The following is a 265,390-nucleotide window of genomic DNA, read 5'->3' as shown; positions in this document are numbered from 1 at the left end:
GCTTAAACCCTGCAGGATAAGTAAAAGTCAGACAACTAAACTAGGGACGTCTGGGAGTGGACCATAACAGGTAGTGGGAGAAGAATGTGGAGATGACCCAGAACATGAAGGATGTGATGTGATGGAAAGAAAAAGGGTCAGTGTGCTTGGAGTATAGAAAGTGAGGGTAAAACCTACAGAGGCAGGTAGAGGAGGTCATTCAGGATCTTGTATATTTCAGTAAGAACTTCATTCTAAGAGCAGGAATAACTCATGGGAATGTAGATCACAAATAAAGCTATAAAAGTGAATCAGCTACGCTAAGGGGAGAGTGTAGAAGGACAGGAAGCCCTAGAACTGAGCCATGAAACATCCCACCCTTTAAAATTCAGTAGAACATAAAGAGCTAGAGAAAGAGACTGGTAAGGAACAGCTAGCGAGATAGAAAAAAACTGATAGAGTGTCACAAAAGGGAAGGGAAGGGAAGAGAGCGTTTCCAGAAGGAGAGCCTACTTTCCAGGACTGTTCTGAATGCTACTGAGAGGTCAAGTAAGAAGGAACGGAAAGGTTTCCATTGAGTTTAGCAACATAGAAGTAATTAATGACGTTGATAAAGGGCAGTCTCAGGAAACAGTGGAGAATGAGGTGAGAAATCAGAGTGGTATAGAGAGATGGAAGAGTGAATAAGAGGTGTGAAAATGGAGACAGTATGGAAATATGATTCTCCCAAGAAGAGTGACTTTGAAGGGATAGAGAAAGTTAAGCAGCTGGAGGGAGAGGCTGGATGAAGACAGAATTGATTTTTCATTTATTTTGAAGGTGTGCTGTGAAGGATCCTGTAGAAAGAAAAGAGGTTAAAGACACAGGAGAGAAAAGAGATAATAGACAATTCACGGTCTCAAGGAAACCAGGTGGATAGGATCTTGTAATAGAAGATGATGAGGATAAGTAGGGGAAGTTTTGGCAGGAATGGCAAAGAGTTTACTGAGCCCTCATCTGATGACTTCTATCATCTCTATCAAGTAGAAGATGAGGTCGGAGAAGATTTAAAACAGTTACTCTGGAGAAGAAGAGAACACACTGCTGAGATTGTTCAGTATAGAGTCATACTGATTCTCATATACCCTGGTGTAATTTTTTTCTCTACCAATTCTCAGCTTTCCACATAACAGATGTTGAATTGTTAGGTTTATTTGGGGGAGGGGGGAAGGAAAGGGTATTTGTCAGTGATATATTAACCCAAGGAAGCAGCATTCCAGAAGAGACAATGAAGTGTAATGATAGGAAGCAAAGTGGGTGTATTGCGTTAGAGATAGTCAATAAACCAGTGATGATACTGGCAGGACAAAGAAGGTAGGAAATGGACAATGGGAGGAAGCAATGAGAAGCGTGGATTCAGGAATGGGGGTAGGTTTAAACCAGTTTAGGAGTTCATATTGGGAACACAGCCCACGACCCGGGGCCATTTTGCTTATGTGTAGTTAAGCTCATTTCTCAGAGTGGAGACCAGCTCTGTAGCTGTTGCCATTCACACGAGGGGCAATGAGGTTGTAACAGTGTAGATGGAGAGAAAAGGATAGATTTAGACAAGTATGGAAAGGTGAATCAGAAGGATTTGTTCATAAAGACAGATTTCCAACTGGAAAAATTGAGTGAATATAGAAAATGGAGTATTGTATGCTAGCAGGAATTTCCAACAGGTAAATGTATATCTTATATATCTCAGGATGCTGTTTGGGTCCCAAAACAAAATAGATGGCCCTGGTCCAAAATAGATGGTTCGTGCCCCAGTCCGGGAAGATCCCACATGCCGTGGAGCAGCTGGGCCCGTGAGCCATGGCCGCTGAGCCTGCGCGTCCGGAGCCTGTGCTCTGCAGTGGGCGGGGCCACAACAGTGAGAGGCCCGCGTACCGCCAAAAAAAAAAAAAAAAAAACTAAACATACTCATAACAGATTACCATCTGATCCAGCAATTGCACTCCTTGGTATTTACCCAAAGGAGTTGAAAACTTACGTCCACACAAAAATTTGCACACAGATGTTTATAGCAGCTCTATTCATAATTGTCAAAACTTGGAAGCAACCAAGTTGTTCTTCAGTAGGTGAGTGGATAAATAAACTGTGGTACATCCAAACAATGAAATATTATTCAGTGCTAAAAAGAAATGAGCTGTCAAGCCATGAAAAGACATGGAGGAAACATAAATGCATATTACTAAGAGAAAGAAGTCAATCTGAAAAGGCTACCTACTGTATGATCCAACTATATGACATTCTAGAAAAGGCCCAGCTATAGAGATGGTAAAAAGATCAGTGGTTTTGAGGGGCAGGGAAAGAAGGGAAAAGATGAGTAGGCAGAGCACAGAGGAATTTCAGGGCAGTGAAAATACTCTGTATGATAGAATCATGATGGATATGTCATTATACAACTGTCCAAACCCATATAATGTATGACACCAAGATTGAACCCTAATGTTCATAATGTTCATGAACTATGATCATTATGATGTGTCAATGTAAGCATCCTTGCTAAAAAACATACCATTCTGGTGAGTGATGTTGATATTGAGACAGGTATGCATGTGTGGGGCAGGGGGTGTATGGGAAATCTCTGTACCTCCTTCTCAATTTTGTTGTAAACCTAAAACTGCTCTAAAAATATAAAGTCTTTTTTAAAAAGAGTTTATGTAAAGAGTCAATACAATGATAGTATTCATGTTTTTATAAAAGTTTTATTATAAATATTGAAAACTTATGACAACTACAGATGTCCTTTTATGACCAAGAACTAGTCCTAAAAACATCTTTGCAAGGAAGGCATTATACTCTATAGTGAAGTTGTTTTGTTTTGTTTTAATTCAGTATTTGAAATTCTTCCTATGTTTCTGTGAGTTTTGGTAGGAGGAAAGTCTATGCTGTCCCTACAGAAACTAAGAAAAGTGAATACTTACTCTTGTGAACCTGCTAGCTGGGTATGGTAAGTGACCTAAGCTCAGACAATCAGACGCCTTTGCTGGGACTGTGAATCTGGAGCAAGTGTCACAAAGAAAGAGGTAGTTAGAATTCACGCCAGTGGTGTGGCATCAAGTGTTCAGTGGCAGTGGTGCCAAGGGCAGCATGCGGCCATGGCAGTGCCAGTGCCCAGCGTTCAGCTGCAGAGCTGTGTCATCCTGACCAGGCTGTTCCTCTGCTGAGATCGTCGTCCAAGCGCTTTGCCACCTGACTGCCTTAGGTTCCTGCCTAGCTCTTCAGTGTTCCCCAGGATTCCACAAGCTACCCAATATCCTTCCCCCAAGTTCCCTTTCTCCTAAATAAACCAGTCATTTGTTGTTGATTGTAACAATAAATGTCTATTTTGCAGAAAAGAAAATTAAAGCTTTGAAAGGTTGAAAATGTGTCCAAAGTTTTGTAACTAGGAAGTGGAGGCAGAATTCTAACACAGGTCTGTCTGGCTTCTAAATATGATTCCCGCCCATCCCAGCCCCCAAACCGCTGCATCTACAATGTGGATACAGTATACGCTTCATATGACAGGTGGGTGTTTTAATGGCCAAACAAGCGTAGAGGTTGAACTAGTCAAGGTAAGTGGTGATTTTATCTTCTCTGATGAATACAAACTGAGAAATCAGGGAAACGGCAAACATGGTTATACAGTGACTCTGGAAGAAGGATGGGGATGGTACATGCTGTCCCAAGATCACATGGGACATGTCCTGCCGTATGAAGGTGAGTCAGCTGGGGTTCTTTACAAATTGGTGTGAACAGTCCTAGTAAGCAGGCTGGCTTAGAAGGTGACCCAAGATGTATACATGACTGCAGATGAGATCAGTCAGGTTTTTGGTGGGACTTAGCCAATAAACTTGGGAGGCAGGGAAGTACATGCCTCCTCCCCTCTGGGACCAAAACTAACTTCCTCAGCAGGCAAAACTTAAATATTCCTGAACTTCTAGGAGACCAGACAGTTCACGCAGGGCTTTCCTCCAAGTCACTGTTTCCCTTCTACTTCCTGGTGCCTATGCAAACCAAACCAAACCAACCAACCAACAAACCCCAAAACCTCAGTACTTACTGCCTTCAAACTTAATCTCATCCTGCAAAGTATTCCAGTTTTCTATGGATATGCAGGAGGTAATGACTTACCTGTAAGAGCCGGAGATGATAACATCAGGAATTACTGGCCCTAGAAACCTAGAGTTTCTCCACCGAATTACTGTCATTTGTGTTCACCCATTGCTTTTGCCACTCACAGGATTGTGAATGGGAGACTTAATTATTGGATTTTAACTACTTAGCCTACCGTCATCAATATTGACTATGAATTTCTTGTGCGTCTGCCTATCTTGGTGTATGAAAGAAACCAAGGGCAATTATCAGTTAGTTAGCCATTAATAAATAATAAACTGTGACCTGCCTTCACTGGATCAAGCTGGCTTTAATTTGGTTTTTTATAAAAACTCACATTTCCTCCAAGCGTCACGTAGCCTAAACAACGAGATGTTTGCCCAAGTTGTTTTTTTGGAAACTTGGAGTCAGCTGTGTCCCGTTTGCGCTTAATCCTGAAAAGACTGGTTGGGACCGCTGACCCTCCAACTGGGCATGCGCGGGTGTCCGCTCAGTGACCTTTTGACGTCAGAGGGCCAGGAGCTCCACCCTCAGAACATGCTGGTACCACTCTTCTGGAGGTGCGGCCGGTGAAGAAGCCGGTAGCGTAGTTGCACCTGTGCAGAACTAGGAGTGCCTCAGCTGTTTATTATCTCCAATCACCTTTCCCCACTTTCCCCACGCCCCAGCTTTATCCCATAAATATCCCGAGCCCTTCAACCTTGCCAACGCGGATTTGAGATTCGTTCACCCGTTTCCTCGTTTGGCTGCTTCGTGGATAAACCCTTTCTCTGCTTCAAACTTCGGCGTCTCAGGGTCTGGCTTGCTGCACCCCCGGTGAGTGAACCTGGTTCGGTGATATTAACACCTAAGATGTCAGGCAAGTATACAAGCGGTGGAGAGGTTTGGGGGGTTTGTTTTCTTCTTAGTGTATAGAAGCCTGTATTGCCGCCTCCACTGGGACCTCAGTTTTACATCAGTCCTATGTATGTACCCTTAGTTCAGGTAATCTTGCTTAGAGCTAGAGATCTAGACCCTAAAGGAGAACTACTTGTAATAGTGTTTCATTTACTCCTAACGGCAGTTTGTGAAGAAGAAAAAGAGCAAGGCACAGTTTTAGCAGAACTATTGCCCCCCGAGATAATGTGTGGCCTGTACATTTAAGGAAAACCCAATGAAATTCCAGTAGTATTTTTGGAAGTAGGAGAACTGATTTTTAGGATGCATATAGGGAAACTAAATAAGCAAAAATGATCAAGGAAAGTTATTGAAAAAATAGACTAACAAGGGGGTAATTTGCCTAGCAAATGTTGAAACACATTGTAAAAGCTATAATAATTAAAATAGTGTAGTACTAGGCTATAAATAGATCGATGGAAATTGAATAAATGATAGATGACATTTTAAATCAGTGGGAAAAGGTAACTTCTATCAACTGGGTAGCCATCTAAAAAATTAATTATCTATATACCTCATAGATTACACCAAAGTAAAAAATTATGTATGTTCCTCATGTATTACACCGAAGTAAAATTCTAAAACAATTGAAAGTAGTAGAAGAACGCATGAAAAAAATACATGTGTATATTCTTGTGGGAAAAGTCATATGATACAAAACCTACAAGTCATATAAGGATGAATACATTTGACTACATAAAGTTTTCACATCTACCTTGGAAAACGTATTGCCAAAAGGCAACTATCAAAAAGGAAAAAAAAACCTTCGTAAGATAATAGATATCTCAGTATGTATCTTACTTGAATTTTCCTCAGCATATGACAATATTGGCCAGTTGTTTTTACTCGAAGTTCTTTTTCACTTGGCTTTTCTGCATGTGCTCTTTCTTGTTATTTTTTGTTGTCACCCTCATAAAACCGTTTCTTTCCCATGTAGAATTAAAATTATTTTTTCCCAATATTAAGTCCTTGGCATTCCTCTTTGGCACACATATTCTAAGAGTGGCTTTAGCCATTTTACAGTATTAGACAACATCTATACATGTATGACTCCTATGCCTGTATCTCTGAATTAAATCTCTCTTTTGGAGACACCTGCATATGGGGTCACCTACCTTGGCTGCCCCACGGCAACTGAAACTTGACAGTTGAGATACAATATTTTAAATCTTAAAACCATTTAATATTCAACTAGAATTAACAGTGAGATCAGAGAGGACAGAAAACCTTCAAACTGCTTTTTCTCCACATCACTGCAAGGGGCTCTTTAAGACGAAAATGTCATTTACAGACCATATCTCCATAATGGCTCTCTACGGTTCTCATCTGAGCTAAAATAGTTCTGGAAACCCACATATCTCCAGAAACTAGACCTACTTCCAAACTCATAAATGAAGGTGCCAGTGGGAAAGTTGGAGGATATGTGTTTCCTCTTATTGGTGAGTTCTATGAAAGCAAGTACTTTAGAATAATGACTGGCGTATGGAATGTGTTTAATAAATAAGAGTTGAACATAAATTAATAACTTTTTCAAGTTGATGTGGCTCTAAATTGCGTGTAAAACGTGATTTTCAATGTTAAAGTTTCCTTAGAGTAAGTTAGTAACAGACCAAGAGCTAGTCCTGTACAGCTGTCTGTATCTTTAAGTAAGACAGTCTCGGTTGTTTGTCCCCTATATGCCCCAATCCCTGTATGGTAGTGGGAAGTTATTTTGGGGAGTTGTGGGAGACAGCTTGGGAAGGTGTTATGATTTCAGAGCTGATTAAATGTGATACAAAACCTTTTCGCAAAGCTCTCAAGACCTGGAGTCTAAATTTCTACCGACCAAAAGATCTGTCTTCATTTAAATGAATCCAAGATCCTAGTAACAGAGGAAATTGGTCCTAAGGCCCTACAGCATCAGTATGTCCAATACTAAACTCATCATCTTCCCTGAAATGTGGGAATTCCTTTATCTCTTGTTTCAGTCAATATCACCATCTTCTACTCAGCTTCTCAAGCTATTAAGCTGTGAATCATCCCTGACACCCTTTTTTCCCCTGAACCTTAAATTGAATGTGAATCTTATCAGATTTACATTCTGAAGGCCTTTCTAGTTTGTCCCTTTCTCAGTGCCCTCACTGCCTTACTTTAAGCCCTCTTTAATTTATTGTCTGTTCACTACAGCAGCCCCCTAATGGGTCTGCCAATCATTTCTCTCCACCAATGTCAGAGTTCCTTCTAGTATACAAATTTGGCCACTTTGTTCTCCTGCCCAGAATGTTTTATGGCTTCCCACTGTTTTGGGGGGTAAACTCCACACTCCCTAGTATGGCAAACCTCTGTTCACCTCTCCCCGCTCTTCTCTCATCCTCCCTTCCTCACACTCTTTGAGGAGTAACTGTAGTGCCTTGAAATCACCACATTCTTTCTGGCCTCTCTGCCTTTTTTTTTTTTTTTTTTTTTTTGCGGTACGCGGGCCTCTCACTGCTGTGGCCTCTCCCGTTGCGGAGCCCAGGCTCCGGATGCGCAGGCTCAGCGGCCATGGCTCACGGGCCCAGCCGCTCCGTGGCACGTGGGATCCTCCCGGACCGGGGCACGAACCCGCGTCCCCCGCATCAGCGGGCGGACTCCCAACCACTGCGCCACCAGGGAAGCCCCCCTCTCTGCCTTTTAACATGGCTTCCTTTCCGCTGAAATGTAACTCTTCTGCTTTTTTTTCTAGCCAGTCACGGCTTGTCCATCAAGATTCCACCCGGTTCTTACCTCCCAAAGAAGTCTCGTTTGATGACTCGACCCAGGTAGGATGCCCTCTTCTCTGTTCTCATCAGTGCTCCGACCCGGTGCGCCCCACTCTCTGTATATCACAACACACTGTACAATAGATTCTTACCTGCTCTTGAATGTGAACTTATCGAAGGCTGATTTTTGTATCTTTTATCTTTGTGATGCCTGTGCCTAGCAGAGTTCCTGACATATTGTACCCCTGGTACCTATTTTATGATGAGGGAGGAATCAATGAAACAATATCCTCCTTTCCCCCTAGGAATTTTAGGCCTTGGTGGTGGATTCTTTTGACACGGGAGTGAAGCATTAAAAGGGATTTCCTTGGCTTACTTTCATAGGCTGTATTTTTTTTTCCTTTCCTCCAGAGGAGCATTTGGAGTGTTAGGTCATGCAGAATTGCATTTTGCAGCTTGGGGAAATGATGGTTTGAAGGCATACTCAACACTGGAGAGAAAACAGGACTGGAGTCATAGGGCTGTATGCTTGAAGTCTATGCTTTTGGTAGAGAAGAAAGATAATCTATGTTACTGTATTTACCCAGATCATTAGGGAAAAAAATGGCAGGCAGGAATTCTGGGCATATCCTGTGTACAGGAAAAGAGTGAATTTGATTTGGGCGTTCTCTGGCCCTTATCATTTGGGAACCTGAGGGTAGTGATAAGCAAATGTCCTCCTTCAGTTCCTCTTATAATAAAACTAGTACCTGAGTGCTCTGTAAGCTACCCTTCTGTATTGTCATCTCTTCTGCTTTCCTCAATCTTAAACTTCATCCAGAGTTTCCCGAGACAGAGAGGCACAGAGAAGACCATAAACCATCATTTAAGCCCCTTACAAGGATGACAGAGTCATCCCTGTTTCTCACCACCTGTCTCTTTCCTTCTTCCTCATCATCATAACTGGTGTGTTCCAGATTCCTACCACATATTCCTCAGAAACATTAGGTCTATTTTCAGGGGACTGTGGAAAAGATTGGAGAACACTGAACTAGACCACCTCCAAAGGAAACATCCCATTTTAAAAGCTTTATTTCTCAATTTAGTTCCAACCATCAGCACTGTTTACATATTCTGACCATGCCTTAGAGACGTACAATTCTATTCAGTTCAACACGTCATTGCGAGGCCTCATCCCAGGCACTGGAATCCAAAAGAAACATCGACAACTGCTTCCACTAGGCCACGTGGCAATGTAAGGAGAGAAGCTCTTGGCAGGGCTGGGAGCACTGCCTGAACAGTGGGGGAGTGTTTTGACAGCCTCTTAGATAGTCCCCAAACGTGGAGTGCCCTTTTGTAATCCCCTTTCCTTGAGTGTGGTCTGGATTTAATGACTTACTTCTAATGAATAAAACACAGCAGAAGCAATGGTATGTCACCTCCGATATTAGGTTATAAAAAGACTGCTCCTTCATCTGGGATGTTAGAACAACAGGCCTTGGTGAGGTAGAAGGAGGAACAAAAATGATGTTCAGGGTTTTAGATTGAATACCTGGATGGACGGGGTGTCATTTACTAAGATGCTGAAGACTGGATTTTTTTTAGAAAGGGAAAAAAACAGCTTAAGAAGGAAGATGTTCTTAACCATGATTTTGGTTCTGGATGTGACGTTTGAGAAGTCTGTGTGACACACATATAAAAATGTCTGCTAAACACGTTAGATTTAGGGCTTGAAGCTCAGAAGAAAAGTTTGGGCTTCCATGTAAATTCGGGAGTTTTCAGCATGTTGATGTTGTTTAATCATAAGACAGCAGAGATTGTCATGGAAAAGTGTAGCTGGAGCCAATTTGAGACCCCAGGACTGAGCTCTTAGGAATACCAACTTTTAGAGGCTGTACTGAGAAGAGAAAGTTAATAAGGCAGAAGAGAGTGAGACACAGTTGCCAGACAAGTTGGAAAAGCAGGTGTGTGCATTCTTGTGGGAAGAAGGAAGCTCCTAAGCAGGAGGAAATGGTTAATTTGGTCAAATGCTGCTGAGGGGTGAGGGAGTTTAGGGATGCGAAGTGTCCATCTGATTTCGCCACATGGTGGTTGGTGGTGACCTTGTCAGGAGTATTTCAGACATGCACGGTTAAGGGCTAACATGAGCACGGAAGAAAATCGCAGACAACAATTCACATGCTGAATTCTTAGATCTCTGTGTTTATTAAATTTCAGTTTGATTTAATTTGATTTATGAAATCCTCATTTCCAAAAACGAAAGCAGAAGATATTTGAACTGTTGACACCATATTGAAAGTAGCTTTGGCATTTGCTTGCCAAAATTGCTAGCTTTCATTTTTGCCAGGTGACTAAACAATGAGAAAACGAATCTAGTCAGCACTCCCTTCTCCTTGCCTGGCAATAGTTGCTAGGTGCACACACAGACTATGACAGTGCTTCTTTATATGGTTGAATTCAGTCATCTTAAACAAATTGGACAAGGCGCTAGATACATCTTCTAGCATTTTCTATAAACAGCACAGTACCCTTATAGTGACGTGCTGGATAAATAATGGCTCAGGAAGTGTGTACTAATGTCCAAATGGCCTGGAAAGAATTTTCCAGTTTTGAAAGACATACCATCTCAGGGACAGAGAAGGCTTCATTTAGCTCCTCAACAGCTTAGCACCAAATAACGCTCAGGAGATTACGCTGCACACTGAATCAGTATGACGTGGTCAGTGCATTCACAGTCTGATTTTGCAGTGGTCTCTCTGAGCTGTTGCAAGGATTAGTAAATGCGGTTTTTGCGTAACCCTGACAGCCTCAGGAGATTTAATTTAATAAAAATATAAATCCACAGATAAGTCTTATTTTGTAACATCCTGGTAATCACTAGGATTAGGGTTGCCAGACCAGCCATACCTCTGGCCCTTTTGCAAAGCCTGGATGTGTGTGGCCTATGGGCCAGAGGACAAGTTGCTTTTGGTTAGCCCAGGGCAAGGGCCAGACTGAACTGTGCAGACTAGGGAAAGTTCTGGAGATTTTGAGTAGCGGTTTACATAGGGCTTTGTAAATGATTACAGTACATACTCAAGGAGACATTTTCTGTGATTTTCTAGCTTTGCGAGTGAAGTAATATTTTTGAGATGTTTCTTTGTCAGTGGTCTAATAAAACCGTTGTTAGTTGTACTTCTCTGGATTAGGAAATATTTGAAGACTGCAATAGTCTGATGTGATTTTTAGGCACTCTTTGTTTGCTGACTTTTTCTTTTTAAAAATCTTTTTCTGTCTTTAGCCATTCATAGTAAAAAAATAAATAAGAAAAAGAAAACAATCATAAAACATTAAGAACAATAAAAACAGTAGTCAGTCATTTAATAGTAGTGCCCAGACTTAGCAAACCAACATTATTGCCATGTTTGCCATGTTATTGCCATACACGTAGACTATATGTTAAAGTTGGAAGAACACTGCACATTGTTTTGTGTACGTTTCTACCAACATTGATTATTACGGATTTTATTCTAACATACAGATATACTATTAATACCATCTGTGCAATCGTTCACGCATTTTAGTTATTTCCAGTTCCTAACCTTAGAAGTAAAATGTTAGCATCTCATCCATCCTTGTTCATGTGATCCTCTGACCTTCAGATAAATATAGGAACGGAATTACTGAGTCTAAGTATGTGAATGTTTATGAAGCCCTTGATATATGTTTCCAAATTTCCTTCCAGATATTTTTAGCAGTGTCACCAATTTTCACTCTATCATGCTATCATTTTTGAACTTATCTATGATAATTTTTTTCTTCCATTTTTGTTGAGATATAGTTTACCTACAGCACTGTGGAAGTTTAAGGTGTACAGCATAATGCTTTGACTTACGTACACCATGAAATGATTATCACAGTAAGTTTAGTGAACATTCATCATCTCATACAAAAGGAAAGGAAATTGTTTTTTCCTTATGATGAGAACTCTTAAGATTTACTGCCATAACAACATGCGTATAGAACATACAGCAGTATTAATTATATTAATCATGCTGTACATTTCATCCCTAGTACTTATTTATGTTATAACTGGAAGTTTGTACCTTTTGACCACCTTGATCCAATTCCCTCTCCCCCACCCCGCCTCTGGTAAACACAAATCTGTTCTTCTTTTCTATAAGTTTTTTTTGTTTGCTTGTTTGTTTTTGAAGAATAATTGACCTACAACACTACATTAGTTCCTGGTGCACAGCAAAGTGATTCGCTATTTCTATACATTGCAAGATGATCATGAAGCTAATTCTAGTTAGCATCTGTCATCGTACAAAGATATTACATTATTGTTGACTGTATTCCCCACACTGTACATTTCATACCCATGACTCATGTATTTTGTAACTGGAAGTTTGTACCTCTTAATCTCCCTCACCTATTTTTCTCATCCCCCCACTCCCCTCCCCTCTGGCAACCATCTGTTTGTTCTCTGTATCTATGACTCTGTTTCCGTTTTGTTATGTTTGTTCATTTGTTTTTTAGATTCCACATGTAAGTGAAATCATATAATCTTTGGCTTTCTGTCTATGATAATTTGATGGGTAAAATAGGTATCTTGTGCTGTTTTATGTGTGAAATGTAACCTTTTGCAATATGTGTATTGGCTGTTAATACTTCTATTGTAAATTATGTGAGCTTGTTCTTAGTCTGTTTTTCCTCTAAGATGTTTGTCTTTTTCTTGTTTAATTTATAAGATCTGTATATATTAAGAACCTAAAGTATTATGTGCATTGTCGATCTATTCCTCATTTATTCAGTGTGCCTTTTATGACTGAAAAAAATGCTTTTAATTTTTATAAAACTTAATCTATCAGACTTTTTCCTTGTGCCCGCTACCCAGGCCCTGCTTTTATGTTCATAAAATCTCTCTGGATTCCCAGAAAAGATAATAACAACGTACATTCTTTTCTAGACCAACTAAGAGTTTATTATCTTTATATTAAAATTTTCAATCAATCCAGAATTTTCCTTAGCATCATGGAAAGTAGAAATATGACATTTTTTAAAGTATCAATTATTAAATAATCTCTTTATTAACTAATCTCCATTTATTAAATTAAATTTAATGATTGATTAAATAATAATCTCCATTTATTAAAAAGTAATCTCTTATTTATCCCATTTACCTGAGATCTCATCTTTTTAGTGTATTAAATTCTTGAGGACAATAAGATGGTAAGGAAGGGAAAGGCAAAAAGGAATTACCTTGAAGGGTGACGAAGATGATTGCACAGAGCACTATGTTAAACATATTCTGGAACAATTTTAGGATCAGGATGGAGTGCCGTGATTGATTACTAAGGACTCCCATGAGCACATATGTGAGAGGGTAACAGGAAAGATGCTTTATATTTGTACATTGTGTTTCATTGATGTCTATCTGTTCTTCACCCACTATCATATATGTAGCTTCATGTACCTAATATATATATAAAGAATATATATAGCAAAAAATTATAGAATTATAATTTATATAAAATTATAGAAATATAATTATAATTTATAATAAAAATTATAGAATTACTATGAGAAATTGGCAAATCCACAGCTATTATAGAACCATTTCAACCACTGTGGAAGATTTTAACACACCTCTGTGTAATTGATAATTCAAGTGGAAAAATTGTAGGTTTTTTCCAGTTTTATTGAGATATAATTGACATTGTAATATATTTAAAGTGTATAATGTGATGATTTGATATGTGTATACATTGTGAAATGATTTCCACTACCAAGGTAATTAACGTATCCATCACTTCTCATAGTTACCTTTTTTTTTTTCCGATGAGAAAGCATAAGACTTACTCTGTTAGTACATTTCAAGTATGCAGTACAGCATTGTTAACTATGGTCATCATGCTGTACATTAGATCCTCAGAACTTACTCATCTTATAACTAAAAGTTTGTACTGTTTTACCAACCTCTCCCCATTTTTTCCACCCCCACAAATACAGTGTTTGTCTTTCTCTGTCTCACTTACTTTGCTTACCGGGATGTCCTCCAGGTTCATCCAGGTTGTCAAAAATGGCTGTATTTCCTTCTTTTTTTTTTTTTAATTGACAAGCTGGAATTTATTAAAATTAAAGCCTGCTCTGCAAAAGACAATGTTTTTTAGGGCAGTGAAAGTATTATGTATTATATTATAATGATGGATACATGTCATTATACATTTGTCCAATTCCTTGGTCCACAGCACCAAGAGTGAACCCTAAGGTAAACTGCGGACTTTGGGTGATCGTGATTCATCAATATCGATTCATCCTTGTTAAAGAATGTATCATTCTGGTGAGTCATGTTGATAATGGGGGAAGTTATGCACATGTAGGGACAGAAGGTATTTGGAAAATCTCTTTACCTTCTTCTCAATTTTGATGTAAACCACAAACTGCTCTAAAAAATAGTCTTAAAAAAAAGATGGTAATAAAACTTTCTCATGGAGTGATGAAGTTAAAAGGGGATGATGTATTTTGTGAACAAGGGCAATATCTAGCTCATAATAAACTAGCATTCATAATTGTTAATTCCTTTCCCCAGCTTTATTCTCCAAATAGGATGAACAAGCATTGTACCAGTTCTCTTTTCTAGTTTACTAATTCTATATTCCAGGTATAATGAAATGTATAAATGATGAACATTAATGTTCACATATTTCAAAAAGTGAGTGCAAATTATTTTACAATTAGCATGGTATAAAATAGATTAATGGAAGAATACTATAAATAATAAAGCTTCCTCTAATTTCACTACCTAAAAAAAAAAAAGACAATGTCAAGATAATGAGAAGACAAGCCACAAAGTGTTAGAAAATATTTGCGAAGGACATATCTGACGAAGGACTGCTACCCAAAATACACAAAGAGCTCCTAAAACTCAATGACAAGAAAACAAACAACCCAATCCAAAAGTGGGCCAAAGACCCTAACAGACACCTCAGCAAAGAGGATACACAGATGGCAAATTAAGCATATGAAAAATCTGTTTTACATAATATGTTTTCAGAGAAATGCAACTTAAAACAACAGTGAGATGCCACTACACACCTATTAAAATGTCCAAAGTCCTGAACATTGACAGCACCAAATGCTGGCAAGGATTCCTTCTTCTTTTAAGGCTGAATAATGTTCCATTGTATGTGTATACCACATTTTCTTTATCGATTCACCCGTTGATGGATATTTAAATTGTTTCCATATGTTGACTATTTTGAATAATGCTGTGATGAACATGGGAGTACAGATATCTCTCTGAGATTATGATTTCATTTCTTTTGGATAAATACCAGAGGTGGAACTGCTGGATCATAAGGTAGTTCTATTTTGCATTTTTTGAGGAACCTCCACAGTGGCTGCACCAATTTATATTCTTACCAACGGTGAAAAATGGTTCTGTTTTCTCCACATCCTTGTCAGAACTTGCTATTGCTTGGTTTTGGCTGATAGCCATTTTAACAGGTGTGAGGTGGCATCTCATTGTGGTTTTGATTTGCATTTCCCAGATGACTGGTGATGTTGAGCACATTTTTATGTACCTGTTAGCCATTTGTATGTCTTCTTTGGAAAAGTGTCTACTCAGTTCCTCCTCCAAGTTTTCAATTTGTTGTTGTTGTTTTTTTAATTTATTTTATTTATCTTTGGCTGCGTTGGGTCTTTTGCCGCGCACGGGCTTTCTCTAGTTGCGGTGAGCGGGGGCTACTCTTTGTTGGGGTGCATGGGCTTCTCATTGAGGTGGCTTCTCTTGTTGCAGAGCATGGGCTCTAGGCGCATGGGCTTCAGTCGTTGTGGCATGCGGCCTCAGTAGTTGTGGCGCGTGAGCTCTAGAGCGCAGGCTCAGTAGTTGTGGCGCATGGGCTTAGTTGCTCTGCGGCATGTGGGATCTTCCCAGACCAGGGCTCGAACCCATGTCCCCTACGTTGGCAGGCAGATTCTTAACCACTGCGCTACCAGGGAAGCCCCATTTGTTTGTTTTTACTGAGTTGTATGAGTTCTTGATATATTTTGGATATTAACCCCTTATCAGATATATGATTTGCAAATATTTTCTCCCATTCAGTAGGTTGCCGTCTCATTTTGTTATTGGTTTCCTTTGCCGTGCAGAAGCTTTTTAGTTTGATGTAGTCCCACTTATTTATTTTTGCTTTTATTGCCTTTACTTTTGGTGTCAAACCTAAAAAATCATTGTCAAGATGGATGTCAAGGAGATTTCCCCCCATGTTTTCCTCAGAGTTTTACCGTTTCAGGTCATTCATTTAAGTCTTACTCTACTTTGGGTTGATTTTTGTGTGTTTTGTAAGACAGATGTCTAATTTCATTCTTTTGCATGGGAATATCCAGTTTTCCCAACACCATTTATTGAAGAAACTATCCTTCCCTCATTGTGTTTTCATGTCTCCTTTCTCAAAAATTATAGTTGACTATATGTATATGGACTTATTTCTTATCTGTCACCAGTGGATCGGCCATTTCCTCAGTTCTTGCACTCTTGAGGGAAAGAATTCAGTTGAGAGGCATAGAGCATTTTTTAAGCAGCCAGAGTTTTATTAAGCAGAGCAAAAGTACAGTCCCGAGAAAGCATGAGAGCGGGCTGTTTGGAAACCAGAAGCAGCCCTGCAGTGGGGTAGGGTTGGGGTTTTTTTTTTTTTTAGAGTGGTGGCCCCTCCCTGTGTCCTGTGTCATTTGACTGACAAGTTGATTGACAGCTTGAGGTTATGTAACTTTTCTCCTCGTGTCCAGGCGCTTACCCATAAGCACCCATGTGAAACCCACAGGGGGTGGCAGGGGGGCAAAAACTGCAATGCTAATTTATTACAAATATGGTGCATGCCCCATAGTGTTTGTCAGTAAAGCGTTTAAAACAAATGGATACTGAGCTTCCCTGGTGGCGCAGTGGTTGAGAGTCTGCCTGCCGATGCAGGGAACACGGGTTCGTGCCCCGGTCCGGGAAGATCCCACATGCCGCAGAGCGGCTGGGACCGTGAGCCATGGCCGCTGAGCCTGCGCGTCTGGAGCCTGTGCTCCGCAACAGGAGAGGCCAGAGCAGTGAGAGGCCCGCGTACCGCAAAAAAAAACAAAAACAAGCACAAAAAAACAAATGAATACAATAGTGATTACCTCCGTTCTTACAGAATTTTGTGTATTATGTTCTTCTTCTTTCCTTACTAAATTTTATAAAATATCCGCCTTAAGTATTGTCCATAACTCATTGTTACAAAACTCAGAAATGAGGATGATACAGCTGCCATTAGAGTTAAGCTCTGTCGCCCATGCACAGTGGATCAGTACATAGACACAAAACATCATAAGATAAAGTGAATTCCAGGCTGGAAGGGCTTGAGGATGACTTGTTTCAATATATCCACATATTTAATAATAAAGGATTTTTTAATCAAAAAGATGGTCTGCTAAACCATGGGAACATAAATATCTTCAGAGATTAGTATCGATGGTACTCATCCTAATAATTCCCAGGGAAATTGAGTTTTAGCAATCAGGCTTTCAATTTTTCTTAGAATTATGCTTTGAAAGAAACTATTAAGAGCTAACTCTGCTTGAGTGCTTACTGTGCTAGTCAGTGTTTCAAGTATTTTACATCTATTATCTTATTTTTTTATTTTTTGTGGTACGCGGGCCTCTCACCGCTGCGGCCTGTCCCGTTGTGGACAACAGGCTCCGAACGTGCAGGCTCAGCGGCCATGGCTCACGGGCCCAGCTGCTCCGCGGCATGCGGGATCCTCCCGGACCGGGGCACGAACCCACGTCCCCTGCATCGGCAGGCGGACTCCCAATCACTGCGCCACCCGGGAAGCCCTATTATCTTATTTAATCCTCATTAGAATGCTATGAGGCAGGCACTCTCAGTGTCCTCCCTTATCGTAAGATAAGGGATCTTATTCTGTAATTTGCTCAGGCTCCCATAGTTACTAAGAGGCAGAGCCAGAATTTCAATCTGGGGAGCCTGAATCCAGCACCTGTGCTCTTAGCCACTCATCCAGGCAGCTTCTGGATGAACATTCATTTAACAAATACCTACTGAATGCTTGCAGAGGTGCCAGGCACTGTGGTTGGTACTGAAAACCTGGTGGGACTCAAAACAAACATGATGCCCGCTCTCCTGGAACTTACAGTCTGCAGGTAGACAGGACTTGGAGCAACAAGTAAGTATATAAGTACAAATCGAGGCAAGTGCTCTAAAGAAAAATTACAGGGTGCTCTGGAGTGTGCAGTGGGGACCGTTTCATAGATAAGAAGACCAGAAAAGGTCTCTCTAAGAAAGTGATAATTAAGCTAAGATTAGATGGATTAGTAAAAGTTAGTGAAGAAGGGAGGAAGAATGTACCAGGCTTTGGGAAGAGCGTGGCAAAGTGTTTCTAATCCCCTTAACAAGACCTCACAGGGATATGGACACATCAGGCTCTCAGTGCCATTAAAAATCAACTTCTCCCTGTCCCTTTGTTCTGACTTTATGTTCACTAAACAATCTTGTTATAATTTTGCTTCACGTAGAGTTTAATGATAAGAGAGTGCACTGATAGGCAGACTTATAGTATTTTGGTTCTTATGAGAGTCCTTTCTCCTTGTAAATTAATAAATTCACATTTATATCAGTCTTCAGTACATTCTCCTCTTGTTGCCTAATTTGTCAGCCCCAGACCCTGAGCCTTCACAGCAAAAGCCCAAAACCTCAAATGGAATGATCTAGAGTCCACGTTGAGTTCCTGCCCAGCTTCCTGCCTCTCCTTTGACAATTCAAATGTATACATCTTGTCTCTCTCATTGTGAAGTTTTATTAACATTCAATGTTTGGTAAAGTAAAAGAAAGATGAATGCTTTAAGAAAAAAACAGACGAAAGTGGGTCCATGATCCATGATTATCCTGATTAGTTTTACTGAAAAGAAAACCCATCTGGGAAATGGTCTGAATGAAATCATGTTTTGAATATTTAGGGAATAAAACAAACACCATCTTGTCTTAGCAGTCATGTGCTGAGTGAGTAATGCTGGTATTCTTTTACGAGATTGTTTGCGTATAAAGCTGCTAGTAAGTGTTTCTCCACTATAAGCCTGGAAACGAGACTTACTCATAATATTTATTTCTTCTCCAGAGTGCTTTTACAGACCTGAAACATCTGAACTAACAAAAGGCCTCCAACTTATAATATAACACAGCTGCTCTGAGGATTGCGTGCGCGCATATGTGTGTGCACGATGTATTTATTCATTTATGTGCCCTCTGGAGCAAGGGCAAGTTCAGCCCAACTGGAATTCGAAGTGTCTTTTACTGGGCATTTGTTAGACGTCAAAAGTTGGCTCACGTCTAAAGCATCCTCCAGGCAGCGTGCAGCTGAGAGCCATAAACGACGAGATTGTATATTGTTTAGGAGCTTTGAGGCTGCTGGGTAGCTCTTCCACAGTGGACAATTCGTTTTTCTAATAATAAATGCAGAATAGGGCATTTATTGTAAAGAAGTGGGGAATTGTGTAGAAACTATTATCCAAAGCTTTGTTTATATACTTTATTTGCTGTTAGTAATTATTGACAACGTTAGCCTCTAACACAAGCACTATGCTTTTAGCAGAATAAACAGAAATGGTTATCAGCCCCATAATCTAGCTCTTTCTTCACATTTGTCCTCCCAAATTGGTTGAATAAAGTGTGAGAGATCTTAGATGCTACCAATTTAGGAACAATCTAGAAAAGACAAGACAATCGTCTTGTCTTTTCTGTCTCTTTCCCAAACCTGTTCATTCATTTCACAAACTCCACTTGACCTTGGGGATCCAGTGACAGTTAACTCTATCTGGGAGTTCACAGTCTGGCTAGGGAGATGCTGTGAGTGCATGGACAATGCTGGGAGAGTACAATAGGTGTGAGAGAGGCATGTTTAGAGCCCTGTGGTGGGGGGGGGCACTCTGGGTGCTGATGTGGGTCCCGCAATGGTGAGGCTGGTCTGAGATGACTGCCAGAGAGGAGAGCATTTGAGCTGAGCAGTTGTTAACTAGGTAAAATGTGAGAGCAGGGAGAGGAGTAGAGCTCATGGGAAACCACCTGTCCACGATGTGTGGGGTATGAGAGAAATGTGCTACTTCTTTTCTCGCCTAATTCATCTTTGCCTCGTACCTTTTTATGAATGCCAAGAGAAAGCAATGAGACAGGAACTCAAAGGAAGAGGTGAAATAAAATATAAAAAGAACAAACACAGATCTCTTTGCCATCTGTGGGAAGGTAGCTACTTGACAACAGGTGTTTAATATTTCTCTTCCCAGTGGCTAGTGAAATCAGCCAAGAAATGGAGAAACAGCTCCATTCATATAGGAAACCAGGGAAGGTACCATCCAAATGCTAGAATTTCTTTTAGTTACAGGGCACATGGGATCTGCTTAAAGAAGCTTAATCAGGATTGACTTGCAAACTCTTGCCTTAGAAATTAGAGGCTTTCAAAAATTAAGAAGAAATTCTGAATGCCGTAAATATACATTAGTTTATATGGTCTAGGGCTTGAGTTGGAAATGAACCATCAGATCATAAGAAAACCCTCCTCCTCGAGGGTCTTGGGCAGCAGCTCGTCCCCAGATTCACTGGTGTAAGTGCCTTGGGGGAATCCAGCCAGATTTGAGAGTAGTTAACCTGAGAGGTCTGAGCCCTGGATGGCTTTGTCAAGCCACCGGCTGCTGGCAAAAGTGATATTGGAAAACTTTTGCCTAAGCCCAGGCCGCCAGCTGTTCAGAGTGCTAAAATGAGGGCAGGTGGAGGTGGGGAACAGTCCTCTGTAGGTGGCACAGTTACATCAGGTTTCCATAGCTTATGCTGCGCCAGGAAAGATGTATCTGGCATGTAAGTTTTGAGAGAGAGAGATGAGATTTACTTCAGAAATGAGACTTACCTGCCAAGGCTGCCCAGTGCCCTAGGTCCCTCTGTTTGGGCTACTGGATCAAGGAGCTGGAGACCAGCCTTCCTTATGAAGACCCAAGTGATGTTTAGGGAAATCCAGGGGGCGCTGTAAGCACCCTATTACTGGGGAGATATACCAGGACCCTATCAAAAGAAAGAATAAAGAAAAAATATTCCTGTCACAAAAAGTGGGAGAAAAACTTTTTTTTTTTTTTTTTTTTTGCGGTACCGGATGCACAGGCTCAGCGGCCATGGCTCACGGGCCCAGCTGCTCGGCGGCATGTGGGATCTTCCCAGACCGGGGCACAAACCCGTGTCCCCTGCATCGGCAGGCGGACTCTCAACCACTGCGCCACCAGGGAAGCCCAAGCATTAGACTTTTAAAAACAAATTATTGCAGAAAACAGAAACAGATTTTTGTAAGTAACAAATATTCAAAATGTTGAAATTTCAGGTATAGAAATCCATTGCTGATATATTTGTGTTTGTGGGGTTTTTTTTGTTTTGTTTTGTTTCACTACCCAACACCCAGACTCCCTCCCCTCCCACTCTCAACAGTCTTGCTAAGGAGTCAAGGCCCAGCCTTACATAAAGAAGCCCAAGTTTCCAGATCCTCCCCCGCTTGCCTCCAGACCTGGGTGGGCACGTGACCAGGACCAGCCAATCAGATGTTCCTGACCACAACTTCCAGTCTTGAGTCAGCAAAAGCCAAAGTCACGTGAGAATTCGTTCACTGACATGGCGCAGGGCAGCCACGGTAGAGGGTAGAGGTGCTGGTGCCAAGACGTCACCAGAGCCCAACTGCTCCTGGGGCATGGCCTTAACGTAGTGCCTCCTGCCTAACTGTCCTTGGTTTTTACCCATTTCTCAAGTTCGATTCACTAGCCTTTCCGTTGATTCTGTGAGCTTCACAATATTCTTCGAGTAATTTCTTTTCTGCCTAAATTAGGCTGAGCTGGTGTTAACTGATGGCATCTAATACAACAGGAAATTTTTTTTTTTTTTAAAAAAAGCTTTGCCTGAAGAAGAGGTCCATTTGCACCCTCACCTGGCCTTTAGGGTTTTCACAAATATAAAAATGTGAAAACTTTCTCTTTTTTATTGAAGTATAGTTGATTTACGATGTTGTGTTAGTTTCTGGTGTACAGTGAGGTGATTCAGTTATATATTTATATTCTTTTTCATATTCTTTTGTATTATGTTTTATTACAGCATACTGAATATAATTCCTTGTGCTCTACAGTAGGACCTTGTTGTTTATCCATTCTGTATATAATATTTTGCATCTGCTAGTCCCAAACTCCCAATCCATCCCTCCCCTCCCTGCCCCCGCCTTGGCAACTGCAAGTCTGTTCTTTACATCTGTGATTCTGTTTGTTTCGTAGATAAGTTCATTTGTGTCATATTTTAGATTCCACATATAAGTGATATCACATGGTATTTGTCTTTCTGACTTACTTTACTTAATATGATAATCTCTAGGTCCAACCATGTAACTGCAAATGGCATTATGTCAGTTCTTTTTTGTGGCTGAGTAGTATTCCTTTGTAGTATTCCATTGTATGCTATGGCTGCGTAGTGTTCCATAGTATTCCATCTTCTTTATCCATTCATCTGTTGCTGGGCATCCAGGTTGTTTCCACGTCTCAACTATTGTAAGTAGTGCTGCTATGAACATAGGGGTGCATGTATCTTTTCGAATTATAGTTTTGTCTGGATATTTGCCCAGGAGTAGGATTGCTGGATCATATGGCAACTCTATTTTTAGTTTTTTGAGGGACCACCTTACTGTTTTCCATAGTGGCTACGCCAGTTTATATTCCGGACAACAGTGTAGGAGGGTTCCCTTGAAAACTTCTTGTTATAACCCACAGAGTTCAGTACTGGGATCTCCCCCAAGGTGATGTCCTACTGGTTTTTTGCTCAGCTACCCTGTATTGTTCATGCCCATCCTGATCGATGTCTCACTACCCACAAACACATCTCCTGGATCATAGCTGCTCTCCCAACGTATTCTTTGGTATCAACCACCTTCTGCATTCTTAGTAGGTGCTATATTCCTCTTATCTGGCTGAAATCCTAGTTCCAGTAGTTTTCCTCACCATGACTTAAATGCTAGGCCCTGTGCTACACCCCACAGCTCAATCAGGTTAAAAATGTGACCTAATTAATTGTGTAGAACAAGCAGATCTAAATTCTGTCTTTGAATGCAAGCCAGTCTCTCACAAATGGGTGTCATAAAAGCTTTAGCAAGATCTTCTCATGGCTCAAAGGGAGACATGCCTGATTTATGATTTCTTGATAGCACTTAACATTTTATTTGGATTTAGAGATAACTCTAGACACATCAGTCAAGCAAGCTGTTTTCAAATCTTTCCTCTCAGCTGTTCCTGGTGCCAGATTGTCTAACAAATAGAGGCACAAACAGATGTAATTTGTGACTGGTGGAGACCATTCTCGGTCATGCAGCAGGCCAGCTGGGAGCCCAAGCCACAGTCCAGTCCGTGCCTGACTCAGAGGCATGAGCAATGTGTAGAGATCACACTTACAAAATAATAAAAGTTTATTGCAGAAAATTAATTAATGTTTGCTTGCAAAACTTGATAGCTAAAAATGGTATTTTATTATAACATGTATTCATACGATGGACTGTGCAAGATAGAACCTCCCTTACCTGATTAAAAAAAAAAGAAGCTATCGTAATTGAAAAATAGAACTTTGGCAAAAGAATCAGTGGTATAGAATTGACAGTCCAGAGACATGATTGTGTGTATATGTAATATGTATGTAAACACACAGATACATGTATATATGCATATATATGTAATATCTCTATGTGGTGTGGGGGGGTTATTGTTTCCCTCAGTTGCTTTACTGCATGTGGCAAAGATCACCGGTCCAGTCTTGTAATGCCAAAGAAACTCAGCATCCCCACACCACACATCACCACTACCACCTGCCCCCCATCCCTGGGGGAAAAAAAAGACCAAAGAAAAGGACCCGGAGTCGGGACAACAGGGGCAAGCCCCTCAGTACGTGATCTGGAGCAGCCCCTGGACCCCAGTAACCATCAGGCAGCTGTGGGGGACACATCCCAGCACACAATGGAGGAGGTCTCGGGTGCCTGTGACACCTTGGTCACCATGGGCATGCAGTAGATGCTAACGAGGTGGTCCATCCCAACACTCACCCACCCCAGCAGAGGGAAGAGAAGTTGAGACAGAGGATGGTGCTATCCTTACACCCCACCGGGTACTTCGGGCTCCCACAGATGTGCTGCAGCTACTGCTGGCTATTGGCTGTGCCCACCAGTACTCGGTCCTCTTGGAGGCGGGGGTACAGGCTCATTATCTGAGACATGAATTGGTATTCCTGGGGCTCCCCGGCTGTCCCTGGGTCTCAGCACCACTGGCAGGAGTCCAGACTGTCAGGTCTGGATGTTCTGGTCTTTGACAATGATGGTCTTGGTTCCGTTAGGGTGACCCGGCAGGGCCCTGAGCACGCCCTGGTCCTGCAGGTCCCAGATCCTGACGGTGCTGTTGGTGAAGCCACGTGTACATATTTGGTAGTAAATGAGAAGGTTATTACAATTTTGTGCATAATAAGGATTATTCAAAAAAGGTGTGCCAAGGTGTTTTCTTAATTATTTGGAAAAGAAATCTTCACTTTACATCATGTTCATAAGCTAATTTCAAATAGATTTAAATAACAAAAAGCCAAAGTACATAAGAGCTGGATGAAAATATAGATAAATCTGAATGATCTTATTAGCATGGGGATAGATTTTCTAAGAATAAAAGCAATGTAAGGAATAAAGGAAAGCAGCAATAAATTTGACTTTACAAAAATTAGTTTGTATTATTTAAAAAACCACATCATTAAGAAACAAATTACTGGAATTCAAAGATTCAGTGAATAGTATCTGTCTCCCCCATCCAACTTCTGAACCAATTGAAATATAAAAGAGATAAGTCAATAGACAGAGGCCAAAATATCATCTTTATTATTATCAAGCTCATGTTGGAGAATGTTGCCGAACAGTGACAAACGGGTGAGTTTGCTACCATAGAGCCCCTGAGTTAGGCTTATGTACCTGTCAACTCACAGGCAGCCTTGGAGCAACCCAAGCGTTCACATTAGGGGTCTGCGCCTGTTGAACTTACGACATGAGAAAACAGAATAGAACTTGTCCCTTTTGTCTCACTAGGGGGAAGTTTGCTCTCAAATTAGAAAACACTTGAAAAGGGTGCTGAGCTGTGTATGCACAGATTTTGCTCCCAAACTCATCAATTGGGTCATGATGCTGCTTCTCCCTCGAAAAGAAGTGATAACAAGGTCAGAATATGTCCAGGAATCTCATGCACATAGAATTCAAACATAGACATCAGGAAAGAGGTAGGACCATTCTCTACGTAAGACAAATTAAGGGTAAATATTTGTTACAGGAATTGCATTGATTGCTAACTATAGTGGGCAAAGAGCTCATATAAACTAATAAGAAAAAAATTCCAACCTAAAATTCAACAAAGGACAAGTCAGAGGATTACAAAAACCTAACAGCATAAAAATTCTCAAACTAATCAGTATTCAACGAAATAACAAATAGTAAACGTTAATGTGTAAGTGAGATTTCTTAGAGTTGTCATTCCACCTTGGAGAGAAAAGCAGGGTCCATTAGCTTCTGTGCAACTGGTATCGTGATAATGAAGTACAAGCAACGGCCTTGTACCAATCAGCCACTGGTGACTGCAAGAATGATTTAATTCCTGATGTTATTAAGGTCTATCTTATCAAAGAGTTAAATCAAATGCACCAGTAAGAATTGGTTCCCCATTTCTAAATAGCAAGTTGTAGGAGAATGTTGGTCAATGGGCAGCATGTAATACACCGTGCTCCTACCTCCAGCCCTAACTTGCTTTGCTTCCATCTGTAGGATGGATGGTGCAATGATAGGACATTAGCTCAGGGCTAGAAGGACAGACAGTGTAGTGGGAGAGGGGTGGATGGGATGGTAGTAAGTGGGGCTGGTGTGGCTGAGGGGTGTGTGCAGTCAGGATATAGACACAGTTTGTTAAGATAACGTATCAGACAGAACATGATTCCTTGACGCCTTGGCCAGTCGCATTTACCCAGGGAAAATACCCTGATTTGAATGTCTGTGAAAAACATTAGGACCTAAATAGAATAAAATACGTCATTGCTTGCCTTTCAAATTGGGAAGTTATACTTTCTAAGGATGATCGTTGCTATTGATGACATAGACCAATATTCTCCTACACAGATGGTGGTTGTATAAATTAATGGGAAGTTTTTATTAAGAGCTTTATAAAGATAATACATTTTGACTCAGTAATTTCATGTTCAGGACTCTATCCAATGCAGAGATTAAAAGACATTTACATCTATGTTATACACAATAGCCCCCAAAAGTAGAAATGATCTAATGGCCCCCAAAAGGAAATCTTTTGAAATTATAGGATTTTTGTAGAATATAATATTATGCAAAAATATTAAAAATCATGTTTTCAGAAATTCAGGCTATTAGATTTTGTCCGTTATTAAGTTTTAAAATGTAAGAATAAAACTTGCCATTTATAGTTGGCTTGCAACATGCATATATGTAGCAGGAGGAAATACACTGAAATGCTAAGATTTTCTTTTTCATAGGCAGAATTACAAATGATTATTTCTCCATACTTTTTTGACTCCTTAAATTACCCACCATAATTTTGTATTACCTTTTTTTAAAATTTATTTTATTGAAGTATAGTTTATTTACAATGCTGTATTACTTTTAAATATACATATGTATGACAAATTCATAAATAAATACAATTTTCATATTTGTACCCATTTTTGTAGCTATACTTACAACACTCTTTAGATAATTCTATATATTATTCATGAGCTTATCAGTTCTATGTGTCTCAGAATCATCTTGTGAATTTTGATTCATTTTTCGATTGAGTAAAATATTTTTCTTCTTTTCGAGAAGGGTGCATAGGAGGTGTGTTTGCTGAGGCCTTGTATAATCAAAGAATATCTACTGAAGGCTCTCCTGGTAAAAGGCAATGGATTTCACTGTAGACTTTTCTTCAGTGTTGTCTGACATCCAATATCACATAGAAGTTTGAGGTAAATCTAATTTTTATGTCATTAAAAGTTACCTGTTTTGTTTTATTTTGTTTTTGCCTAGTTAGTCTAACAGAATTTCATTTAAGTATCATCAAAATTCAAAAGCCTTTGGGTCCGTTGGTCACTAATTTTACCCCTAAGAGAGAGGCTTGTTTTAATTTGAGGGTCAGTGTCACTTGGAATATGGGAAGTTTGGTACATCCTTGGTGGATGTACCAAGGCTCTCAGAGGTATGCTTTCCCTAAGATCACACAAATCTCAGGGCAGTTGACAGAACTAGGGCTTCAACTCTGCAGCTGAAATGGTAGATGTTCACTCTGACTTGTTTAATAATCATTCATAAAAAACTACCATGTGTAAACCATGGGTGCTTCTTTTTAAATCCTATGTTAGCTGCTCTTAATCATATGCAGATGCTTTAGTGAAAAGACTTCTAGACTCAGGATCAGGATAATAGGATCTAAGGCATCACAAAGCATTGTGGCCAGGTGTGAACCATGGCTGTGCAAACCAATCTTTTGATTTTGCAAATGTAATTCCTGCCAAGTGGGTTACACTGCCTTTGCTCTGTCAATATTGCTGCCCCTCCCACCCCCAGCCCATAGAAGGATCCTGTATTTCCTAGGCCGTACTAGCAGACAGGTAGAAGTACGGCAATTTGTCAAGAAATAAGCAAAATTTTCTGCTTTTAACTTCGTCCCCTCCTGTAGAATCAGGTCTTTTCTGGACTCTGTCATATTCATTGCAAGTCCCCAGGGGGTGGGGGGGGGTGCACTTGAATTCACAACTGAGTCTTGACCTGCGCCATCTCTGCTTCGGTCTTGCTCTTTTGCGCCAGCCCCTTCCATTGGCATCTTGTCAAGCCTGTTGTAAGTGCGCTTCATCACTGTCTTTCTATTGCTCACCATAATACTGTCGCCAGGCCTGCCAAAGGGACTGTCTTCTAATACTCCTTAAGCTGTCGAAACAACCTCCACTGTGGTTGCCGAGGTGCTGCCACCAGGCACCAGCAGTATTGGGCCGTACACCCTCATCCTACAAAGTCGTAAATAAAATCATCACTTTCAGGTTTTGCTTGCAGGCCTCTCTCTCTCTGGCTTGGTTGTGGAAATAAAACCACAAACTCAGATGTTTTTGTTGTGTGGGTTTGGATCCTGGTTATCTTACCTTGGGCAAATAACAATCTCTCTGTTCCTCATTTCTAAAAAGTTACAGTAATAATACAATAATGATAATAATAATATCTACTTCATGTAGATGTTTTTATTTATTTATTTATTTATGTCTGTGTTGGGTTTCGTTTCTGTGCGAGGGCTTTCTCTAGTTGTGGCAAGTGGGGGCCACTCTTCATCACGGTGCGCGGGCCTCTCACTATCGTGGCCTGTCTTGTTGCGGAGCACAAGCTCCAGACGCGCAGGCTCAGTAGTTGTGGCTTACGGGCCCAGTTGCTCCGCGGCATGTGGGATCTTCCCAGACCAGGGCTCGAACCTGTGTTGCCTGCATTAGCAGGCAGATTCTCAACCACTGCACCACCAGGGAAGCCCACCATGTAGATGTTTTGTTGAGTAAATACACCTATCCTGAAAACCCTGTCAGAGTGAATGCCATTATTTTAAAAAATCCATTGATTTACATGAGAAATACTCTATTCCAGTTAGGCAGCTCCCTAAACATTAAGTGCATAAGAGACAGTCACATCCTCTTTTATAGCATTTATATTATGGAATTCAAATTCTATTAATTTATAATATGGAATGACATAGACCTGTGGGACAGTTTGAAGGAAGCCATTGAAAAAACAGGAAACATTATGAGTAAAATGTTTAAAGCTACTGAAAAGATCAAACTTTTCAACCACTTTAGAAGCATCTCTTAACTGATATACAATTGATATATTAATTAGGGAGTATACCAAGTATAATTTGATTTTTTTTAAAGAGACAACTGAAATAGGGTAGAGGGCTTTCTTTAAGCTAAAATGCAAAATCCACACTAAAAATATGAGTTATAAGCTTTAATGCATCAAATACTATAATGATAAAACATAAAAAGAAAAAACAAATGTGAGTAAAGAGAAACATAATTGTTGAAAATTTTAGCATCTCTTCTCCATGAGAAATCAAGTGGTCAAAGATAAATAACATAGAGAATTAGAGAAATATAACAGGATTGTAAAATTTGAATTCTAGAGCATACAGATATAGACTAACCCTTTCATAACCCCTGGGGACATTTATTAAAATTAATTATAAAATAATACTCAAAAAAGTTAATAAACTTTACAAAGAAGAAATATTCTTTCTAAAATAAAATAATACTCTCTTAAATAACTCTTGGCTTAATGGTATTGGGCTATTTAGTGGCAATGATAACCTTAATGTATACAGAGTGCTTACAGAATAAGCAGAGAAATTATGACTTGCTCTATTTTTAAAAAGGGGTAAAAGACCTGAATACGAATTTCATAAAAATCAAGTAGATCATAAACCTATTAAAAGTTAAAAATATTTAATAAAAGACAACATTTGCTTTAAAGTTAACTTTTGTTCCTATTTTGAAGCAAATGCTTTTTAATATAATATTCAGTGTATGTAAATCAAAGCAAAAAGGAGTGTGTAAATTAGTATAGCCTTTCTTGTGACCAATTTGAAAACAGTACTTTGAAAATATAGATATATTTTGAAACAGAAGTTGTACTTCTAAAAATTTATCCTGTTGGGAGACAATTAAGTATGTGATGCTTATAATTAAGGAATGAGGCACAAGGATGTTCACGACAGTGTTATTTATGAGAATAAGAAATTGGAAATAGCCTAGATTTCAGACAACATGTTATTAGTTAACCAAATTATGATATAGTTTTATAGGCATAAAAAACCATGGTGCTGAGAAAGATGACATAGCGATTTGTTTATAATACATTATTCATTTAAAAAACCTAGTCACTAAGCTCTTGTGGGATATATTCCATTTTTGTTTCCATGTGACCATAAAAACTGGTGATGCATTAGAATATTCATAGTGAATTTACCTGTTATTTATCTGATTTTAAAATTTCTTCCATCTGCTTAACTTTATTTTCTCATTATTCTTCAATACACTTGTGTAATGAAAAAATAGTGACTGTTAATAGTTTTAAAAAGTCACATCTCCAAATTTTAGTTCATCTGGAATTGGTTCCTCAAGTTAGCAGTGCCATCTGCTGATCGTCTTGGGAGTGTTTCTTCAGAACAACACCACCAGCAAAATGTTTAGAACTTAGGGAAGGCGGTAGTTATCAAAATTAAACATTATAAAATTTTAAGAAAAAGAGGGATATATAAGGAAAAATCTTGTGGAATTTCCTTAGTGTGGTATATATATGGTACCGTTAAGACAGTTTTCAGAATCTGAATTATGAACTTTCTCATTCTTTTATCCCTTCATTTTATTTATAGTTTTATCATCTTTAATTTATAGTCATCCCTTTTCATAGAAGTAATCAAAGAGAGAATATGAATTCCAGCCAAGCGTAACTGCTAGCCAGCAACTTGTAATGAGCAATAGTTCCAAGGCTCAAGTTAAAGTCGTAAATGGGAAAATGAATCAGGTCAGAAGTTGGGGTAAAATAAACATGAAACAAGCAAGGGAAAATTGTTTACAATATGGTAGTAAAACGAATGTGTTCTTGGACCTGTTTTATATGGTGGAGTGAGCACCTGACACAAAGATAGGTCTGATAGCTTAGAGGAAGCAAGAAAAAGATGATATTATAATATAGCTTATATTTTCCATTTTGCCCAAAAGGATATAATAAAAGATTTGTCAAATGTCTTCTTAATTCCAGATACATTATATTCACATAATTCCCAAATCTACCCATACTTTCAAAAAAAAAAGAGTCTAGCTAACCTGATAGTACTTCTTCACAAGGAACCCACATTCAACCTGAGCTTCATCTGAGTAACCCCAAATGACCTCTTAAATAACCATCCTAGAACACTATTTGGGCTCAAAGTCAAAATTGCTATAGTTATCTTACATAATTCATCTTTCACATTGTGAAAATTTCAACAGGATTCACCCATTTGCAATATCCTCGCAACTGTTCTATGTCTCTTTGGTATCTCAAAGATCATTAGTGGTGATTCCAGCATCTCAATAGCAATTCTTTTTGGAGCACAGGCTTGAAGAGTTAGATGTGTCTTTCCTGTGAAGCGACTCATGCAACTTTGTAGGATTTTTTTTTTTTTTGCTTTAAAAAAATACTCATTTTCGAAGTTACTTTTAATTGACAATAATATATTAAAATCTACCACTTAAAATAAAATTGGGGGAACTTAGGGAAGCTAAAGCAATGGCAGGGAAGCTAAAGCAAAGGAAGCTATCACACAGTGTTCCAAACTGAATTAAGTATTCTCAAACAAGCATTTGGGAATTTTGTTTTTAAGATTTATTTATTTATTTTTGTCTGCGTCAGGTCTTAGTTGCGGCACGCGGGATTTTCGTTGAGGCATTCAGTAAATTCAAATCTCCCAACATATCCTCTTAAAAAAAGTCAGAACAACAAGAACAAATAAAAGTATGCAAAATTCTAGTAGTAGAGAACATCCAGACTTCCAATTACTTGTAAAACTGGAAAAATAAAAACAAAATACCAGTGAACTACTCACATTCCTGACAGAAGTGTCCATGGAGAGCAAAAGCAGTCTATTAAAAGCTGTATGAAAGAAGAGGGAAACTGGCAGTGGGCCTAAGGTTAATCTAGAAATTACTTCCAGAGAAAGAAAACCAAACATAAGTATAAAAATATTGGAAAAGAGTACTGATCTCATGGAAGGGACTGAGAAATGTACAGCAGATGCAAGGAGGCAATTAGAAAAGAGTAAGTTTGCGGGGATGTAGGGGTTAAACAGATGGGAGAGACACAACTTGGAAAATTCAGAGTGAATGAGAAAAAGAAGCAAACACAACTTGGAAAATTCAGAGTGAATGAGAAAAAGAAGCAAGAGAGGGAAATTTGAGATCCTAGAAAACAAAAGGAAATTAAAATATCAAAGAGCACATAATCATTCTCCTTATCCCCTACAGAAAAATGAAAGCCGTCTAGAGAGAAGTTATATTTTGCTATACAGACTGAAGAAGATACTTTTGAACTAAGAATCTGGTAATCTACCCCAAGCAGGGTACAGTCTTTGTCTGTATAGATTACTATTAAAATAAAACAAATGAAAATCAAAACAGTTTTCTAATGAACTTTCCCTTAAACAGAAGAAAAGCAAAGGAAAAGGAAACTAGCACACAACGTTCCAAACTGAATTAAGTATTGTCAAACAAGTATTTGGGATTATTTTTTTTTAAGATTTACTTACTATTTATTTTTGGCTGCGTCAGGTCTTAGTTGCAGCACGTGGGATCTTTGTTGAGGCATGCAGGATCTTCATTGTGGTGCCCAGGCTTCTCTCTGGTGTGGCATGAAGGCTCCAGGGTGCATGAGCTCTGTAGTTTGCAGCACGCAGGCTCTCTAGTTGAGGCGTGCAAGCTCAGAAGTTATGGCACGTGGGCTTAGTTGCCCCGCAGCATGTGGGATCCTAGTTCCCCAACCAGGGACCGAACCCACATCCCCTGCATTGTAAGGCAGATTCTTTACCACTGGACCACCAGGGAAGTCCCTTGGGAATTTTTAAAACAGCACTTTGCATCAAAAATTCAAAAACTGGGGCTTCCCTGGTGGTGCAGTGGTTGAGAGTCCGCCTGCCGATGCAGGAGACATGTTTCTGCCCTGGTCCGGGAAGATCCCACATGCCGCGGAGCAGCTGGGTCCGTAGGCCGCTGAGCCTGCGCGTCCGGAGCCTGTGCTCCGCAATGGGAGAGGCCACAGCAGTGAGAGGCCCGCGTACCGAAAAAAAAACAATTCAAAAGTCAAGAATAATAAGAAATGAAATAGGAGTTGATTGAATTCAGTGGGGGAGGAGGGAATCATGGAAGAAAAGATACGAGTGGAAAATTAATAAAGTGCAGTGAATAAAAAAGTAAGACAACAACCATGGGAATGAAAAAATAGTTTTTAAATAGTTTTTTCTTTAATCACCAAAGAAAAGTGATTTAGATGGTATTCAAGCAAAAAAGAACTAATTTATGTATTATTGGAGTTTCAGAAGGAGAAAAATTAAACAGAACTAATACTAAAATGTATAATCTAAGTAAAGTTTCTAGAAATAAACAAAACCCATATTTACATATTGAAATGATCTACCAGGTACCAGGGAAAATTGACCTACAATGATCAATGCTGTGACATATTCTAGTAAAACTATTAGACTTTAAAGATGAAGAAAAAAATTCTCAGGGCCATCAGGTTAAAAAAAAAAAGTTACAAGGACAAAATTAGACTAGCATCAAATTTCTTAGAAAAACATACATAAAGCAAGGCATCAATGAAGCAGAATTTTCAAATCCTTTCAGGAAAGGATGTGCAAACCAAGAATTTTATAAAGCCAAGTTGTCTTTGATAGCAATGCTTTAAATATGCAAGAGATCAGGACATTCTGTACTCAGTAGGTAGCCTTTCTTGAGGAATTCACTAGAGAATGAGCATCTTCTAACCAAGATCTGACTGCTGAAACCAAAAAAAAAGACTATTGGTATACATTTCATACATTCAGTTGTATATAGATCTAAGTAAGACTATATAGTACTATAAAAATGAGGACAATGGTGGTAAAATAATGTTATACACAATGTCAGTTATGTGTTGTATCTTTTACAAGTATAAATAACACAACCAACATATCAGAGGAGAATGGAGAACAAAAGAGGAAAGTAGAATAATTTTACTAATTTTTTTATACATATAGTGAACAGGTGAGAATTAGTGATACCAGAATAAAACAACAGAGTATTGAGTAGAAGTTTAAATAAGGAAACGGGACTAAGGGCGTTAAAATATACATAAGGATAAAGTTAATCACTTTGTAAATAGCAAAGTTTAAAAGGTAGAAGAGTAAAACATATCTATAGTGTGTAGAAAAAACTCAGCAAATATAACAATAATAATTATAAAATAAAATAATATGATAGACTTGAGACCACAAATATCAGACTTATAGTAAGACAGATCTTAAGGATATATAAAGCTTCAGACTCTGATAATAGAGTGTACCTACTTAAGGGCACATGGAAGTCATGAGAATTGATCATATATAATGTCACAAAGAAAAGATCAATAAGTACCATGAATAAGAAATATTATACATTTATCACAAGGCCAGAAAATGAAAAATTATTAACAATAAATAAATGTATGTCCAACTGGCAATTTAAAAGCCTTCCATTAAACAATTTCTGCTTCATGGGTGAAAGGGGAAATACAAATTACAGAATTATTGAAAACCAGTGACAAAACACTATATTTCAGAATCTTTTGAAGATATTTAAAGTACTGGTGAGAGGAAAACTCAAAGCCTTAAACACTTTCATGAATAAAAATGAAAGAATGAAGATAAATGAATTAAATGCCCAGCTCAAAAATGCAAAAACAAACCAAAAATAAAAACAAAGAAAAAAATAAAGGTAAACAACAAAATAAACCAAAGAAATAAATAATCAAAGATATCGTAAGGGTAAAAGCAGGAATTGTTGAGGTTCAGAATAGAAAACAATAAATCTAATTCACAAATAAAGTGCTTATTTTGAGGTGAAATAAAACAATAGACAAAGTACCCCTAACTTAAGAGAGAAAGTAAAAAATGAAGAATTGAGTGAAAACGAAATGAAGCAGAAGCAATTACAAATCCTAAGAGACTGCTTTATAGACTTCTATACAAATAAAAATTTAAAACCTTGATAAAATGGATAATTTCCTAAGGAAATTGTATTAGTTTCCTAGGACTGCCATAACAAAGTACCACAAACCTGTCTTGAAACAATTTCTCACTATGTTCTTTATAATTTATTTAATTTTTGGCTGCGTTGGGTCTTCGTTTCTGTATGAGGGCTTTCTCTAGTTGCGGCCAGCGGGGGCCACTCTTCATCGCGGTGCACGGGCCTCTCACTGTCGCGGCCTCTCTTGTTGCGGAGCACGGGCTCCAGACGCGCAGGCTCAGTAGCTGTGGCTCACGGGCTTAGTTGCTCCGCGGCATGTGGGATCTTCCCAGACCAGGGCTCGAACCCGTGTGCCCTGCATTAGCAGGCAGACTCTCAACCACTGGGCCACCAGGGAAGCCCCTCTCGCTATGTTCTTGGTTTGCTTTTCTTGTAACAAGAATGGAAAGCATCCCAGTTTGGCTGTTTTCTTTTGTTTTTGTGCCTGTATCTCCATAAAATTTTTGGAAGTGTTTAGAAAATTATATTAAAGGATATGTTGAAGTTTAAGGCACATTAGGTTAAAGGCCTCATGAAGAATAATGAGAGTTGGGACATTTTTGGTTATAGATTCTTATGATAACAACCACACCACAGATAAAATCACTGTTAGTAGCTTAGAGTATATTCTTTCAGACATGTGTGCGTATAACACATAAACACACACACACACACACACACACAATACATCCATGCACATCCATTTCTAAAAATGGAAAAAAATACTTTTTTATATTTTAACTCACAAAATGTCCTGTAATTTTAACTTGCTATTTTATGGACTTGTAACAAATAAATATTTAAAGAAAACATAATTTTAATTAGTGAATATTATTGCATTTTATGATGTCACTGAATTTATATAACACATCTCCTCTTAATGGACATTTATTTCAGTTTACTTATTCTTTTTAAACGCTTTACTGTTATAAAAATGCTTTGGTGAGAAAATATTCTTAGGATTAGTTCTAAAAATAATTTTTCTTTTATAATATTCCCAGTATATTAACTGAAAACAAACTGCAAAAGTACAGTGAAGTAAAAAGTAGAAAAATTACACAATTGTTAAATAAACCCGAGCTTATGAAAACATCAATAAAATACACAAAATTCTAATCTAATTGATAATAAGAAAAACACAAGTAGTATTATGACAGATAAATGGGACATACATATTACAGAAAAGGAATAAATAACGTTTAAGTAAGAGACATAAAGTAAGAGACTATGATTCAAGACGATAGATCGTAGGTGAGCAAAATGGAATGGATCGTAGGTGAGCAAGGTGGAATGGAAACAATCACACCACCTAGAGGTATGGTGGCAGACTAGGAAGGAATTTAGAGACTTCCTTGGCTACGACTGAAAGGAAATTCCAGAAGAACTATAATAACAAGGGAAGGTAAACATTTAGAGAAGTCATCTAGGAGATAAATCAGTTGGAGATCATTATCTAAAGCCCCAGGACGAGGCCTGAAGCACAGGAGATCTGGCAGTTAGCTCCTAGCCAATGTCAAAAACGCCATATTTTTGGAAACAAAAGTTTTCTCCTGCATCTACTCTAGTAACCGGTTGAATTCAGCATATCACTCTCACAGACCAGGGCGATACAAAAATACAGTTCTGTAGTTCACCCGATGGCAGAACTGATATTTGTAATGGTATTTGCTGCAAAGTTAACATTTTTCTATCGTACTACTTTTAGAGTACATGTAAATTTAGAGTCCCAGGCTGCTCATAGGGTATGTCATTTATGTGAACCCTCATGCCTAATAGCACACGGCAAGACTGTCACTTACTTTTTATAGTAACAAGAGGCCAGAGCTATTTCTAATAAAACAGTTGCAGTTGGTGTCGTCATTGACACCACTATTTCTTACAAGAAGTTTTATGTGATGACACAAATGAAGAATCTCTGTAAACTGTGAACAGACAAATGTTAGTGTTTATTGACACCACCTATTACTACTGCTGAAGTTTAGCCTGCAAATGGGAAGAGATGGATAATGCATTTGATCTTGGGGATTTAGTCTGGATCCGCCAAGGTAATACTTCAGAGAACAAATACAAAACTGTCCACGAAAAATACCAAGCCCCCAAACCTGGACATTCATACTCCTCTCAAATAAGGATCTGAAAATGAAATGCAGAAAATGAAGTCTTTCAGAGTTTAACCTTTGAGCCACTGGAGGGCAGCAGAGACAGGAGTTTAATACACAAACTTCATTTAACATTCATTGACCAATTCATAGATTTGTTCGTTTAACAGTTAATGAGTGCTCACTATGTGCAAGGCATTTACCGTTTATTATGACTAAAGTCATATGTAAACTTTTTCATTAATTATTTCTATCGTGATAGAACATTTCACAGACATTTCTAGTTGAATCCCTACTGTATCTAGTATGGATTAAAATCTACATGTTTTTGCATAGTACAATTGAGAAGCCATAAAATTATAGAATTTTAAAGGTAGCAAGAAAGTCACAGATCACCCATATTACTAATCTGTCTTTGGTACAATGTAATTATCTTTCCTGTTCTTTCCTGTGTGTAAAATATTTATTGGTTTCCTTTTTTGACCTGCTCATTGTCAATGTTTAGGACAACATGGGAGAGTAAAAAACGAAAGTAAAAGTCAACCAGAAATAACTATTGTTAGTGCAACTCCTTCTTACCCTGCTTTAAAAAAAAAGAAAAGAAAAGAAAACAAATTTAAGTTGATTTTGGAGTTGCCTTGTATTTTGACTCATCATGATACATCAAAGCAAGACTAAGCCACTTAATCTTCTCAGTAGGAAAGACGGGAGCATTACTGATTTCAGTACAAAACATTTAATAATAAAATTAAACCGTGTGAAAAAGGAGAGTGTGCTTAAGTGTGTGCATTTACCATCAAATATTTCAATCCACGTAGTCAAGTAGTGGGACCAAGGATAATTTCTCTTACTTCACACACATGCCACTGTAAAATGGCCTCACCAAAATAAATGGAAAAAATGTATTTCAATTTTCCGTTTACTCATTCAGCCAATTATCACCAAGGCCCTATTTCACGTAACGAGATTTCCAGAGCAAACAATTGTCCTTGAGGGGTAGCCAGTCCAGTAGAAGAGGCAGACAAGTGAATAACTTGCTGGGTTAGGTGCTAAGAGGTGGAAGGCATGGCATGTTAAATGTGGTTCATAAGAGACACACCTGATGGAGAGAGCTCAGGTGTAGAGTATTTGACTGCATAAGAGGCTCACCCGACCAGGCTTTATTCCTTAGAGAAGTTTTAGCCAAGGAGATATTTAGGCCAGAAACTAAAAAGCAAGCAAAAAGAATCAGAAAAGGAGAGGAAGAAAATTATCTGGGCAGTGGAAATGCATGCAAAGGCCTGACTTCTGTGAACGCTTAGTCGTTCAGTGTGGCTGGAGGGCAAGGGCGAGCGCCAGGCCAGAGAGGTAGCAAGCGTGAAACCATCAGGTTTCTGTAAACCCCATTAAGGAGTTTGAACTTTATTATATAATTTTAACTTCACAAAGTTAGTTCTGGTTAGTATGTGGAAAATGGACCAGAGAAGAAAATACAGGAGGAAGGGAGTCCAGTTCTATCTATAAGATGATGAATCAATTTCATTTAAAATTATTTAGAAAATTATTGATTCATTACAGAAACTTGTAGAGAATCTAGACACAGCAGGTGTTTGATGTATATTGAATAATGGTTGAAAGGTTGAATATATTTGTAAACAATTGAACATCCATATTTAGACTTCTCCGAGGAGACTGTTGGCCTATTGCTATTTCTTCTACCACAATTTCAGCATCACTATTTTAATACCACTTATTTCTGTTTCTAAATCAATATCAGACTTGAGTTGTACACAGTGCAAAAGTGAGCCACTTAATCTTCCATTACTGCTGTCCCAAACTGGAAAAGTCTGATTTTTATCTAAACGTGTGCTTTAAGTTCATCGAGGAAGAGTCTATTTACTTTATCGGATTTCTTTCACTGGTATTATTGCTTGAGTCCATCAATGTCCCTTGGAGAATTTATTTTGGTAATCTAGTCATCTGTTAAATGTTTATCTATAAAATGAATGAGACTATATGGAAATTCATCATATTTAATGGTACAGATTATAAAACCAGATCTGCATATTTTAAAGAAAAATTATTGCACAAGTTGTGTACATAGCACATAAAATACTGTTTCCTCAGGCACAGCATGGTCATAAGGTCAGAGGGAAAATCAGAAGGGAAGTGTCTGATTGTGACAAAAATTATGCAGCTCTATGTTTCTTGAGTAATTTGTCTTCTGTTTGTTAAGAAACAAGCTAGGAGGAATGGAAATTCTTTTTCCGATTTATTTCCTTTACGAAACCTTCATGGAGGTATTTCAAGACTGCAGAGTCTGGGAATGAAATTTTTAAAGCATGACAAAGTATTATAGAAGCAGACGGCGCTGAAGGATTTTTTTTTTAATGTGGAGGAAAAATTACATAAAACAAGACAGTTAAGTCAAAGAAACATTTGAGTCATCTACAGCTATTAATGTTTTAGTTTGATCATTTGATATCTGTGATGTTCACTTGAAATTGCTTAAATATAAGCCTTTCCAAATTTTTCTTTTGAATTGCAAATTAGTTGTAATACACTCAGAAAAACAGAAAGGAAAATAAATTTAGCAAATAGCATTCCTAAAGTAATTTTTAAAGATCAAAATCAGTTTCCACATATAATTATCAAAAACACACGACATCTCCAAGACCCAGATGGCTTGAGTAAAAATATTAATGCTTTCTAAGCCAAAAGTTACAAACTTACAAAGGTGAAACATTTTGCATTGTATATGTAAATACATTAAAAAATAGTCCATCATTTTAAATTCACAAAAATGTATTTGAAAAGGCCTTAAAATAATTTCAAAACCACTGCTGGGATAAGTAGATGTTATTCTTCCTACTCATATATGCAGAAGATGGTGATTAATGAGTAAAAAGACCACATGGATCAAAGAATGTAGGCGCTTCTGAATTTCACATGGATAAATTAATACCAGTGATTATTATGGGGTGGTGAGAAACATCGGAAGGTAATGTTTTGGGGAGGTGAATGATGGGAGAGAAATGGATAGGATGAGAGATCGAAGGATTGTCAAGGATGATAACTTCATCTGGACATGTTGAGTTTGAAATGCCCATGGAAACCTGGATGGATGGATCCAGGTTGTACGTGACTGAACAAGTTGAGTTTGGAGGGAGGTCTGGACTGGAAATGGAGATTCGCATGGCATGAATACTTGAGAGTGGGTGAGGTCACCAAGGGGAACGTGTAGAGATGACAGTATGTGGCCAAAACCAGGAATATGCATAAAAGAAGCTTTTAAAAAATGATGGAAGGAGAAGGCAGAAGCCTAGAAAACTAAAAAGAGAAAGCAGATGATCACAGTGTGAGCAGTTTCCACGACCTATTGACATTAATTTTTCGTTACCCATTGACATTCATGACAAACATTTACCAAATAAGTTTGGACGTGTCGGTTTTTACCAAAATGGTGTTCTTTTCTTCACAACCTTGCAATGAACATTTTGAAGTGGTAATTTTCTAGCTAGTTTCATATTCAGCATGAAACCAGGATGAATGGAAAAGAAAACAAAGTACACAGGTCTAGAACATAAAATAAGGTTCAGTTCATAAGCCACGTAGCAGGTTCTTGGCAAAACCCAAAGATAAGAAGGAAGCCAAATGGAATGTTGGAGCTATGTCAGGGAGATGACAGTTCTGGTCAGAATGGCTGGTAGAAGGCTAACGTGGCCTCTGGCTAGCCGCCCCTCGTTTACCCTGTCCAGAGTTCCCATTAAAATATTGACAAAATCCAGACAATAGTGACAATCCAAAATAACAAACAGTAAAAATTAATATTAACAGAATGTTGCTAGAATCTGGAAGAAATTTCTAGTAATTATCGGGCCAATGAAGGTAAATTTGTTTTTAAAAAATGGTTTGTGTTCTACATGTTCTTCACTGCATGAAACAAATCTGTTCCTTGCTGGGAACAGCCTTTGGGGCTCTTGGGAGCTACCTGACGTCTCAGCTTCTTCATTAGTAAAATCTTTTTATTGGGATTTGTTAGGATGAAATGAGCTAATGCAGACTAATTGCTTATCAGAGTGCTTGGTACAAAACAATTCATAAATAGTAGTTCCAAAACGGCTCCTCTCCCAAGTTGGCAAAAAATACTGATTAAAACAAAAAAGAATGAACATTCCAGATAACAAAAACTGATAATGAATATTGACAGACAGCCTGTTGCCAGAATCTGGGAGGAATTTTCACTAGTCACCAACCTGAATGAAAGTCCAGTTTTTTAAACATTTATGTATTTTTGTTTATGATTTTTGGCTGTGTTGGATCTTCGTTGCTGCACGTGGGCTTTCTCTGGTTGCGGCGAGCGGGGGCTACTCTTCGTTTGCGGTGTGTGGGCTTCTCTTTGCTGTGGCTTCTCTTGTTGCAGAGCACGGGTTCTAGAGTGCATGGGCTTCAGTAGATGCGGCGCGTGGGCTCAGTAGTTGTGGCTTGCGAGCTCTAGAGCGCAGGCTCAGTAGTTGTGGCGCACGGGCTTAGTTGTTCCGCAGCATGTGGGATCTTCCCGGACCAGGGCTCGAACCTGTGTCCCATGCATTGGCAGGCGGATTCTTAACCACTGTGCCACCAGGGAAGCCCTGAAACTCCATTTTTAAAGTGTCTTTTTTTCCTCATTCTTCAACTCATGACACAAAGCTATTATCATCATCACCATCATTTATAACTTATGACATGCCAAGTACTGTGTGGGCTCTAGGGATCCTTACCCATGAGTCATCCTCAAGGATCTGGAATCTATGGAAATTGTATGCAAAATTCTGAATTTTTCTGGAGAGAGGATCCATAGCTTTCATAAGCTTCTCAAAGCATTTTGTGCTCCCCCCTCACCCCAAACAGACTAAGAAACAGTCTAGTAAAAACTCTCGTTTTAAAGAGCCCAAATGGGCTGTCACCACATCATGCCATGTTCACTTGTGTTAGTCACCACCCATAGCTTCTTATGCCTTCAGATATGAGCTCTCAGATTGGCGAGAATAATTCTAATTTGGAAGAAACAAATGTACATATTACTGATTTTATTATTTTTTACTAAAATCTGCTAAATAGCTTATTCCTAATTTTGAAAGATGACCTTATCAAATTCTTTAATATTTTCTGATATTTCCTCTCTCTTGTCACTTTTCATATCTGTCACTTCCTTTAAAACCTAGCATCTTAAATCTAGGATTTAGCTCTCACACTAAAATGCCATTTTGTTTGGGTATTTGCATGTTGTCTTAGAATTTGGAAATGTCACATTCTGATGTTTCAAAAAATGCAGGAGTTCCTGAAACTGAAGCCATTGCTTTAATGTGTGTGTGAGTACTTGATGGGAACCAAATGTTCTCTCTCCACCTTATCATTAAGACCCTCATCACCCAAGGCATAGAAAGAAAGTACTAAACAAACTTCAGAAACTGATTTGTCATTTGTGTAAAAACGGATAAGCACTTGCAGAGTAAAAAGAGTATAAAAATTATTAACCCTAAGTTTAAGCCTAGAAGTTAAAAAATAGAAGGTGGTGAGCAGACGCAAAATTGTTATATTAGAACTCTTTTGTGGAAATTACCCCCAAAACAATTATTCATGACCCTGGTGTTTCCAATTCTTACTCTAACAGGCAATTTTCAGACACTGATTGTTTTTTTTTTTTTACAAACTGCCATAAAAGTTATATTATTATTTCAAGATTCTTGGCATTTGGTTTTCCCTTCCAAATGACCTCACTTAATAGTGGATCATCAGAAAACCGTCAGGCCTTAATAGAGATCGCGTTGTATTTTAGAGGGGCTAGTTGTACATTTTTGAGTTCAACAAAAGGCACTTACAGTCACGTAACCTTGTCACCCCAGGTAAGAAAATTGGGAAGCTCCGCCGGTATGGTAGCAAACCAGTTCCATCACAAACAGAATCTTTTTTTTTTTTTTTTTTTTTTTTGCGGTACGCGGGCCTCTCATTGTTGTGGCCTCTCCCGTTGCGGAGCATAGGCTCTGGACGCGCAGGCTCAGCAGCCATGGCTCACGGTCCCAGCCACTCCACGGCATGTGGGATCTTCCCGGACCAGGGCACGAACCCGTGTCCCCTGCATCGGCAGGCGGACTCTCAACCACTGCGCCACCAGGGAAGCCCCAGAATCTTTATGTGTTCTTCTTACTTTTCAGAACAGAGTCAAATCTGAGACTGTTTATTATATACTGAAAAGCAGAAATGTGAGTTACTAGTTTACTTTGACATTCTTGGTTAGGACTGATCGTTTGCACTTGCAAAAAAAAAAAAAAGACGTAAAAGCTGAACATTAATTTTTAAATATCACCAGAAAAATAACTATATATGTATTGATATAATGCTGATAGGATTCTATAATAGAGGACAGACATGATGCTAAATGAAGGAAGCCAAGCACAAAAGACCGCGTATTGCGTGATCCCATTTGTCTGAAATGTTCAGAGTAGGCAAGTTATAGAGATAGAAAGTCAATGAGTGATTGCTTAGAGCTGGGAGAGTAAGGGAGATGGGGAGAGACTACCCATGGGTATGGGGTCTGTATTTGGAATGATGAAAATGTACTAAAATTAGATTAGGATGATGGTTGCACAACTCTGTAAATATACTAAAAACCATTGAATTGTACACTTTAAATAGATGAGCTTTATGGTGAGTAAATTATATCTCAATAAAGCTGTTAGAAACAAATATTCATTCAATACTGTTTTTTCTGGAGGGGGCATTCTTGAACATTAGACACTTTTGCCTTAAAAATACTCAGGGTAATTTTGAATTTCTCATTATATGACATTATCCATTTCGGGGGTAATTTCTCAAAGATCATGAAATTTTTATCATGTATCTGTATAATGATATTGAAATTACTATTGAAAACTTCCTTCAAATCGGTGCTTTGGTACTAAATTTTTTCCTCTTTTCACAGAATCATATTTATTTAATGAATACTCTTAATAGTTGAGTTCCTGTACTCTAATCTTTTGCTGTAAAAGTATGGTCCAGGGATCAGCAACATTGGTATCATCTGAGAGAATATTAGAAATGCAGAATCTTAGGTCCAATCCCACACCTACTAAAGCAGGCCTGCCTTTTCACAGAATCCCAGGCACAGAAAAGTGACTCTGATGCAAAGGAAAGTGCTCTGAAGCAGCGGTTCTCAAAGTAAGGCCTCCAGGACCACAGCATCAGCTTCAGCTGGGAATTCATTAGACATGGAAATTCTCAGGCCCGCATCCAATCCAACTGAATCAGAAACTCTAGCCGTCGATATTTTACCAAACTCTCCTGGTGATTCTGATCCTGCGGAAATTTCCTACACGATAGAGTCCCTTTGGTGCACAGTACAGTCACCTGGGGAAATTTTAGAAATCTTGATGCCCAGGCTGCAACTCATACAAGTTAAATCAGAGTCTTTGTGGATGGGATCTATGTATCAGTAGTTTAAGAAATTTCTCAGGTGATTCCAATGGGTGCTCAAATTTGAAAATCAGTGTTCCAAAGGAGAAGAACTAAGCACATTCGTGTTATTGGTTACTCCAACTGGCTGCAGTTCTCAGAGTTACTTTAAGCTATGGGATGACATTACGTTTTATCTGAAAATAATTGATCTGTCACAGGAGAGTTTTTTTCATTCTTCATTCCTCTCACACTCCATTTTTTTTCTTCACTTAATCTAATAGAAATCCTCTAGTGACAGTCACACTACAAGTGTGGGAAACATTTCAAAGTGAAAATCAAGCCCTAGCTTTTATACTCCTAGCTACTTGAGGGAAACAAGAGAACAAAAAGAAAACTGCCTGTTTAGAGAAGGGGCAGAGCATAAAGAAAGAGGTGATTATGTGAAAGAGGGGATGGTAAGCAGGGCCTGCTGCTGCCAAAAGGGAAGAGGTGAGTAGGAGTTATATATTTGCTTAGAAAGCAAGATGAGTCCTTGCCGATTCTGGTTCTGAAAAACAAACAGAAACAAAGATGGGGCAAGGGCTCAGCTCAGAGAGGCGTTGGTGGCAGCATTCAGGTGTTTCTGCAAAGGTGGGGAATCACTTCAATGAGAAATTGGTCAACACGTAACTAGGAGGAAAAGTCCAGTTTTGCTGAGACCATAAACACCATGACCTGCTGGTCTTAAGGGAAGGTCTTGGATGAGAGTTAACGTTCCCAGGGAGTGTGCGAGAGGAACGAGGCCCAGCTCTGGTGGTTTAAAGAAATCCATATTAATTATGGGGGGTGGCTCTTGGGAAGTTCAAACATTATAACTTTGGGGCCTAACTGTTGAATCTGTTGCACACTCCATTGCTTTTGTATTCTCTCAAAATGTTGCCAGGAATGCACCTTGTCACGCCTGTCAAGATGCTGGCAGACGCTGCCTGGAAGTATATATTTGTCCCTCACAGGCAATGTTAGTTTGGGAACACCGCTCCAAAACTGTAAGAAATGGGTAAAAACGACTTCATCACTTTCAGACAGAGTTGAGAACTATGCTTTGGATGTGTGTGTTTTCCATTTTATAAACGAACAAAAACTAACTGGAAAGCTGACAAGAGAGGAAGGGCCCTAGATGTTAATTCCTAAACCATAAATCTACAGACATAAGCTATACAGAAACACATTGAGTTCTCCCTTAAATTACAGTGAAGAGCTGGAGCAGATGTACTTTTAGGGTCCTAACCTTGCAGCAGTTATTGGAACAAATAACAGTTAGTTCCTCTGAGGACTCTGTTGGTCCTTGAAAGAGATAAAGCTCATGAGAAAAGCCACATACTACTGAAAACTAGTTGATTTGAGGAGTGTTGCTGGATGAAGACAGCCCCTCGACAGAGGGCTTGGCCATGTAGAGAGTAGCAGGCAAGTGCTTTGAACCTTCCTGAATGTGCACTAATACAGAGTACACACATGCTGCTGAGAAAGTCTTGGCAGAGGGCAGTGGGGACGGGGCTCCTAAGAGAGGCTAATCAGATTCTTCAAATTTTTCTGCAAAACCTAAGCTATCCAAGGTTCCTAAAGATTGTATTAATTCTCCTCTCAATATAGATATTCTGGGAAGGGGAGAGGGATGGAATTAGAGGTTTATAGCAAAAAGGATGGACTGATGAAACAATGATCAAGATTCAGGACTAAGCTTTGATGGTAGCTGGAGTTATGGAGATGAGAACTCAGCCTGAGGCTGGAGAAACAGCATACTGGGAGCAGGCAGTGGTCCTGAATAAAGCCCGGAGAGCCTCCTGAGATAGATACCCTCTATTCCCCCCAAATTTAGTTTGGGTGACTTTTGGTAGTTTGTAGTTTTCAAGGAATTGGTCCATCTCATAAAAGTTGTTGAATTTGTGTGATAGAGTTGTTTGTAGTATTCCTTTGTTGTCCTTGTAATGTGTGTGCGGTTTGTAGTGATATCTCCCCTTTTAGTCCTGATATTGGTAATTTGCATCTTTTTTCCCCCATGGTCTGTCTGGCTAGTTTTAATCAGAGAACCATTCCTTGGTTTCATTGATTTTCCCTACTGTTTTTCTGTTTTCCACTTCATTTATTTCTGTTCCTTTATTTAGGGAGTATACTCCCCTAATAATGCGTTCGTTATTTCCTTCCTTCTACTTGTTTTGGGTTTAATTTGTTCTTTACTAGTTTCTTAAAATGAGGTTAGAAAATCAACTTGAGACCATCCTTCTTTTAAAATACAAGCATTTGATGCTATAAATTTCTCTCTAAATACTGCTTTAACCGCATTCCATAAATTTATGATATGGTGTATTTTCATTTTCATTCAGTTAAGAATATTTTCTAATTTCCCTTGAGACTTTTTTCTTTGGTCCATGGGTTGTTTCATTTCCAGATGTCTGGGGTTTTTCCAGATGTTTCTCTGTTTAATTTCTGATTTCTAGTTTAATTCCATTATAGTGAGCACATACTTCATATGGTTTCAATTCTTGTAAATTGATTAAGGCTCATTTTATGGCTCAGGATAGCATCTATCTTGGTGAGTGTTCTACGAACACTTGAAAAGAAGATATATTCTGCTATAATTGTACAAAGTGTTCTATTAATGACAATTACTGTTGCTGAAGTCTTCTGTGTCCTTGCTGATTTTCTATCAAGTTCTTCTATTAATTACTGACTAGAGAGATCTCCCACTATATTTGTTAATTTCTCTATTTCTTCTTCCAGTTCCGTCAGTTTTTGCTTCATGTAGTTTGATGCCTGTTGTTAGGAGCATACACATTTAGGATTATTATAGCTTCTTCTAGAATTCACCCCTTTGTCAGTATTTAATGTCCTCTGCTGTCCCTGATAATATTTCCCTGTTCTAAAGTCTACTCTGACTGTGATAATATAGCCACTGAGGTATCCTTTTGATTGGTGATTGATTTCACAGTGTGTCTCTTACCTTCCTTTCACTTTTATCAATCTACTATATTTACATTTAAAATGGGTTAACATATAATTGAGTCCTTTTGAAAATCTAACCTAAAAGTCTCTGTCTTCTTATTGAAACGTGGAAATTTAGAAGCCTTACATCCACATAGGTTCCTTACATCACTTTCTTTATGTTATAGTTGTAATACATATTCATATACTCACATTAAAAATACCATCAGACAGTGTGGTAAATTTTGCATTTGATAGTTATACTGATTTGAAGAGAATGTGTAAAAGGAGAAAAATAGTCTATTTACCTTGATATTTACCATTTCTGTTGCGCTTCCTTTATTTCTGTAGTTACATTTTACCCCTTGTATCATTTTTCTCCATCTTTTAAGAGCTTCCTTCAGCAGTTTTTTAGAGCAGGTCTGGTGGTTTCTAATTCTTCTAATTTTCCATCAGCTGAAAATGTCTTTATTTTGCTATTATTCCTGAAGGACATTTCGTTGGCTATTGAATTTGAGGTTGACAATTCCTTTCCTTCAGTGCTTGAATGTTATTTAACTACTTTGGCCTCCATGATTTTTGATGAGAAATCCTTAGTTACTCAAACTGTTGTTTCCCTGTATGTAATATGTCATTTGTCTCTGACTACTATATGTATAATTTATATATGTGTGTATATATAGAGATAGATAGATATAGATTTAAAAATACATATAATTTAATCTTTGGTTTTTGATAGTTTGATTATGATGTGTCTAGGCATTTTTTTTTTAGTTTGTCCTGTGATGGGTCTCAGAACTTCTTGAATCTGTACATTTATGTCTTTCACTATATTTAAGGAGTGTTCACCTGTTATTTCTTAAATATATATATATATATATATATATATTTGTACCAATCTATTTTTTCTCTCTTCTGGGACTCTAATGACACAAAATTAGAACTTTGATACTGTCCCACAGGTATCAGAGATTTTGTTCTTTTTTCCCCCCTAATCTTTTTTTGACTCTTTGTTCTTCAGATTGGCTAATTTCTATTTATCTATTTTCAAGTTCACTGAATATTTCCTTTGTCATTGTCATCCCCTTCTGCCATTGAGCCCATCCAGTAATTTTTTAAAAAATTTCACATATTGCATTTTTCAGTTTTTAAATTTCTATTTGGTTCATTTTTAGTTTCTCTGCTCAAAACTTTTTTTTTTTATACATTTTTAGAGTGTTCACCTTTACCTTATGGGACATGTTTATAATAGCTGTTTTAATATCTTTGTCTGATAATTCAAATATCTAAACAGTCTGGGGGTTTGCATTTGTTGATTGTCTCTTCCTGATAAAAAGTGATCAGATTCTTCTTTTTTCCTTTTTTGTTTTTTGAAGTAATTTTGAGATGTATCCTGGACATTTTGAATATTATATTGTGAGATTCTAGGTCCTCTAAAATCCAGAGGATTTTAACAGGACACCAATTTCTTGTCTTCTGTTTTGTTTTAACAGTGAATAAACCCAGTTAGGTTTAGACCACACATTCTGTCTCTCCTTCTGTGGCAAGTCTAAGGTAAGTTCAATTTTCAAAGCCCTTTCTGTGCTGTTTAGGTCTGCTCCACACACACACCTCATATGGGTGAGTCTAGAATAATGGATACAGGTTTATATTGTAGTCTAGTTCTCAAAGCTATGGTTCTTTGTGTCTGTCCCTGAATTTGCAGCTCATGACTGAGGACTTGTCTCAGTTCATACACAGAATTGGAGGATCTCTTTCTCCAGATCTCTTCTCCCTAGAATTTCCCCTACACACTCTGTCCCTTATGGTTCCTTTCCCTGGTTTTTGGACCAGAAAGCCAGAGTTTCTTTCAAGTTGTACAGTCCATGCTACTGAGAAGGCCATCAGGATGAAGTAGCAAGAGAAAACATGGAGGGAAAATAATGGTGATTCCCTCCAAACTCTTTGAACCACAGGGGCCCTTTTATTTGTTCCTCTAGTCAGAGACATGAGTTTTCTTTATGGGCTTTAGGTGCCCACATTGCTGCTGCCATGGTAAATTACCCTAAAATGCAGTGGCTTAACACAACAAACATTTCATATCTGACATTTTTTATTCATATCTGACATTTCGTATCTGACATTTCATATCCGACATTTCCAGGTGTTGCTAAGCTGGGTTATCTGGCTCAAAGTGTCTTGCAAAAAACTACAGCCACGATGTTGCCCAGGGCTACGGTCATCTTAGGGCTTGACAGTGGCGGCTCTGCTTCCACGCTCACTCATACGGCTGTTGAAAGGTTTCAGAAGCCCCACTTCGAAGCTTACTACCTGGCTGTTGACAGACTGCAGGCCCTTGTTGGCTCTTGGCCAGAGACATCAGTTCCCTGCCCTGTGGGCCTCTCCATCAGGCATCTCACGACGTGGCAACTGGCTTTCCTCAGAGCAAGAGAGGGGGAGAGTGAGCAAAATGGAAAACAGAGTCTTTTGTAACTTAATCTTGAAGGTGACATCCCAACACTTTTGCCATATTTTATTGTTGGAAGTCGGTCATTAAGGACAACCCACATTCAAGGGGAAACAATTACAAAGACACGCATATCAGGAGGCAGGTGTCATTAGAGGCCATTTCAAAGGTTGTCTACCACACTTTCTTAAATGCCCGGTGTGCATGATATTTTTAAATTGCAGTATAATTGACTTACACCATTAGTTTCAGGTGTATAGCATAGTGACTCAATATTTCTATAGATTATACTCCATGTAAAGTTATTATAAAATATTGGCTATATTCCCATGTGTATATTATATCCTTATAGCTTATTTATTTTATATCTATTTGTCTATATCTCTTAATCCCCTTCACCTATCTTGCTTCTCCCCGACCCCTCTCCCCTCTAGTTTGTTTTCTATATCTGTGAATCTGTTTCTGTTTTATTCTATTCATTCATTTTATTTTTTAGATTCTGCATATAAGTGAAAACATACAGTATTTGTCTTTTTCTGTCTGACTTATTTCACGAAGCATAATACCCTCCAGGTCCATCCATGTTATTGCAAGTGGCAGAAATTCATTCTTTTGTATGGCTGAGTAGTATTGCATTGTGTGTGTGTGTGTGTGTGTGTGTGTGTGTGTGTGTGTGTGTGTATTACGTCCATTCATCTGTTGATAGATACTTAGGTTGCTTCCATATCTTGTCTATTGTCAATAATGTTACTGTGAACATTGGGGCACATATATCTTTCTGTATTAGTGTTTTCATTTTCTTCAGATACATACCTAGGTGTGGAATTTCTGGGTCATCTGGTAGTTCTATCTTTAACATTTTGAGGAACCTCCATACTGTTTTCCGTAGTTGCTGTAACAGTTTACATTCCCACCAACAGTGTATGAGGGTTCCCTCCCTTTTCCCCACATCATAACCACCACTTGTTATTTCTGGACTTTTTGATGATAGCCATTCTGACAGGTGTGAGATGATATCTCATTGTAGTTTTAATTTGCATCTCCCTGATGATTAGTGATGTTGGGCATCTTTTCATATGCCTGTTGGCCATCTGTATATGTCTTTGGGAAAATGCCTATTCAGCTCTTCTGCCCATTTTTTAATTGGGTTGTTAGTTTTTTTTTATGGAGTTGTATGAGTTCTTTATACATTTTGGATATTAACCCCTTATCAGATATGTCGTTTGCAAATGTCTTCTCTTATTCAGTAGGTTGCCTTTTTGTTTTGTTGATGGTTTCCTTCACTGTGCAAAAGTTTTTAAGTTTGCGGAGGTCCCATTTGCTTATTTTTGCTTTTGTTTCTCTTCCCTAAGGAGACATACCCAAAAATATGTTTCTAAGACCTACGTCACTGAGTGTACTTCCTATGTTTTCTTCTAGGAGTATTAAGGTTTCAAGTCTGAAGATACAATATACTCTTAAAAATCATGCACACCAGCATGATTTTTAAGACTATATTATGTCTTTGAGCTTTTTCCATATGGCATGGAAAAATATAAAGTGCTGTCACATGTTTTGTTTTCTTTCTTTCCTGGCAAACATAGATTCCATCTGAGTTCAATAGAAATTAAGGATGTTGAAAAATGCAAGGCAGATCTAGAAAGAGCCAAGGATATGGAAAATGAATGTGGGTATGTTTGGTGCATCCTTTTAACGCTAGAATGGTTTTCTAGTCTGAATATTGTTAGGCAAATTAAGTATAAGAAACATCTGGCTGGAGGAAAACAATGCACAAATTAACAGGATAAACAGAAATTAGTGGCGTATGTTGCTTCATTTTAAACTGTATCAGTTTGCAAACATTGTAAGTCTGAGATCAAATCACATTCCACAAGGGATAAATTATGCCACTGCAAATTGTTTCTTTATAAAGTAGTGAAACAAGAGAGAAGTTCCTATTTTTTAGACCTACATCAGCTGAAGACCCACTGAATATATTAAAGCTCTCTGAAGAGTTAGAATTCTCAAGTATGAGACTGGCAAGTTGAAGAGCAGGTAGGAGATTCCCAAAAGTGACAGATTTGCTTCTAATATTGAGTGGTAGAATGTATTTCCCAAAGAGGTCCACAATAATATTTTTCTTCCACATGATCTTCTGCCACGTGATCTCGCTGCTCCCCTATCAAGAGGTAGAGAGGGTAGTTTCTCTACCCTCTCAACATATAATGAATGAAATAAGAATTGGTAGTTATTGTTCTACCTAAGATAAACATTATTACATATTTGTATGTTTCCTTTTATCATGGTTTTATATGTGCATATTTTTTAAAACAAATTCACATGACACCAGTGGGTTTTTTGCCTCCCCCATCCCAATTTAACAGGATGTACTGAGTATTTTTATAGCATTAAATTTTTTTGAAACTATAAGCATAATGACTAAATTTTCTTTTTATGTATTTAATATGCTTCATCTAACCATTCTCTTATTTTTTAAAATTAATTAATTAATTTATTTATTTTTGGCCGCGTTGGGTCTTCATTGCTGCAGGCAGTCTTTCTCTAGTTGCGGTGAGCAGAGGCTACTCTTCGTTGCGGGCTTCTCATTGCGGTGGCTTCTCTTGTTGCAAAGCATGGGCTGTAGGTGCGTGGGCTTCAGTAGTTGTGGCATGCGGGCTCAGTAGTTGTGGCTCGCGGGCTCTAGAGCACAGGCTCAGTAGTTGTGGCGCAGGGGCTTAGTTGCTCTGCAGCATGTGGGATCTTCCCGGACCAGGGCTCGAACCCTTGTTCCCTGCATTGGCAGGTGGATTCTTAACCATTGCGCCAGCAGGGAAGTCCCCATTCTCTTATTATTATACGTTAAGATTATTTCCAATGTTCCTAGCATTTTACTTTTATAATTAGTACCGTAACTTCCAGCCTTGTACATAAATGTGTGTACTCGGCTCTGATTTTCTCCTTAGAAAGGATTCCTAGCTAAAGGATATGATCATTATCATACCTTTAAAAAAAATCATATTATTGAATTAGGCTGCCAAGGGCTAGCCATGTAGAATAGCTCCACTTTCATTAAACTTTAGGAATGGCAAATACATTCCATTGGAGTACTAACATCAGTTAGTTAGTAGTGGTGACTTGGTACTCCTTGATGGGAAGGACTGCAAGACCACATCTGGGTCCAGCAGCAGAGAATGCTGAGATAAATTAGTGGTGTTTAACCTCAACGAGGGATTGGAGAATGAAAGCACACGTGCTTTGTTTCTGCCAACCCAGGCTTAGCCACTTCCAGGGTTGAATATATATTCATTAATTTTTGCCAACATGAAATGCAGAAAAAAAAAGTTTCTTGTTTCTGTTATAATGCATATTTCTATAATTATAAATGTGGTTCAGTAGTTATTCATATGCTTGGTGTCCATCTGAATTTATTCTTCTCAGAATCGCCTTTCCATTACCCTTTGTCTATATTTTCAGTTGTCTTGCTAATGTAGACTTAAAAAGAATGCTTTTTATACATAAGGATGATAAAATTTCTTCTGCCATTTTCCAGTTTGTCATTGTCCTTTTAATTTGTTTATGATATTTTATGATGATAAGAGTGTTCATTGCTACGTGGTCAAATTAATGTTTCGCTTTGTGATTTCTTCCTTCGTTTACATGATTAAAACCTTCCACACGCTACAATCTTATAAATGTTCATCTGTGGATTCTTCTGGTTTCTTTATGATTTAATTCATATTTGTCTCTTTAATCCATCAGAAATCTAATATCTTCCTCCTAAGACATTTCAAAGAGAGACGGAGAAGGAGATAAAAAAGACTGAGTAAGGAAATATCAAGCGAATTGAAAACAGTGATATTGATAATGATCATGATAATATAGTTGTAGTAAAGCTGAGGTGCCGTCCAGACATAGTAAAATTCAAGGTAAATATATTAAATGAATAAAGCTGATTTTATGTTGTTGAAGTTACGAAGTTAGCTTGTTAATGAGTATTTATTCACAGAATATAACTATTACAAACATTTATGCATAAAATTTAATATATCACAAAAATATAAAGCAAACCCCCAAAACATAAGTAAAAAGTGTCAAAAAATGACTGTACCAGATTTTAACGTGCTTACAGTCTTGAACAGATGGAACAGATTAAAGTGAATGCGGATATGGAGTATTTGAGTAATGTATACAATAAAGTTGATTTATAAGATAGATGAATTTATATCTTACAACCAAAAATGCTTATTTTTTTCCCCAAAATCTAATGGTATGTTTTACTGTATCCTAAGAAATTTCAATAAGAACAAAAAATGTGCAGTCCTGTTCTCAGACCTCAATGAAAGAAACCTGAAAATTAACTTAAAAATAGTTTAACAAAACGTAAAAACACTGAGTTAAAATAATAACATTAAAATAAAATAAATTCCCCACTTCAATAATTTATGGGCCAAAGAGGCAATAAAAGTCTAATTGTTTGGAGAACAATAATGACACTACACATGAGATTGAGCTAAGGTTATGCTCAGTGGAAATGATATCTGCAAGAGCTCTATTTAAAAAACAGAATAGGGCTTCCCTGGTGGCGCAGTGGTTGAGTCCGCCTGCCGATGCAGGGGACACGGGTTCGTGCCCCGGTCTGGGAGGATCCCACATGCCGCGGAGTGGCTGGGCCCGTGAGCCATGGCCGCTGAGCCTGCGCGTCCGGAGCCTGTGGTCCGCAACGGGAGAGGCCACAACAGTGAGAGGCCCGCGTACCGCAAAAAACAAACAAACAAACAAAAAAACAATAAATGAAAACAAATAAAGAAAGGACTCAAGTTTTGGAACTACAAAAAGAATTATTCAAGATAAAAGCATAAATTAATGTATCAAAAAGCAAAGAGTCCAAGTGTTCTGTAAAAGGCACCACAAAATAGATTAAATGTTTGTGAGAGTAATCAAGAGAAAAAAAAGTCAAATTACCAATATATAACATTGGAAAGAAACTAATACCATACATATGGAGGAGAATATAATAATTGACAATGTATGCTACTTAAATCTTTACGTTGATAAATTTTAAGTCTACATTTAAATTAAGGACAATTTCCTAACAGAATTTAAATTACTAAGACTTTCTTAAGAAGTATAAAAATTTAAATGAACAGATAACCTTGGAAGAGTAATGAAGGAAAATAAAATCGCTATTCAAATATAAAGTGATGGTACTAGTTCTAAGTAAGAAGGTGTAAATACATTCCACCCTGTCTAATGACAACTATAAAATCTATAGGGTGCGTGGAGCCACTATTTGAGGACTCAGAAAGTTAACAGTAGCAGGTAGCTTGGGGAAGAAGACCAGAATTTAAAGTACCACTGAACCAGCAGTGAGTTTACCATTTTCTTCCCCTTCTAGGATCCTCTGGGACTCCATGCAAGAGTCTGAAGCCCATAGGTAGGCATAGGTGCAGAAGAGTGGGAAAGAGAGAGTATATGTGTTTGTTTTTCCCCTCCCTGTTTTTGTACAATATTTCCCAAATCTCAGGCAATGTCTTGGCAGCAGCAGTGATGGCAGAGGCTGCAAAGCAACATCAGGACCCAAAACTTGGAGGAAGAAGCTTCCTCTCTTATCAGTGGATTTGTAAACTCAGGAGGATGGGGCAGAACCTCACTGTCCTCCTACCATTTGGCCCAAATGCAAAACATAGTCACAGAAGTAAGCAGGAGAGTGAGGCAACTAAAGTCTCAGTTTTTCGGGGCAAAGGACTGAAAAGGGGAACCCCCAGAAAAGTGGCGTGTCATGGGGGAGATCAGGAGGAACAGATGGCTTTGGAGCTTCTGAGCTGCCCATGCAGGCATCTGAGCTCAGTTAGCCGCTGAACTATAAAAGAGAACACCCCCCAGATCCCAGATTGACCGCTGGGGCCTCACACACAGGAAAAATCTTAATAGCATTGCAAAAACTTTGAAATCTGAACTAACACTGGAGCCAGATCCCACAGAACTGCCAGCTCAAAAAAAAAAAAAAAAAAAATCAATTCTTTCTATAGGACTTGAATAAGACTCAGAATTTCATAACATGATATTCAAAATACTCTGGAAACAATTCAATTTGCCATCCAAAAAAAAAAAGAGATCACAGCTTTTATGGGAAAAGACAATGCCAGCTGACAGATATTGGAATTATATCACAAAGCAGCTATCATACAAATGCTTCAACAAGCAATTATAAACTCCCTTGAACAAATGGAAAAATAGAAATGTTCTTCCAACAAATAGAAGATATAAAGAAGAATCAAATTAAAATTGTAGAACTGAAAAATATAATAACTGAAATTTAAAATTTGCTGAATGGGCTCAATAGTGGACTCAAGATGACAGAGAAAGAGGACTATCAATCTAGAATTATATATATTATATATATATTATATATATGTACCCATACAATTATATGTGTACACACACACACACACACACACACACACACACACGCAGTACCGGGTGCTGGATGGGATGCAGAACCACTAGAACTGATACATTTCTATTGTGAATGAGCAATGGTACATGCACCACTCTGAAAAACATTTGTGCAGTTTCTTAAAACATTAAACATACTCTACCATATGATATAGTAATCCTATCCCTGGGTATTTATTCTAAGTCAGTAAAAATTTAACTTCATATAAACACCTGTACACAAACTTAGATGAATTTCAAAGTTCTTTTGCTGAGTGAAAAAAGCTAGTCTCAGAAAATTACATACTGTATGATTCCATTTATATGATTCTTGAAAAGACAAAACTATAGTGATGAAGAACAGATCAGTGGGTTGCCAGGGATTAGGAGTGAGGGCAGGGTGTAACTGCAAAGGGAGTTTTTTGGAGTGATGGAACTGTTCTGCTGCCTGATTGTGGGTGTGGTTACATGAATCTGTATATGTGTTTGAATTCATGGAGCTGTACACCCACAAAAAGTTAATTTTACTGCATGATAATTTAAAAATAAACTTTATAAAGTAACTATAGTTATAGCTGCCTCCAGATGGGAGTGGTGGTGTCATAATTTGTCAACAGGAAATTATCTTTACTGATCTCTTTGTATTCCACACACTGGTGGGAGAAAGAAAAGATAAAAAGAATATGCCTTTTAAAAACTTTTATCATTATTATTATTTGTTTTTAGCAGAGCAACCTCAAGAATTACGGTGAAAATCACAAATGGAGTTTGGTTCAAGCCTTGACCTTGGATATAATATCTAGAAACATAAATGATGCTATTTTATTTTTTACAGGTTGAAGATGATGAAAGATGAACACACTATGCTGTACTTCTAAGTGGACATGAGGGCTGGTCCTGTCAGTGAATCTAAGAGTCCTTCAATGCGTGTCCTGGAAGAGAGCACCTTTGGAAGGCTGGTTCATAAATTCAAGAACACAGGCAATGTTTTGGGCACACTGTTTTGTGGATGACTGTTTCTGAAGAGGTAAAGGAAATGGTCACTGCGGACATAATAGGCAGCTCAAAGAGCATTCTAGAAACTGGGGGTACTTCTCAGTACCACATGAAAAATTCTCAATCCACGTGCCTTTCACCAGTTCAGGATGTTAAATCCTACAAACTTTAGCTGAGCATAATCCCAATTGTTGTTTGGAAATGTGCTCAAGGAGCTCAGATCTCCTGGATAAGAATGCCAAAGACTGAGACCAAGCTACTTCTTATGTAAAAGGGGAGGCAAACAGTAGAGGCAATGCTGGGTCAGGAGACAATCAAGACAACCCAGCCTTGGTGAACTTCAGCCACCCAAACACAAGGCAACGGTGATGGTGTGGTGTGACCTGTGGAAAGCACGTGTCTCGGGACCATTTTTCTTTGAAGTAACGTGTCTGAAAAGATGTATTTTATCATGTAACCAGTTAATGCCAGCATATGACAGGCTAGGGGAAGGGTACCAGGAGTGGTTCCAACAGGCTGGCACACTCACCACCCATGAAGCCAGAAGGTGAGGGACTGGTTGGATAATTTCCAAAACTGGTTTGGCTGACATGGTTGTGTGAAGGAAGCTGCCAGCTCTGAACTCCCTTGATTCCTTCCTCTGGGGCTTGTTAAAGGCTCAGGTTTTGTCCACAGAAATCAGAGACCAAAATTATCTGAGGCAGTGCACTGTACATACAAATGCAGGGATGGACACACGTGATGTGTTAATTGCCACCTTCACTGCAAGCTTGCACTGCTAGCAAGGGACAACACGTTAAACATACCATGCATTGAAATGTAATAGCAATAAACCATTTTTATTTCCAGACTTTATGGCTACCTCATATAGCTTTATTTCTTCACCCATAAAAATGGAGTACCCACTATATTTCAGGATTTATGGCAGGATTAAATGAAATAAGACACATAAAATGATATGTATTTAAAATTTTGTATCTGTATCTAGCATTATAACATTTTCTTATGTTTACTGCTTTTTAATTGTTTACAGTGTCCACTGCTAAGACTTTTCCATCGTGAACTCCATCTTCAGGTACTTCTACTTAAAGAAACAATCTGTGCAGGGGAGAATGTCTTTGTTAAATTCACAACTGATAGTCTTATAAAATACAGTCACAAGGTGGCATCTTCCTACTGTCCCTACTGCCTGTCGCTGTGATTCACTAACACTGTGTGATAGATTTTAAAACAAAACAAGATACTGTGCCCAACATGCATGGAAACTGAAACTTTTCCTGCCTCTGCTTCCATTTACGGGACTTGATTCTTGACATCTCAGAAGGACCTTTGCCGGCACCACTCTCTTCTTTCTTCCTCACTTCCCCTTCTATCTCTCCCCCCTACAATCTGTCCTGTCTTTTTACAGCACCTGCTTTAATGTAGGAAGGTGGTTGCAGTGAAGGGTGGGGTGAAAGTGGGTGTCCTTTACACAAGTCCCATTGGATAGACAGGGATTGAGGTTCACTTTCTTGTTGATCAGGGTGCAGGTGGTGAGAAAAATATAAGGCATGCCCCATCCCTTACACCACCAACACACGTTTGTTTTTTTTTTTTTTCCACGTAAGTCTTTATGTCATGAGATGAATCCCAGGTAGTTTTTTCTCAGTCTGGCTCCATGGTGTCATTTCAGTACCTTTAGGTTGCTTCTGGAACATTTTTCATGGGATGAAAAATGTAGAAAAGAAGAATTTAATCAAATGTATAGCTTCTCAATTACAAACTCCTGCTAGAGTCAACCACTGCTACGTAATTCATCACAGTTATATGTAATACAGCAGGCATCAGGTGAATTTACTATCCCAAACTAAAGATCAGAAAGTCCTTGCAGAAATTGATTTATAACTTTCCTATAGGAACCTCCTCAATTTTAGGGCAGACTAAGCTTCCCAGGGTTTTGTCTCCACTTTGCTTTTTGAACTCAACTGTCTTCCCAATTCAGGTGACTCAATATGGTCATTATTTGCTCTGTTCACTAAATATTTCTACTTTCTGCTTTCTAGGACTATGGTAGGATTGTACTTCCCAACCTTTGGAATTGGACATGGCCATGCATCTTTTTTTGGACAATGAAATGAAGCAGAAGTGATGTGTGTCACTTTTGGGGGTAGTGAGTAACTCACTATGTATGTCCTCTTTTCTCTGCCATAGCATTTATGAAAGCATATATTGAGAGGATAGCTTCCACGGCTGCAGGTTTGAGTTTATTATACAGGATCAAGTACAGCTGAATGTAACGGGAAAACTCAATTAAAAGGGGTAGATAGGCAATCTGAGATGACTGTGGTGGTTTTCCTCTGTGAAGTCTGCAGGAACCCAGGCTCGTTCTAGATTACTACTCAGCTGTTGCTATAATGTGACCATTATTCTCATGATCCAAGATGGCTGCTAGAGGTCTGACACCATATTCATGTTCCAGGCAGAAAATGGAATAAGGGAAGAAAGGAGACAACCAACAAAAGAAGCAGCTGTCTTTTAAAGAGGTTTTCTCGAAGCTGCCACACAGAACCAGGATTTATATGTCATTACCCAGATTCTAGCATCACGGCCGCATTCATCTGTAAGGGAGGCTGGGATATGTAATCTTTATTTTGGGTACCTTTGTGCCCAGCTAAAACTCAAGAGCTCTATTGCTATTCAAGAAGGGGAGACCAGATATGGTAGGTAGGTGACTAGGAGTCTCTGCCACAGTGAGCATATGACCTAAGTTAGGACAATTATAATGGCCCATCCCCTTCATCACAGTGCTGGGCTAAGGAATGGGCATATAACCCATGCTTGCTTCAGTGGAGTCTTTCTTTAGGGTCATGGGGGTGGTGGTTTTTCTTGATTTTTTTTTTTAACTTGAGCTTAGGGGGAAGAGTCTTTCCTTCTCAGGTCATAAATCCAAAGACAGAAACTTAATCCAACATACAAAGAGAAGCAGAAGAGAGAGAAAAATGGAAGACTTACGTAGTTCTTGATTTCCTTTTCCAAGGCTTTTTGAGACCAGTCCACCACTGCCTTTTGTCCAGTTTAGTTACTGAGCAAAGCAATCCCTTCTTGTTTTCAGCAAGGAGAAGTTGGGTGCCTATTGCTTGCAACCAGAAAGTCCTAAAGCAATCGTCTACATCCCTGGGTCTCTTTGGGAGCATATGAGCAAATACACATAGTGGCTGCCACAGTGCCTGGCACATAAAGGTCCTAAAATATTAGCTCTTAATGATGTGTTCGAAATAACACCGAGTAGATGAAATTTGGACAGACTTTCTCTTTTTTTAAAGTCTCAGCTCAAATGAGGTCTTGCTTATTCCCGGGGAAGATCGAGAACTTTCTCTCCTTGCTCTCTCCATCCTTGCAATCATCCTACTGCTCTGTAATTGTTTGCAAGTCTGTGTTCTCTTCTGATATCCTTTGAACTTCTGGAAGACTCGAACTGAGTCTTATTCAGCTTTAAATCCTCAGTATCTAATATTCTAGCACGGTAGATGGTCAAATAGAAAAATCCTAGAAAAATGAGGATTTGAAGAGTATTTATGGTTAAATGTGGCAATAATAGCAACCAGCATTTGTAGAGTACATGCTATAGTCTAAGCACTAGCCTAAGAACTTTGTTTTTATGATTAGATCCTCACAATAACCTTTAATATGCTATTATTATTACTCCATTTTACAGATGAGCAAACTAATGTCAAGGTCATACCACTACTGAATGGCAGAGCCAAGACTTCATTCTGGGCAAACAGACTCCAAGAGCCCTAACATTTCAACCAATATACTGTGAAGGTATTTCATTAAATATAGATGGAATTAAATCATCTAATATTAGAGACAAAGGAAACTCTGAGATCATTGAATTCCATCATGAAACAGATGTGGAAATTGAAGCCAAGCGTTGGAAGTGTCTTGGTTCAGAGGATTTATATAATTGCAGAGGCATATCTACACCGGGCTCCTGACTCCTAGCTAGAATCATTTTTACAAAGTTTACTCCACCTCTTATGCAAAGTTTACTCCTTCTTTGCACTTGCACCATCCCTTTCGGGGTTTTGTTTTGGAAAAACTACCCCCAGGTGGCAACTTGTGTTTCAAAGTAGCTATGTGCCAGGTACCATTCAAAGCCAAGGAAATAGCCCTCTATGGGTCTCACCTGTTGAAACAGACCACCGGGCACATGAAAGAGGACTGGGGAAAAGGGACCCTTGCTCATCATCAGATTTCAGCTCAAACTTTATGTCCTCCGCAAATGCTTCCCTGGTCTTCTAAGGTCAAATCTATCTGCTTAAGATCTCCTTCATAGCCTTAGCATGGTCAGCTGTAATTATATACATTATTTGTGAAATATCTGGTTAATGGTCACGTCACTTGTTACCCTATAAGTTCCTTGGGGACAAGATCTATGTCAATTTGTGTTCCTCCTTATATTCCAGGTGTCCTGGCACACAATAGGTGCTCAAAACTATTTGTTGACTGAATGAAGGAGTGACCAAATGGATGAATAAATAAATGCATGAATGCAGCACCATGACGAATCATCCCTATGGGCTGCATAGGGGTAGATGCAACCCTTATATGGTGTGATCTGAGGCGACCCTCAAGAGGACACACTCACACAACCAGAAAGCCCCACCAGGGAAGTCAAATAAACATCCACTTGGTGAGGGCTTTGAGGAACCGGAGAGGGAAAAAGAGACACAAAAGGTGAGCAAGCAATTTTCAAAGGATGCTTTCAACTCCCTGGTCAGTCCATGTGTGTTTCCTCTACGAAGTGTTTCCAATTACTGTGGCACTCTCGGTATCTGGATCCATCTCCAGTGAATTCCTCTGCAGCTCCTGCCAGACATATGGGATCAATCAGGGCTTCGGCGCTAGTGCGCTTGCTGCGGGAATGTTGACAGCCTGACAGACGCGGGGTTCTGGTGTCATGGAATCTCCGAGAGTCTTTGGCTTGAACTCGGGAGGAGAATGAGAAGGGGGAGGAGAGAGATAGAGGCAGAGATAGAGGAAGGAGAGGGGAGAGGGAGAGACAGAGATAGGAGGGAGAGAAGGAGGGAAGCGGGAGATTTTTCTTGACTGCCCCCTTTCCTTCAAACATTTTATAGGCTTCAGGGGGAGCGAGGAGGAGGAGAGAGGGGAGAGAAAAGACGAGAGCGAGAGGGGTAGCGAGCGCGCGCCGTTCCATCCCTTGTCCCCGGGCGGCCGGAGGAGGTTGGACTGTGTCCCCAGTGTCAGATGAGAGGGCGCTGAGGCTCGCGGCCGCCGTCCCGTGCCCCGAGCCCCGCGCCGCGCACGCCCCTCAGCGAGCCGGGCGGCTGAGCATCTCTCCGCGCCGGGCCGACGCCTGCGGCCCGGGCGGCCGCTCCGTCTCCAGCGCAATGTGGGCGCGCCTGGCCTTTTGTTGCTGGGGTCTGGCGCTCGTTTCGGGCTGGGCGACCTTTCAGCAGCTGTCCCCGTCGCGCAATTTCAGCTTCCGCCTCTTCCCCGAGGCCGCGCCCGAGACCCCGGGGCGGCTGCCCGCTCCGCCCGCGCCCGGCGAGGACGCGGCGGCGGAGGAGAGCAAAGTGGAGCGGCTGGGCCAGGCTTTCCGGCGACGCGTGCGGCGCCTGCGGGAGCTCAGCGAGCGCCTGGAGCTCGTCTTCCTGGTGGACGAGTCGTCCAGCGTGGGCCAAGCCAACTTCCTCAGCGAACTCAAGTTCGTCCGTAAGCTGCTGTCCGACTTCCCCGTGGTGCCCACGGCCACGCGCGTGGCCATCGTGACCTTCTCGTCCAAGAACAACGTGGTGCCGCGCGTCGATTACATCTCCTCCCGCCGCGCGCACCAGCACAAGTGCGCGCTGCTCAGCCGCGAGATCCCGGCCATCACCTACCGCGGTGGCGGCACCTACACCAAGGGCGCCTTCCAGCAAGCCGCGGTAAGGTGCCCGCCCCTCCCGGCCCCGGCCCCGGCCCCAGCCCGCGCCCCGGCCCTGCCCACCCACCGCTGCCTCTCCGGCTCGAAGCCCGGCTCAGCCTAGGGCAAGCCACAGCACCCTGAGTCAAGCGTCCCCATCCCCAAAGTCAGAATCATACCTACCCTTCTATTGTTGGTGGGTGGGGTCCCTTGGGATGATGGATTTTAAAGGCTTAGGAAGATGTCAGGCTCCTTATTAAGTGGTCTTTGAGGACCCTCTTAGGAAGAGGTCCTTGAGATGCCCTTCACAATTCACGCTCGTAGGGACAAACCGTGGCCAAACTGGAACAGGTATGTTTTATGAAGTGTCTCTAAAGGTAAGAGGTGAAGTGACCTGAGCATTTCGCCAATTCTCTGGTACGTGACTTTATGCTTTCAATATGAATTTCGTTGCTCTGAGTCTTTTACAAGATTTTTAGCACCTGGTAGAGGAAGTCAGTTTAAGATGCTGGACTTTTACTTTTCCAAAATTTAACTTTTTCTAATTACAACGTGACACATGTTCAGTTGAAGAAAATTTGGAGCATATAGAAATGTCAGACACATGATAGCAAGCCAATTTTTGTGAAATGAATGAAATCAGAGGAGGAAAAGGGGGTGGGGGAACGAAGCCTCTGATCCCATCACCCTTATAAAGCCACTGTTTACATGTTGTTGAACATTTGCCCAGTATGCACATCTGCACATACTTTAAACCAAACTGGTGTCTTGCTCTTTTGTAGTCTACATTTTTCATTTGTTATATCATGAAATGATCTACATCATTATATATGTAATATAATATAGTTATTATATACCTACCTAAGTTGCATAGTAGTCTAATGGGTGCATATACTATGATCTATTTTACCTGTCACCAGTTGTTGGACACTTAGGTTTTTATTGTCATGGTAAACACAAATATTTATGGACTCCTTTGATTACTTCTGTAGGAAGAATTTCTGTAAAGTTGCTGAATTAAAGATACGGACATTTGTAAACTACTTGATACATATTTCCAGTTCTCCCTTGGAGGCTTGTATAGATTAACATTCCCACCAGCAGAGTTATCACAGCAGTAAGTTTGCCACATGGTCACCAATAACATGTGCTCATATTTTTAATGTCTTTGCCAATTTGGTAGGTGAATAGAGGTATCATTTTGGCAAATTCAATTGTTTTAGTTTTACTGGGGAATGAACATTTTCTGATACATTTACTGGGCATTTGTATTTTTCCTTTGATAATTACCTGGTCATAATTTTTGCCCATTTTGCAATTATGGTACGTGTTTGTTAGTTTATTTTAATGATTTGTAAAAGCTCTTTACATAGTAAGACTGGTAACTCTTTTTTATACATGCTGCAAATGTTTCTCCAGTTCACTGCCTTTTACTTTTCTTTATCACAGTGTTGTTAGATGGATGATTTAAATTTGTATTTAGCCAAATCCATCAAACTTTGTCTTTAAGATCCTACATTTGCTTATGTTCTTAGAATGGCTTTCTCATTTCCCAAATCAGAGAAATATTTTCCCATCTAACAGTTTAATCTGTCAGGAGCTTGTTTTAGTGTATGGTATGACAAAGATGTCTAACTTTATTTTTTAATAAACAGTTAACCAATCGTCCCAGCATCATTTGTTTACTAGCCATTCATCCTTTTCCAATTTAATTGAATGCCACTTTTATCATACACTAAAAGCTTATGGGTATTTGATCTCCTCCTGGCTTTCTATGAATTTTTTATTATCCTGGATGATAGGATAGTCTATCCTATTATCTATCTATTTAAGCTTTCAAAAAGTGATTTAATTATTATAACCTTACAATATATTTAAATATCTGGTAGTGCAAATTCTCCTTTTTCTTATCTTTTCTTTTTAAATCAGTTCTTTTATATTTATTACTTAATATGAATTTTCAATTCACTTTCACATATTCCAAATGAAACCAGCCAGGATTTTGATTTCAATATAGAAAATATAGAATTAAATTGGGGATTATTTACATTTTATAATAATAGTCCTTCCAAGTCAAAAATATGGTATGTCCATTTATAACCAGTTCTTTTTGTATCCTTCAGTAAAGCCATAGATTTCTAGTAATTAAGTCCTGCATATATTTTTCAAATTTAGACCTAAATGTATTCTATTCAATACTATCATGAATAGCATCTTTTCAAATTAAATTTCAAACAATTATTCCTCTTTTACTTTTTAAAAATTTTATTGAAGTATAGTCAATTTACAGTGTTGTGTTAATTTCTGCTGTACAGCAAAGTGACTTAGTTATACATATACTTTTTCATATGTTTTGCATTATGGTTTATCACAAGATATTGAATATAGTTCCCTATGCTATACAGTAGGACCTTGTTGTTTATCCATCCTGTATATACTAGTTTGCATTTGCTAATTGCAAACTCCCAATCCTTCCCTTCCCCATTCCCCCTCCCCCTTGGCAACCACAGTCTGTTCTCTATGTCTGTGAGACTGTTTCTGTTTCATAGATATGTTCATTTGTGTTGTATTTTAGATTCCACATATAAGTGATGTCACATGGTATTTGTCTTTCTCTTTCTGACTTACTTCGCTTAGCATGATAATCTCTAGGTCCATCCATGTTGCTGCAAATGGCATTATTGCATTCTTTTTTATGGCTGAGTAATAGTCCATGTATTTAGGTCTTATTCCCATTTTTCGATTGGGTTGTTTGTTTTTTTGTTATTGAGTAGTATGAGCTGTTAGACAATTATTCTTGATGTAGAGAAACGTTGGTTTTTTTAAACATGACTTCTGTATCTGAATTCTTGTCCAAGTCTCTTTGATTCGTTTTTTAAGAATACATTTTATTTTGCTGATAGTGTTTATTGTAGAAGATAAAATAAGCAGAAAAAATTTCTGTAAATACACTGTAATATTTTGGTACATATCCTTCTTTTTGCAGTTGTCAAGGTAGTAGGTGTGTTTTCATATGTGTACATATATCATGCATAAATAATGTTTAATTGTATTGTATGTTCTCTTTTTTAACTTGACTTTTCCATCATATTTTGCAGTCTTCTTTTCATAATAAGAAACACACTTCTACTTTGTCATTTTTCATGGTCACACAGTATTCCATTACAGGATGTGCTTTTATTTTTATCATGTAATTACCTATTATTATATATTTAGGCTGTTACAAACAATACTATCATATTTCTAATAATTTCCCTAATACAAATTTCTGAAGTGGTAGGTATTATTCCTTCAAAGAGGATGCCTATTTTTTAAGGCCTTTGTTACGTGTGCCAAGTGGCTTTGTAGAAAATGGGTACCAAATTGCACTCCTACATGTAGTGCCTGCGTCTGTATATAGGACACAGCCAACACAGGTTAGTATCATTTGAACATGACACCCCTAATTTATATGTGAAAAGTAGAATCCCTTTTTTTTTTTTTTTTTTTTTTTTTTTTTTGCTGCGTTGGGTCTGCGTTGGGTTGCTGCGTGTGAGCTTTTCTGTAGTTGCGGTGAGCAGGGGCTACTCTTCATTGCTGTGCGCGGGCTTCTTGTTGCAGTGGCTTCTCTTGTTGCAGAGCGTGGGCTCTAGGCACGCGGGCTTCAGTAATTGTGTCACACGGACTCAGTAGTTGTGGCTCGTGGGCTCTAGAGTGCAGGCTCAGTAGTTGTGGCGCAGGGGCTTAGTTGCTCTGCAGCATGTGGGATCTTCCTAGACCAGGATCGAACCTGTGTCCCCTGCATTGGCAGGAGGATTCTTAACCACTGTGCCACCAGGGAAGTCCCTAGAATCCCATTTTATATTGTTTTTCCTCATTAGTGAGGCTGAACACTTTTTTCATGTACTGTTGGCCATATATAGCTCTTTTTTTGAATACCTCTTAAAATATTTGGGGATTATTATCCATCTTTCATTTGAGGGTGCTTCTTTTTCTTAGTGATTTGTAAATGCATTTTAAGTCTTAATGATATTAACCCTCCTGCTGCCAAGTCTGCGGCAAGTATCTTTTCTCTGTGTTTCACTTGCCTTTGAATTTTGTTTATGATGCTAGCATCTACCATTTTATCAATCTGTTGAATCTACTTTTAATTTGTGCTTTTTTTCCCCTTTCCTATGAAGTTTGAAAGGCTTTTGCCTTTAAGACACAAAAGAACTCCCTAAAGATGTCCTCTCTTGATTGAAGTAGTTACGCCAGGCAGGGTTCAGCTTTGTAGACTCAGTCCTCTGTTGGCCTCCACTCTGAGTTCTCATGAAGTCCCAAAGGCTGGCCTTATTCCTCATGTCACTGCCCACTCCATCAGGGAAGAACCCCTCTGCATCAGGGAAAAACTTGCCATAGACCAGCTCCTCTGTTTGGCTTGGCCAGGTCTGCCCAGGGCCTCTCAGTACTGTTGATCCAAATCAGTTCAATGGGTAATGAGTTGAGTATGAACTGCTTTCCTCAAGACCTGCTCTGTCTTCAGCTTTCTCCTTCCAAATACTACATCCTGTCTTGGAAAGTGGAATTGCCAATAGGGGTCCCAGTGCCTTTCTTCAGTCTGGATCCGTTTGTAATCTAACAAGCAGAAATTTCTCAAAAGTTTGTTTTAACTGAACTTTCCCTTGACTTTATTTTCCTTTTCTCATTTTGGTTGGGTTACGAGAAGGTACAGCAGAGGGTCAGCTGGACTCAGTTCCTGTCTAACCTGGAAACCTACATGTCTTTATTGTGACATTGCCAAGCCTCTGATGAGTATGCTTAGGTATAATTAGAATATGATATTTATGGAGAAAATTGATAGAAGATGACTGGTGTTTAGAAATGGTATTAGTAGAAGTTTGAATGTGAATTTTGGCAAAGAGATCAAGCAAGCCTGTTTTATCACAGGATTAGTTTGAAAATGATAAACTGTGTGGTTCTGTTTGGAAATTTAGACATTTCTTCAGGGAGATGAAACAGTTCATCAGATTCCCATGTGTGCATAGAATGGTAATATTGGAACTGATTGTGATCTGGCCTTTACGTGAAATTGAAAATCATGGGGACATTTTTGAGGTTATTCATTATTTTCCCCAGAAAAATGAGTTTTTCAAACCTTTTCCATTTGACACTGAATGACCTCACAGCTGTCCGCAGCCACAAACACAGGCAGACCAATGTGTATCTATGCAAACACATAGATACACACTTGCAAGTACATGGCTACCCCTCCCAATTCAGACATCTTCTCCTCTTATGTAAAATTTCAAGATAGAGAATTTCCTTTACCAACATGAAATTTGCTGTTATCTACTCAGCACATATGATTGACTAAACAAAAAGGGTAACAGTATTGCTTCATTTTTTATAGGGTGTCAGAATTGTACCACTTGATGGGGGGAGTGTATGCACAGACACACTTTATTTGAATGGATGAACTTCAATGTAGATGTTTTCTTTTGGGGCACCATCCCCGACTGTCATCAAAGAGTATAGGGCAAAAGCAGTGAAATCTGTAGTTAGTACAGTTCCCTCCAGAGACACAATCGATAGATTAGGGGAAAGATTTAGCACCTTGAACTTAATTACATGAAAGCCTTTGACAAAACAAACGAAAAGCTCTTCAGCTTTTCCTTTCCAAGAGATGACTGTTTCACAGTGACCTTTCTTTTGGTTTTTCTCCCTGACATGTAGTTATAAATTGCCTTTCCTGAAGTGCATATTTTGGACTGGCCCCTCTATGAATGCAAAACTCTTCAACTCCTAAGCATTTCACATCATAATAAAATCAGAGCCCCTCATCCCACTTCACTTTTGCTAAATAGCTCTTACACAAACATAGCATGGAGCTTCCGTTGGAAAAAACTGCTGCTTTCTTTATTGTTCCAGAGTTCCAGAAATATGATCTGATGGTGGGGCACGTGCTGCCTTGCCAAAAATCTGAGCTTTAGGTGTGGCCCGAAGACTGGGAATAGACAGGCGGAGACTCTTCCTAGCTTCCAGGGAAGGACATCGTCATTATGTGTCCACGCTGCTACACGTTCACACCTTTACCTTTTAAGTGTTCTGATAAAACCTGGAGTTGTGTGAGATGCCACCAGATTAAAACCCTGATGAATAAAATTAAGGCTATTTTATTTCTATACGATGAACCCATAATAGCCTATGAAGCAGTCTTTCTGATGGCCCAGATGCTGAAGGAATAAGCAAAGTTTGGGTTCTCCTTCCCTATTGGAAGAGGTAGAGGGGAGTCATACAATCTGCAGTGGATTCAGCTGTTCCAAACTCAGAGCATGATTTAGATGTCAAGAATTACTCACCGTTGAAGGAGCTAAGTTCTTTTTTGATGCTGGAAAGATGATCTTGCTAAATACAGCTCTGGAAGTGTTCTCTCTTTTGTGCTTCTTAAGCTTTAAAACAATTCTCCTGTTGCCTTGGTCTTCTGTAGGAACTTCTTTTGTAATCCCATCTGTACTTTAGAAGTGTGAATGAGGAATGAAGGAATGAATGAATCCTCAGTGCATAAAATAGATCCAGACCTCTCGTATATTTCCCAGGCAAAGATGGTACTGAAATTTATTTGGAGAGAGAGCAAATAATTGTCAGATATTGAATTCTAATTTCTTCTTAGTCTGGTATCTGTGTATTTTATTTATTAGTTTTGTTATGCCCAGCATACAGGACACTGTGATATGTATTAAGAGGGTGCAGTATGCTACTGTTAAAGACACTTATCACTGTTGGCTGCCAGTATTATATGGTGTTTGGTTGGAATGCATCATGAGGGTACTTGGTCAAAGACTGAATGCTGAAACACAGAGGAAGGGCAGACTGCTCTGTCCTACTTCACTTCTGTGGTCAGAGGATAGGAAAGCCTTCCCCAGTGTCCTCTTGGTACAATGTGCTAGAGAGGATTTCTCTTAACAGTGACCACGAAGTAGAATTATTAAATGTATTCATTCTTGATCAGATACACCTTTAATTTGTAAAGTGATCTGTAATTTATGAAGCGCTTTCATGTTATGATTTTACAGAATCAGTTTTACAGAAAAGGCCTGGATACTAGGAGAGGTTAGGTAACTAAATGGTACTCACAGGGCTGAATGAATGCCGAAGGTAGAGTCAATCCAGTGTCCGTTTTGTCATCTGGTCTTTCTCCTCCCCACCACCCCTCACCCCACCCACATCTTACGTATTACCTCCATTTGTTGAGTTGTATCAAAAGCCAGGGAGAAGAAGGAAATCCCATCTCCAGAGCTTCTAAAGTGTTACATAAGATATAATGCCAGTTTAACCCAGAAGACAAAAACCATGGCTTTAAGGCCATAGTCATTCTGTGGGTGCTTTTCAATTGGCCCTTAATGTGTGTGATATATATATGGCCTATGTGTGTGTGCAGGTGCGCATATGTGTGTGTGTGTGTGTGTGTGTGTGTATGTATTTGTATATTTTAAAATACATATGTATATTTAATGTATGTTTTAATTTTGGCAAGCATTTTAAAATCAGGAGATAGCATTTTTTAAAAATCTGAGTTTGGGGCTTACTCTTTTTTTTTTTTTTAACATCTTTATTGGAGTGTAATTGCTTTACAGTGGTGTGCCAGTTTCTACCCTACAACAAAGTGAATCAGCCATACATATACATATATCCCCATATCTCCTCCCTCTTGCATCTTCCTCCCACCCTCCCTATCCCACCCCTCTAGGTGGTCTAGAGAGACCAAGCTGATCTCTCTGTGCTTTGTGGCTGCTTCCCACTGGCTATCTATTTTACCATTTGGTAGTGTGTATATGTCCATGTGGGGCTTACTCTTGACAGATTGGGGTGTGTAACAATTCTGGGTGTGATTTCTCTCCTCAGCATCCCCACCTGGCACTTAGAATTCCATTTTGTGATCCTCGATTGTGTTCCACACTCTAACAGGGACCAATCACTGGCAGAGCCTGAGATGGTATAATCCCTTCTGGTTTGTCCTCTGAGCTTCCTTTTTAACCCAATATTAGCTGAGATTAAATTTAGCTAGATGTAGTAGCAAAATCTAAAGTACCACTAGCTTAAACATGATAAACAGTTTTGTCTCTCTCAAATTAAGTCTTGAGTAGAAAAGTCAGAGCTAATATGGCAGCTGTCTGATGTCTTCAGGGACCCAGAGTCCTCTCTTTCAGACCTCTGTTCTATCATCTTCAGGTCACCTCATGGTCCAAGATAGCTGTTGGAGCTCCTACCATCAGGGGCTCATTCCAGGAGGCAAGAAAGGATAAAGACAGTCATATTGCTACTTAAGAAGACTCTGTAGCAATTCACACAATACTTCCACGTAGATCTCACCGAGGGGGACTTGGTCTCAATCCCGTCCTTAGCTTTCCAGAGTTTTGTTACTGAAGAGGAAGAAGAGTGTGGATACTGAGGAAGTGATGAGTGGTCTTTACCAAACCAGTGTGTCAAGAAGAGTGTATGTCTAACCAGAGAAATATCTGGAAATCCCATTTCGTTTCTTCCTCAAATGGCCCAGCTCAAGATGGAAGAGTCAGGCCTTGCCTAACTAAAAAAGACCTTTGTCCTTGTGCCTGATCATGCTTTTTGTTTTAGAAAAACTCTCAAAGTTCCTGAGCAACCTATTTAAATTTTGGCAACAGAAACTTCCTATGTTAGTTTCCTAGAAGCTTCTAAATAATATGGCATTCACTTCCAAATAAAAGATTATACTGAGAGAGATGGGGGGAAAAACGCATCCCGCAAAATATAATCAATATTTTGTTGTCAGTTAGTAAATCCAAATGAACCTTTCTCAGGAAAACATGGTTCTTCTTTGGCTTTTCAGAGGAAGCTGTCAGGTTAAGAGACTTCTACATTAAAAGGAATTTCCTGTTCTGTATTATCTCTGCCTTTCCCGTAGGTTTTTAACACTATTCTCTAAATCTCCCCCGGCCATATGAAGAATGTATTTCTGGCATAGAATCTGCTTACATGCAGTAACCTGCTTTGGTTTGGAGGCCAATTGTGGATAGGAAACATTCTGGGAGATGTTGTAGCCCATGAATGTTGTTACAGCACTTCATTTGAAATGAATGATAGCGAGAAGGAACTGAAATACGCAGTGCATTAGTAGGTGCATTTTCTTATCAATCTTGATGAAAAGATTTTTTAAATATTCATCTTCCTTGCTGTCTGCCTTTGTCATTAGGTCATTCAACCAGTTGCGTTTTATTTGTGTAAAGTGTCAAGCAATAACAATGTTTCAAATTCAGAGCATTCTTTCTTTCCTAGTTGCAGTGAACCCGAAAACTATAAACTTGAGGAGCTGAGTCTAGTTGCTACGTATGTTGAAATCGTGATGGCTACCTTGTTTTGTGTGAATAGATGTCATTCAAAATTAAGGACAAAACTTCCTACAAGAGTAATAGAGAAAAACATTTTTAAGTTCTTAGCAGGGCTTATTACAAGATTGAATCATTTACAGAGTAAAATTCGTTTACTTAGTAAATTTACTTAGTCATTTACTAAGTAGAATCCAAGTTGGATATTTTTCCAGTTGTAAGTTATCGCTAGAGGGTATAAAATATCTTTTGAGGTACGTGAGTTCGATGCACTCTTTTCTTAATTCCCTCTGAAACGCTCCTGGTAGCCGTCGTCGTTTAATGCCCATCCTACTGCACCTAGTTATAGGATATACTGGTGGCTAATGTAAAGTATAGTTTTATAAAATTTCAAAGGTGATATTTAAAATGTATATATGTGTATATGGTTAAAATACATACACTTCTAATTTTCTCAGATATGAACTCTCTCAAATTTCCACTAGTTCCACCTCTAAACTTGTATGCATCTCTATTTAACCATACTTCCTCACCTTTATTAGAGTAATGGTCTCTTCCCTCAGCCCAGGAATACCTTCTACTGAATATTTCTCCTTCTTTCTTCTGTCTTCAAGGTCTTCCTCTTAACAGCCTCCTTTCTCGTAATGTAGAGCATTCACAATACATCTGTGTATTTAAAATCGGTAGCATGTTTCCAGAGCAATGTGGTAAATTGTCAGTATGTTTGCAGTCTTAAAAGTATAAGTCGTAAAACTAAATTACCCACCAAGGAGCTTCTCATAAGAAATAATTCAAGAAACACACAAAGATTCCTGTAAAAGGATGTTCATCCCAGCATTCCTTGGAATAGGACTTTAGAAACAATTGGCTATGGTTTGGGAGGGCTTAATAAATGACACCTTTCTTCACCTCTCCTGAGTTCTAAATCAGTTGAATTATAATACAACAGAGAAGTCAGGTGGAGAATCAAGCATGCCCGCATCTCCTGCTTAATGCAGGCTTAGGTGCACAGCAACCTAATACTGAATCTCTAAATTAGATTGACTTGCATCCCCTGGAACAGGCAGTGCTGGGCACATGGAGCCTACCTCTGTAAACTGCAGACTGGCAGCCCAAGGCCAAAGAAAAGGGGAGAGGGAGGAGATGAGGAAGCCTTCCTCCCCAGGGGCAGGGTGAGAATGGGGGTGTCAGGGGACCAGAGGGTAACTCTGATGGCTGACACTCCACCCAGAAACTAGAGGCAGCAACAACCAACTTGCAAGGTTAACAGAATAAAAACACATCCACAGTGAATATATTCAGTAAAATCGTGTCTTTAAAGATTATTTAATGACATCGTAGATTGGCCAAATAACATATGAAATGAGCCAAAACTCTCTGTGTGTTTACCATCACTGTATAAAACTGTATATATAAAAGTCCAATTTCATAAAATTATGCACTCAGGAAAACAACTGAGAAGAAAAATGTCAAAATATTAACAGTAGTTGTCTATAGGCAGTATATTTACCTGTTTAAATAAATCCATTTCTTCTGCTTTTGAAAAACTATTTATAACGAACATGTATTACTTACTAGGAAGTGAAATATCATTGCTCACCTGGGTACAGATGATTGAAGACATGCCTTTGGGGCATCTGGAGGCATAGCCTGAAGCGGTCGGTCTGAAGTATAAAATCCTTTTGAATCTCAGCTTTTATCTAAATTGTCATGCGAACTTTGTATACTATCCCACGAAACAGCTCTGCTTTAAGAAATAAAATAATGCTTTAGCTGATCATCAGGAAATCGAAGTGAAACAATTCCAATCTTTTTTTTTTTTTCCCGAATGCCAAATGCTGTTGTACGGAGTCCATCAGGACTGGAGAATTGTCCTGGGTTGAAAGCACTGACCCTACAGACCCTGTTATGCCCTCCAGCTGTCCCTTTCCTCCCTCCTAGTGTCACCTTGCGTCTTCAGGATCCAAACTCACATAAAAATCTGCACGCAGATGACAGTGGTTGTCTCACCACTTGGCAAGCTCCCTGTGGATATTCACTCAGGAGAGGAGCCCTGATGGCTGGCCACAGTGTGACGCAGAGTAGAGCATTGAGGCTGCAGATGGTGGAAACAACTGACTCCATCACCTTGCTGAGAGGCTAGGGAACGTGGCCTTCCTTTGGCTTGTCGCACCTGGAGGAGGGATGCTGACCCACTGCCCTGTCAGTCCCTCTTACTCTCACTGATCAAAGACATTCTCATAGCAGAAAGGTATTCTCTAACCCATTAATATCATCACATGTAAATGAAAAAATTGCCTCAAAGGACCCATTTTCCACAATCCATTCTTCTCTAGCTCTCAGGGTTCACTTTGTTTTGTGTGTGTGGTTTTTGTCCTGGGCGGAAACAGGCAGCCTATTTGCCTGCTGTTGTTGGTGGAGAGGGTTCAGGCACAGTCAGCTGTGTTGTTTGATAGTGTATTTTGATAATGGTACCTCTGTCAACTTGGCTCACTCATTTTGACCTACACCAATCAAGTTGTATCTGCAAATAAGGCCTCATTGTCTTGATCCTATTTTATAGGCGTTACCTTTCCAGATGAATCTGCAGTGGACTTAGAAAGAAGTTAAGCAATTTTTATTTGCTTGTTTGTGTTTTTCACAGTACTGTTTCTAGCCAAGACTTCTCTCTTTTTAGTCACAATTTCCTTCAAAATATGCATGCTTGGCTTTTAAATGTTGCTCCCAAAGTGGTGATTTCAGGCAGTTATTGTTGGAAGTTTCTAGCAATAAAGATACCAAAGTTTAGGCTATTTGTAGCTAATCGGTAGTAAAAATCTGCATTTTAAGTACTCATCGGCAGCAGGGCGTGATGTAGGACTTTCACTGTGGTCTCAGATTTGGCACTGGGACCTGTGGCTTAAACTAATGAGCGCTGAATATTCCACATTTTAAAGAGCGCCACCAACAACTTTGATGCGTTCCCTCAGAGGAAATGGTTGGATGCTGCGCAGAGCAGGCCCTACACGATCAGCCATTTCCCTCAGCCTCCGCCTAGCACCCTGGTCTCGTTTATACCGTCAGAGGGCGGAGAAGCGAGGGAAAAACTGAGACCCAGAAACAGAGCAGGCATTGGGGATCTTTGCCTTTGGGGAGAGCAGAGTTCCTACTGGAAGGCTAATCTCTCCTGGCCCTCATAGAGGACTTTCCCCTTCCAGGAGCTAAGTGAAGGGGAGACCAGCATTCTCTGTACTGGTTGGAAATTTACTTGGGCAGAAGCCTTGATTTGCTCCTGTGCCGATTGAATGGAGACAGTGCAAGCCAGAGACAGAGCCAGTGTCTCCGTTTGGGTTCTGCCTGAAGCGGAACTGAGATGAGGATTCGAGTGCAAGTAGCTTGTTTGGGAGGTAAACAAACCTAGTAAACATTGCTAGGAGAGTCAGGATGTGAGCCAGGAAGGGAACCAGCAGTTACAGGAAAGGTAATTTGTGCTTAATCCCAGTAGGAGCCGGGGTGGAATTCAAGCCTTTGAGTGAACACAGCAGAGAGGGATCTGGGGGCATTTATAGACCTACTCTCATCAGTCACTGTTGAGGGCCTCTCTCTGGAGAGCATTAATTCTCTGCTGCTCTCACCTCCCCTGCCGGTGAATAGAGTGGTCTCCAAAGGAAGCCCTCAGACAAAGAGATACAGATGCTGGGATATGGGACGGGGCGTTATTGACAGGGTCAGGTGTTGCGGGCAGAAAGAGGCCTCAGAGGAACAGCCTGCCCTGCCAACGTTTGGCAAAGCAAGGGTGCGTGACTTTTCCATAGGGGAAGGAGAACAAGGAAAATAACTGGGCTTGCGTCACTTTATTGCCTGCTAAGCAGACAACTGGCATAGGGAGAAGTTACTGGGTGTACTACTGGAAGTGGGATCTGAACATGGGCCAGAGGTCGTTAGTCCACAAACACAGGAAGTACCAATGACTTTTTCTCTATCACCTTTCACTTTTTCCTCTTTTGAAATTTCCTGTTTCTCCTGTGGTTTCAAGGTATGAGGCCCAGTATCGGAACCTAGGAGGCAGAGGTAGCTGAAGTCCCAGCAGTACAGTTCTGTTCAGAAATTTTGCAGAGTCATCTGTGTTCACCTATTTGATATTTTCCCAAATGTGGGGAAATACTGGAGGGAGTTATCTAATTAGATTGGGAAATTACAGGGAAACATGGTACATACTCTTTTGTAGCACTTGTTGTCTGGGTGATGTCTGTCTACCCTCTGCTTGTTAAGGACAGAGACCACATCTTATTTGACTTTATATCTCCTGAAGGACCTCGAAAATGATATTTATTATAACCTTAGTATTCAGTATTTTAAACTTTAGTATATCAGAGATAGTATTGTGCTTCTATGATTTCTAACTAAAACAAGGATGGCTATGACGTCTTCTTAAAGGAATATCCAGTGAATGCTTGGTTTCTTAAATGATAGGTTATAATAATTTTAGCAAATTCACCCTTTAGACCACTTTCCCAGGGGAGAAATAGAAAGTGCTAAGTAGCATCTTAGGCGTGAATTCTTACCTTTTTTCCCTAAATCTGGTCCAGGAGGCAAACCCCACAGCACCTCTAGAAGAGACCATCCAATGAGTTCAAAAGAGAACGTGCAGGCATCTGAGGTTTTAAATTCATGTCTTCTCTCCATATCACTGTCAGCACTGCCCTTTAACCACTTCTGTAGTGGCATCCTCATAACAGGACAGGTTCAAGTGGTTCTTTTTTTTCCCTCTACCTGGGGCATCATCACCCCCTTCTCGGCTCAGGTGGAGTTGTACAGGTTTTGGTTATAGAGTCATAATTTTCCCTAATCCCCTGATGTAGCTTGTCAGGCTTCACAAATATGATGACTTATTTTCACTCACCGCTTCAAATGAAATATGGGTTTCACTGTCATTGGTTTACCTACTTGATGGATGTATCCTAGCAACACGTTAAAAGTTTCTTTTACGACTAATGGTAGTGAGTAATTGCTACTTGTCAGGTCCCACACTAAGCACTCCCCCTATATGAATTCAATAAACCCTTGCAACAGAAAAGTGTCCTCAGGTTGTTATTATTTCCCGAGTACAGATGAGGAAACTGAGGCACAGAGAACGTAAGTAACTTGACCAGAGTGGCACTGCTGATAGGTCAAGGTGTACTGGATTTCAGATCCAGGCAGTCTGGGCCAAAGTCTAAACTTTTAACCACTGTGTAATACTGCCTCTGTTAGAGGATCCAGTAAGGGCAAGACCCACTGATACATACTCAGCAATGAAGTTCATTGCAGAGACTTGAGGCAGAGAGGGCAGCTGTGAGGAGGACTTGAGTATGTGGATGCCCACGCAGAAGACCAAGCAGAACAGGCACAGGGCTAAGAGGAGCGAACATTTGCGGAATGTCATTTGAGTGGACACTCTCTGAAGCATCTGATAATCCCAAGTGATGATCTTTAGCCCCCATCCCCTTCACCCCCACTCAGTACAGGGAATTGCCTCTCAGATGCCATTTTTTAAAAATTTATTTTATTGAAGTGTAGTTGATTTACAATGTTGTATTAATTTCTGCTGTACAGCGAAGTGATTCAGTTATAGATATATATACCTTCTTTTCATATTCTTTTCCGTTATGGTTTATTACAGGACATGGAATACAGTTCCCTGTGCTATACAGTAGGACCTTGTTGTTTATACCATTTTTATACAATTTAATTACACTGGCCAGCGTCTCCCACCTCGTGTATCTTAACAATGTCTCCACCAATCCTTGCAGAGACCAAGCCACTGAAGCAGTGGGAGATTGTATCTCCTGTTTGCAACACATCTGCCTCTGTCCTCTTTATTTATCTACTTTTCTGAGCTTTTCAGTTCCTCTAATCCAAGGTCAGCCTCACATCTTTTGTTAAAATGAAAATGTGACTCAAGCAAAGTTACTATTTTTTAGTCCCAGGTACTTCTTGTCCATGTCTCAAAATGTCATACAGTGTAAACTTAAGTTTATAAATGTACATGCCAAACCTCAGTATAAAACTTGGTCTTCCAACTAAATTCAGTTTATCCTGATCTGGGATACTCAGTGTTCCCCTGCATCATAACATTCCCATTTTTTTATATGCCATTCCATTTCACAAAAGAAAAATATCTCCATTATGAATATTTTAGTGTTTTCTTCAGATAAGAAAATCTCACTTTAGCAATCGGCTCCGTGATCCCCAATGCTTAGAAACATCTTTCTTCAAGTACCTTAGGTAATGAACTAGATTCATTTATATATCCAGTGCATATTTAAGGAACACTGTCACTGTTCTAGGTGTAAGCATGTATTTAAATGATAAGAATTGTTTAATTCACTAGAGACTGTATTATAGTAATTTTAAAAGTCAGCATGTTTGAATGATGATGGATGTAAATATTACTACAGTCATTGATTGATAATTTAAGTATATACATATAATAAGTCTTCTAATCTATGCAAACTCAACCCTAAATTGTTTGGGGTCTAATTTCAGTTTTTTTAAAAAACATGATACACAGAATCTGTTGCCCTATAATGGAATTAATATAGTCATTCATAGAAACTAAAATACAAAACAAAACAAAGGAAACAAAAGGAAAACAAAATGAACTTCCAAATGTCATTCATTTGGAATGCTAATAAATGTCACAATTAAATGTGGTTTTTGATAAATTTAGGCTAATTATAACATACGCAATAAGTTCATGAACTGAGAACCTCCACTCAACCTCCACCCTCTTTGAATCTCCCATGTATCAGTACACTTGATTTGAAATACATCTGGCTTTTTGAAAAATTGTGTTGTTCCTGAATCCCAAATATTTACAATATAATGGTTAGATTTTCTGTGTCTTGTATATTCTAAACTCCAGCTAAACTTTTCCTTCATAGTTACTATTGAAATACCTGGTAAGAAGACATAGTTTCTTTCCTGACAGCTTTGAATCATCAATAATGTGTTTCTCTACCAAATGTCAAACAGATAGCTAGTGGGAAGCAGCCGCATAGCACAGTGAGATCAGCTCGGTGCTTTGTGACCGCCTAGTGGGGTGGGATAGGGAGGGTGGAAGGGAGGGAGACGCAAGAGGGAAGAGATATGGGAACATATGTATATGTATAACTGATTCACTTTGTTATAAAGCGGTAACTAACACACCATTGTAAAGCAATTATACTCCAATAAAGATGTTAAAAATAATAATAATAAATACAAAGGAAAAAAATAATGTGTTTCAACTTTCTCAGTTATATTTTTACACTTGAATTCTTCTAGTCTATACACCATGTTTCCTAACATTTGGTGCTTTTTTGGAAGAACAGTTTGACCTGGTAAGTGTCCAAAGCAGTTTTTCTGCTGGATAAGTCTAGGCATAGCATTAAATTCTTCCTTTCTGTTGTAGCTCATTTCTTCTGTGGTCCATGTCAATCAACAACCATTTTCCCCAAGAACCATACCCATCGTCCTCCTCAATCCTTTGCCCACCTATAGAGGTTGTCCCATTCTGGATGGACTGAGGGTGGTGATCCAGTAGTTGAGATGGATCATTTATATTCTGTCTCCTGGAAATTTGGACTCAGGCACAAAGAGCTCTGAGAGAGTAGAATTTTTTTCCCAGTGTGTAGAGAATAGAGGTAGGACTATACACAGGTAACCAGAGGAATCCCATCAGCGTGAGGAGGGATTTGCATGCATTTCTCTAAAAATAATTTTTGCTTCTTTTCCTTGTTATGTAAATAAGAGACCAATTAATAGTTTTAGGTGAAACAGAAAAATATAACTATTTTAGTTTTTGTTTTGTACTCTTTTTTTCTATGTGTGAGTACATATATAATTATGTATAAATATGTAGTAAAAGTATGTTTTTAAGTTTTATTTTTAAAGCTTCATATTGAGAATTGCCCCATACAATAAAATTCTGAAATTACCCTTCAAGTTTATCCAATTGAACTTTTAAATATTACCAGTCAGTTGTCGCTACAGAACTTTGCAATTAAAACATTTACCCTCGTGCACACCTCTTTCTCAACATCTCTCAATATTTCCTTTTTATTTAATTCTGTTTCATCTGAAATTTTTGGATTATTCATTTCCATTCCTTGCCTCATCATATTAGCTAGACTTTCCACATAGAAGTGATGGGACAGTCTAGCTTTGTTATTAAATTTAATGAGACTGTTTCAAGCATGTTTTTGCCCATTGGTTTGCAGTAGCTCTTTCTGTCATATTAAGTAAGTGCCCCTGTATTCTTTGCCTAAGTCATTTGTAAAACCATAAACTGATACCCAAGTATCATTTGAGGTTACTTTCTCCTTTGACCACTTGATGTGAAGCACATGAACAGACTCCCTAATACCTTTGACTTTATGGGCTGCTACTCGGTCATACTGTATAGACGTTTAACATGTTAGCTGAAATCATTTTATAAATTGATTGATAACAATATTAATCATAAATTTGAATTTTTATTTTGTTGTCAATTAGCAGTTTGAGTGACATGTCATTTAGCCCTCTTTCATTGTCATTTGGATTCCCATGACTTCACTTTTTGCTCTCCAGATTTTCTTTATTCCTGGCATGTTTCTAGAATGGATGGTGGAATTTGGCATTATTGGAAGACTGTTTGGTCTTTTGCATGTTTATTCTGTTGTTTTTTTTACAGTCTGGATTAAGTCTGCTACTCATCAACTCCCGTGCACACCATTTCCCAATTTGATGTACTGTTCCAGTGGGTCGACTTCAGAATGTTTTGTGTCTGTGTTTAATAACTAAAGCATGTACGTGGGTGGAGAAATTCTGTGACCATAAATCTGAGATTAAGTTCTTTTCTGACCCTCTGGTTCTTTTCTGATTTGGCTAGACTGTAAAAAATAGCCCAAATGTTACTCAAGCCAACATTGTTTTTTCATTCTAGAATTTCAGTCTAGAAAGCCTGAGTAAATGCTTAAATGAGACATATTAAATGTAATTGATTTGATATCACAATATAAATAGGAAAGCTCAGTTACTGCAGAATACTCTTTCCAGCTGTACTTTTGTCATTGTTTTACTTTTTGCTTGTTTGTTTTTAGTGAATGTTTCTGTTGTATCATCAAGTAGTACGATTAAAAATCCCTAGCACAATGCTTGGTATATAACAGAAGCTCGATATAGGTTTGGTGAAATAAGTTTAAATATAGCATTTATAAGAGTTTTTTCATTTCACGATTGCATAACGAGACTACTGCCACAAAAGTTTTGGCCTAGAATTTATTAGTTTATTCTGCATGTTGGACACATATCTAATGAAAATTAAGGCATTTACTTGTTTATTCTTTCATCCACTTATTTCATAGTTATTTTTTGATCTTCAATGGAATAAAAATATGAGTCAACCTTGCCATTGAGTATCTTGCTAGCCTGGGATATGGCCAGATATATAAGTGTCAACTCTGTTGGGGTTGGTGTGTAGTGGGGGGCATTGAGGTGGATTTCATACTTGGGAAAGTTTCAATGAGGAGATGAACTTTGATCTGGATTTTGAAGAACTGGTAAAAGTGGAGGTAGACATAGTGGGAGATAAGAAAGAGTTGTTAATTTCCAGGTGGAGCAAACAGAAGGAAAGCATGGTGTGTTTCAAAACCTCTGAATAGAATGGTGTAGGGAGCATATGGTGTAAGAAGTAAGTTGGGGAAGTAGGAGATAGGGATGGGATAAGGGATGTGACTGGAAGCGATACTTAGGACTAGGTGATAAAAGGGCTTGTAAAGAAATTTATGCTTTATTTTGTAGATGGAGGGAAGATCGTGGAAATTTTAAACACGATTAGATCAGTATTTCAGAAAGGTAAGTTGGATGGCAGGTCAGACAATGGATTTGAAAGAAGAGCAACTTCAGCTAGAGATGCTTAAAACAGCTGGTGTTTTTCAATAATCCAGACAGAACCAATATCCTGTACCTAAACCGAGGCTGGGGCAATACAATCGTGAGACTCCTAGATAGTTCAGAGGTGAAATGTATAGGTCTGGATCGGTTACTGAAGGTGATAGATTAGAAAGGAGGCATCATAAATTACTCCGAGATTGCAGATTTATAAAGTGGGATAGATTATGGTGCCGTCGTTGACCTATTTTAAGAACAGAAGGAAGGAAACCTTATTTGTGCATCGTGAGGATAAATGGAGTTTGAGGGGCATGTGGCACATTCAGGCAGAGGTGTCCACTGGACTGCTGGAACTTCATACTGGGAGTTTGAGTTTATATGGCATACATTTGGCAGTCATTAGTCTATAGGTGAGACTCAAAGTTCTGAGTTCACGTGACGTTTCGTAGGGCAAGAATAGAGGAAGGAGAAAGAGAAAATTCGGAAATGATATAAAAGGACAAAATAGAGGTAAATAAAACCCTGTAAATGTACTACCAAGAGATAGTCAACATTTTGAGGTACATGCTGTTAGTCATACTCATACATACATGCACATACATGTAGTAGTGAATACATTTACACACACATGCACACTAATGTAAAAAAAATCATTGTTTTTGGTTACCTACTTTTTACATTTAATATTATTCAGTATTATTATTATAAGGATATTTCATGATTGCCCTGTTATTTATTTAACCAGTAACCTATTGTTGCAATTTTATATTGTTTCCATTTTCTATTTTGCAAATTATTCTAGGATATTCATCCTTTTGATCACTTTTTATGTGTATCCATGGTTATTTCCTTAAGATATTCTTAGATGTAGAATTGTAGTTCAAATCACATGAAATTTTGGGGGCTATGATCACTTTGTCTCACTGTACTCCCAAATATTAACAGTCTAGGTGGCGTTTCCAGTAGAAGTAACTGTTTCCCCACATATTTTACAACTTTTACCTTAAAAAAAAAAAAAAACTTTGACCATTTGAGAAGTGAAAACATAGTATTTCTATTATTGAACTTTCATTATTTTGGTTGCTAGTGAAGTTAAATGTTTTTCATATTTTCTGACAAATAGAATTCCTTTTTTTTCTTTGTTTTTTTCAAACATCTATGTTTCTGTTATTTTTCTCATTCTTTTCCTTTAGAGATATATAAAAGTTCTTTATATTTTAAGGACCTTAATACTCTATTTGACAAGCATGATGAATATATTTTCCAGTTTATCCCTTGCTTTCTAATTTTGATTTTTTGAGACAGAGCAGAAACTTTAAGGAATGCAGTACTAATTATGGTTTTGTCTTACTGCCTTGGCTAGAAGTTGCAAAAGGATTTTAAGTAAGAGTGAAAATACTTAGAATTGCTGATTTGCTCCTTATCTAATTGGGAAATATGCTGAGTCTTCACAGTTAAGCATAATTTTACAGTGTTGCTTTGAGATAGATACTCTGTCATATTACTGAGTATCTTTTTATTTCTAATTTTCATTCATAAAAATCTTAATTTTATTGAATGCCTTTTTAGTATCTTGTATTATTATTTTCTTTTAATTGGCACGATTATGTTGTGTTATAGCAAAAGACAATTTTAATCTACTTTTGCATTTGAGAAATAAACCTTATTGAATAAAGGAGAAAGATCTTTTGAATCTTATTTTTTTATTTAGATTCACTTTATTTTTATTTTTTATTGAAATATGGTTGATTTACAATGTTTCAGGTGTACAGCAAAGTGATTCAGTTATATATATATTCTTTTTCAGATTCTTTTCCATTATAGTTTATTACACGATATTGAATATAGTTCCCTGTGCTATACAGTAGGACCTTGTTGTTCACCGATTTTGTATATAGTCGTTTGTATCTGCTAGTCCCAAACTCGTAATTTATTCTTCTCCCCCTGTTTTCCACTTTGGTAACCATAAGTTTGTTTTCTATGTCTGTGAGTCTATTTCTGTTTTGTAAATAAGTTCATTTGTATCATTTTTTTAGATTTCATATATAAGTGATATCGTATGATATTTGTCTTTCTCTGTTTTGAATATCATTTGAATTCAGTTTGGGAGTGTTTATTTGGAATTGTGCATTTATGTTTTACCACCAAGGTGTATTTCTGTCTTTCGTTGCCTTTTTGGTTTCCCGGCATTTTTTTTTCTTTTCCAGTCCCTCGCCTCCTGCACATCTCTGTTTTCTTCTTAGCCTGCTCTCTTTCTGTGGCTTTCAGTTCCTGTTTTCATAGACGCTATGGCTTTCTAAATCCTAGTGATGCAAGTACCATTCTATTGCATTGCTTTCTTCTTATTTCAGTATTAAATTACGTATTCTTCCAAATCTTCAAGTTGATTTTGCAGTTCTTGAGTTGACAGAATATTTTTATGGGCCTGCTTAGACTTTCTGTGTTTTTCCCTCCAGGGACAAGGCTATATCTAGTTTGACCTGCATGGTCCAGTATGGTAGACACTAGCTAGATGTGGCTATTTAAATTTAAATTAATTAAAATTATACACAGTTATGAATTCACTTCCTTAGTTGCAGTAGTTTCCTTTCAGGTGGTCAGTAGCCACATGTGCCTAGAGGCTACTCTATTGAACAGAGCAAATAACATGTCAATTATCACAGAAAGTTCTGTTGGACAGTGCTTATTTAGACCCTCTGTTTCCAGATGCAGTGTGTGGCTTATTTTTAACCCTCTTCACTGATCACTTGGGTAGGTTTTCGATTTGTTTTATCAATAATAATAATAGCAGATGTTATAGCCATGTATTCCAACACTGATTTTACGCACTTGTTGATTGTGTGCTGCAAATACTTTCACCGGATATACCATTTCATTCATGGTTGAGGAAGAAGGAGGACACAAAACTCCTATCTGGCTTCTTTGAAATTTTTTTGCTAAATAAAGATAGAATGTAAGGTACAGATAAAGTTTAGGAATTCACTGTGAAAAACAGAACTAAATCCTAGAAAGCATTTATTATGTGCACTTACCATAGGTAAATAAAACACTGAAATGGTGATGAGAAATGAAGTAAACAAAGGACTGAAAGGAAAACAAAACTGGCTGAGAAGCTAAAGGGAATAAAGAGAAAACTGTGTGAGACAAAGAAGTATTGTAAAAAGAAAAATAAATGCAATGCCAGGATTAATTCTTTTTTTTCTTAAGGTGACAATTTTTAGGCGATTTTTAAGGTACTTTTTTAAAATAGGAAGTATAGTCGATTTACAATGTTGTGTTAGTTTCTGGTATACAACAAAGTGATTCTGGTATATATATATCTATTCTTTTTCAGATTCTCTTCCATTATAGGTCATTACAAGTTGTTGAATATAGTTCCCTGTGCTATACAGTAGGTCCTTGTTGTTTGTCTGTTTTATATATAGTAGTGTGTATATTTTAATCCCAAACTCCTAATTTATCCCTTCCCCCCTCCCCTTTGGTAACCATAAGTTTGTTTTCTATGTCTGTGAGTCTGTTTCTGTTTTGTAAATAAATATATTTGTATCATGTTTTTAGATTCCACATATAACTGATATCATATGGTATTTGTCTTTCTCTGTCTCCTTACTTCACTTAGTATCATAATCTCTAGGTCCAGGATTAATTCTTTTTTTTTTTTTTTTGCGGTATGTGGGCCTCTCACTGTTGTGGCCTCTCCCGTTGCAGAGCACAGGCTCAGCGGCCATGGCTCACGGGCCCAGCTGCTCTGCGGCATGTGACATCCTCCTGGACCGGGGCATGAACCTGCATCCCCTGCAACGGCAGGCGGACTCTCAACCACTGCGCCACCAGGGAAGCCCCCAGGATTAATTCTTAATTGGAAGTAGAAGGGAAGGGAAACACTGTGTAAAACCAGTGATATGGAAGAAAAGCTTGAGACATTTCCACCCAATTCGGAAGGAAGTAGAATGAGATAAAAATGAAAAAAGAATAGAATATGTCCAGAAAATGATGAACCAACAGATGAATATGAATATATAAGAATATGAATATATCCTTTTCCCAGATATACTATTCACAGATATAAAGCAATAAACATTCCTTGAACTGAAGAATATTTGAGTATTCAAATTAAAAGTATTAACTAAATAGCAGATGAAGCTTGATGAAATTTTGGAATTTGAAGAATGAGGAAAATATTACAAGTAGCTTATGGTGTCTTTTTTTAAATTGAAGTATAGTTGATTTACAATGTTGTGTTAATTTCTGCTGTGCAGCAAAGTTATTCAGTTATACATATATATATATACATATTCTTTTAAAAATTCTTTTCCGTTATGGTTTATCACAGGATATTGAATATACTTCCCTGTGCTATTCAGTAGGACCTTTTGTTTATCCATTCTGTATATAAAGGCTTGCATCTGCTAACCCCAAACTTCCAATCCATCCGTCCCCCACCCCTCATTCCCCTTGGCGACCACAAGTCTGTTCTCTATGTCTGTGAGTCTGTTTCTGTTTCATAGATAAGTTCACTTGTGTTGTATTTTAGATTCCACATATACGTGATATCCTGTGGTATTTGTCTTTCTCTTTCTGACTTACTTTGCTTAGTATGATAATCTCTAGGTCCATCCATGTTGCTACAAATGGCATTATTTAATTCTTTTTTATGGCTGAGTAGTATTCCATTGTATGTGTGTGTGTGTATATATACACACCACATCTTCTTTGTCCATTCATCTATCGATGGACATTTAGATTGTTTCCATGTCTTGGCTGTTGTAGATAGTGCGGCTATGAAGACACAGACGCATGTATCTTTTTGAATTATAGTTTTGTCTGGAAATATGCCCAGGAGTGGGATTGCTTAATCATATGGCAACTCTATTTTTAGTTTTTTGAGGAATATCCATACTGTTTTCCATAGTGGCTGTACCAACTTGCATTCCCTGTGGTGTATTCTTTGTACTTAATGTTCCCTAACATGGAAAAAAACATATGTGGAAAACAAGTTGAAACACTGGCATAATTCACTAGTTTTCTGCCTCCTGGAGGAAAGTGGCTCTGATAGAGCCACAATAGGTATCAGTTCACAAAATCATATTTTTTTAAAGATGACTTATGAGTTTCTCTAGTTACTATCCTCAGTCAAAGTTGACCACAGTGGGTAATTGCAGCTAAGGTTGTGCTGAGGTTGGTATTATATCTACATGTAGTTTAATTAATGGAGCCCAAGGGCAAATATTGTCCCCATGTCAGCTTTCTTGTAACCTCTGTTTTTCTTTCAAGATCGTTTTTCAAAACAGTTCCCTTGTGGCCTGACTTGGAGGGTGTGGGGAGGGGGATTGCAGTCTTGTGTAATGGTGATGGATCTCGGGTGTTAGAACAATGTTACACAACCCTGCATTTTTATCATTCTAATGACTCTTACTGGACAAGGGGAGCTTACTTCTCTGCCAGATATTTATACAAGCTAATCAGAGGCTTGATACAATACAGATGGTGATAACCTCTTGCTATACAAAGTTCACGTCAAGTTTTTTGTTGGCCACAAAGGGTTTGCCTCATTCAGTATTCTGGACCAAAAAATTCTATTTCTTAAATACCTTTCAAAGGATTGCAGATGATGTAAACTATTTCAGGAACTGTAAGAGGAGAATCAAGAGTTGGTCCTCTACCACATTCCACCAACATTACCACAGCTCTATTTACTTCTTAGATCTGTGGGATGAAAAAATTGTTTTTATTGAATTATGTTCTTATTCAAGTATGATGAAGCACAGAGATTGGGGGAGGGGGGTAGGTTATTTTCAGTAAATCATCCATTCCCCGCTCTATCCTTAAAGTGCATTCCAAACCCAGATCTTGTGTAATTCTTTGCTTGGACTACTAGTCCTGCTATTCTTCTTACTATTTTAAGCTTAATATATTGTCTTGCCAACAGATATAATGGTTCCTGTAAATACTCAGTTCTCTGCAAGAAGAGAAGAAAAATAGAATCATAGCTTAAAGTGTTTTGTACCTAATGAGTAGTACAACCAGAAATCTCTGCAAATCCTAACCTGGATGTCAAGGAATGTTATTGACAGGAGTGAAGATTAATATTCCAAGATGGTATTTGTTTATGTCTAAAGGACAATAAAGGCACAAAAAGAAAACTTTATCTCTTTTTGTGCAAAACTCTACAACATACAGCACACACACACATTCTGTATATTCCCACTGCTCACTTAAGACCAATGTACTCAAGCAACTCTCTCCAGTGTATCCTAGAGTTTATCCACTCTAGATTTCTAGATGTAGAATTGTTGGATCAAATGGTTGGATAGAAAAAAAATTAATGAATTTGATAAGCTGACTCTCAAGCTCAATTGGAAAGGAGAATGTTCAAGGTTAACTACAAACATTTTAAAAGAGAAAATAAAAGGATGTTAGAGTTTCCCTACCAGATATGAAAAAAAAAATACTATGACAGTATAGTAACCAAACTATGTGGCATTGGCCGTGAATCAGCAAGTAAGTCAATAAAACAGAATGAAGAGACTTTAACCAGGGAAGAAAATTGCTTATGAAGTTGGATAAAAGTAAAGGGAGTATCTATTTCACATCAAAGAAAAATGTATGGATTTAATAATTTTTAAAAAACAGAAGTGTTAGAGAAAAGACTATGAGAATATTTTAATAGACTTGGGGAGGGGAAGCTTTCCAAAGCAGTATATGAGGAGAGAGAGATAAGGGTGACTCCAAGGTTTTTGGCCTGAGCACTGGCTGCATTATGGGCTGCTGTTTATTGACTAATATTTATTGAGTGTGTACTATTTCCCAAGTGCTGTGCTAAACTTTGAGAATTAAGAATTGAAGAACTAGACAAAAATATCTGCCTTCAAGGAAGTTACATGTGGGGAGGAGACTAGGTTTTTGTCTGAAGTTGCCCTTGCCTTTGTCACCTCGGAATATCTTTGAGCTGTGCTGCAAAGAGGTTGAATCAAGTGACCTCCTTCTCTCTCCCCCTGCCCTTCATCTCTAGCCTTTGCCTCTCCCTCTAAATAAGGTGGGGTTGTCGGAGTTCCAAAAGACTTTATTCTACCTGTTTTCCAATATATCACAAGGTTCCATCAGTAAGAGAAGCTGTGTTTGTAAAAAAAGAACATATTTCGCTCTCTGCCGATTAAGATTTTTAAAAAATTCTTTATGTTTCTAATATATTTTTCTAGTTGTCATTTCTATTTTGAGACTCCAATCCACCTGATGAGAGAAAACTCCACCCAGGTACTTCCAAGCAAATTCAAAATCAGAAATTTCTCAAGTGCTTCACTTTTGAAAACGGAGCCACATTCAGGAATGTTTTCCTCTTCCATTTCTCCCTCTAGTTGAGTCTAAACTTTGGAGCTTCTGCAAAGCTGCAGCAAAGGAGTGGATGTCCACCTCTCAGCTCTGACACTCCCTGCATGTCCATCGTCTGGAATTGTCTCAGTTCTCTCATCAGTGGTCATGATGATCATCCTTGGTCATCTGCATATGGGTTTGTCAGCTTTGCCACCCTTGATGCAGTAATCTGGGGATTCCAGGATTTCTTCATGTTGCTATTGCCTGAGAGAGACATAGCTCTCATGGTCCATGCTGTCAGCCACTCCCACATCCTTAATATTGCAAAACTCCCTAGGAGTCTTGATATTGCACCAACTCTCTCTCCTAAGCCTCTCCAGGAATACACAAGACTCATCAGGTCTTCTCCTCTTCAACATCCCACATAGTTATATTCTATTGCCCCATGTCACTGTGACCAGCAGCACTTCTGTGGGACTTACCATTATCCCAAATATCCACATGGAAAGAGGACTCATGGATCCCTATACCCATCCCTATAAGGGAATGTCAGTCATCGCTCCTACGGTGACTGAGTTGGGGGGTGTGGAGGGATTGGTATAGAGCACAGCGCCTCACAGCAACATCTAAATCTCCTCCCCTAACTCCTCTTTCTCTCCCTCTCCTCAGAGGTTCTTTTTTTAAATTATTTTTTATACAATTTTTAAAGGTTACACTCCATCTACAGTTATTACAAAATGTTGGCTATATTCCCCATGTTGTACAATACATCCTTGTAGCCTATTCTTATACCCAGTAGTTTGTACTTCCCACTCCCTCACCCGTATATTGTCCCTCCCCTCTCTCTCCCCACTGGTAACCACTGGTTTGTTCTCTATATTTATGAGTCTGCTTGTTTTTTGTTATATTCACTAATTTGTTGTACATTTTAGATTCCGCATAATAAGTGATACCGTACAGTATTTGTCTTTCTCTGTCTGACTTATTTCACTTAGCATAATGCCCTCCAAATCCACCCATGTTACTGCAAATGGCAAAATTTCGTTCTTTTTTATGGACGAGTAGTATTCCATTGTGTATATATACCACATCCTCTTTATCCATTCATCTTTTGATGGACACTTAGGTTGCTTCCATATCTTGGCATTTGTAAATAATGCTGCTGTGAACGTTGGGGTTCAGGTATCTTTTCAAATTAGTGTTCTTGTTTTCTTCAGATATATACCCAGGAGTGGGATTGCTGGGTCATATGGTAATGCTATTTTTAGATTTTTGAGCAACCTCCATACTGTTCTCCACAGTGGCCGCACCAATTTATATTCCCACCAACAGTGTACAAAGGGTTCCCTTTTCTCCACATCGTCACCAGCATTAGTTACTTCTGTTCTTTTCGACGATAGCCGTTCAGAGGTTCTTTTCTTGTCTGGAGTGAGGAAATATCTTACACGTACCAAGTATTCACCCCAGATCTTCTTGTCATTCATCAAGAGGGCGGCTTTTTAAGCCTTAAGAGCCATTAGTATCTCACGTTATTCTGCCACATACACCTGCCCTCTTCCTGTCTTCAGTACGGTCCTTCCACACTGTTTGTTTTCCTTTATTTCACTTGGTTTTCGAGAAGAAGTGGAATGAAGTGTTTGAATACCTTTTCTCAAATTGCTGGCTTTCCAGATGTTTTCCAGAGTAAATTTTAGTTTAATTTAATTGTCTTTAAATTCGGATTTAACAGCTTTATCTTTAGCTCACAAACTCTGAAACTAATTGGCAGGAATTATTGAATTAGAATAAATACCTATTAATTATATACTAATGAAATATGCTTTCTACAGACATGAATCTTATGAGAGAATCTGGGTCTTATAGCTGAGCCTGTCCCCTAACATGAATTGAGGCAAAGTTATTTTTAAAATCATAATATCTCCTTTTAACTTTAACAGAATGTAGGTTATAATGTTGCTCTTCTTTTGAATGTAGTATTTCTTGAATCATTGCTTAAGAAACATTGGATTCCTTCTAAGAACTTGCCAGAAAATATACCCTGGTGCCTCTTTACCTTTCCTAACCATTTCTAATGAAAAGCAACAACGGCAAATTTATTTATAAGCCAGACTCACCATTGGATCTCTTGTGCCTTTACAGTATGACGTTACAAAGCATCAGTGGCAATGAATATACACTTTTTTAAAAAAAAAGGTTTCACCTTTTTCCTTTTATCTATAGAGAAGGAACAGCATATAACATTGTAAAGGATAACTCACTTGTCCTAAAACAGTAAAGCCCAGTTGTCACATTGAATGAATCAGTATTTTCTCATGAAGTTAGGACACCACCAAAAAAACAGCTGATTTGGTGCTAATACTGGGTGGTCCAAAAAAGATGAAGTGTTGAATCAATTCTCCAATTTTGGAGGAGCAGTGGAAAAACAAATAGAGGAGGCAAGTGAGTCATTATTAACTCTGGAAAAGACACGTTCTGTTAAATTTTCTTCTCGTCCAGCTTTTAGTGTATGATCATGAAGTGGTTCAGCTAGGTAGGTAAGTGGGTAGCTAGCTAAATATGATAGGAAGTAGGTACATAAGACTCAGATTTGGTCCATATTTTGAGCCTGAAAATCAATAGAAATAGTTTAACAATAATTGATAATATTAATACAAATTCATTCCATAAACTTTTTTGTGTGTGTGGCTGTGCTGGGTCTTCGTTGCGGCGCGTGGGCTCTTCACTGCGGTGCGCAGGCTTCTCTAGTTGTGGTGTGCGGGCTTAGTTGCCTCGCAGCATGTGGGATCTTCGTTCCCTGACCAGGGATTGAACCTGCATCCCCTGCATTGGAAGGTGGATTCTTTACACTAGACCGCCAGGGAAGTCCCCATAAACATTTGTTCCTCTCAATTAGCAAGCTCTGTGGCAATGATGATGATGGTGATGATGATGATACATTTTAAATGCTTTTGAGGTTTATTGTGGTTCTTTGAGAAGACCATTGTAGGCTCTCATCTGTGCCTGTTTGTGTTTTCCCTTCACTGATCAGTGTTCCATTCCTCGCTCTTGTGAAATGTTAATGATCTTCACCAGCACTCCCTTACCTAATAAGGGAGGCTCAGAGTAGGCCAACACAATACGTACTCATACTAACTTGCCCTATTTCATTACAGCAAATTCTTCGTCATTCTAGAGAAAACTCAACAAAAGTTATATTTCTCATTACGGATGGATATTCCAACGGGGGAGATCCAAGACCCATTGCAGCATCACTGCGAGATTTTGGAGTGGAAATCTTCACTTTTGGCATATGGCAAGGAAACATTCGAGAACTGAATGACATGGCTTCCACCCCAAAGGAGGAGCACTGCTACCTGCTCCACAGTTTTGAAGAATTTGAGGCTTTAGCCCGCCGAGCGTTGCATGAAGGTAATGGAAACCTACTGGCATCACGCAGTGCGTTTAAACAGGGTTTGCTTCTTGCTTATTTCTTGAAACCCACTGTGGGGATAATACCAAGCCCTATGAGGTCTTCGCTGAGCGTGATGCCCATGTGTTCTTTGTGTATTATGAGCTGCGTTGAACTTCATGAGTAGAGATGACATTCTGGCCTTGCAACAGGAGTATTTGTTTTGTTTTGTTTTTTAATAACTGTGATACATTTTCACTAAAATGTCCATATGCTCCCACCTGGAACCATTAGAATCAGTGGAATGAACGAGGTGTGTTTTGAGGCCACACACGGAGTCGGAAGCCTTGACTTACATCTCATCTTCAGTTATCTGGAAGGATGAAGTAAACATTCAGAGACATGCTTAGTGAATCTAACCAGAGTGTTTCCAGAAATATACATGAAGATTATAGGGACAATAAATACTCAACACATACTTCTTGACCCGACAGTTTGAATATAGATATGCTTATGGATAAACTGAAGAGCAGTGACAGCGACAGGGAGTAGCATCAGTAAATCCATTCATTAGAGTTCTTTGTACACCATTTATAAGGATGTTTAGTTGGGTGACTTAAGTCAGATGAACTTCCAAGTGTAGTATGGGCATGTATCTTGCAGTGATCCAGGAGAGAAAGTGCAGATTGGGAGGAGGAGATGGGGATCTAGCCTCAGACCAACGCCATGGAGCAAATTAGGCTTGATCTTTGCAGGTGTCCACATGAAAGATTCAGTTTGATGGGCAAATCATGGCAACATGAGGTTTCCTCACAATTAGTGATGTTCAAAATAAGTGGGTCAGCCTTACCGTAGTTCCAACAGAAGAATTTAGAGCAGCATCTCAGGCTACCTATGGATACAGGAAAAATTCCCAATTGGTCACCTACTAACTGGGTGGCTTTGGGAAAATTATTTAACTTTTGCACTCCCTAGATTTCTTGTTAATAGAGTAGGGTACAAGAATAGTACCTACTTCATAGGCTTATTCCAAGGATTAAATGGATTAATACATATAAAGTGATTAGAAAAGTCACTGAGGGCTTATTATACTAAGCTCTCAATAACTGTCCATTGGCTATATTACCTTAGACAATTTATCTAACATCTATGAGCTTCAGTTTCCTCTACTTTTAAAATAGAGATATTATAACATGTACCGAATAGCTTTGTCAGGAGAATTAAATAAAATATTTAAATTTCACCAGCACAGTGTTTGGCATATGACAGAAGTTCAGTAACTGGGGCTTTTTTTGTTTCTCCTTTTCTCTGGGAAAAGTGATATATATGCTGAGTAGGAAGACAGAGTGGCTGTTGCACTAGATGGGATTATGAAATTGTGGGTGTTATTGGCTGTGTCATAGAGGACTCATTTCCAGTCCTACCAACCTTCTGTTTTGTAGGATGGGGGCCTTCTGCCCAATGCAAGTTGAGTCAGAAACTGGATGGGACAGAGTCTTCAAGGAAAGGATTTTGGTTACCCTATCACAACAGAGTTTTGAAAGGCATCACTTTTATTACAAAATACTAAAATCTAAAATGTGTAATACTCTAATCAAGTTTCCAGGTTCCGTAAGAAAAAATTCTGTTTTTACTGAAAAGAAACGATGGGGGCAAAGGAAGTGAACCTCATTTCTCCTGCCTCCGTGTTCTCTGAAGCAGCTTTCTTTTTTATATATATAGTTTTTTATTTTTATACAATTTTTAAAGTTACTTCCAATTTACAGTTATTACAAAATATTGCCTATGTTCCCTGTGTTGTACAATACATCCTTGAGCCCATCTTATACCCAAGAGTTTGTACCTTCCACTCCCCCACCGCCACACTGCCCCTCCCCTCACTGGTAACCACTAGTTTGTTCTCTCTGTCTGTGGTCTGCTGAAACTACTTTCAATTTGGATGGATCCACTATTGGTCTCAAGGCTGTCCATGTTTGTGGCCAGTCTCAATAGATGTAGGTTCCAGAATAATAGCTTTCCACATATGCAGCTTGTTCACTTATCTCTCTCCCCGACCTAAATGCCAGTGCACCAGTCTTAAAGCTACGTTTTTCTTGCTCCCTCGACTGCCAAATAAACCTGTGTCTCAGAGCTAAGTCCAAGATGCCCATGTTGCAGACCTTGTACCCACACCATAGTCTATTAGATGGGGCTTTAGGGTACTTGGTTGTACAGGTCTCTTTCTCTTAGGGCAGGGGTCTTCCCTTTACGTTGTCCCTGTCTATTGTTCAGGGTCTTAATGCATAGAGACAGATGTTCCATAACTGAGGCCATCACCAATCTCCTTTCTGGGTATTCAATGGCAGTTCATGTGTCTTGCTGAAACTCACTCATTTGAGTTTCTACTGTGGACCTATCACTGTATCTGCCTAGCACTGTGGACCTAGTGCTGGAATTTAGGCTAAGACTTTTGAACTTTCTCAGCAGGTAAATGGAACTTACTGTGTGCCTGATTGTAGGCCATCCATTCCTGATAAGTCATAGTCAACCTTACCCTGCCCCGTTAAGTCACTTTCAGAACAGGACAGCTCTGCCTGTGTTGTTGAATTCCCAGCATGGCTCACGTCAGAGCATGGCTCAAATAATCCGTATGGTCTCCTTTTACACAACAAGTGAACATTTATTTAAAATTGAGAGAGAAACCAGATCCTCGTTCTATTCTTCAACTTGTGTGGTACCATTGTTTCAGTTTTTAATCAAATAATTCTAGAAGTAATGGTATTTATTCTTAAATCAGTAATCACCATCAGCACCCTTTGACAGCAGTCAGGATTGCAGCTTTATTTATTTATCTGAACAAGGATTCTAGAAATCTGGTTACTGCTGCCTGACCTCATGCTGGTGTGGAAGCCTGGGGATTGACCTGGAGAACCGACTACATTACTTCCTGCTGCATCTGGAGACTGCTCGCTGAAACTACTTAATTTCTGCCTGACCGTGCGTGGCCTTGAGAACTTAGGATGAGGTCCAAGACTGAAATAGCTTAACCAGCTGAATCAAATTCCCAGTCTGTGGTCCTGCAAATCACACACCTTCATATTTGGATGGGAGTGGGGGAGCAGTTGGGAATTTGATGGAAATGAAAAGATATTTTCTCTGTCTTGAGCTTCAGTTGTGGTAACGAGAGAATGTAACATGCAACTGCTCATTCATTTTTTTTTTTATGACCGCCCTGTCATATGTGCTTGGTAGATCTGCCTTCTGGGAGTTTTATTCAAGAGGATATGTCCCATTGCTCGTATCTGTGTGAAGCCGGCAAAGACTGCTGTGACCAGATGGCAAGCTGCAAGTGTGGGACACACACGGGTCATTTTGAGTGCATCTGTGAGAAGGGGTATTACGGGAAGGGTCTACAGTACGAATGCACAGGTGAGTGCCCAGTCTGTGTGTAACTGTGTCAGTTGTCTTTTCCTGTGTAGGAATCTGTCCACATACTCCATGGGTAAACACTAAGTGTTTGGTGCTGCTCATGAGTCTGTGGATCGGTTGGGCAGCCCTTTTGGTCTCAGCTGTGTTGGCGCAAGCATTTGTCGTTGGCTGTGAGTAGGGTTGGCTGCCCCGCTGATCTTACTTGAGTTCTCTCACCTGTTTGGGGATCAGCTAGCTGGAGGCTGGTCTAAAAGGGCTTGTCTAGGACTACTAGGCTGTCCTTTATATGGCCTCTCAGACCCCATGAAGTCAGCCCAGGCTTGTTTACATGGTAGGGGCAGAGCTCCAAGAGGAAGAATGGCCTCTTGAAGCCTAGGTTCAGATCCGGAAAGGGAGAAGATTTGGGAACTTTTATTTGTAATCAGTCAATAGCCAAATCGCCAAAATCTACCTCAGCCTCTGTGAGAGATTGCAGCCCGTGGGATTCTGGTCCTCAGACCACATGTAACTTGTAGGATTGTCACCAAAAAATGTAACTGATGGTCTTTTAGCTCTTCATAAGTCTCCACGAAGGGACATTAGAAAGCTCTAAAAGGGACATCACTTCAAAATGGAATTCACTTCTTCGACACTTATAATTTTATCTCCTCTAGGTTTTCTTACCACAGGATCTTCATGTTTTTAATACTATATTAGAAAGACAAGAAGAACAACTTGGGATTCTTGGGTTCTAAATTATATTTTAGCTGTGATACAAAAATAAATTATGTTTTAGGAAATATCAGATATACAGAAGTACTGTATGGTTTTGCTGTGATAGCATTTGGTTTGCTCTGTTTTACTTAAAAGGTAACACGGTTTTTAGAACTTACAACTCTTCCACGGTTTGCTGTTTGGGAAAAATGTATTCCCATGGAAATTAATACCCACCAGGAGAATTTGGGGGCAGTAGGTTTACTTTATACTGGCCGGTGTGGTCTTTCACTGCTCGTTTCACGTGAACATTATTTCATTCTGCTGTTGGGAAGGTAGGTGGGTCTGCTCTGTAACACAGAAACGTGGTTCTCCCAGGGGTGAACCTTCCAGGTCTTTGACCTGACCTGCTTTCTCTCTTTTCTTCTCCTCGTGGGACATTTCTTCTCAGGTTCTTCTTTTACTCACTTTTACTTTGTTTTTTAAATTGAAGTATAGTTGATTTATGGTGTTGAGTTCGTTTCTGCTGTACAGCAGAGTGATTCAGTTATAATATATATACATTCTTTTTTTTATGTTCTTTTCCACTGTGGTTTATCCCAGGGTATTGACTATGCTTTCTTGTGCTCTACGGTAGGACCTTGTTGGTCCATGCTGTATATAATCGCTGGCGTCTGCTAGTCCCAGCCTCTGACACTTGCTTTCATTCGTGTTGCTCCCTCATCTCCCTTCCCTCGATTTCTCCTCCCCCCACCACTGGCCCTGATCCCAGCTGGCGGACATCCTTCCCGGGTCCGAGCGTCCATGCTCGCCCAGCAGAATCATTCCTTTCTTGGCCCTGCTCCCACTCCATCAAGCAGGATTTCTCATTTAAGCAGAAAAAAGGGAGGGTGGGATCTGCCCAACTGCCTCTGAGTTGGCAAGATGCCTCCCCTTGAATCTTCCCACACTTTCACGAACAGCCCAGCTTGGCACTCTCCCCGACGCCCCCTCCTTCCCTCTCCCGTCCAAGCCCACCGAACACAGGCAGAAGCTCTCGTTTTCTTTGCTGCATGCTGTAGTCAGCATGTCTGCTTTCCGTGTGGTCCTAGACTGAGCTCGCTGCCAGCAAGCCACTGCCGTGTGGCTGCGCAACAGCTCAGCCATGCCGTACCCGGCCTCCGCCACTCCCGGGCACTGTAATCTTGCATCCCCAGGGATAAGCTGCAGGAAGAGAGGGGGGCAGTTCACAAACCCACTGCCCCCAGTTACCCAAGTCGCTGTGGCTGCTACCAGTCGTGCATTGCAGGCAGAGAGGCACAGCCATCCATCTGTAAAATGTACACAGTTGGGTGGGCCTGTCAGTGGAGCTGCAGTGGAGGGGACAACAGCACTTTGGCTGCTGGTTCCAGGCAAGAACACCAAGCACAAAAGGAATCGTTTTTCCATCCCTTCTCTTAAATTAGTAAGCCTTCCTTACGTGCAGGATTGCAGTTAGATCCAGTTCATTTATATAACTGTTTTTTGGTTTGTTTTTTTTTTTTTTTTGGCTGTGCCACGCAGCTTGTGGGATCTTAGTTCCCCGAGACAGAGTCTTAACCACTGGACTGCCAGAAAGTCCCTGATACAAATGTATCGTCATCTTCAATATTTGTTTCTCAGGGGTTAGAGAAAGTGGTATTGGAACTCTGAGCTGTGATTTTTACACTTTCGGGAGGCAGTGTTCATCACTGGCTTCTCCTTCATGGTACCAGCTAAGAGAAAATAAATAAATTATAGCCTTCTGGTGACATGAAAGACTCATTACTAGACTCGTATCTTTTGGAATGGCAGAAAGAAATATTTGCTCTAAATCATCCAATACTGAAAACCCAGCAGCTGTGAGCCCCTTTTCAAATCTATTTAGCTGACAAATGTTCCTGAGCACTTTCTCTGTGCCAGTGGTTCAGTAGTTCAACGTGCAGGTAGGTGTTCAGTGGTGAACAGACAGACATGGTGCCTACCTTCTTAGAACTTACAATCTGACTACACAAATCAATTTGTAATCACAAACTGTGAAGTGCAGTATGAAGAAGGGACTGCCGAGAAGTTTAGACTCATATTGTACTCTCTAAACCGAGATCTGCAGGGTGACTAGAAGATAGTTATTTTATTGCTTCAGGAGAGGATGTTACCTTTCATTAAGAAGAGTTGGCATTCTGGGTATTTATCCTCATTGTAGAAACAATGCCTTTCCGAAGCAAATCATTTCTCTTTAGAGCCAGAAGAAACCTTAGGGATTATCTGCTCTAAACCCTTCATTCTACAAGAGGAAATTGAGGTCTCAGGGAAAGACGAGTATTTTGCTCAAGATGGCATATCCCGCCATCAATCAGCAGGACCGGGAAGGGACCCGGGACACTCTTCTCTAAATCCTGTTTTCAAGTTATCAAACTGCTTATTTTGCACTTTTGAAAAAAGCTTCTTGGGTACATTGCTTTTTGGAGACCATAAACACTGAACTGAAAGTGGTTAAAAATGCAGAAGGATCGAGCTCCAGTTCAGCCTCTGACATAAACTATGTGGCTTTGGGTGATTCTTTCTGATTCTCAGTTTCTTCTGTACAGTGGGCTTAATAATGGTATAGTTTTATGTGTATATATGTATGTATAGTTTTATGTATATATATATTTTTTTGGTATAGTTTTATGTATATATATACACATACATATATATATAGAAGTATACCTATAGATATGTGTGTGTGTATACAGTCATGTATGTATGTGTGGATAGATGGTTGGGTAATTGAGAGAATATACTTAGAATGCTTAGGACAGTATCTGGCACATCAATTCTTGATCAATGGTAGCTTTTATTATTAATCATTGTGAGATAATATAAATGTTATGAGAAAGCTAATGAAAGAACATTAAAATAATTATCTCAAGAATGAGATATTGAAGACAGGGGATCCCATCTATTTTGTAAATTCCGCTCTTCTGGGCTAGACTAGTGGCCCTAACCTGAGGAATTGTGCTATGGGGAGGATAAGGAAGGTTCCTGCATGCAGGTGAGTACCATCGGGAAGCTTTGCTGCTACTAAAGATGACCATATTGACATGACGAGTATCCAGTGAAAATCAAGAATCCTGTGTGAGAAAGGGCAGTGGGATAATGTGCCATTGGATTTTGAAGTAGAGGTTGTTTGCTTGATTAGGGAAGAGTTATATGCTGAGGCAAATTGTATTTGTTAGTTTCGTAGAAAAGTAGAATACTAGAGCTAGCTGTAAGGGTTTTTCTCACAGTTCACTTGGGAGATGACGAAACTGCATCCCATATAGGAAGTTGTTTTTTTTTTTTTTTTTTGGTTGTAAATTAATGCTTTATGAAAGGCTGTTGATATTTTGTTTTTGTTTTTTAAAAAAACCTACATAACTCGCTTTCATTTACTGCAGATATTTTGTATAATTCAGAAATTCAGGTATGGGACTTTAATACTACATGAGCAGGTTTCAAGGGCTGAGAAAACATCCTTCTAGGATTAGTTATTGAACTTAAGGGACTAAAAAACTGTCGAACCTAATGAAAGGGAGTCGCTTCCAATTTCTAGCTCTAGGATTACTTTCCTCATTCTTCACATTTAACATAGACGTTTGGAAGTGGTGATGCTATGATGACAGCAGTAAATGACTGATGATGGTGATAATAATAATGATAGCTAATATTTGAGTAGCACTTACTACATCCCAGACACCATTTCAATCCTCGATATATATAAACTCATGTAATGGTCACAGTAACTCTCTGGAGTATTGTGAGACAAGGAAACAAAGTCTGAGAGGTAAAGTAACTGGTCCAGGGTCACACAGCTAATAGAGCTGATTTATGAACCCAAGTTGTCTGGCTCTGGAGTCTACCAGCTAGCCATAGAGATAGACATTCAACAAATAAACACAATTGAAAATATAATTTCAAATTCTGTTAAGTATCAGTTTGATCCTTATGAGATCATCAATATTGGATCACTTTCAACCCACAAGGTAGCAGCTTCATGCAGCTCAACGTGATGTTAGGCAGGAAGAGAAGAGAATGAGTTATATAAAGACAAACCCAATCATGCCACACACCTGCTTACTGTTTTTAATTATGACTCATTTGTTCAATAAACTTCAAGCTCTTCAGCAGAGCATTAAGGTTGTATTATTTGACCTCTTTACCCTTTGACCTAAAAGCTGGAGCTAGTTATAGTTTCCCCCAAATACCACTCTATTTCATTTCTCAGACATTTCTTCCTGCTTCTGCAGGTTCCCTTTCCCACCACACCCGACTATTCGCTTTTTTTAAAAAACATTTTTATTGGAGTATAATTGCTTTACAATGATGTGTTAGTTTCTGCTCTATAACAAAGTGAATCAGCTATACATATACATATGTCCCCATACCTCTTCCCTCTTGCGTCTCCCTCCCTCCCACCCTCCCTATCCCACCCCTCCAGGTGGACACAAAGCACAGAGCTGATCTCCCTGTGCTATGCGGCTGCTTCCCACTAGCTATCTATTTAACATTTGGTCCAACCATTTGCTTTGTTCCTGCTTCATCAGACTAGTGATTTAATGGGCAGTGATTTTCTAGTTCGTTCTGTATCCTCACTGCCTGCCTTCAGAGCCCATCAAGGAAAAGGATGTGGGCTTCCCTGGTGGCGCAGTGGTTGAGAATCCGCCTGCCAATGCAGGGGACATGGGTTCGAGCCCTGGTCCGGGAAGATCCCACATGCCACGGAGCAACTAAGCCCGTGCGCCACAACGACTGAGCCTGCCCTCTGGAGCCCTCAAGCCACAACTACTGAAGCCCGCACATCTAGAGCCCGTGCTCCGCAACAAGAGAAGCCACCACAGTGAGAAGCCCACGCACCACAACGAAGAGTAGACCCCCCTCACCGCAACTTGAGAAAGCAGCAACGAAGACCCAACGCAGCCATAAACAAACAAACAAACAAATAAATTTATTTAAAAAAAAAGGAAAAGAAAATGGATGTAGGTAAGAGGCCAGGTTTAATACCAGAATCTTAAATGGACAAGAACTCATTATTGAAATCTTAAGCAATTGCCTGGTTTCCACCTCTGCCTTGGGCACCACAGGGTCCTTAGCACAAAGGCATGTGCTAAGACATTTTTAAGAATGTACTGAATTTGTTTGAATGCACAATATTTACATTTGGTTAAATTTTGTCAGCAATAAATCACATACAGAGTATGGTTAATTCACTAGATGAGTCACTTTTACATGGCTCGATCATCATAATCAGTTGTGAATAGCTAGTGAACTCCTGTTGTAAATCCAGGCAGCTGCAGCTGTTCTGAACTTCGCCAGAAGGGATTTGAGAGACACAGAGACCATAGACATCTTGAGACACTGCTTTGCAGGCATCGACTCCATTTCAGTGAGTTTGGAATGATTAGCAGATTGAAAATTATAGCTGGATGGGGGTCAAGGCTGAGGACCAGATAATGAGCCAGAGCCCCGGTTATATTATTTTTCATAAAAGGAGGCTACACAGTAGAAATGGTAACAATGGAATATTTATGTGGGAATATCTTATTACACATGTAAATATATACACACAATTCCCCACCCCCACCCGGCACACACCTGCATACACACACACACACACACATTTTCCTAACATTTCTTTGGAAAGAGAAAGGACAGAGAGCTCTAGAAATTCTTGAATAGAAACCAGAACATTTGGAAATCTTGTTCTCTGAGCAGAGCGTAGCTGGGTTTTTTTCTCCAAAAAACCTCCCCAGTGGTGCCTAATAATGGATTTGTAAGGTGTAAGGAATTTGTACAATGTACCCCTATTCGCTTTTTTATGAGGGAATATTGCTGGCATGTTGACAGTGGTTCCCATCAGCTTGAGGAGGATGGGTCACTGCTGCCTGCACTGGGCTAGTTTGTTCAGTTTGCCACTGAATGTGGTAGGTATTCAGTCCTGATGGTGCATTTTCCAGTCTATCATAATTTTTTTTTTTTTTTTCGGTACGGAGGCCTCTCACTGTTGTGGCCTCTCCCGTTGCGGAGCACAGGCTCCGGATGCGCAGGCTCAGCGGCCATGGCTCACGGGCCCAGCCGCTCCTCAGCATGTGGGATCTTCCCAGACCGGGGCACGAACCCGTGTCCCCTGCATCGGCAGGCGTACTCTCAACCACTGCGCCACCAGGGAAGCCCTATCATAATTTTTATAACAGGAAAATGCATATCATTAGACCATAGGTGTGAAACATCACCAAACTCCAAAGTCAGAATATTGTATTTCAGTTCAGTTATTGTATTCTTCAGCTCTATACCTTCTATTTGGTCACTTGACTATATTTTCTGTTTCTTTGTTGAAGTTCTCACTGTATTCAGTCTTCTCCCAAGTTTGGTGAGCGTCTTTATGACCAGGACTTTGAACTCTATCAGGTGAATTACTTATCTCTATTTAATTAAGGTTTTGTCCTGAGGTTTTGTCTTGTTCTTTTGTTTGGAACAGCCGTTTCATTTTCCTTGACTCTCTGCGTTGCTCGTCCACCCCTCCCCTAGCTCTTGGTTGTCTCTTGAACCTTTGTGACTGTCCACGCAGCCTATTTTACGTCTAATTTATTTTAGTTGAGGCTGTGCCAGGACCTGTCAGTGTCCCAAAGGCGAGGATCTCAGTCAGCACCTAGATTCAGGCTGTTTGGAATTCACACCTTCGGGCAGCAGCTTCTAAAGTATGCAGATATCTAAAGTATGCGATATATGCAGTCCTCTGGGACCCCAAGTGTAAAAGACCTGTTGGCCGCCAGAGCCGGGTGATCTGGAGGTGTCCCCTGGGTGGCAGTCACAAAAACTAGAGCTCCAGACACGTGTATAAACTTTCCAGGAGGTATCAGGAAGGTGCGGCGTGGCAGAGCATGCATGCCACGGCCTGGGTTCCCTGAGGGCACAACAGAGGCAGGCCTCTGTTTGCTTGGCAAAGCTGAAGCCACCCCTCCAGAAGCCTCCAGAAGAAGAAGATAGGCCTCTTTCACAGAAGCAGAGGGGCGGTGGTCGGTTTCAGTCTATTGTCTGTGCAGTGCCCCGGTGGGGAGTAGCCTGCCTGGAACTGTCTCTCCGATCGTTCCAGGGGACCCAAGAACACTGGCCACCCCCCAGCCCCGGCCTCCAGAGACAGGAAATCCAGGGACATCTCCTGGGAGGCAGTCGCAAAAACCAGGGCACCAGACATGTGTGAAAGCCCCCCTGTGGGAGATATTGGCATTTTGGAGCACGGCCAGGGAGAGCGTGAAGATAGCACCTCCTCTTGGAGATCTCTGGAAAGGATCACAGTTAGCACTTACGCGTGTGTTTAATTAGAAACCTGCCCCACCTCGGGCTGCAGCTGTGATGATTTGCTAATAGGCCACTTTCACAGAAAGTCTGAGCTCCTGTGTCTGTTGCCTCTTCCTGTCTCTTGGGGGCAGAAGCTGTTTAAGAGCTCTTTCTCCATTGGTTACAGTCCTGTGGGACCCACGAGCATAAGCCCTGCCGGCCTCCAGAGTCAGGCAATCAAGGGGTATCCCCTACTCAGCAGCCGCAAAACCCAGGGCACCAGCCATGTGTGAAAGCTCCTCTTCGGGAGATACTATGGCTCTAGAGCACAGCGGAGGGAGAGAGTATAGATGGCATCTGCTGGAAAAAGAAGAAAAAAAGATGCTACCCACTGGCTAGAGTGAAGAAGAGGAAGGGGGTGAAGATGGTGTCCGCCAGTCAGCAGGCCCCTAGGTGTGTGCTAATCTCAGATGCTTTAAGATGAGCAAATGAGCTTTAATCACAGCAAGTCTGGATGCCCCTGGACCCACTGCCTCTGCGCTGAACCCTGGGGCAGGTGAGTCATGAAAGAGCCCATTAAGAGGCGTTTCTCAGTTCCTTATGGTCTATGGGTCTCGTGGACTCGAGCCCTGTTGATTTTCAAAGCTAGAGGTTTTGGGGTCTCTTCTCTCAGATGCAGGTCTTACAAGTTGGGTACTCACGTGGCATTCAAACTCCTCCTGCCTCAAGGAGCAGCTTCGGGCTTTGAGTTTTCTCTGGATTGTGGGTGGCCATGCTGTTATGGGGTTTATGGCTAGGTTGTGTCCCAGCCCCTCCTGCCTGTTTTGATGTGGGCCTTCTGTCATTTGCCCAATGTGTAGGGGTCGCTCAGAGAGCTTTTAGTTTTTTTTCAGAGGAAGTTGTCCCATATGTAGCTGCAGATTCAGTGTGTCGGGGGAGGTGGTGAGCCCAGGATCCTCCGTCACCATCTTGAACAGAACCTCTCAAAGTCAGAATGTTGTTTCCTTTAGAGCTACTCATAAATATACCCAATATTTGAAAATAGTCAAAAGAAGGATTATGACCAATTTCTGCTTCTCACTGTAAAATCTTCCTCTCTCCCTTCTTCTTTTCCCCAGCCCCATTATAAGTAACTCTTTCCAATAACAATGAAAAGGAGACAAAGGGAAAACAATTAACATCTGCGAAATCAGTAATCTTCAAATGTGTTTGCTCACGTAACCCCTAAAGAAAGACTGAAAACCCACGTGCCCCTCATTGATTTTTAAGAAGCCCCCTAAGCTTTTCAATGGGGTTTGTAAAGACGGCATTTCTATAGTACTGTATTGATGTTTTAAAATAAAACTGTTGCAGCACTATTAAATGTACCCACCGAAATCTAAGTACTACAGCAAATTTGATTCCTTCTAGTGGTATGCATTGATGAACAAGCACCTTTTTAAAAAATGTTTTATTGAAGTATAGTTGATACAATGTTTTGTTAGTTTCAGGTGTACAGCAAAGTGATTCGGTTTATATATATATACATTTTTTTCTTTTTCAGATTTTGTTTCCCTTATAGGTTATCACAAAATATTGAGTGTAGTTCCCTGTGCTATAGAGTAGGTCCTTGTTGGTTATCTATTTTATATATAGTAATGTGCATATGTTAATCCCAAACTCCTAATTTATCCCTCCTCACCCCCTTTCCCCTTTGGTAAACATAAGTTTGTTTTCTATGTCTGCAAGCACCTTTTTTTAATGCCGAAACTTTGCATGTTTTCTTAGATCTCTTTACTCCACTTCTACCACATAATTCTATTCTTTTTTTTATAGTTCTTTTATAAAAAATATTTGTTTATTTATTTGGTTGCACTGGGTCTTAGTTGCAGCAGGCAGGCTCCCTAGTTGTGGCTTACGGGCTCCGTAGTTGTGGCTCGCCGGCTCCTTAGTTGTGGCATGCAAACTTTTAGTTGCGGCATGCATGTGGGATCTAGTTCCTTGACCAGGGATCGAACCCAGGCCCCCTGCATTGGGAGAGTGGAGTCTTAACCACTGTACCACCAGGGGGAAGTCCCCACATAATTCTCTTCTAATGCAACATATTTTTATGTCCTAAAGGCTTTTATTGATTGCAGAATTCTACTTCTCTGCTACAAAAATTGTTGATATCTATTGAAATTTTTACATTTTCTGTGACCAAAATTGCTAACAGATTGAGTTATTATTGCAGTTGTTACTTGTATATAATTTGTCAAACATTATTACACATTTTGATACTTGTTACATATAAAAAATAAGATACTATTGGAGATTCATCTCTTAATCAGACGGGTTGTTCATTAATTCATGGACCCATGGATTTCTGTTGTTCACGGTTAGAATAAGAGCATACAGCATTCATTTCAATGCTGTTTTTCATTTTGATAGGTTTTAGTGCTGAAAATCTTCTTCATACAAATATGTAGATGGCATTTGAAAGAGTTGTGTTAAATTGATGTCACTCAGTTCTTGGAGTTCCTCCTGAGTTACATGCCAAAAATAACATGAGTTATCTATTGTCAAAAAAGGATTGTAAATGATCTCTCAGCTGACAATTCCCTTAGGTCCTCTTTCAATTTTATTGAAACTAAGGAACTGGAAAACTTTTCACCAGCAAAAGGGGTTAAAAACCCATCATTCCAATCATTCATTTTCTCAAATTTCTGGGAAGCGCCCCCCAAAGACTAGAACTTTACCGGGACTTATTAAAAGACTACCTGTTACTATTTCATTTGGAAGCATTTTGTTTAACGTTGATCTTGGGAAAAACAAAATAGTATGAATTTTAATAAACTTTTTAAAAAAATAAATTTATTTTTTTAATTTATATATTTTTGGCTGCATTGGGCCTTTGTTGCTGCACGCGGGCTTTCTCTAGTTGTGGTTTGCGGGGGCTACTCTTCGTTGCAGTGTTCGGGCCTCTCATTACGGTGGCTTCTCTTGTTGCGGAGCGCAGGCTCTAGGCATGCAGTCTTCAGTAGTTGTGGCACACAAGCTCAGTAGTTGTGGCTCGTGGGCTGTTGAGCGCAGGCTCAGTAGTTGTGGCGCACAGGCTTAGTTGCTCCGCGGTATGTGGGATCTTCCTGGACCAGGGCTCAAACCTGTGTCCCCTGCATTGGCAGGCGGATTCTTAACCACTGCACCACCAGGCAAGTCCCTGAATTTTACTAAACTTTTAACAATTCAATAGTCTTTGATAAAATTATTTTACCCTAAAATGTGCGTTAATATCTTCTTATCAAAATCTTGGAGCCATAGATTTAGCTTATTTAGTTTCTGGACAAACATCTACCATATCACCTATCTGTGAAAATGTTTCTCACAGTCAAACCTATCCTCCAAATCAGATTTATTTTCTGAGAGAAAAAGGCCTAAATAAGCCAGTGCACATTCCAGTGGCAATCACATTACTTTAGAATTCTACAGTTGATAAACGAGGCAGAGAGCCTGCCCTGAACTTGTCATCTGGGCGAAATAAGCTGCTGCCACCTTCAGTATTTCTTATGGACATTTTCTTCCTTGCTTTGCCCTCATGCGACTCTTCTAAAGAAGTGGCGTGTGCTTCGACGGTAGTCAGGGGGTTGAAAAGGAAAGGGGGTAAATGAACGATGCCTTCCCTCCCCCGTCCCCACGCAACCATGTATCTGAATTCAAAACATCCCAGAAATGAGCCAAAATACTCCATTTCCAATGTCAAGAAATATTGAAAGATACTTAACTGAAATATGTGAAAGACTAGAAGAGTTTCTTAGAGGACCTGCTTATTGTGCCTTGATCTGAAGGGTCTCCAGATACCGGAGATTTATTGCCTTGGGGCAATGCATCAAGATTTAGAAGGGATGAAAAGTACACATTTCTTTTGAAAAATGAACAAAGGGGAGTTGTGTAAAGGTGCCGTAGATGCTTTCTCTGGCACATCACTTTAGCTAAGAGGACAAAGGAATGTCGAGGTCCTGAAAATTGGCTCTCTAAAATGATTCATGCCACATCCACATGCCTCTTGCAAAGTCTTTGCCCGCTTATGTGCCTCTTTGGCAGAAGAGGAAACAGTGTGAAAGAATTTTAAGTTTTCCTAATGGCATTCATCTCTAAAGAAGTTAGTGAGCAGACCCAGCTCTCTCGGAGCCCAGAATCCACGCTGTCTCTGTGCCATTTTATTGCCTACAGTGATTCCATAGCACTCATTGCCCCGTCCTTATCCATCAAGGAAATGATCCAGAAATATTTTGCTGCTCTTTCCGGACTACATTTAAAATAAACAGTTGCTTCTCAGCTGTAGCTTAGCATCTCAAGTGTTTGGTTCCATGGGCTCTGCATGGAGATGGTGCTTACTAAATATAAGATGATCGGCCACGTTTGGATGGTAGCCAAGGTTAGCAATTTGAAAATGATAGCCCAAGCTAGAAAAAAATCAGGCTCAGCAAAATGATGGGCGCTGTGAGTGTGCTAACTGCTGGTAATGCCGAGATACATGATTCGATCCTTATACAACCTTGTAAATCCATAAATAAATCTATAAATAAATAGTTATGGATTACCAGTTAGGGGCATGAATGCTAGTGACGAATCCTAGTTCTGTCACTTCCTCACTGTGTTTTTCTGGGCAAGTTCTTTGACCTCTGTGGGCCTTAGTTTCTTAGTCTATGAAATGGGGTTAATACCAGTAGGATTGTTATAAAAAGGCAGTGAGATAATACGTGTGAAAAGCTTGCTGTGGTGCTTGGCATATAGTTAAGTCCTTGATTAATTTAAATTGTTATGCTCTAGCAGTGGTGGTTCTTAACAAGGAGAGATTTTGCCCCCTTGGGGACATTTAGCAATGTCTGAAGATGTTATTGGTTGTAACAGTGGAAGGAGCTATTGTCATCTAGTGGCTCAAGGCCAGGGATGCTGCTAAATAGCCTACGATACACCAAACAGCTGTGACAAGTTCGACATGTCACCCTCTACTGAGGTTGAGACACCTGCTCTATATTGACAAACTGAATTAATGCTTTAACGTAAGATTCAGAAAACATTACTGTGTCTCTTTTTAAAGTTTGAGAATAAACATCAAAGCCATGAGATCCTGCTAGACTTAAATGATCTCTTGGGTATGAACATTGCAGCATCTGATGCTCCGGCCACCCCAGGTGCTGGTGGCCGCTCAGACACTGCAGGCTCTTTCACGGCTCCACACTTGTGCATTTTTGTCCTCCTTTGCTTAGAATATTCCACATTTTGTCTGTCTGTTCAGTTCTTACCTATCCATCAGGATTCATAACAAACTCACTTCTCTTATGAAACTTTCTCTTTCATTCCTTCTTGCCCTGGCACAGACAGATCTAGATTTTTTGGTTCTCATAAATATCTTTTTTTTCTGTTAACATTTACCACACAGCATCATCATTTTTGTTAGGTTTTGTCCTCCTCTGGTATCCTATGAATCCCTTTAGGGCAGGATTATGTCTACGTCTCTCTCTCTCTCCCTTTCTCTTTTTTCATCGCCTCTGCTACATGGCCATGAACTTGGAGTAAGCATTAATAAACTTTGAGTGAATGAATGAACGAGTAAATAAATAAAGCAAATTCCATGTTTAGATGTTAGAATACAGCATATGGAAACTCTGCTTGGTTCCCAACTTCCTGAGAATTTTCCATTCCTTTTTTAGAGAAATGAAGGTGAACAAGTCTACTGACCCTTAGAAGCACTGGCTTAGAATCAAAGTCAGCCATCTGGAAGGCCGAGATCAACAGTAGGAAGTGGCTAATCACACATTTATCTCTTTCATGTTATCTAGTTACTGAGATTAGTTTCCAAATTTTGTTCTAAAACCATGGTATTTTGTGTGTGTGTATGTATGTATGTGTTTGTATGTATGTGTAAAGCTATTTACATGTATTGATGATTGATGGTTTGGGGCAGTGTCTTAATTCATATCACAGTCAAGACAGCATTCCAGGATATTGTGGGTTTTTATCATTTAAACAATCATTTAACAAATATAAAACAAACCATTATCACTATATGCAGCATAGTGTTAGTGGTTGGGAAATTTTTCATAAAACCTTGAAATGTATAGATTTTGTCAAAATATGGAAGCAGTTGTATTAAAATAAGTCATGAACTATAGAATAAGTTATGAGAAAAAAGTAATCAAATACACATTATATGTGAAACGTGAACTATGTAAAGATATAACCATAAAGATTAATAGGGCAAGGTTACACTTTTTCACCATCAATATTTAATATGTTAAACAAAAAAAGAGCCGTTTTACTATTTTCATATGATGTTATTGTTAACCTAGAAAATCCAAAGAAATCCATGGAAAATGAGTAGAATTAATAGACTTGTAAGGTAGCAAGATAAAGACTTCAAATCAATGAAACATTAAGTTTTAAAAATGTGATGAAATCCCATTTACAATAATAAGGAAAAAATGTGTTTCCTAAGATTAATTTGAAAGAGAAATGTGTGACCCTCATTAGGAACTGTAAAATTTCAGAGAAACTGATATATGAATAAGAGGGTCAATTTGTGAATTTCTGCAGGAGGAATACCCTCTCCGGTCTTGCCAATACTCACACATACTCTTCATCATATTCTGTTCCACGTATAAAGCAATGGTTAGGTATGAAGAAATATCCCTGACCTCCAACCAGCTGCACCTCTGTAGTGATGCGGATACCCCAGGCTCCAAGATACAGTTTCTCTACATTGCATGTTTCTGGATACACCTTGAAATTTTGCTTCTCTGCCTTTTGCTTTTTTAATTTTTATTACATGTTTTCTTTTGAGATAATATCGTCACGTGCAGTTTTAAGAATTAATACAGAGAGATCCCCTATGTCATTTTCCTAGTTTTTCTCAATGATATCATTTTGCAAAACTACAGTATAATATCACAATCAGGATATTGACATTGATACAGACAAGATACAGAACAGCTCTACCACCACGAGATTCTATAACATGCTTTTTTAGAACAACAACCACTTCCCTCCTACCCTTGGCTGCCCCTTCTTTAACCTCTTGAAACCTCTAATCTGTCTTCCATTTCTCCAATGTTGTCATTTCACCAGTGTTGGGTAAACATTCCTCCAGCAGAGGAAGAGGGTTGAGGGGCACTGCCAGGTGAACATAGAAACCCAGGTTCCTCCTTTTGTTCTGTTGATTGACACTGATAAGTATGTGTGTGGTGAGGGGATCCTCATTACTGCTGCATGTGGGTGGAAGTCCATGCCCTTTGTTAAGCCTTCACTGACACCACCCTGGGTGGAAGGGGTAGGGATGCCTGATGATTGCTCCCCATGTGGCCTCCACTGACACTGCAAGGAAGGAACCTCTTTACTGCTTGGTGGTGGTGCAAGTCCTCACTCTCCACTGAACCTACCCTGAGACACCACTCCAGTGGGGTGGGGAGGGACCTCTTGGTACTTCTGGGTGAGTATGGAAGAGAGACACCATCCTCGCCTCTGTGTTCTTCATTGGCATGAAAGACCCATCTCTCTGCTTGGCCTTCTCCCATACGAACTCTGGCAGAGGTGTGAGAGTGCTTTTCTAGAGCTTTGCAGGAGTGGAAGTCTAGGCTCTCCACTTGGCCTCTGCCTGGTATGGCTGGGCTTGGGTCACAGGTCTTTTTCTGTGGAGTTTGGCTAGAAGAGAGGAGTCAGTTGTTTACTGTCCACAAGTGTTCCATCTTGCTAGGCTGCCCTTTTCTTCATCCTTCGGCTGAGAGAACTGTATTTTGTTGTTTTGGGGGTTTTTGTCCATCCCCATTGGTGTTTTGGGGGATGCCAGCTTCTTCAGCTCTATGTCTAGGATACGTGATGAAAAAGGAAGCCCAAGGAACTGACTACCATGTTGTTCTTTGAATCTCAAGGTCCCTAGTTGGTCTGCCTTCTTATCAGTGTCATTTCTTGTTTATTTTATATATAACGTCTGGGGGTTTTAGTTGTACTTTAGCAGAAGGACTAAGGAAAAATACATCTACTCCATCTTCCCAGAAAAATGTTCCTCTGCTTTTTGTGTGCATCATTTCTTCTCTGTTGACAGGTTTTTCCATGATGGTTGTATCAGTCCAACAGTGATATTGTTCTTTATGTGTTATGTCTTTAGGGTCACTCTTTGTAGAAGTGGTGATGTCAGTTTTTCTCATATCTTATGCCTGAAGATGACTTTTATTTCTGGAAAACCAAAAGTAACCAAAAAGACAATGGGAAACAATGGTTAATGGCCAATCAATAAAGGATAACAATTTTAGCAAGAATTATGGAGAAAAAGACATTAAAGCAATTAAGCAAAAAAAAAAAGCATTAATTAACTATAGCTCAAAGTTCTTAAATCATCCTTATGTATAGAGGTAGATGGGGGTGAGTGAATCTTTCCATGTGTTTGAGTATGAAATGTTATTCACATGCAAAGTCCTTCTCCAAAAGGCATCCAAAGTGATCTTTTCACACACCCTAACTTAACATGTTATCATTGTTCTCATTGTCTTAAGAATAAACTCCTAGCTTTTGAAAGTGACCTATCCAGCCCCAATGGGTCTGGCACTCACCTTTCTAAGCCTCACCCCTCTGTCCTCCAGCCAGTGTGAGCTCTTATATTTTCAGGATTGCCCTCTCTTGCCTCTGGGTCTGCACATGTTGTTCCCTCTGTCCGGAATGCTATCACCCTGTTTCTACACCCCTCTCCTCACTTCTATGCTCGGTCTTGGTCCCACCTCTGAAATCACTTTGACCAACAGAGCTTTCCTGACCACCCCACCCCTGCCTCAAGTCTGGATAACATCTCTCTCATGTGTTGTCACGTAGCATGGTACTTTGCCCCTTTTTAATCCTCCTTTGAAGACCACAGGCAAAGTTCTGTCTTATCCTTCTGTCTATCCCAAGTACCCCATCACCTGTCATATCCTTTTCATCCCTACAGAGGGTGATGACATTTTAGTTTCACAGCTACTTGGCTATAAACTTGATCACCCATGCATTGTGATGGAAAAAACAGTTCTCCAATTGGTTACATCAAGTAGAGATGGTCAGACAGTGTCACAGCCCGTAGTAATTAGTAGAATTCTCATCCGAGGATTCTCCCTTGATGCTTTGCACCACACCCTCCTTTAAGTGATGAGCTGGGAGAAAGGTGGTGAGGTGGTGAAATTTCACGTGTTGAAAGTATTGTAATTGCCAAAGTAAAATACTTGCAATTTTATTTACACACAGATTATTCAGAAAATAATCCAAACATTTGAATATGGGAATATGGAAGGGGAAAATTGACTAGATGGGTGGAGTATTTCAAGGTGCAGTAGAGGAGACCACACAGATCATCAGAATGAATGAATGCCAGGCAGAATGGGTCACTCTGAATCGGGTTTTATGGAAACTACAGGAGGAAATCATTTAAATCTGTCCATTGACTCCTTTAAATATTTATCGAATTATCCTTTAGGTACTTCAGAAGATACGATTCTTGCACAGTACTTGCCTTAAAGTAGCTTAATATGAAGTAGAGCCATAATTACTGCAAACAAGTCAGAATGTGTGCCATGAACCAAGAATTACGGTTAATCCAGTTCTAAACAACTGAGATTGAATAAAAATAAAAATGATGTGACATATGTCATATGCAAAATGCTATGGCTGTTCAAAAAATATTTACTGTTAGTTATGGAGATGATGGGATTTGAAATGGGTTTGAAAGTTAGAATGAGGACAGTTAGAAATAGGGGTACTGTTGTGGACAACGAAAAGTACAGACTTGTGATGGGGACTGAAGTTAGCTTGTATGGGTGGTTAAGTAGCCTAAATCTATGGGGAAAAGTGGGATTCATGGAAAGAATGGTAAGGAGCAGTGTACTAGATTGTACTGGGACTTGAACTCCAGGCTCTGGAGATGGCCTTTGGTCAATTGGCAATGGTAAGCCATTGAAGATTTTTGAGCAGGAAAGTGGCATGATGAAAGGCATGTTACAGGAATATGAATTCAGCATCTGTGGCAGAAATCACGGAATCTGAAGTAACCTAGAACAAGAGATGTATGTATAGAGGTTACAGATCGATCAAGTCATAAAATAATAAGATCCTCAATTAGCACAGCAACCAATGGGCATAGAAACTGATACTATCCATATTTCTAAGCCCTCAAAGACCTTAAAGTCTTATTGAACTGAGGTAGAAGAGATGAGGAAAGAAAAATACCAAAGGCAACCATGGCCTGAGACCTTACTCAAAACTTACCACTCTTTATATGACCCAAAGGGAAACAAATTTGACAACAAACACCAAACCATACTCAGAATCTTTCTCCTTTCTGACTGCTAAAGTCAAGTGTTACCAGATCCAGCGTGTGCCATTTCTCTTGTTCCTTAGGCCAGGCTAATTCATCAGATATGCATCAGTACAGTTGTGAAAGTTGTTAAAATTTTGAAATACAAATGTATTGGTTGGTAAACAGCTGCTGCCCCCAAGTCCCTAAATGTCCCCTTACTGATCTCACCCTCTCTCCAGCCTCACTGGTCTGTCCCACAATCCAGCACCTACAGAGGTAACATCTGGCAGATTAGTGGGCATGCAGAACTCTGCTTGATGCTACAGCTCATGTCTGCTCTTATGGATCAGTGTTCATGCCATTGTGGCAACATTTTATTTATTTACTTATTTTTAGTACTCTTTATTTATTTTTATTTACCTTTGGCTGTGTCGGGTCTTAGTTGCGGCACACAGGATCTTCATTGAGGCACGCAGGATCTTTTGTTGCAGCGTGCAGGCTCTGGTTGCAGCGTTCAGGCTTCTCTCTAGTCGTGGCATGTGGGTTTTCTCTCTCTAGCTGTGGCGCGCAGGCTCCAGGGCTCTGTAGTTTGTGGCATGCAGGCTCTCTAGTTGAGGCACGTGAGCTTAGTAGTTGCGGCACACAGGCTTAGTTGCCCCGCGGCATGTGGGATCTTAGTTCCCTGACCAGGGATCGAACCCGTGACCCCTGCATTATAAGGTGATTCTTTACCACTGGACCACCAGGGAAGTCCCTCTGGTAACATTTTAAATATTACCCCTACCAGGGAGAGAGTTTTCTCCCAGAAGTTTCTCAAGTTCCGTAAGAAAATGGACTTCTGTTGGGCCTACACATGTCTGAATCTCAGAGATAGATTCACCCTAGATTCAAGTTGAAAACCTGTTGCATTGGAATTCGTGGGACTTCACATTTAAATAATGATTAATTGGTAATTTAAAAAACTCATGAGAGTACAGTAAGATATGTACTTTTATTCCTGGTAATGGGAATATACAATAACTTGACAGTAGACTAATGAAAAGTTAATATTATTCTGCCTAAGGAAAAAAAATGTTAATGGGTGAATGATATAAGGGAAAAAGATGATTATAGGAACGTTGTTTTTAATTGTAAAACATTGGAATCAACCTAAATATTAAAGATTAAAAGAATAGTTAAACCAGAGTAGTCAAGCTTATGGTAAATTTTATTTTCTTCTTTATACAATTCTTAGCTATTAGCTATTTTAGAAGGAATAAATAAGTTGAAGATAATTCTAAAATCTCCAGAGGCCTTTCCTAAAAGTGCTTGCCCATGAAGTTTTAATTGTAAAACTCAGGGTGATCTCACATTTCTCACCCAGACAGTAAACACCTTAAGACAATTAAGAGTTTTCAGGGAATTCCCTGGTGGTCCAGGGACCCGGGTTTGATCCCTGGTCGGGGAACTGAGATCCCACAAGCCGCGTGGCACAGCCAAAAAAAAAAAAAAAAAAGAGAACACAGAGTTTTCAACTACAAAGACTTTGCCTAAGTGTTCTATACTCAGCCAGGTTATATTTGTGTGTAATGTATGTGTTTATGTGTGATATATGTATTTATGTCTCTATGTGTACGTATGTGTGTACACATATATTCTTAACACATGACGCTTACTTCGCTGATGCATCTTCTTTTGGACACAGTCTTTTGAGAGTTTTGTCTTTTCTTTTTTGATAGACTCGTCCTAATCCATCAGTAATTTCCTTTCTAGTTGGAGCAGATGTTTACATTTGCAACATGGTGTCCTGCAGCTTGGGTGCCATTTGCTGCTCTGGCACCACACAGTTGCCTACATTCACAATTTTGCCCAAATAGTATTCCAGCCAGATGAGCTAACCAATCACAGGGAGGTTGGCAGGATGCTAATTCATTTTACACAGATTCAGATGTGCAGAATCCAGGTCAGTTCAAAAAGTCTCCTCTTCTAATTCCTTGAAAATAGAAAGGATCTTGGCTGTCTACTAAAAAAAAAGTCCCTCATATGTATACCTAGGTCCTTGTCCTGTACTTGTGACAAGGATTGACTTAGCCTCGGGGAAAGCTGGTTCTTTTCTAGTGCAGTGGACCCCTGTGCTCAAAATCCTAACACAACTGTTTGTAGGAACAGATTCCTTATTCAGAATGAATCCATAAAGTTGAGAAGAAGCATGATATTGTAATAATGAAGAGCCTTTTTTGGGGGGGGGGCCCAGATAACTTGCTTGATGTCCTACCTAGATACAGCAGCACCGAGGGCTTTTGATTTGCACAGCTCCTGGGTCCCATTATCATCTACATGAATGGGCACACTTGGAGTTGTGTACTTCACAGCCTGAATGCAGCTGATGCAACTTCCCTAAAACTATATTCTTTAAAGAGTTTCATTAACCTTTAAAGGTGGATTGTGCAAAGAACAGAGGCTCTTAGTATTTATAGAGATTTTTAAAACATTAATCTTAGATTATGTATAAGAAGGAATTTTGTAAAGTATAAGTTACTGTATAATAAATATTATTAACTAAAATAGTCATCTAAAGGATTGATATTTAGAGAACAGAGAGTTCTTTATATTCTACAAATTCCAAACTGGTTGATATTTTTATTTACTTGAGTCAAAAAATTGTGTTGACAGTTGAAGAAAAATCTAATGTTAGCACATGATAATTTCAAGAATCACAGTTCCAATAATAGTAGCTGATAACTGCTAAGATGTTTCTGAAAAGAGAAAGTGCTTCTTTTAACAACAATAAGAAGAGCAATTAAGAAACATTATTTGGTACATTTCCAGGAAGGGAATCATTTCATATGATAAAAAAATTGTACCCTAGCCCTTTACCATCACTTGTGGAACTTTTTCAAACCACAGTTAATTTCATCTTTTCAACTTTTGCTTGGTTTTAGATGAGGAATTTCCCCCCTTGGGAATCAAAGAAGTTGATTACACCTCTCCCACTAGAGTTGTGCAATGCCTTTAAATAGTTCTCCTAAAATCTGTTTTCCATTACCATTATGAATTTCACAATACCTTTCCAAATGTATTTTTGGATATTTTTATCCAAAGCACTGTTCTCCAGTGTTGTAAATTCTTGATTACTCAAAAGGTTTTGGAGAGTAATGGTGTAAAATTAGCTCCTTTTTATGTAATATTATTTTTTAAATAAATTATAAAATCTGTAGGTAAAATCTGACTGTTCATATGAAAAGTTTATTTAACTTTTTAGTATTATTCTATTTATAGAATCATCAAATGTTAGCATTGGAAAGGTCATAGCCATCATTAAATGTAACCTCTGTATTTTGCAGGAAAACTTTTTAAAAACTCACTTGCCAGTGACCCCGTAGCTTGTTAGTGGAGCAGCCAGGATAGCAACTCAGTTGTCTTGACTCCTAGTCTAATGTCCTTTCACTCCGCCCTGTTGTTACTCCCTCTGACTTTGGTCCTTCCTCCACACTAATCCATCCTCCACTTCCAATAGAGCTTGTTTTCTCCTGCCCTCCTTTGACTGAGTGACTGCCGGTTCGGGCAATGGGATGGGCAATGGCTGGGTCAGATGACTGGAAGACTCCCTGAACTTATAAGAGTGTGTTCCCCATGGAGAGAAAGAGACAAGTGCGTATGTTACCCGCAGTGTGATATGTGCCAGAACAGAGGTGGGGGTAATGTGCTCTGAGGCACAGAAATGAAGGTAACAATATCTGTCTGAAAAAGTTAGAGAAGCTTTGAAGAACAAGTTAGTCTTGAAGGATACTGGAGGTTCATTTAGAGAAAGGAAAGCATATGCCAAGGCAGAAGCTAAGTGGAAGATAGGAAAGGGAAAGAGAGGGAGATAATATTTACCAAGCACCAGAGCATCTACTGGGCACAGCAAGCCATAAAAAAAGTATAACTGTCTCTTTTATAGTTGAGAAAATTAAGAGTTGGGGACATTATTTTAACATTTACTGAATGCCAACTACATGCCCGGCATTGTTGCTTTACTCACATTATTTCAATTAATCCTAACAACAGATTTATAAGGCAAGTACTACTAATATTACACGCGAAGAAACAAAGTCTCAGAAAAATTAAGTAAATTGGTCAAACTCCCAAGTCCAGTAAACTGAGGTCGGGGAGGTGTGCTGCAAAACTAGTCTCTGCTTGATTCTGAAGCAGCTTCTGATCAGGATATGGAGTTCACTGGTTCATTGTAGCAGACAGGGGAAAGTTATAGATGGATCAAAGAATTACAGAAAAACCCAAAAGAACTTTTTGGCCAACCCAATTGATCAGAGTAAAGAGAGAGGGCCTCATCCTGTTGGTGCAGTTTTTGATAGAAAATGCTTTGATCACATTTGTATTTTAGAAAGATGTTCAGGCAGCAACATCTAAGATGGATTAAAGAGTAGAGATGAAGGTTGAGGGAACCAGTGAAAGGACTTTGTAAAAACCTGGAAGAGAGGTAATGAGTTCCTGTCTAAGATAGGAGCGATGCAGATGGAGGGACAGGCGAAATGCTGAGGGTTTTTAAGGAGTAAAACCCAAACAACATGATTTCAATTTGGATATTGAAGGAGATGGAGGGAGAAGTAGGAATCAAAGTGATCTCTGAGGTCAGAGAACCAATAACTGTGAAATGAAATACAGCATTTGAGACAATGACTTTCTTTTATGCATAATTTTTATTTACTTTTAATGTTTTTGCACAATACCTATTCAGTATAATAAAACAAGAAAATGTAAATCAGCAAAAATAAACAAACTGGGAAGGCTCATAATTCTACCATGAATATATGTCATGTATTCATAACATTATAGAATTTTATTCATTCATTAGCCAGAAGATCATACAATACATATGGTGTTTGAAACATACATTGTTTTACACTCAGCTACACAATTTGATTGACCTTCCATGTCAAGAATTCTGTTTTTATGGCTAATATACCATTTGATGGATTTGTCATAAGAATTTAACAAACCCCCCATCTCTTGACATTTGTCTTGATTTCCAGTGCTGTGTAATGACAGACAATAATTATACATACTTACATGTGTAGGTAAAAAATGTTTACTTTCACTTGGACAAATTATTAGAAATGAAATACTATATCAAAGGGAAAGCTCCACTTGAGGCTTTTGGTGTCTACCCTCAGGTTGCCCTACAGAGTTGGAGAGAGCCTGTTTGCCCACATGCCTGCCAGCAGTGGGTACTAACATCCATTAAAAATTTTTCCAAATTAAAAAGTAGTCATCAATTTGCATTTTTCATTATAAGTGAGGTTAGACAGTGTATCCTACTATTATAGGTCATTTTCATTTCTTCTTTAGTAAATTTCCAGCTTTTGTTCTTTGTCAACTTTTCTATTGAAGTATTCCTATCTTTTTCATGTATTAGAAAAAGCTCTTTATGTGTTAAGCTTTTATTTCTCCTTAAGGTACTAATTTGTTTGCTTCCTGAAATTTTTTTGAAATATTTAACATATATTTTAACATCCAACTATTTTTAACCTGTATCTCTGGCTTGTTTTTAAGTTTATATGTTATCAGCAGGGTTAAATTAACCCATTACTATTATTGATGATAACTGATATATTTGGTTTTACTTCCATTACCTTAGTTAATGACATTTTGTTATAAATTCTTTCTGCTATTTATCTTCTTGTTCTGTTTTTCTTTTTTTTAATTTTTAAAAATTTAACTTTTTTTTTTTACGGTAGGTCCTTGTTGGTTATCTGTTTTAAATACAGCAGTGTGTACATGACAGTCCCAAACTCCCAGTCTATCCCTTCCCCCTACCTTTCCCCCCTGGTAACCATAAGTTCATTCTCTAAGTCTGTGAGTCTGTTATGTAAATAAGTTCATTTGTATCATTTTTTTAGATTCCGCATATAAGCGATATCATACGATATTTGTCTTTCTCTGTCTGACTTATTTCACTTAGTATGATAATCTCCAGGTCCATCCATGTTGCTATAAATGGCATTATTTCATTCTTTTTAATGGCTGAGTAATATTCCATTGTACATATGTACCACGTCTTCTTTATCCATTCATCTGTCGATGGACATTTAGGTTGCATCCATGTCTTGGCTATTGTAAACAGTGCTGCAATGAACACTGGGGTGCATGTATCCTTTCGAACCATGTTTTTTTCTTTCTTTTTTTTTTTTTTGTGGTACGTGGGCCTCTCACCATTGTGGCTTCTCCCATTGTGGAGCACAGGCTCCGGATGCGCAGGCTCAGCGGCCATGGCTCACGGGCCCAGCCGCTCCGTGGCATGTGGGATCTTCCCGGACCGGGGCACAAACCTGTGTTCCCTACATCGGCAGGCAGACTCTCAACCACTGCACCACCAGGGAAGCCCCGAACCATGTTTTTCTCCAGATAAATGCCAGGAGTGGGATTGCTGGATCATATGGTAACTCTATTTTTAGTTTTTTGAGAAACCGCCATACTGTTCTCCATAGCAGCTGTACCAATTTATATTCCCACCAACAGTGTAGGACGGTTCCCTTTTCTCCACACCCTCTCCAGCATTTACTGTCCATTTGATGATGGCCATTCTGACTGGTGTGAGGTAATCTCATTGTAGTTTTGATTTGCATTTCTCTAATAATTAGTGATGTTGAGCATCTTTTCTTGTCCCTCTTGGCCATCTATATGTCTTCTTAGGAGAAATGTCTATTTAGGTCTTCTGCCCATTTTTTGATTGGGTTGTTTGTTTTTTGGATATTGAGCCACTTGAGCTATTTGTAAATTTTGGATACTAATCCCTTGTCAGTCACATCATTTGCGAATATTTTCTCCCATTCTGTGGGTTGTCTTTTTATTTTGTTGTGGTTTCCTTTGCTGTGCAAAAGCTTTCAAGTTTAATTTGGTCCCATTTGTTTATTTTTGTTTTTACTTCCATTACTCTGGGAGACAGATCAAAAAAGATATTGCTGTGATTTATGTCAAATAATGTTCTGCCTATGTTTTTCTCTAAGAGTTTTATACTATCTGGTCTTACATTTAGGGCTTTTGAGTTTATTTTTATGTATAGTGTTAAAGAATGTTCTAGTTTTGTTTTTTACATGTAGTTGTTCAGTTTTCCCAGCACCGTTTATTGAAGAGACTGTCTTTTCTCCATTGTACTCTTGCCTCTTTTGTCGTAGATTAAATGACCATGGGTGCGTGGGTTTATTTCTGGCTTTCTGTCCTGTTCCATTGGTCTATATTTCTGTTTTTGTGCCAGTACCATGCTGTTTTGATGACTGTGGCTTTGCAGTAGAATCTGAAGTCAGGGAGCCTGATTCCTCCAGCTCTGTTTTTCTTTGTCAAGATTGCTTTGGCTATTTGGGGTCTTTTGTGTCTCTATACAAATTTTAAGATTTTTTGATCTAGTTCTGTGAAAAATGCCATTGGTAATTTGATAGGGATTGCATTGAATCTGTAGATTGCCTTGGGTAGTATAGTCATTTTAGCAATATTGATTCTTCCAATCCAAGAACATGGTATATGTTTCCATCTGTTTGTGCCATCTGCAGTTTCTTTCATCAGCATCGTATAGCTTTCAGAGTACAGGTCTTTTGTCTCTTTAGGTAGGTTTATCCTAGGTATTTTATTCTTTTTGATGCAATGGTAAATAGGATTTTTTTTTAAATTTCTCTTTCTGATCTTTTGTTGTTAGTGTGTAGAAATGCAACAGATTTCTGTATATTAATTTTGTATCGTGCAACTTTACCAAATTCATTGATGAGCTCTAGTAATTTTCTGGTAGCATTTTTAGGATTTTCTATGTATAGTATCATGTCATCTGCAAACAGTGACAGTTTTATGTCTTCTTTTCCAATTTGGATTCCTTTTATTTCTTTTTCTTCTCTGATTGCCGTGGCTAGGACTTCCAAAACTATGTTGAATAAAAGTGGTGAGAGTGGACATCCTTCTCTTGTTCCTGATCTTAGAGGAAATGCTTTCAGCTTTTCACCACTGAGTATGATGTTAGCTGTAGGTTTGTCATATATGGCCTTTATTATGTTGAGGTATGTTCCCTCTGTGCCCATTTTCTGGAGAGTTTTTGTCACAAATTGCTGTTGAATTTTGTTAAAAGCTTTTTCTGCATCTGTTGAGATGATCATATGGTTTTTATTCTTCAATTTGTTGATGTGGTATAGCACATTGTTTGACTTGCGGATATCGAAAAATCCTTGCATCCCTGGGATAAATCCCACTCGCTCATGGTGTATGATCCTTTTAATGTATTGTTGGATTTGGATTGCTGGTATTTTGCTGAGGATTTTGGCATCTATGTTCATCAGTGATATTGGCCTATAATTTTCTTTTTTTGTGGTATCTTTGTCTAGTTTTGGTATCAGGGTGATGGTGGCCTCATAGAATGAGTTCAGGAGTGTTCCTTCCTCTGCAATTTTTTGGAATAGTTTCAGAAGGAGAGGTGTTAACTCTTCTCTAAATGTTTGATAGAATTCGCCTGTGAAGCCATCTGGTCCTAGACTTTTGCTTGTTGAGAGTTTTTTAATCACGGTTTCAATTTCAGTACTTGTGGTTGGTCTGTTCATATTTTCTGTTGCTTCCTGGTTCAGTCTTGGGAGATTGTACGTTTCTAAGAATTTGTCCATTTCTTCTAAGTTGTCCATTTTATTGGCACACAGTTGCTTGTAGTAGTCTTTTATGATCCTTTGTATTTCTGTGTTGTCCATTGTAACTTCTCCTTTTTCATTCCTAATTTTATTGATTTGAGCCCTCTCCTTTTTTTTTCTTGATGAGTCTTGCTAAAGGTTTATCCATTTTGTTTATCCTTTCAAAGAACCAGCTTTTAGTTTCATTGATCATTTCTACTATTTTCTTGTTCTCTAATCCATTTATTTCTGCTCTGATCTTTATAATTTCTTTCCGTCTGCTAACTTTGGGTTTTGTTTGCTCTTCTTTCTCTAGTTGCTTTAGGTGTAAGGTTAGGTTGTTTTATTTGTGATTTTTCTTGTTTCCCAAGGTAAGATTGTATTGCTATGGACTTGCCTCTTTGAACTGCTTTTGCTGCATCCCATAGGTTTTGGATCATTGTGATTTTGTTTTCATTTGTCTCTAGGTATATTTTGATTTCCTCTTGGATTTCTTCAGGAATCCATTGGTTGTTTAGTAGCTATGTTTTTCTACCTTTGTTATTTGGGTTTTTTTTCTCTTCCACTGATTTGGAGGTTATGCATTCTTTTTCTATTCATAGTTATGTGAATTTTTTGTGTACAAATTGAACCTGTGTTTTTCTTTCAGTTTTTTCATATTGATATATATAAAAGGAAATGAGAACTTTATCTTTTCCTCTTCCCAACCATCCCCCGTTTCCCTCAGACTTTAAACATTTTTTCTTTATAATATGTAAAGATTATTATTTTTTTCCCTTAGATCGTATGTCTTTCTTTTTAAGGGGCTTTATTTGCTATTTCATAATTTTTACAATTATTTTAGCAAGATATTTAGCAATATATGGTATGTCCCACTACTTTCTTAATCTCAAGTGATTTATTGAATACCATTTTTTTCCTCATACTTGAGTTCTTTATGTTGATTTCTTTTCAATCAGTGAAATACATGTTGATTTCCAGAAGTCATGCACATTCTCAAATGTATTTCTCTTCCCTCATATTTACCAGTAGGTTGCCCAGATATAGAGTTTTGGGTTCATAATATTTTTTCCACATAGCTGTATATCTTATTTCATTCTTTTTTCATGGCATTTGTTTTTGCACAGGAAAAATGAAATGTCAGTTTGATTTTCCCATTTATTTTGTTTTTCTTTCCTAAACACTTGTCATACTTTCCCTTTGTTTTGGGTGTTAATCACTTTTTATTAATTTTGCTGGGAACTTGATGAGTTTTTATTGCCCTGAAACTTCAAGTAAGGAATATTTTCTTGCATTAATATCACAGCTTTTACTTGTGTTGTTCTGGAATTTTCTGGCTTCTTTTTACTGCCTCCAACAACAGTTTTAATCTTGCTGTTACAGTTTATGTTTTCTTTTCCATTTGTATGTTTATCTTAATCATTTTCTCCTATAGCTGCTGCCTTCTGTTCAAAGGATACAGTGTTGTCCTGCATCTTCTTGAAGATCTGTGCCAATATTTACTGAACTTTTTATAAAAAGGACTATTCAGAAATATGAATAATTCAATAATAATTCAGTATTTAATGCTATGATGCTTTGAAGTAATGTTCCCTTTTTTTCTGCTGAAGTATTTTTCGTAAGTCACACATCATTATAACTTTCCTACAAATGTTTCTCTCATTCTTAAATAGCTACAGCTTTATCAATTCTGGAATTTTCTACTATATACATGGGAAAATGTTCTCTTCTGTTTTTAAATATAATCAAGAATGTTAGAAGCATGATTTTTTTCTAAAAATTACATTATATTACGAGTCTTCTCTCTCAATAATGATTTCTTCTGTTTTTAGCATATTTTAGTTGTTAAGACAAGGACTTTTGCATCCAGGAGACCTGGGTTTGAGACATAGAACATGTAGTAGTAAAGAACATGGCCTCTGGATCCCAATTCTCTTGGTTTAAACCCCAGCTTTGTCACTTACTGTGTAACTTTGGCAAGTTAGAACACCTCTTAGTGCCTTAGTTTTCTCATCTGTAAAATGAGGTTAATAATATTTATTACTTCATAGGTTCTTAAATGGATAAACAGATAATATTTATAAAATATATAGAACAGTCCCTGGGACATAGTGAATGCTATGTAAATATCTGCTTTAAAATTCTAGCTCTAATCTTTATCTCAATTTTGTTGTAAACCTAAAAAAAAGTCTTTGAAAAAGATAAACAAGCCAGAGCTTGTCTACCTGGAAACAGGCCTTAAACAAATGACAGTAGGAAGAAGAAAGGAGTGTACTACCATTTAAAAATATTTGACTTACTAATTACAAACAAGATAAATGTGATTTTGAATTTCAGCGTAAAAATGTAATAAACCAATGTTAAATGCTAAAAAAATCTCCTAGCGCTATCACCTGTTAACTGAGTAACTTTAGTCAAATCATCAAATTACTCTAAGCCTCCATTCTCTCTTTAAAATAGACACAATACTAATAAAAGTAATGTACTTATCAATAAAAATATTAGTAATTATTAATACTACTTATTAATACTGTGAGGATTAAAGGAGATAATTTATATCAAGTATCACCACATAAGTGCACATTCCTTGGTTGCTACTATTTTTTTAAATAATCTAATGCATACTTGACTACACTACATTTGTTTGGCTTTATTAAGTATTGCAAGTCTCTTTATTCCACAGTTTCTCTGTTGTTGAATTCTTAATTGTGAGTTACTTTACAGATGTGTAACTCCAGGGAGAGTAAGTACAGATTCAAAGCCGCATTGTCAGTGCAGAGGGAAGGTATGAAGCAAGGTCAATCAGATCCCGCTTTTCATCTTTTTTTTTTTTTTTCCTTGAGCCTGGGAAAAGCAGGGTCTGTGATTCTTTTTTTCTTCAAAAGGCTTATTTCCCATCAGTAGGATCATTTCCCTCAAGCCCTTTACTTTCTCCTCACCCTTTGTCCAGTGCTTTGAACCGAAACAAGGGGCCCAGTGCTTTTTGCATATCTACAACTATTCTGTTCTGCTGGGAGTGAGTGTTGGGGGACACAATGGGGGAGGTGCAGCTGCACAGGTTGGGGGGGGTTGATGGAATATGGGGTATACTGTCTTTAGCACGATGTTTTTACGCGTTGAGTATCATTGATGCCTTTTAGTCCATTTACGTACATTGCTGTTTTGAATTTTCCCACAAATAAGCCCAGCAATATCATGCCATGATGTGTTGTGATTGTAACTAATTGTGGGACATCAAAGAGGCCACTTCATTACCTGCAAATAGCCAACTATATCAATCTTTTAAAAAAATCTTGGTTTCTCTCCTTGCTTGAATTATACGATTATTTCTATGAAAAGCTATTGTTTGGGACTTTACCCCCCTAATCAGTTTCCAAAATGTTGTTAACTGTCCATTGATGTACCCCACATAAAATGGGTTTCCCTGGCTTACCCACAGCTTGCCCATCCGGGACATACAAACCAGAAGGTTCACCAGGAGGAATCAGCACGTGCCTTCCATGTCCTGATGAAAATCACACTTCTCCACCCGGAAGTACTTCCCCTGAAGACTGTGTCTGCAAGGAGGGGTACCGGGCATCTGGCCAGACCTGCAAAGGTACGGATCCCACCACTGGCAGATAGGAAATATAAAAGCTGATCTCTTTTAGGGAAGTAATGCCGGTGTTTTCATCCAATTAATTGGGCATGGTCTTTAATATTCCTTCCTCTAATCTTATTTGGGGGGAATTCTTTGTTTTTATCATCTAGCATTCCTTATCACTGAACATATCCACATCTTGCTCCAGAGAAAGGAGATCTGAGACTCCACAAGTAATGTGACTATGAAAACAGATTTAGTATCGGAAAAGATCTAAAATGAATCTAAGAGAGAGAAGTCACAAATTTAACAGCAAATTTGAATAACAAATGAGCTAGTTTGGGCTCTGGTGATGGTTAAATCCATTTAAAGAAAATATTTTTATAAGTAAAGTACTTTGATATTATTCATATCAAAAATTAAAAGTATTTAATTAGTCAAAGCTGTGGCTCTTGGGATTTGTGGCAGACATGCTTTGCTGGACTTATTTGTTCTTTATTTTATGCCCCTCTAACTGAGAAGGAAAATAGCTAATGACCTATGAGGGTCAAGAACTAGAAAATTTCGTATCCACATAGATATCAAGATTTTAAAATTTCTAAGCTTAAACCATATTTAGTCTGTTTTTAAACTTAACTGGAAGCAAATACCTAGTAAGCATGAGCCGTAAGTGTTCTTCTTCCAAATGCGCTCTTAGGAATTCATATGCAGTAGATGGGAATGCTGTTGATAATTTAGCTCTGTGTATACAATGTCCTCTTGACCGGAAAAGAAAAAGCGGGGGTGGGGGGAGGATGCTTTATAGACAGAGACTCACTTTGCTTTTTACTCTTCTCCCTGTAAATGTTAGTTGTCCGCTGCCCTGCCCTGAAGCCTCCTGAAAATGGTTACTTTATCCAGAACACTTGCAACAGCCACTTCAATGCAGCCTGTGGGGTCCGATGTCACCCCGGGTTCGACCTCGTGGGAAGCAGCATCTTCTTGTGTCTGCCCGATGGTTTGTGGTCCGGCTCTGAGAGCTCCTGCAGAGGTATGCAGACTGCCAGTTCACGTTGTTTATTGATTGTCTTGCTCGACGTCCTCAACTTAAACTCTAATGGACTACTAGATTCTTTGTTTCTTTTGATTTCATAGACCATAGACCACAGAAAGAGAAAAAATTACAGGAGGTTTGAAGTCAGAACTACTAAGTTCAGTTGACCACATCATCATAAACTATGCCCTTTGTGTTTCTTTTATGAACAAGCAAAGGAAAGGCCTGCCTGGGAAAGAAATGGACAGGTTACCTTAAACCTCAGATTTCAAGCAGCCAAGACAGGGTCCAGGGAGAGTTTGGGGATGGTCAGTGTGCGGCTTTGATGTCTACTTTGATTGTAGGTCTCCAAGGACCACACCAGTATCCTGTGACAAGAGTAGTTAGCCAATGTATACATCCCCAGCCTTCACTTTGAATAGACAGCATGCCACAGAAAGTGGGAGTTTGCTAAAGTGACATCCCAAAGAGCCTCATCGGGCCAACAGAAAAGGGGGCAGTACCATAGATAGAACCTGAGGCTCCCACATCAGATACAGAGGAACAACAAGCAAAATTGAGAGTACCTTAATTCGCTTCCACTCTTGCCGTCTCCAAGACCTACTTTCCTACTTCTTACGACCACTGCATGGCCAGCTTCCTAGGGTTTCACAAATTGGGTTGAAAGAGAAGGCTCTCTAAGAAGAGAGGGGGACAAGCCAAAGGACTTGAGAACCCCTGCCCGTGAAGCTTCTGAATACAGTATTCCCCCCGTCACCTCGGGTTGCCAGGTGAAATACAGGACACCCGTTTAGATTCAAATTTTAGATAAACAACAAATAACTTTTTAGTATAAGTAAGTCCCATACAAGACTGGAGACCTTCTTATACAAAGAATTATTTGTTGCTTTTCTGAAATTCAAATTTAACTGGATATCCTCATTTGTTTGTTTTTATGCTAAATCTGGCAACATGACCCCCAACACATCCCCTAGGCATCCTTTGGCAATATAGTTTGCTGACGCTTTGACTGTTCCAAGACCCTGTATCACCCAGCTCACTGGAGTAGGGTAAGAAGTTCTGTCTTCTAGTCTTCTCTTAGCTCCCACACCCATAAGGGAAGCCAACCTACTCACAACTTCACGGTCATTTGTGAACCCCAGGAGACATTCACTGTTTGTATTAATCGGCTACCAATACTGAACTCATCTATGAATATGAATTTGCTTAAATCAGGTCCCAGTCCAGACCCTTATCTCTACTTAACAAAAAGGGAAGGAATCAGCAAAGTGAACAAGGGAGACCTGAAAGAAGAGGGGAGAAAAATGGAATCACAGAGATTCAAAGGCAATTACATTGGTAAAATAAGATTAGGATTCCAAGAAATGGGAGAAATCTGAGAGGAGGAAGGTATCTTAGGGAGAAGAAAAAGGTTGCTGGCACAATAAACAGACATAGTCAAAAGCCAAATTAATAAGTTAGAAAATCAACGCAAGAAATCCTTCTGAAAGTAGAGCAACATTTGAAAGATTAGAAAAAAGATGAAAGAATAAAATGACACAAGAATAGTCACAGGAAATAGACTCTTCACAGATTAGGAATCCAGAGAGAGAATGGAGTGGAGGAGAAGCACTAATAGAAGATCAAAGAATATAACCGCAAGCTGAAATCTTGAAAATACACATGACTGAAATCTTTGATAGTCAACTTAAAATCACTTACTGGGTGCCAGAAAGCAAATTATAGAAAACAGATCCATGTCTGGAAATAATCTTATTGAAACTTCTGAAAGCCCTGGAAAAATTAGAAAATTGGGCCTGTTTCACAGTTAGAAATAATATTACCTATAAAGGAAAGGGAATCAGACTTGCCTTGAGCCCGTTATTAGCCATTCTAAATGTTAGAAGATAAGAGTATGTTTCCTGAGAAAGAAAGAATTAGACCCTAGATTTCTAAACTCCGACAAGCTATTGTTTATGTGGGAAAGCAAAGCAAAGACATTCTTAGTCATACAGTCTCAAAGGGTAAAAAGCCTATTACTGAAAAGGTTGATCATAGGAACCTCTTAGAAATATTCCTGTAAAGTTACATAGTTATTAAGTTCTTTGTAAAACCTCTACCCCTTCTTCCAAATACCTCATGGCAGAAGGTAGAAAACATGACATTTTAACTTTCCACTTACTGACCTTCCAAAGAAGAGTGAGAAAATCAGGCAGACATCCCCTTTAGGATAAGGTCTGGCCCTTGCCTCTTTAACCCTCTACAGTCTCCATCCTGAGCCTCGAATCCTACACTAAAGCCTTAAGAAATGGCCATGCCCTCTCAGGAAGCCATCCGTTTGCAAGTTGTTTCAACAGCCTTGATTGTCCAGTCATTCCTTTGGTCCCTGTATATAAGCCCTCCCTGTCGCTGACCTTCTCATCTGGGATGGGATGACCCCTAACCTCTGTATGTGCATCCACAAACCTGTCCTACCCGCATTCTAGCCCTTGTGCTTTGTGTGTGAGGGTCAGTCAGGGAAGCCCAGGAAATACACCATCTGTGCTATGGGATAAGGAACTTTTTAAGAATCAGACCTTACATGATTTTGGAAGGAGCTGGGAAGCAGAAGGTCCAGAAGAGAAATTGGAGGATCAGAGGAGTTACTACCAGTTCAGTCTGAGAATCCAAGCCCACCCAGCTGCTGAAGTGGAACCACAAGGGAGAAGTGCGTTGGGAGGTCTAAGAGAAGCTTTATCTCTCTGTAACCATGCCCTGATGCTCTACATCCAAGAACCCAGCAGTGAGCTTGGGGCCACCTTGGGTCAACAGGGTCAGCAATTGGGATGTGGAGTGGAGGTGACCAAAGACAAGCTGGAACCTACTGTGCATGTGTGCATTTGTCCATCACTGATTCTGCCTGCAGTGATCACTGCCTCTCTTCCGCCTTCCAAGATCAAGTGCAGGTTCTTCTTTTGATCAACCCTAAACTGGCCCACAATAAGGGGATTCTGACAGTGTTTCCCAGCTTAACCAACTTGTTACAATACAAACCACCCTACTTAACTTTAATTAATTAACTCGTCGATCACCTCTGCTGGTCTGTGAGCTCATTATGAGCACAGAACGTATCTTCCCCCACCCCAGCTAATCCTTGGTTATACTTCTGGTAAATGATATGGATAAGTACATTGACAAATAGATACACTGACAGTCTGCTTGTGTCACTTCCCATTATGCAGTCCCATTTTTAAAAAGCAGGCTTGTTGTCTTCTATGCAATTTGCATTGATGTCCCCATATAAGTAAAATAACTTTAATCAAAATAAGAGCGATGCTCCAGGATGTGAACTTTTCTGAGCTCCCTTTCATTTTACCTCCAAAAAGCTACTCCCTAACTTACCAGTGAACGAAGTTGTCCTGAATGAAGGTACTAAGTCAGGCTCTTCCTCCAGCTCCTCATTAAAGGATTTAGTTATAGACATACTTCGTTTTACTGAGCTTTGCTTTATTTTGCTTTGCTGATGCTGCAGTTTTTACAAATTGAAGGTTTGTACTGATAACAACCCCACGTTGTCAGATGATGGTTAGCATTTTTTAGCAATAAACTGTTTTTAAGTAATGGGCGTATATTGGTTTTTAGAATAATGCTAATTTGCACACTTAATAGACTACAGTATAGTGTAAACATAACTTTTATATGCACTGGGAAACCAAAAAAATCGTGGGACTTGCTTTACTGCAATAGTCACTGTATTTGGTGGTCTGGAACTGAGCCTGCAATATCTCTGAGGTCTGCCTGTACTTGAGGTATTGTTCTTTGAAACATATACCATAATTCATTAATTCAAAAACACTTTTCCCCCCACATCTTAACATCCTAAAACTGAGATGTACCTCAACAACCGTGGCGTTAAATCCTTTCACAGACATTACTGTTTCTTTATTAGCAGCTTATAAAATAATGTTGTGCCTTACAATTGGGGCGTCTGGGATACGGTGAAATATGGCAGTTATGTGGGAATTCACTTCTGTTTCAGGAGGGGTAGTGTGGAGAAAGAAGCATTTTACAGGTCTAGAAATCTAATTATAAAGACAGAGGATAAGTTTATTTTTTTTCCTGAAAATCTTTCTAAAAGTGAGGCAGAAATGAAAGACCAGTGTAAAATAGAAAACCTTTTACAAATTTCATGTTACAGCCTAAATGTTTTGTAGGGTTAAATAATAACTAATAGTCTTGATTCTTATTCCTCCTATACATTCTTCATTAAAACACTTACGCTCTGAATTTTATCTGAATTACACATTCCTTTCTAAACTAGTAAGGATTCCTTTGTGGTTTCTCAGTGATAACTAGCTAAACCACAACATGAAAGTAAAGTCAATTTTGTGATAGTATTTTTCCTGAGAAAAACGTTCAGGCAACAGTGAGAACCCTGCATTTCACATCAGATTTATTTTATTTTCAGTATAGAAGCTGTCAAAATTGGGAGAGTGACAGGAAGTGGAAATCTGAGAAAAAAATCTAACGAGTCTTTCCACTGAGAACCAGATCAAGTTCTCACATTGTCTGCTACCTAGTAGACCATTCTCTTGAAAGACTAAATTGCTGTTTTCTAAAAAGACTAAATAAATATTTAAGGATTGCTTTAACATGAATGTCAGTCAAACGTTTATTGCAGAAGTTTTCAGCTTATGGAAATAAAAATAGTTTTGAAGTTGAAACTCATAAATAAGCATGTTCCTATCAAAAATGATAAAAATGGTCATTCTTGGTTGAAAAGGAGTATAAAATGTTTAAGAACTAAATAGGAATTATTACATATGCTTTGTATTCCCTGAGGAGCAGTGCAAGTTTATTAAAACCAACACTTGAGAAGCAATGTAATTTGCATATGTATGAAACACCAGCTCTAATTTACTATCAGTTCTCTTGAGAGATGTTGCAAGTTCATTTCCTCTCAAGTTGGAAAGCTGGAGTCATTTCAGCAGTTTATTGGATCAAAAGCAGTTGTTTAATATGGTTTTCTAGATTTTCTATATCTTGATCATAGTAATTTGTCTCATTCACTTTTAATTCTACCTGGCTCTTGGTATTGTGCTACGCCTGATGAGTGCCCTCAAGAAAAGTCAAAATATGGGAGGCAAAATATTTCTACACCCTTGATGGATACACTCAGTAAAGATTCTACCTACATGGTGGACACACTCAATAAAAATCAAAACGTGGAAGGCAAAATAATTCTGCTCATTTGTCATTAATAGTTGACTTTGGTCCAAACCATCCCAGTGATTGAAAGGCGAGGGCTTATGGTTTAACTTCTAATCTAATTCTTGAATTTTCTCTAAGGAGTAATCAATCCTAAATGAATATTTCATGCACCCAATATTTATGTTCTGCCAACTAATATAATTTGAATGGGTTCCTTCAGAGTAGATTCTGTGAAACCGCGACTTCAGTTGAATATGCACTGAATATTTTACCCCAACTTCCTTTCCTATTATTTTAAAGCTAAGCTTTCATCATAAGTAACTGCATGCTTCATATGAAAAATTGGCAAATGCATAAAAGAAGGAAAAAGACATCTTACCCAGAGTCTCAACAAAGTTCTTGAGTCCCAAGTGATTTTGTTCAAAAATATTTAGAGATCTCTCTGTTGTCTTGTGGCCTTTAGTGTTGCAGGAGTGTTATCTGAGAGAAAAGTGAGATTTGTTCTTTGCAGGGGTTTTTGCTTTTCGTACAATGCCTGATGCTTATTGGATTATATCTGTAAGCTATTAAAATGAGTATCCACGCCCATCTGTTGGCATATTCAACAAGAATCCACTGTCTTGTGCTCTCCGTATCTCTGTTTATCACCAGGATGTACATGCCATCTGACTGAAAGGGTGCACGGCCATGGGTCTCTGCAGCCCCCCACCTTTCCCTCTCCCTTCCCTGCACTCTCCTTTCCCCACCCTCTTCCATGTCTCCCCCTCCCCTCCTCTTCCTCTCTGTCACCTGCCTTTCTCCTCCTCTTCTCTTCCCTTTCTTCTCCCCTCTCCTTATTCTCCCCTTTTCTTTCCTCCTTTACTGTCCTTCCTCCTTCCTCCTTCTCCTGATTTGAAATCCTGATTTGAGTGGGTCTAAGCTAGAACTGGAGGAAAAGAAGTGTAGAAAGAGCATAAACTCTTTAGAGATAATTTTACCTAAAGAAGAACACATAATAGATTGGAGGCTCCAGTAGGGTATAGAATTTGATGGAGTTGAAGCTCTTGAGGGAATAATCTAGGAAGATAGGAGGTCGTTGTCAGAGGAGAGTGCGTGGATTGGTGCTGGCAAGGTCTAGAGGATAAGGCAGTGGAGGGGAGGCTGAAATAAGGTGAAGGATGTGGTTATTGGTGAAGAAGAGGTAAGGAATATGACTCTGGGGTATTGGAATGATCATCTACATAGATCATGAAATCACCAGCTTATGTGTGTGTGTGTGTGCACGTGTGTGCCAGACAGAGAGAGAGAGAGAGAGAGAGAGAGAGAGAGAGAGAGAGAGAAATATAAAATCATTAAAGAATGAGAAGTGGCCGAAAGGTCAACAGGCAACTGGGGAGCGGGGGTGGGGGTGGGGGGGGAAGGGATGTTTTTCCTCCCTCCAGGGAGCTGGAGGTGTTTAGGAAGAAGGAAGAGAATGATCTGGGAAGGCATTAAAGAGCAGGTCCTGTCTATAAGAGACAATAAGATTTTTTACTAGGATGAGAAAGTAAGGAAAAGTTCATAAGAGAAGTTTAGGATAGGACGGGATTTATTGAGGACTGATGATGTATTCCAGAGGGCAGGTGCATGAGTTTGTGAGTTAGAGTTGGGTCAGAGCTGTGTGGGGATGACCCTGGTAGATGAAGCGATTGTCCTGAACAAGAATATAGGGCCTGCTGGAATTGACAGAGATGTACTCTAAGGCGCTCTATGGGATTTGGGTGGGCTAGGCGGTGGTAGACTCTTGCCGGAACTCAGAGCACAGATGTCACTTGGGAACCTGCAGGAGCAGTCCGAGTACCTTCTTGTAGCTTCTCGGATGCAGCGTTGAGGCAGGAGTGGCAGCGCTGGGGAAATGCACAGTTCTCTGGACAGCCCATGGCACTTCTGCTGCTGGTGGTGCAGAGGCACAGGGCCCTCTCCAGCCTCCAGAGCTTAGTAAATACTCTTCTAGCTCCTTTTTCATGGTGGTTTCAAAGTCCATAGAGAAAGGAAGTGTATCACCAGTTGCAACCTGGTCACTTCTCAGACCAGGGGAACATGATCTGGGCTCACAGGCTCTACCCCTGAGCAAGGTTGGAACACATACAAATCCCATGAGCTGAAAGAGGCGAAAGAGCTTCCCTTGGAAAATTAACAAAGGGAAAATGAATGGATGCTGGGCAGAGGGAATTAGGGTTTGCATATACCTACTGGTATCAGTGACCCAAATAACTAGGTCATAAGACAATTAAGGGTTTGTTTTTCTCTCACCTGAAAGGACAGAAGTAGGTAATCCAAAACTGCTATGATAGCTCATTGTCATCAGAGACCCAGGCTTCTTTTATTTTTTTGCTGTACCATCTTAGTGCATGAGACTTACCCTGTAATATGCTGGGGCCCTATCCTTCATGTCTGTATTTCAGGACAAAAGGAGGAAGAGGGGAAGGCAAGAAAGGTACTCTCTCAACTGATAGTCCCCACTCAAAAGCTTTTCCAGAAGTCCCATACAACCTTAGCGTATATGTCACTGGCTCTCATTTGTTGCGACGGAGGTGGAGAATTGTTATCTTCTAGCTGTGCCTGTTACTATGCTGAATAAAACTGGGAGGAGTGGTTATTGGGTGGGCAACTAGCAGTCTCTGCTGCAGCAGCAAAAACAAACAAAACAATGGTAATGCATAAGTCAATATTATCATCATGAGCTAGGATTTGCAGGAAGCGTCTGGGAAGAAAGGGGTGAAAAAGCTAAAAGGACCAGAATTGTGGCTAGAGTAGAATGCTGCAGTTCAAGATTGCAGAGGCTGAGCAGCTGTCAAGAGTCTGGGATCATTAAAAATCCCAGGATATGCCCATGAGGTCTGAAAACGGAAGTGAACCTGATCTCTGTCCTGGGAAAGACCCCTTCCTTTTGTTAGAACGTAGCCTGGAGAATCACAGCAAAGGCGCAGCTGAGGGCTGCAGGGACCTCCCTTTGTAAACCATCCCCAGTCTCCAGCCATTATTGTCCATTTAGGGCCAGACTCCTTAAACAGCTTAAGTTTCCCACCTGTAGACAGAGGTGGAACACAGTGATGTTGTTTAGGCCATGCATTTGATAAAACATAGGCTTTTAATTATCCCATACTAACTGAAAATATAATGGTGTGTTATTTACTGTTTGTAATGTGTAGGCCTTATTAAATTTATAATTATTATCTTTGTCCTCATTGAGTAGAATATGATCTAATTGTTTTCATTTCACATAGCGAGAACATGCCCTCGTCTCCGCCAACCCAAACATGGCCGCCTCAGCTGTTCTACCGGAGAACTGTCCTATAGGACAGTGTGTTTGGTCACCTGTGATGAAGGGTACAGACTAGAAGGAAGTGCTAGGCTTACCTGCCAAGTAAACGCCCAGTGGGATGGTCTAGAACCCCGGTGTGTGGGTAAGTTCTCAGAAGGCATGGTGCCTTGGATGGGTCATTTCTCTTGCTCTCTGGTTTCTCCTCTTTTCTGTGAAGACCTAGAACTAAAAACTGACTCATTATGGGTATAAATACACATCCATATGTATAGGTATATGGCGCTGTAGACACATGAACAAATATATAGTTTTATTCCCCTCCACTGGTAAAAAGACTTCTCACCACAATCCAGTTTTCCGAATCCCTAAAGATTACAGCTTCAAATGGGAATGATTTTTGTTTTAATTGGGGCAAATTTGGATGGATTTTTAAACAGCAAATGCTGTGTAATTCCCTCAATTTTTAAAACACAATTTACCTTTACCTTGTTGATGAAAGGACAAAATTATGAACCAGTGAATGTTAAGATGGGCCGTAAAATTCTCTTTCATCAGAAGATTTTCTGCCTTGTCCTTCACTAAGAGTTGTGACATCTCATGCCTGAAATTGGGTCCAGAATGAATAAACTCAGTAGCTCTTCCAGTTTGCTGCATCTTATACACTGTTGAAACATTAACGATGGTAATGATGATGATGAAATGATAATAACTACCATTAGTGAACCCTTACGATGTCTCAGATACAGTATACCTGGGAGTGCTACCAGGTAAGTCATTAAATAACCAACTTCCAAAATAGGAAGATGAACTATATGTAGGGAATAAATTGAGGTATTCCAGGATCCTAGATGGGAAAACTAGGTACTATAACGATCTCTATTCTTTATAAATTGATTTACAGGTTTATTCTAGTATAATCTAGTATTGGATCCAGGGCTGATAATAAGGGAAGGTGTCACCAGAAAGGATATTGGGCTTTACTGGGGGGTTCAGTAACAGTCCTAGAGTTGACCCTCAGGGTGCAGGCTCAGAAAACTTATAGGGGGGTATTATATATTTAAATAATAATAATAAAAATAACAAGTAAAGTTTATTAACAATGAGATACTTGTCATGACTACTGAAAGACATAGGCCTGACAGGCATAATATTTCCCTGGAGGCAGAAGCTACAAGGATTCCCAAACCACAAACAGACTTAGTTGGCATAAAACCAAGACAAAGGGAGTTAGCTTCTCCAGATAGTTCACAGAATTAAATGAAGATGATGGATCTATCCACCATAAAAAGGCTGCTTTGGCAATGGAACAAAAAATCTCAATAAATCCCTTTAGTTGGAACGTTGTCTCCCAAGATTAGAATTTGTATCTAGATATTAATGTTTACTCCTGAGAATCATCTATTTCACTGGCTCCATGGATGAGTAGCTTTTCTTGTGAGGGACCCAGTCTTTTATTAAAAATGTAATACATTTAATAAGGTTACTCTGGAGTTATTCTTTAAAGAATTTAAATTTAATTATTAAGTTTAACTTAAAATTTTAAAATTCTTTAAACTTTAAGAATTCTCTTTAAAATTATTGCGTACATCCCTGTAATGATTTAAAGTGTATGTCAATCTTGGTAGATTTGAAGTCTAACCATCAAAAGGAAATTATATCCTTATTTACAATTTATTGGGGAACAACTCACCGTAGCCCCCAAATTCTGACAATAACGATAATTACTATGAAATTTTCCACTTAAAAAATTGATAGACATGAATAGAAAGCGTATTGAAGAATAGATAGTTGCAAAACTGGAAAATTTTGAACATGAGGTACAATGAGGGAGAACTTATTCTCACCATCATAAGACAGATTATGAACCCACAGTGATTAAAATAGTACATTAATGGTACAAAGATGCACAGAACAATGGAAGCAAACATGGCTCAGAAACAAACATTATTTTTTGTAGAAGAATATAATATTCAGTAAGGGAAATTTTAGATATCCATGGGGGAAAGAAGCTTATCTAAAAATTAGTCAGTTTTGACTCACCTCATTTTTAAAAATCACTAAGTTAATTTAACTAATTAATTAAATGAGGCAAATTAAGGAGTGAAGTATAAGAAATAATATGGAGAAAATACGGATTTTAATGGAGAAGAACTTCATATAAATAAAAAGGACACTAGATTTGAATACATAAAGATGTAAATTTCTGTACTTCAAATGAACTCTCTGCATTATTAAAATGCAAACAAGAAAAAGTTATTTGAAACACATAAAAAAAAAGTCAATGTCCTTAACATTTTCTGACGTATGAAACTAGACCAAAACACAAAAATGTGAAGACTCCAATACAAAAAGAGATAAAGGAAATGAATTAAATGAACAAAGGAGACGTTTTAAAAATACAATTAAAAAATAAACAAATTGAGAAAATTCTAGAACCAAAGTTATGAGATATGGGTTAAATTATACACTGATAAAATTTCTTAGATATAAATATTTTCATTATTAAACAGGAAGAATGAAAATAACATTAAATTCAAAAGCTACGAAAATAATGATTGCAAGAGAAGTTGAAAGAAGTACATAATAATAATGAAGATGAATTATAAAAGGAGATGGAATGCAGTAGAGTGGATAAGAGGAAAATCTTTGAATAAAGTAATAAAATAAATTTTAAAAAGAAAGAAAAATGCAAAACTAGAATTTTTCCAGGAAGCTATCACAAAGGAATACATGAGGTCTGAGGTTTTTATTTTATTTTTTTAAAATATATTTATTATTTTTGGCTGCATTGGGTCTTCGTTGGTGCGCATGGGCTTTCTCTAGTTTTGGTGAGCGGGGGCTACTCTATTTTTTTTAAATTTTTATTTTTAACATCTTTATTGGAGTATAGTTGCTTTACAGTGGTGTGTAAGTTTCTGCTTTATAACAAAGTGAATCAGTTATACATATACATATGTTCCCATATCTCTTCCCTCTTGCGTCTCCCTCCCTCCCACCCTCCCTATCCCACCCCTCTAGGTGATCACGAACCACCTAGCTGATCTCCCTGTGCTATGCGGCTGCTTCCCACTAGCTATCTGTTTTACGTTTGGTAGTGTATATATGTCCATGCCACTCTCTCACTTTGTCACAGCTTAGGGGGCTACTCTTCATTGCGGTGCACGGGCTTCTCATTGCTGTGGCTTCTCTCGTTGCGGAGCACGGGCTCTAGGCCCGCGTGTTTCAGTAGCTGTGGCACGTGGGCTCAGTAGTTGTGGCTCACAGGCTCTAGAGCACAGGCTCAATAATTGTGGTGCATGGGCTTAGCTGCTCCACAGCATGTGGGGTCTTCCTGGACCAGGGATCGAACCCGTGTCCCCTGCATTGGCAGGCGGATTCTTAACCACTGCGTCACCAGGGAAGTCCCAGAGGTCTGAGGTTTTTAAAAGAATAATAAAATACCGTACAATACATTTATTATGCATGATTTTCTAAGAAAATGAAAATTATTAAATGAATCAAGAAAAAAAGTAGAAAAGCAAGTATATAGTTACCTATGGGTAATTTACAAAAAAATGGAAATGTTATCAGAGTTTAGTTACTACTCCCAAAATGACTGAGGGATCAGTGAAACTCTTTCAAACTTTTAAAAAGCAGTAATTCTCATACCATGTAATTTGGCCCAGTTAGTGGAAAGTTAATCAGTTCATACTATCAAACTATTATTATTCTATTGCCAACCTGACAACTTTTACCAAGAAAGAAATACATATATATAGAAAATACACTAGCAATCCACATTCAAAAGAATGGTCTGCCAAAACGAGTAGAGGTTTATCCTAGGAATGTAAGGAGGGTTTAAAATTAGGTACTCTATCAACATAATAAATTACTTCATTATAAAAAATAGGAAAAATTCATATGGTTGCTCAGTATAAGATAAAAATGTATTATTATCATTTAAAACACATTTTTAATAGAACTCTAAGAAACTCATATTGATTACTGACATAATAAAAAAGTCCATCTTAAATCTGCATCCAGTTATGGAAACAATGTAGACAGTCTTATTAAATCTGGAAAAAGAAAAGGATTCCAGATTCATCCGTATTATTTAGCATTGTTCTCTAAGCTTTAGCTCTTGTAATAAATCATAAGGTTAGAGCTTAGAGGATTCAGAATCATCATTTGTAAACTACGTGTCTACCTCCAAAAAAGAATGAACCTACTTAAAGACTGAGAGTTCATTAAAGTCATAAGAATATCAAATAAACAACTCTTCTATATAAATGATAAACAGAATATATAGAGAAAAATCACATTCAAAAGATCTATAGAAAATATAAAATATGGAAGAATAACCTTAAAGAGAAATGTGTGGAACCTGTGTTACACAAACTACAAAATATTACTGAAAGACAAAAAGAACACCTTAATGTTTTTACAAAATTTTATCAAAATGTAAGTTCTCTCCAAATATATGTATATGTAAAATGCAATATCATCCAATAGCCCAAAAGGGTTTTTCTTTTTTGCCCCCTTTTTGGAATTGGGGATTGACTCCAGGATTCATCTGGAAGAATGTGTAGGCAAAACTCACTGAAATAAGATTGAAAGGGAAGAGTAATAAAGAGTAGTAAAAAGAAAGTAGCTCTACTGGGTTTTAAAATATATACTAAAACTGCAAAAATGAAGAGTATGCAAGAATTGCATCAGATCAATGGGACTGAATAGATTCCAAAACTTACGAGTTTCACGTATCATTAGGGAAGCATCATAGCTCAGTTGAGAAGATAAGATTTATTCAACTGATAATAAAGGAAAATTGGCTAGCTCCTTGGGAAAAACAAAATGAAATTTTCATATGTTTTTAATACACACCAGACACATAAATTCTTCATAGTTTTAAAAATATAAATTAGGGCTTCCCTGGTGGCGCGGTGGTTCGGAGTCCGCCTGCCGATGCGGGGACGCGGGTTCGTGCCCCGGTCCGGGAGGATCCTGCGTGCCGCGGAGCGGCTGGGCCCGTGAGCCGTGGCCGCTGGGCCTGCGCGTCCGGGGCCTGTGCTCCGCGGTGGGAGGGGCTGAGGCGGTGAGAGGCCCGCGTACTATTAACCCATGTATTAGGCATAAAAGCAATGGGAAAAGATTTACCATTAGATTAGAAAAGATTAGATTAGACTATATAAAAACTAAAGACATCATTCGAAAGGTCATAAATAGTAAGAAAGAGAATATTAACAGGGAATAAAATCTTCAACAATTATGACAGCTAAAAGAATAATTTTCTTAATTTATAAATAACATACCTGAATAAATGATTTAAAGTCCCATATAGTTGTTATATTTGAACCACAGATTTGGCCCTGATTTTCCTCTTGGTCAAAGCAAAATAGGAAGTCTGGGCAACCACGTGGTACATACTGTGCAAAAACAAAGAAACATATCAATTTCTCGGGAAAATTTGCTTTTGCTGACCGAGAGGTTTGAAAGCAGTCATTTCAGGGAAGAGGCATGGTTGTGGAATATTTTAGGAGCACACAGGTTCTGCTACTTACCAATTGGGTAGCCTCAGGAAAGTTAACTATGAGAGTTACTATTATGTTCCAGCGCTCTTGTTTGTAAGTGGGAATAATAACAACAGCCCTTACTGCATATGTTTAAATGGGTCTATCCTTGTAAAGCCCTTAGAATAATGCCTGGCATATCACATGGGAAATACAGACTAAAGACGCCAGCAGTGCTCCCAGTAGAATCACTACTACAACGACAAACAAATGTGTGTATGGGGTCGTGTGTGTGTGTGTGTGTGTGTGTGACACACACAGAGACACATGCCCTGCATTAAGTCCTAGTCTGATTTTCCATTCTATCTCCAGTCTACCTAATTCTACCTAATTCATCTGCTATTCTTCATCTGTGCTGAAAATAACATCATTAAGAGTCAAGGCCCTAATTATGACATAGTGATTCTAGGGAGAGTATAAAAGATAGAACCTAATTCACTATTTTATACTTTGTAGCCATAACGTAACATTCTGCAAACTGAATGAAGGTGCTCTAAGCAAATGATAAAAGTCACAGTCGGCATTGATTTAAGTGCTAGTTAGAAATCTTTCAAGATTTTGATGCACCGGCAACATAGCATGAGGTAACTCAAGAGAGACGGTTGAGCGTTATTTACAATACAGCATTTGTTTAGTGTCACATACAGACCTCATTTAGTGACTTATGTCAGTCCCACAGCAGACCAATTGTATTTTTCTCGAGTAAAGCGAATCTGTGACATTTGCAATCTGTGGGAACGCAAATAACATTTTCTTGCTCTCCTACAATAGAGCGCCACTGCTCCACCTTTCAGAAGCCCAGAGGTGTCATCGTGTCACCCCCCACCTGTGGCAAGCATCCAGCCAAACCTGGGACGATTTGTCAGCTAAGTTGCCACCAAGGATTCATTTTATCAGGAGGCAGAGACGAAGTGAGGTGCACCACCTCCGGAAAATGGAGTGCCAAAGTTCAGACAGCTGCTTGTGAAGGTAGGTCCGTACAATGGTCAAGTTAAAAACCAAATTCTATATAATGACACATTGGTGCAGTGTGGGACTGTCCCTCTTTGCTACTTTTGCTGCAAATCTATGGTAAAAGGATAGATGTAACCCCAGAAAATGCTATGAAGATGTCTGTTACAAAATCACGGACTCACAAAATCCAATTACAATGTACCAGGCAACAATAGAAGAAATAGAAAACTAAGGATGATATTAGAGCTGGAAATCAGGTTAAGTTTTCCATTGGGAGTTGAAGATCTTTGGGGAATTTCTGGCTCCTATAAAGCAGGTGAGATTAAGTTAATTTTTTTTAAAAAAAGCAAGTCATCAGCCCTATGAAACCTGCATCTCAGTACTTTCACAAGAGAACATTGCCATCTTCCTAGCAACAAGAGCCGACTGCAGTGAAAAGGAGCTATTGAGAGCAAGAAAGAGTTCTTAGAAGTAAAAATATAAATGTCTCTAAGAGAAGGGTCGAAAAGTGGAGTGGGTGTTGTTGAAAACAATATTAGTGATTTGACAAAGCAAACTGAGAATTCCTTCAGAATGGAGAACTGATAAACAGGGAACTTGAATATCCCAATGGATCAAGCCCAAAAGATGGAAGTTAAGAGATACCTGTGATAAATCGAGAAACCCCAATAAAGAGTTCCAGAAGCAGAGAGAGGATAAGGGATGGAGGAGAAGAATTTCCTCCCAGTAGAAGGAAGTCCCCCTGAGCTTCAGAAAGCCTTGAATTTTTTTGATCAAAATAGCCTCAGACCTTGTTTATCTCTTTTATATAAAGTAGTATATATCTGTTAACCCCAAGCTCTTAATTTGTCCCTTCTCCCCAACAACAAGGTCCTACCAAGTAGCTCAGGGAACTATATTCAATATCTTGTAATAACCTATAATGGAAAAGAATCTGAAAAAATATATATACATATATATGTGTATATATATGTGTGTATATATGTATGTATGTATGTATAACTGAATCACTTTGCTGTACACCTGAAACTAACACAACATTGTAAATCAACTATACTTCAATAAAAAATAAAGTACCATTGCCAGAGAAATAGAGTTTATTGATCCATGTTCAAGAAAACAGTGAGTAATGTGACTCCAAAAAAAAATAGGGGCTTCCCTGGTGGCTCAGGTGTTAGGAGTCCGCCTGCCAATGCAGGGCACACGGGTTCAAGCCCTGGCCCAGGAGGATCCCACATGCCGCTGAGCAGCTAGGCCAGTGCGCCACAACTACTGAGCCTGTGCTCTGGAGCCCGTGTACTGCAATACTGAAGCCTGCGTGCCTAGAGCCTGTGCTCCACAACAGGAGAGGCCACCGCAATGAAAGGTCCGTGCACCGCAACGAAGAGTAGCCCCCGCTTGCCACAACTAGAGAAAGCCCATGCGTAGCAACAAAGACCCAACTCAGTCAAAAATAAATAAATTAATTTAAAAAAAACAGCCTCTGAATGTTGGGCAGGCATACTTTCACTACTCCCTGTGAAATTTCCAAGGTCCAAAGTTAAGGAGAAAATCTGAAGTTTCCAGAGAGAAAAGAGAAATTTCACAAAGGAAATAAGGATCAGACTCACACTACACTTCTCATTTATAACTCTAAATGCCAGAAGGAAATGTAGCAGTGTTCTAAGAATACAGAGGGAAAATAGATATAAACTTTAAATTCCAAATCTATTCAAGCTAATATTCAAGTGTAAAGGAAAAATAAAATACTGCTTTAGATTTTAAGAGTTAATATGCTAATGCATCTTTGTGGGGGGAAATTGTCTAAGTATTAGCCCCTCTGAGAAAAGGAAAATATAAATTGAATAAAATTTTAAAGGAACAAGAATGTGAGACACAAATTAGATCAATTCGGATATATGCAGCTGCAAGTTACAGAAGACCTAATTTAACGTAACTTAAGAGGATTTATTATACCATGTAATGAGAACTTAGCTGCACAGTGACTGATGTGGCTATGTGGAATGTTACCACATCTAATTCAGTATCTGTACTGCAAAGTTTCACACTGCAAAAAATATCATTGGCTTTAATTTGTTGTTTGTTTTGCCAGTACCTTTTAGCGCACTAATTAATTCCATTTGACAGCATTTCCAGTGCAGTTCCTTCCTGCCAGTCAACATTCATTTTTTCTGTCTCTTTATTTCATTCCAAAAATATTTATCAAACTCCTGTTATATGCCAGGAACTATATAATACAATGGGACAAGAGATATCCTGGCATTCAAAGAACTTAAATTCTTTGGGAGGAGAAAATTTAATTTCAAAATGGCAAAACGAGTTATGGTTAGGAAGGGCAGAGGGCCATGGGAACTTGTGGAGTGAGCACCTAAAATGGACCAGTGGGGTCAGAGAAGCTTCCTGAGGAGCTTGTGTCTAAGCTGAGAATTAAAGGACAAGTAGGGGTTTCCTGGGTAAAGGGGGAAGAGAGCATTGATTTAGGCAAATAAAAGGACGTGGGCAAAGACCCAGGTATAAGAAGAACCATGGTGCTCTCGTGGGACTGAGAGTATTCCATGTGGAGACTGAGTTCTGGTAGGGGATTTGTCAGAGAGGAGGGGATTTGTCCCCTCTTAGGGGAGCAGGTGCCAGTTCAGGAAGGGCTTCATAAGTCATCCTGAGATACATTATCCTGAAGGCAGTTGTAAATTCCAAATCAGTCAGGAATTGGGATGTAAAAAGCGAGTCACAGAGTATTAATGTCTTTTTACCTCTCTCTTAAACGACTTAGAATTACACATTGGTATGTTAACTGATTTGTGTATTTTCTGAATCAGATGTGGAAGCGCCTCAAATCAACTGTCCTGCGGACATAGAGGCTGAGACTCAAGAACAGCAAGACTCTGCTAATATCACTTGGCAAATCCCAACAGCTAAAGACAACTCTGGGGAAAAGGTAAGGTTTGAGCAAATATTTGCATCCTTTGTCAGATGGATTCTAAATACACTGCAAATATGTGTGCTATTGAAAACTTACTAATTAATGATAGTGCCCTCTCTAGCTGTACTCATAAATGTTAATGCTCCATCTGATAGAAGAATGATCAGCCTTGAATTTTTCATTAGAAATTTCAGATGAAAATCTCAAAACGGAAACCCTTCATTCTGCGGATTCGTTGGCTGAGAATTCTTTGCCCCTTCCTAGGCTCTGAAGATCTTTTAAGAAAAAGAAAGATGGGGAATAAATCTTAGTTTCTATTTTTAAGCATATGTTTTAAAATATGATCCTGAAATGATTGCATATTGGCCGGTCTGAAGAAGATAACATCAGTGTTTCTTACTCAGCTTTTTTAAAACCAGCATTATTCAGAACACAGTATTTTAGTCTAGTATATACAGTAGCTTGAGGTAATTATCCATCAGATGCTAGGAAAGGAATTAGGAATTTAACACCCTCTTAAATCTATACTTTTACCGTTCACATACATGAAGATGCCCTTAAATAGTATATAGTTTTTACACTTGCATGTAAATATGTAAGTTGTGTCATTCAAGGACATGTGCCATTCAAGGACACACACACAATATGTTCTGATAATTGTGTTGAATAAACACAATATACTTTAAAAAATCAAGATAACTTTTTTAAAGTGTATTATTAAATATAGTCATCACTCTGTATATTACATCTCCAGGATTTATTTATCTTATAAGTGGAAGTTTGTACCTTTTGTCCACCTTCACCCCTTTTGAGCACCCCCATACCCCTCTTCTGGCAACCACCAAACTGTTCTCCGTATCTGTGATCTTTTTTTTTTTTCCTGCCACTTATTAGCGAGATCATATGGTATTTACCTTTAGGTAACCAAAGACAAGGTAACTTTTAAATCTGATTTTAAAAGTGTAAATGTAAATTATAGTACTTACTATACTGTCGGTGATGTGTGCGTTGAGTGCTCCCTCGTGTGTAGTTTCCACATTCTATTAAGAGGCCCGTGAAAACATGCACTGTCATCATCATCCTGGTCATTGTCATCAAATACTAAGAAGAGTGCAGGGACATACTTCAGGATCCATGAGAATTTAGACAAAATGTAGCACCTGTGTGTTGAAATACTTTTTCAGAATACAGTGGAAAAAACCAATGGATCTGACCTCAAAAGTATTTCTCGATTTTTTTAAATAAACTTATTTTTTTAATTATTTATTTTTGGCTGCGTTGGGTCTTCGTTGCTGTGCGTGGGCTTTCTCTAGTTGCGGCGAGTGGGGGCTACTCTCCGTTGCTGGCGGGCTTCTCCTTATGGTGGCTCCTCTTGTTGCGGAGCATGGGTTCTAGGTGCACGGGCTTCAGTAGTTGTGGTGCCTGGGCTCAGTCGTTGTGGCTCGTGGGCTCTAGAGCGCAGCCTCAATAGTTGTGGCACATGGTCTTAGTTGATCCGCGGCATGTGGGATCTTCCCACACCAGGGATCGAACCCATATCCCCTGCATTGGCAGGTAGATTCTTAACTACTGCGCCACCAGGGAAGTGCCTCAATTTGTATTTTTAATAGTTCTCTAGCAAACTAGAGAAAAATGCTTCAAATATGTCAAATGTTAGAATGTTTATTACATCACATATTAATATAAATTTATCTTTATCACATTATAATTTTCAAACGGACTAAGAAGGCAAACATATGGTTCAAAAAGGGAAGAATATATCTATATCATGCAATCATATGAGAATTTAATCTTACCGTAAGACATTAAGAAACTGCAAATTAAAACAATGACCTCATGCCATATTTTTGATTTACCAAAAGGTAATGATATTTAATATAGATCAGAGAACTTTGAATGGGAACTTTGACAATGATACTATCAATTGGAATGCAAATACTAACTAATACTAACAATGGGAATACTAACAATGGGAATACTAACAATGGGAATGCAAATACTAACTAATACTAACAATGGGAATTCTAACAATGGGAATGCAAATACTAACAATGGGAATGCAAATACTAACAATGGGAATGCAGATTTTTACCGTGATCTGGGAAATAAATTTTGTATCATCTATCAATAAAATGCTAATGACTTTGAGGTTAATAATTCTGTTTCTGGAAATTTATTATAAGGACATAATAAAAATATTTTAAAATTATCTGTACAAAACTGTTATCGTAGTGCTGCTTACAACATTAAAATTCAACATTTCATATGTATCCCAGCTCTATAAACTATATAGATAAATAGTCTAGAAAGAAGTATACCAAAGGCTATGTCTGATTTTTTTTTCCTTTTTGCTATACATAAAATATTGTGTCTTTTTTACTTCTTTGCTAATAATATATAAACCAAAAAATAATAAAAGTACTATTAATCTTAACTTTAACATTCCTGATATTTCTCTCCAATAGGTGTCAATCCACGTTCATCCAGCTTTTACCCCACCTTATCTTTTCCCAATTGGAGATGTTGCTATCACGTACACAGCAACTGACCTATCCAGCAACCAAGCCAGCTGCACTTTCCATATCAAGGTTATTGGTAAGTCTTCAAATTACTTGGGTAGGTTTGTGAAAATAATCCAGTGCCCCCAAAGACTTTCCTTCTCCTTTATCTTCAACAACTCCTTTCTCACTGATTCTTCCTTCTGTCATTGAAGCCACTTCCTCTTTGAAACCTACGTACCCTTTAATTATCACTCTGTCTCTTTGACCCCTTCCTATATGAGCCTTTTGAAAAGTTCCCAATGGTTGCCATCATCTTTTGACTTAACTGCCATTTATTCTCAAAGTCACTCAAGTCTGGCTTCTGTCTCCTTCACTCATAGAAACTACTTTCATCAAGGTTACGGTGATCTCTAGAGCTAATCCTACTGCACACTTTTTAGTCCTTATTTGACATGTTTCCATAGATTTTACATTATTAACCATGCTCTCTTTATCAAAACTGCCTCCTTCCATAGCTTCTCTGACACCAGTCTTTCTGGGTTTTTTCCCCCATTATTCTCATTTTTCCTCCTTGATTGCTTTTTTAGGCTTCTCTTCCTCAGACCAACTCTCAAATGTGGATCGTCCCCAGGATTCCGACCTTGGCCTTCTTCTCTTTCTCTCTCTCTGGTTTTCCTGGTAATTTTGTTAACTGACAGCTCCCAGATTTCTATCTCCAGCTCAAATTTCTCTTCTGAAATTCAGAGCAGTGTATAATACTGCCTACCGACTTTCCCACGTGGATGCCCCACAGGTACTTCAAACTCACCCAAACCTAAAATATTTCTTAGCTCAGAAAATGGAGTGAAGACCTAGCTACCATGCAGAAATCTGGAAGTCATTCTTGATTCCTCTCCCTCCATCACCAACATCTAATACCTCATCAGGTTCTACTGGTTTCATCTCCTTAGTATCTCTGAAATCTGTCCCAGTCTCTCCATCCTCACATCCCACTGCTATACATCACTCCTTCTTTTTAATTTTACTTTATTGTTTTGGTTTGGTTTACTCCATCATCTCCCAATTGGTGTTTGTGCTTTCAATCAATTCAGTAGATACCAGATACCCACCAGCAAGACTTAATACGTGGAGAATATATGAAGTGGTCTGTAGCACTCAAGAGCACAGACTCTGAACCCAAACTGCTTGACTCCATAGCCAGCTCTCCCACTTAAGGCAGCATAACCAGTCACTCTCTGTGCCTCAGTTTCTTCATCCAGAAATAGAATTAATAAATATATTACCTTATAGGGTTATTGTGAGATTTTTGATTAGTTAAGATATACAAACTGCTCAAGGTAGTGCCTGACACATTAAGCTGTGTGTAAATATACTACCATTTTTGTATTTTGGTCTCAGATGTATTTTTAATGTTTATTTTAAAATTCAGTACATTAAATTCATTTCATTTTAAGACTTTTACATAACCTCTTGAAATAACCAATGTGTATCAAACTGGCTTCTTACCCTAGAAGTGATAGGTTTTGGTGAAAGTAGGTAAAAAGACTCATGTGAAAGTCAGTCTAGTTCATGTCATAGTGCTTAGTTGTTTTTAATTGCTTTTTCAAGGTTGTTTTAAGCATGAACTTTATCAGTCACATGAAAAATATGTTGGGTGTGTTTTTATGGCGCTGTGATTTTAAACATGAAAATGTGATTCAAGAGTTTGCCAAGTTTTCGTTTTTCACAATGAAGAGTCAGCATGATGAAATGTCAAAAGTGTACTCGAGTGTCTAGCTAGACACTAGCTGAATTTTCAAATTATGAAAGAGAGGAAATGGGAGGGAGGAGGGGACAGGAGAAGGAGGGGGAAAGAGAGAGTGGGAGAGAAAGGGAGGGGGAGAGAGAGACACAGAAAATATTCCAAAGCCTGCATTTTCTTGTTTTCCTCAGATGAGGGGGGCTGTTGGTGTCTTGATGATAAATGAGAGGAAATAGGAACGCTTTTGCTTAACATTCCACAGAGTGCTGCCTCACTTGCTTTGAATGGACTTTCTCTCCCTCGTGGAGACAATGCATCTGGCTGGTCCCTCCAATTCTTTGACAGTCATTGGCCTCGTCTTACTGCTCTCCTGTCCCTGAACTTCAACTTTAAACTGTTTGGCTAAAATCAGATAAATTTAGAAAATCTTGGAACTATTTCATCTGCAGTTTCTTTTGGGAAAATAGTAAATACTGTCGGATTTGTAAATTTAACTGTGAATTGGCTTGATTCAGAATTCTCAAAGTGCACTGACCTCCTACGAGCGTTCCTTCATTCTTTTCCTTATTCAGCAACTTTTTCTGAGCATCTGTTATGGGCCAGGTGCCCTGCTAGGCCATGGAGACCTAACTGTGAGCAAAGGAGGCTCCACTGCTGGTTGACAGAGTTTACAGCCTAGGAAAGTAGTAAACCAAAGATCCTGTACTAAGGAAATGACAAACGTGAGGAAAAGAGAAAAACTGAACATTTATTCATAAGACTTAGCTTAAAACAAAAATCTATATATTCTCCAGAGGTAGAGCTCGTTTACTTTCAGAATTATATGTTTCCGTGTGTCATTGACAGTATATCATCCTAGTCTTGAGGTCTATGACTACAATTTACCAGCTTAATGACCTAAGGCAAGTCTCTTAAATTTGCCTGGTTTCAGATTCCTTACCTATATAATTAGAAAAGTAGTATTCGTCCCTCAAAGGCATGTTGTTACAAATAGAAGGACATTTCAAAAGTGTAAACATTAATAGTTATGTTAAAATTTCCTCCTTTACACCTTCTTTGTTGTCCTTTACTGACATCCTAAAAATTCCACCACATTCCGTCAGAGCTTTGAAACCTGGCTTATCCCTGCCGCCACCTCAAACCCCTCCTTCAGTGTAGATTACAGTGCCCAGCAACAGACTCACAGTTCTTTCATTTCTACCATGGCTTTCACCCCCTCTCCACTGTAGCCCCCCATTCCCATGTCCACACCCTGTTCTTTGTCTTTACCTGGAATTTATCAGCCTTAGGAATCTTAGACTCCAGTGTCCCATCTATGGACATAACCTCCTGGCCTTCCAACAATACAACATCCTCACTTACATCTTACGTATTCTACAGCATGACTCGGATCTCTGCCCATTGGTCCGTCCATTTAGCATCTATCAGCCCTTCCAACAATACAACATCCTCACTTACATCTTACGTATTCTACAGCATGACTCGGATCTCTGCCCATTGGTCCGTCCATTTAGCATCTATCAGCCCTTCCGTTAAGAGGAGGATCGTGAGAATGATCCCAGTGAAATGACTGCCTTGGTCATCGCACGCCTTCCAATTATCTGGGAAGGTTTTCTACACTTCTAGGTGGGTCAGCTCAACTACCAGTGGCGAAACTCACAAATTAAATGCTCACCGTATCCTGAATTTGCCTTTCATACTGCTATGCTCATGGTGATTTTAGCAATCTGGTATTCCTTCTTCAACAGGCAGAGGGAAGTATAGCAAGAATCAGCTTTTTCTTTTGATGTTGAGGTCAGGGATGAAACATACCTCCTCATCAAAGGGACCCCAGGGCCAGCCTTATGTCTAACAAGGTCAGGGTTCTCTGCCAGCACAAGTAGACTTTGGTTCTCTCTTGCAACCCTCCTCATCAGTTTTGAACATCAGTTGTGACTTCATTCTCTGATCTCATGTTCTTTAGATGTAGAACCGCCTAGCATAGACTGGTGCAGATCCCCACCTCCAGTCCAGGTCTCCGAGAAGGAACATGCCGCCACCTGGGATGAGCCTCAGTTCTCGGACAACTCAGGTGAGAACGCAGAGATCGTGTTGTCAGTATGTTACCACCAAATGATACTTTATTTTAAAAAGCTTTTAAAAAGGTAAAAGAGAAATGAAAAGCAAATTACATCTAAATAGAATGAATAATTATATAAGGTAATACGTTTTAATGCTAGGATAAGTATATATAATTTAATATTATTAATCTTACCTATTCATGGCGTTTCCTTTCATTCAGTATTCAGTGGACATTATTAAACGTGTACAAGGTGTTTTATTTGAAAGTGTTCTAATAAATTCATTGAGTCTCTAAGCTTCCATTGTCCTAAAGACATAAACTATGCATCCTTTTGGTAAATCTAATGCAGTTCTATGTTTTCATACTCAGTTCTTAAACATTTGTCAAAAAAGTTATAAAAATTCATGGGAAAACAGAAAAAAATGGGCTAATATAGCTGAAATTCACTTTAAAGCTTTGACCAAAACCCCAAACGCAATAAGAATGCAAGTTAAATAGATTTCTTAATTAAATTTCCAGTATTCACAGTGACTGACCTATTCAAGGAAAATATTTAGTAAGAATGCCTTAATTTAATAGGTTTTTGAGTCAACAATTTCTGTGTTATAGCGTAAAATTATATCTTTTATTTTCTTCTAGCGGCCAAATCAGTACAAATAGAATGCCCAGCTGGTTTGTATAAACAGAAAATGAAAATTCAAATCAAATAAAGCGACTGCACACAATAACCCTCAAATTGGATTCCTTCTTTCCGCTTCTTTCCTTTCTAGGGGCTGTGTTGGCCATCACCAGAAGTCATACACCAGGAGACCTTTTCCCTCACGGGGAGACGGTAGTGCGGTACACAGCCACTGACCCCTCAGGCAATAACAGAACATGTGACATCCACATTATCATAAAAGGTATACTCTGCATAAGCCTCCAAAAATCTAGTTGAACTTGATACATGTAATCGCTGTTGCGCTCTGTTTTGTGAAAGAAAATAGTCCATGAGCAGTAGATGTTTAAAGTTAGAATACTGACAGATTTTACTGAGATTTCTGATCATTATTCCTTCACTTCATGGTAAATAGAAATATTTTCTTCTGGGGTAGTCTTTAATTAACGACTTATTAACATTTTCTCCAAAGTTGTAAAGTATTGTTGTCATGATCCTATTTTGAATGCTTGAGAAGACAGATTCAGAAAATGTATTTCCTATGTAATGTTGTCTGGTTTTCATTTTTCTTAAAGGAATGCCAAAAATAACTTGCAAATCAGAAGTACTTTATCTTTTCATAAAATATGCACAGTTACACATAGGTAATTAATTACCCATAATTACACATAGGTACAGTTTTTTAACTGTACCCACCTAGGAATCAAAAAGCAGACTTTGCAACAATCCCACACTAAGGATTTACTGTGAGAGTTCTTCTAGGAGTAGTGGTGGACAGGAGGAATCCTCTTCAAAATTCAGCTTAGACTCCTGGATTTTAATTTGTATTTCTTATACCACTGTATATGAGGAATACAATTTTTTTTTACACAGGTTCCCCCTGTGAAGTTCCATTTACACCTGTAAATGGGGATTTTCTATGTACTCAAGATAGTGCTGGAGTTAACTGCACATTAAGTTGCTTAGAGGGCTATGATTTCACAGAAGGGTCTACTGACAAGTATTATTGTGCTTATGAAGATGGTATCTGGAAGCCACCATATTCCACTGAATGGCCAGACTGTGCTAGTAAGTTCTAATTATTTTCTGGACTCCTTTCATATGTGTGAGTATGTATTTGTCTGCCTATGTGTATAACTTTCTAAACATTAAAGGGAAAAATTGCTTTAATATAGGGATTAGGTTTGGTGAGTGGAAAACGGTGCCGTGAATTTGAAGTGTTTGCAGCTAAGAGAAATGCTTGTCCCTTGACTTAAGATATTAGCCCCCCAGAGTCTTGCTACTTATCGGATTGCTATAGGATAAGATTCAGTTTATGGCAAAACCATCTTGGCGCTCTCATTTTCATTTACCAGAATTATCCGAAGAGACTTGTCAGCGTGTCATTCTTGACTTGTAAACTTCAACTTATAAAGTATAGTCTTACAGTCTTTAGAAGAGCTTATGTTTAAAGTAAGAGCCGATATACGTGATGCAGTGAGAGAGCAGTCACGTTCTCTTTAGAAGTGATTCAGATTTAGAGCTATTCTGTAATCTTACATATTATTATAAAAATAACCCAATATCTTTGTCTAGTGTAAATAATATTTTCTGGAGTGAATCTTTGATCTAGTACTGTAGATGAAGTTTAAATGCCAATGTCTTAGAAAAACAGTAAAGCCCACTTACTTGAGCTATTTTTTTCCCCAAATTTGGGAAGCAAATAAAAGTGATATCACTCACCTCTATCAAAGATTTAGACAGTAGGATTTTTTTTTTTTTTTTCGGTATGCAGGCCTCTCACTGTTGTGGCTTCTCCCGTTGCGGAGCACAGGCTCCGGACGCCCAGGCTCAGAGGCCATGGCTCACGGGCCCAGCCGCTCCGCGGCATGTGGGATCTTCCCGGACCGGGGCACGAACCCGTGTCCCCTGCACTGGCAGGCGGACTCTCAACCACTGCGCCACCAGGGAAACCCTAGACAATAGGATTTTAATGCTGATGCTATTAGGAGACATCGTCTCTGAATATTCCGAGACATCTTGCTGAGTCTAAATTCTAAGCTTCTGATCCAAGGAAAAATTTATCTTTGTGAAATTACACTTTCAAAAAATAGAATTTCACATAATATTCAGAAAATTTTCAATGTCTATTGTTTGCAAATATAATATAAACATATAAGTTTACATAAATATAAATTATAATATCTTTTTTTTTTTTTTTTGCGGTACGCGGGCCTCTCACTGTGGTGGCCTCTCCCGTTGCGGCCTCTCCCGTTGCGGAGCACAGGCTCCGCACGCGCAGGCCCAGCGGCCATGGCTCACGGGCCCAGCCGCTCCGCGGCATGTGGGATCTTCCCGGACCGGGGCACGAACCCGTGTCCCTGCATCGGCAGGCGGACTCTCAACCACTGCGCCACCAGGGAAGCCCAAATTATAATATCTTTGATGCAGCTAGTATTTTTCAAAGATTCCCAGGAATATAATGAGGAGAATTTTTATATCTCTTTTTCTCTTAAATACTCATTTTTTAATATGGTTGGAAGGCAAAGAATAATATATCAAAGCAAACTCATCACCGGGTAACTGGGTACAGAGCTGCTTGGCTCATGGTTTATTATGATCAATTAATGCCTGGAAACGTTCCTTAACTGTCATCTTTTGTTTTTATAACAATCCCAAAAATCATGTCAGGATTAAAATACCAAGTTACAGTTATTCCACAGAAAATTAAATCGTTGTTTTGAAAACACTAACCAACTGGAGCTGTTTTTTTCCAACATTTTCCAGTAAAACGTTTTGCAAATCATGGGTTCAAGTCCTTTGAGATGCTGTACAAAGCAACTCGTTGTGATGACACGGAGCTGTTGAAGAAGTTTTCTGAAGCATTTGAGACCACCTTGGGGAAAATGGTATGTCAGTAGCATTCCTGTGTTGTTTGCCGTATTTGAAAGGACGCTCGCTGTTGAGTTTTTTGTAACCTCTCTGGGTCACCTGCCACAAAAATTCTTTGTCCCGATGATTCCCTTCTTCTTTGTGACCCAAACTTGCTCCTCGTATTTAGAATTATTCGTAGGATTTTGGGCTTCTGGAGTGAATTATATGTAAATCTGTGTTAAAGCACTTTGAATTTTTTAAAACACTCCAAGTCAGAAAGGGAAGCTTAGGGTCCATGTGGTTTGAGAATGTCTGCTTTGTTATTTAAAGTATGACAAAAATGCCATTGTAGGCTGTATTTCTTTTATGATGAGGAGATCATTGAACATTTAAAGGATTTTCTTTTTCATGTGTTTTCGTTTAGGACTCTTTCAGTGATTCCAAGAAAGCAAAACGATGTATTTAACTGTATTGAATGTCTTGAAGGCAGGAAATGATGACATATATATATATATATATATATATTTGTATCCGTAACAGAGTTGAGTGGCTTAGATTTTGGATAGATTCTGAAAGTAGATGTAGTAGTAGTAGTAGATTTGATACAGAGTGTGAGAGAAAGCAAGGCATCGAGGAGGCGGAGTGTACAGGAGCATAGATACAGGAGTGAGTCCACATGGTGATGTAAGTGTGTGAAGGAAGGATCTTTTGTGACTATTTGATCTGTGAAAAAAGATGCGGAATGATCAGCCTGGAGTGTGGATGGGGAGGAGTTGCTGGAGGTTTGAGAACACAGAACATGGTATAAAATAATTTTCTAGGAGAGCATAAATGAATATTCTAGGGAAATGTAGTAGGCTTGGCAGTAAGCAGCATTGTGTTTTCTCCTAAGCTATGGTTGAGCATGTGGGCGCAAATGTGGAGAAAGCAGAGCAATGAATTTAACCAGGGTTAAAGGTCCTCCAGGCAAACATATTGAGGAGGGTGCATGCACGGGAGTAATTCATGGTGGTAGACCATGGGATCCAAGATGGGCAAATAAGGAAGTGAAGACATCAGGAGCTGAGAGACAATGAGGAGGTGGGTAGCATCAGTGGATTATAGATTCTGATGAAGTCAAAGAATTGTTGGATTCTTGGGAGTAGGAGAAGGTGCAGTTACTGGTAACAACGAGGTCTGAGGGTATGATCATGAGACATACCCTCAAGTGTATGTCTCATGTATGTCAAGTGACAAAGTAGAGCTGGGGGCTTCCCTGGTGGTGCAGTGGTTGAGAACCTGCCTGCTAATGCAGGGGACACAGGTTCGAGCCCTGGTCTGGGAGGATCCCACATGCCGTGGAGCAACTAGGCCTGTTGCCACAACAGAGCCACAACTACTGAGCCTGTGCTCCGCAACAAGAGAGGCCGCAATAGTGAGAGGCCCGCGCACCGCGATGAAGAGTGGCCCCCGCTTGCCACAACTAGAGATAGCCCTCGCACAGAAACGAAGACCCAACACAGCAAAAATAAATAAATTAATTAATAAACTCCTACCCCCAACATCTTCTTTAAAAAAAAAAAAAAGTAGAGCTGGAAGACAGAAGAGGAAGAGAAAGTGAGACTCCAAGGTGATAGAAGGATCAGCTGGGTGGATGCAGAAATCACCGAGGGCTCTAACAAGGACGGTTACCAAGCGCTCTCAGAATGAGAGGGTGACTCAGAGTGGGGGAGGGCTGTAGGTGATGGCCACAAGGAGGGTCAGTGTGTGGTATAGTTGATTGCAGGAGCTTCAAAACTGTGAGGCTTCAAGGAGGCTCATGGGAGCATGATCTGGAAACAGCAATAAAGAGTGAGGAGGACACTTCCTCCATGCCCACCACCTAAGAAAACTAGGAAGTCAGGTTTCATTGAGAGCAAAAATGAAGAGAACATAAAGAGAGGAGGTTAAAAAAATAATAATAATAATAGGAGATTGGCTGATTACTGACTGTGTGTTTCAGAGGGCATCGAGGAAGATTTTGAGGACTTGGAGAAGGGTGGGAGATAGGGTCAGAGAAAAGGGAGCTAAAGAGCCATTAATAAAATGTTGTAAATCAACTGCACTTCAATTTTTAAAAAGCCAAATGGGGTGAAAGTTAAGAGACAAGAGATATCCCAAGAGTCCTGGTTCTCTTGTGGTAAGTGATATAAACCGAAAGAAAAGGCATGAGGCTAATCCTGGTGGTCCACAGGCACTTAGAGGAGGTAGGGGAGGGCATGGAGGAGGTCAGGAGCCTTTTTAAGGGCAGACAGAGCTCTAGGGCCCTCTCTTCCCTCCTGCTGATGGAGAGGTGAAGGCCAGAGGAGCAAAGGGCTTATCCAAGGCACACCCAGATGTGAAGTACATTTTGTCCTCTTCATTTTTTATTTGCAGGTCCCATCATTTTGTAGTGACGCTGATGACATTGACTGCAGACTGGAGGACCTGACCAAAAAATACTGCCTCGAATATAATTATGAGTATGAAAATGGCTTTGCAATTGGTAATGAAATTATTTAGTGTGGGTAGTTGGCAAAACTGATCTGCAGACTAAGAAAATCATTCCAGAAGAGTGGGGCAAACTGGAAAAATGATCTTTCATTCATTTATTCATCAAGTATTTTAAGATGACTGGATAACTTGGTACTGTGCTTAATGATCTTTATAAATATATTACATTTGGGGTATCAAATAAATTCTTTCAAAATATTAGCCAAAATGCCTCACAATGATAAAAACTAAGAAAACTAAGTCACATTATGATTGTAAAATTCAAATATTCATATGAGATCTTAGAAGAGAATAGTAATAACTATAAAGTACTAACAACAATTTTTATATGGCATTTAACTTAAATTGCAAGTAAGCCATTTATTCAAGTCTAATGTACCTTCAAGTGGAATTCTGATGTTTTCTTCATGTAGAGTCTGAACACTTTTTTCTTGCTTTTTTGAGGTATAATTGACATATAACTTTTATTAAAGCTACTCCAAAGTGTGCTATGTGAGTTTTTTGGCTGGTCCAACTGACCATTTAGCTTACTGTCTTCAGATTTCTAGATTTCAATTGTGTCCCTCAATTAGCAAACTTGTCCTTTCCAGTAATTATTTTTATTTCATTCTTATAAAACTGTCCAGAACTTGCAGAGTAATGTTTTAAAATATAATAGTGATAACAAAATAGTGTCGTGTTTAAAGCACATGAACTCTACAAGCAACTAGTAAGGTCTGAATCCTGGCTTCCCCACCAACTAGGTGTGTGGTCTTGAGCCCAAGTTCTCAAACCACTCTGTGCTTCCATTTTCTCACGTATAAATTGGGTATATAAGAGTACTGAACTCACAGAGCCATCGTAAGGATTAAAGGAGGAAGTACAAGTATAAATAAAGTGCTTAGAAGGTTATTTGAGACAGTATTAATTCACATGACAGCAGACATCCTTTTTGTTTCTGACACTAGTCGTGTTTTTAGTGATGCAGCACTGAGTGATGTTGAATGTTGCTTTAGATTTTTAAATTTAAAAATATTATTTGTGCATATGTGTTTACTGCAAAAATTTGAAAAATGCTAAAGAACGATATTGAGATAACCTGCAATCCCAGAAATAATTCTGTTAGTATATTAATGAATATGTAACTGTACATGCATATGTATGCTGACCCATACTATTTTGTAAATGTGAGTTTTTAGGTAAGATTTTATTCAGGACATTTTTATGTCATAAATATTATACTTCAATACAATTTTAATATCTGCATATTATTTTATGAGTCAGTTTGCCATAATTTATATAAACAGTTTCCTATTGGTAGGCTTAAGTTGTTTTCCAATTTTAACTATTATGTACAACTTCTCAGTGAACATATTTGACGTTAAAGTTTTAGATAGAAAAACACAAGGTGGCATTGGCAGGGGAGCTGGCAATGGCACATCTAGAATAACAATGCCTCTTCTGTCACACATGACCCAGGTTTCCCTCAACCCCCAGATTGTTGAGGTAGGTTGCAGGGGTGCAGGGATACACACAGAGGGAGTCAGTTGTCATCATGAGGCTTTGAGATGGGTGATGTTTGTCATTCTAGAAGGATCCAGATGGCATGTGGTACAAGTGATCCTAAGAGACAACCCTTCCTTCTTGAGTGTCCTCACAACAGAGTCACAAGATCAGCGTAATGGTTATAACACCTTGGCAAGTCATAATGTATGGAAAATAAAGGGCCAATAAATATATTAAAATTGTTTGATCTTATAATAATCATGTAATTCAAATGCAAACTAAAATGAGATGCCATTTTTGACCTGTCAGATTAACAAATTTGAATAAGAATCATAACACCCAGAGTTGGCAAGGGTGTCAGGGGAAAAAAATCGTATTCGTATATTGTGTGTAGAGGAGACATTGAAGGGCATTTGACGATATGTACCTAAAGGATTAAAAATGCTCAGACCCAGAAATTCCACTTCTAAGGATATTTCTCAAGATAAAAGTCATGCTAATGTACAAACATGTACCACTTTTTATAAATTCTAAGATGTACACTTTTCATTTGGGCATCTCTGAAATTGGGATGTGTCTTCTCATTGATGGTGTCTTATACTTTATGAAATAGTGTATGTACAAGGATGTTCTAAAATTTTGAAATAACCTAAAAGTTTGAAGATAGAAACCTGCTTAGTTTGTAGTATAGCTGTAGAAGAGAATATTATGAAACCATTTGACACAGAAATATTATATTTTTGAAAAAATTTGAAAAGCTATTACCAAATAATATACATATAGTATGATCTCGTTTTGTTAAAAGTGCAGTATGCTTATTTTTATTCTAGCTATATATATATATATATATATATATATATATATATGTATCTATGCATAAATGTGTATGTGTGTATTTATATATTCATAGAAAAAATTCTTGCCTAAAATGTTATGGTCGTTATTTCCATGTGATGGAATTATAAGTAATCTTTTATATTTTTCTCTTTGCTAATCTGTTTTTTTTTTTCTATCAACATAATGGCTACATGACACTTGTGGGACAAATGTTTAAGTGAAAAACAAAAATATTGATCCCAGTTCTTTTTAATGGCCCAAAACATGAATTAAGCTAAAAAAAAAAAAAACCAACTTACTCAAAAACCAACTTACTTAAGTGGACAAGTCTGTATAAATAGAATTTGATGTTTAACGCACCTAACTAAGCAACAACAGCAGTATGGCTAGACCATTATCATTTACTATCACTGAGGTTTTAGAATGAGTCAAATATGAGCCAGTTTGCATAAATTAGCTCAGTTATTCCACAGACAAACCTATGAGGTAAGCACAGTTATCTCAGTGTAGACACAAAGAAACTGAGATTCAGAGAGATGAGAGGAGCCTGACTAAGATTGTGCAGCCGTACACCATATATGAGAAGCCACAGTCTGAATCCTTGATCACAGTGATATGGAGGGCATCCAAAGAAGCACGTGCAGCCGTGCTGCCTCCAGCATAGCTTCCTAACTACGTAATCATGTAACTTACATGCTGCCCTCAGAAACTGCCCCCACCTTTGAAATATAATGCAGCTATGCAGACACTTGAACAATCTTCACAAAAGGAAATCTGTTTCCATGCGTTAAGTTTATAACGCTGATATAAAAAAGCAAGAATGGAGCAAACCCTGAAGGGAAATAGGAATTGATTAAAATCTGTACCTCCTCCCATTTCCTCTAAAGTTAAGGTAATTTATTATTAAGTCAAGGATAGAATGTTTTAAATGCCTGTATAGCTCTACAGAGACTTTGCTTTATACTTTTAATGGAATTCATTGGTAATCTAAACTTCATATGAAGCTACAGTATGATACTACAGACGAAACCTTGTATATGGTATATTATTATGGGCAGTTTAAGCGATGATCAAGGACAGTTTGATTTGTGGACTCACATTAGAACCTAAACGCTGATAAAGGTGCAACTGTAACATCTTTTGTCTCTCTGCCCCAATTGTCTAGGACCTGTCGGCTGGGGTGCAGCTAACAGGCTGGATTACTCTTATGATGACTTCCTGGACACTGTGCGAGAAACACCCACGGGCGCTGGCAAAGCCAGATCTTCACGGATTAAAAGAAGTGCCCCGTTATCTGACCACAAAATTAAGTTAATTTTTAACATCACAGGTAAGGATAGACGATCTATTTGAAAAGGTTAATATAGAGAGAAATTCTTGATTGGAGACCTGTTTTTCAAATTTTCTGTTTGTTATCATTAGGAAATGACCCTGGAACTGAAAATTAGGGCAAGCACGATCAACCAAGTTTGGTCATTTTTTTCTTACTATCACAGATGTATTTTATAGTTGCCATAGCAACAAGCCCCCTGCTTTGTGCTCATCTTGACATGATGAACTACGGTGTGTTTTTAAAAAGCGAGAGTTTGCAGGAATTTAATATGTAATCGTGAAGAACTCCACAAAAGGGTGATGTAGATCCAGCATAGGAGAGAAAGGTTAAAACAAATCGTGTTGTTTTTAATATTCTCCAGGTATTAGTTGCTCAGTAAGCGGTGTTTAAGTTTCAGTTTATTTTTCCTGGAAGATTTTTAATATGCTATTTCTCTTTGGTAAAAACTCAGTACAGATGGCTTCCTGCAACACCATGTGTGTGTGTTATGTTTTCTCTTGTTTCGTTTTTATCTCAGCTAGTGTGCCCTTACCTGATGAAAGAAATGATACCCTTGAATTGGAAAATCAGCAACGACTCATTAAGACATTGGAAACTATCACAAATCGACTGAAAAGGACCCTTACTAAGGAGCCCATGTATTCCTTTCATCTTGCATCTGAAATGCTTGTAGCTGACAGCAATTCCTTAGAAACCGAAAAGGCTTTCCTCTTCTGCAGACCAGGCTCCATGCTGAGAGGGCGTATGTGTGGTAAGACTTCTCCCTGTAATCAAAAATATTTGGTGCCTATTGGGTCAAATGACACGGATAGAGTCGTTTTACAACTCTAAAGGGATATTGTGATGAAAGCTACATTTTCTTATTGTTACATGCTTAGTGTCTCAAAAATCTAGATAACCACTATTGGTCACAACAAGAAAATTATTTTAGGTGAGCGACTCAAATCTTCGTTTTATTTATAGATCTTTAGACCTCACAGCTTTCAGCAGCAACTCCAGTAACAGAAACTCATACTTTCTGACCACTCATGTGTGCTGGCTGAGCCCGTCTCATGTGTTTAATCCTGTTTAGCTACTGTATGCGGTACCATTCTTATTAAGTACATTTTATACATGAGAAAACTGAAGCCAGGGAGGCTAAGAACTTACCCAGTAAGTCTTACCATTTAAGACAGTAAGTGGTGTAGCCGAGATTCCCACCCAGGCAGCCAACATGAAATTCACATAGCATAAAGTGAACCATTTTAAAGTATACAATTCAGGGACTTCCCTGGTGGCGCAATGGTTAAGAATCCGCCTGCCAATGCAGGGGACACGGGTTCGATCCCTGGTCTGGGAAGATCCCACATGCCGCAGATCGACTAAGCCCGTGCGCCACAACTACTGAGCCTGTGCTCTAGACCCCGCAAGCCACCACTACTGAACCCACGTGCCACAACTACTGAAGCCTGCGCGCCTAAAGCCTGTGCTCCGCAACAAGAGAAGCCACCGCCTTGAGAAGCCCGCGCACCTCAAAGAAGAGTAGCCCCCGCTCGCCGCAACTAGACCCGTGCACAGCAACGAAGACCCAGCACAGCCAAAAATAAATAAATTTATTTTAAAAAGTATACAATTCAGTGGTATTTAGTACAATCTCAATGTCATTCAACCGTCACCTCTATCACAATTCCAGAACATTTTCATCACCCCCAAAGGAGACCCCAGACCCATTAAACTTCCCTTCCCCATTCTCCCTCCCCCGAGTCCCTTAGCTTTTACCCCTAATTTAGACTGTCACCATCTGGATCAGTTCCAGTATCTTTCCCTAACAAGTCATCATTTGTAGATGGCGGGATCTCCTCTGACTAAACTCTGTACACTCAGTGGAACCAACTGACGTGAGTCTTCTGTTAACCCCTCTGTAGGTTGGGGCTCTTGTGTCCTGGTCGGAAAACCTTCCCCAACAGTTCTTATTGCTATTCCCAGAGCTCAGCTGAGTTTTTCACGGTGTGATAAACAGTCCATCCAAAGCACATGAACGTCGTCTTTCCGAGCCTCCTCTTGTTTCTTTCTCAACCTGTGAGTGAAAATCAGGAATCGCCTTGGCCAGCATTTTGCATTTCTCCGTGTGGTCTTCAGGCTACCTGTGTCAGCATACCCTGAAGTGCTTTCAAAATGCAACTTGATTAAGGCCCCATCCCAAAACGGATGCATCTGACCCCTTGGGGTTAGGGCATTGGAATCTGAAATGTAATAAGTTGCCAGGTAATTCTTACATAGCTTAACACCTCAGAATCACCCAAGTGATTCTTTCAAGTGTCCTCTCTCTAAAAATACTAACTTCGATAGCAGCCTTTCAGTGAATTTAACATCCCACTTTGGTCTCAGAAACTCTGCACTCCAGGCGTCCAAATAGTAGAGCAAATCTTCAAGGAAGGAAGGTTCTAAAATTGGCCTGTTTCCTCGGAGCCTTTGGGTCTGAGGACGCCTCAGACTTGCCTTCAGTGGGCAGTAATTCCTGCAATCAGAGACAAGGGTCGACTTAACTCCCTTTTTTTAGGCTCACCACCTTTGCCTGTTTTTATTTCTAGAAATAATGCTATAATGGACACTCAATTTCATAAGGGAAACCATTCAGAAGAACAGCTATGAAATCATTTTTCATATCTCGAAGCCCCAAATTAACCTAAACATTCATTGTTTTATCCTCTTCTTCCATGAACTGTGTGTTTCCAGAATAATCTGGTTTATTAGAACTTTAACCCACACTTCAAAGCCGCCATCATATAAACACTAAGCTTGGTCAACAAGAATTTGCATTTTCTCAAAAAAAAAAAAAGAATCTACTGTTGGTTTAGAGGAATACATTTCTGGAAGGTTTATCATGTGAGTAAGCCTCTGGCAGTAAAATTTAACCCATAAACAATAGTATCTGGAAGCAGGCTTTATTACTCTCATGCCTTAGGGAAAAAGCACATTCCATACTATATTCAGTGTGTCCTGCTTGTTTTCTCTTCAGTCAATTGCCCTTTGGGAACCTACTATTCTCTGGAGAATTCTGTCTGTGAAAGCTGCTTGATGGGCTCCTATCAAGATGAAGAAGGGCAGCTTGAGTGCAAACCCTGTCCAACTGGAACTTACACTGAATATCTCCATTCAAGAAGTAGCTCGGAATGTAAAGGTAGGGGCTTAGTGCTCATTTTGACCAGAAGCCTAAATTTTGTTTCCAGTTATAAAATCTCAATGGCAAATAGGATGAAATATGAGCATTACCAAAAACAATTTCATTAATTGATTTTTTTCTTTCTTTTAATTGCAAACTGTTACCTGAATGTTTCCCTCACTTTAGAGAAGTCCATTTATCTTTCCTTTTGCAACAGTCCATTGCTCTAAGTCAAACTCCACTGTCAAGAACTCTAATCCACATTCGTCAATGAACCTGGGTGTTTTAGTGAATCTCACTTTAATTGGTGGAAAGGACTTTCATGGCTCTTAGCAAGCATTAGGCTGCTTTTTGTTAGAATAATATTTGATGTGATGAGATTCGCTCTCCATTTACTTGGAAATGAATAACTACAGGCCCATATGCAGCTATTCTTGCTACTGAAATATCCAGTCCTTTCAAAATATTGTTACTGTTATTCTCAATGAACATTCCTGATGGAAACATTTTCTTTCACATTTAAAGTTACAGTAAGACACACCTAAAAGAAGGAATTGCAGAATTGTTCCTTCTTGCCTATTGTTGCCAATGCAGGTGTGGGTACCTCATGACACGTAAACTTGAGAGCAGTGCTAGGTGATTGCAAATGCACTAAAAACGTTAGCAGCGCTGAAAATGAGAGTCATCCGGAGGAGAAGGGCAGGAGGAAAGGACAGTGCACCGGGAATTGGGGAATCTGGCCCTAAGCCCGCTCTACTACAAAACCATTGCTATGAGTTTGGGAAAGTTGCTTAATTAACCTCTCTGGGCCTGATGCTAAGACTACTTTTACTTCCTCTCTGCCAACCCTCAAATGAAATGGTGTCTGCAGGCAGGAGGAGGTAAGAGGGCCTGTTCTTATTTAGAGGGAAAAAAGGTGCCGGTATAGTCATGAGACTCCAGCTCATGGGGGTTTTGTTTCAGTCACTCAAGGGAACAGTGCACAAGCTGAGAACTTGTACAGAAACAAGCTTCCCCGTGACAGCTTGATCTTGTGAGTGTGCCTTTCTGAGGTGCAGGTTTCTAACTTCACCCAAAAACTCTTTGTCGACATTTTCTATGTGTCAAACACCGTGCTAGGTCATAATACAAGTAACTGGAAATGAGCCTAAGACTTAGTATACGGAAGTACGGGGAGTCTAAAATATGACGTGTATGCTTGGAGTTCTTCGTGACCCTCATTCTGTCCTAAGTAAATTAAAATGTGGAAAATCCTGTTGTACACAGTGCTAATTTTGTATAGCTGACGTCATCGTTATTAACCATGTTACATTTTTCGTTTTAGCTCAGTGTAAGCAAGGCACCTACTCATCAAATGGGCTTGAGACCTGCGAATCTTGTCCACTGGGCAGCTATCAGCCAGCGTTTGGTTCCCGGGGTTGCCTCGTGTGTCCAGAAAATACTTCAACAGTGAAGAGAGGAGCCGTGGACATTTCTGCTTGTGGAGGTTAAGTCTTAGACATCGCTTTTTTTCCCAAGCCTCCTAGGTTCTACGCATGGAGGAGTGGAATCTTTTTAGCAAAACCATATGTCTACTGCATGCAAAGAATGTAAATAACTGTCTCTTTATAGAGAGTTTCCTTCTATTCGGCCAGCCAATACTTAAGTGTAAACACCCATAATATAAACACCGTGCTGGTACCGTTAGGAACACACAAGAAGCACAAGGCTTGGTCCCAGCCCTCAACATTTGTAACCATGTGGCCACATGATATGATAGAAATACATCTCAACTAGGAACTTAGATTCCTCGGGTTAAAATGAGGTCTTATCTAACGTTCCTTGAAACTCTAAAAATACAACCTCTGAATTGTAACGTTCATTCCCTACAGTTTGAAGATCTTCATGAGTGATTATCCACTCTGGCTGCATACTAGAATCATTGCACGTTTACATCAGTATTTTTAGAATACTGAAACCCAGTCTCTGCCCCCCCGGATATTCTGATTTAAGTTTTCTGGTTTTCTTCTGAAGTTCCCCCAGGTGATTCTAAAGTATGACTAATTTTGGTTCTCAAATGTCACCATGGAGTGTTTGTTAAAACATAGATTGCTGGGCCCCAGCCCCAGAGTTTTTAATTCAGCAGGTCAGGTGTGGGGCCTGAGAATTTGCATTTCTAACTAGTTCTCAAGTGATGCTGATTCTGCTTGGTCCAGGGACCACACATTGAGAACCACTGGTTTAAATAGAAATATAAAGATTAGAGTTCTGTTTTTCAAATAGTTCTAACATCCCTACCAAGTACAGTTTTCCAGCAGTGAAAAAACTGGAAGCCATAAACAAAAGCAAAAGATGAAAACTTAGAATGACAGTGAAACTAGGTCTGACAGTCAAGGTCAGCCTATTGCCAGAAACTCCCATAAACTGCAATGACTTTGCAATTTCAGTGGAACTTTGCAAAAAATAAAAATTTGTTGGCCTCTCTCTGCTACATCACTGGGAACAGAACAAGCATGCCTGGCTAAAAGATGACTTTTTAAAAAATTGTGAGTCCTCCCCATTCTTTATACCCTTACTGAAAAACCTAAGGTCTATGGCAATCTGAAAGTTTAAACTCTTCCCTTACTGAGTGATGTTTTTAAGAAGCCAGTCTGCTGGTTCCCCATTCCCTCAAGCTACACACACATCCCATCCTCATTGCACCCCAATCATATATACATCTGCATCCACTTAGAGGCTGAGAGTCCTAGAAAACAGATGCTTAGGATGTTTGAGTGTGGTGGTAGGGAGGGGATGGAGCGTGTCCAGCATTGCTTCCTGGGAGTCGTAGTCCTCATAACTTAAGTGCTACAGGAAATACATACTGTGAGTTATAGGTTTTATATGCTCCATCGGGTTGACTCTCAGAATTTCACAGTAGATGAAAGCCTCTTAGACCAGAGGAATTGGGAGAGCAGTGTTCATCGACCTAATGTTTCACTGATGAGAAGAGAATTTAACTAGGACCTATTTGAAACTCAGAAACCACGTGTGTTGTGTAATACCAGCTGTGGATTTTTTTTTGAATTAAAAGTCAAACAAAACCTCACATTATGGTTGAAAGAGATCTGCCAAAGACTCTATTATTTTGTCAGTATACAAGCTAACTATGGAAGAAAGTCTGCAGGAAAAAATCCTCTCTCTCTCTCTGTCTCCCTCTCTCCCTCCCTCCCTCTCTCCTTCCTTCCTTCCTTCCAACCACAAAAGCAACTAGGATTTTTACAGTGAAACAAGTTCATAGTTGATAAATTTTTATCCTTTAACTTTCCAAATAATCCTTGAGGTTTTCTAATAGCAAATTACTGCAATTAAGTAATTATAATTCCCAGGAAATCTCTAAATTCCTGGTAACTGTTCCATTTCTCCTAATATTTCTAGCATATGTTTAACCACAGTCTACTTGTCCTGAGTAGGAACTGGTAATATTTGGTAATGACACTTTCCCCTACGGTGCTGGGTAAACACCATTTTACTTTTACTTTAAATTTAAATGTGTGTGAGTTCTAAAACAGTCCCTTATATATTTTCCTTAGTTTTCCCTTTTCTGTCCCTCTCTCCCCCTCCCCTTCTTTCTTTCTCTCCTTCTCCTCTTTTCTCTTTCTGTACTGATTTATGTTTTATGGGCATGTTGTACAGTTTATCTTATTTTTTGCTGACATATCACTTTTTGCCTCCTTTGGCCTGTTGAACTGAAAATATCATTAATAAATATAGCAGTTATCTTTAAGTATACTGCTATGTTAGCATAATGTAACATTCTTTATACATTTCACCGATTGTCACTTATTAGGATATTAGATAGTCTTGAGTCCTTGGTTACAAAAGAGCCTGAAATTTTCCATTTTTTAAAAATGATTTTTATCAAAATAATTAATCCCACAAATGAGTTTTTGGTGATGGTGTTGTTTACATATGGTCCCAATAGAAGGAAAGGTTATTTGTGGCACAGGAGGATAACACTTCTTAGCCCAACCCTGTAGGATGAAGTTAAAAGGAGGCTCAGAATAAGAGGCTTTGACTTTTGGCTTTGTCATAGGAAACCAATGGCTCCAAGGCTGTATTTATTCCTTTACACTATCAGGGGACAGACATGTGAGGTTACATTTTTCCCTGGTCATTTCAGTGCTTTATTTTTAATTCTATTTTGATATCACTTTTGGCATATTTGAATACTTTTTTTCTCTATCTCTACAGTAGAAGAGGTGAGAAGAGTTTTGTTCCATTTGTCTTGATTTAGAAACCACAGTTTCTCTGGCCAAGGTTCAAAAGGAAACTTTCTCACATCTTTTCTTACGACATTAGTCCATTAGGAACTGTGTCATGTGTGTATGCATGTGTATTTAATACTATACTGTGTACTAGATAGTGCTATTATTATGTATATGTTTATACATTCATATATTATATGTGTGTGTATGTATATGTGTGTGTGTGTGTGTATATATATATATATATATATATAGGTACTGCATATATAAATTATATATTAAATGCTGATTATTCACTCTTGGAAAGTATATTTGTGATGACAACTGTCTGCCCTTGGAATGTAATTTTTTTTTTTTTTTTTTTTTTGCGGTATGCGGGCCTCTCACTGTTGTGGCCTCTGCAATTGCGGAGCACAGGCTCCGGACGCGCAGGCTCAGCGGCCATGGCCCAGCTGCTCCGCGGCATGTGGGATCTTCCCAGACCGGGGCACGAACCCATGTCCCCTGCATCGGCAGGCGGACTCTCAACCACTGCGCCACCAGGGAAGCCCCTTGGAATGTAATTTAAACTAATTTCCACATGAAAGTTTATTTTACACTTTCTAGGTCAAAAAGCAAAGTACAGACATCACAACACCATGTTTGCTATTTTGAGATGCTAATTGGCTTATTTTTAATCTTAAGATTTTATTATTATTATATCTTCGTATAATTTTTGACAATTATAGTATAATTATGTGCTACAACTGACAGTATAATTCTGTCAGTTTTTAGGGGCACAGTCTTTTTTTCTTTTTAAGATTTCTTTTTCTTCTTTTTAAGATTGTACTGAAAAAAGTTATATGGAAAAAAACAGTTTCATTCATTATAGCATCTTGGGTTTAAGTGGCAGCATTTATATTTCTAGCATATCATGCACACTTATAGATATCCTCTCAAACAGAAAATTTATACTTTTATCAGTGGAAGATCTATGCTTCCAATTAACTAATTAGCTATTTGGAAGGTACCTTTTCCAAATAGACAATCATTTTTGGAAACTTGGGAATCAGAAAACCCATTTTAAACTCCTATGGGTTTATAATATGTTTGTGCAAAGCCCTGGCTACATCTAGTAACAGAGTAGATTATTTTATTCTTGGTGAAACAAAGATACTTGTAGTTTAAAACTCTTCTTGAATATAGCAAATGTAGCCACCAGAAATTTTTTTTTCTAAATATGCATTAATAGCTATGTTATCTTCTGCCATCTCTTGATTCAACTCTCTACTTTTTGTCAGTTGGGTACGTAAAAGAACTCTTTTACAGGAGATTCGCCTGGCTCTTTTTGCTTAAGAAATTTGATCAAAGCGTCTTGAGATTACGACAGATGTGTTGTCATTTACTTCATGTTTATTGTCATACCAATAAAAAAGAGATGCCATCACTTGGAGTATCATGCTCCCTTGAGCCTCAAGTGTATCTCTAAATTTTTCAACCATATTGGTAATTATTTCTGCTATACTAATTTTTATTATCAAGAATCCAAAACCTAAATGATAAGTATGCTGATATCCTGAGTAGCTGTTTCCCTGTGTCCTGTCTTCTATACTTAATTTTATGCAGACAAGTCTTAATAGTTTTAGTAGTTTTCTCAGTTTATAATGGTTTCAGGGCTCACCCAAATGACTCCAGTTCACACACTCCACCTGAATTTGTCTATGGGTCACAGTCTAAAACCCCAACCCAAGGATTTAATCATGGGTGCTCTACCCCACTCTCCCTCTACCAGATGTAACCAAAATTTATGTTTGGGGCTGTTTTCTTATATTCCACCAAATCTTGGCAAGAGAATTTCCAATTTGGTTAAAAGATAATATTCAACTGCATGTTGTTTACGAAAAGCATGTCTAACCCAAAATGACATTAAAAGTTTTAAAAATAAAAGACCCCCAGTAAATGATAGACAACTCTAGAGGGGAAATAAAAATTTCTGGGAAACGTAAAAAATGCAACTTCATTTATCATCAAAATGCAAATTAAAATAACAGCGTGATTCCATTTTTACCTTCAAGTAGGAAAAAAGTAAATAATCATTTTGAAGGCTGAGCATGCAGTGAGAAGGGCAATTTCATACGCTGCCAATGGGACTGTAAATTACATTATTTAAACATTTGGGCATGACACATTTATGGCTTTAAATTGTCATATCTTTAGCTCTAACCACTCAACTACTCAAAGTCAAGTGTTATCCCAAGGAAATAATCAGAGCTATATTAAAAAATTTATAGAGAAAATTTCATGTCAGCATTATTTATAATAGCAAACTAGTAGAAACGAGCTAAGTGTTCAACAGGAGAGGAAACGTGAGATCAGTTATGGTCTGCCAATGAGATGTAACATTTTTCATTTGTTAAACACCATGTTACTTAATGATTTGGGGAATGATTTGCTTATGATATAAAGTTAAGTGGAAAAATCATAACACAATATTATACGGCCAATTCTGATTTTTCCTGAGTTGCTGTGTGTTGTTAAAGATGGGAAGGAAACAACAATACATTTATCTAGGTGATAAAATGGTCTGGGTATTAAGTACGTGCAAGGGAAAATATTAGCAATGCGATAGCTTTCTTATAACCAAAGCTTCTTTTAGAGGTAGGGTATACTACTAGGAAGCACAAATGATTTGTTCTTACTTTTGCAGTGCCTTGTCCAGTAGGAGAGTTCTCTCGTTCTGGGTTAATGCCCTGTTATCCATGTCCTCGAGACTACTACCAGCCCAATCCAGGGAAGTCCTTCTGCTTATCTTGTCCCTTTTATGGAACTACAACCATCACTGGTGCCAGATCCATCACAGATTGTTCCAGTAAGATGATATCCTTCATTTCTCATGTAACCCTGTGTTGGAGACTTTTGTTTATCTCTGCGGTAGCTTCAATTCTGAATATTACTATTTTCAGTGCCTTTGGGTGTCCAGATGTGTTAAACTATCCTTCTGAAGGTCTTTTTGATGACAGTGACTCAGAGATTCTTATTTTGGGAATGTCGAACTTGATAAATTCCAAATTTCTGAAAGTCTAGAATTTAATGACATAATTCCATCCATCTCTGTGCTCTCTTTATATTACTGAAACAAAATATATGTGGCTTTGCCCACTCTGAGAATCAGAATCTTGACTATGGTATTTAAATAGAGCCTGCTCCTAGAGAACAGACTTGTGGTTGCCAAGGGGGAGGGGCTTTGGGAGGAGGGGTGGAGTGGGAGGCTGGAATTAACAGATGTAAGCTGTTATATATAGAATGGATAAACAAGGCCCTACTGTATAGCACAGGGAACTGTATTCAATATCCTATGATAAACCATAATGGAAAAGAATTTTTAAAAAGAATGTATGTATTTGTATAACTGAATCACTTTGCTGTACAGCAGAAATTAGCAGTAAAACAACTATACTTCAATTTTTAAAAAAGAAAAAAAAATAGAGTCTATTTATTGGTAATATCTACTACACACAAATATGTTTTTCAGTTGTTTTCCCATAATTTTATTAGGTTTTAGTTCAACTTTCTCAGCAGCAGAGGAAAGTATAGTGCCCGTTGCTTCTCCTGGACATATCAAAAAGAAGTATGAAGTCAGCAGTCAGGCAAGTCCATTTTATATTTATAAAATTTTCTCTAATGGAATTCTTGGAAAACAACTTGTCATTATACGTGTCCCACAGAGGAAAAACTACCAGAGTTGAAACTTCAAGTAATCAAGACTCATGAATATTATCAATGAATAATTACATTTGCTTATGACTTATAAAATGAACTTTCCAAAAATGCAGCATTAGAAGTTCTAAGTACCAGAAATGGGAATTTTTCCCAGCAATGTCTGGCACAGAGAATTGTAGATGTGGGGAGTCTTTTGAGTTGCTAATAATTAACATGTACCATGTACCGTGAGCATAACCCATCATTTGAGTAAGGGCGTTTGGATTAACCAAAGGCCTTTTCCGATTAGCAGGAAGAGTTACTCAACTTTCATGAAAGTTATGTAAATTTTTTGCCAGCAAAAATAAAAATCATTTATTGGAGTAAGTTGTGGGTTTTTTAAAAAATAAGCAACATAACTCATAAAACTTTTCCATTTATTTTTTTGAAGACTAGTTAAGAATAATTATTTTGGGTGATTCAGCCGTTACTCTGAATGCACCTTGCCCAATGTCATAATAAATTCCTTGGCTTTAAGTATTTTTAAGGAGGATAATGAAGTTATATTTCTTATTTTAACTTCCTACATCCAAACATACTCACTTATAACGGTTTCATAAGTCATATTTGAAACTGCACGTAATGGACACAGACACATTAGAATCCACTGGCTTACTTTTAAAAACGATGCACAGATACCACTTCCACAGATTCCTGATTTAGCTGGTCTGGGTTGGGGCCTGTCCTTAGTATACTTTTTAAAATGCCTTAAATGGAGCCAGCATTTAGCAACACTGCCTGGGTTTATCAGAACATCTCTCAAGAATAATATATAGCATTTGTGCCCATATATGGCAGGTACCAGCGTTATGCAGGCAGCCGTCCAGCTGGCCTCACCTGGAAACCGAAACCTGATGTAAACCACCTAACTCCCTACTCAGAATTGCTTTGAAACAAATAGTGTTTTGTCTCTGATACATTTCTTTTCTGCCACTGGTAGGTTTTCCATGAATGTTTCTTAAACCCCTGCCACAATGGTGGAACCTGCCAACAACTTGGGCGTGGTTATGTGTGTCTCTGTCCAACTGGATATACAGGTAACACAGAGGAGTGCAAATTTTCATGTGTTTTTCATACAGTATCTTTGTGACTTGCAGTATCAAACTTTGAAACATTAAAAATAAACGCCATAAGATACATTAGACTGTATAATTGCACAAAAGTTTGGTTGAACAAGACAAACCAATAAGTGAAAAAAGCATACATATCTTACGAATGACAGTGTTCTTTGCACGTTTTGGGGGAAGAATAAAGAATCATCTTCTCTATGAAAAGTCACATCATAACTCACGATTTAAATTGGGATACGGTTCCAGAGGCCGTGTCCAAGGTTGCATTCTAACACAAATTAAATGCATGACACTCAACATAGAACAGATTGTCCAGCATAAACATTTTTAAACAAACTCCAGTTTCTCTCATTTGCTTCACATGAATGGAAGTTGTCATGAATGGCCATGATTTGTTGCTTGCTTTCTTTCTGGAAGCTGTGCTTAGAAACACAGCGTGGCTTTGAACTTGATTACATAGGAATTATGTAAGAATTATGTTTTCTTGCAGTTTGGTTCAAATTCCAGCTCAGTCCAGAAATATAATTTTTGAGGCGAAATGAACTATATCTTAAAAATTGCAGTTTATTTAAAATAATTTCCTGTTTTCTTCCAGAAATGCAGTTTTTACATTTTTTTTCGAGTTTTATGCCGCCAACATGAAGTGTTTTTAATGAGAAAGTGGTATTTAAATAATTCACCGCAAGATAAGCAAAAGAGAAGTTGGAAAACAAAATACAGAATGTTGTCATTCCACTTATTTCACCATGTGCATATGTGCATGTGTGTGGGTTTCAATTCTTATAAAAATTTCTGTCCCAACATTCCACAAGAAATAATGAACTTGTCCTAGAATTTTATAAGTGAGAGGTGGTTGAGAAAAGCATAATATAGGACAATGATTCTCAAATTTTGACGTGCATCAGAACCATCTGGAGGACTTCTTAAAACACAGATTGCTGGAGCCCAATTCCAGAATTTCTGATTCAGTAGGTCTAGGGAAGTTGTGAGAATTTGCATTTCTGTCACATTCCCAGGGGATTACTGATATTGTTGGTCCAGGGACCACACTTTGAGACCCCCTGGTGCAGAAGAACCTGGGTTTCGGCAGAGCTAGCCCATAGAAAGCCTGTGTGCACCCTATGGGAAGATGCACCCCATTCTAGGATACCTGACATATGAGCTGAGGTCTGGCAGGATTTAGTCCCGCCACCCCTCCTCCGCCAAGTGGCCTTGGTAGCAAGTATATATGACTCTGTATTTTTCACTTTGGAATTAAACTAATTCCTGGCTCTATTTTATGCTTCCAGATTTCCCTTTTTCCCCCTCTACTTCTAACTTAGGATCTTTTGCTATCTTTTATGTATCCTTATAAGGATATCTTAAAGCTGTTTAGAGAGAGGTAATACCTTCATTAAATACTTAACTAGATGGTAGCTCTTAACAAATATTGCCCTTTCCTTCACCACCACCACTCCGTATAAATTCAGATTATCGGGATAATTATCTTTAAATGATCATGGTTCTGTTTCTGTTAATCCGCTCTTTGATTGACCTTCAGTGTCTGGTTTGCATTTTAGGCTTAAAATGTGAAACAGACATTGATGAATGCAGCTCACTGCCATGCTACAACAATGGAATTTGTAAAGACCAAGTTGGGGAGTTCATTTGTGAATGCCCATCTGGTTACACAGGTAAGGGGAAAGTTTCTCGTTCTTAGAATATTAACCCTGGAATCCTTAAAATAATGAGTTACCACCTCACACCTGTTAGAATGACTATTATCAAAAGATAAATGTCCATCGATGGAGGAATGGATAAAGAAGATGTGTGTGTGTGGGTGTGTACACACACACACACACACACACACACACACACACACACAATGGAATATTACTCAGCCATGAAAAAGAATGAAGTAATGTTATTTGCAGCGACATGGATAGACCTAGAGATTATTGTACTAAGTGAAGTAAGTCAGAAAGAGAAAGACAGATATCATAGGATATTGCTTATATGTGGGATCTAAAAAATACGGTACAAATGAACCTATTTACAAAACAGAAATAGAATCACAGATGTAGAAAGCAAACGGTTACCAAAGGGAAAAGGAGGGGGAGGGATAAATTGGGAGATTGGGATTGACATATAAACACTACTATATTTAAAATAGATAACTAATAAGGACCTACTGTATAGCACAGGGAACTCTACTCAATACTCTGTAATGATCTATATGGGAATAGAATCTAAAAAGAGTGGATATATGTGTAACTGATTCACTTTAGTAGATTCACTTTACAGTAGAAACTTACACAACATTGTAAATCGACTATACTCCAATAAAAATTAATTAAAAATTAAGAGACATAAGAGATAACAGTGCTGGCAAGGACATGGAGAAAAGGGGACCATTGTGAACTGTTGGTGGGAATGTAAATTGGTGCAGCCATTATGGAAAAGAGCATGGAGGTTCCTCAAAAAATTAAAAATAGAATTACCATACAATCCAGCAATCCCCCATCTGGGTATGCATCCAAAGGAAATGAAATCACTGTCTCAAAGAGATATCTGTATTTTCACGTTCATGGCAACATTATTCACAGTAGCCAATGGCCAAGATATGGAAACAAGCTAAGTATAAATCAAGGGATGAATGGATAAAGAAAATGTGCGGTAGGTAGGTAGGTAGATACATACATACATACATACATACATATAGATACATAGATAGATAGATATCATATATATAACATATATTGGAATATTATTCAGCAAATAATTGTATTTGGCAAAGAGCAAAATTTTTCACAAACATGTTAGCCATGGTTTCCAATCGTTTTGCTCTTACGCCTGAACAACTTGCTTGAAAACCGATTAGTCTTAAATTCCTTCCAGTTTTCTCCAGCTCAAATATTGTATGATTCTTTGCAGGTCAACTCTGTGAAGAAAACATAAATGAGTGTAGCTCCAGTCCTTGTTCAAATAAAGGAACTTGCGTTGATGGCTTAGCTGGTTATCGCTGCACGTGTGTGAAAGGATACACGGGTAAGATGTTTCCATTCTTCCTAGTTGTCACAGAGTTCTGTAAAGCCCCAGAAATCATTACATTTACGAACATTCCATATATATATATATATATATATATATATATATATATATATATATGTATATATGTGTAATATTATATAAGTTAATATTAATTTTCTGATTTTACAACTGTGCTGTGATTTCATAAGAGAGAGTCCTTATTTTTGAGGAAATTCACACTGAAGTATTTAGGGGTAAAAGGGCATCATTTCTACAATTTACTCTCAAACAGTTCAGAAAAATAATATGTTCCTGTACATGTGTGTATATATATATATGTGTATACAGAGACAGAAAGAGAGAAAGAAGACATGAGTTTATATGCTAAGACAAGCACTCAAGAAGGAACTGGAGTTAAATTATATAAAATCATATTGTGAATGGATGCTAAATAATAGAGTTAAAATATCTATCTATCTACACTTAACTGATAAAGAAGAAGTCCAAAACAGAAAATGATCAGTGAAGGAAAGAGGCAAGGTCAAAGAAACAGAGGAACATTTTGAACTAAATTTGCTAGTTCCATTTTTTAACATTATCTCAATTAGATATTCATTGCTAATGTTCATTTCAGAAAGAGGTAAGATTGAAAGAGCAGATTTTCAAAAACGCAGTCCTAAAATGATGTAGAAAAGCCAGAGCTTGTTGAAGAATGGCTGTGAAACCAGTTTGGTAGGCCAGTGGCTCCGCAGCCTCCATTCCTGTCCTTTAGAAGCAGCATGCCCTAGGGAGGCAGCACCTTGACCCCAGTTTTCCCAAGGGGTTAACATGCGGGCTCCTTCTCGTCCTCATCCATCCCCAGGCCTACACTGTGAAACAGAAGTCAATGAATGCCAGTCAAGCCCATGCTTAAATAATGCAGTCTGTGAAGATCAGCTTGGGGGCTTCTTGTGCAAGTGCCCACCTGGATTTTTGGGCAACCGGTGTGAAATCAACATGGATGAGTGTTTCAGCCAACCGTGCAAAAATGGAGCTACCTGCAAGGATGGTGCCAATAGCTTCAGGTAAAAGACTAAGTCTGGCTCCTTTCACTATTTTTATTATCTTAACTGTTCAGTCATTCTGCAGTCTTTCCAGAGTATTACTTTGAATTCCAAGTCAGCCCTTCCCAAATCCTAGCCCAAGGATAAGCTATGGTAGAATCAGCCTACCACCTGATGTTCTGATTTCCTAAGTCTTGGGTAAAGTCTATAATTTTAAAATAGACAACCTGTATGTTTTAAGTTCCCCAGTGAGTCTGATGCACAGCCAGACTTGGAAACCACTGTTCTATACTTGGGAAGTCATAAAAGATGAAAGGAAGCACATTTATTCGGAAGCAAATGCAGAGGCACTGTACAAAACCCGGTTTTAAATGTTTTATATTTTAGCTGGAGTTTTCCCACTAGCTAAAATAGGAATTGTGCAATTCTACTGTCACAGCGCCATTCTACATTCTGTAACCATGGTTTTCAAACTTTTTTTTTTTAGTTTAGTAACCCTTGTTTCAGGAGAAATCTGAGTGTAAACAAATAAAACAATAAAAGCTAAGCTTTGGGGGTTGAAAATAGTAGTGTTTGTGGGGAGAAAGACTCTGTCTTCCTGAGGCAGCTCTTAGGGTGCAAGTAGAAAACAGTTTGAAAACCAACACTTTTTTTTTTTTATTACTATCAAGTCTGCCCTATTCCATCCCCTTCCTCTTGCAGGATCTGTGGCTTCTGCAGTGCAAAAGACAGACTGGTCTTGCTTGCAAAATTTTAGGAAACTTTATTGCCCTCAACAAACAACTGGTTCTGTAAGTTTTCAAAAGTTAAAAGCAAAAAAAAAACAAAAAAGAATTCTACCCCAGTTGCAACATTTCCCAGTACTTTTCCGGTTCAGCCCCCTTCCATTACCGTCCCCTAACAGAGCTAGGATGCTATCTGGAAGAAATAGGAAGCCAGTTCTGCCAGTGAGACTTTCACTCTTAATATGGAAGTGAGGTCTTAGCAGGGTAGCATCATCTTTTCGTGGGCTTTTTTATATCTTCTGGCATACAGCCCCTAACCATAGGCAATGAGAATTTCCAAATGAACAGCAAGAGTTCCAAACTCTCCCCAGGGTCCAAAACAATTGATGAATACCAAATTTGTCTGAATCCTAACTAGAGGAAAAGTGAAGGTAAACCCTCCTAATTCAAAAGGAATGTTAGTTGCCACCAAAGTGAATCTGTTTCATAGACAAAGATACTGAACTGCCATAATGATATCACACATGTACATATAAAGATGAGCGAAATTCTAGCCAAAATAGATTTACCCTCAACTACACAGAACTCCATAAAGATGCACGCCAATTCCAGCTGAGATCTTCTTTTAAACCCCCAAATACCATTTATTCATATTATTGCCAATATCAAAGAGGTCCCCATATAAACATGCTGGTTAACAATATTCACTACATTTATTGGGCAGTTCCTTTTTAATTAAAAATATTTCAGACAGGGCTTCCCTGGTGGCGCAGTGATTGAGAGTCCGCCTGCCGATGCAGAGGACACGGGTTCGTGCCCCAGTCTGGGAAGATCCCACATGCCGCGAAGCAGCTGGGCCTGTGAGCCATGGCCGCTGAGCCTGCGCGTCCAGAGCTGCAACGGGAGAGGCCACAGCAGTGAGAGGACCGCGTACCAAAAAAAAAAAAAAAAAAAAAATTCAGACATACAGAAAATTACAAAGAATAACAAAAGTCATACACTCATCACAGTAATTATCAAACCTTAGCCTTTCGCCTTATTTGATTTATATCTTTCGTGTTTAAAAAAGCAAATTCTAAAGATAGATTTGGAGTCCCTCCAAATATGCGTACATACACGCACACATGCACATCACCCACACATATTTCTCTTCTTCCCCAATAGTGATCACTGTCCTGAAGTTGGTTTATATCTTTCTCATTCAGACTTTATGTTTTACTATGTATATGACTTCATAAACAGCATACAGTATAGTTTGACATGTTACATTAAGTGGTATCATGTTATATGTATATATATATATATCCCTTTGTATTTTGGGTTTTGTTTTTTCACTCAATACTATGTATTTTCAAGACTGATACATTTGGCTCTAGTCTGCTCATTTCAACTGCTGATTAGTATTCCACTGAATGGTTATACCTTGGTTTATTTTCCCATTCACTTCTCCATGAACGTGTAGAATGATGCTGTTGTGAACACTTGTTATATGTGTCCTTGTGCACCTGGGCAGTAATCTCCTAGAGTTCATACTAGAAATGGACATACAGGGCTCTGGGAATACAAACTCTCCACTTCCCTTGACATTGCCCAGTGGTAGTTGTACTCACTGACATTTCCCATTTCATGACACCTTTGTCAACATTTGACATCATTAGATGTGTTCTCCATTCTGAGGGGTTTAAAGCGTTTGTTGCATACCACAGAGACTCTATGGCATACTGATTAAGAATAAGCCACTAGACTGAGATCAAAGTCCTCCTCCAGCACTTAGTAAAAAGAGGACTCAGGCAAATTAACCTCTGAGCCACGGTTTACTCATCTGTAAAGTACCTCATTGTTACAGAGATTGGATTAACATATGTGAATTTTTGTTTTTTCTAGCACTTCTGTGGGGAGAGAAATTCCCATTGTATGAATAATACTTCACCTTGACCAGAACTGCTTTATACTCTATTTTTGCTACTACAATATCTCAAATATACGTTGTCTTAAATAGGTTTCTTTGAATGAATTAAAAAAATAACAGTTAAAGCACTGTATTAATGGGGAAAATATGTTTCAGCATTTCAGGATTTTTTTAAAAAATTCAATTTAGTTAAATTGAAAAAAAAGAAAAAAAAAAAGGATTCACCTATTTTTCCCACCTCCCACTCCCTGTCTCTGGCTTATGTTCTATAAGCTTGGTGTGTGTGTGTGTGTGTGTGTGTGTGTGTGTACCTATATTTAGATTCCACATATAAGAGAGATCATAATAGCACTTCAGCTTTTCAGAGTCTTTTGAGACAATGTTGTCATTGGGGACTGCTTCTAATGCCCTTTCTGCAACTATTCTGTTACAATAGTTTGTTTTCTTTCAGGTGCCAGTGTGCAGTGGGCTTCACAGGGCCACACTGTGATTTGAACATCAACGAATGTCAGTCTAACCCCTGTAGAAATCAGGCCACCTGTGTGGATGAATTAAACTCATACAGTTGTAAATGTCAGCCAGGATTTTCAGGCAGCAGGTGTGAAACAGGTATATATGAACTTAATGTTATTAATAACGATACTAACCGTAATGATATAATAACAGTGTCAATTTTTACCTGCACTGAGCACCACCTATATACCAAAAACTATGCGAAGCATTTTGTACTCATTCTTCACAGCCACCCACTAGACTGGTTCATGTTATCTCCAGTAGCACAGGAGGCGAAGCTTAGAGGTGTAAGGGAGAAATGGAGGAAATCTAATTTAGCAGAACTCTTCACATTCTGCGTGTTTAGAAAGGATGCTTTGAAAGGTCACTTGATTTAGAAGGTCAGAATCCACGGATATGTTTGAGAGTCAATGCTAAACTGCTTTCTCAGAGCACTGGAGTCTTTTAGCTGTAGGACTTTTGTTCTATTGAGTGGGATATGCAGGATTGGGGCTCATAAAATGGAGAGGAGCCCGAGCCCTGAACAGGGCTGGAGAGTTGCCCTTGCAGCGACCCCATCCTTCTCTCCTGCAGTATCAATCGCTCCACACATGTGCTTAGAGTCTCTCATCTTTAATGACTCCCCAACCCCACCTGTCCTTCCAACTATTCCCTGTTTCTCAGCTTCCTTTCACTGCTGAGTGCATTTCCTGTCTTAGATACTCATGGATGATTTTATTTAAAAGAATTTGTTAGGGACTGGCTGTCCAGTGGTTAAGACTTCGTCCTCCAACGCAGGGGGTGTGGGTTCGACCCCTGGTTGGGGAGCTAAGATCCCACATGCCTGGTGGCCAAAACAAAACAGAAAACAGAAACAATATTGTAACAGATTCAATAGAGACTTTAAAAATGGTCCACATTTTAAAGTGGTCCATATATATGTATACATGCCACATCTTCTTCATCCATTCATCTGCTGATGCATATTGAGGCTGCTTCCATGTCTTGGCTATTGTAAATAGTGCTGCTGTGAACATCGGGGTGCGTCTATCTTTTAGAATTAGAGTTTTCTCCAGATATATGCCCAGGAGTGAGATTGCTGGATCATATGGTAACTCTATTTTTACTTTTTTGAGGAACCTCCGTACTGTTTTCCATAGTAACTGCACCAATTTACATTCCCAGCAGTACAGGAGGGTTCCCTTTTCTCCACACCCTCTCCAACGTTTATTATTTGTAGACTTTTTAATGATGGCTCTTCTAACTGGTGTGAGGTGATACCACATGGTAGTTTTTTTTTTTTTTTTTTTTTTTTTTTTTTATTTATTTTTGGCTGTGTTGGGTCTTCGTTTCTCTGCGAGGGATTTCTCCAGTTGCGGCGAGCGGGGGCCACTCCTCATCGTGGTGCGCGGGCCTCTCACTATCGCGGCCTCTCTTGTTGTGGAGCACAAGCTCCAGACGCGCAGGCTCAGTAGTTGTGGCTCACGGGCCCAGTTGCTCCGCGGCACGTGGAATCTTCCCAGACCAGGGCTCGAACCCGTGTCCCCTGCATTGACAGGCAGACTCCCAACCACTGCGCCACCAGGGAAGCCCTCCACATGGTAGTTTTGATTAACATTTCTCTAATAGTCAGCGACGTTGAATATCCTTTCACGTGTCTGTTGACCATCTGTATGTGTGCTCATACTTTCTTATTTGTTGCAGAACAGTCTGCAGGTTTTAACCTGGATTTTGAAGTTTCCGGCATCTATGGTTACGTCCTGCTGGATGGTGTGCTTCCATCCCTCCGTGCTGTAACCTGCACGTTCTGGATGAAATCCTCTGACACCACCAACTACGGGACGCCAATCTCCTATGCACTCGAGAATGGCAGTGACAATACCTTCCTTCTAACCGATTATAATGGGTAAGCAGAGGTGTCAGGAGGGCTGTGCTAGGACTTATCCTGGCACCAAGTTAGAACTGACAAGGGGGTTGGAGTGGTGGGGGGGGCGGGGTCAGCTGTGCCGGCAGAACAGCAGGGTGACAGTAATCAGAGCATCTGGACAAGTCCTATAAGGAGGCAGAGTTTCAGTGGTAACGCCTTATACGTGTATTGCCTTTTGCTATTTGCTAAGTGTTTTCGTATGTATTATTTCATTTGAGCTTCACAGTGACTTGAGGAACTGATGCCCCTTAAAAGGTAAAATGAAGTTTCAGAGAAACTAAACGCTTTGCCCCCAGATCTCACACCCTGGGAGTGGCAGAGTTAAGTGTCAAACTGACTTTTCAGACCAGTGCTCCTTTATTTACATATCAGAGCGGCCAAGAGTCAAGAGATTTCACTGGCACTGTTGACCCCTGGGAGACACTTGTATTGAATAGAATCCGTCTGTAATCTCAGGTGTGCAAGGTGACGTTCCTCTGTGTCTTTTTGGATCAGTTCATTCCAAATGCAGAACCCCATCCCTCTGGGCAAGTCAGCCCCGGTTGTTTCTCTGATTTCTTTCTGCTGACTGCTTCTCCTGTCATAGATGCTCACAGATCATCTAAAACCCACAGAGTTTTGCTAAGGAGTCACAGACTCAGGCAGGGCTCCCGTCATTGGTCATCTGTCGACCCTGCTGATCAGTGAGCCATCCACTGCCTCAGCCTCCGTGGTCCTTTCAGAACTACTGCTCTTCGCCGCACGTGGAGTCCTTGTCGTGGCTGAGAGTTTACGCCTTCGGTCTAGAGAGATTCTGTGATGCACCACGTGGCCTTTTCCTCCCACATCCTCCCAAACGTGTGGCCTTTTGCTAGTGAACAGGTTGCAGGCTTCAGGGACCCACTGAGCTCTCTTTCCTCTCGTCAATCCGTGAGATTCTCACTATTCTGGTGGGAATCTTCCCATCCTCAAACCCCATTCTTCTTAATGGACTTGAACGTTCAGAAACAAAATCCCAAGAAATTTGCAAAATCCTCCCCTGAGGCAGAATGTGTAGAAAGAGAAAACCTGTCGCCTGCTTGAATTGGGGGAGGAAAATGGGAAAACACAGAGGGGAGACAATTCACGTTTTATCAATAAAAATATTTTTTCATACACATCTTTGAATAGGGGCTCAGAAGAGGCTGGGAGAGTCAGTCAATGAATTCTTACCTTCTTTATCAGTTTTCCCTAGTCTCTTCTTTTTCTCCATGTGCTTTTGAAAATATTTTACTTTTAACTGCTGGTTAACTTTGACATTCCTCTAAGCGACATGGTTGTTGGAACCCTCTTGTGTTTGGTCACCTCTGTTTAGTTCCAATTATTCTTTTCTTTGGATCGATATACTTCGTCTGCCACGTGACTGTTTTGGCAACAGAGAGGTAGGATTGACTTCCTATGAGATCTCTGAAGTCCGTTCTGAGGTGTAGGAACGTACATCCTAGAGGAAGGAAGCCAGACTGACATTTACATAGCTCTCATTCCTTCCGTTCTTGACTCAGTCTCTCCAGGATAGACAGTTGGTGAATTATCTCAAGTTGGACTGACTTCTTTCAGCTCATCCTGAGACTTTTTCCTACCCCTCAGTGTTTCAGAAACACAAACCAGTTTTCCGTGAGCTACAATAAAGAGTAATTAGTAATCAAATCTGCTTCTATGAAACGTGGCTGAAATGGCGAAAAAGAAGTAGCGGTTTTACCCGAAGTGCTTTACCCACAAAAAAGGAAAAGAAGGAAAAAAGGAAAGATAGTAACATGCCCCACAGATGGAATTACGACATATGACTGATGACTGTATCCCCTGGAATCTTTCTGCAGCTGGGTTCTTTATGTGAATGGCAAGGAAAAAATAACAGACTGTCCCTCGGTGAATGACGGCAGTTGGCATCATATTGCAATCACTTGGACGAGTGCTGATGGAGCCTGGAAAGTCTATATCGATGGGAAATTATCTGACGGTGGTGTGGGCCTCTCTGTTGGTTCGCCCATCCCTGGTATGTCTTAGCAAAAGGAATATAATTCCATCTGATGCTAGAGGCGGTGGTGCTTTGATGAACATCAAGTTTGCTAAGTTCTCTCTCCCATGTACCACCCCCTGATTATCCTGACTGTGAATTATTAGAAGCTTTTCCTAGGTGAGCTGTGTGACTCTGTAAGAAATGCCTTTGGGTTGTATATTAAGACTACCAAGATGCGTGCTGAAGTAACAGTGGGTGGTTACTAAACTGTCTTCCAACGAGGAGATTAATTGCTGGTGTTTTTTGTTGGTTGGTTTTGTTTGTTGTTTTTATTTTAGGTTTGGTTCGTGATCAGTATACACGTAGATCCAGAATTCAAGCTGGGGCACTGCTAATAGCTATCCATCTTTTAGGCCCTTTCTCTGATAGAACTCAAACTCTCTTCTAAAAATACTTTTAAACAAATATTTAGAGAGTTTTGTTTGAAGGAATGCAAAAGTATTCAATGTTCCAGTGTTCTCAGCATTGTACCTGGCAATAAGCCTGCACTATCTAGGTCCTTCCGTGACACATGTCATATGAGGAGGAATGGCTGGAGGCTCTCTGTAGTAAATAAGGAAACATTAAAAGCGTTTCTGCAGGAAGTGGCATCGTCCTGGGAAGTGGGGTGGTGTGTTTAATTTAGAGTATTCTTGTTTCTAACCCTCCCTTCTCTGGGTGGTGGGATTGCAGGTGGCTTTTATTTTTCTTCCTTATTCTTTTCTGATATTTTCATAATGAGCATTTATTTCACTGATGGTAAAAAAAAAAAGAATATTTCTATCTCAAAAAAAAAAGGAATATTTCTATCTCAAAAGAAAATTACATCCTAATAGAAGAGTGAAAGTAAGCTAAAGGCATAGGAAAATAAAACAAGGGAACTATAATAGTAGCCACCCAAGGAGATGGTTGTCTGACCATAGCAATAAGAATGAATTACTGTCCATAAATACTGCAGAGCTCCAACTGACAGACCCTAGTGAATGACTGACTGCAGTTTGGGTGACCAGATTTATTGGAGGGTCTGTTAGCTGAGATAGGAATTCTCTCGGGAAAGGACAATTATCGGAGCAGGAATCAGGGGTGGGGGAAGATTCTGTATTTGGTTTTAGGCATATTGAGTTTGAATTTAATCCCAGGAATATGTGCAGCTACAAACATAGGTTGATACCACTTTATATCAAATTGAGAGTTGCTTTTTAGTGGTAAGACATGCTTGGCAAGGATTCAGCATGGTGAATGTTCTTACAGAGCCCTGGAGGGTGTGAAAACTGATCCAGACTTTCTGGGAAACAATTCAGAAACTTTCATCAACAGCCTTAGAGAAACCCTTTGCACGCAACCAACAATTCACTACCAGGAATCAATCGAAAAGAAAGAATCAATGATCTGAACAAATATCTACGTATCAATATATTTATCTCAGTGTTATCTTAGTACCAAACCTGGAGACAACCCCAATATCCAATAAGGAGTGGTTGTTAAGTTAGTTAATGAAGAAAATTATGGATCGTTGTGCATTCACATGATAAAATAGCTGTTAAAACTCATGAAATGAGAACATGTTCAAGAAGAAAAGCAAGCTTCCAACGTCATATGTAGTAGACTCCTGTGTTGTGTGTTTCAAAATCTCTCTCACACACACATACTAAAAAAAATAATTAAAAGAATATAGAACCTAGAAAGAAATACACAAAACTGTTAAATGATTGTTTCTGGGTAGAAGGAATTCTTTATACTTTTTTTTTCAAATTTCCTTCTATGTGTATGTATTAATTTTAATGATTAATTTTGTAAGAAAGAGGTGTAGGTTGGGAAATCATGAATGAGGGCTCTATAGACATGGATTGGCAGGAGTGAGGTCAGATAGGGGGAATAGCTGAAGGAAGAAGAAAGGAGGCTAGGGTGGAATGCTGGGTGCATCAGAGTCTAAGAGGCAGGCAGGGAAGGGAGACTGGGAATGAGCAGAAAGGTTCAAGGAGAACCAGGAGAGGATGCTGTCATGGAAACCAAGTAGAATCAGTCGGGCTCCTGGCAGGAAACACACAAGGAGGGTAACTGAAGAGTTTCATGAAGAGATTGTTTTCAAAGGTGTGGGCATGCTTGAGAACCAAGATGTGGTAGTAAAACACACCATGACTAGCAACAATGGAAAATCACAAGAGATGGACATGAATTGACAAGGATGGGGAGTTGTCGCCAGAAAGCAGGCAAACCTGCAGTGATGGGGAGAAATCACCCAGCGGGAGCGATGATGTGAGAGAGAGGAAAGCAACCCCTACCATCTGTTGCCTGGGAGAAAGGTATCCAGGAAGTTAAACTTCTCTCTCATCCCACTTTCTTACCTCTAATTGGTCTTTCCATTGGCCAAACAGAAGCCAGAGGGCTGAGGAAAGCAGGTGGTGTAGTCCATAGGTGTCAACCTTGGGGACACAAAGCAGAGTGGAGAAGGGGGAAGGGTGGTTCTGGAGGGGCAAACAGACCATCAAGTATGACAGGAAGGGCAGTTTAATAGAATGAAATGGTTAATAGGTGAATATTGAAGAGTTTCCATTGGATTTTGCAATTAGGTGGCCACTGGAATTTTCCTTGGAATTGATGATAGAACTTTAATCATTGTAAACTGAAGAATAAAAAGATGAAGAGCAGCTCCTGGTAATCTGTCATGGAGGGTAACTTCCTAGAACAAAGGAGGCGAAATAGGACTTAGCTATTTTGTTGACATAAAATATTATATGCTTATATATGTATATATCTAGTTTTATAGTTAAGTATATATAAATCCAATATAATACTCAAAATCCTCTTTGACCATTTCTTAAGTTGGTATATAAAATATTGAATTCGTCTTACTGATAAATCATGCAGCAAATGTAGATAATTTAGCTTGTCAATAACTTTCCCTGATACATTTATATAGGCTGTGCCTTCATTAAGTTAGTATTTTAGAAATAACGATCAGGCCAGTTTTCCTCCTTTTTTCTCTCCTTTCTCTTTAGGTGGTGGTGCATTAGTTCTTGGGCAAGAACAAGACAAAAAAGGAGAGGGATTCAACCCAGCTGAGTCTTTTGTGGGTTCCATAAGCCAGCTCAACCTCTGGGACTATGTCCTGTCTCCACAGCAGGTCAATTCCATTTTCAGTGTATGACAGTAATGAGATGCAAAGGTACAAACCTAGTACAAATGTGCACAGCCTAACGATGCCATATCTTATTGACACCTCTGAGTTTCTGGAACTTACCACCAATATCATTTGACGTTATGGTCGTAGACTAAGCCAGGCAGAGATTATCTACAGTAACTTTCAGTGAATCTCCTTTTCAATCTCTTGGTGATGTTTTACAATTTTATTGGACATGATTGTTTCATAAAATCTTGTGGTTTCAGAGCTAGAAAGAATCATAGAGAAGACTACTTCCAATCCCTCTGACTAAAGTAGGAGAAATTTAGGGCTGGCACAAGATTACACACAGAGAGTAACAGCTGGGCTAGTGGTTGAAACCAGTCTGCAGTCCAATGGCCTGGGTTCAAATACGAGTTTTACCACGAACTCACTCCGATGATTTTGAACGTGTTACTCCATCTCTGTGAGCTTCAGTTTTCTAATCTATGAAGGATAAATAGAACTGCCTAGTGGAGTTTTGGCAGGATGGAAAAATCCTGCATGTAAGATTGAGACACTGTTTGGCACATGTCTGCTCTTATCATTATAGTGGCAGAACTTGCCTAAACCTCAGCTTTCTCAACTCCAGATGAGAGATAGAAGACAGGAGACTGGAAAGGGAGAGCCCCTATAACACCTGAATACACTGCAAAGTTTTAGACAAGAAATTCTATAGGTAGAATTTGAGAATTCCAGTTACAGTGAAATATTTGGGAAAAGGAATGATGGGGGTGGAGGAGAGAGAGGGAAGGAAGAGAATTTTCCTTTGCCCCTGAAATCACACTCTACATCCAGAAGTCTGCTTCCCACCACTGCCCTCCACACTTCTGTGAAGGTTTTCAGTAGGAGATATAATAACTCTGTCTTCCTGAAAAAAAGTGAGGTTTATCTAAAGGTGTGTTTTTAAACTTTCAGGTGAAATCGCTGGCTTCCTCATGCCCAGAGGAACTCAGGAAAGGAAATGTGCTCGCCTGGCCTGATTTCCTGTCAGGAATTGTGGGGAGAGTGAAGATCGATTCCAAGAGCTTATTCTGTTCTGGTTAGTTTCCTTCTTCCATAGACTCTGCTGTCTCTTGACTACTCTGGGATTTTCTAGCAAAAGAAGACATTTGATTCTCTATTGGTCAAGTAGTATATGTCGGCCAGTTTATTGTTTACCTAGTAATTCATTTTACCCTACCTTCATCCGAAGGATCTATTATTTTTTAATAGTTAAATACATTCTGAGTAACAGGGTACAAAATAATTGTGCAGGAAACTTAAACAAAGGTAAAATAAGATAAGGAAAATAGGATGAGAGGAGGGATATAGTTAATTTTTTAAATGTCCCCCCCCCGAAGTCCCATCCTCCTGTTTGAGATGGGGTACTCTCTCGGCTCTGTACTTCCTAGCTGTCATCTAGGGGCAGGTGGCACAGAGAGAAAAGAAATGGATGTTAGGATCCACATACTGAATAGTCAAACTCTGAATGATCAAAAATGCCTCCTAAAATTCCGTGTGTTTAAACAAGTTTCTGAAGGTATCCTAGAATTCATGTTTTTGGATAACTCATAAGAACATTTTATTAACTCTAAAATACTATTTTTTCCTTAAAAAATATTCAGCAGACTTCTGCTGGAAGAGGGAAAGTTGTTTGTTGACTCCAATAGTTTTTTTTCCAGAAATTTTGCCTGCCAGTGATCTGGTTACATGTTATCTTGTTTTAATGTCAATAGAGTGGCGCTCGAACGCTGGTACAACATATGATTTGAAACCCTTAACCTGGTGATGCTGCCACTGTGTTACTGACAAGCTCTGAACCTGCATTCTCTGCCCTCAGATTGCCCACCTTTAGAAGGATCCGTGCCTCATCTGCGAACTGCATCAGGAGACGTAAAGCCAGGCTCCAGAGTCAGTCTGTTCTGTGATCCGGGCTTCCAGATGGTCGGAAACGCCGTGCAGTATTGCCTGAATCAAGGACAGTGGACACAGCCACTGCCTCTCTGTGAACGTGAGCTGCCTTCATTGAAGGCGTTTCAGTAGCTCTTGAAAAATGCTGGAACCCTAAGAACACTTTTCAGGAATGCTAGATAAAAGCGAAATACTGCATATGCATAGTAGCCAATATAGCAGATATTCATTGAATACTTCCCTTGTATAATGAAGTGTGCTGGGCACCATGAGGGAGGTGGGAGATGAGGATCCAAAGAGCCCACCACCTGTGAAGGCACCCGGGTGACCCAAGGAACTGGATGGAGGGAAAGACAGGTGTGAGGGCTGGAGCCCAAAGGGAGATGGGTCACTGCTGGGTGGGAAAACGGGAATAGATCTCTTAAGTTGGCTACACCCAGTTATTCATTTATTCAACAATTTTGAAAGTACCTGGTGTGAGTGTGTGCTGGACACTGAGCTAAGTTCTGGAGATGCAGCAGTTGGAGAAAAAAGTCTCTCTTCTTTTGGAGTTTACGTTGTAGTAGGAGAGACAGAAAGTAACAAGTAAATATAATATTATTTATTTATAGTAAATAAGAACAGCAAGGGCCAAAAGTAAAGGCTCTGAAGAAAACTAAAGCAGGGTAGGGAGATATAAAGTGACAGGGTTGAGTGGAAGCAGGACTGCTGTAGCAGATAGGGTGTTCAGAGAAGTTCCTCCAGTGCATCTTCTTCTACCTGATATATCATATATTTATCTGTTTCTTGTGTCTCTTCTCTGACTAGATAGTACACTTTATAAGGCAGGGATTTTGTCTGTTTGGTTCATTCCTGCAACCTCAGCATCAGGACAGTGTGTAGCAGGTAGCAGGCTCTCCATAAATATATTTTTAAATGAATGAATTGCATGCCTACTGTGAGCCAGACGCTCTGGGCACAGGTATGGCTGTAGCCTGTCACCACTCCTAAGCGTTCTCAGTCTAATGTTCGTGTGCAATGAAAAGTGCATGCTTAATTCAACTACAAGTTTAATATAAGTAAAATGGGACTTCCCTTGGGGTGCAGTGGTTGAGAATCCGCCTGCCAGTGCAGGGGACACGGGTTTGAGCCCTGGTCCGGGAAGATCCCACATGCCGCAGAGCAACTAAGCCCTTGCGCCACAACTACTGAGCCTGCGCTCTAGAGCCCACGAGCCACAACTCCTGAGACCACATGCCACAACTACTGAGCCCGCGTGCCTAGAGCCCGTGCTCCGCAACAAGAGAAGCCACCTCAACGAGAAGCCCGCGTACCACAACGAAGAGTAACCCCCGCTCGCCTCAACTAGAGAAAGCCCGCACGCAGCAATGAAGACCCAGTGCAGCCAAAAATAAAATAAATAAATACATTTATAAAAAAATAAATATAAGTAAAATGTTCATTGAGTATGTTGCTCCTAATGTAGTTGTCGCATTACAGGCATTAGCTGTGGGGTGCCACCCCCTTTGGAGAATGGCTTTTATTCAGCCGAGGACTTCCATGCTGGCAGCACAGTGACCTACCAGTGCAACAATGGCTACTATTTGTTGGGTGATTCAAGGATGTTTTGTACGGATAATGGGAGCTGGAATGGCATTTCACCATCGTGTCTTGGTGAGATGAATCTTGGCAATTACTGTGTGCATTTAATTACTGCATGCATTTAATTACTGTGTGCATTTACTCTAGCTCTGTGGGAGACAATTATCCCAAATTCCTGAGGCTTTCATGGCATGCCTTTGTTAATTTCATCTCCTCCTAGTGAGCTCTGGGCAAGCCATAGTGACAAAGCAGCTATCCATAGACATGCCAAACGTGTTTTAAATTTTTACCAGGCTCAATGTTAAGAATATTTATTTCTGTTCTTCTACTTATTCACCTATAAACTGGGGAAATAATAGCTTTTATTGTAGATCTGCAGTGTGATTATGACTATCATATCTAAATTTCATAACAATAGATATCAATATATAGTGTGATGCGTTAAATGATATGTAATCATTTAAAAGGAAAAACAAATGTTTGCTACATAAGACAGATCCATCAACTGTACTATCTGTAAACTGTCTTCATTTTAGATGTTGATGAATGTGCAGTTGGGTCAGATTGTAGTGAGCACGCTTCCTGCCTGAATACAAATGGATCCTACATCTGCTCGTGTATCCCACCCTACACAGGAGATGGTAAACACTGTGCAGGTAACTAGGCTATGTGTAATTGGGAAGTCTAGTTCAATTTTTTAATTCAAGTATATATTGTAAATGTACAGTAAGACAAATTTTTAACTTCAAAGGGGAGATGGAAAAGTAAAACCACCTTTAAAAGGATACATAAGCAGAGAAAGACAAATATTATATGACATTACTTATATGTGGAATCTAAAAAAATGTTACAAATGAACTTATTTACAAAACAGAAATAGACTCACAGACATAGAAAACAAAGTTATGGTTACCAAAGGGGAAAACAGGGGGAGGGATAAATTGGGAGTTTGGGATTCACAGATACACACTGCTGTATATAAAATAGGTAAGTAACAAGGACCTACTGTACAGCACAGGGAACTATATTCAATATCTTGTAATAACCTATAATGGAAAAAAATCTGAAAAAGAATGGAGATATATATATATATGTATAAGTGAATCACTTTGCTGTACGTCTAAAACTAACACAGCATTGTAAATCAACTATACTTCAATAAAAAAAAATTTTTAATGGTACATAAGCAACGGTTCAAGGTGCTTTAAACTAGCATTGTGCTTTTGCTAACTTCCCAATTTCTGAAAAACAAAACTGAGAGCCAACTTTATCACCAGACTGTTGAAGAAATACCTACATAATAGAAGAATAATAGAGTGGATTTAGACATATAAGCAATGGCCTCTACTCCCTCAGTCAGAGCAAGTAGGATGCTTCATCACCTCTTCACCTTCAGTATCTTTCCGCCTCAGGCACACAGAATTATATCATTGAAAAAACACAGACAATCCTGCCTTACACATCTCTATGTTTTGTGATAACCCATATATATCTTTCTACATGAGTTATGAGAAAGCAACTACCAGAAAACAATTAGACAGAAATTAAAGAGGAATTCTCAAAATCAATCTTATAATTGCTTTTACTTTTTGCAAGGGTTTCAGTTAAGGTCCTTGGCTTATAAGCCAAAAGGATCCTTCAGAAAGATTAAATCAGTGTATCTTCCCTTTTTGAGAATTTAAGTATTTATTCACTCCTATTGTTCAGCCCTAAATCTCCCTTTAACTTTTTTCCTTTCCTAGAAGTAGTGACTCACCCCAGATCTACACATAGGAGTCTTAGGATCTGTAGGCTGTTTGGAAGGGGCGGCTGGGAACTTCTCCTAAATGTGCTTTGGGACAGCCTTCACATCAGCTTGAGAGAAGGTCCATTGCTCTTAAAAAGTGGGTATGACGTTGGGAGAAGGAAGAAGAGCTGAAGCCCTTATGAGCCATGCTGAGGCACCACCACTACTTCCTCGATAAACAGCTTCCTTTTGGGGCTGATAAATTTCGTTTCTTTTTCTTATACATTGCTGTTTCAAAATACCGTTTTTAAAATGCCTATTAAATGTATGTTCTGGTCTAATCAGCTAGTGTGTCCCTGGACTTCATGCCTTTCCCTTCAAAAGCTTTTTTTTCTCCTCAGGATTTACCTGGTACCTTAACTGTAGTGGAATTCTTTTGCTATGAGACCTTGCATGGTTGTGTGAAAGCCACCTATTGACCCACAAAAACCGTTTCTCTCTTTCAAGAACCTATAAAATGCAAGGCTCCAGGAAATCCAGAAAATGGCCGCTCTTCCGGGGAGATTTATACTGTGGGTTCTGAAGTTACATTTTCGTGTGATGAAGGGCACCAGCTGATGGGAGTGGCCAAGATAACATGTTTGGAGTCTGGAGAATGGAGTCATCTAATACCATATTGTGAACGTATGTTGAGTAAATTCCCCCATGTTTATGGCGTTTGGCCACTCTAGAAAGTCAAGGTGGAGAAATGCCAAGTGTTATGTTGTCTCAGTATTCTTTGTATTTAAAGCCCAGTATTGGGCTTTTATTTAAACGTGAGCAAAAAGCTAGAGCTGCCCTTGAGCTTTTAGAGATTTTTACACACAGTGGCTAAGAAAAGCAATGCCTTTTGGTTTTCCTCCCTTAAGCCGTTTCCTGCGGTGCACCAGCTATCCCGGAGAATGGTGGCATTGACGGATCAGCATTTACCTACGGCAGTAAAGTAATATATAGGTGAGTGTCTAAGATTAACACTACATTGTAGAGTTTGTTGATGACGTGCTGGTAGTGATAGAATACTGGAAGAAAAGACAAAGAGTAATCCCAGAGGATGTTTTCAAATTAATATGGAATTAATTGAATGACATGTTTGGGTTTGGATCCGGAGCTCCAGCTTATAGCCAAAAATATTCATTAACTTGCAGGGTCTTCTTCCATGGCATCCTAGAGACTCATTCTAGACAGCACCACTCTCAAACCGAGAATTTTCTGTTTGTCAGAAACAGACTCACAGACACAGAAAACAGACTTGTGGTTGCCAAGGGGAAGGCGGGTGGGGGAGGAATGGATTGGGAGTTTGGGATAGTAGATGCAAACTATTATATAGAGAATGGATAAACAACAAGGTCCTACTGTATAGCACAGAGATCTATATTCAATATCCTATGATAAAACCATGATGGAAAAGAATATGAAAAAGTGTATGTATATACATATGTATAACTAAATCACTGTGCTGTACAGCAGAAATGGACACAACATTGTAAATCAACTACAATAAAATAAATTCTAAAAAAAGAATTTTCTGTTTGCAACTTCTAATCCATGACACAAACTGGAGACAAGCCAAACCCTAAATCCGTCCTTCTATTTATCACCCAGCAGGATCCCTGAGAGCAAGATGCGTAGTATTCAACCTTGAAAAAATTTTTTCAAAGCATTATTTCAGTAGGAAAAAAAAGTGCTCTAACAATATGTGTAAATTCTTGGTCTTTTTGGAAGTTTTGGCACAGATAAACTTATGCAAAATAAGGCATTCTGTTCTGTCATTTTCTTTTATCTTCATCAGGTGTAATAAAGGATATACTCTGGAGGGTGAAAAAGAATCATCCTGTCTTGCTAGCAGTTCTTGGAGTCATTCTCCTCCCTTGTGTGAACTGGTCAAGTGTTCCAGCCCCGAAGACATAAATAATGGGAAATATATTTTGAGTGGGCTTACCTATCTTTCTACTGCATCGTATTCGTGTGACAATGGATACAGGTACAGTCCTAGACACCAGCCAAGCTTCCTACAATACCCTGTTCCTCATTATTTACTCAGTGGGTTTCACTTGCGTGTGACTGGCCAGCTTGAAATACAAGTTTTTAAATGTAAGATATTCTCAAATGTGTGTACTTCTTGAGGCTCAGCCTATAGTAAATGCCCAGGGAAATATTCCATCTAATTTTGTCTCTGGGACCTCTAATTCAATGTTATAAACATTCAGACATTAAACAAGAAAGCAAAAAATGTTTATGAAGCGTAACACAACACCTAATAAAATGCTTTAGTGATGGATATTTTGGCAAACGAAATATTGCATAGGATGTCGTAAAAATCATGTCAAGATAAGGACCAGGGTCTTTAATACTGTTAAGAGGTTAATTTGATTAATGGGGTGTGTGTGTGTGTTCAAAAAGAAGGGACAATATCTCTGGTGGTCCTGTAGTTAAGACTTCACCTTCCAATGCCGCGGGTGCGGGTTCAATCCCTGGTCAAGGAACTAAGGAATTTGTTAATATTGTAACAAATTCAATAAAGATTTAAAAAATGGTCCACATCAAAAAAATCTTAAAAAAAAGGGGGGGGGCTTCCCTGGTGGCGCAGTGATGAAGAATCCACCTACCAATGCAGGGCACACAGGTTCAAGCCCTAGTCCGGGAAGATCCCACATGGCGCAGGGCAACTAAGCCTGTGCGCCACAACTACTGAGCCTGCGAGCCACAACTACAGAAGCCCACGCACCTAGAGCCCGTGCTCTGCAACAAGAGAAGCCACCGCAATGAGAAGCCCACACACCGCAACGTAGAGTAGCCCCCGCTCGCCGCAGCTAGAGAAAGCCCACACACAGCAACAAAGACCCAACACAGCCAAAAATAAAATAAATAAAAACAAATCAAAACAAAAAGAAGGGACAATAGAGAGTCGGGCTGTGATCAAAAACGAGGCCAACAGGATCTGACAGGAAACAGATCAAATGAACAGAAAATGGAGTGAATTGTACAATCAAAAGCTGATTGGCAAGTGAAGGTGGATAAGGCATGCCGTAGGCCTGCGAGGTTTTTAAATTCAAAGGAAGACCAGAGGTCAGAGTGATGAGCAACACTGTTCAGATGCCCAGGCTAATGGCAAGGGCAGTTCCCTCTGACCTCAGTTACCCTGACTTCCTGGGTGTCTGTCTTCCTTATCGTTGGATCCTAACCAGCATGTTACCCTTTCTCATCCAAGTAATCTGCTAATCACAGCACCACCAATGAGCACATTGAACCATTTTATTTTGCACCCCAGTTATGTTGTTTTAGCCTACTCATAGTTTTAAATGAATCTATAGCCAGCTGAGATTTCCATTTAAAAAAAAAAAAAAGTGATTGATTGACATTGATTGCCACACGCCATGTGGGATCTTAGTTCCCCAACCAGGGATTGAACCTGTGCCCCCTGCAGTGGAAGCACAGGATCTTAACCACTGGACTGCCAGGGAAGTCCCAGATTTCCCTTGTTTTTATATAAAGCAATAAAATGGGAAGAAACTTTATTTTTATGTATTAAAATTCCTCAAGTGTCCCCTATTCTCTCCTAAGTTCTTCCTTGTTCACCTCCAGAGCAGTAAGTAAATAGCCAACAAAAGAGGTGGCACCATTCTTTCCTGTAGCTTGCAGGGCCCTTTGGTCATCGAATGCTCGGCCTCAGGCAGCTGGGATAGAGCGCCACCTACCTGCCATCTCGTCTCCTGTGGAGAGCCACCGGCCATCAAAGATGCTGTCACCACCGGGAGTAACTTCACTTTTGGGAACACTGTCACTTACACTTGCAAAGAAGGGTGAGTAAACCCGATGAAGGAAAGGAATTTTGGGAGAGGATGGGCCCAACCGCAGATGGGCTCCATTGAATACTAAATTAAATTTCCTGGCGGCCAAAGCCAAAGAGAGCTTTATGTTCTTTTCTTACAACAGAAAGGGAGCATATTCCCCTGTGGGAACAATGTTTTCCTGGAATTAGAGTAATTTATCAAATTAGGCCTTGAATAACGGACATTGGGCAATGCGGTGGAAAATATCTCTATACTTTAATTAAAGATGGAAAAAGCATATTTAAATAGGCATTTGTGTATTTATCCTCTGCCAAATCAAACGCAAGACGTAGGTCACAACATAAAGATGCCACATCTGCATGAAAAAAATATTAAAAAGTTCAGATTTTTAAATTTTTAGTGATCTCATTTAATTCAGAGATAAAATGTAAAAAAACAGGAACAGATTACAAAGTGCTTTCATACTCGTCTCATTTTATCCTCACAAAAACCGTGTAAGACACAGAGAAAGGAGAGGCTCCCTCTGGGATGGTGATCTGCTTAGGGTCTTAGGCAGGCAGTAAAGAATTGAGGGGTGATTAAATCCCAGATCATCTGACTGGCATTTCATTGCTCATTTTTTTCCGTGCTTCCTCAATAAATGCTTTCACCAGGAATAGTTTATAACTTTCACAGTCCAGATTTACCACAGATGCTTTTCATGCAGTTGGAACGAGTGACAGCAGAGGGGCTGCCATTTTCTGCATTTGTGTCTCAGCTCTATCTTTCACTCACTGTGCAGCCCGGGGAAAATGGTATAACCTCTCTCCGCTTCTATGAGTCATTAAAGGTTGATACTCCTTATGGATATTGTGAGCAGTAAAATGATATACTGCTTGGACTAGGCAGAAAATAATAACTCAACAAGCTGTGCCACTACTATGATGTTAGGACAGAAGAGAGGACACAGTTTCATGAAAGTAACGTGAAAGTTGAAGTTGTTTTCACCTAGATAGAAGACCGTTCCACTAATACAGGCCACCAGCAGGTGGCAACCATATTTTCTTGCAAAAAGCTCTTGAGAGTCAAATACTCACGTAAATAACTGACAGAAATCCCGGATCTTAACACCTTCTTAAGTGAGAAAAGAAATCTTGAATATTAAAATGTCAGTGTAAGAATTGGCTTTTTAAAATTTATTTTGTTGAAGTATAGTTGCTTTACAATGTTGTATCAATTTGTGGGAATTAGCTTTTGATGGCCCCATCTCTCCCCTGTGGATTGACTCATTTAAAAATTGCTTCCTAGCGAACTACATAGTACTATTTAAGATTAGTCATTTAAATGTTTGTGAAACCTTATCGATATAAATGTTCCAAATAATAGCTACATATTGATAACTTCTGGGTTTTTTTCTGATTAAGAAGTAATGTATTATCACCATATAAAACTAGAAAATAAACATATTTTTTTAAATTGCCCGAAGATAAATGATACTTTACTATATCTCCTACTAGAATTTTGTCTTTGCATATACTTTTAAAGATCATGCTCTTATAAAAATCCCCATTTTTCTTTTTTTCGCTATAAATCACTCACTTATATGATAAGAAGAGTTCTATATCTGCCTAATGCTAAGTCTACGTATCATACAAAAAAGGTTTGTTAAAAGAAGCAATAAAGACAATAAGGAAAATCACAACAAATCCCTGCATTCGTAGAGGGTTTTACATTCTTCAAAGGACACTCCTGTGAATTATCTCATGTGCTCCCTTCAACAAAGAGAGGGATTTTGAAGAAGATATATTATTCCCACTTTATAGTTAAAACATAAAGGCGTTGGGCCACGTTATCATACAGATCCCTTCTGCTCTAAGCAAATAGACACTCTGGGAGCTTTCTTCTCATTGAAAAGATGGAAACCAAATCTGTCATCTCAGTCATATAGCTGTTAAAGGGTATGAGGCCATTTTTATAAAAGTGCTTTACATGTGCGTGAAGATACTATATAAATACGGCTTTATTAATATTTTCTGTGTCATTATTGTTATGTAAAGTGATGACATTTTAATAATACAGGGGAAACTATCTTAAGTAGTTAATCAAATTAATGGAAAGTACACATGGTCACAAATCACTACCACTCATGTTTTTTTCCTAAAAGAAAAATATCAATAGCTATTAGAAGATAGTTTCATTTTTCTGAAAGTAACAATTTTGGTGAGAGGAAGAACACTTTGCCCCTTTACATACACTTACTCTTAGAGTGTTAGGAGGGTGGCCAGACCGGAGAGCTCTGTCTTATTCCTTTTTTCTGGACAAATGCCTAATGAAACATTTAAATATACAAAAGAGCACAAAACCAAATTAATCTCTATTTAAAATTACCTGTGTATCCACTGCTGAGATAAAAGTACATGTTAAATTTTTGCCATAGTTATTGTAGATCTCTCTTTCTAAAAGAAATACAATATTACAAAAATAACTAGAAGCCATTCTCATCACTTTCTCACTCCTCTCAAAGTAAATGTGCATTTTTTTCTGTGTTACATATGTACTCATAAACAAATATGCTGTTGATTTAAATGTTTTAATTTTCATGTACGTTGTTCATACTCTGAGTATCCTTTTGAAGCTTGATTTTCGTTTAACGTCGTGTTTTTTGCCTTTGTTGTTAAAGGTAAATCAACAGAATTCATTTTAACTGCTCTATAGTGCTTCCTTGTCAGAATGAGCAATCTCTAAGTTACCCATTTCCTTGCTGGTAGAGGGTTAATTGCTTTCCACTTTATTTGATGATACAGCAGTGCTGAAGTAAACATCCTTGCACATCTCCCAGTCCATAGAAGGAAGAATACCTCTGGCCTAGACACCAAAAGTGAGAGTTGTTGGGTCATGAGGCATGCATATTTTTAACTTTATACTAGATAGTCCTTAATATTTATCAATTGTTTCCTTTAGAGTTTGTTTTTTGTATGTGTCAAATTTAAGAAGTTTTTCCTACTCTGAGATCATACTCAGTTTCTTTGCCTTTCTGCTGAACAACTCAAAGATCTTAGAAAATATTTGTTTCTGTCACCCCTCTCATCTTAAATGTCTTATCACTATCTACATTTTACTGCCCTCTTATTTTACTTTCCAAATTAGTCATTTTTTTGATATACTCAATGCTTATTTAGATTTACTAACATTTTTATGAATCTTTCATAAAAAGCATTCATTTTTATGAATTGCTTTTTCCATCCCACTCCTTCCTTTGGGTTTAATGCTTCTGCTTCCTAAAGTACATCCTTTATATCTTTCTTTTGGCAAGAGTCAGTATGTTACACAATCTTTGTCTGAAAATAATAGTATTTTACCCTTGCTCTTGAATTATAGTTTAGCTGGGTATACAAGTCTACATTAATAGTTTGCTTCCATAAACATTTTTGAAAGATATTTCCATTGCCCTATGACTTCTAGTGTTTCTGTTGAGGATTCCATCCGTCTAATTTAGTAGCCCTCAACCAGGGGCAATATTGCCCTCCAGGAACATTTGACAATGTCTGGAGACGTTTTGGTTGTCCCCGTTGAGGGAAGGTGCTATAGGAACAGAGTCTGGGGGTGCTGCTAAAACATCCTACTATGCATAGGACAGACCCCCACAACAAAGAATTGTCTGGTCCAATATGTCAGTAGTGCTGAGGTTGAGAAACTGGTTGAATTGTTGTTCCTTTATAAGTAATGTGTTTTCCCTTTATTTATTTTTTTAATTTGTCTTCGTTGTTTTGGTGTTTCTCTATGGTATGACTAAAGTTGTACTAATTGCCATTCATCTTGTTCAGGGCTCATTGTACTCCTTACATCTGAGAATTTGTATCTTTCACCAATTTTAGAATAAGCTATTTTCACTTTAAATATTCTTCTTAACTTTCACTTTTCTCTATTTCTGTAAGTTTTATTAGATAAGTATTGGAGCTTTTATTTCTACTTTACATGTTTATTAACCTGTCACATTTTCCATCTCTTTAAAAACTTGGGTTGCATTTGGATAATTTCCTCACATATATCTTCCAGTTCACTAATTTTCATTTCTACTATCTGTAATCTGCTTTTGAAATGTGTCCCCTTTTTTTGAATTTTTATTTTCTATATTTTTATTTTTAGAATTTCTCTTTATTTTTCAACTATTTCTTTTTACAGTCTCTTCTTTTTAAATAGGATTTTAAGGGGTTTTGTCCTTAATTATTTGAACATATTTATTTCATTTTTTGTTTTAGATTTTAGACCACTTTTTCTATCATCTCAATTTATTGGTGCCCTCATCTTGCTGTTTGTTCTGCCTACTGACCCATTCATGATGGAAAGCGTGCATGTGTGTTTTGTAATTTCACATTCTGTCCTTATAGTGTTTGGGACTTGTTTGATCTGTGACAGTTCTTTAATGGTCTGAGTATAAGGATTATTTTTTCTTCTAGGTGCCCCAGGAGTATCACCATCCAAAAACCTAATTTCACATTTATTTATCAGTTCAAAGGCTATCCATACAAAATGAGTGGTATAAACCCTACCCTCAAGTCCACATGACGTGCAGTCCTGGGTTCTGCTACCTTAGCCAGGACTTTGTTTTTCCAGCCAGATTCCCAGCAAATACAGAGATCTCACTTGTCATCTCACTAGGCCTCTAGGTGGAATTTTTCTGGTGAATATCCTTTCAGTGTATGTCCTTCTAGGACATAGATTCTTGCCAGAGACTCAGCTATTACTCTCCATTTCCCCTTTCCTGTCCAATCCAGGGGCAGCCATAGCATTCATTCACAGGCTTACTTTTCTGTTTTTAATTTCCTCTTCATTTCTGGCACATGGAGATTTCCTTTCTGGTCAGCTAAGCTATGCATTTAAAATAATTTCTGTTGTATTTCATCAAGTGTTATATAGGGAGGGTGTGCAGACAATATTATAGCCAGAACTAGAAGTCAGTGCTTGTCCTCTCTCTCTTCACTCCTTTTCTATCTCTCCCCACCAAGGGATTGATTAGCATAGGTCAACATGCATCAATGTCTGTTCTATTCCAGGATGGAATCACTGTGTTCATGTCATGGCTTTTGTGTAATGGCTTTGGCATCCTGCTGTCTCCTTCCACTTCCTAAGATGCTTTTGGCCTGATAAGAATGTTAGGGCCTATTTCCCTCCCTAGCCCTTTCAATTCCCTCTTCTCCCTTGGGGCTGCCTAACACAGACCACTGACCTACACACCATTTAAGCTACCCACTCCTGGTTATTGGGTATACACACACACATTCTTGTTTTGGTCTCAGTATTTTTGTCTTCTCTTATTGGTGGTGTGCTTTGCATGGGCCTTTCCTTGGGTTAAGAAAAGAAGACACTCTCTCAAGATTAGGATAGAAGAGTAGAGACCTTAGGAGACTGGAGTAGTAAGATGAATGCCAGAGAAGAAAAGGAATAAGTCTGATTTCTGTCTCCTGCCCTGAAATTGGCCTTCCAAATTCACCTTTTATCAAAACATTACACTGGTGGTTTTCAGCTTTTTGCCTCAATTAATAAAATGTTCACTTGTTTCCCATTTTCCTTTTCATTCTCATGTATACTCTCTTGGTGAGAAACTCACTGGGAAGGAAGGGTCATTGACATCCGAACATCCTGATAGAATGTTTCCCTTTTGAGTCTTTTCAAATATAGACTTTTAAATGCAATTAGTGAATATACTACGATACCATTTTTGTAATCTTTTTCAATTGAAAACAGAACTAATTACTGAGACAGATTTATACTTTCTATTGCTCTTATTCAATTGCAGCCCTTTAAATATCTAGTATGCTGCTCTTTTAAGACTTTTTAAAGGTTCTTTTTCGCAGAAGAGAAGAGCTAATAACCCACTGGGGAGCCTTCTCACAAAGCTTCCCAGGCCCATGCCTCTTAGTAGGCGTTCACTCCGTGAATCAAATCACTGAAAATTGCATCTGGAGATTACTCTGCCCATTTTCAAAGGATTTTTGTTATCATTCCAGAAGTATGATAATGTATTACAGCCAGTGTATCCTAAAATGTGTCATTCTATGACATCACTGTAATATCGATGGGACAATTTTCCTTGGAATTATGGAGGAAAACAACTTGTTTTATAATACATATGGCCTGATTTTTTTTTTTTTTTTTTTTTTGCGGTACACGGGCCTCTCACTGTTGTGGCCTCTCCCGTTGCGGAGCACAGGCTCCGGACGCGCAGGCTCAGCGGCCACGGCTCATGGGCCCAGCCGCTCCGCAGCATGTGGGATCTTCCCGGACCAGGGCACGAACCCGTGTCCCCTGCATCGGCAGGCGGACTCTCAACCACTGCGCCACCAGGGAAGCCCCATATGGCCTGATTTTTAATAACAGACTGCAAGGGTGTCCCCAGTGTCTCTTGAATGAGAATACAAAAGGTCACACAGAGTAAAATTAAATATTTCAATGTTTTAGATTTGTACCAATTCCACTTTTTCCTGTTTTAGTAGCCAACGTATATAGGATGTATCTTATCATCTGTACAAAACTTTATCATTTTAAGTGATTCTTTTACATAAGCAGGTGGAATATGTCTTCCAGAAATCTTAACACTCATTTAGATTTCTAACATAATGAAATGGTGTGGCTGTTTGATCAGAGACCAGTTATAGTTCTATCTAGGCAATAACTACAAATTAATTCCTCTTTTTTTTTTGCCATTCAGAGAATATATCCTTCTTTAGCATCTTAAAAGACTAACTGATATATATGTTTCAGGAGACAGTTATTTTTGATAAGCCTCTGTCCTCATCTTCACTGAATATGCTGTCTAGTCTAAAGCACTGGCTTTATTTATTTATTTTTGAAGCCACTCAGTGTAAATTCCTCTGCTCCTCTGAAATGCCAGCCATTCAAGTATTGATAGCTTGGCCCCAAGATTCTACAAATGGATCATTAGAGCTAATTAAGAGGTTTCAGTAAGGGATCCCAGCCCCTTCATAACATTTCCATGACTAAAACATGATCCTACATTCTGGTTAAGATGCCAAGCTTGCAGCTTTGGAAGTGAAGGTGTAGGGAGACAGACGTTTAGACAGACGTTTCAGCCAGCTCAACCTCAAATCTGCCTTTCTCTTTCTCATCAATGGACATGATTCCAAGTCTGTTCACTCTCAGAGTCACTGTCCTCTGAGCCTATTCCAATAGGTCTATAGCCCTTTTTGAATTGTGATACCCAGAGCTGAATGTGCAAATTAGAATGTAACTGCAAGAGAGATAAAAACACCAAGTCTAGGGACTGACACGTGGTACTTAAAACATGACAATTTATTTCATTTCTCTTCTTCTCTTTCCGGATAAATGAGTTTCTAAAGATGCAGTAACCCTTTTAAGGATGTCACCATTGACTCATTCAAGGAAACTAAAGTCTTTCACATTGGCTGCCACTAAGCCAGGTTTCCCTTTGTGCAGTTTTTCTTTATTATCTATATACAGGACCTCCCATTTTATCTTTGTTGAATATTACCTAGTAAGATTAGAAACATTGAACTGCCCTGTTAAAACCCTTATCCTTCACCCTACAGTTATGTGTTGCTTACAAACTGATGGGCTAAGGACAGAGTTTTGTGACATTAGAAGATACGAAACGCCCAACTAGCTTACTTCTATTAACCAATAATACTCTTTGGGTCATCCAGTTAATAAACCACTTAAATATCTTTCTGTTCTAGCAGCATTTCTTCTGCTAAAATCTTATGAGAATCCTTGTCAAAGGAACTGTCAAAAACCATTTCCAGTTAATCTGTGCCTGCCACATCTTCACACATTAACCATCACAAGTGTCAAAAACACACAAGATCCTAGTGACCACTGCTTCCTTTTCCAGATGTTCATAGGCCATTCCTAACTACTTATAAGTCCCCACAAGCCCCCAGCTATATCACACTCCCATTTCTTTGCTCCTGTTACTTTTCTTCCTTTCCTGCTTCTTTCACGACTCCCCTCAAAAGCTATTTCATCTGGGACACAAAGTACATGCACTGCCATTGCCTTGTACACTAGGGAAGGGATTCTTGCACACAGCATGGCCTAATTGCCTAATGAAGAGCTAAATGTTGATTGAGAATCATAAAGAAAAGTCAAGTTCTTAAGTCAGAGAAAGGGATGGTGTCAATTCTAGGAAAGTATGGATAGTATTGAAAATGCAGTCTTTAAATTCATTTAATCAAAATACATGTATTTAGTGGTAATCTTCCATTATATTACAGAAGAGTTTTTTGCTGTGATTTTCCATTAGGGAAGAGTCATTGGTGGATATTGTCCAGCAGATCAGGGGTCAGAGGCCTAACGAAGTGCTGCCAGATTACAAGACTCTGTTCTTGTGTCCTCAAGAGGCTTTTAGGAATAAGGAAGGTTCTGGAGGCAGAGGCTTCTGCCTCAAAGCAGTCAGTCCCATTACCTAAAGGAAGCACTCTATAGATGGCACAATGGATCCTAATAAATCAGGGATGTCTCAGGTGATGTCTATAAACTTCAGCCAATGAAATACGGTAGCAACATCAAAGGACCCCATGAAAATAATGATGCATGGTTCAAAGTGTGCAAAGGATGTAAACTCTGCTATAAAAATATAAAACAGCAAGAGCCTCTATAGGAAGCATCCTAAATGCCCATCGACAGACGAATGGATAAAGAAGATGTGGTACATATATGCAATGGAATATTACTCGGCCATAAAAAGGAACGAAACTGAGTTATTTGCAGTGAGGTGGATGGACCTAGAATCTGTCATACAGAGTGAAGTAAGTCAGAAAGGGAAAAACAAATATCGTATATTAACGCATACATGTGCAATCTAGAAAAATGGTACAGGTGAACTGGTTTGCAGGGCAGAAATAGAGACACAGATGTAGAGAACAAACGTATGGACACCAAGGGAGGAAAGTTGGCGGGGGGGGGGGGATGAATTGGGGATTGGGATTGACATATATACACTAATATGTATAAAATAGATAACTCATAAAAACCTGCTGTATAAAAAAAGGATTAAACCAAGGATGTGAAAAATCTGTACACTGAAACTACAAAACATTGATAAAATAAATTGAAGGAGACCCAAAAAAGAGAGCCTCTGTAAATGGAGCACATTCTACACAGGAATAGCAGAGTCTAGGCACTCAGACCTAGGGCAATGTATTTTTAATAATACATTATTATTTTTAATAGTAAAATTATGCTTGTAACATACTGTCTTTGTATATCTTCCTGGATCCTTTAAGACAGAAGCCAGCCAAAAATTTATTATATATTCTTATACAAAGAACTGAGCTTTTCCACAACAATGAACTGCAGCAGACCCTAACTGGAGACTGTGCTCAGCTATTGGGGAAGGCTATGAGTATTTGCTTTGAGACCACTTCTATCCATAGCACGATATATCACTGTAGATAGGGTAGGAACACATATCTCTGATGGTGCTCTATCATTTTTTCCTTGATCTTTCTGTTTCCTATAGATTTCCTAAATCTTGCCAGAGTGGGTGAAGGAATTCTAATCTCTCTATAAGAGCCGATTCCTTATAAAACGAAAAGGGACCTCAGTAGAAATTTTTGCTAGCTAATGACTTAAGAATCTTTGCTGAAGGGCAGGTCAGATAAGTTGTACTAATGACACTTCCATACAGTTTCCACAGAACACCCACCAATTGCGATCTAACCGACCTCCTTTTAAAAAGAGAGAGGACATTGCAGCACTATTTACAATAGCCAGAACGTGGAAGCAGCTTAAGTGTCCATCGACAGATGAATGGATAAAGAAGATGTGGCACATATATACAATGGAATATTACTTAGCCACAAAAAGAAACAAAATTGAGTTATTTGTAATGAGGTGGATGGACCTAGAGTCTGTCATACAGAGTGAAGTAAGTCAGAAAAAGAAAAACAAATACCGTATGCTAACACATATATATGGAATCTAAAAAAAAAATGGTTCTGATGAACCTAGGGGCAGGACAGGAACAAGGATGCAGACGTAGAGAATGGACTTGAGGACACAGGGAGGGGGAAGAGTAAGCTGGGACGAAGTGAGAGTAGCATTGACATGTATACACTATTAAATGTAAGATAGATAGTGGGAAGCAGTTGCATGGCACAGGGAGATCAGCTCGGTGCTTTGTGACCACCTAGATGGGTGGGATAGGGAGGGTGGGAGGGAGATGCAAGAGGGAGTGGATATGGGGATATATGTATACATATAGCTGATTCACTTTGTCGTATAGCAGAAACTAACACACCATTGTAAAGCAATTATACTCCAATAAAGATGTTAAAAATAAATAAATACATACATACATACATACAAAGGGAGAGTCATCTCCTAAAAAAAAAAAAAAAAAAGGAAGAGAGATAGAGCAACATCATGGGAAAGATAGAAGGGTTGGAATCCAGTAAACCAAATTCCAATCCTACCTCTGCTGCTTGCACCCGTGTGACTCTCAGCAGATTTCCTAGCCTGTCTGAACAACCATTCACTCATCTGCAAAATGAAGAAATTAATATTTCTAAACAGGGTTCAGTTGGTGCCAAATTATTTTAGTCCCCTTACGCTTCATTATTAAGACGACGGACTGATCGGATGTTAGACTCCCTGTCCTCTTTCTCTTCAGTACAAAAGTGAGAATGAAAATCAGAATGATTCAAATGTAATTATTCTAATACTGCATATCCTAATGTTTTGTTCTGCTTCATTGAGAGCGCACTTGAGCATAATTAAGATTTTTGTAAGTCATCAATCTATCATCATATATGGGGAAATACCTGTGCATAAACAAAGCAAAATTTATTCGTGCTGGTTGAATAGCAGAGCCATATGCAGACACAGCTTTTAATGCTAACCACATGGTTAAGGGTTTAGGAAACAATGGAGACTGAAATTATAATCCCTCCTTTAAAGTTCATTGATTATAAGCAAGTGGATACCTAGGAGTTATATGCAGGCTACCTGTGGTTCATCAGAGCTTTTGTTTCAAAGACTAGTGATCAAATTAAGCAACGGAAATCATCTATAGCTAGATGAAGTTCCAACTTTGAATTGAGTCAGACAGGACCGTAGCTTAGTCCTCATTTTTATTTTTAAAGAAATGTGTAACAATTTTTAGAGTTTTTTTTTAACATCTTTATTGGAGTATAATTGCTTTACAATGGTGTGTTAGTTTCTGCTTTATAACAAAGTGAATCAGCTATACATATACATATATCCCCATATCCCCTCCCTCTTGCGTCTCCCTCCCACCCTCCCTATCCCACCCCTCTAGGTGGTCACAAAGCACCGAGCTCATCTCCCTGTGCTATGCGGCTGCTTCCCACTAGCTGTCTATTTTACATTTGGTAGTATAAATAGCAAAATCCATTTCCCTTTCTGAACAAGCCCTAATATTAATAACAAGATGTATATCTTAAATGAAGGTCATTTGATCAATAAGCTCAAATCCAAATAGTAAATATTGTTTTAAAGGATAAAGGATAAAAGTAAAGTTATTGGTGGAAAGATGTAAAAAATAAAAGCAGAATAAGAAGATGCAAACACTTTTCTCAAATAATGTGCTTAGTTACTGTTCCTTTCTCCCTAATCTCATAGCTACACCCTTGCCGGTCCTGACACCATTGAGTGCCTGGCCAATGGCAAGTGGAGCAGAAGTGACCAGCAGTGTCTGGCTGTCTCCTGTGATGAGCCCCCCAGTGTGGAACATGCCTCTCCAGAGACTGCCCATCGGTTATTTGGAGACATTGCATTCTACTATTGTTCAGATGGTTACAGCCTGGCAGACAACTCCCAGCTCCTCTGCAATGCCCAGGGCAAGTGGGTTCCCCCAGAAGGTCAGGCCGTGCCCCGTTGTATAGCTCATTTCTGTGAGAAACCCCCAGCTGTTTCCTACAGCATCTTGGAATCTGTGAGCAAAGCAAAATTTGCCGCAGGCTCAGTTGTGAGCTTCAAATGCACGGAGGGTTTCGTACTGAACACCTCAGCAAAGATTGAATGTCTGAGAGGTGGGCAGTGGAACCCTTCCCCCATGTCCATCCAGTGCATCCCCGTGCGCTGCGGAGAGCCACCCCGCATCATGAACGGCTATGCGATTGGATCAAACTACAGTTTTGGAGCCGTGGTGGCTTATAGCTGCAACAGGGGCTTCTACATCAAAGGGGAGAAGAAGAGCGCCTGCGAAGCCACGGGACAGTGGAGTAGCCCCATACCCACATGCCACCCTGTATCTTGCAATGAACCACCAAAGGTTGAGAATGGCTTTCTGGAGGTAAGAGACTGATTCACAAGTGTCCATGGCTTTCATCGTTTACAGGGCCAGCCCATTGGAGCTTATTCAGAAGCAGGGACATGAATAGACTAATAGGTGAATAACAGAAGCTGCTAAATCTATTGGTGGTAAATATTGGAGAGAATTTGATAGAGGTCATGAATCCTTTTAATCTATAGCTTTCTACCTTCTACTAGCATATAGGCACTTGAAACACTTTATAGCAATATTTTAGCCCAGCTATGACGTTAGAATAAAATAGTTTTAAGAGATACTATTTTGATTTATAAAAAGTTACTCCAAGATGGATGTATTGTTTATTTTTATAGAAATCAAGGTCTAAATGGAACCTAGAGAAGTCTGTTACCATTTCTTATTTTTAGACAAAAGATGGGAGTAAACCATCCATTCACCGTAAGGTGGTTTTTGCAGTTTTCTTTTAGGGAACCTAAAGGTAATTTCATCAGGACAAAGGGTTTTGTCAGATCCACGCATATCCTCCTTTCTCGTTACTATGTGTCTTCTCATTAAATCTATCAAGAAAACAGGAATAACAATCTATTCCCCCAAATCAAGGGTCACTTTAAAGAGACAGTATTCTAATTAAACACTTTTTTAAAACCCACGCCTACATAGTACCTTTTCTCCTTTATATTCTAAAACAACAGTGAATGCCTTTTATTTAAGACTTTTGCTCAGGTGTATTAGCTTTCCATTGGAAGAAGGTGTCTAGGATATGTAAGGGGGCTTTCTTCATTTATTCATTTAACAGATATTTCTGGAGCTCCTACTAGGTGCCAGGTAAGTACTGGAGATCTAGTATTTAATAACACGGATTAGGTCTGTGATGCCATGGTGTTTATATGCATGTGGGGTGCCCAAGGAATAGATAAATAAACAAAGCAAATAATCATGTCCAAATACCAAGAAGTTCACTGCACCACAGAAGCTAGACGTACCGTTAACAGAAGAACCATTGCAATCTTTTTTAAAGTTTTCATAAGTAATTCATCTTTGGACTGCCTAAAAATGACCTCTTATTATGTTATTCACTTATATAGTTGAATGTTGAGAGTATGAATATTGAATTTTTTGTTTAAAAGGTAAAATGTTACTTTTTATTTTCCACCCTTGTGTCATGGCAGCAATTTTTTAAAATTATATTAAGGATGAACACAAAACTCTGACAGTAGGTCCATATCCATAAAAACATTTGTTTTTCTTATTATCTAACAGCGTAAACAAATGTACGTTTGTGTGTGTTTCCTTTTCTGTGAGTAAAACAACACACTCTAGCACTGCTTTGGTCGGTGAGATTTTTTTAATTTACCAAGTAATTTATAATTTTTGGTATTGCTCCATCAACTCATCAATCGTTTTAGAGACTATTGATCTTTAGTTATTATGGGCTGACCGCTGTGGCCAACATTTCTGCTGTAGGGATTACCTAATTTGACCTTCTGCCATCCTTTTTGTTTATTTAAATAAAAAAAATAGAGTGGACCTATTGGAAAAATACAAGTCCTCATTTGCTTATGTCTTAATTGATACATTTTAACATAGGCATTTTAGTTTAGTTCTTCTTTACTGTGATTTGCTGTATTTTGTCAGTTATATTCCGTGTTATACAAATTGTACTTCATTGTTTTCTCCCTGTTATGCAGCATACAGCTGGCAGGACCTTTGAGAGTGAAGTGAGATACCGGTGTAACCCAGGCTATAAGTCAGTCGGAAGTCCTGTCTTTGTCTGCCAAGCCAATCGCCACTGGCACAGTGAATCCCCTCTGTCGTGCATCCCTCTCAACTGTGGAAAACCTCCCCCGATCCAGAATGGCTACAGGAAAGGAGAAAATTTTGAAGTAGGGTCCAAGGTTCAGTTTTTCTGCAATGAGGGTTACGAGCTTATTGGTGATCATTCTTGGACATGCCTGAAATCCGGCAAATGGAATAAGAAGCCAAACCAAAAGTGTGTGCCCGCCAAGTGCCCAGAGCCACCCCTCTTGGAGAACCAACTGGTTTTGAAGGAGTTGCCCACCGAGGTGGGAGTGGTGACATTTTCCTGTAAAGAAGGGAACGCCCTCCAGGGCCCCTCTGTCCTGAAATGCTTGCCATCCCAGCAGTGGAATGATTCTTTTCCTGTTTGTAAGATGGTTCTTTGCCTCCCTCCTCCGCTGATTCCCTTCGGTGTCCCTGCTCCTTCTTCTGCTCTTCATTTCGGAAGTGCTGTCAAGTATTCTTGTGTGGATGGGTTTTTCTTAAGAGGAGATGCTACCACCTTCTGCCAGGCTGATGGCACCTGGAGCTCTCCACTGCCAGAATGTGCGCCAGTAGAATGCCCCCAACCTGAGGAAATCCTCCATGGCATCATTGACGTGCAAGGTCTTGCCTATCTGAGCACAGCTCTCTATACCTGCAAGCCAGGCTTTGAGTTGGTGGGCAATTCTACCACTCTTTGTGGGGAAAATGGTCACTGGCTTGGAAGAAAACCAACCTGTAAGCCCATTGAGTGCCCCAAGCCCAAGGAGATTTCGAATGGCAAATTCTCTTACACAAACCTACACTATGGACAGACCATCACCTACTCTTGTGACCGGGGCTTCAGGCTCAAAGGTCCCAAAGCCTTGACTTGTTTAGAGACAGGTGATTGGGATGTGGATGTCCCATCTTGCAGTGCCATCCACTGTGATCCCCCACATCCCATTGAGAACGGTTTCGTAGAAGGTGCAGATTACAGCTATGGTGCCATGATCATCTACAGCTGCTTCCCTGGGTTCCAGGTGGCTGGTCACGCCATGCAGACCTGTGAAGAGTCAGGATGGTCAAGCTCCATCCCAACATGTGTACTCATAGACTGCGGTCTCCCCCCTCACATTGATTTTGGAGACTGTACTAAGGTCAGAGACGGTCAGGAATATTTTAACCAAGAAGAAGACATGATGGAAGTTCCATATCTGACTCCTCACCCGCCTCATCATCTGGGAACAGTGGCTAAAACCTGGGGAAACACAAAGGGATCTCCTGCTACACATTCAGCAAAATTCCGATACAACACCCTGGTTTCGTACACCTGTAATCCAGGATATGAACTCTTGGGGAACCCTGTGCTGATCTGCCAGGAGGATGGAACTTGGAATGGCAGTGCGCCATCGTGCATTTCAGTGGAATGTGACCTGCCTGTTGCTCCCGAAAACGGCTTTTTGCATTTTACAGAGACTACCATGGGCAGTGCCATACAGTATAGCTGCAAACCTGGGCACACTCTGGTGGGCTCCGACGTAAGACTTTGTCTACAGAATAGAGAATGGAGTGGTACTTCCCCACTCTGTGAGGCCATCTCATGCCCCAAACCGAATCTAGTTATGAATGGCTCCATCAAAGGAAGCAACTACACGTACCTGAGCATATTGTACTATGAGTGTAATCCTGGGTACGTGTTGAATGGCACTGACAGGAGAACGTGTCAAGAAAATAAAAATTGGGATAGGAATGAGCCAATTTGTATTCCTGTGGACTGTGGTTCACCTCCAGTCTCAGCAAATGGCCAGGTAAAGGGAGAGGAGTATACATTCCAAAAAGAGGTTGAGTACACTTGCGATGAAGGGTTCTTGCTGGAGGGGGCCAGCAGTCGTGTTTGTCTTGCTGATGGAAGTTGGAGTGGGACGACTCCCATCTGTGTGCCTGTCAGGTGTTCTCCCCCACTACAGGTGGCAAACGGGGTGATGGATGGCCTGGACTATGGCTTCGGGAAGAAAGTGGTGTTCCATTGTCAAGACGGCTACGTGTTGCACGGTGCCCCCAAACTCATCTGTCAATCAGATGGTAACTGGGATGCCCAGGTTCCTCTCTGTAAACCAGTCAGCTGTGGCCCTCCTGAAGATCTTGCCCATGGCTTCCCTAATGGCTTCTCCTTTTATCATGGAGGGCATATACAGTATCAGTGCTTTCCCGGTTATAAGCTCCACGGAAGTCCTTCAAGAAAGTGTCTCTCCAATAGTTCCTGGAGTGGCAGCCCACCTTCCTGCCTGCCTTGCACGTGTTCCCCACCAGTCATTCAGAATGGAGCAGTCAACAGGACAGATTTTGGTTGTGGACAGGCAGCTCGGATTCAGTGCTTCAAAGGCTTCCAGCTCCTGGGAGTTTCTGAAATCACCTGCGAAGCCAATGGCCAATGGAGCTCTGGCTTCCCACGCTGTGAACATACTTCTTGCGGTTCTCCCCCAACGATACCAAATGCATTCACCAGTGAGAGTGGCTCTTTGGAGGAAAATGTGATAACTTACAACTGCAGATCTGGGTATGTCATCCGAGGCAGTTCAGATCTGATTTGTACAGAGAAAGGGACGTGGAGCCAGCCTTATCCTGTCTGCGAGCCCCTGTCCTGTGGACCCCCACCACCTGTCTCCAGTGCAGTGGCAACTGGAGAGGTACACACCTATGGAAGTAAAGTGAAACTCAGGTAAGACCTGGCTCTAGAGTCTCCAAGGGGCACAGGCAGGAGGGTTGTAAAATGAAAAGTGATAGGTCAAAAATGTAGCTAACTGGGAAGAAAACACCCTCTCTGGGCTGCTGTCCAAAAGCTGAAGCTTTTAACACTTGGCTTTATTCTGTCCACAATTATGCAGAAATCCATTGACCTGTAAGAATAAATTTCTACACTTTCAGACTGTAGTTCCTAATATAATTATCATATTCTGTTGCACTTCATGGAACAGCAAGATCCTCTAGCTAGCTTTAATATCTCTTAAATCACAGGCTCTTTTTTAAACATTATGCTGATAAATCTCTTTGTTATAACCTAGTGATTATATTCATATATGCAGATGTTGGAGAAATAAGGCAAAAGCTGAAGAATTCAGGTCAAAAGTCACATACTTTTTTTTTTTTTTTTTGGCGGTACATGGGCCTTTCACTGTTGTGGCTCCGGACGCGCAGGCTCAGCAGCCATGGCCCACAGGCCCAGCCACTCCGCGGCATGTGGGATCCTCCCGGACCGGGGCACGAACCCGTGTCCCCTGCATCGGCAGGTGGACCCTCAACCACTGCACCACCAGGGAAGCCCCCAAAATCACATACTTTAATTGGTCAACATTAATAGGGAGATAGTCTTGAGGGGACATCCAACCTATGCTGTCTGAGCAAACTAAGCATTTAATGCACAGATAGTGATTTTTGCTGAAAAGTTCTCTATTTAAAATGTAGTATTAAAAAAAGATGAGAAAATATGGAATGAATTTATAAATTAGACTTTTATTGGAATAAATGCCTGTAATGTGTAAATATATCTCAACCCTCAATCAATTTATATTTTATTGATCTCTCTGAAGGAATTGTGGATTAGCCTTCACATATTGGCTTCTTAGATTTTATTAATAAGTTAATAACTCTTCTTAAGCTTGTCCGTTGTAGACATTTTAGCTCTACCTTCATTTTCTCTTAATTACAGTAAGAAATAGACCCAAGGGAGGATTGTCACTCTAATGAAACCTAAAGAATAGTGGATTATGCACCAAGAAGAAAAACAAAAAGTATTCCTCGCTTTTGACATGCATTTTCAATTTTCTGTTTGGACGTTGGTGTCTCAGATAGCTTGAGAAATCACAATAAGACCTGCTTCCCAAGACTCTCCTGTTTGTTTTTCCTTGTGTGTTGATTGTCTTCAGATCTTCACTTATTAGTAAACAGATCATTCCAAGTTTGCAAAACCTGTGACTGCTACCTAGCCTGGTAATTTGCGAAATTTAAAAAATATATCCACCCAATAAATGTTAGTTAATTAAAAAAGCAGCATAGTATAGTGGTAAAGGCATGGACTCTAGAGCCAGATTCCATAGGTAGGAATCTCAGCTCTGTCGCTTCCTGGGAAAGTTATTTAATCTCTCTGGTGTCAGTTTCATCATCTGAAAAATGGGCATAAAGAAAATAATCACACCTATTCATAGGGTTGACATGAGAATGGGTTCATATTTGTAGAGCAATTAGAACAGTGACTAGAATTTAACAAATGCTCCGTAAACATTTGCTGAATGAAAAAATGCAAATTTTAAAAATCATAGAGGGTTTTAGAGCCAGCTTGACTTGAGTTGGAACACCAATACTACTGTTACATGATACCTACCTACTAAACAGGGTTAAAAGACACACCCTATGTAGAGGACTTCATTTGGCACAAAGTAGATTCCCCAGAAATGTTAATTGTGTTATATTCTTACTAGGATCTGAGTCTATTTTGGACTTCGTCTAGAGTTTCTTGAACTGTTAGATATTTTCATAATATAAATAAATTTAATAATGATATTATCCAGAACAAAGGTAAATCATGTCAACAACATTTAAAGCAACTTTAGATTTGGCTAATCCTTAATGTGGATAACTAAGGATTCAACTGGTTGTCATTGTTTTCTTGGTGTTTTTGCAAGGCAGTTCCATCCCCCTGACATTTGAGTCATTTTTAATACATCACATAAAATGTCTACTAAGCTTTATAACAGCTTCTTGAATCCAAGAATAAGTCACCAACTATATTGCACTCCCTTTAAGGCACTCATTTTTACTTTTGCATTGCAGGTGTCTAGAAGGTTATATGATGGATACAGAGATAGACACATTCACCTGTCAGAAAGATGGTCGTTGGTTCCCTGAGAGAATCTCTTGCAGTCCTAAGAAATGTCCTTTGCCAGCAAGCATAACACACATACTTGTTCATGGGGATGATTTCAGTGTGAATAAGCAAGTTTCTGTGTCATGTGCAAAAGGGTATACCTATGAGGGGGTTAATATATCAACATGTCAGGTAAGATTATCTGTCTTAATTAGAACATGTAGGGTATAACTCATTTATATATTATACTATGTGTGTGTGTGTGTGTGTGTGTGTGTGTGTGAGAATATATATGTAAGTGTATATTATACTATATGTGTGTGTGTATATAGATATATGTATATGTAAGTGTGTGGATATAGATATACATATACATATATCCACACAGGCAGTATCTTGCTGTTCAGAAAAGAGAAAATGTCTCGTTTCCAACCATGTCAAAGAATTTGAGAAGTTTTTTGGTAGAAATATAATAAAATATATCTTTCTTTCCAATGATCCCAGTTTTAAAAGTAGGAAAGTGCCAAGGGCAGGTGAAAAGTCCCAAAGGTAAATAAAACGTTAAACATCTATAACAAGAAATTCATGACAGATGAACTATGTGTATGGTCTACACATAGACTCTCTATGTGTAGAAATGAGGCCTAATTGTTACCAAATACGTTTCCAGTTTTAGTAGAAGAGCAAAGGTAGCAGAAACAAAAATTGGAGTCAAATTCTGCCTCTGCTTACTACTTGTGTCACTTTAATAAAGCTACTTGGAATTGCCAAACTCCTATCAGTGTGGTATTAGTGTAAAATTCGGTAGAAAGGGAAATGAATGGAATGGAAGAAATAAGTCAAAAGTAGATCCTGATAAAGGAATCGTCACAAGTCAGTGAAGAAAGGAATCATTAATAAACAAATCATTCTGATACAATGAAGGAACCACTAGGGAAAAAATTAGTATATACCAAAATAAACTCCAGATATATCAAAAGAAAACAATACTATGTAGCTTTTAAAAGTTAATAGTAATACCAGAATCATTTGTGCAAAAAATATATTTATTGAAGCATTATTTACAGTATTGAAAAATTAGATACAATGTATATTTCTGACATTAGGGGAATGGTTAATTATGAGGCAGGCATATATATATATGTATATATATATATATATATAATTATTTCTGGCTCATCTGTAGCATAAAGGGCTTAGCCTCAAGTCTTGTTTTAGACAGCTATTCAACTCATATGCTGTTTCCTCAAAGAAAACAACATTAGCAAGAGAATAACAGTCTTCAAGGGACACATCTGTGTACGCCTCACTATACCTGAAAAGAAGGCTGGAAAATGTTAATTCTAACGGTGGTGGTGAGGAAATAAAGTAAATGTATGTGTGTCTTTTTTTTTTCTTTAACTATGTGACTTGCTCACAATATATGATAGAATGTTTTCAAGTATTCATGTTGGGAAGGGAGAAAAGGAAGCCATCTTTTTAAACTTTGGATCGTATGCCTGAAAGTTGCCGTTTCTCATCAACTTTAGATGAAAACGCAGAATTATGTAAAATATAAGGGTGTATTACTATAAGTCATGGAATATTTGTATCTACCATCCAGTCCTCATGCACCATAATGAAAACATACTTCTTGGTGTTCTTGATTTTTTAAAGGATTCTATGAGGAAGAAAATGCTTGTTTTGTGAGTTTCAGAAATGTCTAAAATTGTTTAGTGATGACTGTTAAAGCCATCTGATAATTAATGTGCGTTGTTTAAGGCCAAAGAAAATAAGTGGCAGAAGTGGGACCAAGTTCTAGGTCCTCTGACTATCATTTGCGGATTATTCTGTCTTACAACCAATATTTGCAGACTTCTTCATTCATGTGTACTAATTTCTAAATGTAACTTATAACTTGTTATTTAGGTTGATGGGACCTGGGAGCCACCGTTTTCTGATGAATCCTGCAGTCCAGTTTCTTGTGGGAAACCTGAAAGTCCAGAACATGGGTTTGTGTTTGGCAGTGAATACAGCTTTGAAAGCATGATTATTTATCACTGTGAAACTGGTTATGAATTAGAGGTAAGCGAACAAATCATTTAACTAGCATTAATTTGTTTTTCCGATATACTTAGGAATATTTTTAGTGTTAATGCCATTTTGTTTCACTGATTTGGGTCCTAAAAGGCTTTTCTATACTTTGTTGCCTTATATTTTAGCACTCTCTGAGAAATATTTAAAGTGACTTAGAATTTTACAAAGCAAAGTAAGTCTCAAATTAAAGAATCAAAGCCATGAAAAAAAGAGGAACTTTGTAAACCAGCCACGAGACTTCAGTCGGTCATTTAAACCTGTGTTTTCGCCTCCTATTAATTGTATTCTACACAGTCCATCCGTCACTGTGGGGAGGCCACTATAAGAATTTAGTTATACAAAGCTAGGGTTTCCTCAAGCAATGGGCCCAAATACCTTGGAAGGTTTTTGATTGAGATTCCAGGTTCCCACAAGGCAGGTGTGGCCTGAAAAAGTCCCCAGAGCAGTTCTAACCAAATACCATGATAGGTCTCAAGACCACGCTTGCCTGGTTTGTAATATTAAAATCCCATCAGCAGCACCTATTTACTTTGGTGTGAATGCTGCAGTCAGTTTTGCTAAAAGCATGATCACATCATCAAACTTGAACTTTAAGAGGCCTGTTTTATATTACATAATGTTGTCCTTTGGTTTTTCGGGAAACTTCTTTCCTGTTTTGCTGTTACAATGGTATTAAATGTAGGTTTTGCAGAAATATGCATTGCCAGTGATTTGTTAAATGAGTATAGCATGTTCCATTTTTCTCCTACTGACCATAGAACCAGAGAATTTCCATAAGATGGGTCCATGAAAGCGGGAGCTAGGCTTAGGTGGATCTTGTTTTATTTCCTCATCCAAGGATTTTTTTTTTAAAAAAGGTGGGGGTGGGGAGCTTCCCTGGTGGCACAGTGGTTGAGAGTCCGCCTGCCGATGCAGGGGACACGGGTTCGTGCCCCGGTCCGGGAAGATCCCACATGCCACGGAGCGGCTGGGCCCGTGAGCCATGGCCGCTGAGCCTGCATGTCCGGAGCCTGTGCTCCGCAACGGGAGAGGCCACAACAGTGAGGGGCCCGCGTACCGCAAAAAAAAAAAAAAAAGGTGGGGGGAAAGAAGGATGGTAATGTAATGGTTATTGCAGTTGAAGAGTTTTTCTGTTTTTGAAACTCAGTTGCTCTTCATGTGAGAGTACTAATCTTGCAATTTGTTAAGAAGGAAAGTGGTATAAAATCTAAACAAATATATAGCAAACTGATGGGTCATTAAATTTGAGGAAGTAGATAATTTACCTTAAAAATTTTGGAAATATCCCAGTGTTAACCACAAAATTGAGAGAGATGCTATAACAGTTGTTCTTATTCCAAGCTACATGTTTGCATCACCTGAGAAAGTTTTTCTAAATATTAATGTCCAGTTACTTACAGAAATAACCAAGTCCAGGTCTGGAACATGAAATGTAAAAGATTAGCCTAGAAAAACTTATCATATGAGTTAGGAAGGAACCTATCAAAGGTGACATGTTAAAAAAAAAACTCAGGAGCCAATTGGATGAGGCTTCCACAGGCCAAGATGAGAGCGTTTTAGCATCAATAAGGGGTAATAACTTTAATGGACTGAAACGCATCAAATACGTCATGAATGGCTGTAGACTCACAATGATACTAGAAGAAAATTAGTTGGTAACTTTTAGGGGATGCCCATGAGCAAATTCATTAGTTTGAAAACACAACGAAAGGAGGAAAAGTATCTTTTCAATGCTAACTGGATGACTAAGTAACCAAATAGTAGATGAAATCAGTCAATAATGATAGAATTCAAATCTCAGAATTTGCAACTTTTATGAATTAATGGATTTAGGTTATCATCATCATGGCTACTGATGTCAGAAAAAAAAATAGAGGCACCCAGACATTATAATGCCTCTGGATGGAAAATCACACCATTAGGGAAAAGTCTTACCAAAAACAGAACTGTTGAATTTGAATTTTTGCATTTTTAACAAGTGCCCCAGATACCAAAGGTCAATGGCTGGAAAAGTGGTTAAGAATAGGGACTTGGTCTCAGCAGACCTCTGTTACAGGCTCTCTGCTCTTGCTGGATGAAAGATGTTGGGGAACTGACTGAACCTCTCTGAGCCTCTGTTTCATCCCATCTGTAGTAGAAATGCCATAACCACCTTTGCAAAGTTACTGCAAGGACTGGAGATAAAAGAAGGTGGCAAGCACCACCCTTTATGCATTGTCTGAGTTCAGTAGAGGGTAGTTATTATCATTACTCCTAGTATGCATATTATTACCAAAATCAGACAAAGCAATTAATACAGCTAATGTAAATCATGTTAAAATTTTCTAATAGGTAAATAAATTATCATTTTTATGTAAGGTAAACAACTTCTTTGAGTCATCTAAATCTCAAAAATTTTACTACACATGCAGTCTTCTCGAAGCAAAAATCACTACAGGCGGGCTTCCCTGGTGGCGCAGTGGTTGAGAGTCCGCCTGCCGATGCAGGGGACACAGGTTCGTGCCCTGGTCCGGGAAGATCCCACATGCCGCGGAGTGGCTGAGCCCATGAGCCATGGCCACTGAGCCTGCATGTCCGGAGCCTGTGCTCCGCAATGGGAGAGGCCACAACAGTGAGGGGCCCGTGTACCGCAAAAAAAAAAAAAAAAAAAAAAAAAAACAAAAAAAAAAATCACTACAGGCAATTGAGGAATAAATCAAAGTAACTCAAAAATGAGATAGTCATGTTCTAAAATCGCTGTTTGTGAGCAATAAAGTGGTATCTATGATTCTAAAACTTACTATAACTATCTAACTTAATTGTTGATTAAAGATACATTATGTCAAAAATAGTAACTTGATGCTAATCTGGATCTAAAACTCTGGATAAAAAACAAAACAAAAGCAAGATAAGTAAAGGGATAGAGAGAGAAAAAGAAAGAAGGAAAAGCATGATAAAATTTGCAACTTACTAAGGAGGGAACCAACAGATGGTGTTTGATTTTTTTTTTACAGCAATAATTACAGAAAATAGAGTTGAGTTTTTATTGGAACAAAAATTGACATAATTGAAACAGAATATTATGTGAATTATTGGAAGAAAAAGGAAAATATCTTAGTGGGAAAAATGCTAACCTATTGACTAAAATTAGCTACTTGAGTGTAGTCCACTCTGGAAGTACCCAAATAGGGAGCTGGCTTTGATGGCTTGTCATATACTTCCTCAAAAGTAATAAAGAGGGCTTCCCTGGTGGCGCAGTGGTTGAGGGTCCACCTGCCGATGCAGGGGACATGGGTTCGTGCCCCGGTCCGGGAAGATCCCACATGCCGTGGAGCGGCTGGGCCCGTGAGCCATGGCCGCTGAGCCTGCGCGTCCGGAGCCTGTGCTCCGCAACGGGAGAGGCCACAGCAGTGAGAGGCCCGCATACAGCAAAAAAAAAAAAAAAAAAAAGTAATAAAGAATAATTCACAAACTAGAATAGTGTATTTTCCTGTGCATACATAAGTATATAAACACAACAAAAGTACAGCAAATGTTAACAGGGTTTATCTCTGAATGAAGAATCCTAGAATCCTTTGTACTTTTCTTTCATGTTTTCCAACCTTTCTGTAGTCAAAACATATTATTTTTTCAATAAGAAGAAAATAATGAATATATATTTTTTAAAAATTTAATTTTATTGGTTCAATTATTTTCTTGGAAAGTCAGGAGAGTATCCTTCCATCAAAGTCAATGGATTTTTTATACATAAAGATTTGTCAGTAATTAAACTGATAGCTCAAAGTAAATACCTTTGAATAGAAGATTAAGGATAAAAGACATCAGTCAATCAGATAAAAACCAAAGTAGAGGCAATTGCTCCTGTTCAGACATCTTGCTAATTTAGAACACAGCTTCAAGAGGATATGTATCCAAAGAGCTCTGAGGATTGAAAAGCCATGAGACAAAGTCCATGTGCTAAGGTTCATATACTTGACTTAGGGTCAAGCCCCTTAATACATTACTTGGAACCTAATCTTTTTTTTTTAACATATAATGTTAGAGAATTTTATTTATCTTATTATCCCATAGTAAATTAGGAATTTAAAACATGGGAAAAGGTTATCATTAGGAACACTGATGATTACAGTAAAAGATAAACAACAAAGAAAGAGGCAGCAAGGTTGCATAAAAATTATATCCAGAAATAAAAACCCAGTAATCTTAGCCTAGCTCAGCCCATAATAACTCTAGGGGGCGCAGACAGCCTGTATAGCCCCCAAGGGCTATGGGATATTGGAAAATATACCAAAAGTGCATTGAATAACAACTATAAATATTTTTTAAGTAAATTACATTATTTTTACTCTATTTCTGAAGGCAGGGAAATAAATTTTAGAAAGATTTTTACTCAAAATATATAAAATTTTACTTGCTCGGGACCTTAATAGGGTAAGTTTATCTTTAATGGATACGTTACATTGTCAAAAAGTCAATCCTGATACCAATAAGATATCTTGACATGTTTCATGTCCAAGGGTATAAATAAACTAATTCACCGTCTTTGCTGTACCTCTCAGGTATTAAAAAATAAATTTAAGTCAAAATATTTTTAAGTGTCCTAAGCAAATATACCTCTCTGACATTTCAGACACATTCTTCATCAGTCTTTGCTATTGGTTATAATTAGTTATCATTTAAACAAAAAGTGAAACCAAGCCTGCAGCTTAATTACACTCATCAGCCAGAATACGAATTTTGAGGTAATTTGATGAAAACATTTTTGAAAGTTTAAACCTCCCTCTTAAACTATATTTATTTAATGAATTTATTTAGCATTCCAGTGCCAAGAGTTTCAAGTTCACATCTGAGGTGACTTTGCATTCCCTTAGTTTTTCATTATAGAGGTACCATCTTGTCAGTGACCTGTTTTCATTGATTCACAGGGGAACAGGGAACGGGTCTGTCAGGAGAACGGACAGTGGAGTGGAGAGGTGGCAACGTGCAAAAGTAAGTCAAATGACACTTGGTCCCCAAAACGATACTAAGGACACAAAATAACAATGTGGCCACATTTTCTTTATAAGTCATTTTTGTAATTAAAAAAAAAAATGACTCTGTGAACTGCATGAGAACCTTTTACGGGCTTTTGCTCAAGGGCACCAAAGCAATAGAAGGGTGAAACACTGTGGTAGAGATTAATGATTAAACTGCAATAGAGCACAAGATTGCTGACCCTGGAATGGCAAACATTTTGTTTAGAAACTAGTTAATTATTGATTTTACCTGACTTTTTATGGGTTTTTCCCCAAAATAATGATAAATTAGAAGGCTTAGAGCTGTTGCCTTGGTAACAGTCCTGGGCAATACTAACATCTTCTTAAAATGATGTTGGTACCACTGTCCAATAAGTGAATATTCACACTGTCTGTGGAACTTTCATTAACTCATTGTATGAGAACAGTCAAGTGTATTTAGCAGGATGTGGGTGAATACAGGTGACTCTGTTCCTAGGATATGGCTCATATTACTCCTCTGCCGAAAGACAATGTATGTAAATACAATAGTTACAAACCAATCAAAACGGCAGGCTTAAAAATGTTTTTCTCTTAATAACTCTGGAGGAGTCATCAAATTTTCAAACTAGAAGGGGCCTCTTGAATAATGTAGTCCAGACCCTTGAGTTGACCAATGAGTGAAAACGGGCTGGGAGAGGGCGATGTGACCTGCCCAGTATCAGAAATGAAGTTAGTGACGGAGCTAACACTAGGACTTGGGGTACCTGAACCTTTGTTCACTGTTGTTTCAACCATACTGTCTAGTATAGATTAATCAGTTGATTTTGTATGCAATAGGAATCTTAAGTCTTTTAAGCAATATTATATGGCTGAAATTCAATGGGGAATATGACTTTTTAGTTCTAAAAAAGAACCGTGTGTGCGTGTGTGTGTGTACATAAACACATACATAAACATTGAGTAACATCTCAAGTCACAGAAAGGCATCATTGGGCATTCCCAGTAATAGCATTTTTTTATCTCAGTTGTTCATTATCAAAAAGTGTGTGAATGTACATGCAGGGTGAAAGGAGAGGAGAATGAAAAGGAAACACCTGTGTCTGGAATAGGAAACTGCTATGGTGTCGGTGAGGGGATTGTTTCCGTTTTGCAGTAGGTTTAATTCAAACTACAATGATAATGGTTTGAATAGTTTCTATCTCTGAAATGCAAGATAGTAAGAAAATGTTCTGTATGGAACGTGTTACTCTGTGGTTTTCTTTTCTTTTTCTTTCTAAATTATTAAATAAGTGATAAAGTTCTTTGCAGAAGGAAAGAGGACTGGGAAAATCACTTAAGATGAAGCTTTTCTTTTTCTTTTTAGAGACCAAGTGTGAAGCTCCACTTGGGTTTCTGAACGGGAAAGCTGAAGTTGAAAACAGTACTGCTGGACCCAGCGTGGTGTATTCCTGCAACAGAGGCTACAGCCTTGAAGGGGCACCCGAGGCCTCCTGCACGGAAAATGGGACTTGGAGCCACCCAGTTCCTCTCTGCAAACGTGTGTGTTGACCTTAGGAGGGGATTAACTCAGATTCAGTTTTCTAATTAGTTTCCCAAATGTGTAAACCATGGTGGAAAATTCACCTATAGGTGAGATTGGCCCAGAGAAAGAAATCTGTGCATATCCAAACCAAATATTATGGGGTATTTTTTTAACATGTTTATTGGAATATAATTGCTTTATAATGTTGTGTTAGTTTCTGCTGTATAACAAAGTGAATCAGCTATATGCATACATATATCCCCATATCCCCTCCCTCTTGTGTCTCTCTCCCACCCTCCCTGTCCCACCCCTCTAGGTGGTCGAGACTGAGCTGATCTCCCTGTGCTATGCAGCTGCTTCCCACTAGCTATCTATTTTATATTTGGTAGTGTATATATGTCAATGCTACTCTCTCACTTTGTCCCAGCCTACCCTTCTCCCCCCCCATGCCCTCAAGTCCATTCTCTACATGTGTCTTTATTTCTGTCCTGCCCCTATGTTCATCAGAACCTTTTTTTTTATTTTTAGATTCCATGTACTTGTGTTAGAATACGGTATTTGTTTTTCTCTTTCTGACTTACTTCATTCTGTGTGACCAACTCTAGGTCCATCCACCTCAATACAAATAACTCAATTTTGTTTCTTCTTAAGGCTGAGTAATATTCCATTGTATATATGTGCCACTTCTTCTTTATCCATTCATCTGTCGATGGACACTTAGGTTGCTTCCATGTCCTAGCTACTGTAAATAGTGCTGCAGTGAACATTGTGGTATATGACTCTTTTTGAATTATCGTTTTCTCAGGGTATATGCCCAGTAGTGGGATTGCTGGGTCATATGATAGTTCTATTTTTAGTTTTTTAAGGAACCTCCATACTGTTCTCCATAGTGGCTTTATCAATTTACATTCCCACCAATAGTGCAGGAGGGTTCCCTTTTCTCCACACCCTCTCCAGCATTTATTGTTTGTAGATTTTTGACAATGGCCATTCTGACTGGTGTGAGGTGATACCTCATTTTTGTTTTGATTTGCATTTCTCTAGTGATTAGTGATGTTGAGCATTCTTTCATGTGTTTGTTGCCAATCTGTATATCTTCTTTGGAGAAATGTCTGTTTAGGTCTTCTGCCCATTTTTGGATTGGGTTGTTTGATTTTTGATGTTGAGCTGCATGAACTGCTTGTATATTTTGGAGATTAATCCTTTGTCAGCTGCTTCATTTGCAAATATTTTCTCCCATTCTGAGGGTTGAATTTTCGTCTTGTATATGGTTTCCTTTGCTGTGCAAAAGCTTTTACGTTTCATGAGGTCCCATTTGTTTGTTTTTGTTTTTATTTCCATTTCTCTAGGAGGTGGATCAAAAAGACTCTTTCTATGATTTATGTCATAGAGTGTTCTGCCTATGTTTTCCTCTAAGAGTTTTATAGTGTCTGGCCTTACATTTAGGTCTTCAATCCATTTTGAGTTTACTTTTGTGTATGGTGTTAGAAAGTGTTCTAATTTCATTCTTTTACATGTAGTTGTCCAGTTTTCCCAGCACCACTTATTGAAGAGCCTGTCTTTCCTCCACTGTATACTCTTGCCTCCTTTATCAAAGATAAGGTGACCATATGTGCGTGGGTTTATCTCTGGGCTTTCTATCCTGTTCCATTGATCTGTCTTTCTGTTTTTGTGCCAGTACCATACTGTCTTGATTACTGTAGTTTTGTAGTATAGTCTGAAGTCTGGGAGCCTGATTCTGCCTGCTCCGTTTTTCTTTCTCAAGATTGCTTTGGCTATTCGGGGTCTTTTGTGTTTCCATACAAATTGTGAAATTTTTTGTTCTAGTTCTGTGAAAATGGCCCTTGGTAGTTTGATAGGGATTGCATTGAATCTGTAGATTGCTTTGGGTCATTTTTCATTTTCACAATGTTGATTCTTCCAATCCAAGAACATGGTATATCTCTCTATCTGTTTGTATCATCTTTAATTTCTTTCATCAGTGTCTTGTAGTTTTCTGCATACAGATCTTTTGTCTCCTTAGCTAGGTTTATTCCTAGGTATTTTATTCTTTTTGTTGCATTGGTAAATGGGAGTGTTTCCTTAATTTCTCTTTCAGATTTTTCGTTGTTAGTGTATAGGAATGCAAGAGATTTCTGTGCATTAATTTTGTACCCTGCTACTCTACCAAATTCATTAATTAGCTCTAGTAGTTTTCTGGTAGCATCTTTAGGATTCTCTATGTATAGTATCTTGTCATCTGCAAACAGTGACAGTTTTACTTCTTTTCTGATTTGGATTCCTTTTATTTCTTTTTCTTCTCTGATTGCTGTGGCTAAAACTTCCAAAACTATATTGAATAATAGTGGTGAGAGTGGGCAACCTTGTCTTTTCCTGATATTAGAGGAAATGTTTTCAGTTTTTCACCATTGAGAATGATGTTGGCTGTGGGTGTGTCATATATGACCTTTATTATGTTGAGGTAGGTTCCCTGTATCCCTAGTTTCTGGAGAGTTTTTATCATAAATGGGTGTTGAATTTTGTTAAAAGCTTTTTCTGCATCTATTGAGATGATCACATGGTTTTCCTCCTTCAATTTGTTAACGTGGTGTATCACATTGATTGATTTACGTATATTGAAGAATCCTTGCATTCCTGGGATAAACCCCACTTGATCATGGTGTATGATCCTTTTAATGTGCTGTTGGATTCTGTTTGCTAGTATTTTGTTGCGGATTTTGGCATCTATGTTCATCAGTGATATTGGCCTGTAGTTTTCTTTTTTTGTGACATCTTTGTCCGGTTTTGGTATCAGGGTGATGGTGTGAAGTTCTATATTTTTAAGCCTTATATTATCATTACTGAGAACCCAGCTCCAGCAGGGCTAATGCTCTGCCTTCAAAGAAACAAACTCAGAAAAGAGGGAAAATACCAGTACACATTTTCTTTTATTTTTAACAGCAAATCCATGCCCTGTCCCTTTTGTGATCCCTGAGAATGCTGTGCTTTCTGAAAAGGAGTTTTATGTCGATCAGAACGTATCTATCAAGTGTAGGGAAGGATTCCTGCTCCAGGGCCAAAGCATCATCACCTGCAACCCTGACGAGACGTGGACACAGACAAGTGCCAGATGTGAAAGTAAGTCAACACATGGAATCCAGTGAATTTCATTAGTGGGAAGTGTTTTCTCATCTTTGGGAGATTATTTTCAATCAGGCAACTTACATGTAGATATTTAGAACTCTGTCTTATCATGGTCATCAACTTCTGTCTTGCTACTTAAAAAAATTTTTTTTTTTAATTTAAAATCCAAACATAAAAACACAGTCCAGAACTAGACTAAAACCTGCCTGACCAGAATTTACTGAACAGGTTTTCAAAACGTGCTCTTCTAAGAGTGAGCAAGATATTAAATCTAAAATACCTTTTTTTCTCCACGCTGTCAGAGTCCCTAAACTCTCCTTTAATGGGCTATGCATGATTTGCAATACAAAACTTATTTCACCGTGGTTCTCCAGCTTGAGTGGATATCAGAACCACCTAGAGGGCTTGTTAAAAACAGATTGCTGGGAGACTTCCCTGGTGGTCCAGTGATTAAGACTCCATGCTTCCAATGCAGGGGGCCTGGGTTCAATCCCTGGTCAGGGAACTAGATCCCACATGCTGCAACTAAGACCCGGTGTAGCATGCATGCATGCATATGTATGTAAATAAATAAATATTTTTAAAAAATTTTAAAAAGCAGATTGCTGGGCCCATCCTAGAGTGTCTGATTCAATAGGTCTGGAGTGAGGCCTGAGAATTTGCATCTTTAACAGTTTCCCAGGTGTTGCTGATGGCAATACTGCTGGTGCTAGAACCACAACTGGAAAGCCTCTGGGCTAGCACCATGCTGATACCTGACACACAGTCTGGCAGCATCTCTTGCTGCCTTGTGATAACTCTTGACATTATTCTGCTTTTTTAAATATTTTAATTTACATAAGCATTTGCTATTTTTTTCTTTTATTGAAGTCTAGTAGATATACAATGTTGTGTTAGTTTCGGGTGGACAGCAAAGTGATTCAGTTACAAATATCTATATATATATATATTCTTTTTCAGATTCTTTTCCCGTATAGGTTATTACAAGATATTGAATATAGTACCCTGTGCTACTTTATATATAGTAGTGTGTATCTGTTAATCCCAAATTCCTAAGTTATCCCTCCCCCTCCTTTCCCTTTAGTAACCATAAGATTGTTTTATATGTCTGTGGGTCTGTTTCTGTTTTATAAATAAGTTCACTTGTATCATTTCTTAGATTCCACATATAAGTGATATCATATGATATTTGTCTTTCTCTGTCTGACTTAACTTCACTTAGGGTGATAATCTCTAGTGCTGCAAACGGCATTATTTCATTCCTTTCTATAGAACTCTTGACATTTCTTAACACACATAAAGCATCTTTCCTGCCCAATATCCTGCCCTCCTTTGTGGTCCAGGCTACTCCCTCTACAGCAGTCAACTAACAAATATTCATTGAGTCTAACCAGATGCGAGGTAACGGGCTACATAGTATAAAACTATGTTATGCCTACAGTGGTCTTCATCTTCGGAACACTTGCACTTTAATTAATGAGATTAAAAATGTGCATATGGGGGCTTCCCTGGTGGCGCAGTGGTTGAGAGTCCGCCTGCCGATGCAGGAGACATGGGTTCGTGCCCCGGTCCGGGAAGATCCCACAGGCCGCAGAGCAGCTATGCCCGTGAGCCATGGCCGCTGAGCCTGCGCGTCCGGAGCCTGTGCTCCTCAACGGGAGAGGCCACAACAGTGAGAGGCCCGCGTACCGCAAAAAAAAAAAAAAAAAAAAAAATGTGCATATGAAGGCAATGGGGATTCTGAAATCAGAGAAAACCTGGGTTTGAGTTCTGTCCTCAAAACTTTCTAATTCTAAACTTATGCTAGTGCCCTAACTTCTCTGAACTTTGGAGTTCTCATTTGTAAATAGCACCAATAATTCCTATCTTATAGGTTTGTTTTGAAAAATGAATTGGTATATATTTGTGATATGTCCTGATAGGAAGAGCTGAAAAATAGCCCCAAATCCTTGAATTTTCAGCTAGCAGCCTACTGCAGCATTAGAATTTTGATTTTACTCCAGAAAAGTGTGTATCATACTTTTAGCTGGGATTTGGGTCCCAACTCCTTATGAAATCTACCCCTAGTGAAGTGGGAAGAACTCAGTATGTATAAGCCTTGACTGTCTAGGCTCCTTTAAAGCCATCAGCCTGAACTAAAGCAGGCCAAGTGGCCCGATTCTGCCCACATATCCTCACGTTGACCTTAGCTCCCGGAGACTTACCACTCAGGGGACTGGAAGCGAGAGCCAGGAGAGACATGCATTTATTACAAATGTCCCTTCAGTGCATGCTTAATTATTCCTCAGTATTCTTGAGAAGATCCGGGGTTGCCTAGGAGAGGAGACAGTTTCCACAGTTGTTGTCCTCAATCCCTCTTTTGCATTTTCTGTTAGACAGGAAGTCTTTGGCTTAGAACAAATATCCTTCCTGAGGGACCAAAGCAGCCACCTTCCTCATCCTTTTCACCTCATCCTGCTATTTATCACTACAAATCAGTGATGAACATTTAGTGTGTATGAGAATCCTCTGGGGAGAGTATGTAAGATGCAGACTCAAAAGCTAGAAAGCCCAGAAGTTTGCATTTTTAATAAGAACCCAAGCTGATTCCCACATAGGTGGCCTGAAATCCGTGCTTTGACAACCACGTCTGTGAACCTTCAAGCTCACTGGTATCTTTTTACATGCTGTTCCCCCAGCCTGGAAGCAACAGTCCTCTGATCCACTCAGGCTTTATGGCCTGGTCCAAAGGCCACTGTCGTTGTGATTCATACCCTGACAATCCTAAGCATAATTAGTAACATTCTCCTCAATTTTTCTACAGTATGGCATCCGGACCTCTAATATAGCTCTTTTTAAGTTGTACGACAGTATTTCTTTGTCTATCTTCACCCATTTGTCTGAGCAAAGGTACAGCATTTTCTCCATTTATTTCTTTCCAGTTTCTGGTACACCGTATGCATTGATACATATTGGAAATCTGACTGATTGAATTAATGTTTTTAACTACCTTAGAAGGAAAAGAAAATTTAGAAGAATCAGACAAATTGATCATCCCCTCTGGCAAGATTTTAATAGCATTATGACCACAAAGTGACCTTTTAGAAGCCAGTTCATGAAGACTCATCTAAAAGTTAGCCTTATACAAACTGGATACTAATGAGAGTCCTGACTCCAATCGAGTCCTTGTCTTGTGAGACACCACAGAAAAACTCTAGTTATCTAGTTTATTCTCTTGTAAAGTTCTCAAAGCAAAATTAGTTATAAACGTTTTTATTTAAATGTTCAGTACATGCGCTTTTAAAAGAGAGGATTCTCCTTCAATCTTACACTTTCCAAAAGAAGAGAGTCACTGCTTTACCGTCTTGGAGAGGGAAACTAATGTGAAACCTTGAATTTCATAAACCTCATCAAGCTGTGTAAATGGAGTATCTTTGGGCTAGAGACAGTATTCATTCATTTACTCATTTTTCAAACATGTATCGAGAGCCCATTGTACGCCAGGCACTGTTCTAGGCACTAATAAAACAGCCATGGTGGAATCTGCAGTACTACAATTCATGATCTTTACTCTAAAGTGGTAGACTATAAATAATCCCCATGCTTCTTCTCTTCTTCTTTGACAAGCATGCTGCATTGAAGTTCTTATACCTCTTCGACGAGGTATAAGAAGGCAAGACTTACTGCCTTGAGTATAAAATAGCTCAGCTTCAACATATGAATCAGAAGACAAAACCTTTGATTGTACATCTAATTTTTCTAGAGAGCAGCAGGTGATGCTTTTAGTTTCTGGTGTCTTTTAGATATTATGTAAGTGAAAAGGTTACCTTTGTGTATTTTGTCTTTCCTCTTTAAGTCTTAGAGGTGAGACTGTGTCCTCTCCCAACCACTGACTGGGTTAGTAGCACAAGCTTAATTATATTTTTGGTTTTCCTATAGAAATCTCATGTGGTCCACCAACTCACGTAGAAAATGCCATTGCCCGAGGTGTACATTATCAGTATGGGGACATGATCACCTACTCGTGTTACAGTGGCTACGTGTTGGAGGGTTCTCTGAGGAGTGTTTGCCTAGAGAATGGAACCTGGACATCACCTCCTGTCTGCAGAGGTAAGGAAATATTTGAATGGTTAGTTCTTACTGAAGCTGTAGGAAAATGTATATGGCAGTCTGATATGGCCAACAACTGGTATGCATGCTATTTTATCTTTCCTTGGCTTTCAGTCTTCTTTTAACATGTGTGTCATTTTCCTTAACTTTATGAGTTTGATTTTTGAAGGCTTGCACACAGACCTCTGGCCCAGCACATGGCCCCTTTCTGAGTCAATCGTGGCTCCTTACGCAAGTCTTCTCTCCAAATCTTGGAAGTGTTCTCCAGCTACTAAGGGGAGCTGTGTCATGTCTGGGCAATGAGGGCACCTCCTGGACACTCAGGTGTTTCAACACAGATTCCAGTTCTACTCGTCCATCCTGAGCAGACCCCTGAGCCCCATAAGGGATGAGGCAGCCCACCCAGAGAGCAGAGTATGAGACAAGAGGTACTGGGTGGCCCCAAGGAAGCAGAGCCCACCACTTGGTCTCCGTGGACATGCCAGGGGCTGGTGGCGAGCATTCCATGTTTACACAAGCTGTCTCTTTACTTGCTGGATTGAATTTGCAAACCTAAGGATGAATTTTGTGAGTGCATTCAATAATATCTTCTCGGGGACTTCCCTGGTGGTGCAGTGGTTAAGAATCTGCCTGCCGATGCAGGGGACACGGGTTCGAGCCCTGGTCCAGGAAGATCCCACATGCCGTGGAGCAACTAAGCCCATGAGCCACAACTACTGAGCCCGCAAGCCACAACTACTGAGCCTGCACGCGCCTAGACCCCAGGCCCCACAACAAGAGAAGCCACCGCAATGAGAAGCCCGCGCACCGCAACGAAGGGTAGCCTCCGCTCGCCACAACTAGAGAAAGCCTGTGTGCAGCAACGAAGACCCAACGCAGCCAAAAATAAATAAATAAATAAAACTAAAAAAAAATAATAATAATAATAATATCTTCTCGGTGGGGGGAGGTTTCTATGTTGAAAATTCTGCAAAATGGAATGAGGTAGATAATGAGACATCCTAGTATGTCCTTCTAAAACTTACATTTCTCTAATAAGATAGGCTACTTTTTTTTACAAATCATAATAATTATTCCATTCATTCTACAAATACTAAAAGTGAGGAATTCTGCTACTGAACAAGACAGACATTACCAAGGAGCTAAAAGAATAATCAGGTTGTTAGGTGGGTTGTCCACATGGCCATGAGGACAGTGGTCAGATTTGGATTTGGGGTGAAAAAAGGCCAAAGTCTTTTTTTATTATTTTATTGTTGATTTTTCAATTTTATAGTTGATTTACAATACTGTGTTAGTTTCAGGTGTACAGCAAAGTGATTCGGATATATATTCTTTTCCAGATTCTTTTCCATGATAGGTTATTACAAGATATTGAGGGAATTCCTTGCCGATCCAGTGGTTAGGACTCTGCACTTTCACTGCCGAGGGCCCGGGTTCAATATCTGGTTGGCAAACTAAGATCCCGCAAGCCCGCATGGTGCGGCCCCCTGCCAAAAAAAAAAACAAGATATTGAATATAGTTCCCTATGCTATACAATAAATCCTTTTTATTTATTTTATATATAGTATTGTTTATCTGTTGGTCCCATACTCCTCCTCCTTTCCCCTTTGGTAACCATAATTTTGTTTTCTTTATCTGTGAGTCTTTTTCTGTTTTGTAAATAAGTTCATTTGTATTATTTTTTAGTTTCCACATATAAGTGATATCATAATATTTGTCTTCTCTGACGTACTTCACTTAGTATGATAATCCTAGGTCCATCCATGTTGCTGCAAATGGCAATATTTCATTCTTCTTTATGGCTGAGTAATATTCCATTGTGTGTGTGTGTGTGTGTGTGTGTGTGTGTGCGCGCGCGCGCGCGCACGTGTGCATATATATATGGACACTTAGGTTGATGGACACTTAGGTTGCTTCTTGGCTGTTGTCTGTTGTCTGCTATTAGATATTGGCTATTAGCAGCTATTGTCTGCTAATAGCTATTGGCCATTGTCTGCTAAGAACACTGGGGTGCGTGCATCTTTTCGTATTACAGTTTTTGTCTTTTTTGGATGTATGCCCAGGAGTAGGAATGCTGGATCATACGGTAACTAATATGGTAACTTTTTAAAAATTTTTAAGGGACCTCCATACTCTTCTCCTTAGTGGCTGCACCAATTTACATTCCCACCAACAGTGTAGGAGGGTTTTCTCCACACCCTATCCAGCGTTTATTATTTGTAGACTTTTTGATGATGGCCATTCTGACCAGTGTGAGGTGATAACTCATTGTAGTTTTGGTTTACATTTCTCTAATAACTAGTGATGTTGAGCATCTTTTCATGTGCCTGTTGGCCATCTGTGTGTCTTCTTTGGAGAAATGTCTATTTAGGTCTTCTGCCCATTTTTAAATTAGCTTGTTGGATTTTTTTGATATTGAATTGTATGGGCTGTTTGTATATTTTGGAAATTAAGCCTTTGTCGGTAGCATCATTTGCAAATATTTTCTCCCAGCCCATAGGTTGTCTTTTCATTTTGCTTATGGTTTCCTTTGCTATGCAAAAGCTTATAGGTTTGATTAGGTACCATTTGTTTAGTTTTGCTTTTATTTCTTTTGCCTTGGGAAACTGACCTGAGAAAATAGTGCTACAATTTATGTCAGAGAATGTTTTGCTAATGTTCTCTTCTAGGTGTTTTATGGTGTCATGTCTTAAGTCAAAAATGCCAAAGTCTTCAGTGACTTTGGGGGCAGGGAGAATTGAGGAAATCAGTGAGTGAAAGGCATGAGCCTCAAAAGAGGCAAGGGTTATTGCAAGAGAAAGGAGATTAATTGTCTGGAAGCAGCAGTGAGAAATGAGATCACCAACACATGGGTTGTAAGAGTGTGTGCAAACTCCTCTTCAGAGGGAGGCTGAGGAGGTGGTATCCTCAAGGAATAGCCCAGGTGTCACTTAAAGTCAGAAGTCAAATGAAAGTTGTGTGTTTGTTTACTTGTTTGTTTGTTTCTTCACTTGTTTAAGATAGTGTGGGACAGTGGTATCACCAAAGAGCTACCGGCCATCAAAGGCCTCCTTTGGAAGAGAATTTTTGCATCTTCTAGAAGGGCACTTCCCCTGGTCCAGATCGAAAGAGACTATCTTTTTATATAAACTGCCTTGTTCCCTCCTGCCCTGAATCCTCAAATTATGAAAACGTTGATAGTTACAGTCTCAGAACTACCCAAGCTTGTTTATGCCCCTCCTGAGCCCCTCATGCTCATCCCCAACCGAATCTTGAGATTGGGTTTTGTTTCTCTTCCTTAAAACTCGATTCAAGGAAATACCATGAAATGTAAATAATCAGTGCTATTTTCTGACAACCACCCTTCCATAATTCCCTAGATTTATGACTCATTCTGCTTGTTTTCCAGCTGTATGTCGGTTCCCATGTCAGAATGGAGGTATCTGCCAACGCCCAAATGCTTGTTCCTGTCCAGACGGCTGGATGGGGCGTCTCTGTGAAGAGCGTGAGTCTGCCCTCAAATCTTACTTTGAGTCCCAGTGGTTGGTCTAGAAGTTGCCAACTCAGGGGAGTTACCAGGAGCTGGCTTTACTAGTGGCAGAAATTCACGGGCTTAAATCCCATAGCAGACCAGACAGAGGGCCAAGGGCTGACTTACATATGTCATTTAGTTGCAGAACATCTAGAATATCAGTGATCTTGAAAAATACAGTTATCGAGATCCATCCAAAGCCGTCTTCATCTGCCTCCTGGCACAGATTTCCAAGAATCTTCTTGGGAAGGAGCTTATAATAGAGGGTTCCACAACCTTGGTCTTCCTTTATCTCACTTCTGTTTGTGCTCTGTGCCACTCATTGCTACAGCTGGTATAGATTCATGGCATTGCATAACATTGTACTTTTCAGGTAAGATTTGGAGCCCACCATTAATTAAGTGTAGCTCTTCCCCATTAAGAAAGTAAGGAAAGTTGGTACTCTCATATCTATGCAGTGCTTGATAAATTAACATAGAATTTCCATCCTCATGGAAATGCATTTAAATTTGAATTTCCAAAAGCATGTAAATGAATAGTTTTAATTTCTTTTAATGTCTAAACTACACTCTGTTTCAATATCTTAAAAGATATATATGTATGGATAAAATGATTTCATGTTTCACTGGGAATGTGTAAATCGCATTGAGTCACTGACATGATGGCCATTGGTCTATATCAGTTCTTTTTAAGGCCATTTTATAAGAGATTCTAAAGTGTAACTATTTCAACTCATCTAGAAAGGAAACTATAGGATGGAAATCAATTTAGGCTGCTAACAGCTCACCAAAGCAAGTGTTCTCACAGTGATTCAGAAAGAAGAGAATTGCATCTTTCCGTCTCCTTCTCTCCAATCCTGCCTTCCCACCTAGGGCTCCCACACATGGCCTGCTATAATGCTAAGGATCCAGAGACTCGGGAAGCATCTACCCTGGGGTAACAACAGGCTGGGCTTAGTTCACTGAGCATGCGCTGGTAATGCCGTAGAGCAGGCCTTCCCAAGCTTTACTGTGCATACAAAACACCTGGGAGAAGTTCAATGCAGATTCTGATTTGGTAGATCTGGGTTGGGACCTGAGATTCTGCGTTTCTAGCCAAGTCCTACGTAATACCAACGTTTTGGGTTTGAGAACCGTGCTTTGAGTACCAAGCCAGTAGACAGTCTCACTCCTTTGAAACAGACTACACCTCTTCACAGAGCTCAGTAATTTCTAGTAGGAGAAGTGATTGCCGTGGAGGGTGTAGGGGAGGCCTCATTCAGTCACCGTCGGGCCTCAGCTCCAAGAAAATAAAGACTGAGCTGTCCCATCACTACTAATGTGTTGCCAACACCAGCCCACGGAAGAGCTTATCTGACTCCCATTCTCACATTTAATTAAAGGCAAGAAGAGAATCTCGAGGTAGCCAAACCCTCTTAGAGCATTTTATGTAATTTGTAATGGAAATTTGAAACGATAACAAATGGAGAACATTCTGCTTAGTTTGTGAAGAGAAAGCAAAGCACTTAGCAGGCATCAATTACGGTGTGTCCTCTCGGAAAGAGTGCATTTGGCACTAGAGTCATTACATCAGGTAGAGGGTCCAGACTGACTTTCTGGATTGTGTCTTCCCAGTGATACTGATTAATAAACAGAGCACATACGGAAGATTATCTAGTGGCTCATCCAAGGTTTTACTCCTCCTGGAAAATGTTTTTTGAACACTTGAACATATCTGAGTGTGTGTGTTTTGATCAAATCCTTTTTGATCTCCTTTCTAGCAATCTGCATTCTTCCCTGTCTGAACGGCGGTCGCTGTGTGGCACCTTATCAGTGTGACTGTCCATCTGGCTGGACAGGGTCCCGCTGTCACACAGGTAGGCCTCCTCTCATGGTTTGTTTTCTTGGTGACTTGACTCCGTGAAGCCCTAGAGGACACTGATGAGTGTGACTTAGATTCAGAGGTGGCAGCGAAACAAAAGGGTATCAGAATTTCTCAAGAATTCCTCAAGGGACTTCCGTGGCGGTCCAGTGGTTAAGATTCCACGCTTCCAATGCAGGGATCTTGGTTCAATCCCTGGTCGGGGAACTAAGATCCCGCATGCTGCATGGGATCTTGGTTGAAAAGATCCAAAAAAAAAAAAAAAAATATATATATATATATATATATATATATATATATATATATATATATCATTCCTCAAGGTGGTCCCTTGAATGGCGGTCTCAATGCTGAACCTATGGCTGCCTCAGAGACACCTCTCGGGGTCGTGTGACAAAAAAGAGCATCTGAGTCGACTCAGTTGTCGGCCTTCTTCATGTCATTTGCTCTATTTTGCAGAATGTAGAGGAAACATAATGCGGAAGTTTGGAAGAATATTTATTTTAATCTCTATGAAGCTAAATCACTAAATTCGCAGTACCTATCTAGAAAGAACAAGGCTCTAAATAAATACAATTTAAGTTAAAGTGAAAAAACTCAACAAGAGATGGTTCCTTATCATGGAAGACAGTAACAAACTGTTGTTGATTTGTTGGTGACAAACATGTCCCCTTAGTAACCCTTGTCTATCTCAAATACGGGCATTTATCCCACTGTACTTTGACATCTGTTTAATTGCTTGGTTATTGATCTTTCCCTGCCCTCACTAGATTATATGCCACCTGAGGGCAGGGATATTCCTTTGTGATCTTTATATCGTCAGTACCTAGCATAGTGCCTGCATATGATAGGATCTTCAGTAATTGTCTAATAAATCAATCAGTTTAAAATGATAGATTTTTTTACCTTTTTAATGTCCTAATTTTCAGGCAACTATTAAAAGCAAAGAACTTGCTATATTTATTTAACACTCCACTATTCCTCCTGTAAATAATATGTATACCACCTCCTAGTGAGGTTAATTGTGAAGTAGAAGAGGCTAGCTGACACCAGAGCTTGTCATGAGCTCTGAGGTTGGGGTGACCATATAATTTAGCCTCCAGACTGGGACGTTTTTGAGAATGAAAGGGGCACTATTAATAAGTAAGCCAGGGAAATGGTAGTGAAAGGCAAAATCAGATGTTTATCCACCCCACATAAAGCCAAAAGTGAGGCATCCATGAGTGTAGAAAAGGAAAAATGTGACACCGGAGGCTAAATTTGAAGCTTTTATTTGAAACTCTTACAGCAATCTATTTGGTATTTCTTTACTACAAATCAACCTTGGTATTTATCTCTATTTCTCATGCATACAAAATTGAACCTACCTGCAAACCAGCCTTGCCCTTTCCCAGGCATCTTCTCTCTGCAGGTGGTGGCGTCATGCTTCCAGATGGAGACATCCTCCACTCTCCCTCCCCTTCATCTGAGATTACCAGGGTCAGCCCTCCTTCTGTTCCTTCCTGCACAGTATCTCTTGCATCTTACTCTATCCCCACTCTCACCAGCTAGTAAAAGACCTCTCCTTTGGATCACCGCCAGAGTCTGCTACTTGACCTTCCCATCTCCTTTTCCAAAACAACACCATTACAGACTACCTTGGGCATGAATTGCCCTTTTTAAGAACCTAAGATGGTTGCCTGTTGTCTTCACATCCAGCCCAAATTCTTCTGACTCTCAGACTGGCGTCAGCACACCTGATACACCTTACTTCCCATCCTGCTAGTCACATCCTGTCCCCTGCAGGTGTGGCTTCCTCTACCTATTGGAACTTGACCCAACCTCCAAAGCCCTGCCTAAGTTTCCTCTTGTCCCTAAACTTGCTCTCTACCACGATAATCTATCTTCTAACATCCCATGTCTATAGATATTACACAATTAGCTAGAACCATGCCATTTAAAGCTCAGTTGATCTGATTTATTTGTATTTCTTTTAGCTCCTTAGCTCCCTAACTGACATTAAGCACCTTAATGACATGAGCCGTATAGTCTTTTTTTTCAATCTTGCTGCAGCTACCTCAGCCCATATCCCACTTATACCCACTAAGTATTGATATTAAATATACAAAAGTATATAAAACAGGAGCTCCTGCCCTCCAGAATCCAATGTAGAAAATAAGAAGGGATACAGAGTGGCCTATAAGTAGGTGACTAGAGGCTAACTGAATTCTCTAAAAGGACAACAGCGAAGATGGGTAAACTACCCAAGTGCAGACATTCAGAAAAGGCTTTCCAAGCACAGAATCAAAGGAAGAGGAGTCACCAGGAGGAGCTCGTTCTAGCCAAAGGCATAGAAGTGCAGCACAAATGTGATCAGCAAAATAGAGCTGAAGCCACCGAGGCAGTGGAGGGGTGTGGCTGGAAATGAAGCTGTAAAGATGGGCAGAGCCAGATTAGGAAGCGCGTCGCATGCCAAGTTCAAGATGCTGGATTATGTCTTCTGAGCCACAGAAGCCACTAAAGGGTCTTAAGCAGGAAAATCATGTGATCAGATTTTCTTTTTGAGAAATGATTTTGGCAGCAGTATGGAGAAGGGCAGAAAGCAAGACTTAAATTAGGGAGACTTGTTAGGGAGTTATCAAAGCAGAATTGGCAAGCGGTTATGAAGTCTAGAGAAATGAGGACGACCAAAAAGGATGGATTGGAGAGACGTTAGGGAGATGAGTCAACACTACTTGGTTATAGATGTATTGTAGGAGGAAAGGTCTGAAGGGAGTCAAGACTGATATTTCCAGTTTGGGCCCCTGAGTGGAAGGCGGTGCCACTTCTACCCTTGAGATAACCCAAGAGGAACAGGTTTGAAGGTACAGAAAAGGAGTTAAGTAAGTAAGGACATGCTGAGTTTGAGAGGCCAGTGGAACATAAAAGGGAGAGGTCTGACAGGCAATTGGATGATGGTTTAGGTTCCCAGAAGACTCATCTACATTGAAGATAGAAATATGTCAGTCATCATTGGAAAACATTCATGGGGGAGAAAAAAATAAGTCTTTGCAGAAGACACGTAGTGTGAGAAGGTGGCCCAGAATAGAACGTTGGGGCACCCATGTTATAGGGAAGGAGGAAAGTGTTAGGCTTTTAGACAGAGAAGTGAAAATAATAAAAAAATTTGTTAGTACAGTCAGGTACCACTAAATCATCATGCTCTTGAAAAAGAGTAATTTTTTAATATACATTAGCAAGCAGATATGGAGAATTAGTTGTGGATGATTGGGTTTTATTTTTGCTATTTTTAATCCTGCTTTATTTCATAATTTCCTTTTTGTTATATTGCAAATACGCTCATTCTGTTAGCTTGCTCGTCAAGAAAGCTAAGGGCAAAGATTGGTGTTTTCCCTCTTGTCCTCTCTCTGTGCTTATCCAGTGCCTGGATTGCTGACGTTTTCCCCATATTTTATGAATGAGTGATTAGAGAAGTGACATTTCTTTATCTCTCACCGAAGATGAGTTTTTCCTCTGGGGAAGCCTGCCCTTTCCAAGCTATAATGAGGCTGAAATCATGAGACTTAAATGTGTCTCGTTTCCAGCTTCCTCCCAACAGACATTTTATTTTTTCTTTGATAAGTTAAACTGACTGGTCTTCATCAGTTATTAGTGTCCTTAGGTTTTTTAACAGATAGATTCATGCAGATGAAGTGTTTGACTCTGAGACTAAGGACTTGTGAGAAAGTTGTCTGCGTAGTAAATCTCTGGGTGTTCACTCAGGGTTTCACCTGTGGCTAATTTTTAACTCTACCCCAGGTTCTATAATTCCAATGGTAAAAGCCATGAAATACGTTTCCTAGCAAACACAAAGGGCTTTTGAATCATCTGTCATGTTAGACAATCTGCGTGACTGATCTGTTGTCGTAAGAGTTGATGTCTGATGTAATGACTTCATTGGTCATAGAGTTCAGTGCTGGCTCCCTCCAGAGACTTACAGTCTCATCGAGTATTTGAATAATTTACAGTTCAAAACAGGATGTGTCAAATTGGTTGAACAAATAAAAAGATGAAAGAGAAAAATCAGTCGACTGAGTTATCAGCAAAGGTTTCAGTATGTAGGTAGAACTTAACCTGGGGCTTAAATATGAAAATGGACTCGGTTGGAAGGAAAAAGGGAGGTGGTACCACATAATGACATGAGGTTGAGCAAAGTAGCAGGATGCAGTCCATGAGGAATGGTGGCGGCTGGAGCAAAAAGAGTCAAATCTTATTCTGCCTGCCTTCATGGGCATCTTCAGAATTGCTCAGTATTCATTAAATAAATACATGAATTTCTCATCCCAGCTGTTTGCCAGTCTCCCTGCTTAAATGGTGGAAAATGTGTAAGACCAAACCGGTGCCATTGTCTCTCGGCTTGGACAGGACATGACTGTTCCAGGTAAGACAACCAAAAACTACTATTTATCTGTAACTTAATTAAGGAGACTGAAATTCAAGTTAGTTAAGTTGTCTCAAGAGCCAGAAGGTACCTCTAGTTTGAATGTAAGCATTTTGTATCCAAAACTATCCATTTTGAGATATTCCCTAAATTTGAACTAAAACCAAACGAAGAAGTATTAGTTAAGGATTGACAAATAAAACAATGATTTCTCAAAAACACATATGTGTTACAGCACATATACTAAAATTGGAACAACACAGATTAGCATAGCCCCTGCATAAGGAGGACTTGCAAATTTGTGAAGTGTTCCATATTTCCCCCCCAAAAAAGGAAAAAGCGTTAATTAAACAAATAAATTAACTGCCTTCTTGAACAGAAGATTTCACCCTTCATATGCAAGGATGCAAATAAATAACAAACTCAATATGCTTTATTGATGTTCATTTCTATTCCTGTTTATAATAAAAAATAGAATTGAAATTGATGATAAGGAATGTTTATTTTTAAAGTCAAACTTTTTGTTTCATATTTTTTATGGTATATATAGTCAGTATTTAATGGACTACAAGAAAATTTATGTAAAAATATGTTCTAGCAATTGGTTTTTCATTGCTAACCAGATAAATATAGTTGAGAAAAGATTATCACAAAAATAAATCAAAGGAGAAATAGTTTGAAATAATTTTTAAAAAATAATAATCTAAACTTTTTTATTGAGGTATAATGGACATACATTATATTCGTTTAGTATATTAGTACAACATAGTGATTCAATATTTGTATGTATATATTGCACAGTGATCACCGCAATAAGTCTAGTTAACTATGTAAGTCCATGTACATAGTTATAAAATTTTTTTCTTGTGATGGGAACCTTTAAGATCTACTGTCTTAGCAACATCAAATGTGCTATACAGCATTATTAATTATAATTGCCATGTTATACATTACATCCCCATGACATTTATTTTATAACTGGAAGCTTGTACCTTTTGACTCCTTTCACCCATTTTGCTCACCCGCTACCCCCACCGCTACCTCTGGCGACCACCCACCTGTTCTGTGTATCTATAAGTTTGGTTTGGGTTTTGGTTTTAAATTCTACATACAAGCGAGATCATACGGTATTTGTCTTTCTTTGACTCATTTCACTTAGTATAATGCCCTCGAGGTCCATCCATGTTGTCAGAGTTGGCAAGATTTCATTCTTTTTATGGCTTAATAATATTCCATTGTGGTGTGTAGGTGTGTGTGTGTGTACACACACACATATTTTCTTTATCCATTTATCCATTGATGGACACTTAGGTTGTTTCCATGTCTTGACTATTGTAAATAATGCTGAAATGAACACGGGGGTGCAGATATCTTTTAGAGTTAGTGTTTTTGTTTTCTTAAGTTAAATACCCAGAAGTGGAATTACAGGATCATATGGTAGTTTTATTTTAAATTTTTTGAGGAACCTCCATACTGTTTTCTACAGTGGCTGTACCAATTTACATTCCCACCAGTAGTGCACAAGGGTTTCCTTTTCTCTACATCCTCAACAATGCTTGTTATTTTTTGTCTTTTTGATAATAGCCATTCTAATAGGTGTGAGATGACGTCTAACTGTAGTTTTAATTTGCGTTTCCCGATGATTGGGGATGTTGAGCGTCTTTTCATGTACCTACCTGTTGGCCTTCTGTGTGTCTTCTATGGAAAAATGTCTGTTTGGGTCCTCTGTCCATTCTTTAATCAGATGGAGATTTTTTTGCTCTTGAGTTGTATGACTTCTTTATATTTTTTGGATGTTAACCCCTTACAAGACATATGGTTGGCAAATATTTTCTCCCGTTCAGTAGATTGACTTTTCATTTTGCTGATGCTTTTCTGTGCTTTGCAAAATCTTTTTAGTTGGATGTAGTCCCACTTGTTTATTTTTGCTTCTGTTGCCTTTCTTTTTGGTGTCAAATCCAGAAAAAATCATGCCAAGGCTGATGTCAAGGAGCCTACCACCTATGTTTTCTTCTAGGAGTTTTAAGGTTTCAAGTCTTACATTCAAATATTTAATTCATTTTGAGTTGACTTTTGTGTATGGTGTAAGATAATGGTCTACTTGCATCCTTTTGCACGTGGCTGTCCAGTTTTCCCAGTACCATTTATCGAAGAGACTGTCCTTTCCCCGTTGTATATTCTTGGCTCTTTTGTTGTAAGTTAACTGACCATACACGTGTGGATTTATTTCTGGGTTCTCTATTCTGTTTCATTGATCTATGCATCTGTTTTTATGCCAGTAACATACCATTCTGATTACATATTGCATCATACCATTGACAAAATATTTTCAATATTAAAACATTGTCCTCACAAATATTGCAATGTTGGAACGTCACCAGCTCTATTTTAAAACTTTTAATATACATCATTGTATTACATCACTTAGATTTGTATTTTGTATATTTACTTCCATCTTATAGGAATCATTAAAAACAAATGGATATTTCCATATTGATTTTTAAAAGTTAACTGAAAAGAGCTTTTATTTTTCCATGTCCTTTTATTTCATTTCGATTGGAATATCAAAGTCAACTTGCAAAGACAAAAATCTATCTAAATACAAACTTAATTAACAAAAAAATCTGTCTCATGCCCATGAATTTCTTCATATCACCTCAAAGATATGCCATCTCTGCAGAGAAAAAAAAAAACCTGAACCCAAAAGGACAAATTTGGATTGTACAAGTATACTTAGAAGTTTCCAAGATAAAGATGATCATTTTAACTGAGAGCAGAGTCGAAAGAGCTTGAAGTCAAACTGGAGAGAATTGCTGGGAAAAAAGAGAGCAAAGAATAGAAGAGAGAGAGAGAGAGAGAGAAAATAAAAGGAGTAAGAATGACAGTGACTCAAGAAGGAACAGGAAGTATTTGTAACATTCTTATAATTTTAGACTTTATGTTTCAACTACTTCATTTTACAGATAAGAAAAGGAAACTCAGAGTTTGCGTGATTCCCTAATATCAAAATACAGTTGACCCTTGAACAACATGGATTTGTTTACCTGAATGCAGACTTTTTGCAATAAATCCACAGTACAGTGCACACGATCTGGTTGACTCTGTGGATACAGAGCCACAACAGCAGAGGACTGACCAAATGTAAAGTTGTACACCAATTTTTGACTGCTGACAGGGTCAGCGCCCCTAACCCCGACATTGTTCAAAGGTCAAAGGAGCTTTTTCTTGACCAGGGGAAGGGTAGTTATCAGCTTATGTTAAAATACTGTCTATTAATAAAGATAACACAATCTTCTAGATTTTTTTACGCAAAAGGTTGATAAAGGAATCCAAAAAAATGATGGCAAATTCACCTCAGAAGCATTTCCCACATTCAAGGAAAGGTCAACCCAGAGGCCTCAGTAGCCCCCCTGCCCCTCCTTATGCTGTGATGGGTTTTTCTAGGAGACCTGAATTAGCTAGGACTCTCTTACTGCAACTCTAACTGGCTTAAGCAAAGAAAGGAATCTGTTATCACAATAATGGGATCGTGTGTGGAACCCAAAGACGTGGGTTGGCTCAGCATCAGGACGACCAGACTGAGTTCTTGAAAGCCATCTGAAGTCTCTCACCTCCCGTCTCACCTCCTCTCTCCAGCATCTTCTCCATGACTCTCTTGCTGCAGAGTGCTTTCCTCTGCTGTTCAGTTCGCATGGAAGGACAGAACTGCTTATAGAGCCAACATTTTACCTGTCACACTCCAGCATCTACAGAAATAGTGTGCTGACCCAGTTTAAAAATCCAGGAGAAGAAGTCACGAGTCCACATTGATTCAAGGGCCCACCATAGATCGATCAGTCAATGGTGATCCTAGGTTAGGTCATGTTATACTAACGTGAAAAGTCATTTTGCTAAAACTTTTACCATGCCTTTGGGTAAAGGGCAGAAGAGATTGGCAATTCACTGAAGAAAGAAAAGTGGAGTATAATTCCCTGAAATGGGATGGGGAGAAAGCTTTTCTGAGAAATCAAAATAATAAATGTTTACAAATAATATTTATTTCCTTCTCTCCCACGAGATTGAGTGCCTTAAAGATTGTCTCCCTCATACTTAGTATAGGAACAAAAATTGATGCTCAATTAGTGCCGGCTGACAGCAGTTTCTGGGCATCTGTGACAACTGGTGGAGAAACACCCTGTGGCATTCATTAAATCCCTCAACCTGCATCCTTCTCTGATGATGAATAAGACTGACCCAGTATTCTTCCTAGATAGCTCAATCCTTAAGGAAGAGACTGTTTCCTCTGATCTCTGTATGCAGAAAATGAATCCTAAACAGATGCCATAAATAAAAACCATAGATGGGGGCTTCCTTGGTCGCGCAGTGGTTAAGAATCCACCGGCCAATTCAGGGGACACGGGTTCGAGCCCTGGTCCGGGAAGATCCCACATGCTGCGGAGCAACTAAGCCCGTGCGCCGCAACTACTAAGCCTGCGCTCTAGAGCCCACGAGCCACAACTACTGAGCCCGCGTGCCACAACTACTGAAGCCCGCACACCACAACAACTGAAGCCCGCGCACCTAGAGCCCATGTTCTGCAACAAGAGAAGCCACCACAACGAGAAGCCTGCGCACCACAACAAAGAGTAGACCCCGCTCGCCACAACTAGAGAAAGCCCACACACAGCAATGAAGACCCAACGCAACCAAAAATAAGTTTAAAATTTTATTAAAAAAAATAATAATAACACCCACAGACGGTTCACGCTGTAAGAGACCTTCAGATTCACCAAGTCCAAACCCCTCATTGTACAGATGAGCAGATTATCAAACAGGAAACTAGTGACAGAGCCAGGACTAAAACTCCAGTGTGCTGATTCTCACATCTTTTCATATGTTAGCGCTTTTCCTCCCCGTGTCCCTTTGTTTTCTCAAGGAATGGCCCCCATCCATCCAAACAACATCACAGATGATGCCCAGGTATCTGAGACTTTCATTTGCGTTTTAATCAGCCCCCAAATAGCTGTTCCCCCTTCAATTCAGTCTTTTCTGTTGAATCTCTTTTTTTTGTTGTTATTCCAGGAAAAGGAGGACTGGCTTTTAACCACTGCACAACCAACCAGCTCTCCTAAAATGCAGGATCATCTCTTCCTGGCAGTCCTGGACATCCCAGAACTTACACAAAGACATTCCAACACGGTGCTGGGTCTTGTCTTGTTTTAATCAACTTGTTACTTTTGGTTTACCTTTTTATTTTGTGTTATATTTTGTTATTTCTTGTGACATACTTTCTTTTTTTAAACATGCCTGTATTTTCTATATAAAAATATATTAAATAGATGCTGCTCCACTCTCACAAAATGTACATATTCTCCTGTCTATGGGGAAAGTTCCTGATACACATTTTTATTCAGTTACTTAAAATGATTTTTCAATTAAAATATATTTTGCTACTAAATAATGTTTTGCTGGATAGTGCCATTTTGTGAGGTGGCCCGGGAATAATGAAGAGGATTCATGATCTATGCCACTCGCATATTATGGGATTCCACGCAGTGTACTGAGAAATTACAATAAAGGAGACCCCTTCGTGCTATTTCCATCTTCTCTACCATATGTGTAACCGTAAAGGTTTTCTTTTATTTAATCGGAAAGTAACTCTTGGACCTACTACCCTCCACACAAAACGCTGTCCTGGTGCTGAGGGCAGCCTGGCTAATTCCTTCACCAACATTTGGAAAGCTATAGGCATCAACTTAGTGGATGGGGGAAAAAAGCATAATGACCATGGTTCACAAGATAAAGTGCTCCCCTTCCTTCTCCCAGCTGGAATAAGAAATGCAAGTACTGGAAGATCACTGCTTTGGGAGAAAGGAGATTGGAATAAAAGAACAGGGAAAGGGAAGGAAAAAGGCAAATGAGGAAAATTCCCAGACCTATGCTCCTGGCTCCACCTGCAAAGAAAGAATTGAGTTTGCCCAAGGCAGAGCTGAGCTGCTTCTCAGACTCCGCTGCTTCCCCTAACTCCATCACTATCCTTCTACCAGGATAAAGACCTCCTCAGGCTTCTGGGGGGGAAAAAAAGCCAGAACACTAGATTTTGTTTCAAGTAGGAAAATCCCAATCAACTCACCTCCATCCTCTGGGAGAACTGCTTCCACATAGGGCACGGGGGCACACTGTAGCACTCTGAAGAAACACAGGAACAATGAAAAAGATCTTGATTGTCCGAGTGGTTCTCTTCACCGCCTTCACTTCCCTCAGCCATTGAGTCCTCTTCCTTCTTTCTTCTGACATTCACTCTTTTGACCAATCTTCCATGCTTATGAGTATTCCTTTTATTTAATTTATACCCCATCAACTTCCAAATTATATTGATTTTTGTCATTTATAATCATAAAACTATAAAATAAAGCTCAAAATCTAAATAATAAAAAGAAAGATGGTACCAGAAATTTTTAGCTAGGAAAAGCTACTGCAGTTGAAAACAAAACACAGTTCTGATAGTGTACCTACTACGTAGAATTTGTATTGGGTTACTCTGAATAGATTAAAAGATCTATACTGCACAGTAAGTCAAATTAGTTGCATTATGCAGACAGAATAAGGAAGTAAAGCACCATACGAGTGAGGTTTGCAAATGATATGAGGTTCTACATATCTAGAAATGTGATTCACAGGGAAATAATACTAAAAGTAGTTGAAGAATTTTTTTTAATTTTATTGAAGTATAGTTGATTTACAATCTTGTGCAAATTTCTGCTGCACAGCAAAGTGATTCAGTTTTATATATATATACATATATATGTATATATTCTTTTTCATATTCTTTTCCATTATGGGTTATTACAGGATATTGAATATAGTTCCCTGTGCTATACAGTAGGACCTTGTCGTTTATCCAGTCTATATATAATAGTTTGCATCTGTTAACCCAAACTCCCAATCCATCCCTCCCCCACCCCGCTCCCCTTCGGCAACCACAAGTCTGTTCGCTATGTCAGTGAGTCTGTTTCTGTTCATTTGTGTCATATTTTAGATTTTGCATATAAGTGATATGTGATATTTGTCTTTCTTTGTCTGACTTCAATTAGTATGATAAGTATGATAATCTCTAGGTTCATCCATGTTGCTGCAAGGGCATTATTTCATTTTTATGGCTGAGTAGTATTCCATTGTACATATACCACATCTTCTTTATCCATTCATCTGTCGATGGACACTTAGGTTGTTCCCAGGTCTTGGCTATTGTAAATAGGCTGCTATGAGCATAGAGGTGCATGTATCTTTTCGAATCGTAGTTTTTTCCAGATATATGCCCAGGAATGGGATTGCTGGATCAGACGGCAACTCTGTTTTTAGTTTTTTGAGGAACCTCCGTACTGTTTTCCATAGTGGCTGTACTAATTTACAGAACACTATTATTTTTTAAATCTCCAGTACTAAATATATTCATAGTGAATTCTTAAATTTCTTAAAGAAGAAATAAGGGTGTTTGTCCAGCATTACTTAAAGCATATCTGTTTCAAACCAACTATAACCAGTTCTGTAGTGAACCATTAAATGCTTCCCTTTAAACCAGAAACAAAGCAGAAAGGCTATCCCCACTGATCTTGAACATTATTCTGTGAGTTCTAGCCAAAGTAATAATACATAAATTTATAAATAAAGGGTATAAAAATGAGAAAATTAAGAGTCACAATTTTCGTTTTGGCAGAAAACACGAAGATATACCTTCTAAGATAAAAACCAAAGGCATGAAAATCTATTAGAAACACTCAGTCCCGTAAACTGGATGGTTACAAGATAGAAAAATAGTTTTCCTGCTTGTCATTTATAAATAGAAAGTACGGTGAGAAAGATCCTATTCACAATATATATACATATATAAGTAAGAAATCTATGTGACCTCAAGGAAGAATATTATAAAATTGTATCTATAAACATTTATAAATACTAAAATAATGAGAAGCATGCCATCTCCTGGATGAGAGAACAACATGTCTTAAAGATGTTGATTTTTCCCAAATAAAATTATAGTCGTAATGTAATTCCAATCACGCTTAATATATTGGATTTGGGGGGGGGGAACATGACCAAATTATTTACTCTAATGTTCATTAAGAAGAAAAAAAATGGAAAATTAAAATATTTTAAAGAAAAATAATGAAAAGGACCATCTTTACTAAAAATCAAAGCATAATAAAAAGCTGCAGTAATTAAAATAGTGCATGCTGGATCAAGAAACGGGAAAGCATCAATATGAAAACCTGTACCTACTAATTTAAATATTCTATTTAAAAACTCGGAAGTCATGAAGAAAACATCAACAACCAGTGGAATTTTTGTTGTAAAATATTAGAAAGTAAGAGAGTGACTGGCATTAGACAATTGGTAAAAATTTGAAAGTCTTTTAATTTGTATTCTCACCACATAAAAATAAATTCAAGGTGGATTGGGGAGTTAAATATTGATATTAAAACCATAAGATAGTTTTTAGAATTAATTTTTCTCAAAAATTTAAAGGCTTAAAAGAACCTTCTAAGGACTTGCCTGGTGGTGCAGTGGTTGGGAATCTGCCTGCCAATGCAGGGGACACGGGTTTGAGCCCTGGTCTGGGAGGATCCCACATGCCACAGAACAACTAAGCCTGTGCACCACAACTACTGAGCCTGCGCTCTAAAGCCTGTGAGCCACAACTGCTGAAGCCCGCCCGCCTAGAGCCCGTGCTCCACAACAAGAGAGGCCACTGCAATGAGAGGCCCGCGCACCTCAACGAAGAGTAGCACACGCTCGCCGCAACTAGGGAAAGCCCGCGCGCAGCAACAAAGACCCCAATGCAACCATAAATAAATAAATAAATAAATGTATCAAAAAATTTAAAAAAGAACCTTCGAAACCTAGAAGTTACAGAAAAATTACAGTAGGAATAATAAACAGATTTGATAGCATAAATAGAAAGTTTGGGCTGTCATTCAGAGGATGATAATCAAAATGGAAAGATGGAATTCCCTGGTGGTCCAGTGGTTAGGACTCTGCACTTTCACTGCCAAGAGTGTGGGTTTGATCAATGAGGAGCTAAGATCCCACAAGCCATGCAGCCAAAAAAAAAAAGATAAACAAAATGGAAAGAAAATTTTTTATGACAGACCAAGTACGAACATTTTATTATAATGCCTTTATTATATAAATTGGAAAAAAAAACTTACAGAACTCCAGAACACAGACAACTCACCAAAGAAATGCCATATATTCATATTTGTGTGAGAAAAAGTACAACCTCACAAATATGGAGAAAACATTTTGTTTACCAGATTAGCAGTGACTTTTTTTAATGTTAATAAACAATGCTGGCAACTGTGCAGTAAAATAGGAAATTTTATATATCGTCCGTGAGAGTGTAAATTGGTATAATTTAGGAAGCACTATGATGATCTATATCCCTAAAAGTATTTTTATATGCTTTGAGCTAATATACACAAGTTTTAGACATAATAAATTTCATCACAACGTTATTATTGCTGAAAATGTGGACATGGATGAAAGGCCCAACAATGAAGAACTCTAAACTATGCTACCTCAAGCACATTTCTAAATCATATATTATACCAGCCTTCAAAAAGATAATGCAGTAACATGGAAAATGTATGTGGTGTAAAGTTAAGTGAGGAAAAAAGCAGGATATAAAATTTTCCATACTCCTATGATTGAAAATCTACAAAAATAATACAAAGTGAGGATGAGAAGGAAAATGCCCAAGGTCACAGGATTATGAGTATTGGAACTTAAATTAAAACTCAGATATGCTGGCCCCAAATATCTGTGTTTTCACTGTATTCAAACACTTATTCTCAACTTTGGAATATCCACGTGGCAAACATAAAATAGTTAATGATAACAGATACAAACAAATTCAACAGTCCATGACAATCCATGTTTTTTTACCACAAGAATCAAAAAACTGTCCAACTGTAGTAAAGTTACTCCTACTGTATATCATAGGAATGTCAAGTACTAGAAGCCATTTGATCATTTCAGTAGATGTAGGAAAAGCTTTCAGAAAAATTTAATATCTATTCTTCATAAAATCTCTAAAACTCAGACTAGAAGGATACTTCTCTACTGTAGTAAAGCTTTTCCTTTTCAAACAAATACCCATCATGCTTAATGCTCTGATGTAAGAAGCAGTAGAAGCTGAATGGCAAATTAACTAAAGCCAGTGGGTTAAGGTGTACTATGGCCAAATAGATTTTAAGTTCCTGTGGTTCCTCAAAAAAGACAAAGGATGTAGCAAAACCAAACAGGGTCAAAAGGAGACAAAAAAAACAAAGACTGACGTGAAGCTTGGGAACCTTGAAAACATTATGCTCAGTGAAAGAAGCCAGACACAAAAAGCCATGTATTATGTGCTTCCATCTATATGAAATGCCCAGAATAGGCAAATCTATAGAGACAGAAGATGAGGGAGGAGAGAATGAAGAGTAATTGCTAATAGGTACAGGACTGATGAAGTATTCTACAATTTGATAGTGGTGATAGTTGCACAACTTTATAAATAGTATGCTAAAAACCACTGACGTATACACTTTAAATTTTTTTAAATAAAATTTTAAAGGACCCACAAAAGAAATATATTTACAAAAATGTGGAAGCTTCTCTCACAAGTTGAAATTTAACAAAGGGCTTCCGTGGTGACGCAGTGTTAAGAATCTGCCTGCCAATGCAGGGGACACGGATTCGAGCCCTGGTCCAGGAAGATCCCACATACCGCAGAGCAACTAAGCCCGTGCGCCACAAATACTGAGCCTATGCTCCAGAGCCTGCAAGCCACAACTACTGAAGCCTGCGCACCTAGATCCCATGCTCCACAACAAGAAAAGCCACCCAATGAGAAGCCCACGCACCGCAACGAAGAGTAGCCCCGCTCGCAGCAACTAGAGAAAGCCCGCGTGCAGCAACAAAGACCCATAAATAAATAAATTTATTTAAAAAAAAATTTAACACAAACTGCATTGTAAAACCAAGCAGAAACATGCATGACAAAATAGTAATATTCTAAAATATCATGATTTAACAGATAGCCATAAGAAAACATTTTGTTTTGGGCAGAGATACGAACAGGCAACTCACTAGAGAAGAAATATGGGTGGAAAATGAGCAGTTTCACTAATGATAAAAGAAATGATGAAAATTTTTCACCTACCCACTTGGCAGGGGTTTTGCTAGTGGTGGTAGCAGTGATGGTAGTGTTTGTTTTAATGACTATATGCAGCTGGCTACTAGATAAAACCATTTTCTTGAACATTTGTAGGGAGTACAAACTAGTACAACCTTTCTTCCAAACAACTGGCAACCTGAATCGAAAAATTTTTAAATGTGAACGCATGCCTTTTACTTCAGTAATTCCTTGCCCGAAACACAATCTCATTAAAAAAAAAAAAATCTAACCTAGGGACAAATATTTATGCACAAAGATAATTATCACAGCATTTTTTGTTTTTGTTTTTGTTTTTTTGCGGTACGCGGGCCTCTCACTGTTGCGGCCTTTCCCGTCGCAGAGCAACAGGCTCCGGACGCGCAGGCCCAGCGGCCATGGCCCACGTGCCCAGCTGCTGCGCGGCATGTGGGATCCTCCCGGATCCGGGCACGAACCCGTGTCCCCTGCATCGGCAGGCGGACTCCCAACCACTGCGCCACCAGGGAGGCCCATCACAGCATTTTTAATATTAAAAATCAGCAACAAATTATATGGTGAAAAATCCTGGAATTCGTTATGGAATTCATGGTATTGGCTATGGAATTCATAGGGTTAAATATTACGAAGCCATTAAATATTACATTTACAGAGTTTTAATAACAGAAAAAATCATGGCATAATGTTCAGTGGAAAACAGTATATAAAATGTATTTATAATGTGCTCCTAATTGCCTAGAAATGCATACGCAGTATGCATAGAAAGAGATTTACCTAACTTTGTTAATAATGATTTTCCCTAAGACATGGAACTATGGGTGATTTTTATCTCATCCAAATTTTCCCTTTATTTCTGACAATTTTCAATGAAAATATATTAGTTTTACATCCATAAATATACTTTCATATTCATACAAAATAATCTTAAATTTGTAAAAATGAGTTGAAGTGAAAGCCCCACGTGAATGAGTATATCATCTTTCCGTTTACCCTAATTAATCTGGCATATGCATTGGCATGTATAAGTTTAAAGATTGTGCCTCCACATAATTTTGTTTAAACACTCCTTCAGGAATCTTTAGAGAAGAGTTCAGATCAAGATGATTAATAGTTTAACATAAAAGTGGAAACTGTTACCAAGAGGAAATATGAATCATGAGCTACTTGTATACACCAAAGGAAAATATTTGCTGATGATCAAATTAAGGAACCGAAATTAATTATTGAAACTCTCAGTGTATTTATACAGTATATCCTTGTGCTTTATGCTCCAGTGAACGTAAGAGCCGGACGCTTAGAATACCTGAAATTTACCAGCCAGGTTACATCAGAATTACTTTGTTATGCTTCCTTAACAACCAACCTAGCAGCAGCAGTATTTTTTGTTTGAAGGGATTATACCTAATTACTCATGATTCTCTCCTAACTCTGACCTAAAAGCAGCGACAGTAACTTCAGACCTTTTTCCCCTAATTATCTTACCAACCAGCCATTAAAGGTCACCTGGGCTCAAAGTGTCGCGTTGGATGGAGCCTGAAAGAAACGCACTGTTTTGAAAATAATAAAAAAGCCGCAAACATATTGTAAGGTCCACATGTCTTCAGCTGGTCTACAGCTACATATTCCAGCCACAGTAATCAGCAGGCAAAATCACTTAAAATATATGATCCTTGGTGGAATACTTCTGGGCTGTTAAATTTTGTGCACACAGCCAAGCTGCTTTAAAGAGACACACATAGGGCTTCCCTGGTGGCGCAGTGGTTGAGAGTCCGCCTGCCGATGCAGGGGACACGGGTTCATGCCCCGGTCCGGGAGGATCCCGCATGCCGTGGAGCGGCTGGGCCCGTGAGCCATGGCCGCTGAGCCTGCGCGTCCGGAGCCTGTGCTCTGCAACGGGAGGGGCCGCGGCGGTGAGAGGCCCGCGTACCGCGAAAAAAAAAAAAAAAAGACACGCACATAGACCAAGGCTGTTGGGATGTCTGTAAGCGTTGCGGTACAGACTGCTGTCCCCTTCTCTTCAGAGGAAATGCTGATCACACCCACTCCTCATAGAAACCACTTTCTGGTGTGTTCGCTCCACCCGCATGATTCCTGACCGGTCTAATTACACACCTGATCCTCGCCCTCCTAAATCATTAAGATTCTTCCTTTCATTATGTCCACTGAATCTTTTACTTTCCCAGCAGTGTTCAAGATTGTTTATACTTCTCTAAGTCAAAGTGTATTCAGTCAGCAAGGGTAATAAAGACTAACTGACAAACTAGAAAAACCTGAAAGAACGGAGCAAAGTGAGGACCACAAAAAAAGTAGCAAAAACCACCCATATGCATTTCTCAGTTACACCACATTCTTCAAAAGAATCTGAATCCTTTATTGAGAATCTATGAAATATACAGTCAAAGGGGAAATATTTCCAAACTGTTTTTGCACACCTTATAGTTTGTATTGTGCTTTGTCATTTAAAATGTATTTTCTCCTACATTGTCTCATAAAGTTGTGAGAATTGTAAGTCATGTGGGTGCCTAGTATTTAGCAATGGCTGGATAAATATCAGGTCCCTCCTCTTCTCAGCCCCTCCGCAGCCCATCTCAGCTGATTCTGCAAAGCTCCCTCTTTACACTTAAGAAAACTGAGGTAGGGAAGCAATGCCTACAAGATCTAGAAATTACTGCCTAACACCTAAGTCCAAGGCTAAGGTTCAGAGTAACCAACCACAGCACACTTTCTAGAAAACAAACCTTAGCTAGAATATGGCTGGCATTCTCAACCCTCAGTAAGCTTTATTGACTATGGTCCTTTATTATTACAGCCTATGTTTCTGAGGTTTGCAAAAGGAAATGTTCCTAATTACAAAGCAGCCTTTGTTTTTGTAAGTGTCCCATCAAGTAACTCCAGGCAGTGTTTGTGTTCCATAAGTCATAATTGCAACATTAAGAGGACCTCATGACGAATGGCTTTCAGCTCTCTGAATATCCACGGGCTCATCGTGAAGCCTTTGCACAAGCCATTTCCTTTATCTGAGTCACTTTCCTCTACTCCTTGTTCTCCCCTCACCCCACCATCATCATCACCACTTGTTCTGAGCCCTCAGATGCTGTTGACTTTGTTCTAAACCCCTCTGCCTCCACCCCAAGGTCAACTTAAATAGGACATGAGGAGAACGAGCTCTGCCCTTGCTCATTCCAAGATTCCTTCTAGTCAGCAATGCCAATGAGTAGAACAGACAGGGTGTTTGTGGGTGTGGGTGTGAAAGAAGTGTTAAGATTCAGAAGGAGAAGCAACAGGTGAGATATATCTGGAAGCTGTATTACACACACACATACACACACCCCACAGACCTTTTTATCCCTATCAAAATAGTTCATGATCTTGGTCTTAAGTCACTGCCCAGCTTGCTACACTTGAACCTTGAGTAGACCCCAAAATTCAGAAATGGACCCCAGAAGCCTGTAAGCATGGTGTCACAGGAACATGCATACACTTTAACAGTGTAGACTCTTGCCTGCTAAGGTGTCTCCTATCAAACTAAAAATAGAACAGGCACTGAGCTCCAGTTGATTCCTCACTGCACAGGCTGCCGAGATGATCAAACTCTGATAACCGCAACAAGTGGATTGAGGGGGGCAACTGGAAGGCCCACCCACTCATCTGTATTCTTGCTCTCATGTACATCATTATATGAATATTTGGCTAGTTTTACAGTAAACTGAAGGAAAACAAATCTAGCCAACTCACAGTCACAATCATCCTGGTCCCTAAGAAACAGAACCAGTCCTTGTGTGTTCTCTCCTCATTTCACCTCTGATCTAGAGCACACTTTAATCTACTAACTCAGCTCCTTTTCTGTATACTGCTAAACTTGACGCTTTTTCTCCCTCCTGTGGAGTAGATTCCCCTTCTTATTTTTCCCATGACCAATAGTTGCCCCCCACTGCGGTTCTGAGGTTAGCCCGTAGCGCTTAGTTATCATTTGTCTGCCTCCCTCCCTCTGTGAAGACAGAAGTTATATCTTATTTATCAATATATCCTTGGTGATATTTGCCATATAGTAGGTGCTCAGTAAATACTAAGGAAAGAATGCAATAGTAAGTACTCGTGGGGAAGAAACAAAGTATTTAGGGGGATATAATATTTTAGATAATGTGTGTGTATGTGTCTGTGTGTGTATATATATATATCTACATATATACACACACATATATAATTTTTCCTCAGAGGCAAACAACCAAATTTCTCAATCCTGTTTTCATAATCTGCCTTTCCAAAGTCAAAGACAAAAGAAATCTAAAAGGTGAAAATGATGATAGTTACCTTGAATGCTGGACTGATTCAGAGCATGCCGAGAGGGACCCAGCATCCTGAACAGTTGGTGTCCTGATGAGGTTTCGGAAGACATTTGATAGTGACAAAAGTTCTTCCATTAAAAGCATGTTTATTAATCAGGAAAAAATTAGACATAAACTAGGTATTAGGTGAATATTTGGAATTATTAATTTCATTGGTTGGCATAATGACGTTTTAATTATTTTTTAAGGCTTGGTAGTTTATATAGCCCCACCAAAGTATTTACCAATAAATTATATGCATGCTTGGATTTGCTTTCAAGTACTCCAGAAAAAAAAAAAAAGTGGGGAGCGGGAGGAGAGGTAGGTATAGCTAAGGCAAGAACAGCAGAATGTCGCTAATAGCTGAAGCTGAGTTAGGGGTACTTGGGAGTTCGTTATACTCATTATACTCTCCTCTCTACTTTTGTGTGTGTTTAAAATTTTCCACAGTCAAAAAGTGTGTTTATATCCCATTTATTGGCTATTCTCTGATGAATCTTGTGTTTGATATTCAGGAGTCTTGTAGTAAATGCATTGCTGTTCGATCCACAAACAAACAAATGCATGGTATTTTAGAAACCCATGATCTGAAATTATAGAGTAAGAAGTGTCCCTTCTTTAAAAAAAAAAATGTAGCTGACTAATTCTCAGGCTCAGTTTCCTTATTAATATGTAAGATGCATGAACTTAATTGCTTCATCCTCTGGGCTGTGTAGCACTTTGTAAACATGTCTATTAAAGCACTTTTATCTTTCTATCATGGCTAATTTATGTTTGACTCTCCTTAATGGCAAGATTTAGTTCTTATTTACGGGTGCAGTGATGAAAAGCACAAGCTCTGGAATTCAACTGCCCACGTTCAAATGCTCGTCCCTTCCCTTATGAGCCATGTGAGTTGGACAAGGTGCCTCCTGTCCTCATCTGCATAATGAAAAGGATAAGACCTACTCCAGTTGTTGTGAAGACTGAGTCTCACAAGCAAGTAGGTACTCACACAATTTACTGAGTCCATTTTTCTCAATCAAGTACATTTCCTTGTGAGTTTCATTACAACGCTTATAGTCCGTGAGACTGTAATCCAGGCTCTTTTATCTCCTAATCCCATATTCTTTCCAGGTAACTGGGCTAGACTAGAGGAAACCTCACAACAATACTGAAAGCCGGGCCCTTCAGAGGAAAGTGCAGGCAACGTTAACCCCAATGCAACATTGCTGATGCTTTAGACAGGTGCATGAGACATGCTGTGGACCTTATGGATTTGATGCCTAGATGGCCCCAAATCTCTCCCACTAAAGAAACGACAATATTAGGATGTATATATATGTAGATGTGTGTATATATATATGTGTGTGTGTATGTGTGTGTGTAACTGAATCACTTTGCTGTACAGCAGAAATTAATACAACGTAAATCAATTATACTTCAGTGAAATAATTTTTTTTAAGAAAAGAAGGGACAATACTAAGATAAGGGCACTGTCAGCACTTGGAAGTGGAGTTGAAAAGCTTATAAATAAAATAAAATTTAAAACTTAAAAAAAAAAAAAGCACTGTTATCCTTGGTCTCTTGTGCTATGCTATCAATTTGCCAAGAGAATCAGTTTTCCTATTACCACCCGGCACCCCTGCTACCGACATACCACCAGTGACCCTCCCCACTTAATTCTACCAGCTTGGTGTTCAGGATTCTGCGCCAGGTATCATAACAAGGCCCTGAGAATTAATAAACTCTTGGCCAGAGTTGCCTTACCACATCCCCGGATAGGATAACAGTGTTTGGGTAGCAGTTAAAGTTAGACTTACATAGAAACCACAGTATTCAACAGTTAGGATATTAAACATGCTTCATTCATTCAAAATATATATTTTTTAGTATCTCCAAAATAGGAATGCCTCTTAACAATGGCATTGCATGATACCGTTGGCAGTTTAGTAGTATACCTTGCCATCATCCTATCTTAGATTCATGATCAAATGAAATCTTCAGCTCCTGGCATTGTATCAATATAACGTTTGACATATGGAAACTTCCAGGCTTAGGTGAATTACTGCCCAAAGCTCTAGAGGTATTTTCTGAGTCTATGAAATTTCTTATTGAGTCTCTGTGTTCTCTAAACCCTGGTGTTTCTAACAAAAAATAAACATCAGGATAGAAGGAACACATGTGAGCTCTTTGAAACCCTGAACTTTGATTTGAGAGAGGCTCTTTCCTAAGCACCATTGTTTGTATGAGTCATCGTGGAAGGTCTCTCTAGGTCCTGACCGCTCCCCGCCCTGGCAGCCTCCCCCAACAATTTCTGTCGGTTTTCCTAACAGCTGAGTGGAGTCTATGGGGAAAACTAGTTGGCTAAATCCACCATCTTTCCCCCTAAGATGCCACTTACAAAGTCATTCCCTTTCACATACTTGGAGTACCTTCTCCGCCCAGTATCAGCCTTGTCACCAAGTTCCTGGGTGGTTCACATAAGCATGCACTGGAGGGCTTGTCTGTTAGGCAGCAGTACCTGGACTACACCCCTCTACCCTGAATAGGAACACTTGGTCTTCCTATTGCTGATACGATCATTTTCCCCTTTTCTCTTGGTGTGCTGACCTTCGACTTCATATTCCTCTTTCCCAGAAAAAGTGCCTTTCCTTAAATCAGCTTCTGCTGTAACAATCACAACCAATCTGTCCTCTTAACAGCACAACTCCCCACAAGGTTGTTGTCACTGGAAGGGATAAGGACCTTAGTGAAGTTCTTAAGGTCCTTAGGGGATCTCTTTATCTTTAGATTTTAAAAATGAAGCTCAGGGCTTCCCTGGTGGCGCAGTGGTTGGGAGCCCGCCTGCCGCTGCAGGGGACACGGGTTCGTGCCCCGGTCCGGGAGGATCCCACATGCCGTAGAGCGGCTGGGCCCGTGAGCATGGCTGCTGAGCCTGCGCGTCCGGAGCCTGTGCTCTGCAACGGGAGAGGCCACAACAGTGAGAGGCCCGCGTACCGCAAAAAAAAAACAAAAAAGGAAGCTCAGGGCTGAGGGACTTACCCAGAGTGACGTCATCATTGGCAATAGAGTGAAGAATAGAATCTTGGCCACTGTCACTAGGGAATATGTACTTCTGCCCTCTGTTTAGATTCTCTACAACTGCAGTCTTTTTTTTTTTTTTAATTTTTTTGAAGCTTTTTTGGCTGTGCCATGCAGCTTGAGGGATCTTACTTCTCCGACCTGGGATTGAACCCTGGCCCTCAGCAGTGAAAACACAGAGTCCTAACCACTGGACAGCCAGGGAATTCCCTCTCCAACTGCAGTCTTTTTGTGTATGTGTGTGTGAAATTAGAAAAATATTTATAGTAATATGGTAAAGGATTCATACACTTGATATATAAAAATGTTCACACTAATCAATAAGAAAACCCTAAAACTCTAGTGAACGCCGTGAGAAATTCACTGAAGAGTAAATACAACTGGCCAATTAACAAATTAGCCGTACTAAAGTTAATTAAAACAACAAGGTGAGTATTTGTTTAACCTGTTAAATAAACAGAGATTGAAGATAAAAATATTAGCCGGAGCTATGAGGCTCCAACTGCAGTCTTAAGAAGAGCAGGTAGATTGCAGAACTGGAGAGCTGTCATCCTCTTCATAATCTTCCTGGATTACAGTAAAAGGGTGTGAGAATGCAGTGGACATCACTTTTATCACCCAGACTGTGGTGACTTAATAGATGCAGCAATGTGGTTGGAAAATGGAGCTTGGCTTGCGTTTGACTTTATGTTAGATCAAGAACGAATCGATTGTCCACATCAAAGAGTGGAGGGTGTGTGGAAAGGGTTAAAGCAAGTCCCACACTATCACCTCGGCACCCTTACCTCAACCAGGCAATAGGTCCCTAATCTTTGGCCCCTTAAATGCCTTTGCCATTTGAGGATCTTCCCTGGCTGGATTCGTTCATCAACATTCTTTCATTACAGTAAAATTATATAACATGAACTTGGGAATGTATTCTCCTCCCCGTGCTGTTGAAGATCTTGGCTACATTCCTTCCTGAGCAAAAATACACAAGAACACACACACACACACACACACACACACACACACGCGCGCGTGCACGTGTGCGATCCAAGAAGATTCAGTACTTTCGTCTCAAATACAGGTGATAAAATCAAAACTTAACAGACTTAGTGATAGGAGATAGCGGTAAAAAGAATCAGGTATTTGTGTCTCTTAGTCTAACTATCTGGTCCCCTTATCTAGAGAAGTGTAAGGTCTCCCCGCCCAGACCTTCATGAGCTCCCCTCTTAGATGTTCCCTCACATGGTGGAGAGAGGCCCAATCTAAACCTTCCCTTCTCTCCTTTTATCATTTTTTTCCTCCAGAAGTCCCACCTCTCTGTCCCCATTGCCAGACACTGTCCCTTCTCCAGAAGGTGTAAAGTCCTAAGACTCTTCATGTGTACTGTGAACATTCACAATCGCCAGCTAAGCTGTTTTCTCCTTCATCTTTTGAAAGTGCTGGCTATAGCAGTAGGAGCAGTTTTCAGCTTCCAAGTAGGGGAGGAGGACATCTTGACTAAAAGCCTAATTTCTCCAAGCACTGACTTGGAGAAAAGGTGATAAATCTGATCTCACTCTATCCAGCCAACATAAAAGAACTAATTTAACCTGGTGGCATTCAGCAAGAAAGCCTCCTCTGAGGGTGTGCTGGGTCCAGCTTTTGTTTTTTGGGAGCTCATGAAAACACTCTACTTGTATATTGTAGATGTTTTTTCTACTGAGCATCTATTGCTGTTGTAAAACCTCTAGCTCACCCCTCCCTAATGTGTTCTCAACCATTTCTGGGGGTCCTGAAACTACCTTACAGTTTTTCCAAATTAGTAACATCTGTCATTCTTTTTCTCTTGGGCTCTGATTCCTTAAAATGAGACATCTCTGGAATGTACATTGTGAAATTCCTTTGGAAAGTTGCTGCCTTTTTCCTTCCCATCACCAGGTATCCATGGCCCCCAAGGTTGACCTGCGCCCATCACACTGGCTTATAATACTCTACTAAAGAGGAAAAATTCCTTTTCCCACACACCCATTGTTGCAATAATCTAACATGATGATTGCCAGATAGCACTGCTCACACTGCCAACATCTTATGAAAATTCTGTGTGAAATCCCGTTCTTTTGTGACGAAATTCCCCAGGGTAGGTCAGAGGACCATTCTCTGAGACTCTGCCCCCCAAATCCTCCTGTCTCTCTACTCCCAGTTACTCCTAACCTGCTCCCAAGCCTTCCTCCAATTAGCCCAATTACATAAAGCCTTGTGTTCTATTTTGAAACCTTCAATTTATCTAGTTTCAAATTTTTGAAACTGGTACTATAATCTCCTAGGCCTGGCTGCATTGGCTTTTCTCTGTGTCTTGTCTTTATCTCTTAGGGGAGGAGGATGGAGGGAAGAAAGGAAGGCACCCAGGGATAGGGCAATCGGTGTGGATCAAGCACTAAACTGTTTTCAAGTGACAAGGCTGGGTGACTGCCTAAATTTAGTAGCGATGGAAGCCTCTTACAAGGTGTTTTTGTCCCAGAATTGTTCATATTGGGCAAGCTAGAAATTGCAGACCATGTGCCTTTCCTAAATCCTGTAGACGGTGTAGCACCTTGTGGTAGAGTTCTCAAATTAGATCATGGGCATATGTTGAATAAGCATCAACGAAAAGAATGACAGTGGGAAAGGTCTAAGGAGTCCCAGGTGATTGAACTATATACCTGATCATCCAATAGCTTCTAGAAAAATGGACTCACGTCCACTGAAATCTACCTCTTCTATGCCTCCCACATACTCCTTTTACTCCCTGTACAAAAGCATGGTTTGAAAGCCAAAACAAACATGCTTTTTGCCCCAGTATAGGTGCCCAGTAATGTTTGCTCAGTGTTAAATGTATGGCAATTACAATCTCATGGATTTGTGGAGCAATTCATAGCTTTCAAAGCCAGATTCCACATATAATCTCATTGGATCCTCACAACAACTCAGTAAGGCAGGCAGACCAAGTTGTCTTAGCCTCATTTTATAGATCGGCAGTTCTCAAACTTGTGTAGGTTTGGAGCAATCAGAGGTCATGGTGCCCTCTGAGGAATCATGTGAGCTACTGACATTTTAAATTACATAGTAACTAATTGTAGATTCTGGGCAGCAATGTCCGACTATAGGCCAGGCAGAAGCCATGTGGGCTGTTGGTGGAGTAGGTGCGGAGGTGGGGGGAAGCAGAATGGTTCTGGAAGGCAAAAAAAGCAGGGACTTTTCTACTAAGGTGATCTGAAGGCTTTTTAGGGATAAATTCAAGGAGAAAGATGAGGAACGTAAGCTAAGCAATGCAAGAGGTTCAGAGTTACAGGCATGAAAACATGGGTTCCTGTTGGTTTCGTGATGTTCAGAGAACCAAAATTAGCCAAAGTCACCTTATACTCTGATGAGATGGGCTGAATCACGCTGGAGGGCTCTTCTCTGAGACCTAGATGAAGGGAAAGGGAGGTTTGACCCTTTTCCTCCTTTTACATAAACTGATCTTAGGGACCTCCCATGTGAAGAGCCCCTATTAGAGTTTGTCCTGCACGGAACTCGGAGAGAGTGGAAGGAAGCTAAGACCACCTGTAAGTCAGAGCGCGTGAACGATAGTCACAACTGTACTCCCCATCCAAGGATTGATGGACTGAAAACGACAACAACAATGGTTGGATTCCCCTTGGGAGTTATCATAGAGAAAAATGATGAGGACAGAGTCTCTTGGGGGTTAGTTATGGTGAGTTGAGTGGAAAAAGGTTATCCTGCAGTCCACACAGTACGAGAAAATGTTCCCATTTTGATCAGGGGTATTACTATTTCTTTTGGTATAAGGCTCACAACGGTAGCATTCTCTTACTCTTTCTTGTCCCTTATAGACCTAGAGTATATAGAAATGGCAAATATCTATTGAGCCAGTGCCGTCTTGTCGATTTTACATATGGAGAAACTGTTGCCTTCTGCTCTGTTGCCACTCTTGTAAAACTCCTCATTCTATCATGGATGATTTTCTGCAATTCCCAACATGCTTCTCTGAATCAGTGTCTGCCACTAGCCTGTACAGCGTTTGTTACCAATCCATCCTAAAGCATGTCTTTCCCCCATCACTGTCCCTGCTCAAGAGCCCTTAATGTTTCTTCTAAGTTGCTTATTGACTTCAAACTCCTCTCTTTAAAGTCCCTCCATAATCTGACCACAGTCTACTTATCCAATCTTAGTTTTCTTACACCTCATCTCCAACCTGCTCTACATGGGGGGGGGGGGTTCAATGTTCAACATTCAACTTTCATACAACTCACATTTCCACATGTCATATATTAACACTCTATTGTCCTCCGTGTGCAAAGGCTATTTTTTTTTTGCTTTTTTTTTTAATTGAAGTAAAATTGATTTACAATATTGTGTTACTTTCAGGTATACAACAAAGTGATTCAGTTATATTTTTTTTCACATTCTTTTCCATTATAGGTTATTATAAGATATTGAGTATAGTTCCCTGTGCTGTACACTTGTTGGTTATCTTTTTTTGTTTCCATTTACTCTTTCTTTTTTTTTGACATCTTTATTGGAGTATAATTGCTTTACAATGTTCTGTTAGTTTCTGCTGTATAACAAAGTGAATCAGCTATACGTATACATATATCCCATATCCCCTCCCTCTTGCATCTCCCTCCCACCCTCGCTATCCCACCCTCTAGGTGGTCACAAAGCACCGAGCTGATCTCGCTGTGCTATGCGGCTGCTTCCCACTAGCTATTTTACATTTGGTAGTGTATATATGTCCATGCCACTCTCTTTGTCCCAGCTTACCCTTCCCCCTCCCCGTGTCCTCAAGTCCATTCTCTATGTCTGCATCTTTATTCCTGTCCTGGCCCTAGGTTCGTCAGAAACTTTTTTTTTTTTTAGATTCCATATATATGTGTTAGCATAGGGTATTTGTTTTTCCCTTTCTGACTTATTTCACTCTGTATGACAGACTCTAGGTCCATCCACCTCGCTACAAATAACTCAATTTCCTTTCTTTTTATGGCTGAGTAATATTCCATTGTATATATGTGCCACATCTTCTTTATCCATTCATCGGTCGATGGACGCTTAGGTTGCTTCCATGACCTGGCTATTGTAAATAGTGCTGCAATGAACATTGTGGTACATGATTCTTTTTGAATTATGGTTTTCTCAGGGTATATGCCCAGTAGTGGGATTGCTGCGTCATATGGTGGTTCTATTTTTGGTTTTTAAGAAACCTCCATACTGTTCTCCATAGTGTCTGTATCAATTTACACTCTCGCCAACAGTGCAAGAGGGTTCCCTTTTGTCCACACCCGCTCCAGCATTTATCGTTTGTAGATATTTTGATGATGGCCATTTTCACTGGTGTGAGGTGATACCTCATTGTAGTTTTGATTTGCATTTCTCTAGTGATTATTGATGTTGAGCATCCTT

The 265,390-nt window shown here is 39.2% G+C and overlaps 1 protein-coding gene and 1 pseudogene across 1 annotated transcript; both read left to right on the top strand.

The window, feature by feature from the left end:
• Positions 1-62,099: 62,099 nt before the first annotated feature.
• Positions 62,100-246,747, top strand: SVEP1 (sushi, von Willebrand factor type A, EGF and pentraxin domain containing 1). The gene is made up of 48 exons (XM_019946525.3): positions 62,100-62,891; positions 92,526-92,781; positions 95,993-96,169; positions 126,483-126,641; positions 127,474-127,653; positions 136,071-136,250; positions 142,426-142,623; positions 145,425-145,543; positions 147,994-148,123; positions 151,734-151,841; positions 152,603-152,734; positions 153,364-153,558; positions 155,257-155,378; positions 157,738-157,846; positions 161,342-161,506; positions 162,027-162,260; positions 164,508-164,669; positions 165,976-166,137; positions 171,564-171,725; positions 172,412-172,503; positions 173,556-173,652; positions 175,245-175,358; positions 176,599-176,712; positions 177,557-177,758; positions 180,823-180,980; positions 182,568-182,769; positions 184,626-184,801; positions 187,804-187,928; positions 188,883-189,006; positions 189,787-189,957; positions 191,337-191,510; positions 191,975-192,094; positions 193,672-193,848; positions 194,073-194,157; positions 194,993-195,184; positions 196,836-197,003; positions 208,596-209,268; positions 210,933-213,724; positions 215,833-216,058; positions 217,775-217,930; positions 222,847-222,910; positions 224,282-224,455; positions 227,381-227,557; positions 231,482-231,652; positions 235,042-235,137; positions 236,924-237,019; positions 241,330-241,423; positions 246,485-246,747. The coding sequence occupies exons 1-48, from the start codon at positions 62,355-62,357 to the stop codon at positions 246,504-246,506; spliced, it is 10,719 nt and encodes a 3,572-aa protein (XP_019802084.2). The 5' UTR covers positions 62,100-62,354; the 3' UTR covers positions 246,507-246,747.
• Positions 241,650-241,744, top strand: LOC117312824 (U6 spliceosomal RNA; annotated as a pseudogene).
• Positions 246,748-265,390: the final 18,643 nt, after the last annotated feature.

The sequence above is a fragment of the Tursiops truncatus genome, chromosome 6 (genome assembly GCF_011762595.2).
Source record: "Tursiops truncatus isolate mTurTru1 chromosome 6, mTurTru1.mat.Y, whole genome shotgun sequence".
Classification (NCBI taxonomy): domain Eukaryota; kingdom Metazoa; phylum Chordata; class Mammalia; order Artiodactyla; family Delphinidae; genus Tursiops; species Tursiops truncatus.
This window is presented reverse-complemented; position numbering and strand designations above follow the sequence as displayed.

Excerpts from the sequence above, each read along its gene's own strand:
- SVEP1 (XM_019946525.3), top strand. The coding sequence starts at position 62,355 with ATGTGGGCGCGCCTGGCCTTTTGTTGCTGGGGTCTGGCGCTCGTTTCG. Across the intron at positions 136,251-142,425 it reads TCTAGAACCCCGGTGTGTGG|AGCGCCACTGCTCCACCTTT; the intron begins GTAAGTTCTCAG and ends CTCCTACAATAG. Across the intron at positions 172,504-173,555 it reads AGTATGAAGTCAGCAGTCAG|GTTTTCCATGAATGTTTCTT; the intron begins GCAAGTCCATTT and ends TGCCACTGGTAG.